The following is a 288,358-nucleotide window of genomic DNA, read 5'->3' as shown; positions in this document are numbered from 1 at the left end:
TGCATATTTATTGTTTTTTTCCTACAGTTACATATTTTAGGAAAAATTGCCAGAGTGGCCACCAGCAAGAGTTGGTGGCCGCATTCTGACTCCACCAAATATTTTGTTGAGAACCACTAGCTTAGACGCCCTGAATCACTAAGTATGGACTCTGGCTGCTGGCCCATCCTGCCACTCGTGCTGCATTGGCTCCACTTCTGTTTTAGCATGCCAACTTGATTGGAGCTAGCACAGGTATGTCTCCTCAAGCCGGAAATTACACCTCCAGTCCCAGCATCGCCACACCCCTCATGACAGAGAGCGTCACTTAGGGCTAGTACACAGTAGTGCTTACTTCAGTATCACTTTAAGTCACTCAGGGATGTGGAAAAACTGCCCCCCAAAGCGATGTGAGTTATACTGATCTAAACATTGGTGTGACCAGCGCTTTGTCAGCTGGAGAAGCTCTGCCGATATAGCTGCTGGCATTCTGGGAGGTGGAGTAATTACGCCAATGGAGAGAGCTCTCTCCCGCCAGCGTAGCGCGTCTGCACCAGCCATGCTACTGTGGCACAGCGACATTGGTACAGCAATTCTAGTGTAGACTAATCACAGGCGCCGACTTCCAAAGTGCATCTGTCCCAGGCCCCACCCCCACTCCACCCCTTCCCCCAAGGTCCCACCCCCACCTCTTCCCACCCCCGCTCCACCCCCACCCACCCAGTTCTTCCCCCTCCCCTGAGTGCACCACCTCCTTGCTTCTCCCCCCTCCGCAGCCTCCTGTACGCTGTGAAACAGCTGATCGCGGCGGGCCGGAGTCGTGGGGAAGGAGGGGAAGGTGTTGACCTGTGGGGCCTGCTGGCAGGTGGGAGGCACTGGGGTGGGGGCTGAAAGGGAAACTGCTGGTGGGTGCTAAGCACCCATCATTTTTTCCCATGGGTGCTCCAGCTCTGGAGCACCCACGGGGTCGGTACCTATGAGACTAGCCCTTAGTTCCAAGTTCCATGGGCAACTTTTGCCTCTCACCTGCCCATATTCTGAACAAGCTTCTGCAGACACTGGTGATGTTTGGAAGTATTTTAATTTACTACTTGGCAGGCTGTTTGTGATGGGTTTGTGGGTTTTTCCCCCACAGGTTTTCACTTTACAGTTGTTAGAATTTAAAATGGAACAAGAATGAATAAGGAGCAATTTGGTATCTCTCCAGCCAGGCGTCTGAAACAAATCACTGCTTCATAGCCCGTTATTAGTGAGCAAGAATGGATGAAGAGCCAGCCCAGAACTTCTGAGTCCCTTTGCTGCTCTGAACATGTTCCTGAGAAGCTTAGTAGCTTTTGTTGAGACCTGCAGAGAAGAGATTACCTAGCAGGAAGGATGTCATTGCCCACTGGGAATTCTGAAAACAGCAGGAGACTGAGAAACAAGTGGGGAGCTGAGGCAGAATAACCCATGTGGCTCAGGGATGTGTGGTCAGACCAAAGCAAATAGATGGCTGTCATTACCACTTACCCCCTAGGAAAAAACAGACATGATGTACTAGCTACGTAGAAATCACGTACAGTTTATCGCTATCAGAAAATAGACTGTTTTCTGCCACGCCGGGGTTTGAGTCAAAAACTAGATTTTCAGCATTTCAGACGTCACTTGGGTACATCAGCTGGCAGTGGCATTTACAGCTCCTGTGGACATCCATGCATTAGCTATGCTCAAGCTAGCACACTAGAAAAGAGCAGTGTGGCCACAGCGTGACAGGCAGCACTTAGCCAGAGTCTCGGACAGGGTTGCATTCGGGCGGCCAGGCTGTGCTGGTGCCATTCTACCAGGGCTAGATCTGAAGTTTACGCTTTTCAGACACCCATGCACACACACACACTATCCCTCATGTAAAAGAGGTTTTGTTACCCCCACTTTACAACTGAGGAAATGAGATGCCTTTGGGGTTCAGAAAGCATGGGCCCTTTGAATCTTTTTCCTGGGGGGGGGGGGAAAGCTGATTGTTCCAGGAGGAGGAAGTGCTTTTTGGTGGGAGGGGATGGGGGAGCAGAGAGAGAGAGGGGAGAGCAAGGGGGGTGTGTGTCTGGAGCTCCAGGCAGAAGGGCTGCAGCCTGCAGGCCCTCACAGAGTGAAGCAGCCAAAAAAACCTGCCTGAAGCCTGGGAGGGACAGAGCAGCTGATTGGGGACATTCCAGGACAGGAGTCAGGAGGAGCACTGTGCCAGGGAGGAATTGTCTGATGAGGACAGGCTGAAGCTGGACCCAGTATTACTCTTGCCCAAAGCTGCCTGGGGCCATGAGTACTGGGGCTTGTGACTTTGCATTGGGGATAAGGAGGGAGGCTGTAGCTAGTTACATGGGGAGGCTGTCGCTCTGTGTGGCTTTGCAGAGAGAGGAGGAAAAGGGCACTGGAGGGGTTTGTTCCAGAAAGTTCACTGGCACCAAAGACGATCAGGAGCACCCAAGACTCACTGCCAGATTGGGACTTTGCACACAGAGTTCAGGAGTCCTGGGCAGACACATTGCCGGGTGTCTGCCCTGTCAGACTGTGCTACCACTGGGCCTGTGGGGCCTTGAGTTGAATGTAGCCCTGTTTTACCGCTCCCCCTATATTTCCCCCTGTTGTTTTTCTCCTTTCATCCCTCTGTAAATAAATATTTCCCCTTCCTGTATTCACTGTACTCTTCTGCTGTGTGTAAGTTCACTCTGGGGGGTTGGAACAGGTGCCCCTGGTGCAGAAGGGACTTTTCCTCCTTCGTTCCTGAGCACACCTTCTCTTGGCCAGAGCTGCCAGCAGAGTAGACTCCATCTGCGCCATGAGGGCGCTAAAGTTGCATTAGTTCCTCCATTCCTGCATATGGTATAGGCTTGGCAGGAGAGGCTTTAAGCAAGGGGCAGCTAAGGGCATCAGAACTGCTAGAACTGATGCTTGAGCTGCTAGCCTGCTCCTAGCCAGATTTTCAAGTGTTTGGCATCTGCAGTTGAGGTCAGACTTTCCAAAAGAGCTCAGCTCCCATTGAAGTCAGTACATCAGGGTTAGACTTTCACCAGTGCTCAGCGCCCAGCAGTTCCCATTGTGATGGTTAGAGCCAGATTTTCAAAACTAACCTAATCCCTGGGCGTGAGTGGGTGTATGTTGTCTCTGTGCATGATCCACAGATGATATGAGTCTGTTACAGCTCTTTTGCTCAAGCTATAGAGACTCAAGTTTTCAGCCCTGGAGATGCCTGCTGGTTCAATCCTTGATGTGAACCAACATGGTGGCCATCATACACCAGCACCCAATGTCCTGAATAGAGCTGGTCAAAAAAATGGAATTTAAGTTCCGTGGGAAATTCCAACACTTTAATATTTGGGTTTGTTCCAAACTAGCACAGAAAAGCCAACGTTTCAAAATTTCCTGCAGAATGCAAACTCTGAAACTTTCTTGAATTGGAACCTTCAAAACACCTCATTTTGATGATGTCCAATCATAGAATCATCATAGAATATCAGGGTTGGAAAGGACCTCAGGAGGTCATCTAGTCCAACCCCCTGCTCAAAAGCAGGACCAATCCCCAATTAAATCATCCCAGCCAGGGCTTTGTCAAGCCTGACCTTAAAAACTTCTAAGGAAGGAGATTCCACCACCTCCCTAGGTAATGCATTCCAGTGTTTCATCACCCTCCTAGTGAAAAAGTTTTTCCTAATATCCAACCTAAACCTCCCCCACTGCATCTTGAGACCATTACTCCTTGTCCTGTCCTCTTCTACCACTGAGAATAGTCTAGAACCATCCTCTCTGGAACCCCCTTTCAGGTAGTTGAAAGCGGCTATCAAATCCCCCCTCATTCTTCTCTTCTGCAGACTAAACAATCCCAGTTCCCTCAGCCTCTCCTCATAAGTCATGTGTTCCAGACCACTAATCATTTTTGTTGCCCTTCGCTTGACTCTTTCCAATTTATCCACATCCTTCTTGTACTGTGGGGCCCAAAACTGGACACAGTACTCCAGATGAGGCCTCACCAATGTCGAATAGAGGGGGACAATCACGTCCCTCGATCTGCTCGCTATGCCCCTACTTATACATCCCAAAATGCCATTGGCCTTCTTGGCAACAAGGGCACACTGCTGACTCATATCCAGCTTCTCGTCCACTGTCACCCTTAGGTCCTTTTCTGCAGAGCTGCTGCCTAGCCATTCGGTCCCTAGTCTGTAGCTGTGCATTGGGTTCTTCCGTCCTAAGTGCAGGACCCTGCACTTATCCTTATTGAACCTCATCAGATTTCTTTTGGCCCAATCCTCCAATTTGTCTAGGTCCTTCTGTATCCTATCCCTGCCCTCCAGCGTATAGAATCATAGAATCATAGAATATCAGGGTTGGAAGGGACCCCAGAAGGTCATCTAGTCCAACCCCCTGCTCGAAGCAGGACCAATTCCCAGTTAAATCATCCCAGCCAGGGCTTTGTCAAGCCTGACCTTAAAAACCTCTAAGGAAGGAGATTCTACCACCTCCCTAGGTAACGCATTCCAGTGTTTCACCACCCTCTTAGTGAAAAAGTTTTTCCTAATATCCAATCTAAACCTCCCCCACTGCAACTTGAGACCATTACTCCTCGTTCTGTCATCTGCTACCATTGAGAACAGTCTAGAGCCATCCTCTTTGGAACCCCCTTTCAGGTAGTTGAAAGCAGCTATCAAATCCCCCCTCATTCTTCTCTTCTGCAGTATCTACCACTCCTCCCAGTTTAGTATCATCCGCAAATTTGCTGAGAGTGCAATCCACACCATCCTCCAGATCATTTATGAAGATATTGAACAAAACCGGCCCCAGGACCGACCTCTGGGGCACTCCACTAGACACCGGCTGCCAACTAGACATGGAGCCATTGATCACTAGCCTTTGAGCCCGACAATCTAGCCAACTTTCTACCCACCTTATAGTGCATTCATCCAGCCCATACTTCTTTAACTTGCTGACAAGAATATTGTGGGAGACCGTGTGAAAAGCTTTGCTAAAGTCAAGAAACAATACATCTACTGCTTTCCCTTCATCCACAGAACCAGTAATCTCATCATAGAAGGCGATTAGATTAGTCAGGCATGACCTTCCCTTGGTGAATCCATGCTGACTGTTCCTGATCACTTTCCATTCATGTAAGTGCTTCAGGATTGATTCTTTGAGTCATAGAGTCATAGAATATCAGGGTTGGAAGGGACCTCAGGAGGTCATCTAGTCCAACCCCCTGCTCAAAGCAGGACCAATCCCCAACTAAATCATCCCAGCCAGGGCTTTGTCAAACCTGACCTTAAAAACTTCTAAGGAAGGAGATTCCACCACCTCCCTAGGTAATGCATTCCAGTGTTTCACCAAACTCCTAGTGAAAAAGTTTTCCCTAATATCCAACCTAAACCTCCTCCACTCAACTTGAGACCATTACTCCTCGTTCTGTCATCTGCTACCACTGAGAACAGTCTAGATCCATCCTCTTTGGAACCCTCTTGAAAAAGTTTAAAGCAGCTATCAAATCCCCCCTCATTCTTCTCCTCCACAGACTAAAAAATCCCTGTTCCCTCAGCCTCTCCTCATAAGTCATGTGTTTCAGTCCCCTAATCATTTTTGTAGCCCTCCGCTGGACGTTTTCCAGTTTTTCCACATTCTTCTTGTAGTGTGGGGCCCAAAACTGGACACAGTACTCCAGATGAAGCCTCACTAATGTCGAATAGAGGGGAACGATCACATCCCTCCAGCTGCTGGCAATGTTCCTACTTATACATCCCAAAATGCCATTGGCCTTCTTGGCCTGCTCCATGATTTTTCCAGGGACTGAGGTGAGGCTGACTGGCCTGTAGTTCCCAGGATCCTCCTTCTTCCCTTTTTTAAAGATTGGCACTACATTAGCCTTTTTCCAGTCATCCGGGACTTCCCCCGTTAGCCCCGAGTTTTCAAAGATAATGGCCAATGGCTCTGCAATCACAGCCGCCAGTTCCTTTAGCACTCTCGGATGCAACTCGTCCGGCCCCATGGACTTGTGCAAGTCCAGCTTTTCTAAATAGTCCCTAACCACCTCTTTTTTCACAGAGGGCTGGCCATCTATTTCCCATGTTGTGATGCCCAGCGCAGCAGTCTGGGAGCTGACCTTGTTAGTGAAGACAGAGGCAAAAAAAGCATTGAGTACATTAGCTTTTTCCACATCCTCTGTCACTAGGTTGCCTCCCTCATTCATTAAGGGGCCCACACTTTCCTTGGCTTTCTTCTTGTTGCCAACATACCTGAAGAAACCCTTCTTGTTACTCTTGACATCTCTCGCTAGCTGCAGCTCCAGGTGCGATTTGGCTCTCCTGATTTCATTCCTACATGCCCGAGCAATATTTTTATACTCTTCCCTGGTCATATGTCCAACCTTCCACTTCTTGTAATCATTTCATTTTGCTAATGCACACACATAATATAGTCAAAATGAAATGAGAATGTAGAAATGAAACATTTTACCTTATTGAAATGTTTCAACATTATTGAAACAAAAGGAGAAAGTGTTTTGACTTTCTCCCATCTAAAACATAGTTGAAATCAACACACTGCATTGAAATCGACACCCAGTATCCAGATTTCAATGTAACTGCATTTTCTGGTAGAACAGTGATCTATCAAAAAAAAAAAATTCAGCCTGCTCTATTTGCTACTGTAACCCTCACATCTTCTGGGTGTGGGGTTCTGTCCCATCTAGTGGCACCAAGACCACTTAGAGAGAGGTAAAAATGAGTCTTCTCTACAGCCTTAGCTAACAGCCAGTTGGCTTTTTGCTCATGCGGTAGAGGCTCATGCACTCAGCTCCAGAGGTCCCCAGTTCGATGCCGACGACCAAGGCCTGTCAGCATTACACTGAGCTATCAGAAGGTGAGGTGAGCCAGCAACAGCCAGAGGAACACTGCACTGCAGCCATGGTCTCCTCCTCTTCCCTGCTTCAGCCATATACCCTATGCCAGAAACTTGGAGGGGGTGAAGCATATAGAGCCACTTCAGCAGCTGTATGCTGGCCAAGGAGCCCCATTCTGCAGAGGATATTCCTAGAGGATATTCCACCCTGTTTAAGGCCCCTTGACACTTCAGGAGGCCTTCCAGCAGAGAGAATCAGACGCAGAGAGGTGACTTGCCCAAGAGGAAGTCAATGACAGAGATGGGAAAGGAATGGCTGGTAGTGCCAAATAATGAGCAGATGGTGATCTGGGCACCATTCTCCTATCTTGGGCACAAGGCACCATGCTTTAAGCCCAGCAATGAGGATGTTTTTTGGAATGAGCCAAGGAGCAACTTCTTGCTCCCAACAAAGCAACTATTTCCCAAAGGAGATGACAAGGAGCCCCATATTGATTTTGCAAATCTCCTCTACAGGCATTTTTCTCTGTGCATCGGAAGATTGAGTTAAATTCTGGGAGCCATTAGCAGACAATTAAACCTAATGGTGCAGCCAGCACAAAGATCTCAGTTAGTCTCGCTGCTCAATTAAAATTTCTAGAAACTTTCACTTTCTAATCAATGGGATACAGAGGGACTATATATAGCTCTAAGAAAATATAATAGACTATTAGCACTATGCAGTTTGTGGCTTTCATTTGAGATACCTAAAGATATCTATGCAGGGTCTCACCACACCCCAAAAAAGGTATTAGAATAATGTTACTGAATAAACATCTGAAATATTGAGAGTAAGGGGGCATGGACAGTTGGGATGGATAAAATAACCTGGTAGGCCAGATAGCAATCAATGAAAGGAGCAGGATGAAATAGCAATTAGCTCTTCAGATGAGCTATTAATGGTACCTTCTTGCCCATCTGTCATAAATATAAAGGGAAGGGTAACCACCTTTCTGTATACAGAATTATAAAATCCCTCCTGGCCAGAAGCAAAACCCTTTCACCTGTAAAGGGTTAAGAAGCTAGGATAACCTCGCTGGCACCTGACCAAAATGACCAATGAGGAGACAAGTTACTTTCAAAGCTGGAGGGGGTGGAGGAACAAAGGGTCTGTCTGTGTGATGCTTTTGCCGGGACCAGAGCAGGAATGCAGGTCAGAACTCCTGTAAGGTCCAGGGACAAAAGGTAAAAGTTTGTACCTTGGGGAAGTTTTAACCTAAGCTGGTAAGAATAAGCTTAGGGGATCTTTCATGCAGGTCCCCACATCTTTACCCTAGAGTTCAGAGTGGGGAAGGAACCTTGACACCATCTGTGATGGCTGGATTGATGAGTGTGGTATTAATTCCTAGAGCGAGAAGAAGGCTGTGAAGGTAGAGGTGCTCTTCTCCACATAGGACACCAAAGCAAAGTCCTTTCTGCTCATCTCTGTTAGCTGGGCTGCCGGATGGAGGGTGTTGGAGTGTCAGTAATGCTGTTCATTAGATACAGTGTTAAAGTCTCTTCTTCTGCCCATCTCTCCTGGAGGGCCTGTATGGATGTGAAAGAGTCCATGGGAAATGGAAGAGCTAACACTGGAATTTCAAGAAGCACCCTTGTCTCTGAGCAGGACAGGTCCTAATGTCCCAGGCTGCACATGTGTGGTGACTGAGGATCCTTATGTAATCACTTCACTGCCAGCTGCAGCTTTGTCAAGCATTTTGAGTTACCTGGAGAGGGAAATGAAAAGGTGTTTTACAGATCTCAGTGCTGTTTTACAGCCCTACTCACTGACGGCAGTGCAAAGAGCTCCAAGGTGAGATGTGACACAGTGTAAAAAACGAGGGGGAACGTTGTCAAAAACTCCATCTGATCCCCAAATGACAGTTCCCAAAGTGCCTCCGGGAGAAGTGAGCCTTTTACAGGTTTGAGAGTGTCTGGTCTGACGATGCCAGACATCACTCTCTTACGCCTTTTAAAGGGTAAAAAAGCCAGGGAGGTGTTGTTGCCCCCTCAGAAGAAAAGTCCTCAAGTCCTTCCCCCAGCAGTTGTGAAAGAAATAGCTTTATGCCATCATTCCCAAACAGTGGTCTTGGAGCATTTGCTGGTGGCCCATGGAGAGCGGACTGGTCAGCTGATCCTGGCTCCTTCTCCTTGTTTTCAGCTACCAAATTGTATCACAAGAAGCTAAAACCAGATTAACTATGATCCTGATGCTGTTGGTCTACATGGAAACAGACAAATGGTGGTTGCAGCTGGTCCAGGGATCTCTTGTGCAGGGAGGTGGGGAGTGTGATAAAAAACAGAAGGGGAGGCGTCCATGAGACAACCTCTCGAATAACATGTGAAAACATTTAGAGCTGCTGGTCTAGTATTGGGTTGCACATGGAGAAAGGAGCCAAGGACTCACTGTCTGGAATTCAATGGGAGTTGTAGGTGCTCAGTGCCTTTGAACATCAAGCCACTTAGGCCATCTCGACATTACAAAATTATGTCAACCTAACGTATGTTGGCATAGAGCCACCAGAGTTATTAAAAGCGGCAAAGAGTCCTGTGGCACCTTATAGATTAACAGACGTATTGGAGCATAAGCTTTTGTGGGTGAATACCCATTTATTCAGATGCATGTACATGAGTTATTAAATTGTTTGTGTGTGTGCACACTTGGCTTCTTGTGTCGGTGGTGAATGTCCTCACCAGGAGCACTTGTATCGATTGTATTGTCAGTGTGGGGTATTGTGGGACAGCTCCTGAAAGCTCATAGCAGTCGATGTAAGCAACACAGGGTCTACACTGACACTGCGTCGACCTGATTACATCCACCATGACTCTATGCCGCTTGGGGAGGGGGCGTTACTAAATCAGCGTAGAGAGGCACTTACGTCAGCGGGAGCCAAATTTAAGGGCAGGTCTACACTACAGCTGGGATTGATGCTCTGAGATCGATCCACTGGCGGTCAATTTAGTGGGTCTAGTAAAGACTCGCCAATTCGACTGCAGATCACGCTCCAGTAAACCCCTGTACTCTTCCCCTGATGAGAAGAGTAATGTAAGTCGACGGGAGATTTTCTCCCATCGATCCCCCCGTGGTGTAGACCCTGCAGTAACTTGACCTAAGGTGCGTCAACTCCAGCTACATTATTCACGTAGCTGGAGTTGTGTAGCGGAGGTTGACTTACCGTGGTAGTGTAGACATAGCCTAAGTGAAGACACTTCCACAGCTAGGTTGATGCAAGGTTGCTTACGCCAACCTAAATCTGTAGGGTGGACCAGGCCTTATTTAGGTGCCAAAGTAATTGAGAGGTGGTGTTGTGCAGGGAACAGGGTTTTGGCTTGGGAGTCAGGAGATTTGGCTTCTGTTCCTGACTTGACCCCTGACCTACCACGTAACTTTGAACAAATCACTTCACTCTTCTGTGCATCTCTTTTCCCTTTGTCTGGTTTGTCTACTTCGACTGTAAGCTCTTCAGGGCAGGGACTGTTCCTTACCATGTGCATGCACAGCACCTTGCACAGTGAAGCCCCAATCTTGTTTGGCAGCTCTTGGCAGTACTGGTATACAAATTAATAAACAATAAAGTATGTGGAGTTAGGTGCCTAAAGTTAGGCACCTAGGCTTGAAAAGTTTGCCCTTAACTTTCATGCTTCAATTTCTCCATCTGTTAAAGTGAGGATGCTAACACTGACTTAGCATGCATGTGAGCTGGAAAGGTGCTTGCATGAGTGTTTGTAATGTGCTGAATAAGTGCTAAGTATCATTCTTTTCAGATTAGCAGCCATGTTAGTCTATATTCGCAAAAAGAAAAAGGAGTACTAGTGGCACCTTAGAGACTAACCAATTTATTTGAGCATAAGCTTTCGTGAGCTACAGCTCACTTCATCGGATGGATGCCACTAGTACTCCTTTTCTTTTTAAGTATCATTCTGTTCGTTGCCCATCACCAGGTACTGAAATTAATCTGATAGGTAAACTCTGCATACAGTGCGCTACCCTTCCAGTACCTTTTTGATGAGTGTATTTGTCAAGCATCTATAAATGTGCCTGCTAACACGCAGCTGAGGCCTTTCCGTAGGAGCCGCTGTGGGTATGTCTACACCAGGGGTTCTCAAACTGGGGGTCGGGACCCCTCAGGGGGTCGTGAGGTTATTACATGGGGGGGTCGCGAGCTGTCAGCCTCCACCCCAAACCCTGCTTTGCCTCCAGCATTTATAATGGCGTTAAATATATTAAAAAGTGTTTTTAATTTATATGGGGGGGGTCACACTCAGAGGCTTGCTATGTGAAAGGGTTTCAGAGTAACAGCCGTGTTAGTCTGTATTCGCAAAAAGAAAAGGAGTACTTGTGGCACCTTAGAGACTAACCAATTTATTTGAGCATAAGCTTTCGTGAGCTACAGCTCCCTTCATCGGATGCATACTGTGGAAACTGCAGAAGACATTATATACCCAGAGACCATGAAACAATACCTCCTCCCACCCCACTCTCCTGCTGGTAATAGCTTATCTAAAGTGATCACTCTCCTTATAATGTGCATGATAATCAAGGTGGGCCATTTCCAGCACAAATCCAAGTTTAACCAGAACGTCTTGGGGGTGGGGGAGGGGAACAAGGGGAAATAGGCTACCTTGCATAATGACTTAGCCACTCCCAGTCTCTATTTAAGCCTAAATTAATAGTATCCAATTTGCAAATGAATTCCAATTCAGCAGTTTCTCGCTGGAGTCTAGATTTGAAGTTTTTTTGTTTTAAGATAGCGACCTTCATGTCTGTAATTGCGTGACCAGAGGGATTGAAGTGTTCTCCAACTGGTTTATGAATGTTATAATTCTTGACATCTGATTTGTGTCCATTTATTCTTTTACGTAGAGACTGTCCAGTCTGACCAATGTACATGGCAGAGGGGCATTGCTGGCACATGATGGCATATATCACATTGGTGGATGTGCAGGTGAACGAGCCTCTGATAGTGTGGCTGATGTTATTAGGCCCTGTGATGGTGTCCCCTGAATAGATATGTGGGCACAGTTGGCAACAGGCTTTGTTGCAAGGATAGGTTCCTGGTTTAGTGGTTCTGTTGTGTGGTATGTGGTTGTCGGTGAGTATTTGCTTCAGGTTGGGGGGCTGTCTGTAGGCAAGGACTGGCCTGTCTCCCAAGATTTGTGAGAGTGTTGGGTCATCCTTCAGGATAGGTTGTAGATCCTTAATAATGCGTTGGAGGGGTTTTAGTTGGGGGGCTGAAGGTGACGGCTAGTGGCGTTCTGTTATTTTCTTTGTTAGGCCTGTCCTGTAGTAGGTGACTTCTGGGAACTCTTCTGGCTCTATCAATCTGTTTCTTCACTTCTGCAGGTGGGTACTGTAGTTGTAAGAATGCTTGATAGAGATCTTGTAGGTGTTTGTCTCTGTCTGAGGGGTTGGAGCAAATGCGGTTGTATCGCAGAGCTTGGCTGTAGACAATGGATCGTGTGGTGTGGTCAGGGTGAAAGCTGGAGGCATGTAGGTAGGAATAGCGGTCAGTAGGTTTCCGGTATAGGGTGGTGTTTATGTGACCATCGTTTATTAGCACTGTAGTGTCCAGGAAGTGGATCTCTTGTGTGGACTGGACCAGGCTGAGGTTGATGGTGGGATGGAAATTGTTGAAAACATGGTGGAGTTTTCCATGGGCTTCTTTTCCATGGGTCCAGATGATGAAGATGTCATCAATATAGCGCAAGTAGAGTAGGGGCTTTAGGGGACGAGAGCTGAGGAAGCGTTGTTCTAAGTCAGCCATAAAAATGTTGGCATACTGTGGGGCCATGCGGGTACCCATAGCAGTGCCGCTGATCTGAAGGTATACATTGTCCCCAAATGTAAAATAGTTATGGGTAAGGACAAAGTCACAAAGTTCAGGCACCAGGTTAGCCGTGACATTATCGGGGATAGTGTTCCTGATGGCTTGTAGTCCATCTTTGTGTGGAATGTTGGTGTAGAGGGCTTCTACATCCATAGTGGCCAGGATGGTGTTTTCAGGAAGATCACCGATGGATTGTAGTTTCCTCAGGAAGTCAGTGGTGTCTCGAAGATAGCTGGGAGTGCTGGTAGCGTAGGGCCTGAGGAGGGAGTCTACATAGCCAGACAATCCTGCTGTACAAAGTTTGAGAACCACTGGTTCTACACAGCCCACAACAGCGAGCCTCCCAGCCCTGGTCAACAGACTCGGGCTAGCACAGCTCATGCGACTGCACTAAAAATAGCGGTCTAGATGTTGCGGCTTGGGCTGGAGCTCTGGCTCTGAAACCTAGGGAAGAGGTGGTCTGGGATGCTCAGTGCGGGCTAGCAACATGTGAATGTACCCAGGGGCTCTGGGTGAGCTTGTAGAGCCCGTGCCTCCATCTGCGCTTGCTATTTTTAGCTGTGCTAGCTAGCTTAAAGCTAGAGCTGGTCTGCCTACCTGAGCTGTAATAACACCTCCGACTGCTGTGCAGACATCCCCACAGGATACTTGCACAGGGCACTCCTCTGTACAGGCGTGTTGGGTGGGCTCACGATCGAACCCTGAGTGAAGTTACAGGCTTCTCTTAAGGCAATGGACTGTCTGGTACAGTAGGAACCTGAGCTCCATCTCTATTACAAAAGCCCTACTGGGAAGGAGAAAAAAAGATATTATGCCCTAAAAGGCTACCAGGTGTTTTTTGGCAACACAGCGAGAGAATAAAAAAGCTACAGAGGCTCCTTGTGATGTTATTCCACCCATCCAAAATAGGGCCAATGTTGCTCATCCCCCTCTAGTCACTGGATTGATGTGATGCAGAGAGGAATTTAGGTTTTTCCTCCATTGCCCGGCCAAAGGTGGATGAGGAGTGAAAGGAGGAAGGAGGCTGGTGCATGCCAGAGGAGCAGCACCACAGAAAGAAAGAGCCCTGGTGCTTTCAGTGCTGGGCATTGGAACGGATGCACTAGTTGGATTACTGGGTGTCGGTATATGTGCCATGTATATTGCTTTTGTAACAGAACTCCCCATTAATTTGCCAGGATGCCAAGGAAAAATGCATGCTTTGGTGCAGGAATAATGCTAAAGAAGCATGCAGCTTTCAACAGGATGAATAGGGAAAAATGAATATAGGGGTGTTGCCATCAGGTAAAGCTCCATGCTAGATAAAAGGCACCCTGAGGGCAGGGAGACAGTACATCCCACCAGACCCCTACTTTGAAGATCACAGTCAAGTTGTAACCAATGGGGTGACTTCTCTGCCTTTAGCCAGGCATTCAAAAGGGGATGCTGGGCCAACAGCCTGTGGGTTAGATGCAACATGTGAAGGAAAAGGTCAGAGGAGAAGGTGTCAAGAGGACACAGTACAGGAAAAGAAAAATTGAGCTGAATGTCGGAACAGGAATTAAACTGAATGTTTCTTTGTTCTAGCTGGAGAATTCAGCAGTTTGGTGAGATTGCTGAGAATTTATTCTTATTTATGCCGAATGCAGTTGGTGCCAGACACAGAGATGACAGGAATATCAACCACGGGATTCTTCAAAGGCAGCAATATCAGTGGCCCATCTGACCCCAGCCCACACAGTGAAGGAAAGTTGTCATCATGCACACGCACACACATTTTAGACATGGCTGTAGCTCTCTAGGTTCAAGTCCTAGTGCAGAAGAGGGGCTAAGCTAGCTCAGGATCCAGTTGCTCAGTAAAGATAAAGTGAAGAACTCTCAAATTAGTCCGCCAATGTAAATGAATACATGCTTCAATCCCATACAAAAAAGAATCCCTCTATTAATAAAATATTAAGGTACACTGTTAGTGAAGCACTCCAGAGACAGGCAATGCCAAAGTTAAGTTTGCATGTGTAACCAAACCCCACCACCCTTGTCTAGTGATGCATTATAATACACCCTTTAGTGGCATGATCCAGTAGTATTTTGCCAATAATACCACTTATTCTAGAACGCTTTACATCTGGAGACCTTGCTTCAGTTCACTTTTCACTACACAGCAAAGGTCTCTGCATGTAGCCCCCTTGAAACTGGTACAGTGGGACTACTTCCAAGGCAAGTTACAACTCAGAATGAATGAAGGTGGCAGGGTCTGACCCAAGTTAGTCATGCATTTTATGAGCTTATTAAAAATTCAAATGCAAAAGGTACAGTGTACGTATAGCACAAAGCTCTCAACACACACACCTGGGGCTAAAGAAAACCAAATTCCACTTGAACACTCAGATGAACTTCTCGTGAATGAGGGGTATTTCCATGAAGGGAGGGATAGCTCAGTGGTTTGAGCATTGGCCGGCTAAACACAAGGTTGTGAGTTCAATCCTTGAGGGGGCAATTTAGGGATCTGGGGCAAAAATTGGAGATTGGTCCTGCTTTGAGCAGGGGGTTGGACTAGATGACCTCCTGAGGTCCCTTCCAACTCTGATATTCTGTGATTATCTGTTTCAGTTGTAGAGATGCTCAAATTAAAGTCACAGCATTTTTTTAAATGGACAAAGTCTGTTTCTCCTCACCCTTCCCCATCCCCCGTATTCAATCATAGCTGACTGGAAGAGAAGGATGGCATCACAGGTGTTTTACTCACCACTGGAGCATCTCTTTGTGGCTGCATCTGGAGATTAGTGCTGCCAGTCTATGCCCCCTCCTGCAGTTGGTCACCACCTCTCTTTCTCAGGACTCGACTGCTCCTGCTTAGTGGCTTGGCCTTCCAGCCTGATCACTGTAGTTTTCCCCTTCTGGGGGGTGGAGTGGGGTGGTGGAGAGCTGTATCAGAGTTTCTCAGACCCATTGCCCCTTAACAGTGCCACTTCAGCCACACTATCAGAGGCTCGTTCACCTGCACATCCACCAATGTGATATATGCCATCATGTGCCAGCAATGCCCCTCTGCCATGTACATTGGTCAAACTGGACAGTCTCTACATAAAAGAATAAATGGACACAAATCAGATGTCAAGAATTATAACAATTATAAACCAGTTGGAGAACACTTCAATCTCTCTGGTCACGCAATCACAGACATGAAGGTCGCTATCTTAAAACAAAAAAACTTCAAATCCAGACTCCAGCGAGAAACTGCTGAATTGGAATTCATTTGCAAATTGGATACTATTAATTTAGGCTTAAATAGAGACTGGGAGTGGCTAAGTCATTACGCAAGGTAGCCTATTTCCCCTTGGTTTTTCCTACCCCCCCCCCCAGATGTTCTGGTTAAACTTGGATTTAAACTTGGAGAGTGGTCAGTTTGGATGAGCTATTGCCAGCAGGAGAGTGAGTTTGTGTGTGTGTGTGTGTCCCCGGGGAAAAAAAAAAGGGGGGGGGGGTGAGAAAGCCTGGATTTGTGCTGGACATGGCCCACCTTGATTATCATGCACATTGTAGGGAGAGTGGTCACTTTGGATGAGCTATTACCAGCAGGAGAGTGAGTTTGTGTGTGTATGGGGGTGGGGGGGTGAGAAAACCTGGATTTGTGCTGGAAATGGCCCACCTTGATTATCATGCACATTGTAGGGAGAGTGGTCACTTTGGATGGGCTATTACCAGCAGGAGAGTGAGTTTGTGTGTGGGGGGGTGGAGGGTGAGAAAACCTGGATTTGTGCTGGAAATGGCCCAACTTGATGATCACTTTAGATAAGCTATTACCAGCAGGAGAGTGGGGTGGGAGGAGGTATTGTTTCATGATCTCTGAGTGTATATAAAGTCTGCTGCAGTTTCTACGGTATGCATCTGATGAAGTGAGCTGTAGCTCACGAAAGCTCATGGTCAAATAAATTGGTTAGTCTCTAAGGTGCCACAAGTACTCCTTTTCTTTTTGCGAATACAGACTAACACAGCTGTTACTCTGAAACTTCCCCAGTTGTTGCTAGGGGAACCCAGGTCTACCTTCTACACTGGGTTCTAGCCCAGGGACCCTGCAACAAGCAATCACGGTCTACACAGTCCTAAACCTTACTGCTGTATCCCTGGGCTATATCCTAACTTGCCTTCACTCACCCTGAGAAGCACTGCAGTCTCTCTCTGCAGCTCCCTTCTACTTCTACTCTCCGTTACTGGGCTTTATACAGACCCCTCCTGTTCCTGTCCAGCTGAGTTTCATCTTTAATTAGTCCTCATTACTCCCTGGCTCCTCCTGCAGGTGCAGCCTAGTTGATTAATTGCCCCCCCCCAGTCACCTTAACCCCTTCAGGCTTTGTGTGGCGTGGACACCCCATCACAGATGGTCATGTAGTTAATGTACCAGACTGAGTGTCAGGAGATGTGGTCTCCATTGCTAGTTCTACCACAGACTTCCTCTGGGATTTTGGGCGGGTCCTTTCTGTTTTTCTGTGCCTCAAGTTCCCATCTGTAATATGTGATTAACAACAGTGCCTTTCTCCCACTTCTGTCTGTCTTACCTACGTCGACTGTAAGCTTGTTGGGGCAGAGACTGTCTCTTACTACGTCTGTGCAACCCCTGGCACAGTGGGGTCGTGATCTGGGTTGGTGCCTCCAGCTGTCACTGTCATGCAAATGATAAATAATATTAATAGCTAATTCTCCTAAAATATTACAAATACATCTTCAGAACAAGATCGCAAGGCACTGGCTATTAATTTGAGACCTACTCAGTGCAATTACAAAGCAATCAGTCACCAATGAATATCGTAATGAATATTATCAAAAAACCCTATGTCATATATCTGAATGCAGGTTATTTGTGGCCTCGAACTTAATTTTGTGTCTACCCTCAGACAGACACAAAGAAGGGAAGTATCTCACACACTGATCCACCAATAGGTCTCCTCCCTTTCCTGCAGTAACCTCGTGTCCCCTCGCAGCTTTGCGATTGCCACTTCACCCGGAGCTATCTATCTAAGCGTTTTTATATCCCCCCAGTGCTACTGTACCTGAGTGCTGGAAGAACCACAGCTACTGCAGTCCTGGGTGCTTTCCTGAGCAGAGGCCACCACTTAGGTAGTTGTATCTACCAAGTGCTTATAAAACTGCCATTGCTCACACTCGTGAATGGAAGTTATCTTCATGACACACCTCCGGGAGGGAGGAAAGCACTATCTGGGCTAATTCTCTAACGGTTGTGGTTGGGGTTAGTGTGCTGGGTGGTGTCGGTGGCCAGTGATACGCAGGAGGTCAGACAGTTGATCCAGTGGGTCCTTCTGGCCTTAAACTCTACAACTCTCAAAACTCTATTTACAGATGGAGAACTGAGGCACAGAGAGAGAAAATAGCACTTAAGGCCAGAAGGGCCCATTAAATCATCTAGTCTGACCCAGAGGTGATACTATGGGGGGGGCATGTGGGAACACGCACCCTCCTTCTCCAGATTGCTCAATCACATGGTGCTGCTGGGCCCCCTTCCTGCAGGGCAGCTGAGCTGGCGAGCTGTGCTGGGCATGGAGAGACATAGGCAGGAGGAACAGCTCGGAGCTGCAGGGAGGGGCCGCTGCTTTCCAGGAGGGGTGGACTGCCGGGGGGAGGGGAGGGATTGAGTCAAGCTGTTCTGGGGTTGTACGCCCCCACTATCAGCAGACACGGGTCCTCTCTGGTCTGACCTAATCTAGTGACTTGCCGAAGGCCACACAAGGTGTCAGAAACCGAACGCGGCTCTCCAGAGTCCCCATGCAGCATTCAATCCGCTAGACCACGGGTGGCCAACCTGAGCCTGAGAAGGAGCCAGAATTTATCAATGTACATTGCCAAAGAGCCACAGTAATACGTCAGCAGCCCCCTCATCAGCTCCCCCACCCCCTCTCCTAGTGCCTCCCGCCCACCGGCAGCCCCGCCAATCAGCGCCTCCCCCTCCCTCCCCGCACCTGCCGATCACCTGTTTCGTGGCATACAGGAGGCTCTGGGGGGGAGGGGGAGGAGTGAGGGCATGGCAGGCTCAGGGGAGGGGGCGGGAAGGGGTGGAGTGGGGGCAGGGTCTGTGGCAGAGCCAGGGGATGAGCAGTGAGCGCCCCTGCGGGGCACATTGGAAAGTTGGCACCTGTAGCTCTAGCCCCGGAGTCGGTGCCTGTACAAGGAGCTGCATATTAACTTCTGAAGAGCCGCACGTGGCTCCGAAGCCGCAGGTTGGCCACCCTTGCACTAGACCAACCTTCATACCTTTGCTGTGATGTAACACAGACAAATGACCACAAGGGACATGCAAGAGACTGCCAACGGGCTATTAGCCAAGCAGGAGCAAAGCCAGCTTGTCTTCCTGGGCTACGATACTAACCCACAGCCCCCCTGCATCCTTTATTGCCTTCTGGTAGTTGGGTGTCTTCCACACCTGTGCATCCCTATAGTGAGTCTTTCCTATGGGCAACATAGCCATTACATTGGGCTCTAGCCAGCACAGAAGAGCCTCCATCGGCATGGGACAGCTCACGCCAACCAGTGAGCTCACAAAGGCAGCCAATCTCCCCTGCCTGGGAAAGACTTTGAGATTTAAGACTTGCCAAGTAAGTCCTATAAAAATTAACACAGCTCGCCCAGGAGACAGCGGGGAAATGATTAATGAAATTGTGCGTGCTGGAGAATAGATTTGCTAAATTGACAGCCTATAAAATGTTTGTTCCTGGTTGAAACTGAAAGGTTGGCAAACCCTAGCATGGGCCAGTAACTTGGGTTAAGTGAGCAGCCCATGGACCAGTACATTGTACATCATCTATATTCAGATATACAGGCTGGTAGGCTCTCTGGTCCAGCGAGCCCAATAATGAAAGAATTCAGAGCTGCCTGAGACACGAGATCGAGTGCCCTGGTTGTTCTGGCACCAATAAGATTTTATATGAGGATTAATTTTATTAGTGGTTTCTTTGGTGCATATCTCCCCCTTGTTCTAGTGTTATTGTGTGTGCTCTAAGCAAAAATGAGACCCTCCGGGGGATGTTGAAATGCAGCTTTTATCCCATGTGTAAAAACAGAGCAACTGAACAAAAGTGAGGGAATAGATGGTCTCAACTCACTTGGCTCAAAGAAAATACAATCTAGTGCAAAACTTCCACTCTTCCAAAACATTTGTATTGCTATTTTTATCATTTTGGTTCATGAAGGTTAAAAAGGCGGCTGCCAAAGCAACTTGTCTTGTTTTAAAAATCGTATTTCCCCCTGTGCTGTTTATAACAGGGCTGGTGGGAAATTTTCCATCAGAAAAAATATTGATGGAAAATTGGGGGTTTGATCGTACAGAAATGTTTGCAGAGCTGCGCCTGCCTGCCAGCTTGTTATTGGAGGGTTGCTAATGAGCATGCACATTTCTTTCTCACTGGAGTCCCTAAATATCTCAAATTGGACATCCAGAAACTCAGACAGCCTCAGTTCATGGATGTTGTGGATAATTATTATTATTATTATTATATTACTAGTAGGATGGAGGTAGAATCTAGGAGTGCTAGTCCTGGACCCGGACACCAGCATGTTAGGTACAGAACTAACAGAACAAAATGCCAGGTCCTGCCCCAAAGAACTTACGATCTAAGTCTACGCAAGAGACGACAGGCAGATGCAGACAGTCAGGCGGGGAGAAGAAGAAAACAACGCTAACCAGTGTGATTTCTCCAAGGTCACACACCACATCACAGTCAAAACTAGGACTGAAACCCACAACCCCAGGCTAGGTCTCCATAGAATCATAGAATCATAGAATATCAGGGTTGGAAGGGACCCCAGAAGGTCATCTAGTCCAACCCCCTGCTCAAAGCAGGACCAATTCCCAGTTAAATCATCCCAGCCAGGGCTTTGTCAAGCCTGACCTTAAAAACCTCTAAGGAAGGAGATTCTACCACCTCCCTAGGTAATGCATTCCAGTGTTTCACCACCCTCTTAGTGAAAAAGTTTTTCCTAATATCCAATCTAAACCTCTAAGGAAGGAGATTCTACCACCTCCCTAGGTAACGCATTCCAGTGTTTCACCACCCTCTTAGTGAAAAAGTTTTTCCTAATATCCAATCTAAACCTCCATCCAGCTAATCTAATTATTTCTGTATGGTCCTGATATATTTATATGAAGATTGATAAGAAGCCCATTGAAATCAACGGAAAGGTTTCACTGACTGCAATAGATTTGGATTTGGACCATTTAGAACTTGATCCTGCTCTCACTGAAGTAAATGGCAACATTTCCATTGACATCTGTGGTGCAGGATATGGCCCTTACATCATGCTTCCAGGGGTTCCTAATCCCATGCTAGACCCTACTGCTTCTCGTTCCCCCTGCCTCCGATCCTTGCCCTCTGCCCTCTCTGCTATCCCTTGCTCTCCACTATCACTAATTCCAGTGAGGAATGAAGGTGAGAATACAACCTCCTGAAATAAAATTAGAGTCAGAAACGCTTTCCCCTGCCACCTCCAAGTGAAATCCTTGCTTCTGATTCTGAAACTGGGACATTCTTATTGCTTTGTCCCTAACAAAGGAACAAAGTTTGTTAGCACTAACTTGCTAGGATATTTACCTTGGTGTTTTATCAACGGATGGACCAATAAATGTTACAGGTTGTTGGAGGTAATTAACTTCTAAGAGCTGTCCATGAGATATATCCCTAGGAAGTTAAAATTCTGGGATTGGCTCCCCACAACCCCTCTTGTCTCTTATTGGCTATGACTTTCCTCATTCATTAGAGCAGACATCTGCTATTGATGTCAATTATGATTAATTAAACGATTTCAGAGTAACAGCCATGTTAGTCTGTATTCGCAAAAAGAAAAGGAGTACTTGTGGCACCTTAGAGACTAACCAATTTATTTGAGCATAAGCTTTCGGGAGCTACAGCTCACTTCAGTGGATGCATACTGTGGAAAGTATAGAAGATCTTTTCATACACACAAAGCATGAAAAAATGGGTGTTTACCACTACAAAAGGTTTTCAACAAGAACTTCTGGTGGGTGGGGGGTAGGAAAAAACAAGGGAAAATAGATTACCTTGCATAATGACTTAGCCACTCCCAGTCTCCATTCAAGCCTAAGTTAATTGTATCCAATTTGCAAATGAATTCCAATTCAACAGTCTCTCGCTGGAGTCTGGTTTTGAAGTTTTTTTGTTGTAATATCGCAACTTTCATGTCTGTAATCGCATGACCAGAGAGATTGAAGTGTTCTCCGACTGGTTTACGAATGTTATAATTCTTGACATCTGATTTGTGTCCATTTATTCTTTTACGTAGAAACTGTCCAATTTGACCAATGTACATGGCAGAGGGGCATTGCTGGCACATGATGGCATATATCACATTGGTGGATGTGCAGGTAAACGAGCCTCTGATACTGTGGCTGATGTTATTAGGCTCTATGATGGTGTCCCCTGAATAGATATGTGGGCACAGTTGGCAACAGGCTTTGTTGCAAGGATAGGTTCCTGGTTTAGTGGTTCTGTTGTGTGGTATGTGGTTGTTGGTGAGTATGTGCTTCAGGTTGGGGGGCTGTCTGTAGGCAAGGACTGGCCTGTCTCCCAAGATTTGTGAGAGTGTTGGGTCATCCTTCAGGATAGGTTGTAGATCCTTAATAATGCGTTGGAGGGGTTTTAGTTGGGGGCTGAAGGTGACGGCTAATGGCGTTCTGTTATTTTCTTTGTTAGGCCTGTCCTGTAGTAGGTGACTTCTGGGAAGTCTTCTGGCTCTATCAATGTGTTTCTTCACTTCCGCAGGTGAGTATTGTAGTTGTAAGAATGCTTGATAGAGATCTTGTAGGTGTTTGTCTCTGTCTGAGGGGTTGGAGCAGATACGGTTGTATTGCAGAGCTTGGCTGTAGACAATGGATCGTGTGGTGTGGTCAGGGTGAAAGCTGGAGGCATGTAGGTAGGAATAGCGGTCAGTAGGTTTCCGGTATAGGGTGGTGTTTATGTGACCACCGCTTATTAGCACTGTAGTGTCCAGGAAGTGGATCTCTTGTGTGGACTGGACCAGGCTGTGGTTGATGGTGGGATGGAAATTGTTGAAATCATGGTGGAATTCCTCAAGGGCTTCTTTTCCATGGGTCCAGATGATGAAGATGTCATCAATATAGCGCAAGTAGAGTAGGGGCATTAGGGGACGAGAGCTGAGGAAGCGTTGTTCTAAGTCAGCCGTAAAAATGTTGGCATACTGTGGGGCCATGCGGGTACCCATAGCAGTGCCGCTGATCTGAAGGTATACATTGTCCGCAAATGTGAAATAGTTATGGGTAAGGACAAAGTCACAAAGTTCAGCCACCAGGTTAGCCGTGACATTATCGGGGATAGTGTTCTTGACAGCTTGTAGTCCATCTTTGTGTGGAATGTTGGTGTAGAGGGCTTCTACATCCATAGTGGCCAGGATGGTGTTATCAGGAAGATCACCGATGGATTGTAGTTTCCTCAGGAAGTCAGTGGTGTCTCGAAGGTAGCTGGGAGTGCTGGTAGCGTAGGGCCTGAGGAGGGAGTCTACATAGCAAGACAATCATGCTGTCAGGGTGCCAATGCCTGAGATGATGGGGCGCCCAGGATTTCCAGGTTTATGGATCTTGGGTAGTAGATAGAATATCCCAGGTCAGGGTTCCAGGGGTGTGTCTGTGCAGATTTGATCTTGTGCTTTTTCAGGGAGTTTCTTGAGCAAATGCTGTAGTTTCTTCTGGTAACTCTCAGTGGGATCAGAGGGTAATGGCTTGTAGAAAGTGGTGTTGAAGAGCTGCCGAACAGCCTCTTGTTCATATTCCGACCTATTCATGATGACAACAGCACCTCCTTTGTCAGCCTTTTTGATTATGATGTCAGAGTTGTTTCTGAGGCTGTGGATGGCATTGTGTTCTGCATGGCTGAGGTTGTGAGGCAAGTGATGTCGCCACGAAAGCTTATGCTCAAATAAATTGGTTAGTCTCTAAGGTGCCACAAGTACTCCTTTTCTTTTTGCAAATACAGACTAACACGGCTGTTACTCTGAAACCTGTCATTATCCAAGGCACTGCATTTAGCTGTATGGAGTGGAAATCTATCAACTGCATGAAAAAACTTGTACAGATACAGACAGAAATCATCTTCCTTTCCAAATGCAAACAGATGGACATCGTACCAAAAGGACTGAAGGTAAAAAATCCATTACAATCTACATACCACACAGACTATGCTGACAGCGTGTGCCACACGCTCTCAAAGAAACTGCGGAACCACCTGATCAACATCCTCTACAGCAAACAGGGAAAGATAAAGAATGAGCTCTCAAAAATGGATACTCTCATAAAAAACCAACCTTCCACACAAACTTGCTCGTGGCTGGACTTTACTAAAACTAGACAAGCCATTTACAACACACACTTTGCTTCTCTACAAAAGAAAAAAGGACACTAAACTTTCTAAACTATTACATGCCACAAGGGGCCACAGCAATGGTTCCCTCAACCCACCCAGCAATATTGTTAACCTATCCAACTATACTCTTAGCCCAGCAGAAGCAGCTGTCCTATCTCAGGGCCTCTCCTTCTGCCCCTCCACCCCCACGAACATGATACAGTTCTGTGGTGACCTGGAATCCTATTGTTGATGTCTCTGACTCAAGGAATATTTCCAACACACCTCTGAACAACATACTAATCCACAGAGACCTCCCTACCAACACTACAAAAAAAAGGATTCTAGGTGGACTCCTCCTGAAGGTCGAGACAGCAGACTGGACTTCTACATAGAATGCTTCCGCCGACGTACACGGGCTGAAATTGTGGAAAAGCAGCATCACTTGCCCCACAACCTCAGCCGTGCAGAACACAATGCCATCCACAGCCTCAGAAACAACTCTGACATCATAATCAAAAATTCTGACAAAGGAGGTGCTGATGTCATCATGAATAGGTCGGAATATGAACAAGAGGCTGCTCAGCAGCTCTCCAACACCACTTTCTACAAGCCATTACCCTCTGATCCCACTGAGAGTTACCAAAGGAAACTACAGCATTTGCTCTAGAAACTCCCTGAAAAAGCACAAGATCAAATCCGCACAGACACACCCCTGGAATCCCGACCTGGGATATTCTATCTACTACCCAAGATCCATAAACCTGGAAATCCTGGGTGCCCCATCATCTCAGGCATTGGCACCCTGACAGCAGGATTGTCTGGCTATGTAGACTCCCTCCTCAGGCCCTACGCTACCAGCACTCCCAGCTATCTTCGAGACACCACTGACTTCCTGAGGAAACTACAATCCATCGGTGATCTTCCTGAAAACACCATCCTGGCCACTATGGATGTAGAAGACCTCTACACCAACATTCCACACAAAGATGGACTACAAGCCGTCATGAACACTATCCCCGATAATGTCACGGCTAACCTGGTGGCTGAACTTTGTGACTTTGTCCTTACCCATAACTATTTTACATTTGGGGACAATGTATACCTTCAAATCAGCGGCACTGCTATGGGTACCCGTATGGCCCCACAGTATGCCAGCATTTTTATGGCTGACTTAGAACAATGCTTCCTCAGCTCTCGTCCCCTAACGCCCCTACTCTACTTGCGCTATATTGATGACATCTTCATCATCTGGACCCATGGAAAAGAAGCCCTTGAGGAATTCCATCATGATTTCAACAATTTCCATCCCACCATCAACCTCAGCCTGGTCCAGTCCACACAAGAGATCCACTTCCTGGACACTACAGTGCTAATAAACGATGGTCACATAAACACCACCCCTATACCGGAAACCTACTGACCGCTATTCTTACCTACATGCCTCCAGCTTTCACCCTGACCACACCACACGATCCATTGTCTACAGCCAAGCTCTGCGATACAACCGCATTTGCTCCAACCCCTCAGACAGAGACAAAACACCTACAAGATCTCTATCAAGTATTCTTACAACTACAATACTCACCTGCAGAAGTGAAGAAACAGATTGATAGAGCCAGAAGAGTTCCCAGAAGTCACCTACTACAGGACAGGCCTAACAAAGAAAATAACAGAACGCCATTAGCCGTCACCTTCAGCCCCCAACTAAAACCCCTCCAACGCATTATTAAGGATTTACAACCTATCCTGAAGGATGACCCAACACTCTCACAAATCTTGGGAGACAGGCCAGTCCTTGCCTACAGACAGCCCCCCAACCTGAAGCAAATACTCACCAACAACCACATACCACACAACAGAACCACTAACCCAGGAACCTATCCTTGCAACAAAACCCGTTGCCAACTGTGCCCACATATCTATTCAGGGGACACCATCACAGGGCCTAATAACATCAGCCACAGTATCAGAGGCTCGTTTACCTGCACATCCACCAATGTGATATATGCCATCATGTGCCAGCAATGCCCCTTTGCCATGTACATTGGTCAAACTGGACAGTCTCTACGTAAAAGAATAAATGGACACAAATCAGATGTCAAGAATTATAACATTCATAAACCAGTCGGAGAACACTTCAATCTCTCTGGTCATGCGATTACAGACATGAAAGTTGCGATATTACAACAAAAAAACTTCAAAACCAGACTCCAGCGAGAGACTGTTGAATTGGAATTCATTTGCAAATTGGATACAATTAACTTAGGCTTGAATGGAGACTGGGAGTGGCTAAGTCATTATGCAAGGTAACCTATTTCCCCTTGTTTTTTCCTACCCCCTCCCACTCCCTTCCCCCAAGACGTTCTTGTTAAACCCTGGATTTGTGCTGGAAATGGCCCAACTTGATTATCGTACACATTGTAAGGAGAGTGATCACTTTAGATAAGCTATTACCAGCAGGAGAGTGGGGTGGGGGGAGAGAAAACCTTTTGTAGTGGTAAACATCCATTTTTTCATGCTTTGTGTGTATAAAAAGATCTTCTATATTTTCCACAGTATGCATCCGATGAAGTGAGCTGTAGCTCACGAAAGCTTATGCTCAAATAAATTGGTTAGTCTCTAAGGTGCCACAAGTACTCCTTTTCTTTTTATGATTAATTAAACATTTCCCAGGCTGTGGCTGGTGTTCTGTCAGCAGGTTCACGCTTCAGGCAGGCAGTACCATGGGAGATATATTTAGGTAGCTCTAGTAGATTAGGGGGCCTGTGGGATCAAGATCTCTCATTGTAATTTGCATTGGGAGCAACCCATGGAAATGTAGGTGGGAAGGAGAAGAAATCTATAGAGACATGATGGATGGCATTACCTGCAGTAAGGCCTTGTCTACACTACCATGGTAAGTCAACCTAAATTATGCTACTCCAGTTACTTGTCTTGTTCCGGTGGAGTACTGGAGTAGAGTGGAGAGCGCTCTGCCGTCGATTTAGTGGGTCTTCACCAGACCCACTATATTGACACCCTTTGTCGACATGGCCTAAGGCACCAAGGGAAAGAATTCTGAGAAAATTACTTGTCAGCTGCTCCCCTCTGTTCTGATTCCTTGTAAAATACCTGTTAGAAAACTTATATAACCACACTGGCCAGAATTTTCAAAGGAGTCTAAGGGCTGGATTTTTAAAGGTATTTAGGGGTCTAAACATGCAGACAAGGGTTTTTCAAAAACATCTGAGCAGGTTAGGCACCTAACTCCTATTGAAATCAATGAGAATTGGTCACCAAAATCCCACTAGGCACCTGTCCTCAATACCTCTGAAAATCTGGCTCTAAGGGATTTAGGTAACCAATTCCCATTGACTTTCAGTGGATATTAGGCACCCAGGGCAATATTTTCAAAAATGCGTAAGTGACTTAGGAGCCTAAGTCCTATTTTCAAAAGCGACTTAGACATGTAGGAATCTAAATCTCAGTGAAAGTCAATGGGAATTAGGCTCCTCAGTCACTAAGGTTCTTTTGAAAATTTCACCCCCAATTTCTTTAGGCTCCTTTGCAAATCCCAGCCAAACCCTTTGCAGAGAAGCTTGCAATTAAAATCTCATTCTTCATCAACATACACACACAGACTACTCATTTGTTATTTTAGGGTTGCTTATAAGCAAGCAAACAGTGGTTTGTCACTCTATTGTTGCCGTTAGGGGCTGCGCTGAATACAAAAGGTTGAAATTCATCCCCTAAGCAAAGGCCCAGCACAAGGCATATGCAACACTTCAGTCCCACTTTTACCCTGTAAGTGAAAGTAATTTAGGGTGACCAGATGTCCAGATTTTATAGGGATAGTCCTGATAGTCAGGGCTTTGTCCTATACAGGTGCCTATTACCCAACACCCTAGTCCCGATTTTTCACACATGTTTTCTGGTCCCCCTAAAGTCATCCCGGCACATAGGGCTAGCTCTAAGCCCATGCACCATTTAAGCCCCTGTTTTAAATGGTGCATTAGCTTCTTGCTGATCCTCTGCCCAGAGCTGAATTTCACCCCCCTGGTTTGTTTCTGTATCACTGAGCAGCACATCCCAATTGGTTACTGTAAAGTTGCTTGCGATTGTTGAGCTTTGTAAAAAATGGGCCTGATTTCACCATTAGTCTGATTTCACCAGCACCTGTGCAAACCAGGAGTGACTCTTTTGACATCAACAGAGTCACAACGGTGTAAGTGAGATCAGAATCAGGTTCACTTTGTTGTTATTTTAGGGCTGTTCATGAGCGCTTGTATACCCTGGTTTTGTTGTTATAGCATCTCTTATGAGCTTTGTATTATGTATCAGTTTGTTATTGTGGGGCTGCTAGTGAGCACTAGGAGGCACTCCTACTAGTTTGTTATTGTCCTGTCATTTGTGAGCATAGAACTGAGCCTGTGCTCACTACATCGGTTATTGTAGGGTTGCTCACGAGTGCTGTTTGCTACTGTAAATAAATGACTGATTTTAGAAAGCTGAAATCGTGACGCTGAACTGTTATACAACTTTATACATGTTCAGTGAAAGCTACCAAGTCTTCTGGTCCTTTCAGTTATGGTTTGCCTCTTGATGTATCTTTGTCTGACAGTTTATACGCTGGTGTCTCATATCGAGAACCTGACAGGTTACGAGAGATAATTCTGAGTAATTTCCCATGAGAACCAGGGGGGCAATAATGTTTTTCAAAAATATCCTAAAACATCCTGAAAAAAACATCTGTAATTCCAGTCCTATAATAACCCATTGTCAAATTCCTGGGTCCTTGACAGTTTACTCTCCAAAGGGCTTTGCCTCATTCAGGGTTTTAAGGTTCTTCTAACCTTTATTCTTTTCCCCCCTCCAGTTTCGTAAGTAATAAAACTGGAAGGACAAATACTTATTTTTCTTGAAACAAAAATGGTAGCAGAAGTCACAAGGTGAAAGCAACAAGACTTTAGATGGAATGATGCTACAGCAAACCAGGAGCTGGCTGAGAGCAAAACAACTTATAGGTCACTGGAGGACACAAATTGTGTTAAAAGATTAAGAACTAAAAATAATAGCAATTCAAACCCCTAGGGAAGGGAAGCTGGTGGCAAAGGTTATTAATTGGCTGGGGAGATTTTTGACTACAAATAACAGAGGTATTTTTATCCATCTTATTATTTTTTGTGGGCTAAGAGAAATGTAGGAGAAATATTTATATTATAAACGTAAAGTTGATGTAATGTGGCCTCTCATGTTCACTGGTTGCAGTTGCTGTGTTAATTTAGTACTCTGATGGATCCAAAGCAATCATCTTTCCCTGCACTTTATTTATTTTATTTATTGGCATTTCTAGAGTGCTGGTCCCCTTGGTATCTGTGCACCAAACAAGATTAAAAATGCTTCATCTGCTTCTGGAAGTTAAAACTCTCTGTGAGAGATAAATGAAGCATTTTTAATCAGGTGAGCTGCCAGGTGTGGTGGTCAAAAACATGTCTAATCTAATCTAATCAAATCAAATCTAAAAAATCTAATAATTTTTTCACTTTGAAGAAACACTGGACAATTTTGAATGATACAACTTTTCCCCTCCCCCAAATATTTTTGCATCATTTGAAATGTTGTTTTTCACTGGAGAAACATTCCAATGAAAACATTTCAATCAGCCTTACAGACAACCAGGAAATGAAGTTATTGGACATATTTATTCATCGTTTTAAGGTGTTCCAAAGTGTACTTCACAGAACAAATTAAAAGACAGGATGAAGTCCTTGCCCTATTGACATCAAATGGCAAAACTATTACTGACTTTCAGTGGAGTCAGAATTACACCCACTGTCCCTGCCCCAAAGAACTTACAAGCGAAGGTCCTGATGCTACAAAAAAGCCGGTAGACCCTTAGAATCATAGAATATCAGGGTTGGAAGGGACCCCAGAAGGTCATCTAGTCCAACCCCCTGCTCAAAGCAGGACCAATTCCCAGTTAATTCCATACAAATTCCTTATGTATGGGCAAATTCCCATTGTAGTCAGAATGATCCAATTGCAGAACTAGGGCCTATGTTGTTAACCTAGTTTAGAAATCATGTGTCTGGAGCTCAAAGTGTCTTGGCATCCTTTCATCTGCGAGACACATTGGGAATTGCAGCCTATGGTGTAGATGGTTTGCAATGTCTCATGCGACTGAATAGTCCAATCTGAGATTTGGATGATCTTTGCAGTTAGTGCAAATGTCTGTGTCTTCGTTGGGAGCTGCTTGCTTCCTATGGGCTCTTTTCTCTTCAAGCTTTGGGGGACCAGCTTCTATCATGGACTTTGATACTGTGATGGAGATGATGGTGCCTCTTGTGACGATCACTTGCCAAGATTTCCCATTGGTCAGGATCAATTCCAAATTCCTTCGTATCTTGCTCGCATTTATAGCGAAGCTTGGGATGTCCTGCAGTTCTTATTCCCTCCAATAGCTCTCCATATAGCATGTCCTTGGGCATGCGTCTGTCTTCCAACCTACTCAGATGGCCCAGCCAGCGGAGTCGTCTTTGCTTGAGCAGGGCTGTCATACTTGGTAAATTTGCCCTTTGAAGAACCTCTGCATTGGTGACTTTGTCCTGACATTTGGTGTTGAGTATACGGCATAACCAACATAGGTTAACCTTTTAACCTTTTCTCCTGATGAGCATAAGTTGTTGATATTTCCCCACCATACATGAGAGGGCTGAGGACACAAGCTTGGTACACTAGCATTTTGGTCTTCTCCAGCCTATCTGGAACACAACAAGCTCAAAGTAAGCCCAGTTAATTGGCATTACGGCACACCTCCAAGTCAGCCAGTCATTGGCTTAGACAAGTAGGCCGAGATCCCTGTTGAATTTGGTATGAGTGAGGATCTGGGCTGACATCCCTTTCAGTTCTGGTTCAGAGGTCAACTGCTGATCCTTCATTCCTCACTCAGGCAAAATTCAGTGGGAATTGCTCCTGTGTATCATAGAATCATAGAATCATAGAATATCAGGGTTGAAAGGGACCTCAGGAGGTCATCTAGTCCAACCCCCTGCTCAAAGCAGGAGCGATCCCCAATTAAATCATCCCAGCCAGGGCTTTGTCAAGCCTGACCTTAAAAACCTCTAAGGAAGGAGATTCTACCACCTCCCTAGGTAACGCATTCCAGTGTTTCACCACCCTCTTAGTGAAAAAGTTTTTCCTAATATCCAATCTAAACCTCTAAGGAAGGAGATTCTACCACCTCCCTAGGTAACGCATTCCAGTGTTTCCCCACCCTCCTAGTGAAAAAGTTTTTCCTAATATCCAACCTAAACCTCCCCCACTGCAACTTGAGACCATTACTCCTTGTTCTGTCATCAGCTACCACTGAGAACAGTCTAGAGCCATCCTCTTTGGAACCCCCCTTCAGGTAGTTGAAAGCAGCTATCAAATCCCCCCTTATTCTTCTCTTCCGCAGACTAAACATCCCCAGTTCCCTCAGCCTCTCCTCATAAGTCATGTGTTCCAGTCCCCTAATCATTTTTGTTGCCCTCCACTGGACTGTTTCCAATTTTTCCACATCCTTCTTGTAGTGTGGGGCCCAAAACTGGACACAGTACTCCAGATGAGGCCTCACCAGTGTCGAATAGAGGGGAACGATCACGTCCCTCGATCTGCTGGCAATGCCCCTACTTATACATCCCAAAATGCGATTGGCCTTCTTGGCAAGAAGGGCACACTGTTGACTCATATCCAGCTTCTGGTCCACTCTAACCCCTAGGTCCTTTTCTGCAGAACTGCTGCCGAGCCATTCGGTCCCTAGTCTGTAGCTGTGCATTGGATTCTTCCGTCCTAAGAGCAGGACTCTGCACTTGTCCTTGTTGAACCTCATTAGATTTCTTTTGGCCCAATCCTCTAATTTGTCTAGGGCCCTCTGGATCCTATCCCTACCCTCCAGCGTACCTACCTCTCCTCCCAGTGTAGTGTCATCTGCAAACTTGCTGAGGGTGCAATCCACACCATCCTCCAGATCATTTATGAAGATATTGAACAAAACCAGCCCAAGACCGACTCTTGGGACACTCCACTTGATACCGGCTGCCAACTAGACATGGAGCCATTGATCACTACCCGTTGAGCCCGACAATCTAGCCAACTTTCTATCCACCTTATAGTCCATTCATCCAGCCCATACCTCTTTAACTTGCTGGCAAGAATAGTGTGAGAGACCGTGTCAAAAGCTTTGCTATAGTCAAGGAACAACATGTCCACTGCTTTCCCTTCATCCATAGAGCCAGTTATCTCATCATAGAAGACAATTAGATTAGTCAGGCATGACTTGCCCTTGGTGAATCCATGCTGACTGTTTCTGATCACTTTCCTCTCCTCTAAGTGCTTCAGAATTGATTCCTTGAGGACCTGCTCCATGATTTTTCCAGGGACTGAGGTGAGGCTGACTGGCCTGTAGTTCCCAGGATCCTTCTTCTTCCCTTTTTTAAAGATGGCACTACATTAGCCTTTTTCCAGTCATCCAGGACTTCCCCGAATCGCCATGAATTTTCAAAGATAATGGCCAATGGCTCTGCAATCACATTTGCCAACTCCTTTAGCACTCTTGGATGCAACGCATCCGGCCCCATGGACTTGTGCATGTCCAGCTTTTCTAAATAGTCCCGAACCACTTCTTTCTCCACAGAGGGCTGGTCACCTCCTCCCCATGCTGTGCTGCCCAGTGCAGCAGTCTGGGAGCTGACCTTGTTCGTGAAGACAGAGGCAAAAAAAGCATTGAGTACATTAGCTTTTTCCACATCCTCTGTCACTAGGTTGCCTCCCTCATTCAGAAAGGGCCCACACTTTCCTTGACTTTCTTCTTGTTGCTAACATACCTGAAGAAACCTTTCTTGTTACTCTTAACATCTCTTGCTAGCTGCACCTCCAGGTGTGATTTGGTCTTCCTGATTTCACTCCTGCATACCCTAGCAATATTTTTATACTCATCCCTGGTCATTTGTCCAGTCTTCCACTTCTTGTAAGCTTCTTTTTTGTATTTAAGATCAGCAAGGATTTCACTGTTAAGCCAAGCTGGGTGCCTGCCATATTTACTATTCTTTCTACACATCGGGATGGTTTGTCCCTGTAACCTCAATAAGGATTCTTTAAAATACAGCCAGCTCTCCTGGACTCCTTTTCCCCTCATGTTATTCTCCCAGGGGATCTTGCCCATCAGTTCCCTGAGGGAGTCAAAGTCTGCTTTTCTGTAGTCCAGGGTCCGTATTCTGCTGCTTTCCTTTCTTCCTTGTGTCAGGATCCTGAACTCGACCATCTCATGGTCACTGCCTCCCAGGTTCCCATCCACTTTTGCTTCCCCTACTAATTCTTCCCGGTTTGTGAGCAGCAGGTCAAGAAGAGCTCTGCCCCTAGTTGGTTCCTCCAGCATTTGTACCAGGAAATTGTCCACTACATTTTCCAAAAACTTCCTGGATTGTCTGTGCACCGCTGTATTGCTCTCCCAGCAGATATCAGGGTGATTGAAGTCTCCCATGAGAACCAGGGTGTGCGATCTAGTAACTTCCACTAGTTGCCGGAAGAAAGTCTCGTCCACCTCATCCCCCTGGTCCGGTGGTCTATAGTAGACTCCCACCACGACATCACCCTTGTTGCTCACACTTCTAAACTTAATCCAGAGATTCTCAGGTTTTTCTGCAGTTTCATAGCAGAGCTCTGAGCAGTCATACTGCTCTCTTACATACAGTGCTACTCCCCCACCTTTTCTGCCCTCCCCGTCCTTCCTGAACAGCTTATATCAATCCATGACAGTACTCCAGTCATGTGAGTTATCCCACCAAGTCTCTGTTATTCCAATCACATCAAAATTCCCTGACTTTGCCAGGACTTACAGTTCTCCCTGCTTGTTTTCCAGGCTTCTTGCATTTGTGTATAGGCACTTGAGATAACCCGCTGATTGCCCCTCATTCTCAGTATGAGGCAGGAGCCCTCCCCTCTCAGACGCTCCTGCTCATGCTTCCTCCTGGTGTCCCACTTCCCTCCTTACCTCAGGGCTTTGGTCTCCTTCCCCCGGTGAACCTAGTTTAAAGCCCTCCTCACTAGGTTAGCCAGCCTGCTTGCCAAGATGCTCTTCCCTCTCTTCATTAGGTGGAGCCCGTCTTTGCCTAGCACTCCTCCTTCTTGGAACACCATCCCATGGTCAAAGAATCAAAAGCCTGCTCTCCGACACCATCTGCGTAGCCATTTGTTGACTTCCACGATTCGACGGTCTCTATCCAGGCCTTTTCCTTCCACGGGGAGGATGGATGAGAACACCACTTGCACCTCAAACTCCTTTATCCTTCTTCCCAGAGTCACGTAGTCCGCAGTGATCCGCTCAAGGTCATTCTTGGCAGTATCATGGTGCCCACATGGAGAAGCAGGAAGGGGTAGTGATCCGAGGGCTTGATGAGTCTCGACAGTCTCTCCGTCACATCGCGAATCTTAGCTCCTGGCAAGCAGCAGACTTCTCGGTTTTCCCGGTTGGGGCGGCAGATAGATGACTCAGTCCCCCTGAGGAGAGAGTCCCCAACCACCACTATGTGCTGAAAGGTTGGGCACCAGTAGTATGTGATGAAAGGTTGGGCACTCAGCCATTTCTCTCTGAACCACACCCATGTCAAGGTTTCCAGAGGAGTTGCCTCCCTGTTGGCTGCTGTGAATGAGCAGTAGAATAAGGGATGCCATTAGCTGATGGCAGTGAAGTCAAGAGGCCATCTTCTTGAATGCTCCTTGAGTGTCATTGCTGGAAAATCCAGCTGGAACAACTACATTATCGCAGAGGATGCTCCGTGTCATGCTCACCACTATGCCTGCTCCTGCAATACTTTGTTCCTGCTTCTCCATGTTTCCCCACCATACATGAGAGTGCTGAGGACACAAGCTTGGTACACTAGCATTTTGGTCTTGTCCAGCCTATCTAAAACACAACAAGCTGAAAGTAAGCCCAGTTAATTGGCATTACGACACACCTCCAGCTCAGCCAGCACCCAGCCTTGCACCCAGCCTGGCCTCTGTCCTACCTCTGCCTTGAACCCCTCCTTGCCTGCTACCCTGCTCACTCCAGTTCCTGCCCTCTGGTTTGAGCCTTGGCTCTGGCTTCTGACTACTGACTCCGGCTCTGACCCTCGTCTTTGGTTCTCAAGGCCTGCTCCAACCACTAGGCTAGACTGCGCTCATCCCAGTTAGTTGACAGGATGTTTGCTTCTTGCCTAATGGATTTGGTGAATGAGTGAGTGTTTTATGTTTCCAGCAGGATCTAGGGGCAATTGTTTTTCTTTTTTTCTTTCCCATCCATCTCCTTCTTTGAAGTTGCAGAAAATATATATAAAACATTTGACGATGTTGTTAAGGGGGGAAAAATTAATCCATGTGACCTTCATTTGGCATTCTTAAAAAACAGTAAAAGCCACCTGAAGCATAAGCCCTTTGGTGTGTTTAGCTATGATTTGCAGCTGATCTCCTCAACTCCCAACTATTCTATGAGTTTCATGCATAATGCAGCAGCAGTTTTGATTGAAGTAAAAAAAATCTGCTGACAGAATGTAGTGTCAAGCATCTGGGGAGATGTCTAATTAATTATTATAATTGACATCCACACCAGATGTCTGATATATGACAGTCTCTTTGTTGATAAAAGGTTTTGGTAATTCTGTTTGAACAGCACTTTCAGAACAGTATGTATTCCATTTAGGTCATGGGGAAAAAAATATGATTTATTTTTTTCACGGAATTGAATTCTGCTGGATAGCTGCATTGTTTTGTCTTGCCTTCCAACTTCTAACCGGCCTTGAAAATGCATGGGTTGAAGGATGAGATGGAAAAGCATTCATCACAAAGCTGACCACTGATCAAAAGTACTTCGCTGACAAGTGCAAGATTTATCATCTTTTAATCTCTGTAGTCTCAAGGCAAAGTAGGTGATCTGACATCTACAAAAACTATATATATAAATAAACCCCCCAAGCCCCAATCAAAGAACCTGAACTGAAAAAAATGCATGAAGTTTATCAATGAGGGTCAACTGCTTCTGAGCTCTTCCATGTCATGTTTGTACTTCAAGAGATCCTGAGTCAGAGAAGTTCAAAACAAAAAGCAACCTGAAACTTTGTCCGAAGTTCAAACACAACCTCAATCCTGAACCTTTTATGAGGTTTGAAAAAGTTTGGCTAACTCTCTTTCCTGATAAGTTTCATTCTCACACACATCTTTGCACTTTCTGGTTCTGGCTGGGACCACAGAACAAAAGTTCTTTCTCATGGTACGTTCAGCTTGATCAGAAGTAGGAAGCACTAGAAATCTTACAGGAAAAGCCAGCTCTCATGAGATTTCTGGCAAAGTTTTGAGGGCCCGAGAGGTTCCATTTAGAAGGATTAGCAACTCGATTTTGGGGATGCTTCTAAAAACCCGACCTCTAAACTGCTCGAGATTCACTCATTGGTAACCAACACCCAATACAGTAGCAAATATTCTCCTTCTCTGTATGATTCTTGTGATCCCTTTGCAGGCCTTGGCTTTGCTCCTGATTTCCTTCATGCTTCATGCTGCAGCTGCCATCCTAAATTAGTAGGATTCCCTTCAGGTTCAATTAACCCCAGTTCCTGATCAGATGGCATTTCCCTCTCCTTCAAACCCAAGAGGCCAGCTAAATTGGTCTCAATCCAGGGATGAGTCTCAGTACGTTTAGACTCTTTAGAGGGACTCTAAACTGGATAATTAGCACTTTGATCTCCTGCAATGTGTATGTTACCCCAGCTTAGACTCACTCCCTCTGGGTTCTCTTCGACTTCTGAAAATTTTACCCCTTGTCTACATGATAAAAGTTCACTGATTTAACTCGGCTGGTTTAGACACTATTGTAGTTAAATCAGTGCCACCCCCTTGTGTAGACACTCTGATTTCACTTTAACAATGCCTGACGTCAATTTGCGGCTTATCTAGACACACAAGTTGCACCTGTTTAACTAAAATTGGTGGACATTCTCTGCAGAAATTGAAGCAAGCATTCGTCCAACCCCCTTTGGAATGAAACTATTGAATTGTGCATGACTCTAATGGAATACATGCTTATTCTGAATTACAAGTATACCCCTTTTGTTTTATGGATACCCTGGCTTGCTTAGTGGCATAAAAGTATATAAACTCCCTGTATGGAGACGTAACCTGTACTCCCTATTGGTCGTGATTTGAAACCTTCCCAGTCCTGTGATGTTAGTGTCACTTTTAATATTGCAGAGGCACTAGGACACTGAGTGAATAGCATTTCAATAATGTCCTTACAGAACTAGAACATGCAAGAAGGTGGATTTTTTTCCAGCATCCTTGTAGGCTTCAGCCTACTGCTTTAATTTCCGATATAAATGTAAATGGCAATTCCAACATTTGAGAGGGTAACTTGATTTTGTCTCATTTTGGCAGGACACGTGCCACGTATTTTACAATTTGAAAATCAAGTTTGAAAATGTCAGCTTTCATGAGCAGGCTGCCGCGTTGTTTACTGTGCAGGGAAGGAACTTAGCAGACAAGGGGCAGTAGGACTAAGGAGGCGTTTAGAGATGATTTGGATCAGAGATGTCAGCAGTGTTGAGAACAGGGCACATCTAAGATACCAGGAAATGGGCAGCTTTATTGTCATATCTAAATGGGGTTCTGTTAAAGGGCCAGTGACGCCAAAATAGAATTGCATCCTGAAGACTTGCTGCATTACATGCAGGTGGACTGAACGTTTGATAATGTAATCACATGGACACAGCAAAGGATGGGGAACTGATAGATCTGGGTCAGCCATTGACTCCTATCTAACTTTGGGCAATTACTTCTTCTCTCTGTGCCTCATTTTCTGTTGGTGGCAGAAGTAGGTTGTTATCCTCTATAATCCTGAGCAGCCACTAGTGGGGGATACAACACATCTAGACAATGCATTGCATACACAATACCATGCAAGAAAAGGAGAATAGCTGTGGAACTTTATGAATGTGTGACAAGGGAGAAAGTCAGTTTAGGCAGATCTCAAAAGATTAGTGTGTTTGTTAATTTTCAAATAGCTAACACAGCATTTCTAGGGGTTCTGGGAGTAGGTCAGTGTGTGTGGTATACATCTTGAGTATCCAGCTGATGCAGAAGAGGCTACACAGGCGGTAATTATCACAGAGAGATGAGAACTCTAAGAATTCCAAGACATGAGGAATACAAAAAAAAAAAAAAGACAAAACCCCAAGAGGCTATCTACAGAGCATGGAGCTCAATGCTCATGTGAAATCTCCCTGTCAGACAGTCACTCCTGAGGACTTTGGTGTGTTGGCTGCTAATTAAGAAACTGGAGGGCTGAAATCTCTGTTTTTATCCTGCAATTTTTTTCTTGTGAGGCTGTCCTGGGGTTATGTTAGTCAGCAAATCCAGGGGATTAAAGAACTCCAGGAGAAACCTCCAGAAATACAAGGGAGCTCATTAAAGCAGGGAGGGGAAGTTGACCAGAGAAACAGTTTCACAAGTACACAAATACACAGACACACATGCAACAAAATACAAGACTAGGAGAAACATAGGGCTTTGAAAGGCAGGGGTGAGAAAGAGAATACCTCCAAGACTTGGAAGAATTCTTAGTTGCTTCCTTCTCTTTAGTATAGTTTGGTAGCACTGCCTATGATTAAGGTTGCCCAGCACTTCCCACTGGAGATGGTCAACATTTGAAATTTTCATCTAGCATTCAGGAAATTCTGATATTTTGAAATTTAGGTTTGTCTCAAATTGGGATGAAAAGGAAAAATGCAGAATTTTTCACATTAAATATTCCCAAAATGCTTTGTTTAGACTGTCTGATATTATTTTATATTCAAAAGCTGACTGTTTCAAAATTAACTGTTTCAATAATTTCCCTCAAAACGTTTGATAAAAATGGATATATTCACAAGAATTGTTTCTATTTTGTCAAATCAGCAACACAGAAAACTCTTCCACTGGAAAATGTGTTACCAGCTTTACTTCTCATTATAAGACTCTGTTTTCAGTGCTTTGTAACTTTGCCAAACATTAAACATTTGGGATAATACGTTCTACTCCAGGTATCTGCTTCTGGCTGAATTCTAAAGGGTTTGTTTGTTTGTTTGTTTCAGCAGAACAGTTAAGCCATTCCTGATAATAAAGTCAGGTGAAAATAAGTTAACAAATTCTTACAATATATTACTGGTGCAGGAACCTCTAATTTGGCAGGGGAGGTCACACTGGGGTCAGAGATGTGCCTTTTGCCATCTCTCAAAAATGTCCTCCAATTTCACCAAGTTATAAATCTCTGAGCAAACTCAATGCCTCCCCCTTTCCTGCTAAAGCTAAGGAAACATGGAGGAAAAGGAGGAAGCAGCTTGACTGAAATGGAAAGGGGTGAGGCACTCAGAGGGAGGAGGGGGCAGGGGCAGGCTGTGAGCAATAGGAACAGAGGGAGATGGAGACAGGGAAGCAATAGAAACCAAGAGGGGATAGAGCCAGGAGCTGGGGAAGGGAGCAGATTGGAGTAGAGGGGGAAGGTCCAGGCTAGCAGGACATGGGCAGAAATGTCTGTTACCACTAGAGCAGGGTTTCTCAAACTTCATTGCACCGCAACCCCCTTCTGACAACAAAAATTACTATAAGACCCCAGGAAGAGGGACTGAAGCCTGAGCTCCCCCCCACCCTTGGGGGTGCCGAAGCTTGAGGTCTTCAGCCCTGGGCAATGGGGCTTGGACATTGGCTTCAGCCCCGGGCCCCAGCAAGTTTAACAATAGCACTGGCAACCCCATTAAAACTCAGTCGCGACCCACTTTGGGGTTCCGACCCACAGTTTGAAAACCATTGCACTAGAGAACTCTCCCTCCAGCACCTGGCCCTGAATGCTGGATTCCCAGTCTCAATGTTCCTGTGCTGTCTACCAGCTAGCTGTAAATCCCACTGCCAAAGTGTGTTCCTCATCCCCCTCTACTGACCACTCCATATAGAGGATAACAGCCCCCTGCTGCTGCCAGTTACACCACTGGCTTAGGGGGTAGAGGTCTGTGCTGTGGCATGATGGAATTTCTGTGTTTTGAGTCTGTTTTTTTAAAAACATAAGAAATTGCAGGAAACGAAATCCAAGAAGGAAGGGTTTGTTGCAATGGAGCACAGAGAAAAGAGTAGGCAGGGTAGTAAATGAAATAAAAAATAAGCCTCATGGTTTATGCTTATGATATATTGTACACAAAGTATGCCTTGTGAGGTATTGTTTGAAAACTCATAACCTACTGAACATTATTATCCTTCTAAAATATGTGTGGCAACTTTGCATGCAAAGTTATAAGACTCTATTGAATAACAATGGTTTTACTGTAACATATTACAAAGTTATAAAAGCTGGCTCAAACTAGTTTTTCAGAGACAAAAGCACACTGGCATGCCAGCTAGGTGTTAAGAAGCCATTACCTGTTTAATCAGAAATTCACCAGCATGGAAGCTATAAACAAGACATTTACAATTCACCTGAAGGACAGTCCGCAGCTCACGGATGCTATGGAACCGCATGACCCCATAACCTAGCAAAGACTTTTCCAGTACAAAGGGTCGGAGTATAAAAAAGAGAGACAGTGACCTCCTCATCACTTCTCCTACCCCATCGCTACTCAAGGCAGCAGATCACTTGAAAGACAATAGCAGCATCATTGAACTGGAGGGAGTGGTCTTACCTGGAAGGCTTTCCATTTAGTACAGACTGCTGATGGTATTTGGGTAAGAGAAACTTTTTTTTGCTTTCAAATCTTATTTAGCTTGGTACAGTTTAGGAATTAGATTGTATCTGTTTATTTCTTTTGTAACCAATTCTGACTTGCATGCCTTACCACTTATAATTACTTAGAATCTATCTTTCTCTAGTTAATAAACTTGTTTTATTGTTTTATCTAAACCAGTGTTTTTTGGTTGAAGTCTTTGGGGAATCTCTACTCAGGTTAACAACAGGCTGGTGGATAATCATTTTCTTTGACGAAATGAGTGACTATTAATGAGCTTGCATTGTTCACTAGTGTGCTGGACAATACAAGATGCATGTTTCTTAGGGGGCAAGGCTGGGACTAAGAATTAGCGGGCGTTGCTCTGTTCATGAGTGACTGGGAACGTATTCATGTAACTCTGCTGGGAGTGACTTGACATGCTAATGGCTGTGTGTGAGCAGAACCTGGAAAGGCTGCTTTTCACTAGCAAATCAGTGTAAAAGGCATGCTGGGCTGGAGAGTTAAAGAGTGTACACAGCGACTCAACAGTCCAGATTGTATCCTGGGGGATGTCAGAAGGGACAAGAACTGGAGCTTTAAAAAATGAACGTTCCTGCTTACTGGGAGAGCATGGATAAGTAGAAAAACTTGGCACAGCTTCTGTTGGCTCAATCACGGTGAGTTTCCCCTTTATATCAGCTAGCAGAAATGTTCTTCATGGATCATGATATTCCCGCTTGACATTGTGGCTCTGGTGCTGTGTGGGATGTGTACCCACCCAGTGAGTCCATCCACTAGCAGCTAGACTGTGGTGTTTAGCCTCAGACCTGAGAAGGAGGCCATGTGGAGCTGTGCTGACTACTGAGACCACAAGCCCTGCTGGGCAGTGACTACCACATACTATGTACCAGCAATTAGCACAGTGGGGCCCAGATCTCAAGGGAGCGCGCGAGTGTTGTAGTAGCCAGTCAAGGTACTAACAATCTTCAACAGGACTTTATTTTTTAAAGTGGAAACCTCTTTTCCAAGCTGCTGCTGCACCCTCAGTAGCTCTCCCTCAGCCTCTTCAACTCCTCCCCCCTCCTTCCTGTTTCCTGTCCTTTCAGAGTCCCAACAGCCAGTGCTCCCAATTCTAATAATTACAAGCAACATCTAAACACCACATTCCCTCCTCTCTTAAGAAACTCTTCCAATTACAATAAACATTTTTGTTCTAATCACAGGAACAAATAGGAAACAAGGCACTATACTGTTGACAGAATTATTACACTGAAAACACTGTAGATACTACATAACATAGTCATTAGTCCAGACAGGTGGTCGTCTGGGTCTGACAGATCGTCTCTCAAGCCCCAGTTCCAGTGCAATGTCTTGTTGTGTTGATACTACGGTGAAGTCATCCAGTGCAGACTGGGTGTTGGCATAATCTCCTCTTGGAGGATAGGCAGGTGCAAGATAAGAAGCATTCCATACCCGCCCATCAGAAAGTCGATAGGTGTAAGATCCCTTTTTCTCTAAGATTTTAAGAGGATCTGTGAATTTACGGTCCCCTTTGCGTCAAATTCCAGGTTTTCGTATTCTAACGAAGGAACCACACTGAAACTTTGGTTCCTTAGCACCCTGCTGCTTCTCTGTGAAAGCCTTATACTTTGCTTGGTTCTGTTCAACTGTTTTTCTCACATCATCCTCGGTTGGGGCCTCAGGTCGTGCCTTTAACAATCCATCAATGTTCAGTTTAGTATTCATCTGTTTCCCATGCAGTAACTCTGCGGGTGATCTTTGCGTTGTGGTATGTCATGTAGCCCGGTATGCTTGCGAGAAATCAGTAGTGAAGGTTATCCACAATTGCCCTTCCAGTTTAGCCATTTGCAAACTCTCTTTCAAACTTCTGTTAAACCATTGGATTTCCCCATTGGCTTGAGGGTAGTATAGGGATGACCTGTGTAAAATGTTCCTCTCTGATAGAAAAGTTTCAAACTCCAGGGAAATAAATTGACTACCATTATCTGAAACCAGTTCTTTGGGGTTACCTTCCCTGCTAAAAACTGAAGAGAGGAACTTAATCGCTGTAGCAGAAGAGATTTGCGATGTAAACGCTACCTCAGGCCATTTATTGAAATAGTCTTTTAAGGTGATGGCATAATGACAGTCAATTGGAGCAGTATCAAAGGGTCCTACAATGTCAATTGCCACTTTTTCCCCATGCAGATTCAGGAAGAGGAACAGGCTGTAATGGAGGGGTACATGTCACTGCTGTCTTATCATGCATTGGACAAGTGACACAGGATTTTATGAGTGCTTCAGTTTGAGAGTCTATCCCTGGCCGCCAATACAGATCCCGTCATCGTTGTTTGGTTCTGACAATTCCTTGATGAGTATCGTGTGCCAGGTGTATGAGTTTTGACTGTAATTCTTCTGGCACAGGTAGCTGGTGTGTACCTTGTAGCACACAGCCATTGAGCAAAGAAAGTTCATCCTGAACTCTAAAATAAGGCAGCAAAACTGGGTCAAGGTTTTTAGGGTTACTGGGCCATCTCTTTGTCAGAAATTCCCGTAGTTTTTGTTGAATTGGACATGCTGAACAAGCAGCTTGAAATTGTTCTCTTGTAACTGCAGTAAGAGTGCTTGTAATAAGCGCAACTACTACATCCTCATCCTCCGGTGGTCCATCTGGTGAAGGCAAAGGCAGGAGAGAAAGGCAATCAGCTACCATATTTTGGTTTCCAGGCTTATATTCCAGTTTATAATTGAAACAGAGTAGACTTGCAGACCATCTAGCAATATGATATCCTGCTTTTCCCAGTCCTTTCATGGTGAGCAACATCGTCAAAGGGCTGTGGTCTGTGTGCAACTTGAATGTGCGGCCCCACAGGTAAGTTCTCAATTTTTCAGTAGCCCAGACACAAGCAAGTGCTTCTTTTTCGACTGTAGAATATTTTTTCTCAGCATTACTTAGTGTCCTTGAAGCAAATGCAACAGTCCTCTCTGTGTTGTCCCCATGAAGTTGTGTGAGGACAGCCCTGAGTCCATAATCAGAAGCATCAGTAGTTACAATTGTGGGCAATGCAGGACTGAATAGTGCAAGTGCTGGACTATGTACAATCAAGTCTTTCACCATTTCGAAACTAGCTTGTGTATCCATTGTCCACACTAAGGTTGAACTTCCCCGTAGTAATTCTCGTAACCGTTCAATGACAGAAGCATAATTGTAAATGAATTTTGCATACCAGGACGTAAGACCCAAGAAGGAATGTAAGGTTTGCAAATCTGTTGGAGGAGGAGCATTTGAAATTGCCAGGATATGAGCCGGCTCAGGTTTTAGTCGAGCCTGTGAAATTATATGCCACAGAAAGGAGAGTTCAGTTTGTCTAAATTTGCATTTGGACCTATTGAACTTGAGGCATGCTTTGCTGATGCAGTTTAGTACAGACTGCAGGCTATTGTCATGCTCCTCCGAAGTATTTCAAAACACGATAATGTCATCCAAATAGCACTGAACTCCATGTTGATTCTTCAAAATCAATGACATCATTTTTTGGAAGGCACTTGGGACTGATGTGAGACTGTATGGAACACGTTTAAAACGGAATAGTCCCTCATGTGTAATAAATGCTGTGAGGTCTCTGCTATCTTTATGCAACATAACCTGGTGGTATGCGCTCTGCAAATCAAGAATAGAAAACATCTTCGCTCCACGGAGTTCTGCAAATACTTCTTCTATGTGAGGAAGAGGATGGCTGTCAATCACAATAGCTTTATTTGGCTCCCTTAAGTCCACACAAAGGCGAATGCCTCCACCCTTCTTCTGCTATACGATAGGTGAAACCCATTCCGAGGAGTTAATCTCTTCAGTAATGTCCTCTTGTACAAGTTTTCTAAGTTCCTCTGAAACAGCTTCCCTGACTGAAAATGGTAAGCGCCGTAATTTCTGTCGTACAGGCATCACATTATTCCGCATTTTAACTTTATGCAGAAACCCATAAGCACAGCCAAGTTTCTCCTCAACCTGGTGTTGGGTCCCAGCTGAAACTGGTGTGTGTACTGCAAGAGTGCTTTGCTGAGGAAGATCAATTTGTCCATTAACTACCCTGAGATTTAAAGCAGCCAATAAATCTCTGCCAAGGATAGAAGTGCCTTTGTGGACAATGTAGAACTCTGCAGTTACACAGCAATCACCAAAAGTAACTATTGCTGGCAGGCAGCCACTGGAATATGGCGTACTGGAATATGGTTTTTCAAATAGCATACCAAGTGAAGCTTGGGTTCAGTAAGAGGCACATCTTTAAAGAAATGCAAATAGATGGAATCAGGCAGTATAGATACTGCTGAGCCAGTGTCCAACATTAGCTGAATAGAGTGTGATTTGCCTGAGGGTATGGCGGAAATGTTTACCATGCACTTTATTTGTTCTGGAATATGTACAGTAGTGATTTTGTCCACTCTCAGCACAGTAACATCTGGTATTGTAACTGTATGCACATGTTGATTGAACTGGCTGCTGCAACACACTTTAGCAAAATGCCCAATCTTTTTTCAATTAGTGCACTGAGCTACTTTTGCCGGACAACGTGTGTAGCTTGCAAGGCCATATTCCAGTGGCTGCCTGCCAGCAATAGTAGCTTGCAAGGTGTTGTGGGGATCCACAGCGAAAACATGCTTTTACTGTATTTTGAATTTGCTGATTTGGTGGTTTTCCATTAGTTTTCCTCTTGTAATTGTTCATCTGCAGCAATAGTGAACTTTTCTGCAAAGGAGTCACAGCCTGGACTGTGCCTTCTGTATCCATACTCATTATTTTGGCTTCAGCTGTAGCTGACTCAATCTGGGTAGCAATGGCTATTGCTTTTTCTAGTGTAAGTTGTGGTTCTAGAAGTAAACGTTCTCTTACACGAAGCATGGTTGATCTCTAATCATCTCATCTGCCATATTCCCAAAGTCACAAGTTACAATCAGACTCCTCAGGGAAGCAATATACTGCATTATAGTCTCCCCTGGTTTCTGCTCACACTGGCGAAATCTGTAGCGATTAGCTACTACATTCACTTTTGGTACAAAAAAGTTCTTTAATGCAGTGAGTGCAGTCTCATATTTATCGTCTGCAAGGGGAAAAGTGTAAAATATATGCTGTTCTTCTGCTCCAAGGCAATGGATTAGCAGAGCACGCTTTCTTCTTCAGAAATCTCTGTAGCACTGATTGCAAGCAGATAAGTCTCAAACATATGGATCCAGGCAGTAAAAGCAATTGGAGGCTCACCTGGGCTTTGTAGAAAGCGTGCAGGTGGGTTCAGAGGCAGAAGATCCATCCTCGTCACCAAAATGTTGTAGTAGCCAGACAAGGTACTAACAAACTTCAACAGGACTTTATTTTTTAAAGTGGAAACCTCTTTTCCAAGCTGCTGCTGCACACTCAGTAGCTCTCCCTCAGCCTCATCCTTCCTGTTTCCTATCCTTTCAGACTCCCAACAGCCAGTGCTCCCAATTCTAATAATTACAAGCAACATCTAAACACCATAATGAGCTATATCATCACTTCTGTGACTGACCATTTCCAGGGGCTGGTGCGGAGGGAAGGCAAGGCCTTGGTTCTGTACCATCCCAGTTTGTGTCTTTAGAATGCACAGAGGGGCTGCAATTGACCCTAGCCTTTGCCTGGGGATGCAGTGGGAGAAGGTGTCACAGTTCAGGGCAGCTGCAGCTATATTCCCTGTCCATGGTCCACCAAGGGCACCCACTCTAAGGCTCCAGCTCCCCAGCTGTCACCTCTCTTGGGCAGAGACCCATGTCTCTCTCCCTCCTGACTGGGATTTTTCCAGGCTGTGAAGGTCCCTGCCTTCACTGTGATATTGCCAGCATACCAGACTGCTGAGATAGGCCAGTGTCTGTGCTTTGCTTTCTCTCCAAAGGCTATGAACAGCTGTAATTGCCAGCAGTTTCAAGTTTCCTCGCAGCCCTATCTAAGCAAGCACATTGACTCTTAAGGTGAGAGCATGACAGAGAAAAACCTATAAACACAATAAAAGTTCCTATACAGACACTAAAAGCTCACCAGAGGTCACCCATCAGTCTTATGGGCCTCAGTAGCCCAAAGTCCTTCCAGCCCTTCCCAGGAAAAAGTTGGGGCCTCTTTGGACAGAAGGTCCTGTCTGTTTGCTGGATCAAAAAGAAAGTTCTGAAGCTGTTTAAACTCAGGCTATTTATCCAAGTCTTTTCTTGTCTGTTGGTCTCTGGAGAATCAAGCTTGAACTACTATATGGGAGCCTCCCACAATGAGATTATACCTCTCTAGAGGGTTACAGACTGGCTAATTTACTTAATCACCACCTTCTGTTTTTAATTCCTGGAGAAGCTGTGGAGTAGAACACAATCACACATAAACCATTGATTTAAAACAATGGACCACAGAGATACTGCACGGGGTTCCAATATCTATCACATCTTCCCCATAAAGAAGTTGCATTCAGCCCTGGCCCACAATAATACATAATACCATAAGATCTTTCAAGGACCTTGTAGGAAATTGCTATCTCTGTCACAAACAGTTCCTTGCACTCCCCTCTCCCAATCCCCACACATGCCTAGTTGTGCTTTGATCAGTCTGACACTAAATGGGGGACTCTGCTAACCCTTTAAGTCCTGTCCAGCCACTGAGAGCAAATGTGGAGCTCCAGGCCCAGCTTTGCTCCTGCCCTCCATTCCCCAGGGAACCAAAGCCCCTCAGATACAGCACATCCACAGCACACATGGCTCGCCGCGACCTGCAAATTGCTTGGCTCTCCACCACCACCTGGCAAATTACTCTGCTCACTGGCCTATACAAATAGATAAAGTGCCAACTGAATGGCAACACTTTATCTTAAATTAGTATCTTCCGATGTTTTGTGCACCATTGCAGGAGCTCAAAGTCCCTGGGAACTGATTTGCCCATTACAAAACTTTATTGAAAGGGGGTGTTTGTTCCTTTTGTTAAGATTAAAGGTGTACCAAATAATCATTGTATTGCAGAGGAATGCATGTCGGGCTTGGTGAGAAGAAACAGAAAGGTGGCCAGCATCAGCAATAACACAATGGGAAAACAGGGCCTTGTGGCAGCCTGGAAGAGGACATGTTTTCTATTGCTCTTTCTGTTATTTGTTTTATTGTTGAGTCACTGCTTAGCCCTGTGAATCCCGCAGATTGCCTCTCCTGGTGCCCACTGTAACAACTCCACCACAAGGGGATAGGATCAATCCTGATGACCATCACAACAAAAGGTAAAGTTCATTTCTTTATACAAGGCCAGCACAACGAGCAATGCACCACTTAGAGAACTTAAGATGGTATTCTAAAAAGTGCTTTTTACAGCATGACTGGCAATTGAATCTGGACAAATTCAGATTGGAAATAAGACATACATTTTTCCAAGTGAGGGTAATTAACCACTGGAGCCACTTACCAGTGGTCATGGTGGGCTCTCCATCACTGACATTCCTCAAATCAAGATTGGATCTTTTCTGAAAGCTCTGCTCTAGAAATCATTTGGGGAAGGTCTCTGGCTTGTGATATACAGGTGGTCAGACCAGATGATCACAGTGACCCCTTCTGGCCTTGGAAGCTATGAATCTTTGTATTTGCCTCCTGTTGGAACAGCAAGTCATGCTGGGATTTTATTAAACCTGGCTAATTCACCGTCAATTGCAGGAGCTGTAGATCATATCCACCTAGATATCTCGCTCAACTGCAGGCTGCAAAGACATTTAGGACACTGAAAAGCTTTTGATTCTTTAAAAATGCAGTTATGTGGGTATATCAAATATCATCATTTGGGAGTTGTTGTAATAACCCTCTTCGAAGCATTCACCTGAAGAAAACCCTTTGGGTGAGGTGATGGCCACGGAGGATTTCAGGGACACACAGAGGTTGTGCTGGTCCCTCTGCACAGAAGTGAATTTTGCCCTTAGTCAGGAATGGGACTGATCAAACTGTTTTTCAGCAGAAAATTGGGTTTTTAGCAAAACACTTTTTTCATAAAAAGTGTCTGCTTTCCACAGAAAATGTCCACATTTTAATTGAAAAATCAAAATATTTCTGCCCCAAACCAAAATATTTCAGTTCAAAATGGTGTTGTGCTGCCTCATAGAAAAAGCAGTTTGGATATCTGATGCTCCCATTCTCTTCTATGGAGTGGCTTTTCAGACTGAACTACATCTCCCATGATGCACCATAGTCAGTGATTCCTACATTATGGGAGATGTAGTCCTGTCAGAGAGCTCCACCGATAGAGGAAAATGGGAGCATAGAATGCCTGAACTGCAACTTCCAGGAGGCACTGCATCACCAGTTTGCATCAAAATATTTTGCCAAAAAGTCAAAATTTTCCACAGAAAAAAATCCAATCAATTCTAGCTAGGAGCAGTTTGAGGAACAAAACCTGAAAAACATTTCTTTTTGGTTTTAAATATCCAAAAGACAGACAGGATTTCTTAAACATCTAAATAGTGTCTCATCATCAAAAGATGGCTGAATTTGGTTTCATAGTTAGGGCTACTTTTACTGATAAGCAGCGATCCAGTAAGCAGAAAGGGCATGATGTATGTAGCTATGCAAATGTTGTCGCACTGGAAGCATTAGTGCCTGTGTGTGTAGAGCTCAGGGACCCTTTTGTTCTCGCAGTCTGTGCAACCTGTTGTAGAGCAAGAGGCACGACTCGCTTTTGAAAACCTTGGTTTGTGTCTTTTTCATTGTAAAATGCCTCCTCCAGAATGCTATGCAAATGTACGGCTCTGTGCAGACATGTAATGATAGCTGTGATGGGTTTTACAGACCCCACGCGAAGGCCGAGGCAGGTGAAGGGCTGGAGCAGACCTGGGCCAGGAAAGCTCTGCCCCTCAGGCACTGCTGAGCATGCTCCGGTGGAAAGATCAGTATAAAGAAAGAGAGTTCCAGCCGCCCAGACAAGTGGGAGGAGAGAAGCTGTTTCTTGGAAGAGCACTGCTCTGCAGCAGCAGGAGAAACCCCTACTGAGGAGGTCTGGCTCTGAGTCTTCCCCCCTCCCCTGCCTTTTGACATTACCCAAGAGAGAGGGAGAACTGCATACAGGGGCCCCACAGGGTAACCTGCATTGACCCACAGACTGTCGGGGGTTGATACAAGGCGCACTAACCCAAGAGCAGCCATGCCTCAAATGGAGGGAGTGGGAAGAAGTGGCTCAGGGGAAGGTAAGAAATTCTAAACAAGACAAATCTAAGCACTCTATGAATCTGCACTGAAGCATATGCCCGTGACATCTGGCGGCAAGTAGGAACCCTTTGGAGGCCCCCTTTTCAATTATAGGGGGAGCCAAAGAGTTTAATAAGCAAATTAACCTTGAGTAGGAAGAACACAATCTCCATTTTCCCTTTTCACTTACAGAGGGAATCAGAGAGATCCCATCCTCAGCTACCTCCTAACTCTGTGGCTTACACCTGTGCCTGCCATGAGGCTTAATACATGTATGTGTGGGAGATGCTTTGACTGAAAGGAGCTATAGATGTTATTCTTATTCTCACGGCATTTCTGAACCAGCGTGCACCAGGCAGTAGCATCAACCTGCCAAGGAAGCCTCTTCCCGAGAGAGTTTCAGGCTGACTTCCAGGAGAAGCTTTCACACTTTTGTAACCCATTGTAAGGTATCAGAATTGGCTGCTGATCTCCAGACAGGATGCTATGTGGAAAATAACTCACCTTGCTTGAGGGAAGCCAATGCCATGGGACTGAGTTGTAGGCAGTCAGTCCTAGTGGTCAGAAAAGGAGCCAAACCTAGTGGTCAGAGTGCAAATGCCAGAGCCCAGGTTCAAAGCAGAGGCAGAGCCTGGGATCAGAGCCAGAGGTCAGAACTGAAGTTACAGTTTGAATGCCAGAACCAGGACTCGAGACAGAGTCACAACCAGGAATCAGAGCCGAGGGTCAGACACCGGATCATCTGGAGTCAGGGAATGCAAGACCAGAGCTGGCTCTGAGGCAGGAGCCAGGCTGTGACAGGACTGGAACAAGGCTGGGTGCAGAGCAAGGTCTTTAGCCTTTAAAAAGTGTGAGTGCAGGGCAGGCTCTGGGATGGAGCAGAGCAGGTGTAGGGCTTGGAGCAAAGCAAGCACAGGATAGCAGAGAATCCGTGGGCATGTGCATTGAACAGCCACTGATCCTCTGCAGCTGACAGCCTTAGCCAATCAGGCGGTTCTGCTGTGGCCCATCTGCCCTCATTGGCTGCCTGACAACTGGGCCGGCGCTGCTGCAGGTCCTCATTCCTGACAGCTAGGATAGGTTTTGACCTGGACTGAAATATGCCAGATTATGAAAGGCTTTGAGAAAACCCTGAAAGAGAAAAACAATGTGCCATGCACAGGTTTTAAACCAGTCAGCCAGGGTCTAGCAAACCAGCTCAGTGCAACACCATTCAATGCAATTAATAGAATGTATGAAGCTGCAGACAAAGGTGAGTTTCTAAAGAGCTGAGTGCAGTGTCATGAGTGTGATGGGGTGCATAGACCCTGTGTAGGGAAGAGCTATGCTCCTGCTCATAATAACAGTAATAATATTTATTAATTATTTATTAATTATTATTGTTATTATAGTGATGCCCTGGAGCCCCCAGCCCTATTGTGTTAAATGCTGTGCACACCCATATAAAAAATAGATGGTCCCTGCCCCAAAAAGCTTACAGTCTAAATGTGCAAAACAAGAGGCAACAGGTGAATCCATAAGGTTAATGATGCACCTGAGAATGTCCCTGATCCTGAACTAAATTAATATGGATGGACCCCTACCCCTGCCAAGAGCCCCACTGAAGTCATCCAGGCCCTATGCTAGTGCAAGGGCCTGACCTTCTCCACTGTGTTGCAGGATTGGTTCCTTAGGGTTTACGTGAGATGTACATATAGGCTTGGCACTGGGCCTCTGCCCAGGGGTGAATTTCAGCCCATGAGAACATCCTACAACTAGAGCTCATTGGAAAATGTTTTTTTCCCCCTTGGAAAGTTTCAACTTTTTGGTGAAAAATCAAAAATTGAAATATTTTGTCTGAAAACCAAAATAGTTTGATTCAGAAATGCTGCCATGCTGCCTACATTACCTTCATGGGGGTTGTGGTGCTTTCTTTCTCCTCTGCAGGCTGGGCTCCCTGCTTGGACTACATTTCCCATGATGCACCACGGTCTCCCCTCTTGTTAAGGGGAGGCGATGCATCATGGAAGTCCCACAGCCACAGGGCAACTTGGTGTCAATTCTGGGGTGTTTGAGTTTTCAGTGAACGACTGAAATTTTCTGCAGAAAGCTGACACTTTCCATGAAAAAATGTGGTCAATCAAAAACCCAATTTTACATCAAAAAGCAGTTTAGAGGGAAAAGGTTCAACCAGCCTTAATGATGAGTGTTCCACAGCTCCCTAAATCTGGCTCCCTGCTCTCACTCAGGCCTTCTGCATCAGCAACAAAGGTATTGAAACTCCTGCTGTCAGCATTTTAGTTCATTTATGACCTGGATCTAAGCATGTTACTCTTTTCAAATAAATTCCCACTGAATTATCTGAAGTGAAGAGACAGAGGAAGAAAAAGATGCAGGTTATGAGGATAATACAGAAGTCATTTCAGCTATAAGATCAAGTGCCTTATATCCATTTAAAAATAATTTACGACGGTATAAGAGGTGTTTTGAACTCAGCGTGTAGCTGATGGCTGATTTGAATTCACATTTACCCACCCTTTACAATGAAAGATGCTCCAGGAGATAAAAGTCCACAGAGAAATATAGAGGGTGTGTAGCATGTTACAAAGTAAAGTAAACAGACACCACACACAATTCATTCCAAAGGCATTCATTCAGCACCTGGGTACCTGCCTCTGGGCAGCTGAGGATGTGGCTAGGATTTTGGGCTAGCTTCCTTGCCATTCTAGTAGCCCTGTCTAGTCATTCTCTCAGCCAGTGTATTGTCATATTGGAACATCACTCTGGGAATATACTTGGCCTCGGAGAAAGAGCCTGCAGCTATTATTTTTGACTGAAAACACAGCATGATAGCCGGAGAGAATGCACCAGGATGTAAAGTGAAACAGGACTTTGATATTTTTTACTGGCTTGGTTTAACTACCCCTTGGCAGACAGCATGGCTAGCAGTCAAAGAGGGGCATGAGTAATCAAAAGACCCATAGTCTGTTTCATTCCTGACCACGCATTTGTTGTGTCACCTGGAGTTCACATCTTGTCCTTGTGCTTCAGTTTCCTGACCTGTAAAATGGAGGTGAGGAAATGAACCTTTGTCGAACTCTTTGAGAGCCTTGGATGCAAGGTGCTAATAAGAGTAAATATCATGGGGCAGGTGGAGGGTGAAAGGAAAATGGAGAATGGTTTATTTTGTGCTGCTGGTTCCTCAATATTATTTCTATGTTCTGTGGTTTCTGTTTGTTTCTTGGATTCATTGCAGTTTTAAGGCTGTGTCATAGGTGCCTACCATTCACTTATGTGCCTGTTGTTTTATAAATACAGATCAGTGCAAACTATTATTATTCCCCATCATGTGGAAGAAAACTGAGCTCTGAGTGTGTATTCACTCGAATGTATTTGCAGCTGTTTCTGCTGTCGTCTTTTTTCACTTCAGCACAAACGCTGCTGCCTCTATTTCACACCAAAGTAACGAATCACACCCAAACTGTGAAAAAATTACATTTTCACTGTTAAGCTGTCACAGAAGGAAGAAAAGAGAAGGGTTCTTTTGCCATCACTGCATCTCCACTTCAACGGCTTGTTCTATTTGACAAGGTATTCAGGGGTTTTAGACTTTGTTCATCAAACAAATTTAAATCGGCAAGTTCTTTGGGGGTGAAGTTCATAAAGCCTTTTGCGCCACAAACCCAAGCCACATATTGCCCACACCGCTGTTGTCAACTGAGCCGCACAGAAGTAGCTTGGGAAATGGAATTAACAAGCTTTGACGCTGAACCCTCTAACCTCTGTCAGTTCAATAGAAGGAGAATCTCCATTAGTCAGCTGCAGTGCTAAGGTTTATGATCTCCTATTAGGCCTCCCAGCGATAGAAAGCAGGACACTCAGAAAAATTTCATTACGCAACTTGAAAGACAGGAAGGACAATGGTTAGGACACTAAACGAGGATTTCAGAGATGGGGATTCAGTTCCCCCTCTCCCACAGAGCCACGTGTGACCTTAGCCTCTTTGTGCTTGCATTCCCCTCATAGGTGACTTTATGTCTATCAGATACTGTTTTTCTGCAAAATTCAATTAAGTGGCTATTTAAGTATGAAAATTCAAAGTTCAGATTAAAAGGTATATAACGCTGACCACTAAATCTCTGGTTAAGCAGTCTCCTGGTAGCACACACATTGATACCTAGGAATTATTTTAATAACCAGCAGTGTTTTTATCAATGCTAAATGATGTTCTAACTGGAGATGGGCAAATCCCCAAAGGTTTGAAGATTCATATAGGGTCTGAATTCTGGTTCTTAAATCAGCCTAATTGCAAACTATTTGGTGTCGGCAAAACTGGCCTGAGAATCGCGTATTGTCAGGTTCTGTTGTCAGATTTCCTTCTTCCAGACAGGCTAGAAATGCCATGAGAACAACCATTTAGGCAGTACTTTTGGTGCATCTGTAACCCCTTGTTCAGTAGGTGTATGTGTCCCCTATATGTGGCTGATCTGAGGATGTAGAGTTGGATACAAGGTCCATTGAACTCAGTTATTGGCTTTGGATCAGGACCTTAGTCATTTAGGTCACATGGTGCTGTGGTGCTAAAGGTCCTAGGGTTTGATCGCTGTGGATCTCAAACGTGTGGGACAAGCTTTTTCTGTCCTGTTTTATGTGTGTTACACGTCCCCATATGCGCTTGAGCCATAGAGGATATGCGGCTGGTGCACCCCTCTTTTAAGAAGTTTAGTTCAAGCTATAGCATTAATTGGTTCCTGGCTCAGTCCCTGCTAACCAATATGATGGTCAGTGCACTTCACTTCTAGAAGATTAAAGCACGGAAGCAGTAGACACCGATGTGTATATTTAAAGTTCCCCAAACTTCTTCAAATTTATAAATCACTCAGGGGTTGGTTTGGGCTTGAATTTTTGGCGATGGTACAGATTGATTCTTAATTTACCCAACTCAATCCTTCCCCTCTCCCCGCCTCGTTCTAATCCTTCCATCTTCACAGAAGGGTTTTAGGATTAGGATTTAGGTTTTAGGATTTAGTAAGATTCAGGAGGGAAAAAGGATTAGGCATGTATCTGGATAACGAGAATAGCCACAGTTACACTAGCTAGGATAAACATTCAAATGAGATATTCACCCTCATGCTTCAGGACATAAACCAGCCACTAACTGGTTTACATGCCCCATAAGCATCAGTTTGTGCAATCATGATGGCATTGTGGCTAATTCCTGGGGCTGAGACTCAGGAGATCAATGTTTAATTCCCAGCTTTGCCACAAAGGTCCTCTAAGATTTTGGGCAAGTCATTCAAGCTCTCCATATCTCAGCTCCCCATTGGTAAAACAGAAGTAATAAGCACTTCCTTTATCTGTCTTTTCTGTTTAGCTTTTCAGAGCAGGAATCTTTGCTTAGTGTTGTGTTTGTATGCTCCTTTCACAATCGGGCTCTGATCTCAGTTAGGCCCTCTAGGTTCTACTGCAATACAAATAATTAATAATAAAAATAATAATAAATAATTCCTCAGCAGCACTTTCACCCTTCTCTGAAGCATCCATCTATTTAAGTAACTATTCTGTCCCCCATTACAAGGGTATCTGAGCACCACACCATCTTTAAGACATGATTTAGGATCACAAGTCACATTGACTTTCCATGAGACTTGTGCTCTTCAGTCACATAAATGCATTTGAAAAGATAGTAAAAGCTGTGTAGTCTGGCACTTTATCAACCGGAAAGCTCTAGAACCCTGCATTTCTGATATCTCCCAATACAAATCTTCAATAGGGTTGCCAGGTGTCTGGTTTTCAACCAGAACACCTGGTCACAAGGGGACCCTGGTAGCTCCAGTCAGCACTGCTGACCGGGCCATTAAAAGTCCAGTTGGCACAGGGACTCCGTACCTGACTCCACGTGACATGTTCCTGATGCTCCTAGGCCTCTACCCCCACCCCGCCCTGAGTGCTGGCTCTGCAGCTCCCATTGGCCGCAAGCCACGATCAACGGGAACTGTGGGGGTGGTGCCTGCGGGAGGAGGCAGCATGCAGAGTTGCCTGGCTGTGCCTCCGCCAAGGAGCAGCAGGGACATGTTGCCACTTCTGGGGAGCCACCCAAGGTGAGAGCCACCCAGATCCGGCACCCCGAAACTTCTACAGTGCCCCAACCCCTGCCCTGAGCCCCCTCCCACATCCAAACTCCCTCCCAGACCCTGTGCCCTGCACTCCCTCCCGCACCCCAACCCTCATCCCTGAGTATCCTCCCACTCCCAAACTCCCTCCCTCCATTGGTAAGTATAACTCCTAGTTAACTGGAATTTCTGACTAACCGGCACTCCCCATTCCCCCAACATGCCAGATAACACAGCTCTTCCTATACCACTCTAAAGGTATGTCTACACTGTAGCCAGGAGGTGTGACTTGTAGACATAGACCAAAGACAGCTTGAGTTACAATAGCAGTCAAGCTGCTACAGCACGGACTGGCCCTGCCTGCTTAGGACCCTAGGTACATACTCATGCTGCTACAGTTTTACTGGTATTGTTATGCGAGCTAGCTAGATTCAAGGTCAGCTCCCAGACTGCTGCGCTGGGCATCACAGTATGGGGAGTAGATGGCCAGCCCTCTGTGGAGAAAGAGGTGGTTAGAGACTATTTAGAAAAGCTGGACGTGCACAAGTCCATCGGGCCGGATGAGTTGCATCCGAAAGTGCTAAAAGAATTGGTGGCTGTGATTGCAGAGCCATTGGCCATTATCTTTGAAAACTCGTGGCGAACGGGCCAAGTCCCAGATGACTGGAAAAAGGCTAATGTAGTGCCAATCTTTAAAAAAGGGAAGAAGGAGGACCCTGGGAACTATAGGCCAGTAAGCCTCACCTCAGTCCCCGGAAAAATCATGGAGCAGGTCCTCAAAGAATCAATCCTGAAGCACTTACATGAGAGGAAAGTGATCAGGAACAGTCAGCATGGATTCACCAAGGGAAGGTCATGCCTGACTAATCTAATCGCCTTCTATGATGAGATTACTGGTTCTGTGGATGAAGGGAAAGCAGTGGATGTATTGTTTCTTGACTTTAGCAAAGCTTTTGACACGGTCTCCCACAGTATTCTTGTCAGCAAGTTAAGGAAGTATGGGCTGGATGAATGCACTATAAGGTGGGTAGAAAGTTGGCTAGATTGTCGGGCTCAATGGGTTTTGATCAATGGCTCCATGTCTAGTTGGCAGCCGGTGTCAAGTGGAGTGCCCCAGGGGTCGGTCCTGGGGCCGGTTTTGTTCAATATCTTCATAAATGATCTGGAGGATGGTGTGGATTGCACTCTCAGCAAATTTGCGGATGATACTAAACTGGGAGGAGTGGTAGATACGCTGGAGGGCAGGGATAGGATACAGAGGGACCTAGACAAATTAGAGGATTGGGCCAAAAGAAATCTGATGAGGTTCAATAAGGATAAGTGCAGGGTCCTGCACTTAGGACGGAAGAACCCAATGCACCTCTACGGACTAGGGACCGAATGGCTAGGCAGCAGTTCTGCGGAAAAGGACCTAGGGGTGTCAGTGGACCAGAAGCTGGATATGAATCAGCAGTGTGCCCTTGTTGCCAAGAAGGCCAATGGCATTTTGGGATGTATAAGTAGGGACATAGCGAGCAGATCAAGGGACGTGATCGTCCCCCTCTATTTGACATTGGTGAGGCCTCATCTGGAGTACTGTGTCCAGTTTTGGGCCCCACACTACAAGAAGGATGTGGATAAATTGGAGAGAGTCCAGCGAAGGGCAACAAAAATGATTAGGGGTCTGGAACACATGACTTATGAGGAGAGGCTGAGGGAACTGGGATTGTTTAGTCTGCAGAAGAGAAGAATGAGGGGGGATTTGATAGCTGCTTTCAACTACCTGAGAGGTGGTTCCAGAGGACAGGACAAGGAGTAATGGTCTCAAGTTGCAGTGGGGGAGGTTTAGGTTGGATATTAGGAAAAACTTTTTCACTAGGAGGGTGGTGAAACACTGAAATGCGTTATCTAGGGAGGTGGTAGAATCTCCTTCCTTAGAAGTTTTTAAGGTCAGGCTTGACAAAGCCCTGGCTAGGATGATTTAATTGGGGATTGGTCCTGCTTTGAGCAGGGGGTTGGACTAAATGACCTCCTGAGGTCCCTTCCAACCCTGATATTCTATGATTCTATGATTAAGTTAACTCTGGTATGTCTACACATGCTGCCATCCTCCCTCCGGACTGCAGTGTAGACATTCACTAAAGCCTGGTCTACACTATGAGTTTATGTCGGATTTAGCAGTGTTAAATCCGAATTAACCCTGCATCCGGCCACACAACAAAGCCATTTTTTTGACATAAAGGGCTCTTAAAATTGATTTCTGTACTCCTCCCCAATGAGGGGATTAGCGCTGAAATGAACATCGCCTTTTTGAATTAGGGTTAGCGTGGATGCAATTCAAAGGTATTGGCCTCCGGGAGTTATCCCACAGTGCACCATTGTGACCGCTCTAGACAGCACTTTGAACTTGGATGCACTGGCCAGGTGTACAGGAAAAGCCTCGGGAACTTTTGACTCTCATTTCCTGTTTGGCCAGGCGAGCTCATCAGCACAGGTGACCATGCAGTCCCAGAATTGAAAAAGAGCTCCAGCATGGACTGAACGGGAGGTACTGGATCTGATCGCTGTATGGGGAGAGGAATCTGTTCTATCAGAACTATGTTCCAAAAGACGAAATGCCAAAACATTTAAAAAAATCTCCGAGGCCATGAGGGACAGAGGCTACATTAGGGACGCAACACAGTGCCGTGTGAAACTTAAGGAGCTCAGACAAGCGTACCAGAAAACCAAAGAATCAAATGGACGCTCCAGGACAGAGCCCCAGACATGCCGCTTCTACGCTGAGCTGCATGCAATTCTAGGGCAGGCCACTACCACTACGCCACCCCTGTCCGTGGACTCCGATGATGGGGTACTCTCCACCATGGCTGAGCATTTTGCAGATGGGGAAGATGAGGAGGACGAGCTTGGGGAGAGCACACAGCACACCATTCTCCCTGACAGCCAGGATCTTTTTATCACCCTGACTGAAATACCCTCCCAACCCAAAGAAGCTGGAGAAGGGACCTCTGGTGAGTGTACCTTTTAAAATATAATATATGTTATAAAAGCAAGCGTTTTTTAATGATTAAGTAGCCCTGAGGGCTTGGGATGCATTCGTGGCCAGTACTGCTACTGGAAAAGTCTGTTAACGTGTCTCAGGATGGAGCGGAAATCCTCCAGGGACATCTCCATGAAGCTCTCCTGGAGGTACTCTAAAAGCCTTTGCAGAAGGTTTCTGGGGAGAGCAGCCTTATTCTGTCCTCCATGGTAGGACACTTTACCACGCCAGGCCATTAGCAACTAATCTGGTATCATTGCATGACAAAGCCTGGCAGCGTATGGTCCCGGTGTTTGCTGGTATTCAAGCAACATCTGTTCTTTATCTCTCTGTGCTATCCTCAGGAGAGTGATATCGTTCATGGTAACCTGGTTGAAATAGGGGAATTTGATTAAGGGGACATTCAGAGGTGCCCGTTCCTACTTGGCTGTTTGCCTGTGGCTGAAAAGAAATCCTCCCCGCAGTTAGCCACGCGGTGGGGGTGGGGGGAGGATTGGTGCTGAGCTGTTTGCGTTTGGCTAGCAGGGATCTTCCCTGATACCAGCCAGGCGGTGGGGGGAGGGGAAAAGCGATCATCCCAGAGAACTGGATAGGGGAGGGGGTTAGTTTGTTTTCTGCTGCTGCACGTTAACAGGAAAACTACAGCACTAAATGGCCAACTCAACGGGCTTTGCTTGGTATGGGAAAGGAGGGAAGTGCTGTTATGAAGGTTGCAGAAGCCGAAAGACTATGGCTTACCATGGCTGTCTGCAAGCCAAATTCTGTTGCCCGGCCCTGCGTGTGTGATCTCTAACACCAAAGCTGCAGACACTCAATATAAGATGCAAAATGCAACCTTGTACCAAAATCACATGTGCTATGTAATGTGAATAGTGTTGTTCACTGTGAAAGAGTATAGCCATTGTTCTGTAAAATGTATCTTTTTTAAATACTTCACTCCCTTTTTTTCCTCCAGCAGCTGCAAATGTTTCAAGCCTCCCTCCTCCGTCCCAAAGGCTAATCTCAGATAAGGCGGCCAAAAAAACGCACGCGCGATGACATGTTCTCTGAGCTCATGCAGTCGTCCGGGACTGACAGAGCTCAGCAGAATGTGTGGAGGGACACAACAGCACAGTACAGGATGGTGGCTGAAGAACGTGAGGAGAGGTGGCGGCAGGAAGATCAGAGGAGGCATGAGGCAACGCTGGGGCTACTGCGGGATCAAATGGACATGCTCCGGCGTCCGGTGGAGGTTCATGAATGGCAGCAGGATCACAGACTGCCACTGCAGCTCCTGCTTAACCGCCCTCCCTCCTCCCCAAGTTCCATAGCCTCCTCACCCAGATGCCCAAGAATGCGGGGGGAGACTCCGGGTACCCAACCACTCCACGCCAGTGGACAGCCCAAGCAACAGAAGGCTGGCATTCAACAAGTTTTAAAGTGGCCTTTTCCTTCCCTCCTACCCTCCTCCCATACCCGACCCGGGCTACCTTGTGAGTTATCTCCCTATTTTTATACTCAATTAATAAAGAATACATGTTTTTTAAATGATAGTGACTTTATTTTCTTTGCAAGCAAGCTGTGATCCAAGGGGGGAGGGCGGGTGGCTTACAGGGAATTTAGAGGCAACCAAGGGGGCGGGTTTTCATCAAGGAGAAACAAACAGAAGTGTCACACAGTACACTGGCCAGTCATGAAACTGGTTTTCAAAGCTTCTCTGATGTGCACCGCTTCCTGCTGTGCTCTTCTAACCACCCTGGTGTCTGGCTGCACGTATTCAGCGGCCAGGCGATTTGCATCAACCTCCCCCCTGCCATAAATGTCTCCCCCTTACTCTCACAGATATTATGGAGCACACATCAAGCAGCTATAACAATGGGAATATTGGTTTCGCTGAGGTCTGAGCGAGTCAGTAAACTGCGCCAGTGATCCTTTAAACATCCAAATGCACACTCTACCACCATTCTGCACTTGCTCAGCCTATAGTTGAACAGCTCCTGACTACTGTTCAGGGGGGAGGGATAGCTCAGTGGTTTGAGCATTGGCCTGCTAAACCCAGGGTTGTGAGTTCAATCCTTGAGGGGGCCATTTAGGGATCTGGGACAAAAATTGGGGATTGGTCCTGCTTTGAGCAGGGGGTTGGACTAGATGACCTCCTGAGGTCCCTTCCAACCCTGATATTCTATGATTCTACTGTGCTGGGTGCCTGTGTACGGCTTCATGAGCTGGGGCTTTAAGGGGTAGGCTGGGTCCCCAGGGATAACTATAGGCATTTTAACATCCCCAACAGTTATTTTCTGGTCTGGGAAGTAAATCCTTTCCTGCAGCCATTTAAACAGACCAGAATTCCTGAAGACGCGAGCGTCATGAACCTTTCCTGGCCATCCCACTGTGATGTTGGTGAAACGTCCCTTGTGATCCACCAGTGCTTGCAGCACAATTGAAAAGTGCCCCTTGCGGTTTATGTACTGGCTGCCCTGGTGATCCGGTCCCAAGATAGCGATATGCGTTCCATCTATAGCCCCACCACAGTTAGGGAATCCCATTGCAGCAAAGCCATCTAGGATGACCTGCACATTTCCCAGAGTCACTACCTTTGATAGCAGAAGCTCAGTGATTGCGCTGGCTACTTGCATCACAGCAACCCCTACAGTAGATTTGCCCACTCCAAATTGATTACCGACTGACCAGTAGCTGTCTGGCGTTGCAAGCTCCATAGGGCTATTGCAACTCGCATGCGAACTGTGAGGGCTGCTCTCATCTTGGTATTCTTGCGCTTCAGGGCAGGGGAAAGCAAGTCAAAAGTTCTATGAAAGTGCTCTTATGCATGCGAAAGTTTTGGAGCCACTGGCAATCATCCCAGACCTGCAACACTATGCGGTCCCACCACTCTGTGCTTGTTACCCAGGCCCAGAATCTGCATTCCATGGCATGAGCCTGCCCCATTAACACCATGATCTCCAAATTGTAGGGGAACGTGGTTTTAGAGAAAAGTGTGTACATCCTCATCACCATGCTGCCGTCGCCTCCTCACCTGGTTTTTCAGGTGCTGGTTCTGCATAAACTGTATGATAATGCGCGAGGTGTTTACAATGGTCATAACTGCTGCGGTGAGCTGAACGGGCTCCATGCTTGCTGTGCTATGGCATCTGCTCCTGCTTGGGCAATCCAGGGAAAAGGGCGCGAAACAATTGTTTGCCATTGCTCTGATTGAGGGAGGGGCGACTGACAACATGGCTTACAGAGAATTAAAATCAACAAAGGGGGTGGCTTTGCAAGAAACAGAATGGCCCCCTCAAGGATAGAACTCAAAACTTCAAGGATAGAACTCAAAACTGGGTTTAGCAGGCTGTTGATTTCACGGAGGGAGGGAGGGAGGAGAAAATGAATACAAAACAAATCTGGTCTATTTCTTGTTTTGATCCACTTCATCTATCTTTATACATCTTGCTGGCAGCAGACTGTGCAGAAGGACCGCTAGCCATCGTCATCTCCTGGGTGCTCGGCAGAAGACGGTGCAGTAGGACTGCTGGCCATCATCTTCTCCTGGCTGCTGATTAAAAGACAGTGCAGTGCCAGTAGGACTGAATCGCCATGAGAGGAAACTTAAAAGGGAAATGACCTGGCTGAGTCACTCCCATGTTTGCCCAGGCGCCCCTGACCTTATCGAGGTCGGTTAAAAAAGCACCCTGGACTACGTCGACGACGGCTACCAGTCATACTGCACTGTCTGCTGCCAAAAGGCAATAAGCTGCTGCTGTGTAGCAATGCAGTACCGCGTCTGCCAGCAGCCAGGAGACGTACGGTGACGGTTAGCTGAGCAGGTTCCATGCTTGCCGTGGTAAGGCGTCTGCACGGGTAACCCAGGAAAAAAGGTGCAAAATGATTGTCTGCCCTTGCTTTCATGGAGGGAGGGAGGGAAGGAGGGCCTAACGATATGTACCCAGAACCACCTGCGACAATGTTTTAGCCCCATCAGGCATTGGGATTTCTACCCAGAATTCAAATGGGCGGTGGAGACTGCAGGAACTGTGGGATAGCTACCTACAGTGCAACGCTCCGGAAGTCGATGGTTGCCTCGGTACTGTGGATACACTCCGCCGACTACATGCACTTAGAGTATTTGTGTGGGGACACACACAATCGACTGTATAAAAACGCTTTCTACAAAACCGACTTCTATAAATTTGACCTAATTTCGTAGTGTAGACAAGGCCTAAGTGACTTTGCCAAGGTCACACAGGGAATCTTTGGCAAAGACAACAATGGAATCCAGGTATTCTGAGCCCTAGGCTGGCACCCCAACAACCTCACCACCCCTCCATTCACAACAGACTGCTATGGATACCCACCAAGATGGACTCTTGGTCTGCTCTGCTATAGCAATTCCTATAGCAAGACACTTTGCTGAAAAGCCACTTGCTTTGCCAAACTGCAGCTGCTCAGATGTCAGCCCTCACTCACAAAGTTGTGTTGTCTTCAGATGTTGTTCATATACTTACCAAAGTTATTTTCCCCAGAGCTTTCAATCAGATATCCCAGTGCTGTGCCGACAGGAAGAGACACTCCTTAAGTCCTCAATTACATTTCTTTTCTCCTCTTCAATTCTAGCACAGACAAGAGGTGATAATACCAACCCTTTCAAATATTTGATTTACAAAGAGAAGTGCTTGTTAAAACTAGACCAATTAATGCATTTTTAATCCACATTTAAAGACATGCAAAGCTCCTGAATACTAATTCTGTCATATAAATTCTGGGCGGGGAGGGCTGTGCACAGGCCTGAATATCTTTTGATCTATGGATTCCTACACTATTTAAATCAGGCAAGGTCGACTAGGTAGTGCCGCTTAAAATAAAAGGCATGTGTAGGTTTTCTCCAAGGTTGGGGCTGTTTCTAAATCACTGATGATTCTCTTGCAGCATCTTGCCTTGTTATTATTATTATTACTTTTCTTCTTCATTCCTTCACTCCGTAAGTTCAAGGACGTTCCGGAATGCAGATTCCCCTGGGTGCACCTGCCATTAGGAGAAAACAGCCACATGAATTGTCTGAGCTTCTCATTTATTTCCCTTAATCATGCAACCCATTCTCTTCTCACACAAATTGATCAAAGCCTTCATTTTAGTTCTTTTTTTTGTTGTTGACACAGCAGATTGCTCAGGGAGGCTGTGTGCAGTGGCGGAGACTGCTTCTTACCACCATTGGTTATATCGCAGTAGTGCCTAGAGACCCTTCCAACTAGTTCAGGGTCCCATTGTTCTGGGTACTGCACAAACACATCAGTGCCTGAACCATAAGGCTTGCAATGTAACTAGACAAAAGGAGGGAGAGGCAACAGCGATCCACATGAAGTCATGCAGCAAGGTAGCAACAGAGCCAGGAATTGAACCCAAATCACTTGGCTCCAAGTCTAGTTCCATCACCACTAGACAACACAGCCTCCTGGTACAGCATAGGCTGGAAATGCTAGTAAGTTGAGCTATTTGGGATTTCTTTTCACCAAGACATAGGATAAAGGATTGCAAAGGACATTCTGGGTCCTCAAGTCCAGTCTCCTGCTATCACAGGCAACCCTATCGTAGGCAACGTTTGTCCATTAAAATGCTGATTCGTGAGAACCTAAACTTTTTGCTGAAAAGAGTTTTTCTACAAATTTACCATTTTGAAAAAAAAAATGAAAAAGGTTTGAAATTGTTGAAATGTCCTGTATTTACATTTTCTAAATGAAACGTTCACTTTTTTTGGTTCGAAATGACTTTTTGTTTAGAAATAAAACATTTCAAAATAATCAAAACAAAATATTTTAATTGACCTGAACTGAATATTATTTTCAGATTTTTGGATTGCCAACATTGACTCAAAAGGGAAATGCTTGCAAAAGAACAAATGGGAAAACACTGGCCAGGAGTAAATTTAGGCTGGAAATTAGAAGAAGGTTTCTCACCGTCAGAGGAGCGAGGCTCTGGAACAGCCTCCTACTAGGAATAGTGGGGGCAAACAATTTAACTAGTTGGAAGATGGAGCTTGTCATAAATATAAAGGGAAGGGTAAACATCTTTAAAATCCCTCCTGGCCAGAGGAAAAACCCTTTCACCAGTAAAGGGTTAAGAAGCTAGGATAACCTCGCTGGCACCTGGCCAAAATGACCAGTGAGGAGATAAGATACTTTCAAAAGCTGGGGGGAGGGAGAAACAAAGCCTCTCTCTCTCTGTCTGTGTGATGCTTTTGCCAGGGACAGAACAGGAATGGAGTCTTAGAACTTAGTAAGTAATCTAGCTAGATATGCGTTAGATTCTGATTTCTTTAAATGGCTGAGAGAATAAGCTGTGCTGAATGGAATGGATATTCCTGCTTTTGTGTCTTTTTGTAACTTAAGGTTTTGCCTAGGGGGATTCTCTATGTTTTGAATCTAACTACCATGTAAGGTATTTACCATCCTGATTTTACAGAGGTGATTCTTTTTACCTTTTTTCTATTAAAATCATTCTTTTAAGAACCTGATTGCTTTTTCATTGGTCTTAAGATCCAAGGGTTTGGGTCTGTGGTCACCTATGCAAATTGGTGAGGATTTTTATCAAACCTTTCCCAGGAAAGGGGGTGTAAGATTTGGGAGGATTTTGGGGGGAAAGATGTTTCCAAACGGACTCGTTCCCAGTAACCGGTGTTAGACGTTTGGTAGTGGCAGCGAAAGTCCAAGGGCAAAAGGTAAAATAGTTTGTACCTTGGGGAAGTTTTAACCTAAGTTGGTAAAAGTAAGCTTAGGAGGTTTTCATGCAGGTCCCCTCATCTGTACCCTAGAGTTCAGAGTGGGGAAGGAACCTTGACAGAGCTTGATAAATTTATGAATAGGATTATATAACAAGGTGGCCTGTGATTGCAGGGGACTGAACTTAATGACCCAGGAAGTCCCTTCTAATCCTATTTCCTATGTGTCTATGATTTTGCATGTTTATCATACCTAGGGTGAGGCAGGAAAAAAACGTATTGCACAAATATGGGAAACAAGCTCAGGGAATTCAACCACAAGGTCTTGGGCTGGATTCAGGAATCTCTGAGTGAAATTCTATGGCTTACATCATGCAGAATCATCTTAATGGTGTGTAGGTATGGCCCAAAAACTAAATGAATGTGTATGCCTCAGTTTCCAATTGCAATGATGACATGGAACATGTGCCTGAAGACAGTCTGGCTGGTGAAGATGAGTGTCTGGAAATGGAAATGACCATAACCTAGGTGGAATAAAAATTTAAAGAGCTTAATGCACTCAGATCAGGAGGACCAGATAACTTCCACCCCAGAATATTGAAAGAACTGGCACATGAGATTGCCCGTCCAGCAGCAAGGTTAAATCTATCTATTCAGGGCTAATACCATATGACTGAAGAATATCTAACATCATATCTATATTTAAGAAAGGGAGGAAGTAATCTGGGCAATTACAGACCTGTTAGTCTGACCTCAGTAGTATGCAAGGTTTTCAAACAAATGGTGAAGGCAAGAATAATTAAATCATAGAGGTAGATGGTAAATAGGTTGCAATGCAACATGGGTTTGCCAAAGGCAGATCATGACAGACTAACCTGATTTCCTTCTTTGAGAAAATAATTGATTTTTTCAGACAAGGGAAATGCTGTAGATCTAATATACCAGTACTTGGACTTCAGGAAAGCATTTGACTCTGTGCCACATGGGAAATTGTTAGTTAAATTACAGATGATGGGGATTAGTACAAGCATTGTAAGGTGAATAAGAAATTGGCTAAATGGGAGAAGGCAACGGATTGTGCTGAAAGGTGAATTATCAGGCTGGAAGGAGGTTACTAGTGGAGTTTCCTCAAGGATCAGTCTTGGGACAAATTTTATTCAATATTTTTATTAATGACCTTGGCACAAAAAGTAGGAGTGTGCTAATGAGATTTGCTGATAACACAAAAACAATATAGAGGGATGATCAGAACATTATACAGGAAAATCTGGATGACCTTGAAGATGGGAGTGACAGAAATGGGATGGAATTTGACAGTACAAAGTGCAAGGTCATGCACTTAGGGTCTAATAATTAGAATTTCTGCTGCAAGCTGGGGGCTCATCAATTGGGAGTGACAAAAAAGGAGGCAGACATGGGAGTGTGGGTCAATCACAGAATGACCATGAGCCACCCATGTGATGTGGCTGTGAGAAAGGCAAATGTGATCCTAGGATGTATTAGGTGAGGCATTTCCAGTAGAGATAGAAAAGTATTAATGCCATTGTAAAAGGCCCTGGTAAGACGTTGTTTGGAATACTGTGCACAGTTCTGGTCACCCATGTTCAAGAAAGATTAATTCAAACTGGAACAGGGCAGAGAAGAGCTAATAGGATGATCGAGGAGTGGAGGGCCTGTCTTATGAGAGGAGACTGGAAGAGCTTGGTGAGTTTAGCAAACAGAAGGTTGGGGGTGGGGAATATGACTGCTCTCTATAAGAACATAAGAATGGCCCTACTGGGTCAGACCAAAGGTCCATCCAGCCCAGTATCCTGTCTAACGACAGTGGCCTATGCCAGGTGCCCCAGAGGGAGTGACCTTAACAGGTAATGATCTAGTGATCGCACTCCTGCCATCGATCTCCACCCTCTGACAAACAGAGGCTAGGGACACCATTCCTTACCCATCCTGGCTAATAGCCATTAATGGACTTATCCTCCATGTATTTATCCAGTTCTCCTTTAAACCCTGTTATAGTCCTAGCCCTCACAACCTCCTCAGGCAAGGAGTTCCACAGGTTGACTGTGCGCTGAGTGAAGAAGAACTTTGTTTTATTTGTTTTAAACTTGCTTCCCATTAATTTCATTTGGTGGCCCCTAGTTCTTATATTATCGGAACAAGTAAATAACTTTTCCTTATTCACTTTCTCAACACCACTCATGATTTTATAGACCTCTATCATAACCCCCCTTAGTCTCCTCTTTTCCAAGCTGAAAAGTCCTAGCCTCTTTAATCTCTCCTCATATGAGACCCATTCCAACCCCCTAATCATTTTAGTTGCCCTTTTCTGAACCTTTTCTAATGCCAGTATATCTTTTTTGAGATGAGGGGACCACATCTCTATGCAGTATTCATGGATTTATATAAGGGCAATAGGACATTCTCCATCTTACTCTCTATCCCCTTTTTAATGATTCCTCACATCCCGTTTGCTTTTTTGACTGCCACTGCACACTGCGTGGATGTCTTCAGAGAACTATCCACAATGACTCCAAGATGAGAATCTTGGAGTATCAAGCAGTATGACTGCACAGAGCTCAAGTATGAAACTGCAGAAAAATCTGAGTGTCTCTGGATTAAGTTTAGAAGTGTGAGCAACAAGGGTGATGTCGTGGTGGGAGTCTGCTATAGACCACCGGACCAGGGGGATGAGGTGGACGAGGCTTTCTTCCGGCAACTTGCAGAAGTTACTAGATAGAACGCCCTGGTTCTCATGGGCGACTTCAATCACCCTGATATCTGCTGGGAGAACAATACAGTGGTGCACAGACAATCCAGGAAGTTTTTGGAAAGTGTAGGGGACAATTTCCTGGTGCAAGTGCTGTAGGAACCAACTAGGGGCAGAGTTCTTCTTGACCTGCTGCTCACAAACCGGGAAGAATTAGTAGGGAAGCAAAAGTAGATGGGAACCTGGGAGGCAGTGACCATGAGATGGTCGAGTTCAGGATCCTGACACAGGGAAGAAAGGAGAGCAGCAGAATATGGACCCTGGACTTCAGAAAAGCAGACTTTGCCTCCCTCAGGGAACTGATGGGCAGGATCCCCTGGGAGAATAACATGAGGGGGAAAGGAGTCCAGGAGAGCTGGCTGTATTTTAAAGAATCCTTATTGAGGTTACAAGGACAAACCATCCCGATGTGTAGAAAGAATAGTAACTATGGCAGGCGACCAGCTTGGCTTCACAGTGAAATCCTTGCTGATCTTAAACACAAAAAAGCTTACAGGAAGTGGAAGATTGGACAAATGACCAGGGAAGAGTATAAAAATATTGCTCAGGCATGCAGGAGTGAAATCAGGAAGGCCAAATCACACCTGGAGTTGCAGCTAGCAAGGGATGTTAAGAGTAACAAGAAGGGTTTCTTCAGGTATGTTAGCAACAAGAAGAAAGTCAAGGAAAGTGTGGGCCCCTTACTGAATGAGGGAGGCAACAGAGGATGTGGAAAAAGCTAAAGTACTCAATGCTTTTTTTGCCTCTGTCTTCATGAACAAGGTCAGTTCCCAGACTACTGCACTGGGCAGAACAGCATGGGGAGGAGGTGACCAGCCCTCTGTGGAGAAAGAAGTGATTCGGGACTATTTAGAAAACCTGGACGAGCACAAGTCCATGGGGCTGGATGTGCTGTATCCGAGAGTGCTAAAGGAGTTGGCGGATGTGATTGCAGAGCCTTGTCCATTATCTTTGAAAACTCATGGCGATCGGGGGAAGTCCTGGATGACTGGAAAAAGGCTAATGTAGTGCCCATCTTTAAAAACGGGAAGAAGGAGGATCCTGGGAACTACAGGCCAGTCAGCCTCACCTCAGTCCCTGGAAAAATCATGGAGCAGGTCCTCAAGGAATCAATTCTGAAGCACTTAGAGGAGAAGAAAGTGATCAGGAACAGTCAGCATGGATTCACCAAGGGCAAGTCATGTCTGACTGATCTAATTGCCTTCTATGATGAGATAACTGGCTCTGTGGATGAGGGGAAAGCAGTGGACGTGTTGTTCCTTGACTTTAGCAAAGCTTTTGACACGGTCTCCCACAGTATTCTTGCCAGCAAGTTAAAGAAGTATGGGCTGGATGAATGCACCATAAGGTGGATAGAAAGTTGGCTAGATTGTCGGGCTCAACGGGTAGTGATCAATGGCTCCATGTCTAGTTGGCACCTGGTATCAAATGGAGTGCCCCAAAGGTCGGTCCTGGGGCCGGTTTTGTTCAATATCTTCATAAATGATCTGGAGGATGGTGTGGATTGCACCCTCAGCAAGTTTGCAGATGACACTACACTGGGAGGAGAGGTAGGTACGCTGGAGGGTAGGGATAGGATACAGAGGGCCCTAGACAAATTAGAGGATTGGGCCAAAAGAAATCTGATGAGGTTCAACACTGACAAGTGCAGGGTCCTGCACTTAGGATGGAAGAATCCCATGCACCACTACAGACTAGGGACCAAATGGCTCGGCAGCAGTTCTGCAGAAAAGGACGTAGGGGTTACAGTGGACGAGAAGCTGCATATGATTCAACAGTGTGCCCTTGTTGCCAAGAAGGCCAATGGCATTTTGGGCTGTGTAAATAGGGGCATTGCCAGCAGATCAAGGGACGTAATCGTTTCCCTCTATTCGACATTGGTGAGGCCTCATCTGGAGTACTGTGTCCTGTTTTGGGCCCCACACTACAAGAAGGATGTGGAAAAATTGGAAAGAGTCCAGCGGAGGGGAACAAAAACGATTAGGGGACTGGAACACATGATTTATGAGGAGAGGCTAAGGGAACTGGGATTGTTTAGTCTGCGGAAGAGAGAATGAGGGGGGATTTGACAACTGCTTTCAACTACCTGAAAGGGGGTTCCAAAGAGGATGGCTCTAGACTGTTCTCAGTGGTAGCTGATGACAGAACAAGGAGTAATGGTCTCAAGTTGCAGTGGGGGAGGTTTAGGTTGGATATTAGGAAAAACTTTTTCAGTAGGAGGGTGGTGAAACACTGGAATGCGTTACCTAGGGAGGTTATGGAATCTCCTTCCTTAGATATTTTTAAGGTCAGGCTTGACAAAGCCCTGGCAGGGATGATTTAGTTGGGGATTGGTCCTGCTTTGAGCAGGGGGTTGGACTAGATGACCTCCTGAGGTCCCTTCCAACGGTGATATTCTATTATTCTAAGATCTTTCTCCTGATTAGTTGTAGCTAAATTAGCCCCCATCATATTGTATGTATAGTTGAGGTTATTTTTTTCCAATGTGCATTACTTTACATTTATCCACATTAAATTTCATTTGCCATTTTGCCCAATCACTTAGTTTTGTGAGATCTTTTTAAAGTTTTTCACAGTCTGCTTTGGTCTTGACTATCTTGAGCAGTTTAGTATTGTTTGCAAACTTTGCCACTTCACTGTTTACCCCTTTCTCAGGATCATTTATGAATAAGTTGAATAGGATTGGTCCTAGGACTGATCCTTGGGCAACACCACTAGTTATCCCTCTCCATTCTGAAAATTTACCATTTATTCCTATCCTTTGTTCCCTGTCTTTTAACCAGTTCTCAATCCATGAAAGGCTCTTCCCTCTTATCCCATGACAACTTAATTTATGTAAGAGCTTTTGGTGAAGGACCTTGTCAAAGGCTTTCTGGAAATCTAAGTACACTATGTCCACTGGATCCCCCTTGTCCACCAGTTTGTTGACCCCCTCAAAGAACTTTAATAGATTAGTAAGACATGATCTCCCTTTACAGAAACCATGTTGACTTTTGCGCAACAATTTATGTTCTTGTATGTGTCTGACAATTTTATTCTTTACTATTGTTTCAACTAATTTGCCCAGTCCTGACGTTAGACTTACTGGTTTGTAATTGCCAGGATCACCTCTAGAGTCCTTCTTAAATATTGGTGTTACATTAGCTGTCTTCCAGTCAATGGGTACAGTAGCTGATTTAAAGGACAGGTTACAAACCATAGCAAATGGTTCTGCAATTTTATATTTGAGTTCTTTCAGAGCTCTTGGGTGAATGCCATCTGGTCCCAGTGACTTGTTACTGTTGTTTCCAATTAATTCCAAAACCTCCTCTAGTGATACTTCAATCTGTGACAATTCCTCAGATTTGTCACCTACAAAAGATGGCTCAGGTTTGGGAATCTCCCTAACATCCTCAGCTGTGAAGACTGAAACAAAGAATTCATTTAGTTTCTCTGCGATGACTTTATCATCTTTAAGTGCTCCTTTTGTATCTCAATCGTCCAGGGGCCCCACTGGTTGTTTAGCAGGCTTCCTGCTTCTCATGTACTTTTGTTATTACCTTTTGAGTTTTTGCCTAGCTGTTCTTCAAACTCCTTTTTGGCTTTTCTTATTACATTTTTACATTTAATTTGGCAGTGTTTATGCGCCTTTCTATTTACCTCACTAGGATTTGACTTCCACTTTTTAAAAGATGCCTTTTTATCTCTGCTTCTTTTAAATGGTTTTTAAGCCACAGTGGCTCTTTTTTAGTTCTTTTACTGTGTTTTTTAATTTGAAAAGTGTCCATGCAGCTTGCAGGGATGAAGTAGCTCACGAAAGCTTATGCTCAAATAAATTTGTTAGTCTCTAAGGTGCCACAATTACTTCTACTCTAGTCACTGTACCTTTTAATTTCTGTTTAACTAACCTCCTCATTTTTGCATAGTTCCCCTTTCTGAAATTAAATGCCTCAGTGTTGGGCTGTTGAGGTGTTCTTCCCACCACAGGAATGTTAAATGTTATTATATTATGGTCACTATTTCCAAGCGGTCCTGTAAATGTTATTATATTTATTGTAAATGCTATTACTGTAAATTATTACTGTAAATGTTACTGTAAATGTCATTATATTTATTATATTAAATATTATTATATTATGGTCACTATTTCCAAGCGGTCCTGTAAATACATTATTGGGTAAATATCAGGGAGGGTGAAGAGCTATTTAAGCTAAAGGGCAATATTAACACAAGAACAAATGGGTATAAACTGGCCATGAATAAATTCAGGCTGGAAATCAGAAGAAGGTTTCTAACCACCAGAGGGGTGAAGTTCAGGAACAACCTCCCAACAGGGTATGTGGGGCAAACAACTTAATTAGTTTTATGAGAGAGCTGGACAAATGTATGAGTGCAATGGTATGATGGGGTTGTTTGTGATGGTGGGGAGCGGAGCTCAAAAGTTCTGGCCCTCACTTCCGGTTTATGTCCTACGTTCCTAAGGGTTCACACTTCAGGGTTTCAGCCAGCCATCGGCAGGGATTTTGCCCCCCCCCCACTCCAAATCACTTTCAGGTGATATTGTAAACAAGAAGCAGGCAGCATTATCTCCTGAAAATGTAAACAAACTTGCTTGTCTGAGCGATTGGCTGAAGATGAAGTAGGACTGAGTGTACTTATAGGTGCTAAAGTTTTACATTGTTTTATTTTTGAATACAGTTATTTGTTGTACATAATTCTACATTTGTAAGTTCAACTTTCATGATAAAGAGATTGCATTACAGTACTTGTATTAAGTGAATTGAAATACTGTTTCTTTTTTGCAATGCAAATATTTGTAATACAAAAATAAATTTTGTACATTTTGTGTTCTGGGTTGTAATTGAAATCAACATATTTGAAAATGTGGAAAACATCCAAAAATATTTATATAAATGGTATTCTATTATTGTTTAACAGTGTGATTAATTGCACGATTAATCACAATTAATTTTTTCAATTGCATGATTAATCGTGATTTTTACTTTTTTTAATCGCTTGACAGCCCTATTTCAAATCAATCAAAATGTTTTGATTTTGACATATTTATTTTATATAATCATTTCCAATATAATGCAATATAAAAACGGCCATACTGGGTCAGACCAATGGTCCATCTAGCCCAGTATTCTGTCTTCCGACAGTGGCCAATGCCAGGTGCTTCAGAGGAAATTAACAGAACAGGTAATCATCAAGTGCCCATTCCCATCTTCTGGCAAACAGAGGCTAGGGACACGTCAGAGCATGGTTTTGCATCCCTGTCCATCCTGGCTAGTAGACACTGATGGACCTATCCTCCATGAACTTATCTAGTTTTTGTTTTAACCCTGTTATAGTCTTGGCCTTTACAACAGCCTCTGGCAAAGAGTTCCACAGGTTGACTGTGCGTTGTGTGAAGAAATACTTCCTTCTGTTTGTTTTAAACCTGCTGCCTATTAATTTCATTTGGTGACTCCTAGTTCTTGTGTTATGAGGAGTAAATAACACTTCCTTATTTACTTTCTCCACACAAGTCATGATTTTATAGACTCTATCATATCCCCCCTTAGTTGTCTCTTTTCCCAGCTGAAAGAGTCCCAGGCTTATTAGTCTCTCCTCATAAGGAATCTGTTCCATACCCCTAATAATTTTTGCTGCCCTTTTCTCTATCTTTTCCAATTCCAATATATCTTTTTCGAGATGGGGCGACTGGATCTGCACGCAATGAAACAATTGAATGAAAAGTTATTTCAAAATGAAAAATCGAAACATTTCATTCTGAAAACGTCAAACAGAACATTTTGACGTTGTTGGAACTCTTTCTTCCACCCACCCCCATTTTTTCTCCAATACAAAATTTTGGTGAAATCAACTTGATTTGGCAATGTGTCTCAATACTGACGGAACTGCGTTTTCTGACAGAAAATGGTACGGTCAACATTTTTCCAACTAGCTCTATTCCTAACTTCACCTTCTCCCTCTAAAAGTCCCATAACCTTTGAACGTATTTATTTTATGGACTTCTTCAAGCAAAAGAAAGTCTGAGGAAAGTTGATATAAGAGATGGACTTTATGTAGTTCCCCCCTTGATCTTAGATAACAGAGAGCAGAGTTATTTTCCCCAAAGCACCATGCTTCTAAACTTAGCAGCATCTGTCACACTTTTTACCCATTCTGAATAATGAACCCACATACAGGGTTCAGAGATCTACACTCCAGCTTTCCCAGGAATTACAAAGGCATCCCAAAGAGAATGAAACACTGGTTTACTATCACACTTCCTTCCTTTCTCTTTTCTGAGCACTGCCCAAGCACGTCCACCCAGGAATTCTCTGTGGTGTGTAGGTGGCTGCAAGCCGAGCCCCAACAGGAGAAGGATAGCCTAGTGATTAGGGCACTAGACTGAGACATGGGTCCCCTTAGTTCAGTTCCTTACTCTCCCACAGCCTCCCTCTGTGAACCTGGATGAGTGATTTGGTCTCCCTAGATCTCAGCTGTGCAGTGGGAATAATAGCACTTTGCTACCTCACAGGGGTGTTAGGAGTGAGACTATGTTGAAGACTGTGAGGGACTCAGATACTGTGATAATGGGAGCAGTGTAAGTACTTTGGAGAAGGGAGGTTTTGTAAATAGTCCGCACAAACTCTGTTCTCAGTGAGACTGATGTAAATTCAGAGTGATGCAGTGAAGTGAATGGAGTCATCCCAGATATACTCTGGGATAACAGCAGATTTCAGTCCTTGATGGACAGGGGTGGATTGAAATATGATGGACTTTTAATCACTCAGTATTGTATATTTATATGTATGTGTATACACTCACCTCTAATTAAAATGGCACAGAGGAGTTGGATGTGTGGTTCAGTTACCAGGAAAGAAGAATAAAATAGTACAAGGGTTGTATGTTGTATGTACTATTTGAGAGAAAAGGTAGGTGAGCTCCCCCAACCTGTACTGCCCTGCTTAGAGGACTGTGTTCCCGGGGCCTGTCCATTGCTGGCAGGAGATTGGCAGGAAGATCCAGGGGGCAGTTCCGCAGCTGGTGTACATCAGCCTAGCTCCACTGGCTTCCCTTGACTCCACTGATTTCAATGGAGATAAGCCGGCTCACACCAGCTGGGGCGCTGGCATTTGTGTGCAAGAGGGGAGGTGTAAAGCTACTGGGAAGGCTCCCCAAGACCTACCAAACCCTGCTGACACAATCCAGGAAGTATTCCAGGGAACCTGTCTGCAGCCAGACTCTGCTCATACCCTCCTGGGACATTCCATCTTCTTCCCCACAACCTGTGCGAAGCAGAGGAACCCATCGCCTAAACATTTGGGCTGAGATTTTCAAAGCAGCCTCAGGGAGTTATGAAATCCACTGGGAGCTGAGCACCTAACTCCCTCCAGCCCCACTGAAATCCAAAGCCTTAATGTTGCTCACCACAGAAAACCCCATATGTGCTGCTCAACACCACAGAAAAAGAGCCAGCTAACATGCTCCTCTTTGCATGCTGCCTTGCTGGGATCTGAAGACGTTACTGACTAGGACACTCCGCATCCTTACGGCACCTACGCACCCACAGAGAACACTGTTTGTCTGAGGAGTGGGATTTAAATTGGCCATAGCTGCATGAGGGGCTGGATAGTACAATGCTGGTTTGGGATGATTTATTGGCTGCCTTGGGCAAAATCTACTTGTTTGTTTTCCTGTTGCGGTTTCTCAGTTTCTCCAGTCAGTCAAGGATCGTTTTTCAACTGAACGAGCCCCTGACCCGTTGTGTTTAATTACTAATCGGAAACATGCAGCCCCATCAGTAATACTGCCCAGAGGGGCAAGTCTTGATTGGCTGTTGGGTTATTATCCTGAGAAAGTGTCGTAAGCTCAAGCCGAGAAGCACGTTTCTTAGTCCATGTGTGCACACATACTGAGCATATGCACATGGGGGCACAGATCATGGCTTTTCACACCACTGCTGCAGTCAGATAGGTGCATACACGCACACTGTCTTTGCACACGGGGGCACGGATCATGGCTTTACACACCACTGCTGCAGTAGGACAACTGTGCAGAGCAGCAGTGACTGGAGTCATTCTCCTCGTGGATGAGAAGCACAAGCAGGCAGAGCGCCACCAGGAGGTGCTGATGAGAATAACTGAATGAGTGGCACGTGCTCCACTCTTTAAGAGGGCGCAGTGTGTCCTCCAGGGCACAGTCAGTCAACATAGAATCATAGAATATCAGGGTTGGAAGGGACCCCAGAAGGTCATCTAGTCCAACCCCCTACTCGAAGCAGGACCAATTACCAGTTAAATCATCCCAGCCAGGGCTTTGTCAAGCCTGACCTTAAAAACCTCTAAGGAAGGAGATTCTACCACCTCCCTAGGTAACGCATTCCAGTGTTTCACCACCCTCTTAGTGAAAAAGTTTTTCCGAATATCCAATCTAAACCTCCCCCACTGCAACTTGAGACGATTACTCCTCGTTCTGTCATCTGCTACCATTGAGAACAGTCTAGAGCCATCCTCTTTGGAACCCCCTTTCAGGTAGTTGAAAGCAGCTATCAAATCCCCCCTCATTCTTCTCTTCTGCAGGCTAAACAATCCCAGCTCCCTCAGCCTCTCCTCATAACTCATGTGTTCCAGTCCCCTAATCATTTTTGTTGCCCTTCGCTGGACTCTCTCCAATTTATCCACATCCTTCTTGAAGTGTGGGGCCCAAAACTGGACACAGTACTCCAGATGAAGCCTCACCAATGTCGAATAGAGGGGAACGATCACGTCCCTCGATCTGCTCGCTATGCCCCTACTTATACATCCCAAAATGCCATTGGCCTTCTTGGCAACAAGGGCACACTGCTGACTCATATCCAGCTTCTCGTCCACTGTCACCCCTAGGTCCTTTTCCGCAGAACTGCTGCCTAGCCATTCGGTCCCTAGTCTGTAGCGGTGCATTGGGTTCTTCCGTCCTAAGTGCAGGACCCTGCACTTCTCTTTATTGAACCTCATCAGATTTCTTTTGGTCCAATCCTCCAATTTGTCTAGGTCCTTCTGTATCCTATCCCTCCCCTCCAGCGTATCTACCACTCCTCCCAGTTTAGTATCATCCGCAAATTTGCTGAGAGTGCAATCCACACCATCCTCCAGATCATTTATGAAGATATTGAACAAAACCGGCCCCAGGACCGACCCTTGGGGCACTCCACTTGATACCGGCTGCCAACTAGACATGGAGCCATTGATCACTACCCGTTGAGCCCCACAATCTAGCCAGCTTTCTACCCACCTTATAGTGCATTCATCCAGCCCATACTTCCTTAACTTGCTGACAAGAATACTGTGGGAGACCGTGTCAAAAGCTTTGCTAAAGTCAAGAAACAATACATCCACTGCTTTCCCTTCATCCACAGAACCAGTAATCTCATCATAAAAGGCAATTAGATTAGTCAGGCATGACCTTCCCTTGGTGAATCCATGCTGGCTGTTCCTGATCACTTTCCTCTCATGCAAGTGCTTCAGGATTGATTCTTTGAGGACCTGCTCCATGATTTTTCCAGGGACTGAGGTGAGGCTGACTGGCCTGTAGTTCCCAGGATCCTCCTTCTTCCCTTTTTTAAAGATTGGCACTACATTAGCCTTTTTCCAGTCATCCGGGACTTCCCCGGTTCGCCACGAGTTTTCAAAGATAATGGCCAATGGCTCTGCAATCACAGCCGCCAATTCCTTCAGCACTCTCGGATGCAACTCGTCCGGCCCCATGGACTTGTGCACGTCCAGCTTTTCTAAATAGTCCCTAACCACCTCTATCTCCACAGAGGGCTGGCCATCTCTTCCCCATTTTGTGATGCCCAGCGCAGCAGACTGGGAGCTGACCTTGTTAGTGAAGACAGAGGCAAAAAAAGCATTGAGTACATTAGCTTTTTCCACATCCTCTGTCACTAGGTTGCCTCCCTCATTCAGTAAGGGGCCCACACATTCCTTGGCTTTCTTCTTGTTGCCAACATACCTGAAGAAACCCTTCTTGTTACTCTTGACATCTCTGGCTAGCTGCAGCTCCAGGTGCAATTTGGCCCTCCTGATATCATTCCTACATGCCCGAGCAATATTTTTATACTCTTCCCTGGTCATATGTCCAACCTTCCACTTCTTGTAAGCTTCTTTTTTATGTTTAAGATCCGCTAGGATTTCACCATTAAGCCAAGCTGGTCGCCTGCCATATTTACTATTCTTTCGACTCATTGGGATGGTTTGTCCCTGTAACCTCAACAGGGATTCCTTGAAATACAGCCAGCTCTCCTGGACTCCTTTCCCCTTCAAGTTAGTCCCCCAGGGGATCCTGGCCATCCGTTCCCTGCGGGAGTCGAAGTCTGCTTTCCTGAAGTCCAGGGTCCGTATCCTGCTGCTTACCTTTCTTCCCTGCGTCAGGATCCTGAACTCAACCAACTCATGGTCACTGCCTCCCAGATTCCCATCCACTTTTGCTTCCCCCACTAATTCTACCCAGTTTGTGAGCAGCAGGTCAAGAAAACCGCCCCCCCTAGTTGGCTCCTCTAGCACTTGCGCCAGGAAATTGTCCCCTACGCTTTCCAAAAACTTCCTGGATTGTCTATGCACCGCTGTATTGCTCTCCCAACAGATATCAGGAAAATTAAAGTCACCCATGAGAATCAGGGCATGCGATCTAGTAGCTTCCGTGAGCTGCCGGAAGAAAGCCTCATCAACATATGTAGGTACAGCCCCTGACAAAGCGTGGCCTTGATCTGGGCTGGGCCTGTAGCTGCTACCATCATACAAATAATGACAATGATCAATCTGTTTATGCAGCTCCAGTATTCGCAATATCCCGCAATAACAAACCAGTGCCCATCACAAACTACTCTATAGTAGCAACACAGTGTGTGCAGGGCCAGCACTCACAAACAGTAACAAAGGGAAGGATGCAAACAGGTGTCACCAGATCAGATTGAAACATAAACATCCTTTCTCTTTCTGTGCAGTGAAGCAGCTAGATCTGTGTCCCAGGGGAGGATATTTCTGAGCCCCCCGCACAGACAGGCTGAGTGGCCTGTGTACCAATTATTTACTTTAATCACTTCTTATGCAGCCATGGTAGTGGCTTTGGGTCCATGACATGCATTAGCGAGGGACACGAACACAGCTATCCACAGCCAGCCTCCAGTACTGCTACACCCAAGTACAAGGCATGTCTTGCTGACAGTGACCCACAATCAAACCAGTGCTTGAACACAAAGGGTCTGCCTCGCACCATGCCCTAGCAATCAATCAACTCTGCACCAGCGGGAGAGTTCTATCCTGAAAATGTCTTTAACCAGAGTCCAGGAATGCATGCTGAGGGAGTGCCTCCTGGAGTGGCACTGCTATGCATCTCCTGCGCAACATGGGGCTAAGCTGAAAGTTTCAGTCTAGTCCACAGGGTTTTATAGACTGATCACAGAACTGGTCCAATCTACAAAAATGGGGGTTGCAAACATTTGCTGCAATTCTCAGTCACGCAGTTCCTCCTCCTCCTCCTCCTTTTTATTTGTTGCCCATTAATGGCTGTGCAGCAGGTTGTATGAATGTTCTTCAGATGAACACGCAGACCCAGAGACAAACAAGGGTTAATACACTCACTAGCCTGTGCATTGGTACATTCCTCCTCAAGTACCACCAGGCCACTCCTGCAGAATGGCATTCTGGGAAGCCACGAAGTGGGAGATGCAAACAAATACAGACCCGTTATTACCCAATAAAGTTTTGCTTTGCTTTTTTGATATCAAATCCACGGTTACTTAGATTTGCAGTTGTCACTATGATACTGATTCTGGCCCTTTGCAATTTCACATCAGCAGCATGTCCAGAACTCCAAACCACTAGACCCCTTTCTTCCTGTTGGTTAGAGCCCTGCATGGTTACAAAATTTGTATCAGCATCTGATCCGTGATCCTCAGACATGGTCCGCAGATATCTGCATCTGCAGATACGGATATAAACCAGATATCTGCAGATTTGCAGAGCTCTACTCTCAGTTGCAGGAGAAAATCTGTTAATGCTAACTGTAGACATATAGGGCCTAGGACATACAATTACACAATTCTGATTCCATCCAGTACAGGGCAGCAGTGCAAAGGCACATTAGCCTATTCTTTACCCTATAAACATATCTCCAGCAATATTGATGCTATGTATTAATCATTCTCATATGCCAATGAATGGGTTTCAATTATATCTGGGTATCAAACACTAATGCTTTGCTCAAAACTCAGACAGGCATTTGTTCTAACAGTCCATAGCCAACTTTCATCACCAGTCCTGGATGGGTGAATGGAACGGTCACCCCCATCCCCACACACATCTCCTCCTGAGCAGCAGAGTTTATTAATTGATTCATGCTGCAGCAGGAGAGATGGGGAAGTGTGCGTGCATGGAGGAAGTGATAGCATCGGCTTTTACCAGGCAGCGAGCAGCGGGGTGAGTGTTTGTTGTTAGATTGCTTTTGAAAAGCTACTCGTATGGGACCAGGAAAGTTTCAGAGGTAATTAAAACTCTGTCTATGCAAGAGGCAGGATCTGATTATTTCTTTTCCAGAGCAGGCAGGGGAAGGTTTATTTCTCCACTTCTAAGAGTGTCTGGTATTTTGAATGAAGCTTGCAACATGTCTAATAAATAAATAAATCAAACTCCTGTTTTCCCCTGCCCTTTAAAAAAAATTGAAGTTGTTCTTCTTCAGTCAGCTTGAGTCTGGGTTTCTTTACCAGTTTGAAATGTTTGTGTTAAATCTCTCTCTCTCTTTCTCTCTCTCTCACACACACACACACATCAGGACTCATTTAATAAATAACATCCTTCCAACAGTTAAGCACAGCTTTCCCCCAGAGCCAGTTACTAGTACCTTTGAGAACTTGCACCAGGGCAGAAACATGGTGAACTTGGCAGAGAAGCTAGTTGGGAGCGGTAAAAGGGTAAGAAACACCATGCCACTTACTAGTCCAATCTCTAGTGTAGTTTTCCCAATGAAGGGCTAGTTCCTGTGAGGTAGTGAAATCCATGAGGGTTGAGAGCAACTGGTATTTCTCAGAATCAGGACTAAATTCCTGTTCCTCAACCACTGCAGTTCAGTCCCCAGTGTGATGCCTGCTCCATACCAGTCCTCACTCTAGGCTTGGATTATTTTACTCCTTTGAAAGAGTTGATCTTTGAGGCACCAAGAGGAAACCTGGAAGAGATCTATAAATCTACCAAGGGGATGTTAATCTGTGTCTAAGGCAGCGACCCTGTGCTCATAGCTCATCCACTAAGGGCTGGGTGAAACCGCAAAGGATTTACCCTGGTTGGACAATATCAGGAACAACGCTGGCCAGATAGTTTAGTGCTGCCTTGTAATTCCCCAGCAATGTGAGTGAGATCTTGTAGCATTGTATTAACAGGGAAATGTTGAAAGAAACTGAGTCAGCGGAATTGAGATGGGGACATTAAAATACCCTGCTCGGTAAAGGCCACCTTGTGCCTCTAAGTGTAAGAAGGTGCACGTCCATCTATATACTGCAGTGATTGATGCATTACAGAGTAATTATAATAGACAGAGAAGCAGACAGTCTATCTTTCTATCTAATCACAAACGATAGATAGATAGATAGATAGATAGATAGATAGATAGATAGATAGACAGACAGACAGACATTGGCTTGCATATGCAGGCAGATGAGTGACAGAGAGACAGACACTGTTCCCGTTGGAAAGAAATGGTTACTGTAGCAGGCTCCTAAATAGGAGTATGCAAGTGGAACAAAGGAGAATGCAAGGCGCAAACACATGTTGCAATTATCCATATTTGTTCAAGGTAAGGTTTTCCCTTGCAAATAGAGAGCTCATGGCAGGTCCTTCCATTGCCTTGTCCCTCCCATCACCACCAAACAAAACTCAGGAGCCTTATTGAAACCAGGAGTCCAGAATTTAGTTTAAAATGCTGTGCAGCATACAGAGAGGAAGAGGTAGCCAAAAGCTCTGGGGGAAAGAAATCCTTGGGGCAGGGGGAAGAAAAACCTAAGAAAAATCAACACTTTAAGCTGCTTTTCCCGGCCACGTGCAGCTGCTCAGACACCAAGATGGTTCATTCAGTAAATCCTGCCCAAACTTGCCAGATGAATCTGTGCCCAGTGAGACTGGCTGACTGCAGTGGATTTATTCTGGATTTACACAGGTGTCGCTGAGATTGGGAGCTGGGCCTAGGTCTCACTGAAGCTTAGTCCTGCAGTTAAAAGTGTTTTTTTCCTCCGCAAAATAGCCCAGACAGAGGGACTAGAGTGTACAAGGAATCACACCACCACCACCATTACCTCCAGCAGCACTCACAACTCACCATTTTGAATACAGCAGGGTGTGATCATTCCCAACAGTTATTTCCACTCATGTGTACATAGTGGTGTTCACAGTCGTTCCAATCCCACTATTGTCTGCTTTTTTCTTGTGACTTGGCCCTCCAGCCAGGTCATGCTTTAATCCCACTCCCTGCAGGGTAACAGAGTCCAACAACTAACCATCTAATGTCCTTACCAGAGGTCTTTGGCCCTGACTCTGCGCCACGGGGTCCTCAAGCCCTTCGCTCTGGGCTCTCTGTCATCCTTGTCTTCCTTCCCAGAGGATTCACACCATGTTCCCCAGTGGCTGGTAGGGGAACCCAGGCCCACCGCACTGCGTTCCAATCCAGGTCCTATAACCAGTAGCCAAACTCTGCTCTATCAGATTCCTCACTACTACCTCCCTGGATGTCTTCCTACAGTAGCCTGTCAGCTGGCCTCTCCCATGGTCTACATGCACCCTTCTCTCAGCGCCAGGCCTCTTTAGGTTCCTCTCTGGAATCTCTCAACAAATCCCCCGGCCAAAATATAAACCTAACCCAACTTCTGCCTTGCACAGGCTTGACCTTTCATCCCTCTTAAATTCCGCTTGCTCGGTTCTTCCACTGAAAGTCTCCCAGGGCTCTCTCCTCTGGAATCCAGGTCCTGCCCTTTTATCAGGGCCCCTCACCACCAGAGCCCGCTCCACCCCTGAGTGGCTGCTCCTTATGTCCCCTGGTCTCCTGTTGGACTCCTCTAATCAGGCAGGATCCCAAGCCCATGGTCCCCTGGGCTTCCCCCTAGACTCACAACAGTCCCTCTCTGGGACTAGAGAATGGAGAGACTGGGAATTCCTCTCTCACTCTCCCTGCTGTCTCATTATGCTCCAGCCTTCCTTTCCTTGTAGTCATCACCCAGTTCCTTCCCCAGCTGGGCTTCATCTTTAATAAGACCTTGCCCACCCTCCAGGGGTAGCCAAGTAGCCTAACTGGCCTCTTCCAGTGCCAGTGTGGGGCCTGTGCACCCCATCACAATGCCCATATTATTGACGGTCTTGCAAGAGGCCGAGGACTTAATGGAGCTCAGAGAATGGAATTCATCTTCCTTGCCCCCCAGCTAGAGATGGTCCGTGAAGTCAGGATTGAAGGCACGTTGCAAAGCATGGTGCGGATGCTAACTCTGCCATTCGCCAAGCTGTGTCTGCCATGTGGATAACATCAGACTCCAGTGTCCAATCCTCCCACTGCAGTGCACCAGTCACCCCTAATGGCTTAAACGGGAACTACTTGTCCTCAGCTGTGAGAGCAGGGGCCAAGGGCTGTCAATACACAGAAACCACATTCATGAAAAGAGAAAACAATGCCTTAAAAATACGCCTGGAACTCAGGGTCCCTTTACAGTAACTCAGGTTGGGGTCCCAAAAATTGAGGCATCACAGATCACTTCTGAAAATCTTAGTTAATTAGCTATCCCCATACACACACCTTATCTACCTACCTACCTACCTACCAGTCTGTCCTCAATCACATCCCTTATCTACCTATCCTCACACCCATTATCTCTTTCTCCCCATACACATCCATTATCTAATCTAATCTATCTTTCTAAAAGAGATGCATCAGTTATGGGCCTTACGAAGAAATCACTGGGTGAAATTCTCTGGCTTGTGTTATGCAAGAGGTCTGACTAGATGTTTTAATGGTCTCTTCTGGCCTTAGAAACTGTGTGTGCATGTATTTATGTTTGTTTGTGTATATTAAGATAGATACACACACACACACACACTTTACTGCAGATAGGAAATGAAACCTCAGATTAAAAGACATTAACAAAGATAAAAAGTAACAGAATCTATTTTGAATTGTCTGTGGCAGGAACCCAATTTTCAAGTGATAATTACAATAATTAAAAACTCTGTTATCAACCAAGACAAAAATGCTGCACACTGGCAGGCAGAGATGAGAGACGGTGCAGGCGGGGGCTGTTCTCAGTAATGAAATCAATTTCAGAAACTTCAAACAAGCCCCAGAACAATTCCAATGTTTTCTCTCCTGGGGGGAGAAAGAGCCATTTTCTCCCCTTTCTGCGAGAATGATTACCCATAAGGTTGCTTTGGCTTAGGCTAGCCGAGATAGGCACTTTCAGAGATGAAACCTGGTGGAAATGAAACTGGCATCATGCAGAGCTGGCAGATAGTCAGTGCAGCTGGGCCCCATCAGCCTGGAGGGGCTAGCGGGATAGTGGAGAGCTCACTTAATTTCTGAGTGATGGTAGAAAAAGGCAGGAATCCCACTCAGCTCTAGAGGAGTTTCATTTTCAAAGATACTGCTGGACTTCAGATGAAGGGAGAAAATATATATATATTTTTAGGGTACTTGTAACCTGCAGTTGGAGCGTGCTTCCCAGCTTGAGCAGACACATGCTAACTGGCATATGTACTCAGGAAGCTAGCCTGAGCTACCACCCATGCTACCACTGGCTACACTGTTATTTTTAGCACACCAGCTTGACCAGTACTAGTGCGTCTCTGTAGTACTTGTGCTGGGACGCACGGGCTCAGTTGCAATGTAGAGCTATGCTTAATGTCTCATTTTTTTGTACCTTCTAGAAACAGTCCTGGTTTAGTCCACCATAACTAATATGCAATGATTATAGCTAAGAACTGATAATGGGTGTTTGGCAATCGATAATGAACAATTTATAAGGAATTATACTAATAACTAAGCATTGGAAGCCAGGATCCAACTCCACTCAAGCTTCCAAAATCTGGGCCTTAGTTTGTAGCTGGGTGCATTATACATACAATTGCATATGTTTCATTTATCTCTCATTATTCTTGATCCTTAATCCATAGAAAGATCAAATTCTACAGAGTCATTTTGGATAAGCCATATTGGTTTCCTCCCTTCTCTTCTTCTTTGTCTTCTTTGCCACTTCCCTATTCAGGGAAAGCAACTTTTATAGCTTTCTTCCAAAACTCATAATCATACACCAGGCTGTTGTCAGATTGGTGTCTCTGAGGTCCACTGATGTACCAAGTCTTTGGTCTCCCCCTTGGTCATCTTCCATCTACAGTCATTGCAAGAGTCAGCCTACCGATATAACTGTCCAGGCTCAACTGGAAAAATCAAATGCAGGACTACAAAATGGTGAATAACTTGCAAGGTGGTAGCACTGCTGAAAAGGATCTAGGAGTTATAGTGGATCACAAATTGAATACGCGTCAACAATGTGATGTGAAAAAAGGCGAATATAATTTGGATGCATGTTAACAAGAGCAGAAGACAAAGGAGGTAATTGTCTCACTCTACTCAGCACTGGTGGGGCCTCAGCTGGGGGACTATGTCCAATTTTGGACACCACACTTTTGGAAAGATGTGGACAAATTGGAGAGTCCAGAGGAGAGCAACAAAAATAATAAAAGGTTTAGAAATCCTGCCCTATTGGACAGGTTAAAAAAACTGGGAGTGTTTAGTCCTTGGAAATAAGACTGAGGGGGGGACCTTATTGTCTTCAAATATGTTACTGGCTGTTATAAAGAGGATGGTGATTGTTATATCTGGACCTGGAAGAAGGAGAGAGAGAGAGAGAGAGGAAGGAAACACACAGTTGTCTGCTCTGGAGACTTTATTGTTCTGGCTGCAAAATAGAAACGAACACAAAAGTGAGGCTTTGCACTGGGAAGTGGGTGTGGGGAGAGTACAGAATGTCAAACATTTAAAGTGATAGAACATCACAATAACCAATTGTTCTCCATGTCCACTGAATGTAGGACAAGAAGTAAGGGGCTTAATCTGCAGCAGAGGATATTTAGGTTAGTTATCAGGAAAAACCTTTGTAACTAGAAGGGTAGTCAAGCTCTGGAATAGGCTTCCAAGGGTGGTTGGGTATCCCTGTCACTGGAAGTTTTTAAGACCAGGTTGGACAAACACCTGTCAGGGATGGTCTAGGTTTACTTGGCCCTGCCTCAGTGCAGGGGGCTGGATTTGGTGACTGCTCTAGGTCCCTTCCAGACCCACATTTCTATGATTCTGTACTGCCATGGTCTAGCTTCCCTCAACTTGTCTTCAATGGGAGGAGCCTGCATTCGGCCCCTTAAAACCCCATTTTGGTTCCTATCATGGAATGTCCAACTATTTGACCATCTCAACTTCTTCATTTCTGTGGTGGAGAGCATCCTGATTCCCTTTCTTAGGGCTGGCCTAGTCTCTTCTCCATACATTAAAATGGTTGAATTACGATGTTATCCATTCTACCTTTTAACTTTATTGGCATATTTTCATCCCAGAGAATTGGGGTCAGTTCAGGCCATTTGCACCAAGCAACTTTTGTACGATACTGGGCACCTCTCAAGAGGGCACCACCCATCAGCAGCAGCCATTGATTTAAATGCTTTCATGCTTCTTTTGTGCCTATGATATTCTTTATTCCCTCAGGTTTCAGAGTAGCAGCCATGTTAGTCTGTATTCGCAAAAAGAAAAAAGGAGTACGTGTGGCACCTTAGAGACGAACAAATTTGAGCATAAGCTTTCGTGAGCTACAGCTCACTTCATCGGATGCATTCAGTGGAAAATACAGTGAGGAGATTTATATACATAGAGAACATGAAACAATGGGTGTTACCATACACACTGTAAGGAGAGTGATCACTTAAGATGAGCTATTACCAGCAGGAGAGCGAGGGAGAGTGAAGGAGAAGAAAACCTTTTGTAGTGATAATCAAGGTGGGCCATTTCCAACAGTTGACAAGAACGTCTGAGGAACAGTGAGGAGTGGGAAAATAAACATGTGGAAATAGTTTTACTTTGTGTAATGACCCATCCACTCCCAGTCTCTATTTAAGCCTAAGTTAATTGTATCCAGTTTGCAAATTAATTCCAATTCATTTGTCTCTCATTGGAGTCTGTTTTTGAAGTTTTTTTTGTTGAAGAATTGCCACTTTTAGGTCTGAAATCGAGTGACCAGAGAGACAGCCCCCCAACCTGAAGCAAATACTCACCAGCAACCACACAACAGAACCACTAACCCAGGAACCTATCCTTGCAACAAAACCCGTTGGCAACTGTGTCCACATATCTATTCAGGGGACACCATCATAGGGCCTAATCACATCAGCCACACTATCAGAGGCTCGTTCACCTGCACATCTACCAATGTGATATCTGCCATCATGTGCCAGCAATGCCCCTCTGCCTTGTACATTGGTCAAACTAGACAGTCTCTACGTAAAAGAATAAATGGACACAAATCAGACGTCAAGAACATTCAAAAACCAGTCGGAGAACACTTCAACCTCTCTGGTCACTCAATCACAGACCTAAAAGTGGCAATACTTCAACAAAAAAACTTCAAAAACAGACTCCAATGAGAGACAGATGAATTGGAATTAATTTGCAAACTGGATACAATTAACTTAGGCTTGAATAGAGACTGGGAGTGGATGGGTCATTACACAAAGTAAAACTATTTCCCCATGTTTATTTCCCCCCACACACACACCCGCCCCACTGTTCCTCAGACATTCTTGTCAACTGCTGGAAATCATAGAATATCAGGGTTGGAAGGGACCTCAGGAGGTCATCTAGTCCAACCCCCTGCTCAAAAGCAGGACCAATCCCCAATTAAATCATCCCAGCCAGGGCTTTGTCAAGCCTGACCTTAAAAACTTCTAAGGAAGGAGATTCCACCACCTCCCTAGGTAACGCATTCCAGTGTTTCACCACCCTCCTAGTGAAAAAGTTTTTCCTAATATCCAACCTAAACCTCCCCCACTGCAACTTGAGACCATTACTCCTTGTCCTGTTCTCTTCCACCACCAAGAATAGTCTAGAACCATCCTCCCTGGAACTACATCAAATCCCCCCTCATTCTTCTCTTCTGCAGACTAAACAATCCCAGTTCCCTCAGCCTCTCCTCATAAGTCATGTGTTCTAGACCCCTAATCATTTTTGTTGCCCTTCGCTGGACTCTCTCCAATTTCTCCACATCCTTCTTGTAGTGTGGGGCCCAAAACTGGACACAGTACTCCAGATGAGGCCTCACCAACGTCGAATAGAGGGGAACGATCACGTCCCTCGATCTGCTCGCTATGCCCCTACTTATACATCCCAAAATGCCATTGGCCTTCTTGGCAAGAAGGGCACACTGCTGGCTCATATCCTGCTGCTTACCTTTCTTCCCTGCGTCAGGATCCTGAACTCAACCAACTCATGGTCACTGCCTCCCAGATTCCCATCCACTTTTGCTTCCCCTACTAATTCTTCCCGGTTTGTGAGCAGCAGGTCAAGAAAAGCTCCCGCCCTAGTTGGCTCCTCTAGCACTTGCACCAGGAAATTGTCCCCTGCGCTTTCCAAAAACTTCCTGGATTGTCTATGCACCGCTGTACTGCTCTCCCAGCAGGTATCAGGAAAATTAAAGTCACCCATGAGAACCAGGGCATGCGATCTAGTAGCTTCCGCAAGCTGTCAGAAGAAAGCCTCATCCACCTGGTCCGGTGGTCTATAGCAGACTCCCACCACTACATCACTCCTGTTGCTCACACTTCTAAACTTAATCCAGAGACACTCAGGTTTTTCTGCAGTATCGTACCGGAGCTCTGAGCAGTCATACTGCTCCCTTACATACAGTGCTACTCCCCCACCTTTTCTGCCCTACCTATCCTTCCTGAACAGTTTATAACCATCCATGACAGTACTCCAGTCATGTGAGTTATCCCACCAAGTCTGTTTTTCCAATCACGTCATAATTCCTTGACATCACCAGGACCTCCAGTTCTCCCTGCTTGTTTCCAAGGCTTTGTGCATTTGTATATAAGCACTTGAGATAACCTGCTGATTGCCCCTCATTCTCAGTATGAGGCAGGAGCCCTCCCCTCACAGACATTCCTGCCGGTGCTTCCTCCCGGTATCCCACTTCATCACTTACCTCAGGGCTTTGGTCTCCTTCCCCCGGTGAACCTAGTTTAAAGCCCTCCTCACTTTGCTCACAAAGATGCTCTTCCCTCTCTTCGTAAGGTGGAGCCCGCCTCTGCCCAGCACTCCTCCTTCATGGAACACCATCCCATGGTCAAAGAAACCAAAGCCTTCTTTCCGACTCCACCTGCGTAGCCATTCGTTGACTTCCACGATTCGACGCTCCCTACCCAGGCCTTTTCCTTCCACGAGGAGGATGGACGAGAACACCACCTGCACCTCAAACTCCTTTATCCTTCTTCCCAGAGCCACGTAGTCCGCAGTGATCCGCTCAAGGTCATTCTTGGCAGTATCATTGGTGCCCACGTGGAGAAGCAGGAAGGGGTAGCGATCCGAGGGCTTGATGAGTCTCGGCAGTCTCTCCGTCACATCGCGAATCTTAGCCCCCGGCAAGCAGCAGACTTCTCGGTTTTCCCGGTCAGGGCGGCAGATAGATGACTCAGTCCCCCGGAGGAGAGAGTCCCCGACCACCACCACCACCCGCCTTCTCCTCTTGGGAGTGGTGGTCGTGGAACCCTCCCCATCTCAGGACAGCGCATCTCATGCCTTCCAACCAGCGGAGTCTCCTTCTGCTTTCTCCCCCCAGACATACCATCTGGTCCACTCTCCGCAACGGTACCTGTTGAGAGAACATGAAAGCGGTTAGTTACCTGTGTCCGCGTTGCTGGAACCTGGACATTCCCCCTTCTTCTGGAGGTCACATGTTGCCAAACTTCTTCACTGGCCTCTCGGCTCCGCTGTGCAACCTGCTCTAAATCTTTAGAGCTTTGTGCCCGTAGAAGCATATCCTGACTTTTGTCCAGAAAATCCTCGGTTTCTCGTATGCAACGCAGGGTCGTTATCTGTTGCTCCAGACCTTCAATCTTCTCTTCCAGTATGGAGACCAGCTTGCACTTTCTTCCACAGGACAGAAGCAACTTTGTGTGTACAAAGACAAACATGGCACATCCAGTGCAGGTCATAATAGCTGAACCCCCCCCTTCCATACCACCTTCTTACTATGAGCTTCCTCAGAGAAGTTGGCAAGATGTAAGCCTCACTGGGCTCACTCCAGGCAAACTCCCAGGCAAACTCCCAGGCAAACTCCCAGGCAAACTCCTGCTGTGTGCTGCTCTGCTGTCCCCTGCTGCTCAGCTGGTTCGCCGCAGTTCCTCAGCTGGTTTGCTAAGCTCTGGCTATTTTTAAACAGCCAGGCTCTCCTGAAACAAACAGACAGCCCCACTGCCTGCCCCCTGCAGGCTACCAGCCAATCAGACACTCGCTCAGGCTCTGACACTGCCCTCCCAGCAAACACGCACTCGGATACTCACCAATCCCAGGCAAACTCCTTGATCACTACAAAAGGTTATCCCCCCACCCCCCACTCTCCTGCTGGTAAGAGCTCACTTTAAGTGATCACTCTCCTTACAGTGTTTATGGTAACGCCCATTACTTCATGTTCTCTATGTATATAAGTCTTCCCACTGTATTTTCCACTGAATGCATCTGATGAAGTGAGCTGTAGCTCATGAAAGCTTATGCTCAAATAAATTTGTTCCTCTCTAAGGTGCCACAAGTCCTCCTGTTCTTTTTATTCCCTCAGTTATAACCTCAGTGTTCACTCCACACCCAGCCTGCTCAAAACTGTGTTGCCACTGTTCAAAGTTGGCTTGCCGGGTCTCACATTCATCTGCACATATCATTAAATCAGCAGCAAACAGCACATTCCCAGACAGCTGCCTTCATACATTCTCACTTATCACATCCACAACAACTGCAGACAAAAAGGGTCTCATTGCTGGCCCCAGCATTTACTGGAAATTCTGTACTGCAGCCCTATTTAGTTTTGACTACTGCAGTCACTCCAGCATACATATCCTGGATAATACAGACATATCCTTCTGGCACACCTCTCTGTTGCCAACTTCACCAAAGTTTCTTTTGGTACATAATCATATGACTTCTCCAGGTCCACAAAGACCAGACCCAGTTGCTGTGTCTTCTCTGACCTTCTCCATGAGTATTCGTAGTGCAAATATGGCATCAGTTGTGCTCCTCCCAGGCAAGAATCCATATCGACCGTTCCAAATTTCAACTATTCCACGCAGCCACTTTTCAATAATCTTCTCCCATCCTTTCATAGCACATGATGTGAGCTTAATTGGGCAATAATTAGTACATAGTATCTTCTCTATGTTTAAAAATAGGCACCACAAAGCTTTTATATCATCCATCCAGCATTTCCCCTTTCTTAAGAATATCACTGAACAAACTTGTAAGATACTTGATAGCTTCTCTTCACAATCACTTCTCCACATCCAGTGATACTTCATCTGGCCCAAGTGCTTTCGTCTTTTTCATTTTTCTCAGTGCCTCTGCAGCTCTTCCTCCTGTATGCAATCTATCATGCCCTGGTTCATCTTGCATGTCCTTTATTCCTCCCTTGTTTTCCTCATTTGTCACTTGTTAAAAATAATCACTCCAAACTTTGACGATTGTGTCTCCATTTGTTTGCAATTACACCGTATTCCTTTATAAAGTGAGCAAACTTGTTCACATCCCCCATCATTTTCTCTCTAGTCTATAGATGGTCCTCTCTCCCTCCTGTCCTTCTAGTCAGTTCTGTAGCTCATCACAGGTTGTACTTCTAGCTGTGGCAACGCTTCTGTTGGACTCTTTTTGCCTCCACGTATGCCGTCTTATCACAGCTCAAGCCACTGTCCTGACATTTTTTGAAGGCTACTTTTTTCCCCTCTCTCAACTGATTCTTTAATTTGAGGGTTCCACCATCAAGTATCCCTTCTTATCCTTCTCAGTTCTGGTTTCATCACTCCTAGGACTTCATGTGCCATTTCCAGCAAAGTTGACTTCATTTTGAATCAGTTCTCCTCCATACATCCCTGGGTGTAGTTGGGAAGTCTATGCATTCCTCCTTGTTTGAAGGCTGGTTTCACTCTATGGAATTCTATCAGGATTTTCCATTAGATGGGTGCTATGGGGGCAGAGTTAAGATTATTGGTTGCTGGTCAGCAAGAATTGTCTTTTTATTTCTGCATGTGCATGAACTGACGGGGTAAGGTTGGTGGGTTGGTGTCAGAAATGTGTACATTTCCTTAACTTGTGAATTCCTGATTAGAGAGACAGATACAGGGCCGGCTCTAGGTTTTTTGCTGCCCCAAGCAAAAAATTTGCCACCCCAAGCTCTGAGAGTGCAACAGCCCAAGCAAAAAAAAAAAAAAAAAGTGTGGCCAGAATTCCGCCCCTGGAATTGTGCCACCCCAAGCATGTGCCTGCTTTGCTGGTGCCTAGAGCCGGTCCTGGATAGACAGACAGATCAGTGTTTGAATATGACATATGGAGGAGCTATCTGAGCAGTCAGGATAGCTCAGTACTTTAATACCATTCCCAGATGGCCTGTATCCTAGCCCATTTCAAAGCATGCACAAGATATTCAGCTATTTCCTTCTGACAGGCTCAAGAGCCAGGACAGCCCTACTGAGCCTGGCAAGCGCTGCACTCGCCTCTCTCTCCTGAGGTGAGCAGATGAGCATTGATTAGAGCAGCCCCTCAGAGCTGTAACAGCTCCGCTGATCATCCTGCTCCACGGGCACCGAACAGAACGGACGTGCAGGCGGGAGCAGCTTTGGCAGAAGGGGCAGAGCTCCCAATGACCTCAGTTTTTCGGTTCTGATATTCAATTATTTCCACTAAGAATCTTTATCATTTAATATTGGCTGATGGACTAAAAATTATTAATCAGTGGTGATGCGGGGGGGGCTGTGTTGTGCAGAGGGAAGGGATCCAATTTATATCAGGGGCAACGTGCTTGCAGCCTCAGAATAACTGAGAAGGAGATGTTGACAGTTATCTAGTCCACCTCCTGGCCAGTGCTGAATTGTTCCCTTCTAGTGCCTTGCCCAGTATAATGTTACGACTCTCCTGGGCTGGAGATGCTATTTGCCTTAGAACGACTATCCCAAAATCTCACTGCCAGACTTTTTTCCTGAATTTCTGGTGCTACGGTGATTTCCCCATCATGGCTACATTTAGGTGAAAACATTCCAACTTGGGCACCTAAAAGTACTTAATAGTTGGACCGCAGCAGCACCTAGAGGATTAGGGTACTATACCGGCTGGACATGCATGTAAGAGACAGTCCTTGCCCCAGTAGCTGGCAATCCCAAGCAGTTAGGCTCCTTGATTTTTCAAAGCTGCTGATCTGCCCTCATTCGCACTAACTTCACTGTGAGATGCACCTGCACCTACCAGGACTAAATCTCATCCCTTTATTGCTTCCATTGGGAACTCTGCTATTATGTCTCATCTGTCCTTAGCAAATGATCCCCAATCCTTCAAACCTGCTGCCAAATCCTCTTTGCAGACCCATGCAGTAACTCACAGCTAGGAAGTTCCATTCCACAGAATGCCAGTTTCACCCTTCTGCCAGCTGTTGTCAGCAGCCACAAGGGCCACTGTAATTGTTAGGTTTTCAGGAGGAAACCTTAGATAATAAAACTGACTTGATCTCCCCCACCCCACCCCAAAACCTGGGAACACTAAATATCCTACCCCCAGGCACCTTTACCAGGCAATATTACCCCTCGCAAGTGCCGAGTCCAAGGGTTTCAAACAAGGGAAACGTTATTAACTGGAAAAGGGGACAAAGAATAAACTTGGGAAAGCTAGCAATATTAAATCAACACTACCTGTAAAGACCCTCATTGCCCAGGGTGTCTTGGCAACAGTCTTAATCTCAGCTCTCCACTCACAAAGTGAATGTACAGTAGGCAAATATTCCTACAACAGCCACTTCCCTCATCTCCTGCATACCCGCTTATTGTTTGCTGTCCAGGGTTGGCAAAGTCCACAATTCAGACATGTCCATCTCCAGCCCCTAAGGGAATTGCTGCCTGATCTGCTTCAGAGGCTCTACCTCCTATCCCAGCAGAAAAAGGGGATTACTGCTTTATTGGAGGACCTTCATCAGAGTTCCTCAACTATGCCACTCCTCTTTGTGGCTTCATCAAAACTACCTCAGAGCTGCTGCGCATCATGCTGCTTCATCTGTATTGTCCATGGCCTCTTGTTCACAGAAGCTGTCTCTGTACCACTTCTTTGCAAAGTGATCAGGGCATATAAGAATGCAAACAGAGTTCTTCTCAGCACAGACACATTCTTATCAGAAAGTGAGATCTTCCCTCTCTAGCTTTCTTCCTGTACCAATACCCAACCATGCCAGCCTGTCATTTAGCTCACAGACTCCTCACCCAGGCACTTCTGATGCAGTTCTCTTGTCCTTTTGTTTCCTGGCAGGGATAATAATGTTTTATTACCCCCAAGCTTACAAGTTAACTAAATTGTGACCAAAATGCCCCATAACAGAAGTGCAAATAAGAGCCAGCCCAATCACATTTCCCCTTGCTCACCAACAGATGGCAGGACAGAGTTCACTCCTCCATGGAATCTCTGCCCATCACAGAGTTCTGGGCTGCTTTTCTCCCTGTTCACCAACAGGTGTCATCAGTGAGCTCTTGACGGTCTACAGCAGGGGTGGGCAAACTACAGCCCGGGGACCGCATCCGGCCCTTCAGACATTTTAATCCGGCCCTTGAGCTCCTGCTGGGGAGCAGGGGCGGGGGCTTGCTCTGCATGGCTCCCAGAAGCAGTGGCACATCCCCCTTCCGACTCCTATGCGTATGGGCAGCCAGGGGGCTCCACACGCTGCCCCGCTCCAGGCATCACCCCCACAACTCCCATTGGCCAGCAAACAGGACCAATAGGAGCTGCAGGGGTGGCATCTGTGGATGGGGCAGCGCACAGAGCTGCCTGGCTATGCCTCCGCATAGAAGCCAGAGGGGGAGACATGCCGCTGCTTCCAGGAGCTGCTTGAGGTAAGCGCCACCCAGAGCCTGCACCCCTGATCCCCTCCCATGCCCCAACACCTTGCCCCAGCCCTCTGAACCCCTCAGTCCCACCCTCCTGCACCCCAGAGCTCACACCCCCAGCCAGAGCCCTCATCCCCCCACCTGTACCCCTGCCCCAGCCCAGAGTCCCCTCCCACACCCTGAACTCCTCATTTCTGGCCCCACCCCAGAGCCTGCACCCCCAGCTGGAGCCCTCACACCCTCCTGTACCCCCACCAATTTTGTGAGCATTCATGGCCCACCATACAATTTCCATACACAGATGTGGCCCTCAGGCCAAAAGGTTTGCCCACCCCTGCTCTAGGGCATCTGCCCACAGAGCCTAGATCTCCCTTCAGCAGCAGTGCAGGTTGTTTTCAGGTTGGATGTAGAGAGTGTGAGAGTTGAGATCTGTTGTGTGGATCTGAGAACACAACGTTGCCTTAAGGCAAGCTGACCTGACCTTCTCCCTTTGCTTCAGTTTCATCTGATGATTTGGAATCAGACAGACAGCAATTTGCAGCCATTCTAAATCTGTGGCTTCTTGTGAAGGACCCCTATCCCCAGCCTTTTCACACTCTGTACAAGCATTCACTTTCCAGTCCTTCAGATTGCAAACACAGATTTGCTACAGGCTGGTTTACCCCATCGCCAAATGGTCAGAGATAATCTAGCAGCAGCAGAGATAAGAGCTTCCTCCTTAGCCATGTGTGGTGGGTTTCTTTGTTTGGTTTGACGGCATTTTTTTAGGTAATTGTTTTAGTATCATAGGCAATTTTTGTTGGGAGAGGGGAATTTGATGCTGGAAAGAGGTTAGATCAACATGGCAGGGGAATGTGTGGGCACCACCAGGTCAGCCTGCCCTGACGCCACCCTGTGCCGATGGGCATCAACCCTGACTTGCAGGAACCACCTCTGTTGCTGAGACAAGGGAAGAACCACAAGAATGATTACAGGATTAGAAAACATGCCCTTTAGTGAGAGATTCAAGGAGTTCAGTCTATTTAGCTTAATAACGAGAAGGTAAAGGAGAGGCTTGATTACAGTCTCCAAGTATCTTCATAGGGAACAAACATTTATTAATGGGCTCTTCGGGCTGCCGGACAAAGGCCTAACATGATCCAATGGCTGGAAGTTGAAGCTAGGCAAATTCAGATTGGAAATAAGGTGTACATTTTAGCTCTGGGGGTAATTAACCATTGGAACAATTTACCAAGGGTCATGGTGGATTCTCTATTACGGACCATTTTTAAAGCAAGTTTGGATGTTTGTCTGAAAGATCTGCTCTGGAGATTTGGGGGAAGTTCTATGGCTGGTGTGATACAGAAGGTCAGACTAGATGACCCCAATGGTCCCTTCTGGTCTTGGAATCTATGAATCTTAGAGGGAAGGTGAGCCTCCATGGTCCATTCATTCCTTGGCTTCTCAGCTGAGGAGACGTGCTGAGGCTGCCAATGAGGAGGTCAATTAGCACCTGCTGTGATGGTGGTTTTCCTGATGTGGAATGGGACTCCAATGTACTGAATTCCTCCTGCTGTGAGATGCTGAGCACTCAACTCTCATTGACTTTGGTATGAGTTGAGGACACTCACCACCTCTCAGGAGGTGCTCAGCACCTGGCAGGATTAGACACTGTGACCTAGATCTGCAGCTGGTATAAATCAACTTTGCTCTATTGAAGTCAATACAGCTTTGCCATCTTACACCAGCAGAGAAGCTGGCCCACATTCTTTTGTTCATGCTAATGTGATGTGCTGAACCTCTGCGCTTATACCTGAATCTTTCTATAAATTGTTGAGCCCCCAGTTATCAAAAATCATAATCTTGTGTTCAAGCCCCGGAAACATAATACTTAAGATACCTGATGTTGCACTGTGAGCCTACTACGCTTGCAGACATTTAAAAAATAAAGACAGGTTTCAGAGTAACAGCCGTGTTAGTCTGTATTCACAAAAAGAAAAGGAGTACTTGTGGCACCTTAGAGACTAACCAATTTATTGCTTATGCTCAAATAAATTGGTTAGTCTCTAAGGTGCCACAAGTACTCCTTTTCTTTTTAAAAAATAAAGACGTTCCCTCACTCATAATTAATCAGCAAATTACCATATAAATGTCACATTACTTATGGATCCACAGTTTTCCCATATTTTAAATGTTTGCATTCCTCAAAAGCATGCTTGATGCAAACTCAATTCTGATCTGACATGAATTCTAGTCTGAATTCTTCCTGTACCATCCAACATCACTTAGGACATGAACAAGGTTCAGCCCTCCATATCTGTCCTGGTTTGCTCTTTGTATGTACTCTGTGTTAAGTCCCATAAGTTATCCCTCAATGAATACTGTTTGATGGAGGGATTCCTTCAGTATGCCCCTTTTATGTATTCCTCCTCCCACCCAATGCTTGATGGTTTTTCTTCACATTCTGCTGATCTGGGAAATGTGCTGAGACCTTCACAAGACTTTTCTGCTGGGCTTTCCTTCACCTTGGCCACAGCACTCCTTCTTGCTACTCTCCCCGCTTTATGGCGGTGGTCATACTCTTAACGCAACCATTCATGGACCAGGACTCTATTAAGCCAGGCACTAAACAAACACAGAACAAACCAATGACCCCTGCCCCAAAGAATTTACAATCAAAGTCACTTAATTCCTCAGTTTGCTATCTGAAACATGAGGATTATTGTCTGCCTTCTCTGCTTAGATTGTAATCTCTTTGGGGGCAAGGACTGTTTCTTACTGTGTATCTGTGCAATGCCCAGAACAATGGGGCCCTGATCTAAAATGGGGTTTAGCGTTGCCAGGTGTTTAGATTTCAACTGAACACTTGGTTAAAAAGGGACCCTCCCCATAGATGCAACTGTAATAATGTTGCATTTTCCCCTCTGCAACTAGCAGACATTAGTGAGATGATATGAGGCGGCTGGGTTGTTTGTTTTGTGGATGTTTTGGCATGGATTTTTCCTGCAGGATGGAACTCTGATATCCAGTAATCCAGAGATTGAGAAGTGCACAGAGAAGGTTAATAATCCAGTGACATCTGAGTTGCATATACTGTAAATAACCAACATCTTTCCAATAAGCCGCTGAAGGATTTAAAACAGGCTAATTACATAAATATGAAAGGGAAATGGCCCCATTGATTCAGCCCATTACTAAACAGAAAAGCAATTGCATAAAAAGACGGGGGGCAAAACTCTGAAGTGTTTGTTTTTTTAAAAGTTTAGATAACATAAAACCTTCATTTCTGTTTTAATACCTCCCACCCCCAGTGAAGGTGACTTTCTCAACCACTTAATCCCTGCATCTTGTATCTAGTCATGGATATCTAAATTCCCAGGTTTAATTCAGTTCAGTTCAGATGCTTATCCATATTACTTGAATGTACAAATTAGGACACAGAGTTTATTCTCTGGAGACCTGGGTTCTAATCCTGGCTCTACCATGAGACCTTAAATCAGTCATTTTGGCCTAGATCCTCCAAAGTATTTAGGCACCTAACTCCTTTTCTTTATTCCCTATTAGGCACCTAATTTGGCAGATCTGGGCCTGTTTCCCCTGCTACCTTTTGCCCATCTCGTCTAATTAGCTTGTAAGCTCTTTGAGGCAGAGACTTTTTGTCACTACAGGACCTAGCTAACATGAGAAAAAAATCCTAGAGAAGACTAGAATTGTGAGAGGATTTTTGAACTTTTTTTGTGCATGTAAAAAAATGCAGATTTGGTGACCCCGAAACAATTCGTTAATTTGTTTCAATTTTGGTTGAAAAAGAAATATCCTAAAATAAAAAAAAATTACCTAAAATCCAAAAATGTTTCAGTCTGACATTTTTCCTCAATAAAATGTATCAATTTATAACATGTTGCTTTGAAATTTCCTCTAATGTGATATTTTAAAACCCAAAATGTTTTTTAAAAACTCAAAAATTAAATGTTTTGTTCAGCTTGAAACAATTTTTTTTTAAACTTTTTGATTTGTTGAAAAATTCACTCTGTTTTCTGGCCAAAACAAAAACAAAACAAAAGTTAGTTGCCCGTGAATGAAAAAATCCATTATTCACACAGCCGTAGTGTGAAGGCTAGAGGATTTGTCTGATATAGAAAACAGGTGTGAGCTGCTGCCTGCTTAAAAACTGCTGAGGGGAAGGAAATGGGGTGGGGGAAATTCCCCTGATGGCCCACAAAGCCATGCTGTGCCTATTACAGCCAGCAGCAGCGAGCCTCTGAGTCTGGGTCCACAAGGCGCAGGCTAGTGGGGCTCACACTACCACATTAAAAAATAGCTACATTTTTAAGTTGCATCTGGGGCTGGAGTTTGGGCTCTGAAGCCCACCACATTCTCCAGGTTCAGAGCCTGAGCCTCAGTGGCTACACAACTATTTTTTGCATGGTAGCTTCAGCGCCGTGAGCCCTGACCATGAGACTTGCTGTGGCCGGCTGTGTAGATGTATCCTAGAGTTGCTAGGGGAACAAGACACAGAGATTGTACTACTCTACTCTCACCCCAGAGGTCTGTCCAGATCCGAATGCGGGCCCATGGAGGATAGGGAGTGCATGGGGAAGGTTTCATTGCCACTTTCATCTCCAGGGCCGTTTAGCTCTCTAGGAGAGAGGAACAACTAACTAACCTCTTTCACACCAGTGAAGGGGTTGTTCTGAGAGCTGTGTGAAATGTTCAGTTCTACAGTGAAAAGTACATGAAAGCCAATTTATAAGAGTCAATGACACTTTGGGAAGCAGACTGGCTTAGCTGCTGCATCATAATAAATAACCAGGACCAAGAACCATTATGCCTCCAGGTTCAGACTTCCTTCCCTCCAAATGCCCAAAACACTGGTTGAAAGTCACACATCTCAGTCTGGTGTATGGACTCAGCTTTGTGCAATTGCTGGAGGTGGAACCACGATGGAAATTATTTCTCTGTGTGTATAGCAGACCGTGGACTCACCGGTGTGGCACCTCCTGCTGGTCATCTGGGAATTAGCTCTTTTCCAGCCCTCGAAGCACTCTCTGCTAGCTAGAGTCTTGCCTGCCTCAGGCCCCCGTGTCCCTCCCAGACCCCAGCGCCCTTTACCTCAGGGTTCTGCCCTATGGCAGTCCCCACACTCTGGGTCTCCCCTCCCAGGGGAGCCCCATCCCCCCATTCCCATCTTGCCTCAGTAGCTACTACCAGTCATCATCTAGCCCCCTCTCTGCAGTCTGTAATAGCCACTCATCACTGGAAGGGGGTTGGACCAGCTGCTACTGCCTATCCCCAGACTTCACCTCTGCAGCCCCAGTACCTCTTTGGGCCTTGGACAAGGCCTCAGCCTGAGGAGTTGCCAAGCTGGAGCTCCCTCCTCTGCTTCAGGTACCCTATTCCCAGGCAGCCAGGTCCTTCTCCCTCCAAAGCTGGAGAGAGACTGACCCAGCTCCTCCCTGAGCCCCTATAACAAGGCCAGGTGTGGCCTGATTGGGGCATGGCCCCAGCTGTGGCTGCTTCCCCAATCAGCCTAGCTTTTTCCACCAGAGCAGGGTAACTGCCCCACTACAGTGTGCTTGTTCTTATTGGGCCTTAATTGCATGTGCGTGCACGTGGGTGTATGTGCGCACTAGCAACTATGCTGCGGTGGGGTATAGACCCTCACTCTGGCACTGAAGGGGCTAATTGGGACTGGCGAGCTCAATTAAGGCCCCAGCAGGGTGGGCCAGGCCCAACAGAAGATGAAGCCCAGCTGGGAGAGGAGCTGGGTGATGAAGAGAAAAGCAGGATGCCCTGGTCAGAAGGGGACTACAGGGAAAGAGCTCTCCAGACCCTCTCTGGTTGCTAGGGAGCGAGGGAAGGGCCTAGAGAGAGGCAGATGTACAGTGAGCTGTGCATAGGGTTGTGGGAAAGGGCCTGAAGGAAGGCCAAGGTAGGAAGAATTTCAGAGAGGCTGCAAGGAGTCTGAGGGAGCAGGCCTTACCTACTTGTTACAGGTCCCTGGCTAGGAACCCACAGGACAGGGAGGTTCTGGGTTTCCCTGTCGGCCACCAGGAAGGTTGTGTGGAAACACCCCGACACCCAGGAGGAAAAGGACTATTGACTTTGGAGATGAGCCTCTGAGGAGAAAGCCCTGGGCGGCGTCACACCACACAGGAGCAGGGTGACCCCTGCAGAGCCCGGGAAGGGGTGAAGAGCCTGCAGAGGAGTGAGGGGTGATGTTTATTTGAGTCTAGTGGATTAGACTCCTTGTTCCTCCTAAAGGGGAGGGACTTTAAAGTGACCCGGTCAGAGGGCCACATTGCAAAAAGAGGTGGACGGCTGTAGGACTGGAGCAACCATCAGCAGGGGGCGCTAGAGAGGAAAGAGCAGCTATGCCACATCCAGCCATGAGGGGACACTTCAGCGGTGAGTCAATTCCTCCACATATGTATATAAAATACTTAAAAATGTGTGAAGATATTTGTATATGTTGCATTATCCCTTCCTGACTTCTCTCTCCCAGGCAGACTGTGTGCTGCTCTTCTCATGTAGGTACAGACAGCTTGTATTTAACAATTCAGTTGTTTTTTATTTAAACATTACATCACACGGCCAAGACGAGTTGCTGCAAATTGCCCTAGCCCCAGTCTTTTCTGAACCCCTGCAGACCAGGAGCCTGCCTTCCACAATGGCCTCTGCTCCTAAACCCCACCGCCGCTCAGAAGGCTAGTGCAGAATAGATAAAGAGGGGTGCCGTGGCAGTGTCACATTACAATATGGATTCAGGATATTTCAACCAGGAATGACTGTGGGGGGGGAATAGAAGAATAAATTGAGGTCCTCAGATTTCACAGAAAACCATCTTGCAAAGATCCAAAAGCCAGGAAAGATTCATTAAAGCAAAAAAAACTGTGTGCAAAATGGCACATTCTTTTTTTAAGCAGCTGTAATAAAAAAAAATTGCATTGAAGTAGTAAAAGCAAGAAAAAGAAGGGGAACTGGAGTAATAAAAATGCATGGACCCAATTCTCACTTGCACCCATTCCACGCCTATGCAACTCCACTGATTTCGGTCAATACACTCCTGATTTACACCGGTAAAGTGAGAGGAGTACCTGACCCCAGACTGTTGCTGCGCAGCACGTGGTCTCAAAGGATGGCAAAGACACTTCTCTTGGAAGTGGTAGAAGCTAACATGAGGACAAAAATAACCTTGCAACTCAGAATCTTTGTGTGGTTTCTATTCTTGATGCTATTGTCACAGCCTTTTAATTATTGGGAAGAAAGCTGGAATGGTCCTTTTGTGGGAAGAGCGCATGGTTAGCGCCATTTGTGTACATTATAAGCAATCTCACATCTATTGTAGAAATTTCCCTTTCAGATGAAAGAGTGTGGGTAGTGGGAACAGTCAGAGCTTTGTGTGTGTCTTTTCCTTTCCTGCTATTTGATGGTTTGTGACTGACAGGGGCACTGCCATTGTTGTTCAGAGAGCCGTTAACATGGGGAATTATGCATTCGCTTCCACGTCTGCATTCTGCTGCCTCTCTTGACCCTGCTGGTGGTGTTTGTTGCCCCGTGATGTTGCTTGGATTCAGTATTCTGCCCCTCCTGGAGTAAATTTCATCATATCCACACTGCTGGCTTTCGGGCGTGGGGCCTCTCATTTGTAGATCCAGGGAGCTCTGTGGGCAAGACAATGCAACTCCCAGCAGACATGGAGCTCAGTCAGGGGCAAGAAAGAAGCTTCTGTCATAAGAAGGTTATTCTCTAACTGTCCATTATGAGGGCTTCATATAACTGGTGCTGGTCACAGTGAAAGGCAGGCTACTGGACTAGATGGACCATTGGTCGATCCCAGTATGGCAGTTCCTGTGTTCCCATTGGTCAAACCATTGACAATGTGTTGGAAAGTTCCATTGGCTCAGCAACGGGGAAAGCCACTTGGAGAGGAGTCAGTCGCAGCACAATATGGCAGAATCTAGCCCAAAGCAGGCAGTTGAGAATTTCACTAGTGTAATGGAGCATTCAACTAGTGTAAAGTGCCCTCCTACATTAACTGATCCCTCCACCCTCAAATAGGGGGTAGGCAGAGCGTGCCTGCACTACACCAGCCCACAACTGCCATAAGGCTCCATGGCATAGATTTGGGACTGCTCTAACTTACATGAAGGGGTCAAGGTTGGCACAGATGCCCCTAGAAAATCAAGCAGGTGAAACTTCCCCTCCCCCATGCTTCAAGAGCATCTAATCCAATGTCTTTCTACCTCTTCAGCTTGATTCTTTATTTCTGAGGTAAATAATAAAAGTGAGGGGGTGCTGGATTGGTGAAGGGTGGAAGTAACTCTGGAGCTGAAATGAATACCATCTTTTTGTAATGAGTCCTGTGGCACCTTATAAACTAACAGACATATTGGAGCATAAGCTTTCATGGGTGAATACGTGTCTGGAAATTTCCACTCCATGCATCCAACGAAGTGGGTATTCACCCATGAAAGCTTATGCTCCAATACGTCTGTTAGTCTATAAGGTGCCACAGGACTCTTTGCCGCTTTTACAGATCCAGACTAACACAGCTACCCCTCTGATACTTGACATCCTTTTGTAATGAGAGTTACAAGCTAAATAGCACATGCATGGGCCCACATTAAAGTTAGGATCAGAGCCTGATCCAGTCATGAAGGAAAAGCAGGCCAGACACAAATTGCCAGAAGAATGAAACTTTGATTTTCCTGTCAACCTGTGTGCACTGTGCTTCTGGCTCCCTGCTGATAAGCTTGTTCTAATGGCAACTGGATACAAAGCTATATTGACCGACTTCTCAAGGCTGCGTGTCTGAATGGGACAGCTTCACGCTCCCCAAATTTTGTGTCTTGAAGCTGTCAGAAGCAGGGGGGGGGGAATTATAATATATTCATTCCTCTGGCTTATCCAGCATGCACACTGCACCTTCTGCAAATATCAGTGTCTTGGAGCGCTCGTGAGAAAGGCAGAGGCAAAAGAAAGAGACCCAGATAAATCAGCAGGGTCTGTATGGCTTTATCACTGGTGACAACAGAGACTGAATGGGGCTTTGTTTAAAACAGAGAAAAGGAGGAACTCGTCAGCAGCAACCAGCCTTCACCTTCACCGGGACCTAGGTGAACAATAGAGTGGGAAGTAGACAGCTCACGCTGTCTAGCCTCCTTCTCTAGTCCCTTTTCTCTCTGCTTCTTTCCTCTGTTTTAACTCCCTCCTACCCTCTTCCTCTCTCCATTTTTATTCATTATTAATATTTCCATAACCCCTAGGAGCCCAGTGATGGACCAACACCCCCATTACATAAGAATATAAGAACAACCATACTGGGTCAAACCAATAGTCCATCTAGCCCAGTATCCTGTCTTCTGACTGTGGCCAATCATAGAATCATAGAAGATTAGAGTTGGAAGAGACCTCAGGAGGTCATCTAGTCCCCTGCTCAAAGCAGAACCAACGTCAACTAAATCATCCCAGCCAGGGCTTTGTCAAGCCGGGCTATAACCTCTAAGGATAGAGATTCCACCACCTCCCTAGGTAACCCATTCCAGTGCTCCACCACTCTCCTAGTGAAATAGCATTTCCTAATATCCAACCTAGACCTCCATAACTGCAACTTAGAATCATAGAATATCAGTGTTGGAAGGGACCTCAGGAGATCATCTAGTCCAACCCCCTGCTCAAAGCAGGACCAATCCCCAATTTTTGCCCCAGATCCCTAAATGGCCCCCTCAAGGATCCTCAAGGCCCCCTCGAGACCATCGCTCATTATTCTGTCATCTGCCACCACTGAGAACACCCGAGCTCCATCCTCATTGGAACCCCCCTTTAGGTAGTTGAAGGCTGCTATCAAAGCCCCCCTCACTCTTCTCTTCTGAAGACTAAATAAGCCCAGTTCAGCCTCTCCTCATAAGTCATGTGCCCCAGCCCCCTGATCATTTTCATTGCCCTCCGCTGGACTCTTTCCAATTTGTCCACATCCTTTCTGTAGTAGGGGGTCCAAAACTGGAGACGTACTCCAGATGTGGCCTCACCAGTGCCAGATAGAGGGGAATAATCACCTCCCTCAATCTGCTGGCAATGCTCCTACTAATGAAGCCCAGTATGCCCTTTGCCTTCTTGACAACAAGGGCACACTGCTGACTCATATCCAGCTTCTTGTCCACTGTAATCCCCACATCCTTTTCTGCAGAACTGCTGCTTAGCCAGTTGGTCCCCAGCCTATAGTGGTGCATGGGATTCTTCCATCCTAAATGCAGGACTCTGCACTTGTCCATGTTGAACCCCATCAGATTTCTTTTGGCCCAATCCTCCAATTTGTCTAGGTCACTCTGGACCCTATCCCCACCTTCCAGCGTATCTACCTCTCCCCCAGCTTCGTGTCATCTGCTCACTTGTCTACAGCCAAGCTGTAAGATATAACCACATTTGCTTCAATCTCTCAGACAGAGACAAACACCTACAAGATCTCTATAAAGCTTTCTTACAACTACAATACCCACCTGCTGAAGTGAAGAAACAGATTGACAGAGCCAGAAGAGTACCCAGAAGTCATCTACCACAGGACTGGCTCAACAAAGAAAATAACAGAACACCACTAGCTGTCACCTTCAGTCCCCAACTAAACCTCTTCAAAGCATCATCAAAGATTTACAACCTATCCTGAAAAATGATCCCTCACTCTCTCAGATCTTGAGAGACAGACCTGTCCTCGCTTACAGACAGCCCCCGAACCTGAAGCAAATACTCACCAGCAACCACACACCACACAACAAAAACACTAACCCAGGAACCTATCCTTGCAACAAAGCCCGATGCCAACTCTGTCCACATATTTATTCAAGTGACACCATCATAGGACCAAATCACATTAGCCACACCATCAGGGGCTCCTTCACCTGCACATCTACCAATGTGATATATGCCATCATGTGCCAGCAATGCTCCCCGGCCATGTACATTGGCCAAACTGGACAGTCTCTACGCAGAAGAATCAATGGACACAAATCTGACATCAAGAATCATAACATTCAAAAACCAGTAGGAGAACACTTCAACCTCTCTGGCCACTCAGTAAAAGATTTAAGGGTGGCAATGTTGCAACAGAAAAGCTTCAAAAACAGACTCTAAGGAGAAACTGCTGAGCTTGGTATCTGGTTTGCATATTAATTCATTAACTTGGGTTTGAATAGAGACTGGGAGTGGCTGGGTCATTACACATATTGAATCTATTTCCCATTGTTAAGTATCCTCACACCTTCTTGTCAACTTTCTAAATGGGCCATCTTGATTATCACTACAAAAGTTTTTTTTTTCTCCTGCTGATAATAGCTCATCTTAACTAATTAGCCTCTCACAGTTTGTATGGTAACTTCCACCTTCTCTGTATGTATATATATTTCTTCTTACTATATGTTCCATTGTATGCATGCAATGAAGTGGGCTGTAGCCCATGAAAGCTTATGCTCTAATAAATTTGTTAGTCTCTAAGGTGCCACAAGTACTCACGATCTTTTTGCGGATACAGACTAACACGGCTGCTACTCTGAAACCAAAATATTCTCAATAGGAAACCCAACCTGAATACAACTTTCTGATCAATGAGTACTTTGTTCGTGATGATTTCATTTTGTATAGATCACGCATGGCTGGGAATAGTTAGGCATCCAAATCCTATCAAAGTTGGGTATCTGACTCCCTTAGACTGCTGCTGTGAAAATTCCAGCCTATCTATTCGTAATGCACTGGCAAAATCGGGGCTGTGTCCTCCTTTAGTGACTTTAGAGAATAGTAGCCTACTACTGCTACAAGCTAGTGGAGTAACAACAATAATAATTAATTGTAGCAGAGGCCCAGCACCATTGTGCTAGACACGGTACAAATGTAACAAAAATATGGTGCCTGTCTCAAAATTGAGTTCTCTTTTAGCTGAAGTGATGGTCTATGCCTTGAAGGTGAAACTCACGGGTTTAAACCCTGCTGACAATCTATGCTGGGCTTGTACCAAATACGTTGCACATGAAGCTAGGTAACTTCAAGCTAGGTAGCTGACCCCTGGTAACTTCATGCACAAGAGCTACACAGCATGGGTTATATCAGCCTTGCAAAGCTCTGTTCCCAGATTGGGCCACTTTGGACAACCAAATACATTATTATTCCTTTTCCATGATCATCAGCCATCACTGTGGGCAAGCAGATTTTGTGCTTGGGCCAGCATGGCCACAGAACAGTGGCTTGCAAATCCATTGTTATATTATGATCAGGGCAGTGTGTCTGGAGGCATGGACAAGTGGCTTCATGCTCCAATGCAGACAGAGGTGTGGGGCACATTGGGTGTCTAGTGCCTCCTGCATTGTAACCTCTTCCCTACCCCCCATTTGTACCACCAGCAGCAAGACTGGGGCTGCTCCCTTCACCCTTATGCCCTCAGTCAAGGGGAGCTGGGATCTGACCCCTAGCAACTTTCCTAATGCCCATGATTTTCCAGTCAATAGGACAAGGAGTAACAAGCAATCCAACTGGGACCCAATGTAACCTTCCATCTGTCCACACATTTCCGGTGTGCCCATTGCCAGGGAGGTGGATACTGTGGATAAGTTTTGAGTTTCCCAAAGAGAACGACAGCAGGTGAAATGATCCTGGACTTTTGTCAGTGTCACACCAGTGATCAAAGGGACTAGGGCCTAAGCGAGTTCACGTCAATCAACCCTTGTGAATGCTGAAGAAACTCAGGGATTCATTGATCTGATTCAGCTGAAGGAAAAAGTGGGACAGTGTAAGAGGACAGGCAGGAAAAAGACAGAGAGGGATGGGATAAAAAAAGATTGATTTGCAAGACAAGTATGAAATCTCTGTCCAAGCATGGAGCATAACAGAAGGAAAAGAGAAGGCGAGTTCTGGTCAGGCAGCAGTTCTCAGCTCCCTGTGCTGAATGATCATTTCACATTCGGAGCTCTTCTGATTAAGAGACAGCCATAACTTGTGCTGATCATGTATACGAGAGAACGTGAACAGACTCGTCTCAGAGGCTGAGGAACCTGGTGTTAACCTTGATGGAACAGACCCACTGGCCCATGACATCTCCACCAGCAGCTAAATGCAGGCAGGATGCTTTGGAGGAAGGTGGGACACCATCCTCATGCACCTGATGCTCTGAGGATGCCATGAGCCCCATGGCAGGGGAATGATGGAATCCCATGAGTTGGAGTGGACCCCTGACCCACAGAATGGGAAGTAGAGCCAACGTGGAATGGTATCACTCTTCCTTGAGTCCATGCAAGTACTGCTGAGCATAGTTGGACATCTAAGGTTGTATCAGGCAGAGAGCCAGCAAGCTGAAGCTAATGTATGCAGCATTCCCCTCTCCAATCACTTGCAGATATGTGCGTCAAAGTTAAGGTTGTAGAGGAGTTTAACTACAAGCTAGGGGAAAGCCAACAGATGCGGAGGAGCACGTGGTTCAGACAGACATGTCCCTTAGGGGAGGATTTATTAAAGGGGGTGGTAAAGAGAAGAAGATTGAAGTGGGTAAAATACAGGTAGGAACTGAAGAGAGATAAAGATGGATAGAAATGCCATGCTTGAATAATAAAAGTATAACAATAAGAATATACTACAGAGCACCGGAGTGTGATGGTGATCGTGAAATGCTCTGGGAGATTAAAGAGACTACAATAACAGAGAACCCAAAAATAATGGGGGATTTCAATTATCCTCATATTGACCAGGAACATGTCACTTGAGGACAGGATGCAGAGATAAAGTTTCTAGACACCACTAATGACTGCTTCTTGGAGCAGTTAGCCCTGGAACCCACAAGGGAAGAGGCCATTCTTGATTTAGTCCTCAGTGGTACCCAGGATCTGGTCTAAGAGGTGAATCTACCTGAGCCACTCGGTAATAATGACCATAATGTAATTAAATTTAACAACCTTGTAGGGCAGATAATACCAAAGAAACCCACCACAGTAGCATTTAACTTCAAAAAGAGGAACAATGCAAAAGTGAGGAAGCTAGTTAAATGGAATTTAAAAGGAACAGTCACAACAGTGAAATGCCTGCAAGCTACATGGAAACGTCAAAACCACCACAATAGAGGCTCAAGCTATAGTAAACCCCAATTAAAAAAACATAGTAAGAGGACAAAATAATGCCACCATGGCTAAACAGAGTAAAAGAGGAGGTTAGAGACAAAGACATCTTTTAAAGATTGGAATTCAAACCCTACCAAAGAAAATAGAGGGGAGTGTAAACTCTGGCAAGTCGAGTGTAAAAGTAGAACTAGGCAGCCCCCCACCCCCACCAAAAAAAAATAATTGAAGAACTAGCAAAAGACACACAAACTTTTTTTTTAAGTACACCAGAAACAGGAAGCCTGCCAAACAGTCAGGGGGCAACTGGATGATCAAGGTGCTAAAGGAGCACTCAAGGAATACAAATCCATTGGGGAGAAGCTAAATGAATTCTTGGGAACAAAAGGCAGAAGAGAAAAAAGACAAAGACAAGACAAAGCCCTGGCTGGGATGATTTAATTGGGGATGGGTCCTGCTTTTGAGCAGGGGGTTGGACTAGATGACCTCCTGAGGTCCCTTCCAACCCTGATATTCTATGATTCTGTGAATGCAGAGTTTGACAGCATGGTTATGAAGAGCTGGTGGGGAAATGATTGGGTTTTTTCCCCAGGATAAAAATAAACATTTTAATTGTTTCTGCTTCTCTCTCTCACCCCCTTCCCCTACCCACACACTTTTTTTGGCAGGTTTCACTGAAAACATGGAAATTTTGAATGAAGTTGGATTTTTTTTCAATAAATATCCATTTTGTAAAAAAGGCCATTTCCTGTTGAAAAAAATAATCTGGACAGTTCTACAGTTAGGGTGTTTTTTCACACACAAAAACAATCATATATTCAGCATTTTTGTTTAGAGCAAGAAAAACAGCAGCAAGAAAGAACAAAAGTAAAGTTCCAGCCCTTTGGCTGTGTCACCATCTGTGGTTTTCCCCCTTCTGGAGTTACCCCAAAGTCTATCTATTGCAAACAGTCCCAGGCAGTCTTCTCCTGTACTGCTCTGATGATGCCACTTCCCCAGTGGCCTGTAGGGGAACCCGGGCTCATTCTCTTCTCCGGGTTCCAGTCCAGAGACCCTCGGCTCAGCAGTTCCGGGCTCTACCCTCTCAGCCCTCAATGCTTCTGGAGTACTAGCTCCAACCCAACTTTTTCCTCCCCCTTCTCCGGGAGCAACTGCCCTTTCCCCACAGCCCTGTCTGTTCTCAGCTCCTGGGCTTTCTACGCCCCGCCTATTCTTGCCCAGCTGAACCTCCTTTAATCAACTACGTGCTCCCTGGCTACTCCTCCAAGCGCAGCCTGGACAGTTAATTGGCCTGCCTGGCCACCTTAACCCCATCTAATCCTGTGTGAGGTGAACACCCCATTACACAGCCCCTCATTTGAAGTCAAAAATGTTCACGACCCCCTTATATTTACTGCAGAAGTCTGAGAAACAAAGGTATTGATGACCTCACTGCTAAGCCTATATCATTTCTTTGTGAGCTTGGAGAGTTTGACAGAATATTTGACCTTGAAGGGTCAACGTGAGCAGGGAGTGCGGGAACGAGATGTTGTTTGCTTTAGACATCAATAAAATTTTCAACATCTTGTGACCCCTTCCACTCTATTGATTGGCAGCTCACACTTCTCTGTAAATCAAGGTGTCTCTCACATCTCCAGTCCTTCCGTCTTTCATAGCAACCGAACTTTGCTACCCACCTTAGGACTGGTCCAAAGCCAAATGAAGTCAGTGGAGAGACTCTCTGACTTTTAATGGGCTTTGGATCAGGGCCTTAGTCCATTTCCCCCATGTACATTCTCAGATTCCTTTTCCTTGTCTCTACTGAGCTCTCTCCTTTCTTCCCAGTCCTGCTGTTCCTTCCTTCCATTGAAGTAGCAAACAGAAGAAACACAAGGCTATCACTATTGCAGGACCCAGGGAGTGAGATTTGTAGAAGTAACAGAGGAAAGCAGCGAAGGCTCTTTGTCTTTTTAAGTGCATGTGCCAATTAGAAGGTGGGAGCTGCAAGTTTAACGAGGGCCCAAGAGTAAGAGCTGACTATCAGCACTAGAATCATAGAATATCAGGGTTGGAAGGGACCTCAGGAGGTCAGCTAGTCCAACCCCCTGCTCAAAGCAGGACCAATCCCCAATTAAATCATCCCAGCCAGGGCTTTGTCAAGCCTGACCTTAAAAATATCTAAGGAAGGAGATTCCACCACCTCCCTAGGTAACGCATTCCAGTGTTTCACCACCCTCCTAGTGAAAAAGTTTTTCCTAATATCCAACTTAAACCTCCCCCACTGCAACTTGAGACCATTACTCCTTGTCCTGTCCTCTTCTACCACTGAGAATAGTCTAGAACCATCCTCTCTGGAACCACCTCTCAGGTAGTTGAAAGCAGCTATCAAATCCCCCCTCATTCTTCTCTTCTGCAGACTAAACAATCCCAGTTCCCTCAGCCTCTCCTCATAACTCATGTGTTCCAGACCCCTAATCATTTTTGTTGCCCTTCGCTGGACTCTCTCCAATTTCTCCACATCCTTCTTGTAGTGTGGGGCCCAAAACTGGACGCAGTACTCCAGATGAGGCCTCACCAATGTCGAATAGAGGGGGACGATCACATCCCTCGATCTGCTCGCTATGCCCCTACTTATACAGCCCAAAATGCCATTGGCCTTCTTGGCAACAAGGGCACACTGCTGACTCATATCCAGCTTCTCGTCCACTGTAACCCCTAAGTCCTTTTCCGCAGAACTGCTGCCTAGCCATTCGGTCCCTAGTCTGTAGCTGTGCATTGGGTTCTTCCGTCCTAAGTGCAGGACCCTGCACTTATCCTTATTGAACCTCATCAGATTTCTTTTGGCCTAATCCTCCAATTTGTCTAGGTCCCTCTGTATCCTATCCCTGCCCTTCAGCTTATCTACCACTCTTCCCAGTTTAGTATCATCTGCAAATTTGCCGAGAGTGCAATCCACACCATCCTCCAGATCATTTATGAAGATATTGAACAAAACCGGCCCCAGGACCGACCCCTGGGGCACTCCACTTGACACCGGCTGCCAACTAGACATGGAGCCATTGATCACTACCTGTTGAGCCCGACAATCTAGCCAACTTTCTACCCACCTTATAGTGCATTCATCCAGCCCATACTTCTTTAACTTGCTGACAAGAATACTGTGGGAGTGTTAGTGCATTACAACTCACCAGGAGCACTGACTGCTTTTACATACCATCTCTCATCCTAAATTACATGAAAATTAAACCCACTTTAGGACACTTGAATAACGTGGAGCACCAGGACGGGGGAGGGGAATCATGTCTGAAAGGAAAAGATGTTTTAATAAAATTTTAATGCTCTATTAATTTTAGGCTCTCTGTTCATGTTCGACAGGTGGGGGCACAACCCCCAGCAGGGTCATGAGGCAAGCAGGGTTGCAAGGTGCTGAAAGTTTTATTATCATCCAAACGAGGCATTATGCATTCATAAAACACCTAGCCTCATTAGAAGGAAAGAAACCCATGGAAGTGAACGTCTATTAACGAGGATCACAGCATGGTATATATTCATGATGAACTGCAATGTGTCATTCCATCCACTCCCCGCCTGCACTCCCCGCTCTCCCTCTCTCTCACCCTTTCACCCTCTTATTTCCAGCCAAACCACAGCCTTGCCTTTCTCTGGAATTGCTTTCCACATTTTTGCCCTATAATGACTCACTGGCAGGAACAACAGAAGCTTCCTGAAAGTGGGGGGGACTACTGGTGGGGGAGACCCTGTGCCTCACCTTCACCCCAAGACTTCCCCTCACACCGCTCTTGCTCTGTGAGTTCCAGGAGCCAACACCATTGCTCCCCGTACCCCAAATCATGAGATTTTAAAAGATAACAAATGTTGGGTTCTTGTATTTGTCTTCTGGGATTTGAGCAAATCTGTTTTCAAGCTTTTCTCTGCAACCATCAGAGACAGAAACATTTTTCTTTTTCTTTTTTTTTTAACAAAAGCTGAGAGTCTCCCATAATCCCATGATTCCAGGAGCTGGGGCTTTAAGAAAAAAAACACCAAACACTGCACCTCTAATTTCTGTTGTACTTTCTGCTGCCACTGCCAATTATGACTCTTTGCCTGTCTGCTAGGTGGAGGGCATCACCTCTTTTAAGATTGGCCATCATGTAGCCATCAAGATGGGAATTACTTTTGGTCACTGTTGATCTGGACTGGACTCATACCAGCTGTGATAAGCTCCATAGCTCGTTCTTTGCACTATCAGAGGTGGAGCCCAGCCCACAGGAAGTATTTACCGGTTCAGCTCCAAAGGAAGAAAATGTTATGACAATGTAATGCTATCCAGAAAACTCATCACAGAATGACACCTTGACAATTATTGTTTATATTACCGCAATCAGGACTGAGGACCCTTTGTGTGAGGTGCTGCAACAGAGTGAGACAGGACCCTCCTCCGAGGAGTTTACAATCTGACACTAATTGTTCCATGTTTCAGAGTAGCAGCCGTGTTAGTCTGTATCCGCAAAAAGAAAAGGAGTACTTGTGGCACCTTAGCGACTAACAAATTTATTTGAGCATAAGCTTTTGTGATCTACCGCTCAGCTGTAGCTCACGAAAGCTTATGCTCAAATAAATTTGTTAGTCTCTAAGGTGCCACAAATACTCCTTTTCTAATTGTTCCATGTTGCTCCTCCATATCACCTCCTCGAGCCTCCTAAACAGAGAATAAATGTGGCATATTTTCAGAGAGGATGAGGGTGGGGAAGAAGAGACAAGGGGGTTTCCCTGTCAAAAACCTATTTGAATTAATATCTGGGGCGGGGGGAGGACATATGCAAAAGCATCGTCTTGCACTTAATCATAGGCACTAGGATAATGCAGCTATGATTACCTAGCCGGAAAAACTCCCACTCTGTTCTATCTTCCTTTTGTTATGACTTGGACAATTTTCAAGTGTTAATAGGTAAAGCTGAATTTTCAATAGCTCTGTCTTCCTCCTGCATGGAAGCAAAGAAAGCTCTTCTCGGAATTATTAAAGTCCCACTAGTTCTCAGATGGAGGTGGGAGTTGCCATTATTGGTTCTTGCACATTATCTACTAGTACGGTACTGGAAAAGCAAAGTACGTTTGCATTTATCAGGGTCAGAGGCTTTTGACATGATGGATTGGACAGCTCAGGGGAGCTGTTGAGGCTCACTGGGATGCTCACTTGTAGATTATGCACCCGAATTCATATAAGGTTACCCATGGCTGAAACTTGTGGCTATCTTGTGTTTGTTTGTCTCTGTGGAACAAAGTGGGCTAGTATCATAGGGGGAGCCCCACCTGAAGCAACTTCCTGCAGCAGGCTATGGCAGAACAATAATACCTGCCTCAGTTTCTCCCTTCCCAATCACTTCACTTCTGGCTTGCTTGCTTAAACAATGCCCCTCCTTTGGGCAGGTTTATTATCAAGACATAGTTCAAATAATCCCCCACAGAGGGTCTCTCTCCCACCCATATTCTCCCTGCTCCCTTATAGCTCCAGATGCTTCCTCACCCCCTTCATTGGCCAAACTGGGAAGACCTGTTCTGGCACATGGGACCTGCTTCATTTACAGGGGCCAGCTACCCTGTGACATACCTCCCTCCTTTTCAAAAGACCTGCCTCTCTCCCAGGCAGGTTTTCTCTGACCTGCAAAATCCCTCCTGGGCTCTTCACTGTCAAACCACAACCCACATTCCCCACCAACATCTTGCAGGCAAAACTTTCCATACAAGATCATGCTCATCCCACAGAGTTCCCCAAGTCCCCTCCTTGGTCCTTATTGGAACATGTCTTGAACCCTTGATCTTCCACCGTCCTCTGCTGTGCAGCCAGTTTCTGCTACCTAGACTCCACCATACCACACTCATCTTGCCAGTACTTGATGGAGAATGTGGGCATTCCAACCATATGGGGTAAGGCTGGCTTCCTCGCCAGCCTGGGCATTATCAGTCACACCCAAATTAGACTTTAGCCCTTGGTCTAGCCATTTATTGTCCAAATGACCACAAACTCCACAAAGAGAAAACAAAACTTCCAGCTGGCGTTTCCTACCCAGCCGCAGGGTTACCTTCTGGACTCTTCAGGTCTGTCTACACTGCAGTGTAAGTCCATGATTAGCAGAACTCAAGTTAGCAGACCCTGGATTTGTTACCCTAGGGCGTGAGAGTCTACACTCATTTGTAACCTCAGGTTAGGAATTGATGAACCCTGGGTCCCAACCTGGGGCTCCAGCATCTACGCTGCCTTCTGCAGGCCCAAGTCCAACCACCCATATCCCAGACTTCTTAGCACCCTCCCAAAATGTGGCCCTTTGTTCATGGTGCAGTGTGGGAAAATGTGACTGTCCAGAGAACAAAGAAAGTCGCCCTGTGGGATTATGGAATACTTTTGGTGGACTCCCAGAGCAAGAGTCCAGTGCGCTGTGTCTACATTGCAAAGCAAGAGGGCTTGGCTCCTGGGTTGACTCAGGCTTGGACCCTTCATCCCTGGGGGTTCCTGGCTCTGAGCTCTGGCTTAGCACAGTTTGTGTGTAGACAGAAGAGGGGTTAAGCTTGAGCATGAGTTTGAACCATGGCTTACATTGTAGTGTAGACATACGGTTCCTTCCTCAGGGACCCCAGCAGGAGACTCTCCCTCCTGCAATTTTGGTCAATGTCAGCCAGTTTCACTCTCTTCTCCTCCTCCTCCCCCAGGCCACTTGCTGGTTCTTATAATCACTTACTCCATTTCCAGCTGGGTCTGATAATTGACCAGGGCTTGCTGGCCCCAGGCCTCTGGCCCTTAAAGGGGCAGACCATCCTGTTACAGTTGGTTTTCAGACAATGCACGATTAGCTTGCAGAACTCTTTGCCACAAGATATCTCTGTGGCCCAGACATTAGCATGTTTTGTAAAAAGAATTAGACTTTTATCTGGATAATAAGAATATCCAGAGCTATGACAGTAAATCCCCAAAGAGTAAACAAGAGTACTGGAAGGGATCTAACCCCTAGGAGGAAACCTTCCCCAGGCAACATTATTCCATAACTGCAGGGTTTCTTACACTTTCCTCTGAAGCAGTTGCTATTGGCCACTGTCAGAGACACAACACTAAACGAGATGAACCAGCAATTCCTATAGCCAGATCCTAGTGGAAGAAGTATCCACAGCACAAAAAGCCACCATCACCACTGGCACACTTGTTGGCAGTCAAAGCAGAAAACCAAGGACTGAATCTACTTAAGGGCTCTCACCAACACACCACTCAATCATTTATGGGTTTTACCTTCCCAACAGACTTGGGAAGTAGGGCAGTATCAGTCTCATTTTACAGAAGGGGAAGTGAGCCACAGAGCAAATTAAATGTCTTGCCCATAGAGCTGGTTGGAAAATGTTTGTAATATTTTTTTCCTGCAGAAAATTTCAACTTTTCATCAAATAACTGAACACTGAAAATTTTCAGCCCAAAACTAAAAAATCCTTTTGATTCAGAAATTTTCAATTCAAATGCACTGCTTTGTTTTTGGTTCATAAAACCTAATTGTAACCTTTCCCTCCGGGTAGGTTTGATATTAAACTGCATCCTTCAGAGGCACCTGGCTGGACTACAACTCCTATGACACATGACCATTTCCCCTCTTGCCATGGTGTATTACTGGAGTCTCATGCCCTGGTACGACATGGGATATGTAGCCTGGTGGGGGAACCCAGAGAGGAGAATAGATGCCTGAGGTAATGGAACTAATGAGGCACTGCTAATTTCTGAATTGAAATGTTCAGGTTTTGGCCAAACAGCTCTCGGGTGTTCAGTTTTCTGATGAAAAGCTGAAATTTTCTGCGAGAAGCTGACACTTTTCATTTAGCTGGGTTTAAACATTCCATTTTCCTTAGCCACTCGTCCAGCAGGTACTGAGGACTTGGTGTTCCCTCTCCCACTGGAAGTCCTCTTTCTAGTTCAGGACTGAGTCATGTTATCACAGCAGCAGGGGGCAAGTTTGACTGTCACTGGCCATTGTGTAACTGTTCTGTGGGTAAACAGTCAATCTGGCACCTGGCACAAGAGATAAACGTAATGTACTGAAGAGGTACAGAAAGGATCAGTGACTGGCCATTTAATAAATGCAGTTTGATAGACTATATGGAAAACACCCAGCACTGCTCCTGGCACTAAACCAACTTGTTTATTAAAACCCAAAGACTTGAAGATACAAAACCGCAGGGTGTCAAGGGAGTGTGCCCAACCCAAATAGCATAAAAGCACAATAACAGAAGTCTGGCACTCCTAGCAAAGTGCAGAACAAGAGATGGCAAACCACATAATGCAAACTGAACTTGCTAGATTTTATTCATAATTGTAAATAGAGAGACAAAGATGCACTATTCTGGCCAGGAAGCATTCAGGAAGCTGAAATGCTGTATTTTTTATTTTTGTTTTTTGCCCACATTAGTTCACAATTCATGAATAAAAAGGGAATTTATCTTTAATTACGCTGCTTGCTTCTACTGATTTGCCATGTTCTGGGTTTGACAGATTCTTCCCCTGTTTAGTTCCTCCATCACTTTCATAGACAGATGCATCTGCACTTCTAATGATTCACCCACTGTGACTTTGTGATGTAAAATAAACCTTTGCATGGCTCTGCTGCTGGACCTTAGCTTTCCCTTATTGGCATTCCTCCCTCCCCAAATGGGCAGGGTATGTTTAGATTTGGCGTTAGGGGCATTCTGGGCCACTGGACAGGAAGTAGGACAGAGAGTCAGGGGTTTGGAGGACTCAGTACACACTTGGTGTGCTGGCTCACTGCACAGGGGTGTATTTCTATCTTATGTATTTTAAGGGTTTTACACTTCTGCCCATCATCCTAGTATCTAAGCACCTTCTACATAAAATAAATAGCAATGGCAAATGGACTCAATGGATTCTCTGGCACTTCTCCTTTTTGGGGTCAAACTTCTGCCTGGGATAATGTGTGTTTGGTTTTGATTGGTACAGGTTTTCAAGCAGAAAGGGGTATCAGTTCTGTGAGTGTCCTTGTTATGGTGCTTTTTCAAAGAGGACAGTTTTGCAGCATTTCCTAAAGAGGCTTAGACTCTTGGTTCACTGATCTCCTCTGGAAGATTGTTCCATAGCTGGATCCCCTTGACTGGGAATGCCTTGTCCCCCGTTCTCATGTGCTTCGTCCCAGGCTTTGTGATCTGCACGCAGCTCTCACAGTGAGTCAAAGATTGAAATCTGGTCTTTGATGTAGCCGGGCCTCTATCCATACATTGCTTTGAAGATTAGGACCAAGACCTTAAACTGGCATCAGAAGCTCCCTGGGAACCAGAAGAGGGACTTGAGAACAGGCCTAATGTGATGTGTTCATGATGGCCTAAGCTAGGGGGAATCCAGGTAGTTAGGTTCTGTACCTGCTGGAGACTGCGCATCGTCTAGATCAGTGGTTTTCAATTTTTTTCTATTTGCAGATCCCTAAAAATTGTGAATGAAGGTGCAGACCCCTTTGGAAATCTTAGATAGAGTTTGTGGACCCCCAGGGGTCCACGGACCACGGGTTGTAATCCAAGATAGATGGAATATTTAGATAGCTTCTTTTACCCCAAAGCACTTTATGAACCATGTTTATGAACCCCCAGACTTTCAGTGTGAACTGTGGAACCAGCTCCCATATAACTGATATCAGCTGGAGAAGTCAGTGGTGAATGGGGAGGCACCCATCCTGTTGCCCCAGAAAAGGGCAAAAGAGTCCCTCTCTCCCCTTCCCTGCTTTGCCTGAGCAGCAAGGGCAATCCTAGCCTATCACCCAGGCCTCTGGCCTGCTGTGCTACCTAAAGGGGTTTAGGGGTGAGAACTGGGGGTTGACCCTCGAATTCCCCAGTACTGGGGGCAGCTGGCCCTGTCCCCTCTCTCCGACCTTCCATGGTTGGCACAGCCACACCCTGAGCCATGTTGTCAGGCACTTGCTGCCTGGGTGCCTTGTATCCAATGAAGCAAGTCTGGGAGGGGGAAGACCTGCAAGGGAGGGAGGCAGTGGATCATTTACTGCTGAGACACAACAGCTTCCCACTCCCTGCTAGGAAAGGAAGGGCTGATCTTGGCCACTAGAGCTAGAGGGACAAGTGGTGCTAGGTGGGCCCAATGAACAGACACACCTTCTTCATTTAAACTTTTTTCTTGTAATAAAGTACCCACCCCACGTGCGTTTACATACATCTGCATGGGAGCCCGATGGGAGATGGGGCTGAAAAAACATGACACCACTTTTAAACATTGCACAAATTGCCTTGCTATTAAAGAGGGGCGAAAATTGTGCCATGAGCGTTGAGATTAAAATCTTTACCGGCCCTACTTCAAACAGGGAGGAAAATAGTGCAGTCTAGAGGGTGGGGCATTCAACCAGGAGTCAGAACACCTGGGTTCGGTTCCTGGGTGTACTTCAGATGCTGAGCAAATAATTTTGCATCTGTTTCTTGTGCCATTTGTCAGCCTTGTTTATGTGGATTATAAACAATTCAAGGTAGGAACTTGAACTCTTAGTAAAGCATCCAGCCTAATGGGGCCCCAATCTCAGTTGGCATCTTCAGGCGCTACCATAAAATAATAGATAATAAAAACAGCTTTAAAAGAAACTTCCATCACCACCCCCAATGTGTATTTTGTGTGTCACATGCGCACATTTGCATTTTGTTCCTTCTCTTTTAGACCGTAACATAAAACTATTGTTTTTAAAATAAAGTTGCTTCTCGCTTAGACAAAACAGCAATGCCAAATTAACTGACCTAGGTTTACACAGTGCACATGGCAATGTCTGGCCACCCATTGCTCTAAGACGCCGGCAGTTCGGACACGCATAGGAGTGGGGAGGAGTGAATTATGGATGGCAGCTGGAACTGTGAAGTTCCTGGCTAAATATCATTTCAATGGAGTTCCAGGCATTTGATAATACAGTATGTGCTAGGTGCATGGTTATTTCTTTGAATTAGATAATAGCAGATAACTCGATGATCCTAATCTTCCCCTATTGCTTCAAGTCTGGGGTCACGCATAAGCAACAGAGTCCCGGCTTATCTCCTCCCACAGGAGTTTTCACTTGCGGCTTTCTTTATTTAGATGTTGCCAAGATTACCGCAGATGGTAATGAGTATCTGCTGGCAAACAGCGTTCCCTGCAAGGTGTGAGAAGGGAGATATTCAAAACCAGTGTTAGCATTGGAGGCAGATCCTGCCATCTACAAAACACAAATAGCCCTAACGGGATTATATAGGACAAAAAAAAGAAAAGAGGATGCATACTGGAAGAGCAGCAAATTTACAGCTTGTTCCTTCGTATGACTCATGGAGACACTGAACCTGCTGGGAAGGGTGTGTGTATTTGTCTCCCTCTGTGGCTGGTCCATGTAAGAGGCTAACAGTCTACTACAGCTACCACCTCAGTGCAACATTCCTTTCTCTTGAATGTAGAGAATATTTTAGTGCTGAAGATCCTGGGTTCAAGTCCTGAAAAAAGTCCAGAGGCAAGTAATTGTTAAACATGTATTGTGCTTTCTCTGCTATCCTCCACTGGTTGTAATTATATAAGACTTGTGTGTGTGTGTTTATGTTGCCAAGCCTGCACAGAAGCTACCAAAGCTAATGCTTCTTCAGCTTCCCCATTAGCACCAGTGGCAGAGGGTTTGCTCAACTCTACACCACCCGCAAAGCCAGGCTGTGCCTCAGTACCATGATTTAACCCATATCTCATGGTGCAGAGCTGCCAAATATCTCCAAAACCGGACTGGCACAAAACACACGACTAGCATCAAAGACAGCTATCGATGGGGTAGTCTGCCATAGAGGGCAGTAGCGCCTAGTGGTCAGCCCACCCTGCCACCTGGCATGGCCCTTGAAGGGCTTTGAAGGGCCCAGTAGATAAAGAGAGAGACCTAAGGGCACTGGCTGGTAATGATGGTGCTTTGGAAGGAATCCTGACGTGCACTTTTAAGGGCCTAAAGCATTGCAGAGAGAGCAGGGCAAGGCTCCCTCCTCAGCTGAGAAGGAGTTGGGAGAAGATGACCAGCACAGAAGCTACGTCCTCTCACTGACAGGGAAGGTTGGCCTGCTGAACCCTCAGGATTAGAAGACTAACTAGAGAGAGTGTTTAGCTGAGGGGGCCTGGCAAAAGCCTTGCTGCTGACTGCGTTAAGGCAACAGGCCTGAGGCACAAGCCCCAGCTGCAGAAAGAGCTCTGAGGGGGAGCTCCTGCCTGAAGAAAAGCAAGGAAAGATTACCCAAAGGAACAAACCCTAAGATTCAGCTCCCAGCCCCAGAGTGAGGGCTGCGGGAAGCGCCTGTCTGGAGGAGGGTGATATCCACCGCTCTAAAGGTGAGCGGCAGAGGGACCGCTCGCCATGCAGCCCAGCTGCAGCAGAGAAGGGCTGGGAGTCATGTTCAGAAGGCACCTTCAGAGCTGGCTAAGGAGAAGCCATGAGGAGCCGCAGGGACAGCAGTGTCCAGAGACCTGGTGATGATGTTGACAAGAGGAGTCAAGGTAGGAGCAGTTCAGGGAAATGGTGGAGGGATCAAGAAACAGTCCTTATCTGGACTTAGCTGGAATTTAGAGGAAAGGGCATGCCTGGATTTCCCTGGACCCTACACCCCTCCCAACCAAGAGGGAATGTATGAGCACCAGAAGTGGAAGAAGCTGAGAACGCTAGCCCCAGAAGGGGTTGAAGTCTGGGTTTAAAAGGATGATGGATTGTGGATTTCCTTGGGCTATAGACTTCTGTGTTAATTCTGAAAGGGGAATGAACTGATACATACCTTGACTGGAAGGGACTAATGTTTCCAACTCTCCAGGATTGTCCTGGAGTCTCCAGGAATTAAAGGTTAATCTTTAATGAAAGATTATGTTATGTGATGAAACCTCCAGGAATACATCCAACCAAAATTGGCAACCCTAGGGCCAGACCTCATACAAGGACAATACGTTGTGGCACCAGAATAACTGAAGGGGCGCTAGAACCCCTGCAACACTGCACCCAGATGCTAGGAGACGCTCTGGATGCGAAAGGCATCACTATGCTCAGCCCATCTCAGTTTTCTATGCTTGCAAGCCCACCTTGAACAGCTGAGCTGCATTTTTTCTCTTTCTCTCTTGGGCATAGCTCGCGGGAGAATCCTTCTGTTTATGTATCGCATTTCCGTGCTGGCATTTAATGGGCGGTTTAGTAGCACAAATAGAAAATGCTGTATATTCATCTTCCATGTCATAGGCACTGAGATGGAGAGGAATCAAGGGAGAACTGCCTGGGGCTTGTTGTAACAATCTTGTCCTCAGCAGCAAACCTGAAGATGAAGAATAACCTAATTATTGTGTATCATTTTTGGCTCCTTTCTTTGCTCTATGCTGTTCCTCTCTGATGCCTGTGCCCACATTCTGACACATACACAGCAGGCACTCAAATCACTGTTTGATTAAAACACCCAGTGGAATACTGATCCCTGACCCATTTAAACCCTATGTGGAGCAGGGCTGAACTGCAGGAGGGGGGCGATATCACACGCTATAAAAAATGGTCTGCACCTATAAAGATAAAGAAATGAAATCCATTGTGCTGCCAGGCATGTGGACTTACCAGAGAGATGATACAGCCTGCAAAGCAACTGGTCATTTTATTTGGACTGAGCAGTCAGAGAGAAAAGCTCAGATAAAAGCATGGGGCATGTCCAGCTTGTTACATTTTCTTTGGGAAGAGTAAAAACAATGAGGAGGACTTGTGGCACCTTAGAGACTAACAAATTTATTTGGGCATAAGCTTTCGTGAGCTAAAACCCACTTCATCAGATACATAGAGTGGAAAATACAGTAGGCAGGTATAAATACACAGCACATGAAAAGATGGGAGTTGCCCTACCAAATGGGGGGTCAGTGCTAATGAGACAATTCAGTTAAGGTGGAGGTGGGCTATTCTCAACAGTAGAATACCAAGGGAGGAAAAATCACTTTTGTAGTGGTAATGGGGCCAATGTAATCAGGGTGGCGCATTTCAAACAGTTGACAAGAAGGTGTGAGTAACAGTAGGGGGAAATTCATTTTTGTAATGACCCCTCCACTCGAACATTGAGGAAATTTGGAAGAGAAAAGAACTTCCACATGAGTTGGGGGGGGCAGGGAACCTGATGACAGTGATTTATCCCTGTGACAGGTGTCGGTCGGTCCTCCGAGCCCCTAGGGGCGATGGAGAGCAATGGTCTCCGTGGCAGGCCTCGGCCCCACCTCCCGGGTGTTGGGGAATTAGCGGGAAGGTGTGCCGGCCGGAGTCAGTCGCGCGCCCCTCAGGCGGGGGAGCGCCGGCAAGAGTCAGTCGCGCGCCCCTCAGGCGGGGGAGCGCCGGCAAGAGTCAGTCGCGCGCCCCTCAGGCGGGGGAGCGCCGGCAAGAGTCAGTCGCGCGCCCCTCAGGCGGGGGAGCGCCGGCAAGAGTCAGTCGCGCGCCCCTCAGGCGGGGGAGCGCCGGCAAGAGTCAGTCGCGCGCCCCTCAGGCGGGGGAGCGCCGGGGAAGGGGAATGCAGGCCCACCCAACTCCATTGCGTTCCAGCCCAGGGCCCTGACAGTGGCGGGAGGCGAAGGTCCCGCCGCTGGGTCAGCGGGGCAGTCCGTGCCCGCTGACCAAACACACCCGCCCCACGGTGTAGTTGGGCCCCTGGGCTACTTCCTACCCGGTCTCTCTCTGGCGGGTCGCTCCGGTCCCTCCATCTCCTCCGGGTATTCTGCTGCGGGCAGCTCCCGCTCCCCCTCGGTATCGGACTCACGTTGGCCCGGGCTGCAGTCATGCCCCTCCAGGCCCTCTGGGTATTCAGCGGCTGGCAGCCCTGGTTGCCACAGGCCTTCCCCCCCGGTCAGGCTCCTCCTTGCCCAGGGCTTCGCCTGGGTCAGCAGCAGGATCGCGAGGGAGCAGCCAGCCGCCTGTATCTGTCTCCCTCCCTGGTGCTCTCCGCCCTGGGCAGAGGGCCCCGCCCTTTTTACTTCCTGTCCCACCCTTCCCCTTCTGGGGATTGGCGGAAGCTTGGCCTGGCCCTGCCCACTCAGACTCAGAGGGTGGCTCTTTACCCTCTGGATCGGAGGGGAGCCACCCTGGCTCCCTACATACCCCACCCCTCAAATCCAGCTCCCGATCTTTGGAGCTGGCGTCCTCACCTTCTCCGAGGCGGGATAGGAAATCTGCATTGGCGTTGTCTCGTCCCGCCCGATGGTGGATCGTGAAGGCATGGGGCTGCAGAGCGAGATACCATCGCATCAGCCTGGCATTATTGTCCTTCAACTTATTGAGCCATTTCAGGGGTGCGTGGTCCATAACCAGTATAAAGGGGGCCCCGAGGAGGTAGTAGCGGAGAGCATCGACTGCCCACTTAACGGCTAGGGCCTCTTTCTCCACGACGGAGTAGTTCCATTCTCTGGGGAACAGCTTCCGACTGAGGTAAACAATCGGGTGTTCCTCCCCGTCCACCTCCTGCGAGAGGACCACCCCAAGCCCAACGCCTGAGGCATCTGTCTGGACAATAAAGTCACGATGAAAGTCGGGGCTGAAGAGTATTGGATCACTACACAGCCGTTCTTTGATGGTTCGAAAGGCCGTCTCGCACTCGTTGGACCAATGCACCCAGCGGGGACTGTCCTTTGTCAAGAGCTCCGTTAGCGGGGCCATAATGCTTGCAAAGTGGGGTACAAACCGCCAGTAATAACCAGCTAAGCCCAAAAATTGACGTACTTGCCTCTTCGTGGTTGGCACCGGACATTCCTGGAGTGCTTGGACCTTCTCGATGAGGGGGCGGACCTGCCCCCGGCCCAAGGTGTACCCCAGGTAAGTGGTTTCCTCCCACCCGATTCGGCATTTTTTCGGGTTGGCCGTCAGCCCGGCGGCGAGGAGGTCCCGGAGGACTGACGCTACTTGGTTAAGGTGCTCCTCCCAGTTATTGCCATAGATGACCACATCGTCCAGGTAGGCCGACGTGTATTTCATGTGTGATTGCAACACCCGGTCCATCAAATGCTGGAAGGTTGCCGGGGCCCCATGTAGGCCGAAAGGCATCCGGGTGAAATGGTATAACCCTGAAGGGGTGGCAAACGCGGTCTTCTTGGACCTGGGATCCAAGGGGATCTGCCAGTACCCTTTGGTGAGATCTAAAGTGGTGATATAACAGGCCTCCCCAAGCCGGTCGAGGAGCTCGTTGACACGGGCGTAAAATTTTGAGATGGCATTGACCCTCCGGAAGTCAATGCAAAACCGCCGGCTCCATCGGGCTTCGGTTCGAGGACAACAGGGCTCCGCCACTTGCTCTGGGAGGGCTCAATAACACCCAGCTCCAACATTGCCTGGACTTCCTCCTCTACGGCCTTCCGCATTCGCCTTGGCAATGGCCGGGTTGTCTCTCGGACCACCACCCTGGGTTCCGTCTGGATCACATGGTAGGTGAGCGTAGTCCACCCGGGTTTCGTGGTGAACGTCTTGGGGAATGCCCTCACTAAGCAGAGTGCCTGTTCTTGCTGCTCATCGGTGAGCGTCTCTGCTAGCTGGGGTTCACCATTATCAGACTCCTCGGGTAGTTGGGGCCCCAGTTCTGGTTTGGGGGGATATGGGGCCACTATGAGCCCTTCCCGGTCCTGCCAAGGTTTTAAGAGGTTCACATGATAAATCTGCTTTTCCTTACGGTGACCAGGTTGCTGAATCTCATAAGTTACTGGCCCTACCTGGCGGAGGACCTCATACGGACCCTGCCAGCGGGCAAAAAGCTTTGATTCCTCCGAGGGGAGCAGGAGGAGTACTCGGTCCCCTGGCCCGAATGATCGAGCCTGGGCGCCCCAATTGTAGTGTTGCTCCTGGGCTCTTTGGGCGGTGTTTAAGTTCTCCCTCGCGAGCTCGCCCGCCCACGCCAGCCGCCCCTGCAGTTGTAAGACATATTGCAAGAGACCCTGTGTTGTGGATGGGTTGTGTTCCCAAATCTCCCTCAAGAGGTCCAACACCCCGCGGGGTCGCTGCCCATAGAGGAGCTCGAATGGGGAGAACTTCGTGGACGCCTGTGGGACTTCTCGAATCGCCAGTAGCAAAGGAGGGAGCAGCTGGTCCCACTGGCGGAGATCCTGGGTGGGGAAACATCGCAACATCCCCTTCAGGGTCCGGTTGAACCGCTCGACCAATCCGTCAGTCTGGGGATGGTAGACGGAGGTCTGCAATTTCTTAATCCCCAATAGGGCACATACCTGGCGGAACAGCTTAGATGTGAAGTTGGTCCCTTGATCAGTGAGTATCTCCCATGGGAGGCCCACCCTTGCGAAGATCTTCATGAGCTCCGCAGCGATAGTGTGGGTGGTGATACTTCTTAAGAGGATGGCTTCCGGGAAGCGGGTGGCGTAGTCCATCAGGACAAGGATGTATTGATGGCCCGCCTTGCTTTTTGGGAAAGGCCCGACCAGGTCCATTGCTACCCGCTCAAATGGCACACCTACGACTGGTAACGGGACCAGGGGGGCCTTCCGTATCCCGGCCAGGGCTGCATGTTGGCAGTCTGGGCACGATGCACAATACTCCTTCACCTCACGGTGGACGCCGGGCCAGAAGAACCTGGCCAGGACCCTGGCCACAGTCTTTTCCTGCCCTAAATGGCCGGCAGCCGGGATGTCATGTGCAAGCTTCAGGACAGCCCGACGATGGATGTGGGGGACTATGAGTTGGGTCCGGACCTCTTGGGTCTGGGAGTCTCGGTCAAGGCGGTAGAGCCGCTCGTGGTTGAGTTCAAACCTGGGCTACTGGGCGATGCGCTGCGCCTCCACGACCTCACCATCCACCCGGGCCAGCTGCTCGTAGGCAAACCGGAGCGTAGGATCCTCCCTTTGATCTCGGCTAAAGTCCACCAGGTCGGGAGAGGGACCTGCCACTTCCAGGCCCCCCTGCCCGGGAGTGGGGTCTGGTTCCGCTCCAGGGTCGGAGCTCGAGTCAGGCCCTGTCTTCTTCTCAGGCGGGGCTCCCTCGAATGCCTCTTTGGTGGGTAGGGATTGGAGTACCTCGACAAAGTCTGGCCAGGCCCGGCCCAGGATCGCTGGATAGGTGAGGGATGACGCCACTGCCACATTCATTAACTGCATTACTCCATGCACCGTAATGGGGACCCGCACCGTGGGGTACGATTTTACATCTCCTTGGATGCACTGAATCCGTACTTCCCCGACGGTCTGCTGGGAGTCCGAGAAGAGCACCTGGTGGACAAGGGTCTGCCCACAGCCCGAATTGACTAGACCCACCACGGGGACCCCGGCGACTTCCATGGGAGCTGTCAGTTTGGCCACGGAGGGCAGATGGGCCTGTCGCTCCCCAGGGCACACCAGGCCAAAGTTGCAGTCTATTGCAGGACAGCCCCGTTGCAGATGCCCATACTCGCCACATCAGAAACAAGGTCCTACCTCTGGGTGCGCCAGCCGCGTGGGGGCACCGGTGGGGCCGCCGAGTGGGCGGGGGACTGGTGGTCGGGTTAAGGGTCCAGGGCCGGAGAGTGGTGTCGACTCGGGCCGTCGGGAAAACTCGGTCCTGCCGCCTTCTGGTCGTCGGGTACGGTGGGATGCATTGGTTTGGGAGGTGGGCCCCCTCCGTTCAAGTTTCTGTGCATTGGGTCCAGGGTTTGGGGGGGCGGGCAGCCGGTCCTATCGGGGCCTCAGCCTCGAGAAAGTCCTCTATAAGCGCGACGGCCGAGCTCAGACTTTGTGGCCGGTGGCTTAACACCCAAGCCCTCCCCTGGGGTGGGAGGATGTGCACGAATTGCTCAAGGATGACCCGTTCCGTCACCTCAGCTGTGGTTCGACACTCGGGTTGGAGCCATCGGGTACCCGCATCCTTCAGTTCCTGGGCCACCGCCCAGGGTCTGGCACCCGGTGGGTAGACCTTTTCCCAAAACCGTCGCCGAAAGGTTTCCGGGGTAATGTCGAAGGCATCCAAGATAGCCGCTTTCACTCGAGCATAAATGCGGGCCTCATCCTCTGGGAGCCCACGGTAAGCCTTCTGGGCTAGCCCCGTCAGATACGGGGCGAGGAGTGTCGCCCATTGGTCAGGCGCCCAACCAGCCACTGAGGCCACCCGCTCGAAGGTCACTAGGTAGTCTTCCGGGTCATCCTCAGGCCCCATCTTGGCCAGACGGATCGGTGGGGCAGGAGGGGTCGGGGTGGCTGCCCGCTCCGGTTGAGCGCCACCATGGCCAGACCACAGGGTTGCAAGCTGCTGGAAGCACTGGGTTTGTTGTTCCTGGTGCTGGGCCCCCAGGGTTTGGAGCAACTGCTGCTGGTGGGTGCCCAGCTGTTGCACGAGTTGGTGCTGCTGCTGTGCTGGCTCTCAGCCAGGAACTTGATAAGCCTTTCCATCTCCATCTTTCCAGTAGGGGAGCTTCAGAGGCGCCCTTGCACTTACCCCTTTCGGCAGGGGGTTGGGATCGCCTGCCCGCATTCTCCACCATTTGTGACAGGTGTTGGTCAGTCCTCCGAGCCCCTAGGGGCAATGGAGAGCAATGGTCTCCGTAGCAGGCCTCGGCCCCACCTCCCGGGCATTGGGGAATTAGCGGGAAGGTGTGCTGGCCGGAGTCAGTAGCGTGCCCCTCAGGCAGGGGAGCGCCGGCAAGCGTCAGTCGGGAGCGCCGGCAAGAGTCAGTCGCGCACCCCTCAGGCGGGGGAGCGCCGGCAAGAGTCAGTCGCGTGCCCCTCAGGCGGGGGAGCGCCGAGGTAGGGGAATGCAGGCCCACCCAACTCCACTGCGTTCCAGCCCAGGGCCCTGACAGTGGCGGGAGGCGAAGGTCCCGCCGCTGGGTCAGCGGGGCAGTCCGCGCCCGCTGACCAAACACACCCGCCCCACGGTGTAGTTGGGCCCCTGGGCTACTTCCTACCCGGTCTCTCTCTGGCGGGTCACTCCGGTCCCTCCATCTCCTCCGGGTATTCAGCTGCGGGCAGCTCCGGTTCCTCCATCTCCTCCGGGTAGTCCGCTGCGGGCCACTCCCGCTCCCCCTCGGTATCGGACTCACGTTGGCCCGGGCTGCCGTCAGGCCCCTCCAGGTCCTCTGGGTATTCAGCGGCCGGCAGCCCTGGTTGCCACAGGCCTTCCCCCCGGTCAGGCTCCTCCTTGCCCAGGGCTTCGCCTGGGTCAGCAGCAGGATCGCGAGGAGCAGCCAGCCGCCTGTGTCTGTCTCCCTCCCTGGGCAGAGGGCCCCGCCCTTTGTACTTCCTGTCCCACCCTTCCCCTTCCGGGGATTGGCGGAAGCTTGGCCTGGCCCCGCCCACTCAGGCTCAGAGGGTGGCTCTTTACCCTCTGGTTCGGAGGGGAGCCACCCTGGCTCCCTACAATCCCCTACTTAGCAGGGGCGGTGGGAATCAGAGTTACTATTTATTTATTTATTTGTGTATTTGTATTGCAGTCATGCCTAGGAACCCCAGTCATGGACCAGACCCCATTGTGCAAGGTGCTGTATAAAAACAGAACCGAGATGACCGTCCCTGTCCCAAAACACTTACAGTCTAAATCAGGAGCAGCAAAAGCTTCCTAAAAGTGGGAGGACCACCGGCACCTGAACCATGGCCCCACCCTTGCTCCGCCCCTTCTCCCCGAGCCTCCGGCCCCACGCTGCCTCTTCCCCCACATCCCCGCCCCCATGTCACCCCTCTTCCTCCGGCCTCTGCCCTTACACCACTCCTTCCCTTGTTCTGCGTCTTCCCCCCAAGACCCTGCCCCCTGCTCACTCTTCTCCGCCCCCTGCACCCCTTCACTCTCCCTTACAGCCGGTAGAAAATGGGAGGACATAGCTCTATACTTTTAAAATTGAGGACCCCTGACCCCTCCTGTTCCAATGCCCCTAATTTAAGTGTAAGATGGTTTTATGATTAAATCACTGCCATGGGACTTAGGAGAGTTAGGTTCAATACTCCCTTCACCTGTGAATTTACCACTTTCTTGATTTTTCTGTGTGTCCGTTTCTCCACTTTAAGTGGCATTAATAATTCCTTACCTCTGCGGGGTGTTGTTAGGATAAATATGTTAATGTTCAGGATGCACCCAGAGGCATGATGGTGATGAATGTCATAGAAGTACCAGAGCAGATAAGGAAGCAGCAGAGCTGTTCTTATCAAAATATGGTTCACAAATCTAACCTGGGAAAGCAACAACACACTGGTTTGATTTGGTCCGGGTGGAGGATTTAACAGATTGACAGGCTCTAGGTCCCTGCCTGGGGCTCTGGTGCTGAAACATCCTGCTGTCAGGTGCTAGAAACCTGCAAAGCGATGGAGAGGTATATTTGCTGAGACACTCAGAGGTGTGGTCCAAGAAACATCAGCCTTAACAGGGATGAGGGGCAGAAACACAAAGGTCCTGCAGGGAAATCCCTAAGAATAGCCAAGCTTGGGAGAAAGTTTAGACTCAGGACTATGTTCTGTGACTGTCATTTAATTATCCCGCTTAGATGAACCTTAGAATGGGATAACTGTGCATGTTACACAGTGTGTGTACACCTTGTGCAGGGCAGGGGAAGAATGCTACTGTTTATGGACAGTTAAATAGATGCAGTTTAAATATTTGAAAGAATAGCTGCAAAACCTCTAACATGTTTTTATGTCTATTTGCTTGTAATGGGAACCTCTACAGTTGAATGTAGGGGAGAATTGGATTCCATTTAGTAAAGGAGTTACCTACCTATACTAAATTGAGTTCAGTTGTTTAAATCAGAGAGATGCAGAAATGTGGGCAAAGCATTTTTAAAGTGTTTTTCTAAAGGGGTAGAGTGTGTGTGTGTGTGAGACCCTTCCATCCCGCTCCACTATCAAACAAGGAAAAGACTCCTTTGATCTGCTCATTCTCTGGGAAATAATCCATTAATTGAACACTTCTTCTGCATGAGAGGAGCTGCTCACATAAATCCCAGTCTGGGGTTTCTTTGCCTAGTCTGTAAATTCTACGGTGATTCAACTAGAAATGACACAGCTTGGTTTGGCAGTTCTCACACCTGGATAAAGTGCTGTGATGCCATCCTGATAAATGGAAAGACTTTGGTTGAAGTACTTCCACTGCTCTAGAGTGTGGGGGTAAGCTGAGTGGCAAACCCCAGCCATTCTCCCCACCCCACCCTACCCTCTTTTCCACTACATTTTTGACAGTAAGTACTTTGATAATTGCCAGCTAGGAACAAAACAGCAGAAAGCCTCCTTGTTCTCCTCTATCGCTTCTCCCAACCCCCATCACACCTACATAAAACAATATATTCTACAATAGTGCAACACATCCACCTCTCTCTAGAATGCCATAGTTGTCACTATGGTGCACCTGCTAAAAAGAACAGGATCAGAACTCAGATCTTCTTTCTCTGAAGCCACTTAACTTGAGCTATACAAGAGTCCGGGGTGGTTGCTAAGAGTATAATGCCTATTGAATACACTTGAGCAGTTCTGGTTCCAGATGGAAGAGGTGTCCATGTATACTAGCCAGTTTATTACAATATTCCTACTGTTTAGTAGTAGTAACAGTAGTAGGAATATTATAATAAACTGGCTTATAAATATAATTATCATAATTTGTATTACCTAGGAGCCCCATTCATGAACTAGGACCTAGTTGTGCTAGGCTCTGTACATACACAGAACCAAAATAAAAAGCTCAAAAAGACATAACAAAACCAAAGAGGATTGGCTTACATTGTAGGTAGTCACGGAAATTCTCTTCTCTTCTTTAAGAAGAAATTCGAAACCTGTCAGGATTTCACTTCTAACACCATGGAGCGTTAGGAAAGGAAGTGGAGTTTTCTTGTATTTATTTCTTTATTGAGGGAACATTGTCCAGTAGTTAGAGGAGAGAACTATGAGACTAGACTCATGCTGAGCCTAGGAAGATAATTTCACCTTTCTAGATTTTGATGCCTAGCAGGAAAGTTGTGAAGCTTAATTAATGTTAGTACAGCATTTGGGGATCCCCACTGGAAAGTTGAAACTGGAGGGGGGTGAGGGGGTGAGAGAACCTGGATTTGTGCAGGAAATGGCCCACCTTGATTATCATGCACATTGTGTAGAGAGTTGTCACTTTGGATGGGCTATTACCAGCAGGAGAGTGAGTTTGTGTGGGGGGGGGGGTGGAGGGTGAGAAAACCTGGATTTGTGCTGGAAATGGCCCAACTTAATAGCTTATCTAAAGTGATCATCACCAGCAGGACAGTGGGGTGGAAGGAAGTATTATTTCATGATCTCTGTGTGTATATAAAGTCTGCTGCAGTTTCCACGGTATGCATCCGATGAAGTGAGCTGTAGCTCACGAAAGCTTATGCTCAAATAAATTGGTTAGTCTCTAAGGTGCCACAAGTACTCCTTTTCTTTTTGCTAGATACAGAAATTGCAGTTTTGTTAAACCACAGCAAATCTTTTAGCATGCAGACTTAATTCAAATAAAAAAACCCATTTTATAACTAACCTTGCAGCAAGTGGAAATGGTATATTGTCATATGTAAAAATATGTCACTTGTATGTTTAAAACTTATTTGAAAATCTGTGGAATAAGTTTAAAAGAACTTTAAGGAGAGTACATTTTCATGGTAGATTTTATAAAAGAGGTGGGAGGACGTGATGTATGGGCCAGATCCTCAGCTGGTGTAAATTGACTTGAGTGAAGCTATGCTGGTTTACGCAAGCTAAGAATCTGACCCTTAGATTTAATTATAACACAAGAAACTAGCAATGAAATTCATCTTTATGTAACACACACTCACCTCTTTGGTAGAGTCCCTCTTTCTCACAACCAAACCAGGCCCAGATGTCAGTATTTTAAAAAGCTCTTTTGGGCAAAGATACCCTTACAAATTGACTTAAAGTTGTGGAATTCCCTTGCATTGCGACATGAGCTACTGATATTGGGACTCGGTAACACCACGTAACTGAGTCACAAGAATGCTGCATCCTGCAAGCTTAATTGTTAACAAAAATGTCTGATATTACAACCCTGAAAATCACCACACTTTCTAGGATCAAAAAATTGCAACCCAGAGTAAGCAACAAAGCAACTCTTCACAGATTTTACATCTAGAAGGGACCATTCTAGCAGATGACAGAACAAGGAGTAATGGTCTCAAGTTGCAGTGGGGGAGATTTAGGTTGGATATTAGGAAAAACTTTTTCACGGCGAGGGTGGTGAAACACTGGAATGTGTTACCTAGGGAGGTGGTGGAATCTCCTTCCCTAGAAGTTTTTAAGGTCAGGCTTGACAAAGCCCTGGCTGGGATGATTTAGTCGTGGATCGGTCCTGCTTTGAGTAGGGGGTTGGACTAGATGACCTCCTGAGGTCCCTTCCAACCCTGATATTCTATGATTCTATGATTAAATTGTCTAGTCTGATCTCCTGAATAACAGTCTGGATAATTCCATCCAGTTACTCCTGTATTGAATCCAATAACTTGTGTTTGGTTAAATTTCCCAAAGTCTTCATCTGAAGACATCATGAGATGGAAAATCCACCTATTCCCTTGGTTAACCTTGTTCCAGTGGTTAACCACCTTCAACATCCTCTTTTGAAAGAGCAGCATCTAAAAGAAGGGAGGAAACTCCACAAATCTGATGTCTATCAGACACCATGTTTAGAGTTGCTCAGCTGACAAAAAAAGCAATGAATTCAGAGAACCCTATTGATAAGCAAGGTGAAACAGTTCTGGAGGCAGTTCTAGACTGGTATCATTGGCTGGTATTTCTTCTGCCTGATGCACTCTGTCCCCTATATGCTATATTCTGCATATCATCTTTCTGTTGTTTCTGGTTTGATTCTTTTGTTCCTGGATTTCTTACAACATAAAGCAGAGAATGAATGTAAAGTATTGATATGATGAATATGGCTTGCTGTACTTTACTGCCAGACGTTCTTTTTCTTATTTCACTGTAACTGTTATAGTTCTTTTATTTTCCTTAATAAAATAAACACATTTAATTTAAAACTAAAAAGGATCTGGGTGAATTTAGGGAATTTTAGTACTTAAGGACCCAATCCAGCAAAACTCTTAAGCACATGAATAACTTCAAGTCTGTAATTAGTAGACATGGTCTGGAATTTTTCAGTGAACTGTCATTTAGGTCAAAAATGCTGAATTGATTAAACCAAAACTGTTCATGAAACATTTTAGAATTTAGAATTTTGGAAATCTTGAAAATTCTTACAGGACAGGAAAACCTTTTCCCACTCAACTCTAGCAATGAGTCCACTGAAGTCAATAGGACAATGTGTGGGCTTAAAGGTACATACATCCTTACATGCTTTGCTGGAGCCTAAAGGGGTAAGACCCTGATCCAAAGGCCACAAAAGCCAATGGGAGTCGGATGTTTGTATCAGGCCTAAAGACACTGAATAAGTGGATCCACATGTAAAGCATGTCTGCACATTTTCCCACACAGCTTTGTCTATGTACTTTAGTTCTGACCTGCATCACCCCTTGCTAATCCTGTCCTGGCCTCCGCACATACCACTGTCAATGTATCTCACCCCTGACCTTCCACGTCAATAATGACTTTGAAATGGGGGTGGTGGCTTCTCAACTTGTGCACCTCAAATCGAAGGCACATGGTGGCTGGAAGGTTTCCAAATTAGTTTGCACAGTTAGGCCTCGTCTACACAAACCTTTCTTCTCAAAAACATCCCACCCTTGCTACCAAGGGTTCTCTTGGCTAGCAGTAGCCATGGTGGGCACTCTAGTTTAAACAAGATACCAGTGGTAGCCCCATTTTAACTACCATGTTCTGTGGATCTGCTCTATGCAAGATTAAGTGACACAATGCTAAAAACACAGGAGGCCAGTACTGCAGTATTGTTCTTAGCATTGCTGACACAGGTGGAGGTGAACTGGCATTGGCAAGTGTGGGGAACTTTTGTGTGGGGTTGACAACTGCCCTAGAAAAGGGCCTGAAATGAACAGTAGGTTCCAAACACCTGTGACCTACGAACGGGGGACTTGCCAGACTGGATCAGATCAGGGATCCATCTACTCCTGCCTCTGACAGGGGCCAGAAGAATTGGTAGGGAATTTTTCTCTGAAGCAAATATTTGTTGGAAAATGTTGGTTTGTCGACACTTAATTTTTTTTTTGCAGAAATGTATCAGTTCTGACAAAACTTATGTCAGGAATGTTTCTCAGGTTCAGGATGGAATTTCTAGTCAAAACCAGAGCAAGGGGGAGAACCATCCCAGAATAGCCAATAGCCTAGCAGTGAAACCATTCACTTGGGTTGTGTGGAATTCTGGTTCACAGCCCTGCTTTAAATCAGGCAGGCCAGGGACCTTAATCTGGGTCTCCCATATCCTAACCAGCAGGCTATGGACTGTTCTAAGCTGGCTCTCTCTCTCGCTCTCTCATTTCAAAATTCAAATTCAAGGGTTTTGGTTTTATCCCAGTGTGGAACTGGAAAATATTTGAAATCTGGAAAATTTTCGTGGGATGGGAAAATCGTTTCCCAGACAGTTCTAATAGCCAGCACAAGAAAAAAGTGCAAGAAACCCTGCAGTAGCAGATCTGGTATATCCTGCCCACAGGGAACGTTTCCTCCTGTCCCCCAATAGATAGAGATTGGCTCATGGTCTGAAGGAGGAATGCTTATAACCCCTATGTAGCCATTCTTTTGCACATCTTTCTCATTGCATCCGCCTCTGACCACTGTGGCCTGGACCCGTCTCTAGTAATAATAGCTAGCTGTGCACTACAGCTTTAGGCTTCTCATTTAGCAGTGTTGCTATTCAAAGTGTCAGGTTTCAGAGTAACAGCCGTGTTAGTCTGTATTCGCAAAAAGAAAAGGAGGACTTGTGGCACCTTAGAGACTAACCAATTTATTTGAGCATGTTTGAGCATATTCAATTTATTTGAAATGGCCCACCTTGATTACCATACACATTTTAAAGAGAGTGGTCACTTTGGATGGGCTATTACCAGCAGGAGAGTGAGTTTGTGTGGGGGGGAGGGGCGCAGGGTGAGAAAACCTGGATTTGTGCTGGAAATGGCCCAACTTGATGATCACTTTAGATAAGCTATTACCAGCAGGAGAGTGGGGTGGGAGGAGGTATTGTTTCATGGTCTCTGTGTATATAATGTCTTCTGCCGTTTCCACAGTATGCATCTGATGAAGTGAGCTGTAGCTCACGAAAGCTCATGCTCAAATAAATTGGTTAGTCTCTAAGGTGCCACAAGTACTCCTTTTCTTTTATTCAAAGTGTCTCACTCTCAGCTTTGAGCTTCACAGCCCTTTAGGGAGAATGGGAGGAATTCACAGCTCCCCACACGCTGCAGTTCCATATCCTCTCACCGCAGCCTCCATATCTGCATAACTGCCATGAGTAATGCCATGTCCCTTTTACCTAGTGACGTCCACACTCCTGACAAGACGGGATCTCGGCTGCCACCAGGAATTCAGCAAATCCAGCACCTCTTCCCAGAAGAACTCACCTGAAATGGATTCCACTGCTCTTTAGAAAGTAGCTCACACTGAACCCTGGTGAAGGTGGCAAGGGAAGGCCCCAATCCTGTGGGGATTTTATATGTGCTTAAATTCAGGCTATCTACATGAGGAAGTTGCACTGGTATAACTTAAGATATAAATTTAAAGAGATTGTGTTAAACCATCGTAAAAGGCTGTGTGCACCCTCTTATCTCAGTGTAAAAGGGACTGACTTGTCTTGCTTAACTTAAGTCAGTTAGGAACTGGTTTAACTAACCTCTGATACTGAAATAAGTGTCCACATTGTCCTGCACCGATTTAGCTATTTTGATTTAAAATCCAATTTAAGTTATACTGGTGTGACTTTCTCATGGAGATAAATCCTTTCAAATTGAGCAGGTGGATAATTAAAGGGCCTTTGTTATTTAAAGGGTCTTTACAGGACACTTGCTGTAGAGAGGGGAACCACACAAGGGGTTAATAAACTACACGTAGAATATGTTTAAAAGAAGCAGTATAATGTCACATCGGATCTCTCCCTTAGTGCTGATTCTGTTATTCAGGCACATATAAGATCCCAGGCCAAATTCTGCCCTCAGTTATGCTATGTTTCTCCACATACAATAGTTACATGGCTATTTTCAGGCTGTATGACTTTTGGATTAAGAGGACAACAAACCAAGGAAGAGCAAAAGCAAATTATCCATGAGAGAGCACAGTGTGGGTTCTCAGTATGTGTCTACAATGAATGAAGCTTCTCTTAGTTTCACCGCTCGCACAATAGAGAGGAGCTGCTCCACACCCCTTGTGCAAGGAGCAGAGAAGGGAATAATAACACCACATTCTTATATAGCACTTTTCATCTCCAGATCCTTTACAAAGGATGTCATTATCACTAGCCCCATTTTACAGATGGGAAAACCAAGCTACAGAGAGGTGACTTACAGAGAGGTCAGCCAGTGGGGCAATGGCACAGCTGGGCCAAGAACCGAGGTCTTCTAATCCCACGTCCATTGTTGTATCCATGAGGCCACACTGCAGAAGCACAGAGCCCTGTTGCAGTTGCAGATGTACCAGTGGGCAATTCCCCTTTTTCTGCTGGCAATTTGCAGCTAGATTACAGCCTCTTTATGGCACCTCAGTGGCACAAAGGAGCCTTTAACTGGCCTTGAGAAAGCAGCCCTAGGGCTCCATTACTGTTCACAGTGCCAAATCCAGTTCATGCTGTTTCAAAGCTTCTAAGAGGGTGTCAGATACAAGAAAAAGTGTAAAATGAACCCCAGTTACAAAGTATTTTTAGAAAGCCTTTGACAGCATCACTTTAAAAACCAAAGAATATTTATTCATTATATTCCAAAGCAGCTCACTTACCCTGAGGTTGATTCCTATGTCAGAGATGCATAATATTATCAACCTCACTTCAGCAGTGTCACTTACCATCGCAAATGCCACCCCAGCTGCCAGAGCTCATCATGGAGTCAGTGACTGGTCCGAGTTACAGTCGGGTTAAAAGGAATCAATATCAGCGCTGCCTCCGGTAACAATTAAGCATTAAGCATGTGTCAGACAGGATGACACCACTTTGGGAACAATTCAGTGTAGCTGAAAAGTATTGATCATGAGAAATTCACACACACCCAACCCAGAGGAAACCGTTCAGCTCAGTAGCAGCTTGTCCTGTGTATAAAGGGAGCATCAACATGAGAAAAGACAGCCAGTTGTGATGAACTTCACAATTTAAATGCTATGGGCCTGATTCTCCATTGCTCTGTGCCTTGTGCTGTCATTTACACGGGTGTCAAGCAGGTGTGAAATGCTATTCAGTCATAATGGCCTCATTTTAAGATCCCCTCTGAACTAATATAAATGCTGACATGGGGTGCAGGGCAATGGTAAACCAGGTCGTTAGGCACTTAAGCTTGATCTGCACTTAAAAGTTAGGTTGACATAGCTACCTCCAATTAGGGATGTGAAAATACTTCACCCTTTACCGACATCACTATGCTGACCTAATCCCCAGTACAGATGCAGCTTTTGTTGATGGAAGAATGCCTCCCTCAATGTAGCTACAGACATTCAGGGAGGTGGGTCTGTTGGTTAGGCTGCATCTACATGTACAGATAACCTCCACATCTCAGTGAAGTCAATGGAAAGACTCCCATTGACTTCTTTGGGCTTTGGATCAAGCCCTAAGGACTCTCTCAGCTAAGGAAACTACTCATACGTGCCTAGCTTTTAACAGTACTTGTCAATGAAGAGAATGCCTTGTGCACTGGGATAACGGGAAGTGGGGGCGAAGAGAGAGAGACAGAAAGAGATTGCTCTACTGCTGCCTGGTTTCTTCCAGGATAAATGACTTCAGCCACACTAAATTCACTTTGCTTTAAAAAGCTTCAAGGCCCAGGGTCAACCTCAGCAAAGCCTACACTTAAAAGTAACATTGCCATAGCAGCGTCTCTCTGGGGTGTGAAAAATCCACACCCTGGAGAGACAGAGTTAAGGTGACCTTACCCTGGGTGTAGACAGCGCTCCTCAGGGTTTCACAAATAAACAACTGTTGAAGTTACAGCACTAGTGCCTAGTGGGGTATCTCAAATTTATAAACCACTCCTAAAACCACTAAAGCTAAAACTATAACCACTCCTAGATTTGCCTCTCTTTGAACAGAGCAGGTTCTGTCTCTGCAGGTCACGCAGTACATCTAAAAGACAGCCATGGTGGTTCCCAGTCATTCTAACTGTGGTGACTTTGGAATTACCTAGAGGTGCCAAATGAGAACTGGGCCCCATCGAGGCAAGCTCTGGACATATAGCTGGTAGCACAGTAGTCTCTCTTGTGCCACACAATTTTGTTTCCCAAGGACTGAAATGTTTTGATCTAACTAAAATCTTTAGTCTTAATATAGGGCTACCTGGGTGATATTTAATGGCCTGTGAAATACAGGAGGTCAACTTAAATTAGTGTTTCCCAAACAGTGGGTCCCGATCTACCAGTGAGTTGAGGGAAAGTTCCAGGCAGAGGGGAGGCCCTGGGAGGACTGGTGGTCAAGCCAACACTGAGTGGCGTTGTGACCCCGCTCTCCAGGTCGCAATAGTCAGAGCGGGGAGCTGGGCCCAACCCCATGGGACAGGAACTGTCACTGCGGGGTGAGTGCAGAATGGGCTTGCTCTCAAACTCCTCCCTGCTCAGAGTCTCCTGTCTTCACTGGGTTGGGATTAGGGTTGAGGTGCCAGGGCAAAGGATGCTAGGTGTAGTTACTATTAGGTGGGTGCATAACTGGTTAGAAAACCATTCCCAGAGTGTAGTTATCAGTGGTTCACAGTCACGTGGAAGGGCATAACGAGTGGGGTCCCACAAGGTTCAGTTCTGGGTCTGGTTCTGTTCAATATCTTCATCAACTATTTAGATAATGGCATAGAGAGTACACTTATAAAGTTTGCTGAAGATACCAAGCTGGGAGGGGTTGCAAGTGCTTTTGAGGATAGGATTAAAATTCAAAATGATCTGGACAAACTGAAAAAATAAGTCTGAAGTAAATAGGATGAAATTCAATAAGGACAAATGCAAAGTACTTCACTTAGGAAGGAACAATCAGTTTCACACACACAAAATGGGAAATGACTGCCTAGGAAGGAGTCCTGAGGAAAGGGATCTGCGGGACATAGTGGATCAGAAGCTAAATATGAGTCAACAGTGTAACACTTGCAAAAAAAGCAAACATCATCTAGGGATGTGTTAGCAGGAGTGTTGTAAGCAAGACATGAGAAGTAATTCTTCAGCTCTACTCTGCACTGATTAGGCTTCAGCTGGAGTATTGTGTCCAGTTCTGGGTGCCACATTTCAGGAAAGTTGTGGACAATTGGAGAAAGTCCAGAGAAGAGCAACAAAAATTATTAAAGATCTAGAAAACATGACCTGTAAGGGAAGATTGAAAAAATTTGGTTTGTTTAGTCTGGAAAAGAGAAGACTGAGAGGGGACCTGATAACAGTTTTCAAGTACATAAAAGGTTGTTACAAGGAGGAGGGAGAAAAATTGTTTTTTTTTTTAACCTCTGAGGATAGGACAATAAGCAATGGGCTTAAATTGCAGCAAAGGAGGTTTAGCTTGGTCATTAGGAAAAACTTCCTAACTGTCAGGGTGGTTAAGCGCTGGAATAAATTGCCTAGGGGAGTTATGGAATCTCCATCATTGGACATTTTTAAGAGCAGGTTAGACAAACGCATGTCAGGGACGGTCTAGATAATACTTAGTCCTGCCATGAGTGCAGGGGACTGGACTAGATGACCTCCCGAGGTCCTTCCAGTCCTATGATTCTATGATTTTATGCTGCTGCAGGTAGTTGGTGTTTCCTCGGCAGGGAGGGGGACAAAGAGGTAGTGATGGTGGCAGCAGAGGAGAAGGATGCTGGCCCTATAATTTCAGGCTCCCCTGAGCTGGGTTGCAAAAAAAGACAAAATGCAGTTGGTGAGTCACCTTAGTAAAAATCTTAGGAATCACTGCCCTAGATGAGCTGATGGTCCATTCTAGCCTTTAACTTTAGAAACAAGAGGCCTTTCTCTACCCTGAAGAGCTAAAAGCCTCCATAGAGGAGACAGATGGGGAGCAAAGGCTCAGAGAGATTCAGTGACTTAATCAAGGTCACAAAGAGAGTGTGTGGCAAAGCTGGGAATTGGGCCTGTATCTCAGCATCCCATGCCAATGGCTTCACCACAAGACCACCCTTCCTCCCTGTTCACTTTGTGAGGCTATCATAGGGCTTTTCATTGGCACTCACCACTGTACTAAGCACCACGCATGCAGAATGTTCCGAAACTCAGTTAGAATGAGGATGAAAAATCAATGCAAAGCTAGGGAATGAGAAAAGATCTCTTCATAAATGCATGTAAGCACCAATCATATTATTGTGGTAATCTAAACAATGGGCTATGTTGAATGTGCTGCTTAAAGCACTGCAGGCAATAGGCACAAAGGTAAAAGAGAAACATTTATAATACTTTGCTACAATCCTTTGCGCAAACACACAGCACGCTGAGCAATCTATCGTACAAGATCCACAGTAAATCAAGCCGGAAACGCTAGTTAATTAAGCATATACCTATGTGTCATATTTCAGTGTTAGGCCATACTAGGGAGGAGAGTCAGTAACTGAGGAAAATAGCCAGCATTGTTACTGGCAAGCTTTTTTTATTTTATTCCAGTGATTTCATCCACACCCATTGCAGTAAAAGAGCCAAATCCTGCCGCCATTGAAGTCAATGGCACAATTCCCTTTGGTTTTGGTTGTGCAGGATCAGAGACAGAAGGTACATCATTATTAATGATTATGTATTATTAATTATTATTATTATTTGAATTGCACTAACACACAGAAGTCAAGGTCAAGATCAAATTGTGCTGCACAGATGCACAGGACAAGACTGTGTCTGCTCCAGAGAGCCCACAATCTAAGGGCCAGATTTTCACTGCCCCTAGTCCTAATGGGCAGGGGACTAGGGAGCGGAAAGGTGGTGAGGAAGGATGGCCTCATGGTTAGTGTGTTAGCTAGACCCTCACAAGACTAGGGCTCAAGTCCCTGCTCTACCATGGGCTTCCAGTGTGACTTTGGGCAAGTCATTTAGTCTCTCTGTGCGGTAGTTTCCTGCGTATGATGTGAGGTTAACAGCACTGCCCTACCTCCTGAGGGGGTTGTGAGGATCAGTGCATTAAAGATTGCAAGGTGCTGAGACACTATGGTGAGTGGGGCCATACAGTTGCCTAAGATAAGCAATCGATGTGTGGCCTACTTAGCTTATTGCTTTCCCCCTATGCCGGTCTGCTGAGTGTGTGGGGATCATGCTGCACCTTGTAAGAACTGTAGCAAATTACTAAACGTGCTCCTTGTCCTGGGGACGGATTGGGTGCCTCGTGCTGAGCCAGAATTCCTTCCCTGGATCTCTTCCTGAGGCAGCAGTGCTACAAGCCTCCCCTAATGATATGATGTGCAGTCTCAAAGAGTTGGTAAATGCCCAGACCCATTGCTGGGACACATGGTGGAGTAGGCATGGTTCATGGAGACTCTAGTGGGGAGCACAAGGTGGGATCTGAGCACAGAGAGTTGTCTTTATTCCTGCTCTGTGATTCCAGATCCAATTAGCTCCCATCGATAAGTCAAAGCTGATGATTCCCCCCGACAAACTGCCAGTCCTGTAAACTCACCCTGACCTGTGACTCTGGGTTCTTTGGCCCAGACCCTCAAAGCTATTTAGGGGAGTTAGGCACCTAAATATATTTGAGGTTCTGGGCCTTCTGCCTCTTGCCTTATCACTCATAATAAAAATTCTGCAAACAGAACCCACCTGGAACTTGGTTTGAGTGATGCAGCAGCTGGAAGAGCATCCAGCTGCCAAATACACATCCTTGTCAGTAAGGGTGAACTTCACCCCTCTGCAGAGGACCCGTGCAACATCTGTGTGTTGTTTAAGCCTGATTGTAAAGGAGTCAATATCACCTAAATACACATGAGAGCCAAACTATCATGTGTCTATTCAGTCCTCAGTGAGGCAGACCCCCTCTTGTGCTCACTGGGGATTGTGTCCAATCAACACTCTTAGGATTTTGACCCAGGGAGCAGATATGGGGCCTGATCCAATGTCCCTTCACATCAGTAGGATGGTGTTTCCCCCGACTCCAAAAGACTTTGGATCTCCATGTTAAGTGGGGAGGCGTCATATTTTTACACCGTTTCTTTCTCAACTGTAACCAGGTTTTCATGTTTAATATTTATTAACAGCCCCATGTAGAACTGACACGTTAGCTGAGTGACAATTAAAGAGAAAGGTTAAATACATTTTTTTTTCAGAGCAACTTCTGTTGCTTAGGACTAATAAATCCACCAGGAGACAGTTTTTCACTAAGTGCGAGGGGCTGTGTGGGCTTCAATTTTTCAGAAGTCACTTGGGCAGCTACAGGTCTCTGTATATATTTCACAGGGTGCTTTTCAGTAGGAATGGGTGAACCAGTTCAGAATAAATCAGGAGACCCTCAAAACTCAAACCTAATCAGCTGTGAGATTTAAAACAAAACAAAACAAAACCCTTTGGTTCACTTTTTAATTTATCATTATTTCCCTTTGTTCATGATGCCTCTGTACCTCTTGGACTCTGAAAACAGAGGCACCAAAGAGCTTCAGGAATTGGTTCTCATGATAGATCCAGCCCAGTGGAAACCAAAGAGTATGCAAAATATTCCAGAAGGTCCTGTTCCTGTATGATTTGTATCTCAATTTTCCAGGCCTGCAGAGATACAGGCTGTTGATTGGTTAAATACCAGTTACAGTTCTGGATCCCCATCTCATTCAAACCTGCCAACTAGCTATGAGCAAAACAGAGAAAGAAAAAAATTCTGGGAATGTTTGCAAGTATTTTTTTCATCTGTTCACTTAATTTGTTTTTGTGCCCCTTTTGCATCTCTATTCTTCAAATATTTTAATGAACAGAGGCTTGAGCCAAAGCCCATTGCAGTCAATGAGAGTTCTTCATTGACTTCAGTGAGCTTTGGACTGGCCCCCAAGTTTGATGCCATGGTGGGAATAGCAAATACTCAGGAGTATTCAATAATTGATTGATGTTATAAGCATATTACAGACAGCAGTAGTCTGTAGTATACGGGTGGCTTTCAGCCCATCAGTGGAAAGTATGTAAGCCATGGTAATAAGCAACCCATTGATCTTTTAGAATCTACAGCAACCTAAATGAATTAACTAACCATTTATTAAAAGTCTATTAAAATTTATTAACCCGTGATAAGTGTTTATAACTGTAGCCTTAATAGAAAGTGCAACCAGTTATTTGCTGAAAGTTGACTACTTACCATAAATTTGAATATTCACACTTGAAACTTGAGTCTAAGAATCATGCTCATCCAATCAGGGACCAAAACCAATATCATGTAACTGATATGTGTCCAATCTGAATTTTGGATCTTGAATACTCACACTGAACTACACATAGAATCATAGAATATCAGAGTTGGAAGGGACCCCAGAAGGTCATCTAGTCCAACCCCCTGCTCGAAGCAGGACCAATTCCCAGTTAAATCATCCCAGCCAGGGCTTTGTCAAGCCTGACCTTAAAAACCTCTAAGGAAGGAGATTCTATCACCTCCCTAGGTAACGCATTCCAGTGTTTCACCACCATCTTAGTGAAAAAGTTTTTCCTAATATCCAATCTAAACCTCCCCCACTGCAACTTGAGACCATTACTCCTCGTTCTGTCATCTGCTACCATTGAGAACAGTCTAGAGCCATCCTCTTTGGAACCCCCTTTCAGGTAGTTGAAAGCAGCTATCAAATCCCCCCTCATTCTTCTCTTCTGCAGGCTAAACAATCCCAGCTCCCTCAGCCTCTCCTCATAACTCATGTGTTCCAGTCCCCTAATCATTTTTGTTGCCCTTCGCTGGACTCTCTCCAATTTTATCCACATCCTTCTTGAAGTGTGGGGCCCAAAACTGGACACAGTACTCCAGATGAGGCCTCACCAATGTCGAATAGAGGGGAATGATCACGTCCCTCGATCTGCTCGCTATGCCCCTACTTATACATCCCAAAATGCCATTGGCCTTCTTGGCAACAAGGGCACACTGCTGACTCATATCCAGCTTCTCGTCCACTGTCACCCCTAGGTCCTTTTCCGCAGAACTGCTGCCTAGCCATTCGGTCCCTAGTCTGTAGCTGTGCATTGGGTTCTTCTGTCCTAAGTGCAGGACCCTGCACTTATCCTTATTGAACCTCATCAGATTTCTTTTGGCCCAATCCTCCAATTTGTCTAGGTCCTTCTGTATCCTATCCCTCCCCTCCAGCGTATCTACCACTCCTCCCAGTTTAGTATCATCCGCAAATTTGCTGAGAGTGCAATCCACACCATCCTCCAGATCATTTATGAAGATATTGAACAAAACCCGCCCCAGGACTGACCCTTGGGGCACTCCACTTGATACCGGCTGCCAACTAGACATGGAGCCATTGATCACTACCCGTTGAGCCCGACAATCTAGCCAGCTTTCTACCCACCTTATAGTGCATTCATCCAGCCCATACTTCCTTAACTTGCTGACAAGAATACTGTGGGAGACCGTGTCAAAAGCTTTGCTAAAGTCAAGAAACAATACATCCACTGATTTCCCTTCATCCACAGAACCAGTAATCTCATCATAAAAGGCGATTAGATTAGTCAGGTATGACCTTCCCTTGGTGAATCCATGCTGGCTGTTCCTGATCACTTTCCTCTCATGCAAGTGCATCAGGATTGATTCTTTGAGGACCTGCTCCATGATTTTTCCAGGGACTGAGGTAAGGCTGACTGGCCTGTTCCCAGGATCCTCCTTCTTCCCTTTTTTAAAGATTGGCACTACATTTGCCTTTTTCCAGTCATCCAGGACTTCCCCGGTTCGCCACGAGTTTTCAAAGATAATGGCCAATGGCTCTGCAATCACAGCCGCCAATTCCTTCAGCACTCTCGGATGCAACTCGTCCGGCCCCATGGACTTGTGCACGTCCAGCTTTTCTAAATAGTCCCTAACCACCTCTATCTCCACAGAGGGCTGGCCATCTCTTCCCCATTTTGTGATGCACAGCGCAGCAGTCTGGGAGCTGACCTTGTTAGTGAAAACAGAGGCAAAAAAAGCATTGAGTACATTAGCTTTTTCCACATCCTCTGTCACTAGGTTGCCTCCCTCATTCAGTAAGGGGCCCACACATTCCTTGGCTTTCTTCTTGTTGCCAACATACCTGAAGAAACCCTTCTTGTTACTCTTGACATCTCTGGCTAGCTGCAGCTCCAGGTGCGATTTGGCCCTCCTGATATCATTCCTACATGCCCGAGCAATATTTTTATACTCTTCCCTGGTCATATGTCCAACCTTCCACTTCTTGTAAGCTTCTTTTTTATGTTTAAGATCCGCTAGGATTTCACCATTAAGCCAAGCTGGTCGCCTGCCATATTTACTATTCTTTCGACTCATTGGGATGGTTTGTCCCTGTAACCTGAACAGGGATTCCTTGAAATACAGCCAGCTCTCCTGGACTCCTTTCCCCTTCAAGTTAGTCCCCCAGGGGATCCTGGCCATCCGTTCCCTGAGGGAGTCGAAGTCTGCTTTCCTGAAGTCCAGGGTCCGTATCCTGCTGCTTACCTTTCTTCCCTGCGTCAGGATCCTGAACTCAACCAACTCATGGTCACTGCCTCCCAGATTCCCATCCACTTTTGCTTCCCCCACTAATTCTACCCGGTTTGTGAGCAGCAGGTCAAGAAAAGCGCCCCCCCTAGTTGGCTCCTCTAGCACTTGCGCCAGGAAATTGTCCCCTACGCTTTCCAAAAACTTCCTGGATTGTCTATGCACCGCTGTATTGCTCTCCCAGCAGATATCAGGAAAATTAAAGTCACCCATGAGAATCAGGGCATGCGATCTAGTAGCTTCCGTGAGCTGCCGGAAGAAAGCCTCATCTACCTCATCCCCCTGGTCCGGTGGTCTACAGCAGACTCCCACCACTACATCACTCTTGTTGCACACACTTCTAAACTTAATCCAGAGACACTCAGGTTTTTCTGCAGTTTCGTACCGGAGCTCTGAGCAGTTATACTGCTCCTTTACATACAGTGCTACTCCCCCACCTTTTCTGCCCTGCCTGTCGTTCCTGAACAGTTTATAACCATCCATGACAGTACTCCAGTCATGTGAGTTATCCCACCAAGTCTCTGTTATTCCGATCACGTCATAGTTCCTTGACATCACCAGGACCTCCAGTTCTCCCTGCTTGTTTCCAAGGCTTTGTGCATTTGTATATAAGCACTTGAGATAACCTGCTGATCGCCCCTCATTCCCAGTATGAGGCAGGAGCCCTCCCCTCACAGACATTCCTTCCTGTGCTTCCTCCCGGTATCGCGCTTTCCCACTTACCTCAGGGCTTTGGTCTCCTTCCCCCGGTGAACCTAGTTTAAAGCCCTCCTCACTAGGTTAGCCAGCCTGCTGGCAAAGATGCTCTTCCCTCTCTTCGTAAGATGGAGCCTGTCTCTGCCCAGCACTCCTCCTTCATGGAACACCATCCCATGGTCAAAGAAACCAAAGCCTTCTTTCCGACACCACCTGCGTAGCCATTCGTTGACTTCCACGATTCGACGCTCCCTACCTAGGCCTTTTCCTTCCATGGGGAGGATGGACGAGAACACCACTTGCGCCTCCAACTCCTTTATCCTTCTTCCTAGAGCCACATAGTCCGCAGTGATCCGCTCAAGGTCATTCTTGGCAGTATCATTGGTGCCCACGTGGAGAAGCAGGAAGGGGTAGCGATCCGAGGGCTTGATGAGTCTCGGCAGTCTCTCCGTCACATCGCGAATCTTAGCCCCTGGCAAGCAGCAGACTTCTCGGTTTTCCCGGTCAGGGCGGCAGATAGATGACTCAGTCCCCCGGAGGAGAGAGTCCCCGACCACCACCACCCGCCTTCTCCTCTTGGGAGTGGTGGTCGTGGAACTCCCAACCTCAGGACATAGCATCTCATGCCTTCCAACCAGCGGAGTCTCCTTCTGCTTTCTCGCCCCAGACATATCATCTGGTCCACTCTCTGCAACGATACCTGTGGAGAGAACATGAAAGCGGTTAGTTACCTGTGTCTGTGTTACTGGAACCCGGACATTCTGCTTACCTCTTCTGGAGGTCACATGTTGCCAAGCTTCTTCACTGGCCTCTTGGCTCCTCTGTGCAACCTGCTCTATATCTGTAGAGCTTTGTGCCCCTAGAAGCCTATCCTGAGTTTTGTCCAGAAAATCCTCAGTTTCTCGTATGCAACGCAGGGTTGTTATCTGTTGCTCCAGACCTTCAATCTTCTCTTCCAATATGGAGACCAGCTTGCACTTTGTACAGACAAAGTTGCTTCTGTCCTGTGGAAGAAAGACAAACATGGCACATCCAGTGCAGGTCACAACAGCTGAACCCCCCCCTTCCATATCACCTTCCTACTATGAGCTTCCTCAGAGCAGTTTGCAAGAGGTAAGCCTCACTGGGCTCACTCCAGGCAAACTCCCAGGCAAACTCCTGCTGTGAGCTGCTCTGCTGTCCCCGCTGCTCAGCTGGTTCTCCGCGCTCAGCTGGTTCGAGAAGCTCTGGCTATTTTTAAACAGCCAGGCTTCCCTGACGCAAACAAACAGACACCCTACTGCCCGCCCCCTGCAGGCTAGCAGCCAATCAGACACTCACTCAGGCTCTCACACTGCCCCCCCAGCAAACACACGCTCGGATACTTCCTCAGCAAGCAAACAAACACACACTCGGATACTTACCAGTCCCAGGCAAACTCCTGCTGTGAGCTGCTCTGCTGTCCCCGCTGCTCAGCTGGTTCTCCGCTGAACATCCCCAAGCTAAGGCTAACACTTATTGGCAGAAACGGTTCAGAGAATAAATTCTATCAGCAAATAAAGTCCAGAAAATTGTGATCTGTATGGTACTGGGGACTGTGTCTTTAAGGGCTGAGCTTGTCAGACAGGTTCTGGGTAAGGTGCTGTGGAAGTTCTTATTGTTGTTTGTGCCAGGTCTGCTTAAACCAGGTGATTATCTGCTTGGTTTTGGCCAACTGAGCTGGTGTTTTTAGGCAGTCACAGCCCACAGGTTTTTGCCACTTGTCTCATGGGCAGTTTAAAAAAAAAAACCAGTATCCCCTATGGGCATTTTTTGACACATACTCCGCCTAGCATCATGATGTTTTGATGCAAGCCATGCGCGGTGTCATGATGTCATAGTGCAAACCCCACCTAGCTTCAGGATATCATGACACCAGCTCTGCCCAGCATCATAGCATTTTGACTCAAACCACACCTGGTGTCATGATGTCATAATGCAAACCCCACCCAGCATCATGATGTCATGATGCAAACTCCGCCCCCATCATGACATTTTGATGCAAATCCCCACCCCATGTTATGACACAGAAATTCAAAACCTGCCCCCGCTTATATTTTCCAATTTTCATGGTTTTTTTTTTGCCATTTTCATGCTTCATTTTGGATAGTTTTCTGACAATATTCATTGAATAAAGCTGAGATCTTTGAAGTACCTTTAACCACTGAATGATCAGTGAACACCACTGCCCGAAGAAAATTCCATGAACCAAAAAAGAGGCCATATTCACTGAATAAAAGAATCATTATGAATTATTCATCCAATGCTACTCTGAACCTTTGGAGAATCACCCATCACTCATTTTCAGTCCATCCCTTATTAACCCATCTTCTTTATATTAGTGTCTGCGGTGGATGCAACAGTTGCACACTCCAGAACATGTCATCACTGTGTGTGTGTTACTGGCTCCTGTCTGAATACCTATCACCTATGTGAGCTGCCAGGCATGGGGAATTTAGAGAGAACCGAGGGAACCACCCCTCATTCATTGGGCACTAAGAGGTATAACCAGAACAGTTCTCATACCCTCCATGTCACCTAGGATTGAGGAATACAATTTCAGATGACAAGGGGTGTATAGGACTCCCACACCCACCTACAAGACGAGGCACTGGGAAATTAAGACAACAGCACAGTACCTCCCCAACACTTGTCCTATATCTCGGTGTAGTGGGGCGGCTGCCCCAGTCCAGGAGACGAGAGGTTAAAAGCAGCCCTTGGAGAGTGCTGTGGCTGGAACTCAATTAGAAAAGGGATTAAGAGCAGCTGAGGGAGGCTGGCAAGATAGTTGGCCCTAGGTGTGGCTGTGAGCCAGGAAACAGGGAATCTCACTCCAGCCTTGGAGTGGGAAGGACCTAGCTGCCTGGGAGCACAGGATACCTGAAGCAGAGCAGTGCTGGGGAAAGGCAGGCAGAGCTGGGGGCTCTGGCCTGGCGAGTCCCCAGGCTGAGGCCTGACTGAAGGCCAGAGGAGGTACTGGGGCTGCAGGGAGACAGCTGGGCTAAGAAAGGCAGTAGGTCCAACCCCCTTGCCAGTGATGAGTGGCCATTACAGACTGCAGTTTGCCCCAGAGGAAGGGGGGTAGATTATGACTGGCAGTAGCCACTGGGGCAAGGTGGGCATAGGGGGAAGGGGTTCCCCGGGAGGGGAGACCCAGAGTGTGGGGGTACTGCTGTAGGGCAGAACCCCATGGTAAAGGGGACCAGGGTCCAGGAATGACATGGGGGCCTGAGGCAGGAGAGATGCTGGCCAGCAGGAGGCACTCTGAGTGCTGGAATCGAGCTAATTCCTGGACGACCAGCAGGAGGCGCTGCAGCCACAAGTCTGCGACCTGTTACACTCGGATTTATTGTTTTATCCCAAACTAACTTGAAAAATAATGTATCCATCCTGGCAAATGAACAACCCAGCTGATGCGGGAAAGTCCCATGACCCTCACTCCTAGAACCTGCCTCTCTCAGCCAAAGCCAGCACCTTAGGCCTCTGGTGTGATGGCCATAATCTTGGCCGATATATTGAGGATTTTGAACTTGGGAACTCTGGAGTGAAAAGCATAAGTAGCTGCTACAGTTTGATTAAAGATTCAGCATTACTTTGATGGGGCTGTGGCAGACCCAGATCTTCTGCAGATTGGACACAAGCTGGGACTTCTTATACACCAGTGGGTGAATCTGGGACATTAGAGGAGCTAAAAAGAAATAAAGTGAACACTAACACCCTACTGCCAGCTTTGCATTCCACTACAACTTCTAACAATCCCTATTTATTACATCAATATTATAGCTAAGTAACAGAAGCCAGGAATGGAGGCTTTTTCTTTTTTTAAGGTTGACTCAATGGGTTTATAATGACCTTTTGGATATTTAGATAACAATACGGTGTTCTCTTTCTTGCATTAAATATACCTTAACACACTAGCCTCTGCAGCTCTCCCTTCTTCTCTGGTTCCACCCCATGAATATATAGCCACCAAATGCAATACAAGAAATTACTATTGTAATAAAACTGGTTCATTACATCTCTCTAGACAGAGGCATTTAATGTGTGCCAGGACTGCCTAGCACTGTTAAGTTTCATTTGAGCCAGATGCAAATGTACTCTGTTTCATTGTCTCATTTAATTACCTGCTTGGAGTCATACAAGAAAGGGGATAGGGCTCTCCTCACTAGCACCTTGCAGGGGACATCAGTGAGTTAACCTGGGCTCAAAGACCTATCCTGATTCACTACTGCTTTGTGCCTGGTAAAGTCATTTAGGGCCTGATCCAAAGCCCATCAAAGTCAATGGAGAGATCCCCCTTGTTACAAGCTTCACTGAAAAGGCTTCACTTGATTTCAATGGTCCTTACACTTGTGCAAAGTGGGCCTAATAGATGACCATGCTGGTTTTGCACTCTATTTACCCGGGTGTAAATGGTGGCCCAAGATGCAAGGTTGTGGAGAATTAGGCCCAATGTACTGTAGAAGGGGTGCTGGTAGTATATGTCCCACATCTGCCTCCTGCCAAGTTTCTTGTCCATCTAGCCCAGTATCCTGTCTTCTGACAGTGGCCAGTGCCAGGTGCCCCAGAGAGAATGAACAGAATAAATAATCATCAGGTGATCCATCCTCTGTCGCTCATTCCCAGCATGTGGCAAACAGAGGCTAGGGACACCATCCCTGCCCATTCTGGCTAATAGCCATTGATGGGTCTATTTTCCATGAATTTATCTAGTTCTTTTTTGAACCCTGTTATGGTCTTGGCCTTCACAATTTCCTCTGCCAAAGAGTTCCACAGGTTGACTGCGTGTTGTGTGAAGAAATACTTCCTTTTGTTTGTTTCAAACCTGCCGCCTATTAATTTCATTGAGTGACCCTAGTTCTTGTGATATGAGGAGTAAATAACATTTCCTCATTTACATATTCCACACCTGTCATGATTTTATAGACCTCTATAGACCCCTTAGTCGTCTTTTTTCGAAGCTGAAAAGTCCCAATCTTATTAATCTCTCCTCATATGGAAGCTGTTTCATGCCCCTAATAATTTTTGTTGCCCTTTTCTCAACCTTTTCCAATTCCAATATATCTTTTTTGAGGTGGGGCAACCACATCTAAACTCAGTATTCAAGATGTGGGCATACCATGGATTTGTATAGATGCATTATGATATTTTCTGTTTTATCATCTATCCCTTTCCTAATGATTCCCAACATTCTGTTAGTTTTTTTGATTGCCACTGCACACTGAGTGAATGATTTCAGAGAACTATCCACAATGACTCCAAGATCTCTCTTGAGTGGTAACAGCTAATTTAGACCCCATCATTTTATATGTATAGTTGGGATTATGTTTTGTGCACTGTGCATCTGATCTGGAGTGAAGCCATTGTACTCACCCTAGAATATGGGGGTGTAATTCCAGCTGCTATGAGCTGGCAATCTGATCAGAAGGGAATTGTTATGAGCACTAAAGTCCTTTTCCTACAGAGCTCGGTATTGTACTGAAATAGACATGCAAGGTCTCCCAGGGTCATTAATTAAAGGCACTAAATGAAAGTTTGTAAAGGTGGATTGCTTGGTTGTTCCATAAACCTGAAACAGCTGAGCAATGGGGCGTGGGAGGGAATAGCCTTCCACAGCAGTGGATTCTGCTACTTGGAAGTGCCATTGTAGGGCACTGCTGTAGACAGTTATCTGTGAAGTCACATCTGGCAGGATGCAGCCATTACATTTACAAGATGCATCTCAAGATCTTACTCATCCCCAAAACCCTAAAAAGGGAGATACATTACTGCCTATTTCAAGTGGGAATGAGCCATGGACGAGTCTGTGGTGTACGGAAAACTAGGTTAAAATTGTAGTGCTATCACTTTAAATGCTTGAAATTGGACTAACGCTAAGGAGTTTCCCTCAAAAACTCTATGGCAGTTTAGTGCTAGGAGGCCTGCTCCTCAATTGGTGAAAACTAGTGTAGATGGAACATGGGAGTTGGTGGAACTAGGCAGGACCCTGATGTAACCTGGCCTAGCTCCACTGACGCCAATGAGCCTGATTCTCCTCATGCTTACACCAGATTTATGACAACGTAACTCCATTCCCTTCCGTGGTTTACTCCTGATTTACACGGATGTAAATAATAGGAGCATCAGACCCAATGGAGCATCAGACCCAATGGAGCTATACAGGTTTACACCAACTGAGGATGTGTCCTAGGTTATGTCTACACTGCAGACAATACTGCGGTACAGCTGTACCACTGCAGCTGCACTGTTGTAAGGTCTCCCGTGTAGCTGCTCTATGCTGAGGGGAGAGAGCTTTCTCGCCGGCATAATTAAACCACCCCTAACAAGCAGCGGTAGCTTTGTCAGCGGACGAGCATCTCCCACTGACATAGTGCTGTCCACACCTGCACTTTTGTCAGTGAAACTTTTGTCAGTCAGGGTATGGTTTTTTTCACATCCCTGACCGACAAAAGTTTGACCGACAAAAGTGCCAGTGTAGACATAGCCTCGGAAGCTTGCATGTGAACTGCTGAGAACTTTTAGGCCTTGTTTACACACAAAGTTATATCACTTTAACTTAGGATTGCCAGGCATCCGGTTTTCGACCGGAACACCCAGTCGAAAATGGACCCTGGCGACTCCGGTTGACACCGCCAACTGGGCCATTAAAAGTACAGTTGGCAGCACAGTGGGGGCCTGGGCCTAAGGCAGGCTCCCTGCCTGCCCTAGCTCCATGCAACTCCCAGAAGTGGCCACCAGGTCCCTGCGGCCCCTAGACGCATGGATGACCAGGGAGCTGCGTGTGCTGCCTCCGCCCCTAGGGGCGATGCCGCAGCTCCCATTGGCCAGGAACCGTGACTAATGTGAGCTGTGGGAGTAGCACCTGCGGGCACAATGGCAGCGCATGGAGCCTTCCTGGCCGCCCATGTGCCTAGGGGCTGCAAGGACCTGGTGGCCGCTTCCCAGGAGCTGCGGTAAGCACCCCCAGGACCCCACACTCTGAACCCTCTCCTGCACCCCAACCCCCTGCCCCAGCCTGAAGTCCCCTCCTTCACCCAAACTCCCTCCCAGAGCCTGCACCCCCCCAACCCCATGCCCCAGCCCCCTCCTGCACCGCAAACCCCTCATCCCCAGCCCCACACCAGAGCCCACACCCCCCGCCGGAGCCCTCACCCCCCACATCACAATCCCCTGCCCCAGCTCAGAGCCCTTCCTTCACCCCAAACCCCTCATCCCCGGCCCCACCCCAGAGCCGCAGCCCCAGCTGAAGCCCTCACCCCCCTCCTTCACTCCTGCCCCAGCCCACTGAAACTGAGTGAGGGTGGGGGAGAGCAAGCAATGGAGGCAGGAGGGATGGAGAGAGCAGGGCTGGGGACTCGTAGAAGGGGCAGGGTGTGGCCTCGGGGCAGGGGTGGGCTAGGGGTTGGGGCAGAGATGTTCGGTTTTGTGTGATTGGAAAGTTGGCAACTCTACTTTAACTACACCAATATAGTTAAAACAGTACAACTTACCCAGTGTGGACACAGTTGTATTGGTATTAATGGGCTTATACTGGTATAGCTTATTCCCATACAGGAAGGGGAAAAAGATATACCAGCCTAAGGCACCTTGGCCCTGATCCTCAAAGGTGTTTAGACTCCTAACTTACATGGATTTCAGTGGAAGTTAGGAGTCTAAATACCTATGAGGATGTAGGCCTTTTATCCCAGCATTACTGTCCGAACTAGGGGTTGTACTGGTATAACCAGATCAGTAAAAAGAAATCACACCCCCTAACTGAAACAGTTACATTGGTACAAAAGCAGTGTGTAGACTAGACCTTAAATCCATGGTGGTCCACAATCCCCCCGGCTGCTACCTGCACCTTTCTGTTATTTTAAAGAGAGTGGCCTGACATCTCAAAAGCGCCTCTGATCTCCCAGCTGCCACACACATGTCCCAAAACCAATAAAAGTCTCAAAAACAAACCGGGAAGGTGCTAAATTATTCACTCTGACATTTACATAGATGGCAATCTTGTAGTGCTGCGCCAGAGCACGACAGGGAACTGAAGAGTTCCTGGGGGAAGCCGGGGAAATATTCTCTCTGATCATCTCCTCACCCTCCTGAACAAAATGGTTCTGTCAGACTTTTTTTTAAAGCAAAGTGCCCCAATTATGACAGACAGCTCCTGATCGGCCCAGGGAAAGCAGCCTCCCAGAGAGCTCATGCGTCTCATGGTGGCAATGAAAGGCTTGCAGAGTGATTGGCATGCAGTAAACACAACTGAGTCGCAGGCAGCCTTAGCCAGCTGGTCTAAGGCTGGGTTGCTTTCCCCTGCTCCCTGGTCCTGTGAAACTTTGGCTGAAGAGGCCAAAAAAGGGGTTCTCTTTAAGACAGACCCTCTCACTCAGTGGCATTTTCAAGCTTAATTGACCCTTCTCTGCATGGTGGAAGGAATCACTTATAAGTTAAGGGACAGAAGTAGAAGCCCGTTCCACTGACTCACTGTGTTGCCAGTGCTCATGATTTCCACTCGAGCCTTGTGATGTCGATTCATGTCTCACAGCCCCAGCTCCTGCCATTATGTGAACACAAGAGACTCCTGGCTTTCATTTTTTTTTTTAAAGTAAAGCTCTAAGCATTATGGTTGCAGAGAAAAATTGAAAATGTGACCCAAGTGCACTCAGAAAACAGAAGGCCAATATAAATGACCTAAGATGTGTTCTTTATTTTAAAGATTTCATAGTTTTGGGGAGCCTCACTTGTGATTTCTGAATTCTTGAAGGTGGCAATACTGCTCCCTGTGTGATATAGGGCAAGAACACCAAAGAGACACTAATTAATTTGTCCCTCTCAGAAGTATTATTCATCCCCATTTCATGGACAAGGATGTGAAGTCCTACAGTTTACACAAGGCACCTGGAATAGCTGGGATTGGAACCTAATTATTCTGACCTCCAAATGAATACCTGGCCCCTACCCTGTTAGGGGCAACTTCTCCCTACCCCTCCGCCTTACATAGTCCACTTCTGAGATGACCTAGTTTTCTCCAGTTCTGACAGCACGGGACAGAATCTAGCAGCAATTAATTCTATGCCAGATTTCCAGTAGACTGCTCCTGCTTTTTGGCTTAGCCTGCCCAAACCTCTTTGTTGCCTCAGGGTCTGCACCAACAGAAATGAGGCCTGGGTCTGCCTCCTCAGATTTCAATGTCATGCTTCCAGGAGGGTCACCTGTCAGAATATAGCCCACTATATTTTTTAACAGACTCCCACTACAGTCTGTAGGGCTGAAGAGAGGTTGATATCAATAGTCTATGAGAGAGAAAAAGAGAAAGCTTACTTTGTTTCATAACTTCATTGGTTAAAAAAACCCTCATTTTAAGTATCTCTGGCCTAATGACTTTGAAAGGTCACATAAACTGTGTTTGCAATAAATAATTTTAGTCAATTTACCATCAGTATTTTACACTTTGCAATTTCAAGCTAGTTGGTCTCTCCTCTTGGTGGTAAAAGTTAGCATGATCATTTTGCTTCAGGTGTCTCATTGCCCAGAGTCTGGGATGGCCCGTGAATATTTTATTCTCAGCAATGTATGTATGGGGACTGGAACAGACAGTGTAGATTGTTGTGGTAGAGTGAGCTATGTCTGTGTCAAACTGTGGACTCCATTTTCTATTAAGAACCATACTTTGTATTAGGTTCTGAACAGATCTCTAAACCCACCTGGGGGCAGCTTATTGCATTTGTTATGTTTGCAGCATACACACAGAGATATTAGATTAAAAAAGCATAAATACTGTTGCTGGAAGGATGTAATGTAACACGACTCATTTCTTAGCATCCAGAATGATAACACACAAGAACCCAAAATCAGAGAGAGGAAACAAGCTGCTCCCTAAGGCAGAGAGGCACAACTCATTGTGCTTGGCTTTAAGCTGGATCTTTCTAGACTGACTCTGCTCATAGGTTTTGCTATAAAGCCCCCAGCCTAGAAGCACGATCAGGAAACTCCCCCTACACACACACACACACACACACACACAGAGGCTTAAAGTGATAGCTTGCAATTCCAACACAGTCCTCAATATACCATGGTATGGAACTCCTGACAGTGCTCTGCCAAGCAAAGGGACTTGACATTGTGTTGAGGGACTATCACAAAGAAGCCATCAAAACTACAGTCTGGGGCTATCAATGACTCTCAGCTATTGGAACAATGGGTTTTTCTATGCAGATGTGGAAAGCCTGACTAGGAAAGGGAACTGGAGCTTTCCAGCTGAGGGCATGGAAAAAGGATACAGAGACTGCACTTAGAAAGGGGGATGCCCTGTAGCATGGGTGCAACCATCACAAAATAAAAGCCAGACATGCAGGAGAGAGAGGGCAGAAAGGACTTTGCCAAGAATGAAATGCTGATGAGCCATGACTTGCAGAAGGGATGAAACCAGAAGAGAGGAGGGAACAACTCATGACTTTTGTTGTTTTAAAAGATTCTGTGGCTGTCAAGTGCTTTTCAGAGTGAAGTGCCTGTGGTTAAAAAGTCCTTTGCAGAGCCTGTGTTCCTTGCTTTCCATCCACATTGTTCCCCAAAGGGTTAAACTAGGGCTAGGAAGGTCTCAAATACTGAGTTTGGGGTATAAGACAGCAAGATTGCAGAGTCCTATGACCCAAGGAAGGGTGTCAAAAAAGACGTCTGAGCCTAGGATTGTGCCCTATAAACCCAGACCTACCAGCAGTAGCTAAATGCTGCTCAGACCCAGCTGACTTGGAAGCACACAGGATGTAACAACTGGGTCCACTCACAACAGATTGGCGACTGTACAACTGGTACTGGGACAGGTTCTAACAACGGGGTACTCCAAAGAGCATTGTAAAGACATACTGCAAATGTGATAGTCACCATCTTGGCTCACATAACAGGGACTGACCCAGAGACCTCCAGAGCTAAAATAATGTGCTACTTTAGCTTGAGCTAAAGCACTCCCTCTAGGCCTGCAATAGTCTCATCCCTCCCGTGGATTGGATGCAAAGGGAGCTCTACAAACCACACTCACCAATGAGTTACACAGACATGCTAGTATTGCTGAAAATTTGCTACCCTTTGGCTGAGACTTCAACTAGGAGACAGCATCCAGATCTGGGTCAGGTTTAAGCTGGGGTTTGAGATGCAAAGTCAAGACTGAATGAAGGGTTTTGCTTTGGATTTGAGAGCACCATGTTCTTGAAAGTTGATCTTCTGCAATGGACACAGAAACTGATCAGACTGCCAGAAAGAACACAGGAAGCCTTATAAGAGTAGCTAGGGAGCAGAAACAAAGGGGGATTGCAGGCTTCCTCCTTCACACTTCTTTTTCTCTGTAAAACCACTTGGTTTCTCCTCTTGGAAATTCCATTCATGAAACCTCAGGAATTACATGCTGAGATGTTTTATCCCCGTCATGCCAGACCAGTGGATCCATTACAGTATTCACAAGGGGCTGTATCGCTCTTTGAAATGTCTTTTGGAAACACTTCTGAACACCTGTCCCTCATTGCTTCTGGAACCACTTCATCTGGTGGCTGGCATAACAGCACTCACCGATGCCTGCGAGCTGGCTACAGCCACTTAGTGCAGGGCTGCAGAGAGGACAATAGATTGGTGCTCAGAAGGGCTGGGTTCTGTGCCTGGGTCTATTGCTGACATTCTTCAACTCATTTGCCTATTTAGGCTGTAAGCTCTTCTTGCTATGTATTTATAGAGTGCCAAGCACAATGCGGCTGCAGTTTTTCTTAGGTTCTCAAGCAATATCTCCTCCACCAGGGACCAAAATTGCCTTGCTGGGAATTATTGTAATATAAAGAATAATTGTGATCATCTAGTAGCCAGTTCCCTTAGCCAATCCAAAAGAGGCAGGTAATTAACTCTGAGAAAGAGGGAGAGTGTGTGTTTGTATGTGTGTGTGTTTGTGTGTGAAATTTAAGACTCAGAAGCACAGCTATGGAAGAGATTAAAATTGGACAGATTGATTATAACCCATCAGAGTTATGAGATAATGCAATTCCATCAACAGGGCCCAGCACTTCCCCGAGACAAGTTTTAAGGCCTTTCATCTGAACTCCAAACTTTGATCATCTGCTGATGAGTTCCTGTTGAGCTCCCATCAGCTGAAGACAGGCTCATTTCCATTCTCTAAGGCTGCTCTACATGAGAGGCTGAGCCATTGTCAAGTGAGCTGGTAGGACGGGGCCTGTATAAACACCCCTAATGCCGTGTGTTCATGTCAGCCATGCCTTCTTTAGTGCAGCTTTACACCCCCTGTCACGGGCTGGCTGGCCCTTTGCAGGAAGACAATCTCAGTGTCACCTGTGATGCTTAGCTAGCTTCCCTGCTGATTGGATTGACTGGGAATCAAGTGGCCTTGGGTAATTAATAGATCCAGCTGAGAGAGTTTGAACAAAAGGCTGAGAGAGCCTGCGGCTGGCAGGAAGAGCTTCAGGAATGAGGTTGCTCCCTTTGACTGGCACTGATGGGAGAAGATAACTGGGGCGAAGGAGATTCCTGGAGTGGGCCTGAGAGGGAGGCCATCTCACAGGCAGATGGCCTCCGAGGGCAGTTGGCTGCTGAGACTCCAGACTAGGGCCAAGGCTCCAGGGAGTAACCCCTGAATGTCAGTGTTCTGCAGAAAAATAGAGAGTTCAGCTGGGGAGAACCCAGACTGGATTCAAGATGGGGTGAGGAGGCACAGAAGTTGCTACACATGTGGTTTGTTTTGCTTTGAAGTTTGGCTGAGAGACTCCAGGGAAAAGCCCTGGGGCTGCTACTAAGATAGAGGAGTGGAATGTGGATTCCTGGAGGAGTGGAAGATGTCAGACTGACGAGTGATGTGTAGGACACTGTCTGTTTGGGACACGGATACCTTAACTGGGGGAACTACAAGGGACCTGGTGACTTGGTCCTCTGACAAGAAGAAGCAGACAACCCAAGGGCTGGAGCAGCGATCATCAGGATAGACTGGAGGAGAGCCTGCTATGCCACATTCAACCATGAGGGGGCGCACTAGCTAGTGTGTCACTTACTGCAGTTCTGCTGCTCTCTGGGAACCAATCCCAGCCACAACTCACAGAAGTAGTGATTTTGTGAGAAATTTCCAAAGGCTTTCTGGGAGGGATTGTGGGAGAGATGGTCTGTGGTGTATTGAAAACTGTGAAAGGGGTTTCCTGGTCCTTCTTGCAGGGAAGCGTCAGTCTGCAAAGAGCCAGCTAGAGAAAGGAGGGTTGAGTTCTGCCTTGGGGAGCAGCCTGCTTTGTGTCTCTGTGTTTTTTGTTTCTTGGTGTTAGGGTTCTGAATCCTAAGAAATAATATAGTATTACATTGCAACCTTCCAGAAAGATAGCTTGTATGTTTTTCGCTAACTTCTCTAAGTGGAATGTTACAAGGTCAAATTCTCATAACGTCTCTGGGGAACTCGTATCTCTAGGAAACTTCCATGGAGGTACTCTGTAATCCTCTGCAGACAGTTTCTGGGCAGGGCAGTCTTATTTCTTCCACCATGGTAGGACGCTTTCCCATGCAACTCCTGAATTAATTCTGCTGGCTTCATTGCAGTATACAGCATAACAGCATAAGGACAGGGTCTATACCCAGACGGTTGCAGCATCTCCTTCCTTTCCGCCTCTGTTACCCTCAGGAGACTGATATCACATAGGGTTGCATAGGGGAAATGGGGGAAGTTCTCATTAAAAGTGCTCTTACAAGAAAAAAAAAAGGGGGCATGTAGACCCAGTCTCCCCACATTCTGAATCGCCAAACCACGTAGCCGCTAATGTGCCTTTACTGTGCTCGGCATGGGTTGGCAAGTAGTTTAAAGTGGCTGATAGGGGACTGGGGCCCCACATGAGAAATTCCACAATTTGGAAGTGAAAACGTCCAAATGTCTCTCCACTCCGCCCCCCATTCATAAACAGCTTCCCGTGGTACTATGGGGAAGGGCCATTGTTTGACTAGCTACCTCTGCTCCTGACATGAGTCTGCCATAAACTTCATTAAAAGCGTGGTCATCCATGACCCGGGAGGGGGCCACTCACCATGGCTGGAGCAGCAAAATGGCACAGTGAATGGTTACGGATTCGGATTATGTTATGGCTTGCACCCAGAGTAATAAGGGTTGCTTTTTTTATGAAAACGGCCTTGCTATGGAAACATTTTATTCATGTACAATGGCTCCTTTATTTTTTCCCATGATTGACAGCTGGAAATGTGCATGTCATCAACATCTGAAAGCAGACATTCTCTGATTAGAAGGAGGAGAAAGAGAACATGGGAGGACATGTTCACTGAGCTAATGAACGCCTCTGGGACAGCTGACACAGAGCTGAGAGCGTGGAGGATTTCACTGTCTGAGAAGTTAGACATGGACATGGAGAGCAGGAAAGCTTCCAATGAGCGAGAGTGTGCAGCGCAGGATGAGATGCTTCAGATTATGAGGGACCAAACAGACATGTTGAGGCATCTAATTGTACTTCAGGAACGGAAGCAGGAGGGTAGAGTCCCTCTGCAGACCCTGGTGGACAGCCAGCCATCATCGCCTTGGGCAGAATCACCCTCTCCCAAGCATTCCAGGCATGGGCGAAAAGTCCATTATCCCTTTCACTTAACTCCGGGGGAGGGTACAAGGAACAGAAGGGGTCCATTCACAGACCTTTTGATGGTCTGGAATGTGGTGTTATGTTACACAGCTGAAAATGTTTCCTCTGTTCCAGCTTTACAACCCCTTTTCCCCAGGTTACCTTTTTATTTTTTTTTCCTGTTTTCCCTCTTTATTTATGTTTGTTAAATAAAGTAAATGGGTTTGAGAAAAAAATGTTCTTTATTGAGTAGAAGCCGTGGCCTTGGGGCGGGGGTTGGCTTCACAGGAACAGTGATACAAGCCAGGTGAACATTTGGGAAAGCACAGTGCAGAGAAGCAGCTCATATTACTGTGACTCATTACTGACATGGCTTTTCAAAGCCTCACGGATATGCAGCACCCCTTGCTGTGCTCTTCTTATTGCCCTGGTGTCTGGCTGCTTAAAAATGGCTATCATGTGATCTGTCTCAACTGCCCACCCCTGCAGAAAATTCTCCCCCTTTTTTTCACAGATATTATGGAGCACACAGTAGGCAGCTATAATCATGGGGATGTACTCCTCACTAAGGTCCAACCTTGTTAGTAAACTTCTCCAGTGCCCTTTTAAATGACCAAAGGCCCATTCAACCACCATTCTGCACTTGCTGAGCCTGTAGTTGAACTGTTCCTTACTGCTGTCCAGATGGCTGGTGTTTGGCTTCATGAGCCATGGGAGCAAGGGGTAGGCTGGGTCCCCAAGGAGAACTATAAGCATCTCAACATTGTCAGTGTTCATTTTGTGGTCTGGAAAAAAGTCCCGGACTGCAGCTTTTTGAGCAGACCCAAGTTCCTAAAGATGCGAGTGTCATGAACCTTTTCTGACCATCCTACATTGATGTCGGTGAAACGCCCACTCTCCAGGCGCACAGGTGCTTGCAACACCAGTGAAAAGTATCCCTTTTGGTTTATGTACTTTTTGGCAAGGTGGTCTCGTGCCAAGATGGGGATATGCGTGCCATCTATCCCCTCACTGCAATTAGGGAACCCCATCATGGCAAAATCATCCACTACTCTTGCACATTTCCCAGACTCACTACCCTTCATAGCAGAAGTCGATTAATGGCCCTGCAAACTTGGAGCATAACAGCTCCCACGGTTGATATACCTACTCCAAATTGATTCCCCACTGACTGGTAACTGTCTGGCGTCGCAAGCTTCCAAATAATGATCACAACTCACTTCTCCACTGTCAGAGCAGCTCTGTACATAACTCTGTACATAGCTCAGTACATAACTGAGCAGGCTCCATGCTTCTGGGGTTATGGCGAATGCATGGCGGTTTTAAGGCGCGAAAACCACTAGGTTGTTTGCCATTGATATGAGGGTGGGAGCACAGTGCATCATGGGATGCCAACGCACTGTTCCCATTCTCCCCTGCAACAATGTTTTGGTCCCATGAGGCATTGCACAAACTTCCCAAAACACACTGCGGCAAGTTGCACTTTGGGATATTTACCCATGGTGCACTGCTTTGTGCATCAATGCAGGCGCTGCTAGTGAGGACGCACTCCATCAAGGCAATGAGCATGGTGTGGCCATGCACAATCGACTTAATTAATTCATAGGCTTGAGGTCGAATTAGATAAAGTCAACTTAATTTTGTAGTGTAGACAAGCCCTAATTTACCCAATCCAGCCTAGGAAGGGTCCGCTCCCCCACTAAGTCTACACTATGAGGTGACTCCCAGTTCACATACACATACTAGTTCCAGTTCTCATCAGGCTATCATGAGCATAAATAGTAGGATAGCCACGTTAGCACAGGGAATGGAGTCACAAAGTACAGACCTGCCTGAACCCCCTGGGTAAGCAGCTAAGCAATGCCTCTGTTGACACTGCCCATGCTACTGAAGCTAGGCTACTATTTATACTCATCTTAGCTCCAATCAAGCTAGCGCAAGTATGTCTATGCAAGCTGGGAGTTTCACCCCTAGGTCATGGTGTAGATGTAGCCTCACAGTGGCTGCGTCCAATGCATCCTTGGGAGTGGAGACATTATGTTAAGTGTTTCCTTTGGTTATGATCACACCTTCCCTTTCACATGTCTCCTTTGGTCTATAGGCAACAGTAGCCCCAACCATGAAATCTGGATAGTTCCCTCTAATTTCTCCCAGCATCCATTGCTTTCCCCTACAAGTGTTTGGGAACAATAATAATTTATGTACAGTATGCCTGAACTAATTAGTGTGTCTTGCTTTCTGAGATGAAGCAAAAACCATAGCAAACGACATTCCAGCAAAAATGGGGTTACCTAAGATTAAACTGTCTTCCCATTTATCTTGGGTCTTTAGCATTAAATTTACCGTACATATTATTAACAAATTTTAATTTTCCACAGCATTGGGCAATATCTTTTCCTTAAAGCCTAGAAGAACATTCATTAACATTCTCTTCCTTCAGTTCAGTGTGACTGGCTCCTCATTTGCACATAAATGTGAAGTTTGCTGCCTGGGAAGACTCGACTGAATAACATCAAAGATCCAGTACACATACGCACATCACCCTGTGCTTGTTTTAGATTAAGGTCTAGGAATGCTAGCAACAAGTGGCCACAGGGGGTGGCAGAGAGCAAAGAATAGGACGGACACATCTACTGATGATTAGGACAGTGTACAAGGAGGAGTAAGAGGGATGGATTAATTTGTGGTGAAGATGCTAAGCTGTGACTCACAGGAGTGCTGTTCAATACCTATTTCTGCCACAATCTTCCTGTGTGACCTTATTACTGGCTGCTCAGTTCCCCATCTGTAAAATAGGGATAAATAATGCTTACTATGTCTTGTCTATAAGCTCATCTCGTACTGTATATATGTCTCACCGTTGGCACAAAGGAACCTTCTAGGTACTACTAGAATGCAATCAATAATTAGAAGAACTTCTAGGGGTAATGTTCTATGTCTAGGAGAAAGTCAGAAACAAGTCATTTAACTCCTTGGCACCAGAAGTTTACTTGCCCATATCTTAGCTCCCGGCAGACAGCACACCCTTCTGTTCTCTGGATCAGCCCTGGTGACAGACCTGTCTGCTCTTCTTAGTAGAGAGTCCCCAGGCATGTAGACTTGCCTCTTCCTGGTGTTGCTGTAATTCTCCAGCCTTCCTCCTTCTTTTTCTTTCTGGCTTGCCAGTCCTCTGCTCTTTTGTTCTCACTTGCAATCTTCTGTGAGTCACGCTCTATCCTCCTGGGCTCTGAACTCTGGCTGTCTTTATTGTCTCTACCCCTCCTGTTGTAGAAGTAGCTGCTCTTCTCTTCTTCCCTGCTCTCCCATCTTCTGTCACTGCTTGCCTCTCCCCTTCATTTTCCAGCTCAGCGAAACTGTTCTTCAGCTCTATTTCTCCTTTTGCTAGCTGGTCTTTTCCTCTGTCTTGTTCTCATAGTCACTTGTTTCCGTGGGCCACTTTCTACCTCCAGCAGTCTACCCTTCTCCTGTTCAGCATGCATCTGCAAGTCTTGAGGTTTTGCTTAATCCTCCTCTGTCCTTCCTTTCATCATCTGCTCAAATCCCCTTCAAAACTCAACCATAGTTTCTAGCTGCATCTCCAAACCTTGGAACTTCTCTTCCATCAGATGCATCAGGCAGCACTTCATACTAATGAAGCACCTTTCAGGAACCCTTTCCAGATTCATGTACATCCCTCAGCTTCCACATCCAGTCATCTTCACGGTCTCTTCCATACTTTGGGTAACTACCACACCTGCCTCTAGGTGTCATAGCCTTCCCTCCTACATTCCTGTCAAGAGGGGAGAGAGAAAACAAACACAGAAATGCCACACCCACCCATATTCAAACTGCCCTGTTTTCATCTCTGTTTGCTGTTTGTTGTTTTTTAAAAAATCCTTTCAAATTGAAAATGAAACTTCTCATTTTGAAAATGTTGAAATGCATTTTGAAATGTCAAAAACATGTTAAGTGGAAAAATTCCCCCTCAGCTCTAGATCGTGCCTTGGAAAGAGGCCCAACGATAGCTGTGTCTTTCTTTCTGAGACATTAGACTGTTGGACAGAGCAAACTGAAACGATAGGCAGGCCTGTATGGAGATGATAGCTAGAGACGGTGTGCAGTCTTTATTCATCTCCCCCTTTTAAATATTAATCTGGAAACATTTCTTGGTTACACGTACCAACCTGCCCCTTCTGACTTATAACTTTCATCCACATCTGTCTAGCCTAGCTCCTTCTTCCAGTGAAAAATCCAAGGGATTGTACCTACCATTTCCCAGTTGGCTAGCTAACTGGCAAGTGCAAACATCTACTATGTGTGCCAGCTGTGTACAGATGTACACGGATTGAGCCATCTGCAAAGCACCAGGCTATCACATTTTACCAGATTGGCTTGACAACTGGACAAGGGGTTTGCATGGGGGGAGGGGAGCACACACGACACACTTAAAAGGATACTTCTATTCTCTGCGGCAGTGTCTCCATTCCTGCTCATGGCTCAGTGTGAGTAATGTTGTTTTAGTTCCTTTATGTGCCATTTCTGTAGGCCTATTTGAACTCAAAGAATTGGGGTTTTTCTTACAACTTCAAAGCTGGCTTCAATGACTGCAAAGAGCAGCACAGCATTGGCACGTCAGGTATGAGACAATCCTTCAGATGTCAGGGAACAATAAAAGCATACATGGTCAAGACATGTTGTAAGTCACCTGTGCCATAAATCAACACACCCGCCGCTCTTAGAATTGATTTCCCTTCCTTGTGTTCAAAATGATTCCAATGCTTTCATGTCTAAGGAGGTGAAGGGGAGAATTCCCTGAAGATAAAAAGTGTAATAGGCTATTTTGTTTCCCACTTTCCACATCAGTAATGAAAAAATTATCCTCCAGGGATAGACCGGACAATGTTGCCAGCTAGCTCTTAAATAGCAATAGCACACAGTATCCCTTCCTTACCTGCAGTGTGATATCAAGGGCAGAGATGCAAGAACTGCACCATGCCCATCAGAGATGGGGCAAAGATGGGGAGCTGGGAGAGTGTCAAAGCTCACTCTTAGCCTGCAGCTATTTGAATTGTGAACTGATGAGAATCCTGAACATGCTACCATGAAGGTCACTCCTAGGAGCCCGTCCATTAACACAATGGATATGTGACTGTTGTCGCAGCACCTCCACTAGGCATGGACAGGACAAAATAAAAAATGAAGCTAACCCTGGATGGAACCCCTTTCATGAGGGTCAATTTTTTTTTCTTTTTATGCAAAATAATATATGCAAATCTTCTTGGTTTCATATGAAAAGGATAAGAACCTGGATGCCCCAAGAAAATTTATTCTTATGGCAGTTCCTAGCTGGCCCATCCACAATGTACTCCTATGACTCTCTCCTCTCCTCATACAACCCTCCCAGTCCGTTGTCAAGCCAGTCTGGTAAAATGTGATAGCCTGGTGCTTTCCAGAGGGCTCAGCCCATGTACATCTGTGCACAGCTGGCACATATGGTAGGTGTTTGCACTGGTAGCAGCCTGGCTGGCAATCCTGAGCCCCTGGTGACATACCAAAGTAAGTCCCTCCTGAAACAGGACCCTCTACCTCCAGTTCCAATAAAATCAACTCCACCCATCCCCTGTAGCCCTTGAGCACCTGCCAGTGTTGCCAATAAGTGCAATTTGACTGTCTTATGATTTTTAATGTTTTTTCTGCTGGAAGTATGATAGGATCATAGAATATTAGGGTTGGAAGAGACCTCAGGAGGTCATCTAGTCCAATCCCCTACTCAAAGCATGATGTTACATAAGAATCTCAGCTTACTTCTTTACTAAATGGAAGTGTCTGACCCTTGTAGTTGCAGAGAAAAGACTGAAAACGTGATACAAGTGCAACCAAAAAGGCAAATAAAAAGAACCCAACAGTTATCACACTTTATATATATAAATATAAAAACTTTTGAGAGCCAGAATCATGATTTTTGAACATATGGGTTTGGGAATACTGCACTTCCCAAACAATGTGTCCTCGCAGCACCTCTCACAGATGGAGACATGTTAGCATTAGAGGAACAAACTTTGGACCGGTCACTTCTGCACTCAAAGTCCTGAACCATGCTCTCCTGTGTCCCACTCCAGAGCCTTCACCACAAAATCATCTTTCCAGTCAGAACAACCAAGAGTTACCAGAATTCTGCAGCAAAGCCTGCTCTTTAGGGGAACCATTTAGGTAAGTCCCCTAACATTTAGGTGCTAATCAGAGCCAAGGGTTCTGAGGTCCCTCATAGAATGTAGAGATGGGAAGAACTCACCAGGCCATCAAGCCCACCCTGTCAGCCAGGGCAGAATTGTTCCCTGAAGAATCTGTTCCACTGCTTCATCCAAACCATTTGAAATGTCCCAAAGGAAGCGGATTCCATCACTTTCCCATGTGAACTACTCTGTAATCGAACAGAGCTCGCTGTTCCTTCAGCGTTCATCTCGGCCTTGCCAGTTATCTGTCACTATATGCTGCAGAGCTGTAGCCCAGGGAACAGCTTTTCCGAGAGGCACAGCTATGAAAACATGTGGGCTCTGCAGAGCCCATGGGACCCTGCCTCAGGGGAAATGCAAAAACAGACACCTATGCACCACTTGGAGCCTGCTGTTTGCTGTGCTCCTCAGGCAGAGTGAGCTCTTGCCAGTTCCTAAAAGCTTTGTTTTCAACTGAAGCAGTGTGAGGTGTGTGTGGATAAGCAATCTTCCCCATAGGTGATACTCCTGAGTGGCAGTGGTCATGTGATCGTAGCACCATGGATGGCAGGATGCTCCTTGCCCAAGACAGCGGGGGAAGGTAACGCTTCAGAGATGACTCCTCGGTGGCTTATGGTCCTTACCAATGCACTTGCAGGCAATGTTTCCCAAAGACCACTGGTAGAAAGAAGAACTGTAATCCCAGAAGTAACAGCCCCACTATTGTTCTGCTCTGCGTACATGGTTACCTCTCCGTTGGTATTGAGCCAATGGCAGGATAACACTGGGGTCTCCAGTGTTATCTCTCCCTGCCCCTGACCTCTTGTGGTATTTTCTGCAAGTGTTGGGGTGTTCGACTTAGTGTCATGGCCATGTGTCAAGCTGCTCTGTAGCCTTGTTCGATCTATGGTGTCCTCAGACCGGTGACTTTATTGATCAGGCCTGCACTGCGTGAGCTAAATCTCCAGGCCAAGATTTTCAAAAGTAGCCAGTCATTTTGGGTGCTTTAATTTTGGGTGTGTCAAATTGAGACTCCTTAAAAGGACGGATTGTCAGGGAGCAAGTGTCCAGCACATTCAGAAAATCTGGCCCCTTTAAGGTGTCTCTAGATGGGCACCCAGAGGCACTCCCCACTCTTAGGACTTTTTCTAGTCCAAACATTTCATTTCAATATGAATTGCAGTTAGTGTAAAATATGGGGTGGATTCTCCAGCAGCAGTTCCTTCTTTGATTGATTGTTCCCAAGTCCTGGCCTGGGATTTGGATAGGATGCCCCCAGTCTCCATCTTCAATCTTACCTCTTTAGCTTTCTATGAGCAAATTAAATCCTCATTTGTTTTGCATTCCTTCATCAGTATCTTCCTCTGCAATTAAGCTAGGAACTCTATCATTGTCTCTAATTCATCAGCGTAAATTCCATCATTCTAAAGTAGGATTGATCATTTTGCACGTATTCCTTGGAGTAACCCACCAGTCAAAGTGTCAAGCCTGCATAGCCAAAATGGCATTTGCCTGGGGCTTGTTAATCACAGGAGCAATTGCGTGTTAGTCTACCAAGGATAGAGGAAACTTACATTTTAACATTCGGTAAAAAAGCAAACAATATACCAAGTACCGGCGTGAATAGCAATGCTAGAGGCACCACAAAATAGCCCATTGGCGAACCTCAGCTGCAAAATGCAAGCAATATACACTGTACGTATTTCAGTCTCATTCTTCCACTTCCTGCTGCTTAATAGGGGGAAGAAGGAGCTCTGCATGTGGCATGGAGAAGAGCAATCAGGCAGCAACATGGCGTTTCCCAGGGTGCAGCCCTAACAGATGAATCATAGAATCATAGAATATCAGGGTTGGAAGGGACCCATGAAGGTCATCTAGTCCAACCCCCTGCTCGAAGCAGGACCAATTCCCAGTTAAATCATCCCAGCCAGGGCTTTGTCAAGCCTGACCTTAAAAACCTCTAAGGAAGGAGATTCTACCACCTCCCTAGGTAACGCATTCCAGTGTTTCACCACCCTCTTAGTGAAAAAGTTTTTCCGAATATCCAATCTAAACCTCCCCCACTGCAACTTGAGACCATTACTCCTCATTCTGTCATCTGCTACCATTGAGAACAGTCTAGAGCCATCCTCTTTGGAACCCCCTTTCAGGTAGTTGAAAGCAGCTATCAAATCCCCCCTCATTCTTCTCTTCTGCAGGCTAACCAATCCCAGCTCCCTCAGCCTCTCCTCATAAGTCATGTGTTCTAGACCCCTAATCAATTTTGTAGCCCTTCGCTGGACTCTCTCCAATTTATCCACATCCTTCTTGTAGTGTGGGGCCCAAAACTGGACACAGTACTCCAGATGAGGCCTCACCAATGTTGAATAGAGGGGAACGATCACGTCCCTCGATCTGCTCGCTATGCCCCTACTTATACATCCCAAAATGCCATTGGCCTTCTTGGCAACAAGGGCACACTGCTGACTCATATCCAGCTTCTCGTCCACTGTCACCCCTAGGTCCTGTTCCGCAGAACTGCTGCCTAGCCATTCGGTCCCTAGTCTGTAGCGGTGCATTGGGTTCTTCCGTCCTAAGTGCAGGACCCTGCACTTATCCTTATTGAACCTCATCAGATTTCTTTTGGCCCAATCCTCCAATTTGTCTAGGTCCTTCTGTATCCTATCCCTCCCCTCCAGCGTATCTACCACTCCTCCCAGTTTAGTATCATCCGCAAATTTGCTGAGAGTGCAATCCACACCATCCTCCAGATCATTTATGAAGATATTGAACAAAACCGGCCCCAGGACCGACCCTTGGGGCACTCCACTTGATACCGGCTGCCAACTAGACATGGAGCCATTGATCACTACCCGTTGAGCCCCACAATCTAGCCAGCTTTCTACCCACCTTTTAGTGCATTCATCCAGCCCATACTTCCTTAACTTGCTGACAAGAATACTGTGGGAGACCGTGTCAAAAGCTTTGCTAAAGTCAAGAAACAATACATCCACTGCTTTCCCTTCATCCACAGAACCAGTAATCTCATCATAAAAGGCAATTAGATTAGTCAGGCATGACCTTCCCTTGGTGAATCCATGCTGGCTGTTCCTGATCACTTTCCTCTCATGCAAGTGCATCAGGATTGATTCTTTGAGGACCTGCTCCATGATTTTTCCAGGGACTGAGGTGAGGCTGACTGGCCTGTAGTTCCCAGGATCCTCCTTCTTCCCTTTTTGTGATGGGTGATGGATGGAGCTTTTCTCCTATCTCAGCAGGCGTGACAATAGCTGTCTCCCAACACGAGTAAAAGCAATATAACTAATAGCAGGGCACAGGCGTTGTTCATCCTGACGCATCCGGATCCCCTTTAAGTAACCAGAATCTTGAGCTTGAGCTGGCTTGGGTTGAGATTGGGCAGGGATCCAGGCATGTGGCTGAAGGCCCGCCCCAGTGTGAAACCTAATTCCAACAAAATTGCATTCTAACAGGGATGCTGACAAGTGTGACCTCTCCCAAAGTCATCACATATGTCCGTATTAGGACTTCAGTGTGTGCTTAATTAATTAGGCTCACCTTCATTTTATTAACTGAGGGGTTAGTCAATGAGCCCAAAGAATGAGCATTATTTATTATGTCCCATTGTGGGCTTTTTATTTTTTTATTTTTAAAGGCTGGACAATTGGAAAGACATGGAGGCAGACCCACAGCTGGTGTAAATTGACTTCAGCAGAGCTAGGACAATTTACAAAAGCTGAAAATTTGCCCCAAAGTCACTTTTTCCTGGAGAAAAGGAGTACTTGTGGCACCTTAGAGACTAACCAATTTATTTGAGCATGAGCTTTCGTGAGCTACAGCTCACTTCATCGGATGAGACTTCATCATCCTGGAGAGTTTCTAAACCACAGTGTAGACATGACATCAAGGAAGGGGGTGTGTAGCAAGGTGATCACCCGCTCCGGCCTTAAAGGGCTTAAAACAGCCCAGGAGAGGGCTGTGGCTGGGAGCAAGCAGTTCCCAGGCTGATTGGGGGAAGCAGGCTCAGCTGTGGCCACGCCCCAGTCAGGGCTCAGCTGGCCCTTATAAGAGGGCAGTGGGCCAGGAGCAGACACTCTCTCTCTGCCTTTAGAGGGAGAAGGGCCTGGCTGCTGGGGAGTGCACCTGGGTACCCAAGGTGGAGCAGGGCTGGGGGAAGGCCAGAGGAGCTGGGGAGCTCTGGCCTGGGAACCCCTGAGGCTGCAGGCCTAGTGGAAGGCCTAAAAGGATGCAGGGGGCAGCCCATGGGTAGGCAGAGGCAGCAGGTCCAACCCCCCCTTGCCTGTGATGATTGGCTTATACACAGCCATCCGCCCCAGTGTGCAGGGGCTCAATGGTGACTGGCAGTAACCAAAGACTGAGGCAAGGTGGGGATAGTGGGTGGGGTTTCCCTGGGGATGGGAGACCCAGAGACTGTGGGGGTACTGCTGGGGGGCAGCACCCTGGGTAAAAGGGGCAACAGGGTCTGGGAGGGACATGGGAGCCAGCGGCAAGCAGGACACTGGCCTGCAGAGGGCGCTCTGGAGGCTTAAAGAGCTAATTCTCTGAGAGACCAGCAGAAGGTGCCACAGGGGTGAGTCCCGTCCTGTGACAGAGCATGGATGGGGTCCGAAAGGAAAAGAGTTACCGCAATAAACATGTGCGGTTACTCAGTTTTGGTGGTGAATTCCCCTGCTTGATACCTGAACTAGATGGTATTGGGTCAAACATACACAATGTGCTGTCAGACAGGGACTCCCAGGCAGCCCCCCGTGCTGTGTTGGCAAATGTTCCCGCTGTAGGTAAAGGTGCTACTTAATATACTAGGTACAGCCACATATAACATACCTACTGGGCTACTGACTCTTTCTGGGACGCGAAGGTGGACCAAACTTGCTCTGTTTGGTGACATCTAGAAGATCCCCTTCTTGTTATCTCTTCAGTGAATCCAGGCATGGGACACCAGATTGTAGACATTGTTCTCAAGGTGCGGGGCTCAATAGGCTTCCATACCAGCTGCCAAAACCACAGAGGAGTAGGAGAGATTCAGGACCAACGGGGAAGGGATCCAAGAGCAGAGTAGCTAAGCGTTATGAGGTCCGCCGGGGCAAGTGAACAGGTAGCGTAGAGTGTGGGTTAGAAAAGCGTAACTTACAGTCAGTGATTGAGAGTAAACTGTTACTCTCTGGAGTAGCACACTGATGCAGTTTATCAGTCTAGAGCATGGATAACTCCAAGGGAACATGACAGTGGAGAGCATAACATTGCCTACTCTGGCAATGAATTCTTCTCCCCACCGATTGTGTCGAACTAGAAGTCTATCACATCAGCCTAATGGAGCATCATCAACTTACCTCAAACAGACACTTAATCGAAAGAGCATTTATACCACTTCGATTGCCAGCCGTGCTTTATGACAGCTCTTTACGTAGGAGATGTCATTGTGCATTTGCTTCTTTGTTAGAATAGATTGGTGTTATCAGCGGTTGAGTAAGCCTTGCCATTCACGGTGGTGCACTGTATGCATCTGCAGGACAGAAGAAGACTCTAAAAGGGACAGAGCTGGTAGAGATATGGAGGAGCTATGAGACAGAGGAACATTCTACATAGCCTTGGTGCACTTAGCCCGGATCCTCAACTGGTGTAAATCTGCATAGCTTCATTGGTGCTATGCCGACTTATAGCAGCCAAGGATCTGGGCCTCCATGCAGTTTGGGTGCCCAGCCAAAGATCGATCTAAAGAAGGACAAATCTATATAGAGCAAATGGAGAAGAGCACCTATGAGAACTGACAGCATGAGCTAAACTCTGCAATCTTGTAAGAAGACTCAGGGAGGCATAAACATGTTTTTAAGGTAGCCATAGAAAGAGAGGGAATTAGAATCTTTAGTGTGAGGATTAGGAGAAATGGTCTGAAGCTCCAGAAGGAACAGTTTAAGTGAGACATTGGGGAAGCATTCTGGACTGCATAGGGCAAGTTAGATGCTTAGAGAACGTGGGGGAGGCACAATCGTTGCAGGGGGTTTAGCAGCTGGTGGTTGGTTCTTGGGAATATATTTAGACTTCCTACCAGCTGTACCCATCCCATTACTCTTAGCGGTGAAACTCAGCCCTGTGCAGAGGCCTATGCACCACTTAAGCCCCAGATAAGTTGGAAAGCTTAAGTGGAACTGAAGTATCATCGTTCTATGAACTCACCCCATACTGAGTTATCCTATTGCACCAGAACGTATTCAAATTGGGCCTAATTGAAACCCCATTGAAATCAATGGACGTCTTTTTCCAGTGAGTTCCTTGGTGTTTGGTACTACACTCTCCAAGACCCAAAGACTCTCCCTGATGGGATGTAGGGGAAATCTGACTGAGGAACTTCACCCATGGAAAAGCAGCCCTCTGAGTCATCGACACCGCAAAGCTGCGAGGCAGAGATTTCTCCAAGCTGGTTTTCTATTTCTTGTTATGGCTCTTCACTGAGTAATGGGGCACAATGTGATAAAGTCCTGGGTTATGTGGGATAAAGCAATGTGTTTTATTTGATCAACTTGCAAGAAGTCCCTGCAGGTAACTATTGAGTCTTTTCTCAGTCTGCTTCATCCAAGCACCATCAAACTCGTCTGCCTTCGTTTTGCCTGGCTGCAGAGGGTGGCTTATGCAAAACACCAGGCACAGGTACAGCTAAAGAGATGGAGTCCGTTATCCTGACCTGTTTGAAGGGTGAGGTAAAGTGAGCTGAGCTGAGCACACCTACAGGCCCTGGGAAAAGATGGTGAGGAGACAGCACAGTAACCTACAGGGGTTTATTTGCGTGAGCTCAGCTCCCCTGTGTAATTAACTGATCTCTGATAACATTTGCCTTGTCAGTGAGGAATTCAGATTTTATCTTGTTTGACAGCAACATTTACGGTGTTAATACTGGAGAAGAAAGGGGGACGTCTGTAATTGTGGAAACCCTATTTAATTTGAGAATTCTGTTATCTTGTCACAGGAACTGAGATTTTACTAATAGATTCTGACTTTGGGAAAATTATATGCTTAAGAAGATGGGATTTTAACAGACAAGATCCCGTTGATATTAATAAGAAAATAGAGTAGGCTGCATCGGACACTTAGCACTGTCCTTTTGCTTATGACTTCCTCACCAGAAGCTAAATATGCCAATTGATGGACCACCTGGAGCTATGCTCTATCAGCTTGGATTTGCCAAACAGCTTTAGATCTGGCCACTGTGTGGATGGGAGAGCATCAAGGAAAATGCCCAGTGCTCCAGGATTAGGCAGTGTTTGTCTCTCAAGTCAGTTCCACAGGTGGGAGACACTGTGTTGCTAGAGAGTGCATCTTCCAGATGAGGCTTAAAACTGAAGTCCAGAACATTATAAATTCCATGGCACTTTTTTTTTTTCCAAGACACTAGTGTTAACTTGGTAGTTGTGACCAAATTCCCCTGTAGTTTGAATCTGATATATGATTCTTCTGTGCAGAATTGTGCAGCATTGTTGTGGAGTGTGAAGCTGCTGCCATGTTCCTACCCAGAGGTGGCTGCATTTCAGTGATGTGCAAAGTGATTCATACATAGCACAATAGAAAATTCAGCATTTGCCACTCTGCCAATTGTAATGACACAGTGTCCCCTTTTCTTTAGGAAGATAGCACAGTTAGTGGGGCTCCTAGGCCCTACGGTGACTGTGAATAGGGATTATAGGCTACATTTAATGGTGAACAGGAATAAATATTTGTGTACTGGAAAAAACGTCAATGGAAGTGTCTATACTGGTGTTTACAATCCAGTTAACAACCCAACCAAATGCTCTAGACAGACCCACTCAAGTCTAAGGAGTCGTGGGGCTTGAGAGTCCGAGCCGCAGTCTGAGCTACAACATCCACCCCGCTCTTCTTCGTGTAGTAGTTTGCGCCCTGCTAGTGTGAGTCTGTCTACCCGGGCTGGGAGGCTTGCCCCCTGCTGCAATGTAGACATACCCACTGAGTCTCAAGCAACTCTACTGATTTGCCTAATAGCCTGGTTGCCCGGCTAGCACCCCTTGCTATCTCACATTCTCCTCGGGAACCTGCCTCCAGCATCCCATCTTGCAGAAACAGGTTCTGTGCATGGGAGTGTGCCTGCGTATGTGCAAAACTACAAAAGACATTGCAAGCACTTGGAAAATATTTGCCAGGATATACAACCAGTGATAAAACTTCCCAGGCCTGCTATCAGCCAGGAAAACTAAGCAAGTGTTTGCTCAATAAGACCAAAATGCTCAGGTCCAATAAGGCTGTTCCAGCAATAGTGGATATGCCCAAATTTTATCTCCTTTTCTTTCTGCCCCTCCCCCCCGAAAGAAAAGGACCAGCATCGAAAATATTTACACAAATGGCCTTGTTAGCACATGCTATTTTTTCCTTTAAAGCTGATTAATCCTTATCAGCGACACCAGCCATTTGCTAGATAAATATTACTCCCCATTAACACTTGGGTCCTTTGGGAGACCTGCAGCGATGAGGTACCTTGTTTTGGTGTAATGCAGGTTTGTCTTGGCTGCAGGCCAGCTCTCTTGTCATTAGCTGCAGAGCTCTTGTTACCTCTCAATGCCATTGACATCCCGAACAGGGGAGGGGCAGACGGCTCCTGTCAAACGTTAAGCTTCCCCCTCCCCACTCCCTCATTTTTTCCTTGTGAAGGGAAAATGAAAATCCAACTCCCCCCATGGTCCATCCTTGGGAGTCAAGTGTGAATGATGAGTCCGTTATTTTGAGCTCGTATTTTAAATGACCCATCGGTGCATTGCCTGGCTCGCTGCCAAGGTTGGAGACTGAAAACTAGAGGGGAAAGTTCCCACTGTGCAGATGAACCAGTATGTTCACCATGAGAACCCAAGCAGGACCGACCTGGGGCAGAGGCCTATGGGGCTACAGTGGTGCGGCTGCCTTGCGTTGATCCTCTGCACAGGGTGACCTCACCTTAGGACATGACTATGTGGAATCATTATGAATGCTTTTCCCCAGTGCCTAGACTCTCTTTCAGTCTCCAGCCGTGCAACAGGGACAGGAGCTTGCTGCGTCATTGAGGGCTGAGAAGGAGAGCCTGCTCCAGCTCATTAGTGACCCCCTGGGACTCTGGGGGAGGCCTGTTCAAGCCTCCTTGCATGTAGCCACAAACAGGGCAGGCAATGGGAGGGTGGGTATGGTAGGAAAAACAGTGTGACCAACAGTGGGGGTTGAACCCTGGGTCTAAGCACTAAAGCTAGAGCCTCTAGTTTTTGAGCCACTAGCACCCGAAGTAGACCCTCATTAGCCACTAGAGGGAGATAAAGACCCACACTCACCTAGCGTGGTCTAAACACAGGGATTTTATCCCCGTGGATGCTTCTCTCCTGTAATTATGCTTAACTAGTACAACAGCAACCCAGAAAACCTGGAGCATTCCTACTGGCAAGTTACCTATCATGATGACCCCAAATTAACTACAGTATATGGGTGCCCTAGTGTAGTCCATTCTAGGAGAGTGTTGGTCTTTGTCCCCTGTAGGGCTAACACTGTTTCCTTTATTCTAATGATGTTCCTTGTTCAGTGTTAGAAGAAAGTGGCTCTTTCTGTGGTTCTTCACCATTATTGCATGGCAGCCCTTAGTGGAAGCAGTTAAGCTGGCTGCTTTTCCACCTGAGTCCCCAGTCTTCATTGCAAGCAAGCCCCTTCATGTCTGTAAAAAGCAGCTGGAGACATGTAAAAGGAACCACAGCTGTGAGACCTGAATCAATGGTACCTGTGCATTCCGGAAGGACTGCACACAAGGGGTGCGGGGACACCAATGCAGGAGGCCCAGCAATGCCACTCACTCGAATTTGGCCCAGATGTCCCTCCATCATAAAAAGGGGGGAAGGCAAATGGCACTTTCCTCTCCCTGTCTCCAGCACCCATGATGTTACCTATATGCAGCTGCCCTCCAATACCTCTACTACACAAGCCAACGTGTAAGGAAGGAGGAAAAATTTCAAGGTTAGAAAAGACAGTGGAAGATCCTACCCTGAGGGGGGTGAGGATGGTGAAAATAACAATGGATCCTTTATTTATAGTAACTTACACATGGTCCTGTGTTGTCTGTTACAGTTTTATTTCTTCAAGTAGCAGCAGAAACTTCCTACATGTGATTCAATCCAGTGATGTCTACAGACAGCTCTAAGAGAGGTGTGAATCACCTCCATCCATCTTCCTGGACTCTGGAGCCTAATGATGGTGATTTAAATGTTAACGTTGTGAATCGTTTCTGTTGATCTTATTAGCAGGATTGTCCTGCTGCCCTGGGATTCTGGGTGGAATCTAAGCATCCCTTTATTCTGACCCTACAAAAAGAACCCTGGATTTGGCACAAACCATATTGCACCATTTGTTTCTAGGTAAAGTGCAGGGGCGAAGAATGCCCCCTGCTACTATTACAACCTCCATTGGTTAAGACCAGAATAGTCAACCCACAGGCCATACATCTGCAAGGGGCAAAATGCCTGGATGTGAACACCAGCCACAATCACAGATCATAATTTTAGGGTCTTGAGAATCTGCACCCTACTTTTGTAGCAGAAACCCACCTGTACGGGGGGCATCCACTAAAGAACGTGGGCCTAGGCAGCCACTCCTGTTTCCACATGGACATTCAAACAGTGGTTTTAGGTTTCACTCATAGCAGATTCATGGACCTACAGAGCTGCCTCACGTAATGGATTGTGATGGGAATCATGGTGCATCAGGCAACAGATCATAGAATCACAGAATATCAGGGTTGGAAGGGACCTCAGGAGGTCATCTAGTCCAACCCCTGCTCAATGCAGGACCAATCCCCCACTAAATCAGGATGCCTTCCCTGAAATAACTGAGAGACCCGGGGAGGTGAGAGTGGGGAAAGAATCCCAAAACTTGTTTCAAGTTTCATGAAACATGCGAAATACTTAGGGCCTGTACTGCCTTTGCCATCTGAAAGACACTTTCAAAAAAACAAGCTCTATCTGTGGGAGTTATCTGGCCCCCATAATCCTAGTATCTGTATTTATCCTCACAATGCCCCTGTGAGATACATTTTCTATTGTCTGCCTTTTCCAGATGGAGATGGTACAGAGACACTTAGGGCCAGATTTTTAAAAGGTCTGTAAGCAGCTAAAGATGCAGATAGGAGCCTAGTGGGATTTTCAAATATTTTTAAAAATCTGACCCTATGTGATTTGCCCAAGATCACACAGGAAGTCATGTAGCATAGCAGAGAATTGAATGCTGGTCTTGTGAGTTTCAGGCTAGGGCAACCCCCAGGCAACCATCAGTCACACAAACACTCCTGGCAGGAAGGTATCATCCATCTTTGATAACTGGGAAAACCAAAGCATTGTAAGCCTTAATTTTCAAAAGTGACTAGCAATTTGGGGTGCCTCCATTTGGAGGCAGGGAGGAGGCCAGCAGCAATTTGATACACTTTCAAGGGGCCTGATTTTCAGAAGGCCTGAAGCAACCACCCTCTGAAAATCAGGTGCCTTTAAGTCTCAAGGCACCCAAATCATTAAGTATTTTTGAAAATTTAGGCTGCAGAGGTTCAGGCCAACATGTTCAAATGTGGGGACATAATATTAGGAACTGAGGGCCCAAGTCTGAATTATAGGTAGGTGCCTAAAGATGCAGATAGGCACCTGATGGGATTTTCAAAAGCACCGAGGTGCCTAATTCCCATTGACTAAGGTGCCTCAGTGCTTTTGAAAATCACACTAGGTGCCCACCTACATCTAAATACCTTTAAAAATCTGGCCCCTCTCTCTGTGCTCAATTCCCCATCTACAATAACAGCAGTGTCCTACCTTACAGGGGTATTGTGAGGATAAATACTTTTAAAAGTTGGGTGAAACCTTGTTAAGGGTTGAGAGGAAATCTCATTGAGATTGATAGCTGTGCACTCACCCTTCAATTAGTATAACTGTAAGGATAAGCCCCCATCTAAGACCCACCCAGGAGCTTTTGCTGGGATTGTTTTGCAGAGGGGGCTGTGTGGGTGTGTCATAAATATAAAGGAAAGGGTAAAAATCCCTCCTGGTGAGAGGAAAAACCCTTTCACCTGTAAAGGGTTAAGAAGCTAGGATAACCTCGCTGGCACCTGACCCAAATGACCAATGAGGATACAAGATACTTTCAAAGCTGGAGGTGGGAGAAACAAAGGTTCTCTCTGTCTGTGTGATGCTTTTGTTGGGAACAGAAAAGGAATAGAGTCTTAGAACTTAGTAAGTAATCTAGCTAGATATGCGTTAGATTCTGTTTTGTTTAAATGGCTGATAAAATAAGCTGTGCTGAATGGAATGTATATTCCTGTTTTTGTGTCTTTTTGTAACTTAAGGTTTTGCCTAGAGCGATTCTCTAGGTTTTGAATCTGATTACCCTGTAAGGTATTTACCATCCTGATTTTACAGAGGTGATTCTTTTATTTTTCTTCAATTAAAATTCTTCTTTTAAGAACCTGATTGATTTTTCATTGTTCTTAAGATCCAAGGGTTTGGGTCTGTGTTCACCTATGCAAATTGGTGAGGATTTTTATCAAGCCTTCCCCAGGAAAGGGGGTGTAGGGCTTGGGGGTATTTTGGGGGGAAAAGACGTTTCCAAGCGGGCTCTTTCCCTGTTCTATATTTGTTAGATGCTTGGTGGTGGCAGCAATAAAGTCCAAGGGCAAAAAGGTAAAATAGTTTGTACCTTGGGGAATTTTTAACCTAAGCTGGTAAAAATAAGCTTAGGGGGTTTTTCATGCAGGTCCCTACATCTGTACCCTAGAGTTCAGAGTGGGGAAGGAACCTTGACAGTGTGTATGAGAGAGAGGGCAGAACACAGAGAGTCAGAGGGACTGACAGACAGCTGGAAGGAGCAGCTGAAAGCATCTTATCTGACCCTGGAAGAAACCTGGGGAGAGGTTTTTGAGTCAGGAGAGCAGGCTGTAAAGACTGTTCTTGGTGCTGTGAGAGAAAGAAGCTGTGATTCCTCCCACATTCAGAGAGACAGGGTTTTGTACATTCGTTATAAATACACAACACTGCATCAGAGAAATCCCTGACTAACATCAGTTTCTACACCCAACTGGAACATCCCTGGGGCCCCAGACTTTAACTAGCCACCTGCATCGAAAGGGGCAACAGTGTATTAAAGGATGTGTCATTAGGTGCCTGTCTGCATCTCTAGGTGCCCAAATACCTTTAAAAATCTGGCCCAGAAATGAGGGAGGGGCTGGGTTCCCCTACTAGTCACTAGGGAAGGTGGTGTGAAGACTCCTGATATAGGAGGATAATGATACTTGAAAGCCCTGAGATGAGAGGGTGCATGGATTACAGGCCCAGAGTCAGGCCTGCTGTAAGGTCACTAGACTTCTATGTGTTAGACTCCCTGTTACCATGGAAGGCCTGGGACCAAAAGTGATATGGCCCGAGCGTTGAGTCACAACAAGAGACAGACCACTACAGGAGCTGTCAGCTGGGCAACAAACTAGGAGAGGCTGCTATGCCAGGAGACGGCACCAGCAGTGAGTTGATTCTTCTACCCCATGTCTGAAAATATTTGCTGAACTAATTTGTCCAAAGCTACTTGAGTCCATATCGGAGCCAGGGTTAGATCTAAAAGGATGTGGTTGCCAGTCCCATGCTGCAAGACCTAGATTACATCTCACTGTCTTCCCTTGTAATTGTCAAATCCATATATACTGTTCTCAGTGGTGGCAGATGACAGAACAAGGAGTAATGGTCTCAAGTTGCAGTGGGGGAGGTCTAGGTTGGATATTAGGAAACACTATTTCACTAGGAGGGTGGTGAAGTACTGGAATGGGTTACCTAGGGAGGTGGTGGAATCTCCTTCCCTAGATATTTTTAAGGTCAGGCTTGACAAAGCCCTGGCTGGGATGATTTAGTTGGGGTTGGTCCTGCTTTGAGCAGGGGGTTGGACTAGATGACCTCCTGAGGTCTCTTCCAACCCTAATCTTCTATGATATTTCTCATTTGAATTGAAGCATTGTGCCATGCAAATGATGAAGATACCTGTTGGTACGTAATACTTGCATTGCTTCTGGGACTACCAGACGAATCAAAGAAAGAACTAAAACACAGCAGTGCTTCAAGAGTTTGCAAAAGTCAATTAGAAGTCAAAACTTAAATATTCAGAGTTTAAGTAGTATTTGCATTACAATGGTACCTAGAAGCCCCACTTACAGTCTTGCATTCTGTTCCCACCTCGTGGCTGGACCAGAGAGAGGTTTATGAGCTTGCTACAGGTCTGACCAGGCAGAAGGGGATCTGTTAGCTCTGGCAGTAAAATGCCCTTTTTTGGCACAGGGTCAACAGGTGGTAGAGTCAATCCCCATTTGCAGCTGATCTAGCCAGAGGTATTGACAATGTGCTACTGTTCTGCTTTTCACTAAAGGCAGGTGATTCTCAGCTTGCTACAGATCCCTGCTTTATATATGGAACCATGGGGGGTAAATAATGCTGCTATTTGAACTAATCCTTGTTGGTTCCAGGGTTCAAAAGCTTCAAATAAGTTCTCCATTTGTTTGAAGAGTGTTTGCTCATCTCTTGTAAAAGAGTTAGCTGAATACTGCAAAAGAGTCTTCATTTAATCCCGACCCACTGTTCCCCTCAAGAAGGTTATTTCCCAGCTGTTTACTATCCACGGACATTGAAAAGGACACTGAAAAGGATCTGGGGGTTAGAGTGGATCTCAAATTGAATAAAAGTCAGCAATGTGATACAGCTGTGAAAAAGGCTAATATTCTGGGAGGTACTAACAGGATTGTCAGATATAAGACACAGATGGTAATTGTCCCACTCTACTTGGCCCTGGTAAGGACTCAGCTGGAGCATTGTGTCCAGTTCTGGGTGCTACACTTTAGGAAAGATGTGGACAAAATGGAGAGTCCAGAGGAGAGCAACAAAAATGATAAACTGTTTAGAAATCCTGGGCATGTTCAGTCTTCTTTTCTCCAGACTAGAGTGGGGAGGGACCTGATAAGTCTTCAAATATGTTGAGGGCTTTTATAAAGAGGATGGGGATCAATTGTTCTCTACATCCACTTAAGGTAAAGCAAAAAGCAATGGGCTTAATCTGCAATGAAGGAAATTTAGGTTAGATATGAGGAGAAACTTTCTAACTAGAAGGAGAGCTCAGCTCTGGAATAGGCTTCCAAGGAAAGTTGTGGAGTCCCAGTCCACTGGAGGTTTTTAAGACCAGGTTGGACAAATACCTGTCAGGGATGGGTTAGATTTACTTGGTCCTGTCTCAGGGCAGGGGACTGGACTTGATGACCTTTCAAGGGTCCTTTGAGACCTATGTTTCTATGATTATGTAGCGGGGCAGTTACCCTGCTCCTAAGGGAAAAGATTAAAGGCAGCTCAAGAAGGCTGACTGGGGAGGCAGCCACAGCTGGGGCCACACCCAATCAGGCCACAGCTGGCCCTGATATAAGGGCTAAGGGAGGGGCTGGAGTGAGAAGAGCCTAGCTGCCTAGAAACACAGGATACCTTGAGCAGAGCAGAGCAGAGCTTGGGAAGGGCGAGCAGAGCAGGGGAGCTTGGGCCAGGCGAGTCACCAGGCTGAGGCCTGGCTAAAGGCCAGGGGAGGTACTGGGGCTGCAGGGAAAGGCAGCAGGTCCAACTTCCTTGCAAATGATGAGTGACCATTATAGACTACAGTTTGCCCTAGTGAAAGGGGGCTACATGATGACTGGCAGTAGCCACTGAAGCAAGGTGGGTATAAGGGATTGGGGTTCCCCTGGGAGGGAAGACACAGAGTGTGGGGCACTGCTGTGGGGCAGCACCCCAAGCTGAGAGGGCACTGGGGTCCAGGAGAGACACGGGGCCTGTGGCAGGCGAGACATCAGCCAGCAGGAGGTGCTCTGAGGCTCAGAAGCTAATTCCTGAGACTGACCAGCAGGAGGTACCGTGGCGGTGAGTGCTCGATCTTCTACAGATTGATTCAAATGGTTTTTTTTTCATTCCATCTATTGTGTGATCTTTTTGTTGCATACCACTCATTAAGTGATTTGTGTAGCATCTTTTATAAGCCTTGAAATGCTTTGCAGAATGGCTGAAATGCAGCTGACTCTGGGGTGGTACACAGCAGTGGGGTAATAACATAACTATATTACATAACATGTTTAGGTCAAACCACAAGGAAGAATATCAGGAAGGAATTTGGTTAAACAGAACATTACTATGTGAGTTGGAATCAAGTCTGAACATTGTGGTTAATACCCCTGCTCTTGTGAACAGTGTCTTTTGTGACCCGCTCTGGACTCGAGTTTCTGTCTCATTTTAAAGGCATGGCAGTGCCTTCCTCTCGCCGCACAGGGCACGGGTACAACAGTGATTTAAAGGGAAGAGCACCACCTACTGGAGCACACTCACTGATTCCTGCCGCATCTTCTTGAGCAGGCTTCCGTTTGAGCACCCAGTGAGCAGCACCCTGCTTAGCTCTCCCCTGTGCGCATCGCTTGGGAGGTGACATAGGTGCCAACGTTTTTCTTAGGCAGAGCACTGACCTTCACAGAGGTCACCAGTGATACCACTGCACAACATCACTTTAGCAACAGCAGATTTGGAGTTTCTACGAAGGCCTGCAGGTTAACCCTGCCTCCCTCTTCTTGCTGTATGTTGCAGTGGAAATGGTGACGCATGAATGCGGATGGCAGAAGGAGATTTCGTTATGCAATGCGAGTCCCATGTGCTCCGCCGCTCCTTTAAGTAATAACTTTCCCCTCCAGCCCCCATCCCTTTTGGAGATGACAGGGAATGTATCTCTGTGAGTTACAGCAGGACGAGCCGGGATGGATAGATGACAGATTGGGCTAATGCTGTCCCTACTAACAACTCAGAAGCTGTCAGGATGTGATCTGCGGTGGTTTCAAAGATTGCTTTTTCTCTCTGTCTGTTTAGAAATGACAGCTAATAGAGAATAGCTCCAGGGGCTTTTGTTGGTTGTTTGATCACTGGTTACATAAAGGAAGCTGGGTCACTCTTCTTGAGGACTTTATATAATGAACAGTTTGGTTTTTGTGTTCTCTGGGAGTCTGTCCCCTCCCTCCTGCAGGTGTGAAAAGTCTAAAGCACAGGATGGGGGAGGGAAAAGATCTGGGGTTCTGTTCTCAGCTCTTTCAGTGACCATTGATTTCCATGGGGGTTAGGTACCTAAATACCTTTTGAGGATCGGGGCCTCAGGTACCAATTCAAGCATGTACTTAAGTCCATCCCTGGTACAGCAAAGAACATAGACTGGGATTTTCCTATTAGCCTATGGAAGTTAGGTGCCCATTGAAATTCAGTGAGAGTCGGGCATCTGATTGCCTTACTCTACTTTGCAAATCCTAGCCTTGATTACTTCATAGAATATCAGGGTTGGAAGGGATCTCAGGAGGTCATCTAGTCCAACCCCCTGCTCAAAGCAGGACCAATCCCCAATTAAATCATCCCAGCCGAGGCTTTGTCAAGCCTGACCTTAAAAACTTCTAAGGAAGGAGATTCTACCACCTCCCTAGGTAACGCATTCCAGTGTTTCACCACCCTCCTAGTGAAAAAGTTTTTCCTAATATCCAACCTAAACCTCCCCCACTGCAACTTGAGACCATTACTCCTTGTCCTGTCATCTTCTACCACTGAGAATAGTCTAGAACCATCCTCTTTGGAACCACCTCTCAGGTAGCTGAAAGCAGCTATCAAATCCCCCCTCATTCTTCTCTTCTGCAGACTAAACAATCCCCCAGTTCCCTCAGCCTCTCCTCATAACTCATGTGTTCCAGACCCCTAATCACTTTTGTTGCCCTTTGCTGGACTCTCTCCAATTTCTCCACAACCTTCTTGTAGTGTGGGGCCCAAAACTGGACACAGTACTCCAGATGAGGCCTCACCAACGTCGAATAGAGGGAAACGATCACTTCCCTCGATCTGCTGGCTATGCCCCTACTTATACATCCCAAAATGCCATTGACCTTCTTGGCAACAAGGGCACACTGTTGACTCACATCCAGCTTCTCGTCCACTGTAACCCCTAGGTCCTTTTCCGCAGAACTGCTGCCTAGCCATTCGGTCCCAAGTCTGTAGCGGTGCATTGGATTCTTCCGTCCTAAGTGCAGGATTCTGCACTTGTTGAACCTCATCAGATTTCTTTTGGCCCAATCCTCTAATTTGTCTAGGTCCCTCTGTATCCTATCCCTACCTGCCACCATATCTACCATTCCTCCCAGTTTAGTATCATCCGCAAATTTGCTGAGAGTGCAATCCACACCATCCTCCAGATCATTTATGAAGATATTGAACAAAACCGGCCCCAGGACTGACCCTTGGGACACTCCACTTGATACCGGCTGCCAACTAGACATGGAGCCATTGATCACTACCTGTTGAGCCTGACAATCTAGCCAACTTTCTACCCACCTTATAGTGCATTCATCCAGCCCATACTTCCTTAACTTGCTGACAAGAATACTGTGGGAGACCGTGTCAAAAGCTTTGCTAAAGTCAAGAAACAATACATCCACTGCTTTCCCTTCATCCACAGAACCAGTAATCTCATCATAAAAGGCAATTAGATTAGTCAGGCATGACCTTCCCTTGGTGAATCCATGCTAACTGTTCCCGAACACTTTCCTCTCATGTAAGTGCTTCAGGAATGATTCCTTGAGGACCTGCTCCATGATTTTTCTGGGGACTGAGGTGACGCTGACTGGCCTGTAGTTCCCAGGATCATCCTCCTTCCCTTTTTTAAAGATTGGCACTACATTTGCCTTTTTCCAGTCGTCCGGGACTTCCCCCGATCGCCACGAGTTTTCAAAGATAATGGCCAATGGCTCTGCAATCACATCCGCCAATTCCTTTAGCACTCTTGGATGCAACGCATCCGGCCCCATGGACTTGTGCACGTCCAGCTTTTCTAAATTATTCCCTAACCACTACTTTCTCCACAGAAGGCTGGCCACCTACTCCCTATGCTGTGTTGGCCAGTGCAGCAGTCTGGGAGCTGACCTTGTTCGTGAAGACAGAGGCAAAAAAAGCATTGAGTACACTAGCTTTTTCCACATCCTCTGTCACTAGGTTGCCTCCCTCATTCAGTAAGGGGCCCACACTTTCCTTGGCTTTCTTCTTGTTGCCAACATACCTGAAGAAACCCTTCTTGTTACTCTTGACATCTCTTGCTAGCTGCAGCTCCAGGTGCAATTTGGCCCTCCTGATTTCATTCCTACATGCCTGAGCAATATTTTTATACTCTTCCCTGGTCATTTTTCCAATCTTCCACTTCTTGTAAGCTTCTTTTTTATGTTTAAGATCCGCAAGGATTTCACCGTTAAGCCAAGCTCGTCACCTGCCATACTTACTATTCTTTCGACACATCGGGATGGTTTGTCCCTGTAACCTCAATAGGGATTCCTTGAAATACAGCCAGCTCTCCTGGACTCCTTTCCCCCTCATGTTGTTCCCCCAGGGGATCCTACCCATCAGTTCCCTGAGGGAGTCGAAGTCTGCTTTTCTGAAGTCCAGGGTCCATATTCTGCTGCTTACCTTTCTTCCCTGTGTCAGGATCCTGAACTTGACCATCTCATGGTCACTGCCTCCCAGATTCCCATCCACTTTTGCTTCCCCTACTAATTCTTCCTGGTTTGTGAGCAGCAGGTCAAGAAAAGCTCTCCTCCTAGTTGGCTCCTCCAGCACTTGCACCAGGAAATTGTCCCCTACATTTTCCAAAAACTTCCTGGATTGTCTATGCACCGCCGTAGTGATCTCCCAGCAGATATCAGGATGATTAAAGTCGCCCATGAGAACCAGGGCGTGCGATCTAGTAGCTTCTGAGAGTTGCCGGAAGAAAGCCTCATCCCCCCTGGTCCGGTGGTCTATAGCAGACTCCCATCACTACATCACTCTTGTTGCTCACACTTCTAAACTTAATCCAGAGACACTCAGGTTTTTCTGCAGTTTCATACCGGAGCTCTGAGCAGTCATACTGCTCCCTTACATACAGTGCACTTGCTTAAAGTTCAGCACATGCCTAGATGCCATGCTGGATCGGAGCTTGCAATTGCTCCATGCCTCCTTTTCTCCAAACCTCTCGTGGCCACACACTAGGAATATGTTCCTAGCTCATTGGGTTGCCATGCAGTTTAATAAGGTCTGTTAAGTGCTCACAGATTCTCAGCTGGCAGGTGCTTTAGAAGTGCAAATTAATTATTATTATTATCTTATTACAGAAAATGTGGAATGGTGGTGGCTGGCTAAGGCAGGATGGTAGCAACCCCACAGTTTGAGAACCCATGATTTGGATCATATCTCTTCCTTCCCCGAGCCAAAGCTTTTGAAACGTGCAAAGGGTCCCAGAGCTCATTACTTTATTAGAATCATAGAATATCAGGGTTGGAAGGGACCCCAGAAGGTCATCTAGTCCAACCCCCTGCTCGAAGCAGGACCAATTCCCAGTTAAATCATCCCAGCCAGGGCTTTGTCAAGCCTGACCTTGAAAACCTCTAAGGAAGGAGATTCTACCACCTCCCTAGGTAACGCATTCCAGTGTTTCACCACCCTCTTAGTGAAAAAGTTTTTCCTAATATCCAATCTAAACCTCCCCCACTGCAACTTGAGACCATTACTCCTCGTTCTGTCATCTGCTACCATTGAGAACAGTCTAGAGCCATCCTCTTTGGAACCCCCTTTCAGGTAGTTGAAAGCAGCTATCAAATCCCCCCTCATTCTTCTCTTCTGCAGGCTAAACAATCCCAGCTCCCTCAGCCTCTCCTCATAAGTCATGTGTTCCAGTCCCCTAATCACTTTTGTTGCCCTTCGCTGGACTCTCTCCAATTTATCCACATCCTTCTTGTAGTGTGGGGCCCAAAACTGGACACAGTACTCCAGATGAGGCCTCACCAATGTCGAATAGAGGGGAACGATCACGTCCCTCGATCTGCTCGCTATGCCCCTACTTATACATCCCATATTATTGCTGTTGGTTTTTTATTATTGTATTGTATTATGATTAACTTATCAAGCTCCAGCCATGTTCTTGGTGCTTTATAGACTATGGAGGAGACATGGTCCCTGCTCTGGGATCATTCAACCTAAGAAAGACCTGTTATCCTGTTTTCGCTGATCAGATGGGAGGGAAAACCTGGCAAGTTGGGTGCATTAGATCCCAGCTCACCCTCTCAGAGCCCACGCCACTACTGGTGTAACCCACACACCTTCTGGGTGTGGTGCTCTGTCCCCTCTAGTGGCACCGAGACCACTTAGAGAGAATTAAATGAGTCTGCTTTACAGCCTTAGCTAAGATGCAGTTGGATTTTAGTTCATGTGGTAGAGGCTCATGCACTAAGCTCCAGAGGTCCCCGGTTCAATGCCACCCACCGACAATTGGGGTCTGTCGTCATTACACTGGCATAGGTTGGAGCAGGTCAAATGCCTTCCAAGGAGCTGCCCCTACTTATGCTCGTGGTGAATCTGGCATCGGTTCTGAACCAAGTCACTTAACAGAGCCCTTCCCCTTACTCAGCACAAGCTGTATTGACATATGACAATGTCATATGGGTACAGTGCTTCCCCCCCAGTTCCCATGTGCCCACAGTGAGTGCTTAGACATCACCACCTCCTGGAATGGTGCAGCTGGCTGGCTCAGTGGTCTCGGTTTGGGGCGAGGGGCCTCAATGCACACATGCCTTTTGTGGCAATCCATTTTCTCAGGGATGCACAGAGCGACCAGTCACTGCATCCCCATGAGGCCAGGGAATGGAATAGTCCCTTCCCCTTCGGTAGGGTTTGTGTGATGAGGCTATTTGTGGAGAAGGCAGTTTGGCTTAGTGGGTAGGATGCTTGGTTCTGAAGTATTGGGTTCTGTTCCCACTGGCCTGGGCATGTCACTGCACTGCTCCGCACCCCAGCGAAATGAGGTGAATGATACTTCTCCTTTGCAAAACACGATGAGCTCTATGGATATGAAGTGCTACGTAAGAGCTAGATATTGCCATCCCCGACTTGAGGATTAAGCTAAGTAATTTTGGATAAAAGCATCTGCATGTGGAGTTACTCTGGGATAGCTAATCCACTCTAAATTCACACCCTACGTTATTCCAGATTAATTTTCATGTGTATGTTAGGCCTGTCTGCAAAGGCCTGTACTTTAAGAATTTAGGTGTATTCTTATCACTTGGCTAGTTCTAGAGGTATAAAAGAATCAAAATCACTGTCGTCTGGTGTAAGGGCCTTCTGTTACTGTGACAGTCTGAGGCCCTGTTCTTAGGCTAAGGCCTTTGGCTAAGCAGCAGAGGCAGCCATAAACTAGGAAGCGAACAGTCACATCCTCGCATTCCAAACTAGTCACACTGAAATAAGGTGCTATTGGGCTGTTAGGCACTATCAGGACAGGATTGTATTCCTATCACCTCCAGAGAAAGGGAAGTGCCTAGAAAATGTAAAAGGAAACTTAGTTTGATAGCATCCTGTCTGGCAAGAACTCACTTATCAATAGCTGGGATGTCATAGAATCATAGAATATCAGGGTTGGAAGGGACCTCAGGAGGTCATCTAGTTCAACCCCCTGCTCAAAGCAGGACCAATCCCCATTTGCCCCATATCCCTAAATGGCCTCCTCAAGGGTTGAACTTACAACCCTAGGTTTAGCAGGCCAAAGCTCAAACCACTGAGCTATCCCTCCCCCTGTGAAATCCTCACTTCTGTATTGTCTTGTCATTATAGTTCCCGCTTTGCTATTGTTTGTCTGTATAATCTCTGTCTGGTTCTGTGATTGTTCCTGTCTGCTGTATAATTAATTTTGCTGGGTGTAAACTAATTAAGGTGGTGGGATATAATTGGTTACATAATCATGTTACAATATGTTAGGATTGGTTAGTTAAATTTCAGGAAAATGATTGGTTAAGGTATAGCTAAGCAGAACTCAAGTTTTACTATATAATCTGTAGTCAATGAGGCAGTGAAGAGGGGTGGGTGGGGGAGAATTGGAATCATGTTTTGCTAAAGGGGGAAATGGGAACAGGGAATGGGAGTAAGGAAGTTGGAATCATGTTTGGCTAAGGGCAGGAATGGGAATAGGGACACTGGTGTAAGGCTCTGTGGTGTCAGAGCTAGGAAGGAGGATACTAAGGAAGGAAACTGGAATCGTGCTTGCTGGAAGTTCACCCCAATAAACATCGAATTGTTTGCACCTTTGGACTTCGGGTATTGTTGCTCTCTGGTCATGTGAGAAGGACCAGGGAAGTAAGTGGGTGAAGGAATAAGCCCCCTAACAGTGTAGACAAGCTCTTAAATGTTCTGACAAGATAACACAGCAGCCTGGAAAGGATGCAGGACTCCCTTGCTATTATATGACTGCATGGGGTACACCAGGAAGGGAAAACTGGATTCTAGGGAAAGGGAAGTGAATGGTGTATACTCTTTCCCCTGGAAGACCGCGGGAAAGCCTTTGGGGACTGCAGCTAGCTCCAGCCATTCAATGTCTTTATGTGTGTTGTCTGAGTTTTGTATCTGAACAATAAATTAGGCCCCAAAACAAGGGTGTTAAAGAGATTTGGGCATGGGTTTGGCAGCCCTTCTTGGGCTGGGAAAACAGCCCCTAGACTAGAGCCAGTCAGGAAATGGGAAAATTTCAACCAAAGAGAACTTTTTTTTTTTAACCTTCCACAGATGATTTTGTGTCTTCAGCAAAATATTTCTGCCAAAAAATTTTCAACCAAACCCAAATATTTTGGCTTTCATTTTGTTGACAAAATATCAACATTTTCTGTGAGAAGCACCCACTTCTCGGGTGGGGGGGGGGGAATCACGTAATCAAAATCCTAATTTTCCATTGAAAAATCAGTTTCAACAGTGAATTTTCAACCAGCCCTATGTCAAGCACATCCTGAAAATTACCCAGGAAAACCTAACCCTTCCCATTTTCCCCATCCTGAAATGCCCATGTCTGCCATTTCCAGTCTTCCAGACCTGTCTATACATCAACAGACACCAAAACCTGCCTGAGAGGAGCTAGGCGGACAGCCGAAGTGTGTGTGTGTGTGTGGTGGTGGAGGGGGGGGTGAATGAGTCCACAGTAGCTTTACAATAGACCAAATGGATAAGTGTCACAAGCAGACAGCGGAGAGTTTATGGGCAAACCTTTTAAGAGGTTTTCACTGGGCAATAAGTCTTCGGGCTGGCTTTTCATGTCTTTTCAGTTCTAATAAAAAAGAAGCCCATTCATTAAGAATATTCTTTCTAATTCCATTGAAACAAAATTTATGTTAAACTCTCAGGAAAATATATTTTGCACTCCTTTACTTCAGCGGCTTGCTTTTTACTTGTTCTCTCTCCCTGTCCTGCTAATGGAATTATTGAGATCCTTTTGAACAGAATAGGCCCTTATCTTAACCTTTGCTCTCCTTTTTGGAAGTGATTTAGTGCCGTTCTCTTATCTGAACAGAATTAAAGACGGGTGTTGCTTTTTCTACTCCCTCCCCCGCCCCCCTAAAAACTAGACTCTAAATCATTAGAAAAACCCTTTGATTTTTGAAAGCAAAGGTTATTCCCAAGAAAAGCTGATTGGTAAAATATTGTCCTTTTGTGAAAGGGGAATTGTACAGTTAACAAGCCTTCTGCAGTCTGCTGACAAAGAAACAAAGCTCTGGGGACAACTAGCAGGGCTGTTCTGATGGAAAATGTTTTTAGAAAAATGTTCCAAATTACAGATTAACTTTTTTGTTTGCTCTGTATTTATTATTGCCTCACCTGTCTGGAAATGGGGCTGATGAGCCCTTTGATAAATGGATTGAATTATTTCCCTCGTTTTGCTGTCGCTTCTTCAACTGCTGCCACTTAAAATTCTGCTTTTTGCAACTTCTCTTTGCAAAAGAGCTTATACTCCTCAGCTGCATCACCATAGATCTCGGTATGTCTTCAATGGGGAGGAAATGTGGGCTCGTGGATAAGGCATTGTATTCACTATATGTGGGTTGTGGTCCCAGCTCTAACACTGCCCTGCTGTGTGGCTATAAGCAAGTTCTTTTACCACTCTGTGCATCGCCTTCCCCTTTGTCTGCCCTATCCACCCACTGGGACTGCTACAGTGTTTGCAAAGGGGCTGCAGAAAATTGGTTTCTGTAATCTACTTCACGTACGGTGGTGGATAGTAGTACTCAGTGGCCATTAAAAGCCACCTGAGGCAGTTTGAGCTGGAGGATAGAGTGCTGGGTTCAGGAGACCTGGGTTCTGTTCCTAGCTTTGCCCTGACTTTGCCCTGACCTTGGGCAAATCCATTCACCTCTCTGTGCTCCTTTGACTGTCTAGTCGATAGAACATAGCCTCGTCTCACCAACTGGGCCATCTCATGTGACCAGGGCATAGTATGTAGACCAGGGCTACTGTATAATAAATAATAATAATTCAGCAGTAACAATATGCTGGGGGTAGGGTGACCAGACAGCAAGTGCAAAAAATCGGGACGGGGGTGGGGACAGGGTTATAGGCGCCTATATAAGACAAAGACCCAAATATCGAGACTTTCCCTATAAAATTAGGATGTTTGGTCACCCTAGCTGGGGTATATGTGCCAATCCCACAAACACGTGTAACCCTTCTGCCTGTCAGAGTTGGCAGCTACAAGGGCCGGGTTCAGTATCTAGGGGTTCCATTCCAATAACACAATGCAAAACCAGCTTGAGCCCCCACCCAGTGACCTGGGACAAATATATACCACCCCTGCTGGACTCCTCTAAGAGGCAATACTTCCCCTCTCGCAAGTACAGAGTCTGAGTGTAGCAAAAGCCTTTTAATAACAGAGAGAAACAATGTGGCATTATGTTGGGGAAACACCACCAACAGGATTCGTAACACAACCCATGAGCAAAAACCCACCCCAAGCAAATTGGGCCGTGTCCTTTACCTTTGGTTCTTGAGTCCAACAACCCAAAAGTCTCTGTCCCTGGTCAGTGCAGCCCCAAAGTTCGAAAGTTTATCTGCAGATAAATGTTAACAGAACCACTTCCCAACCTGGGTGGAGATGGGGGTTTAAGGGGTACCTTATGTGGTCCGAAGCCAATTGCCCCACCTCTCCATGGGTCTCCACTCTGCTCTACCAGCTGTCCCACAAATCACTTTGGTCTGCCAGCTGCCCGGCAAGCTGCTCCACTCCACTAGCCGCTCTGCTCTGCCAGCTGTCCCAAGAGCTGCTCAAGTTCTACAAACTGCTCCGCCATAGATCTTCAGGCCCCCGCACTAAACACAACACTCCGTGATCTCAGCTCTTAGTCATTTCAGCTCTTTTATGATTTCAGCCTGTAGTAGGGGAGCCTCAGTGCTGGTGCACCATTGGCCCAAAGTGAATTCAGCTCAGCAGCCTGTAACTAGACTCCTAATGGAATCAAAATTTAGCTCTGATATTCCACAGTGGAGAGAAGTGGAGGTGCAATTGGCATGTAGGGCCCTTACTAGGGGCTCATCCCACCAGATATTAATACCTGTCCCCAGCCTTTCTAAATTCACTGAGTTTTGGAACCCATGTCCCTTGCCTAGCAAGTGCTACTTAGTTGATGGCGAGACCCTCCATCATAACAAAAGGCCAAGGACAGTTCCACTGTCCGTGATTCACATAATCAGGATAATAACAATTTATTCTTCCTGCCCCAATGACGGAGAAACTGGGGATCCCACAGCAGCAAAGTGACCATTTGGGCAGCTATGGGCTCACGCTAGGTGGGGTGGGTGTGCTTATGCAAATGAGATCAGCCCCTGAAGTTCTTTTCCACAACTGCCCACCATATCTCAGGGTGGGGCTCATCCTGACTCTTCTTACACACGTATGAACTTGTATAACTTTACTCACACAAGTAGCCCCATTGAATGCTATGGGGTTATTCTCATGAGTAAAGTTAAGCAGGACTGGGGCCTGTGTTTCCTTTACTGCTTCTGTCAGAAAACCATCTTGGGTTAACAGTAGAGCTGGCCAGAGAAACGTCAACAGAACCACATCCCTTTGTAAAACTGCAGTTCCATCAAAATTGAGAGAGTTTGAAATAGGTCTATATCTCTGGGATTTTGTTTCAGAAAAGAAAACTGGGGGGTGGGGGAAAGTATCACCAATGTTGAAGTGGACCAGTATGATGCTTTCAGAACTAAACATGGTGGTTTTTTTTTTTTTTTAAATTTTGAAAGGACTTTTTGGTTTGAATATTTTATATTATATTAATATAATGCAACAAATTTTAAAATGTAAAAGTCAAAAGAAACTGTTCTGATAGACCTGAAATTAATTACTACTTTTTGTAATTTTCCTTCATAGAGAATTTCTAAATTTTTGGGTTTCATTCCAGTTCAGAACAAAGTCAAATTTCAAAATCCTCTGTGAAACAGCAGTTCACTCCTCCAGAGAGCTCTAGTTGTTATCAAGTACTTAACCTGTCACCATTAGTGCACAAAGCTGGAGCTAATGGAGTAACCTGGTGTCAAATATGTGTGTTAATGTTTCCAGTATCAGGCTTTAGTGCCAACGTTATAAGTGACTTGCTCATGCCTGATTCATTTAACAGGAAAGGCCCAGTTGATCCAAATTTTTTCATACAAAAATATATATATATATAATTCAAACTGCCTTAATGACTAAAGATGGGATGAAATCACTGCCTATCATGCTGGTCAATATTGTTTCCTCATGGTCCCCCATCTGTCTATATCCACCTATTGTATCTTTTCTTCTATGTTTGTACAGCACCTAGCACACTGGGGTCCTGTTCCATGACTGGGGCTGGTAGGCACTGCCACAATGCAAATAATAAATAATTGTAGAAGTGAGTGAAGTTGCTGATTGGTGAACTCATTTGGGTTCTCACCAATCCCAGCCCATTTTGTTCAGATCAGTGGTATTATCTTACATGCAATCTGCATCTGAAAACAATTTAGAGAATTAAGTACTGCAAGTCAGTACATGCTCGATGGTGTCCATTAGAGAAGGCAGTGGTGTAGAAACAGTGCATGGTGAACAAATTAAAGTGCTTGGTCCTAAGGCTAAAGAGAGAGAGAGAGAGAGACACAAGCACAAAAGGAATGATATAAAATTTGGAAAGAAATGAAGTCAATGAGGTGAAGACAAGCAGACGGGCTGTTGCAGATGTCAGGAACGGCAGAGAAGAAAGCACTTGTACCATGAGTGTTGAAGTGGAGGGAATGTGAGCAGAGATGTGGGGGCTGGAATGGAGAGACCAGGTCATAGCCTGCAGTACATTCATGGAGAGATTGGGGACAGGATAGGCAGTTGGAACTGGATTGTGAAATGAAGTCCTGGCTGGGTAAGGCTCCCAAAGGAGGTGGTGGAAGAGGCAGTGGCTGACTTGGGCAATATTGCAGAGGTGAAGAGAAGTAGATTTGCAGACAGGTGGGAGGCAAAGGGGGAACCAAATTCAGTCCGAGGGTAAACGGGAGCAATTCCACCCAGAAAGCATCTGCTTAGACAAGGTCTGAATCTGACCCAGAGAGGGCAGGGATTATGCCAAGGTTAGATTGGAGGCATGAGTGTAAGAGCAGGATGGAGGAGGAGGAAGACTTGTGTCAAGGTTCCTTCCCCCCTCTGAACTCTAGGGTACAGGTGTGGGGACCCGCATGAAAGACCACCTAAGCTTATTTCTACCAGTTTAGGTTAAAACTTCCCCCAAGGCACAAAATCTCTGCCCTTGGATTAGGTAAAATGCTGCCACCACCAAGTGTTTTAGACAAAACCAGGAAAGGACCACTTGGAATCCTATTCCCCCAAGCCCTACACCCCCTTTCCTGGAGAAGGCTTGATTATAATATCCTCACCAATTGGTACAGGTGAACACAGACCCAAACCCTTGGATCTTAAGAACAATGAAAAATCAATCGGGTTCTTAGAAGAATTTTATTTAAAGAAAAGGTAAAAGAATCACCCCTGTAAAATCAGGATGGTAAATACTTTACAGGGTAATCCGATTCAAAACATAGAGAATCCCTCTAGACAAAACCTTAAGTTACAAAAAGACACACAAACAGGAATACGCGTTCCCTCCAGCAGAGCGAATTTACAAGCCAAAACAAAGAAAAACCTAACGCATTTTCTAGCTAGATTACTGACTAACTTTACAGGAGGTGGAGGGCTTGCATCCTTGATCTGTTCCTGGCAAAGGTATCACACAGACTGCCCAAACCCTTTGTTTCCCCCCTCCAGATTTGAAAGAATCTTGTCTCCTCATTGGCCATTTTGGGTCAGGTGCCAGCGGGATTACCTTGGCTTCTTAACCCCTTTACAGGTGAAAGGATTTTGCCTCTGGCCAGGAGCGATTTTGTAGCACTGTATACAGAAAGGTGGTTATCCTTTCCTTTATATTTATGACAACTTGTGTTGGAGGATGTTCCGCTCATGTAAAAGAAACATTTGGCTTTGAGACTTTAGTTTCCTGGAGCCAGATAGCACAATAAAGGTGATAGCTACTTGCTTTACTACAGAGGTGTTATGGCCCAATGCCGCTTGCCTTACTCGCAGGGGGGTGACATTCATCGCTGTGGATAAGAGCAGTACAAGGCCATGCACCATTTACTTTGGAAATAACCACTTTGAGGGCTTCCATGCGACTTTAATTGTGCATAGGGACATCATGCTAGGCCTCTGCAGTGAGATGAGCTTAACCATAAGTAGCCCTATTGCTATCAGTGGGTCCAATGACTGAAGCAAAGTAGGTAAAATTTGGCCATTAATGTAATAAATCCAGATTCTCAGAAACCTGGGCCATAATAGCTGGAGCCTGTTGAAAAATCTGGCATTGAAACTGTTTGTTCAATAGAAAATCGTGTTTTCTGCTGCAAATGCTTTTTGTGGACATTTTCAGGTTTTCATTAGAAAAAACAAATGCCCCAAATACAAAATGTTTCAATTTGGAAATGATGCCACTTGGCCTCAGGTCATCCCCTTTCTCCTGTGTGGGTGGGACTCTCCAGCTGGACTACATCTCCCATGAGGCACTATGGCCAGGGACTCCCTTAATGCACTGCCTTGCCTGTCCAAGGGAGTGTGTGGGGAGTATCGTTGGAGATATAGTCAACTGAAGAGCTCTACCTATAGAGAGAATAGGAGCAGGAGAAATTGGAACTACAGCTTCCATGAGGCACCACAGTGGCATTTCCAAATCAAAATATTTCAGTTTTTGACCCAAATCCTCCAATTTTATCTACAATTTCTGCCAAAAAAAAAAAAAAATCTAAATTTTTTTTCTGCAGAAAAAGGCCCCATTTTTCAACCAGTTCTAAGAATAGCCAAGATTCTCCAAAGTGATTTTGGGCACCCAACCTGAGCCCTCTTAAAGGGGCCTGAATTACAGAGGGTGGGTGCTCAGCACTTACTGAAACTCAAGCCCCTTTAAGGCACCTCAAGCTGGGAACCCAAAATACAAGGAATTTTGGAAAATCTTGCCCAAACCATAGATTGGGGGGTGGGGAGCAATTGTGTGTCATCTCTTAATTAGTGAGTTTTAGAACTATCCAACAAAAAAACATGCATCATCTCCACCTGTTCTAGCAAAATCAAAACACCATGTTCTACCATTTGTGTCAGGTTCCAGCCAAAAGCCTGGTCCTCGCTGTTATCTAAGGCACACAGATACTGTTCAAAGCCTTTCCTGCATTTCTTAAAAAGAAGGGAAACATCTCAGCAATGCCCTGAGCTTCAGTCGTCTTCAGTGACCCGGATGCTGGTTATGTCTTCGGAGGGCATCAAGAAGGCTTTGGAATGGGGCAGATTCTCTGTTCAGTGTTTGTAGAGTGGGGAAAAACATTGGTGTGGATTTGGCTCTTTTTTTTTTTTTTTTTAAAGAAAGCCTATTAACAGCACAACCAATCTGTGGGCATCTGTTTGTTTGGGGAGAAATCTCACCACAATGATAAAGAAATCTGGAGGGGAGAAGAGTGATCAGATAGAAGTCTGTTGCAGCAGGCATTGAATGCCAACTTCTTCAATACAAGGAGATGCAAGACGACACTGGAAAATATATACTTCCTAATATACAGTGAACTTTCATAGTGCCAGTGCTGTTGATGACATGTTAACAGGGCAGATTAATTTGTATTTAAACTTTTCCTCTCCTGCCAGGTGGTGGTTTCTTTACCCTGCTTTGAGTTAGGAGATGCAGAACTACAAATATAAAATATAAACTAGGTTCACCGGGGGAAGGAGACCAAAGCCCTGAGGTAAGTGGGACACCGGGAGGAAGCATGAGCAGGAGCACGTGAGAGGGGAGGGCTCCTGCCTCATACTGAGAAAGAGGGGCGATCAGCAGGTTACCTCAAGTGCCTATACACAAAAGCACGAAGCCTGGGAAACAAGCAGGGAGAACTGGAAGTCCTGGCAAAGTCAAGGAATTATGATGTGATTGGAATAACAGAGACTTGGTGGGATAACTCACATGACTGGAGTACTGTCATGGATGGATATAAGCTGTTCAGGAAGGACAGGCAGGGCAGAAAAGGTGGGGGAGTTGCATTGTATGTAAGAGCAGTATGACTGCTCAGAGCTCAAGTATGAAACTGCAGAAAAACCTGAGAGTCTCTGGATTAAGTTTAGAAGTGTGAGCAACAAGGGTGATGTTGTGGTGGGAATCTGCTATAGACCACCAGACCAGGGGGATGAGGTGGACGAAGCTTTCTTCTGGCAACTAATGGAAGTCACTAGATCGCAGGCCCTGATTCCCATGGGAGACTTCAATCACCCTGATATCTGCTGGGAGAGCAAGGCAGCGGTGCACAGACAATCCAGGAAGTTTTTGGAAAATGTAGGGGACAATTTCCTGGTGCAAGTGCTGGAGAAACCAACTAGGGGCAGGGCTCTTCTTGACCTGCTGCTCACAAACCGGGAAGAATTAGTAGGGGAAGTAAAAGTGGATGGGAACCTGGGAGGCAGTGACCATGAGATGGTCAAGTTCAGAATCCTGACACAAGGAAGAAAGGAAAGCAGCAAAATATGGACCCTGGACTTCAGAAAAGCAGACTTTGACTCCCTCAGGGAACTGATGGGTAAGATCCCCTGGGAAAATAACATGAGGGGGAAAGGAGTTCAGGAGAGCTGGCTGTAATTTAAAGAATCCTTATTGAGGTTACAGGGACAAACCATCCTGATGTGTAGAAAGAATAGTAAATATGGCAGGCGACCAGCTTGGCTTCACAGTGAAATCCTTGCTGATCTTAAACAAAAAAGAAGCTCACAAGAAGTGGAAGATTGGACATATGACCAGGGAAGAGTATAAAAATATTGCTCAGGCATGCAGGAGTGAAATCAGGAAGGCCAAATCACACCTGGAGTTGCAGCTAGCAAGAGATGTTAAGAGTAACAAGAAGGGTTTCTTCAAGTATGTTAGCAACAAGAAGAAAGTCAAGGAAAGTGTGGGCCCCTTACTGAATGAGGGAGGCAACCTAGTGACAGAGGATGTGGAAAAAGCTAGTGTACTCAATGCTTTTTTTGCCTCTTTCTTCATGAACAAGGTCAGCTCCCAGACTACTACACTGGGCAGCACAGCATGGGGAGGAGGTGACCAGCCCTATGTGAAAAAAGAAGTGGTTCGGGTCTATTTAGAAAAGCTGGACATGCCCAAGTCCATGGGGCCGGATGCATTGCATCCGAGAGTGCTAAAGGAATTGGCAGATGTGATTGCAGAGCCATTGGCCATTATCTTTGAAAACTCATGGTGATCGGGGGAAGTCCCGGACGACTGGGAAAAGGCTAATGTAGTGCCCATCTTTAAAAAAGGGAAGAAGGAGGATCCTGGGAACTACAGGCCAGTCAGCGTTACCTCAGTCCCTGGAAAAATCATGGAGCAGGTCCTCAAGGAATCAATTCTGAAGCTCTTAGAGGAGAGGAAAGTGATCAGGAAAAGTCACCATGGATTCACCAAGGGCAAGTCATGCCTGACTAATCTAATTGCCTTCTATGATGAGATTACTGGTTCTGTGGATGAAGGGAAAGCAGTGGACATGTTGTTCCTTGACTTTAGCAAAGCTTTTGACAGTCTCCCACAGTAATCTTGCTAGCAAGTTAAAGAAGTATGGGCTGGATGAATGGACTATAAGGTGGATAGAAAGCCGGCTAGATTGTCAGGCTCAATGGGTAGTGATCAATGGCTCCATGTCTAGTTGGCAGCCGGTATCAAGTGGAGTGCCCCAAGGGTCGGTCCTGGGGCCGGTTTTGTTCAATATCTTCATAAATGATCTGGAGGATGGTGTGGATTGCACCCTCAACAAGTTTGCAGATGACACTAAACTGGGAGGAGAGGTAGATACACTGGAGGGTAGGGATAGGATACAGAGGGACCTAGACAAATTGGAGGATTGGGCCAAAAGAAATCTGATGATGTTCAAGAAGGACAAGTGCAGAGTCCTGCACTTAGGATGGAAGAATCCCGTGCACCGCTACAGACTAGGGACAGAATGGCTCGGCAGCAGTTCTGCAGAAAAGGACCTTGGGGTTACAGTGGACGAGAAGCTGGATGGGAGTCAGTGTGCCCTTGTTGCCAAGAAGGCCAATGGCATTTTGGGATGTATAAGTAGGGGCATTGCCAGCAGATCAAGGGACGTGATCGTTCCCCTCCATTCGACACTGGTGAGGCCTCATCTGGAGTACTGTGTCCAGTTTTGGGCCCCACACTACAAGAAGGAGGTGGAAAAATTGGAAAGAGTCCAGCAGAGGGCAACAAAAATGATTAGGGGACTGGAACACATGACTTATGAGGAGAGGCTGAGGGAGCTGGGATTGTTTAGTCTGCAGAAGAGAAGAATGAGGGGGGATTTGATAGCTGCTTTCAACTACCTGAAAGGGGGTTCCAAAGAGGATGGCTCTAGACTGTTTTCTCAGTAGTAGCAGATGACAGAACGAGGAGTAATGGTCTCAAGTTGCAGTGGGGGAGATTTAGGTTGGATATTAGGAAAAACTTTTTCACTCGGAGGGTGGTGAAACACTGGAATGCGTTACCTAGGGAGGTGGTGGAATCTCCTTCCTTAGATATTTTTAAGGTCAGGCTTGACGACAGCCCTGGCTGGGATAATTTAATTGGGTATTGGTCCTGCTTTGAGCAGGGGGTTGGACTAGATGACCTCCTGAGGTCCCTTCGCACCCTGAGATTCTATGATAAAATGTCTGGGGTTTTTTTATTTCATATTTAACTGCTGTTTACATTTTCCATGAAAAATGTCCAGATATTACTGTTTGGATTGAATTATGACTGCTGAGCCTGAAAGCTATATATTGTCAGCACTCCATTATTCATTCATTGTAGCTTTCTCTGTCAGGATCAACATGTACTTCTCAGCTTGTGAGTGTAATGCATAATGGCTCAGATAGCAAGGGAATGCAAAGAAGATGCCTCTTAATTGTTCAGGGATTTCAGGTGAAGCTTTTAAGATGTCAGTGCCTATTTCTGAAGAATGGCCCTATGAGCTAACTGCCAACATATGTTCACAGCCCCCAGCTCAACCTTATACTTATGAACTATAGAGGAGGTAAAAAGATCAATGTCTATGCAGTGAGACCTAGGTGCAGATAAAGCCATTGGGAGCATCAAAACACCGTGGGGTGGGGCGTAATCCACCCACCCTTTGGGACACATTGCATCAGGGTTTAAGAAATGAAGGCCTTGCAAAGGGGTTTCTCACGCTGCTCTCGTATAGTGACGTTCTAAAGGGCCCCAATAAAGGCAAAGGAAAATCCCCAGCTGCTTCGCTGTGCTGCATTTCAGCGGGGAGGGCACCGGCCTGGGTTCAGATCTTGGCTCTATCACATGCCCCCTGTGTAGCTCTCGGCAAGTTGCTTAAGGCCAGATTTCTAAAGGGATTTAAGTGATAAATGGATGCAGGTAGGTGCCCAGGGTGATCTTCAACAGCAGCTAGGTTCCTAACTCCCATAATTGTCAACAGACCCTTAGGCTCTGTATGCCTCAGTGCCCACATCTGTCTAGTGCGGATAATAGCACTGCCCTGTGTCCCAGGGGTGCGTGAGGATAAATACTTTAAAATATGCGAGTTGCTCAGATACTAGCATGTCTTTGCACCTTACATAGATGCTTTTGGCTTGGTCTCTTGTATCTTCCCATCAGTATAACTACATCCCCTTAATCACCCATTCTGGACCCTTATCTCCCAGCAAACCCCTTTCTAGTCTTTCCCTACTTTGGACAAGCTCATGGATATACATCAATGAGTATGCACAGTGTACGGGCCCAATTCAACTCCCAGGGATGCAGGGAGATGCAGCTTTATGCCACTGTGCCCATGGGAAGCAGATGTGCTTGAGATGCTCTTCACCCCAAGGTGCTACTACAGTCACTCCTCTGGTTCCACCAGGGTAGCAGCTTTATGTACCATGCAAACTGAGTCTCGCTAAGGGATAGATGGAATCAAGTCATCTTCTGGCCTCCCTGTCTCCTACCTGGTTGGGTCATGCTCACTTAGTAGGCTGAGTCACCTGGCTCTCAGCCAATACCAATGAGACACGAGTTGTGGGCAGCTCATGACTTACCACAAACAGGGGCTTGCATCCCAGCTTGCACTACTGCAAGTATGGCCTGAGTCACATCCAGGGTTAGGTGTTCACAAGTGCCCAGCACCCAAGGTGCTAGGCACTTGTGAAAATCTGGCCACAATAGAGCTCGGAAAATCCTTGTCTGTCTTTATCTGGAAAGTGCCTAATCAATCAGAAAGGGGCTCCCCAAAGAACTCCTGCAGCCAGGTCCACACACATGTCTCTGATTGCCTGACTGGGGCCATTGGTTGGGGCCCACAACCTTCACCCCTCCTTGCCAGTTCTCTAGGCACAAGTTAACAATCCCCATGTGCATTTCAAGGCCTGTCCCGGGGTTCCCTCCCATCAGGTTCTCATGCCCAAGGCGCTCTCTGTGTGTGAGTGACTTCTTAGCACCAGCTGGTTGCCACATTTCTCTGTGGCCTCTGTACCACCTGGATTTCCTGTAGCTTGTTACCCTGCAAAGTGTCTCCAGGAGACATACTCCATGAAGCCCAGCTGTGGTGGGATGCATGTGTGGACTACATGTGACATATTCCCACAGCAAACCGCAACCAGCAGCATGATTTACTTGCTGCTTTTATTTTATATTTTTAAAAATATACCAGTTTGATTAAAGCCATAGATGTGGATGGGAGGGCAGCAGACCAGGGGAGGGAGCTGGTGATCTCCCCTGCCTGCTGGTGGATTTGAACAAGGTCTTGCTGTCAAACCCATACACACAGGGCTGCTGGGAGGAAGGAATGTTGCTGCCTGGTTTGCAGGACCTATTAAACCCACAGCCCTGCCTGTCCCCCCATGTTAGGGGACAGTCCCAAATTTAATGAGCAGTGCTGCTAAGTGCATTGATGAGGGCTCACGCAGCTGCAAGTGCTTGCAAGCCAGATAGTAGAGCAAACATCAGTGCACACAGTACTGCTCTGGGATACAAGATGAGCAGCAGGACTTCCCCTAGCCTGCCTGTCAGCATGTGAAGGGGGAATCAGAAAGCCTGCACTGCCTCTGCAGCCTGTGGAACAAGGGGAGAGAGTATTAAGAGGATGAGGAAAAGGGGGGAAATCCAGGAGGAGACTCTGAGGGGATTAATGGAGGTGGAGAGATTAAGGGGATTAATTGGGAAGGAGAGAAGATGCAAAAGTTATTTGCTGATGGCCCTAAATCCTAATGCCCGCCCTGTGTGGGACATTGCCCATGCATCTGTAAGAGAGTAAATGTGTGGGGGGGGTGAGTACACCGTGCGTGCATGTGTATGAATGTGCAAGTGTACTGTGATACAGGAGGGCCAGGGAGCAGTGGGAGAGTGCTAGAGGGGAAATATATAAGCTCAAGGCTAATTAAGGCATGGTTCCCTATAAACTAGGGAAGGTAGCTGCAGGTTAATTGGAGCACCTGCAGTCAATTAAGGCCCTGTTCAGAATCTAATAAAACCCTCTGTGTCAGGCAGACAGAGGAGGAAGGAGAGATTTGGAAGACCTGAGAATTGGAGTGAGGGACATCCTGCCCAGAAGGATGGGGAGGCTCCCTTCCTCCCAGCATCTAAGGACTGAGGGTAACCCCACCTAAGGGGGATGAGGGTAAGAAACCCACAGGGGTTGAGAGGGGCTGGGACTCGGAGCAAGGAGCAAACCCAGACCCCTCCTCTACCACCTTCCTGGGCTAGTAACGGGGCCCTCAGCACCCACTAGCAGGGGCAAAGGGTCGCATCTTATCTCCCAGCCAAGAAAAGCGCAGGACCCACCAGACTAAAATTGGCCATCTTGCCACCATACATACACGTGTGCATGGGTCTGAGTGTGCATGGTGAAATGTGCATAGGTGAGTGTGTCTGTGCATATAAGCAAGAATGTGTGTATGCTTGGGTTACCAGCTTTCTAATGACAGCTAACTGGAATCATAGAATCCTAAAAAATCAGGGTTGGAAGGGACCTCAGGAGATCTAGTCCAACCCCCTGCTCAAAGCAGGACCAATCCCCAATTAGCTCATCCAACCAATTTTTGCCCCATATCCCTAAATGACCCCCTCAAGGGTTGAATTCACAACCCTGGGTTTAGCAGGCCACTGCTCAAACCACTGACCTAACCCTCCTCCGAGGCCCCACCCCCTACCTCTTCCCTTGAGGTGCTGCCCCTGCTCCACCTCCCTCCCCTCCCCCCCAGATTAAAAACCAATCAGACATCATGGCTTGTCAAAGGGCACCCGGATCCACAAGACAAAACCCAGACTGTCCTAAAGATGGGAGCGGGCATGCCTGTGCAATACTGTTCACCGCTACGTTCTCCTTCCCCGGGGCCTGGTGCAGAAGCAGAAAGTGGCTCTTTCCCATTCTGACCTCTGTCCTGGGGCTTTATTCCTTTGCCTAGCTTGGAGGTAGCGGTGAAATGGGGCTCAGGATCACGGATTTGGCATGGGCCCAGGATGTGGTTGTGATTCCTTAATCACTGACAGGTTTCAGAGTAGCAACCGTGTTAGTCTGTATTCGCAGAAAGAAGAGGACGACTTGTGGCACCTTAGAGACTAACCCATTTATTTGAGCATAAGCTTTTGTGAGCTACAGCTCACTCACGAAAGCTTATGCTCAAATAAATGGGTTAGTCTCTAAGGTGCCACAAGTCCTCCTTTCCTTAGTCACTGAGAAGATATTCATTATAGGGCAGTCTGAGATATAACATGCAGTGGCAGCTATGAGTTTCCCCTCACTTGTCCTTCAATTTAATGGGGAATAGGCATAAATCATAGCTCTGATACCTTACATGGGCTCAGGCTGTATTTTTTTTTTACAAAGAACATTTGCTGTGATTTATAGAAGCAGTGGGGTTTTGAATTAGTCTAGCTTGAAAACTGAATCAAATCTTTCCATCAAGCCTGTTTTTTTGTATTATAAATGGCTTAGCTGTGTAGTAATGGAATGCCAATCAGACATTGCTTTCCTCCATCGGCAATTCTGAGGAGATCATTTCAGAACATAGACTCTGTGATTAACTGAAATGAACCGTAAAATTGTATTTTGTTTAAAGTCTTGTATTTGTAGTGGAGATTCCTGGACTGACCATAGAATCATTGAAGATTAGGGTTTGAAGAGACCGCAGGAGGTCATCTAGTCCAACTCCCTGCTCAAAGCAGGACCAACAGCAACTAAATTATCCCAGCCAGGGCTTTGTCAAGCTGGGCCTTAAAAACCTCTAAAGATGGAGATTCCACCACCTCCCTAGGTAACCCATTCCAGTGCTTCACCACCCTCATAGCGAAATAGTGTTTCCTAATATCCAACCTAAATCTCCCCCACTGCAACTTGAGACCATTGCTCCTTGTTCTGTCATCTGCCACCACTGAGAACAGCCAAGCTCCATCCTCCTTGGAACCCCCCTTCAGGTAGTTGAAGGCTGCTATCAAATCCCGACTCACTCTTCTCTGCTGCAGATGAAACCAGCCCAGTTCCTTCAGCCTCTTCTCGTAAGTCATGTGCCCCAGCCCCCTGATCATTTTCATTGCCCTCTGCTGGACTCTCTCCAATTTTTCCACATCCTTTCTGCAGTGTGGGGCCCAAAACTGGACGCAATATTCCAGATGTGGTCTCACCAGTGCTGAATAGAGGGGAATAATCACTTCCCTCGGTCTGCTGGCAATGCCCCTACTAATGCAGCCCAACATGCCTTTAGCCTTTTTGGCAACAAAGGCACACTGCTGACTCATCCAGCTTCCCATCCACTGTAATCCCCAGGTCCTTTTCTGCAGAACTGCTGCTTAGCCAGTTGGTCCCCAGCCTGTAGCGGTGCATGGGATTCTTCTGTCCTGAGTGCAGAACTCTGCACTTGTCCTTGTTGAATCTCATCAGATTTCTTTTGGCCCAATCCCCAGTTTGTCTATGCGACCCTGAACCCTATCCCTACCCTCCAGTGTATCTACCTCTCCCCCCAAGCTCAGTGTCATCAGCAAACTTGCTGAGGGTGCAATCTATCCCATCATCCCGATCATTAATAAAGATAATGAGGAGTCCTTGTGGCACTTTAGAGACCAACAAATTTATTTGGGCATAAGCTTTCATGGGCTAAAACCCACTTCACTTCATCACCGGTTTTAGCCCACGAAAGCTTATGCCCAAATAAATTTGTTAGTCTCTAAAGTGCCACAAGGACTCCTTGTTGTTTTCGCCGATACAGACTAACATGGCTACCACTCTGAAGCCTGTCACCATGTAAGGCAATTAATAAAGATGTTGAACAAAACTGGCCCCAGGACCAACCCCTGGGGCACTCCACTTGATACCGGCTGCCAACTAGACATCAAGCCGTTGATCACTACCCGTTCAGCCCGACAATCTAGCCAGCTTTCTATCCACCTTATGGTCCATTCATCCTGCCTATACTTTTTTAACTTGCTGGCAAGAATACTGGGGGAGACCGTATCAAAAGCTTTGCTAAAGTCAAGATATATCGTGTCCACCGCTTTCCCCATACCCACAAAGACAGTTATCTCCTCATAGAAGGCAATCAGGTTGGTCAGGCATGATGCACGGCCTGGCTGCGTAGCCACCTCGCAGGCCATGCTTGGGGGATGCCACACAGGGATTGGATGCATGGGCATCTCTAACTCACTCACTCATGACTCCATCCTTCCAAGATTCTAAGTGTCTTGGACAGTGTCAAGAAGGGATGCAGCAGTGCAGTGCATTGCCCTGACCAAGCGACAAGACATTACCACTGTAGCTAATGGGAACTGTACACTGCCTCGTGGGTGCTTTGGCAGCAAATTAGCAAGGACTGTAATGCAGGTTAATAGGGTCGAATGGGGCAGGTCAACTGCCAAAGGCTTGGCGTGGTGGACTCCAGGGAAGTGCATGAGAAATCAAGGACACTAGTTTGAGGCAAGTGCTATGTACGCGTCACCATGTGCCAATGCACCTCACTCTCGGTCTGCTGCTCCCTCGGCTGTTCCAGTCCTGGCCCACATGCACTTCGTTCGGACCTGCAACAATTCCATTGCAACCATTCCTTATCGTTCCAGTCTACAGATGGATTATCTCACAGAAACCAAGATGGTTGGCAATGTTATTCCAATGGGAAAGTTCGTCAGCATGTTCACCTTGGGGAAAAGATCCCTGAAACTGTGCCAACCTGCTCCAAAGCATTGGTTCTCAACCAGGGGTCTGGGATCCCATGGGGACCCGCGAGCAGGTTACAGGGGGTCCTCCAAGTGTGACCAGAGTTAAACTTGCTGGGGCCCAGGACAGAAAGCCAAAGCCCCACTGCATGGGTCTGAAGCCTGGGGCCCTGAGCCCCACTACCCAGGGCTGAAGCCAAAGCCTGAGCAATTTAGCTTCACGGGGCCCTGTGGTATGGGGCCCCAGACAATGTCCCTGGTTGCTACCTCCAGCACCAGCCTGGCTTTTATAGGCAGAAAACTAGTTGTTGTGGCACAGGTGGGCCGTGGAGTTTGTATAGCATGTTGTGGGGGGGCCTCAGAAAGAAAAAGGCTGAGAACCCCCGCTCTACCGCACAGCTGGGTCCGGTGCTGCTCACTGGGCTGCAAGAAAAGAGCTTTAACCTGAATCCATTGTGGACTGTGTATGCTTTGTGAGGGCCACAGAACCGGCCCTTAAAGTCACAGGACAGAGTGTATGGACTTGCGCCCACAATCTCCTGGTGGGTCTGATTCTCCATGACCATTCTGATTTCACCTCCACCATGAGCTAGCACTTACCAGTGCTACTGGAGGGCTGGGTTCAGGCCCCAAGAAGGGGCAGGGCCTCTGGCGGAAGGGGCAGGGCAGTGAGTCAGCCTCCCCCAGCCAGCCTATCCTCACTACCTGGCCTGCATCGCCCAGGGCACCGGCCGCTGCCGCGGTAGTGGTGGCCAGGAGCCCAAGGCCCTTTTAAAATCCCAGCCCCGGGGCAGCTGCCCCTTTTGCCCCCCCGATGACGGCTCCTAGGCACTACGGTAAAACAAATAATAAATCAGCAAGTTAAAGAAGTGTGGGCTGGATGAATGGACTATAAGGTGGATAGAAAGTTGGCTAGATTGTCAGGCTTAACGGGTAGTGATCATGTCTAGCTGGCAGCTGGTATCAAGTGGAGTGCCCCAAGGGTCGGTCCTTGGGCCGGTTTTGTTCAATATCTTCATTAATGATCTGGAGGATGGTGTGGATTGCACCCTCAGCAAGTTTGCAGATGACACTAAACTGGGAGGAGAGGTAGATACACTGGAGGGTAGGGATAGGATACAGAGGGACCTAGACAAATTAGAGGATTGGGCCAAAAGAAATCTGTTGAGGTTCAACAAGGACAAGTGCAGAGTCCTGCGCTTAAGACAGAAGAATCCCGTGCACCGCTACAGACTAGGGACCGAAGGGCTTGGCAGCAGTTCTGCAGAAAAGGACCTAGGGGTTACAGTGGATGAGAAGCCGGATATGAGTCAGCAGTGTGCCCTTGTTGCCAAGAAGGCCAATGGCATTTTGGGATGTATATGTAGGGGCATTGCCAGCAGATCGAGGGACGTGATCGTTCCCCTCTATTCGACATTGGTGAGGCCTCATCTGGAGTATAGTGTCCAGTTTTGGGCCCTACACTACGAGAAGGATGTGGAAAAATTGGAAAACATCCAGCAGAGGGCAACAAAAATGATTAGGAGACTGGAACGCATGGTTTATGAGCAGAGGCTGAGGGAACTGGGATTATTTAGTCTGCAGAAGAGAAGAATGGAGGGGGGGGATTTGATAGCTGCTTTCAACTACCTGAAAGGGGGTTCCAAAGAGGATGGCTCTAGACTGTTTTCAGTGGTAGCTGATGACAGAACAAGGAGTAATGGTCTCAAGTTGCAGTGGGGGAGGTTTAGGTTGGATATTAGGAAAAACTTTTTCACTCAGAGGGTGGTGAAACACTGGAATGCATTACCTAGGGAGGTGGTGGAATCTCCTTCCTTAGATATTTTTAAGGTCAGGCTTGACAAAGCCCAGGCTGGGATGATTCAGTTGGGGATTGTTCCTGCTTTGAGCAGGGGGTTGGACTAGATGACCTCCTGAGGTCCCTTCCAACCCTGATATTCTATGATCATCATAATTTGGACTACAAATAAGCTGTTTTCAATCAAACAAGCTCAGGTTCCCCAAATCATTCACATTTAACTGGAGAGATTTCGTTCAGTGAATTATTTTGCTGTATTTAATGAGTTCCCGTTTGATTTGACTAAATATAACTTTTTACAAATATGTCCTGTTTGCCCTATCCATCTCCATAGGAACTTAGACATATTCTTTTAAAGTCCTTTTTAGTGGCTTTGGGTTAGGTCTCATTATTACAGTAATGATTTTACTAAAGAGCTCACAGAGTATACCCACAAGATAGCGTATACATTAATGAGATCAGTCTAAACAGACAGAAATAAATAACGTTTCAGAGCTTTCGAGCTGCAGCCCGAGAAAGTGTAAGCAGACACAATTCAAAGGCAAAATGAAAGCAGCACCTACAGAGAATGTCAGTGTTACTTCACACGGAACAGTCTCAAAGCAGTCCTGCAGAATAAGAGAGGCAGTGTTGTCTAATGGTTTGGCCAACAGGCTGGTAATCCCACAAGCTGGGCTGTATTCCCAGCTCTGCCACTGAGCTTCTGTATGTCCTTGGGCAACTCTTCCTTTGTGCCCCAGCTTTCTCCCCTACTCTGTATGGGGTGGTGTTGTAGCCCTGTTGGTCCCAGGATATTAGAGAGACAAGGTGGGTAAGGCAATATCTTTTATTGGACCGCTCTGTTGGTGAGAATGACAAGCTTTTGAGCTACACAGAGCTCTTTTTCTGGTCTGGGAAACTTGCTCAGAGCGTCACAGCTAAATACAAGGTGGAACAGACTGTTAACTGCTTATGCTAAACAAACACAAGTAGTTAACACCATTCACCTGGAATTGTCCCTTGAAATATGTGTTAACTAGTTTCAGAGTAACAGCCGTGTTAGTCTGTATTCACAAAAAGAAAAGGAGGACTTGTGGCACCTTAGAGACTAACCAATTTATTTGAGCATGAGCTTTCATGAGTTACAGCTCACGATGAAGTGAGCTGTAGCTCATGAAAGCTCATGCTCAAATAAATTGGTTAGTCTCTAAGGTGCCACAAGTACTCCTTTTCTTTATGTGTTAACTACTTTTGCTAAACAATCTAGGTAAACATCCCAGCACAGAGCCTCAGTGACTTGCCAGCTTCCCTGTCTCTGTCAGATTTGCTGCGGTACAGAAAAGCCCAGCTAAGTGAGAAGGAATGAAGCTGAAATGACTCTAGGAGGAATATGATGTAGACCCAATGGCGTTAAGTGTGTATAGCTGTAGTTTGAGTTCAGATGCCAGTCTAATCCAGAGAGTGCAACAAGAGAGGCGTATTTCATGTCACCAGAAACCGCCCTGGAGATAGAAACAGCCTATTCATGAGGACATACAGTCCTCTGGCTGGAGGCATGTAATGCTGATGAGAGTTAAAGCACGCTGTGGGCTGGAGGCTGTAGCTCTTTGGGCATGCCATGTTTGTTAGAGCATATGGAGGATGGCTGGGGGTTTAGTGCCAGGGTAGCAGCTGTCTGTGCAGTGAGCCTGCCGGGCTCCTTCTTTCATTTGGCTTTTTTATATTCTGCAAATAAAAGTTTTAGGAAATGTTTGGTTCCCACGAAAGTAAGATGTGAGCATTAGGCTTAGTGCAGGCAAGTGCTGCAGTGTCCCATTCTCCCTTCCTCCCTTTGCTGTTCTACGACTGCAGTTCTATCGTGATCCACTCCTCTCCCACGCCAGTGCCCACAGTGGCCTCTGTTGGTCCAGTCTTAAGCCTCCTACACAGCTCTGCCAATCTCCCTTGGTCCTGACCTGCAGCACCCCCTGTCAGTCCAGTCCTGGGCCTTCTGCTGGAGCCGGGTGAAGGACAGACGTGCCGTTTCATGAAGGATTTTGAGACTTTGAAATTTGGCTTCATTCTGAATGGGAACAAAAACTGAAAATTCCAAAGTGCTCCAAGAAGGAAAATTCTGACTAATAATAATAATTTGGGGTTGATCAAAATGTGTAGTTTTGACCAAATTAAAATGTTTCATTTCAGTTGTGACTTATTTTAGTTTGTATTCTGTGATATACGCAACATTTAAAAAAAAATGACTTGAGAAACACATATCAATGACATATCAAACACACACAACTGAAATGTTTTATTCTGAAATGTCAAAATGGGACATTTTGAACATCACTGGGACTTTTTTCCCCATTGGTTTTCTTCTAAAATGAATTTTTGGCAAACTCAACCCAATGGAATATAGTTCTGTTGGAGTTCTCTGACCAGCTCCACCTCCCATGCAGCCCAGCAAATGTATCTTGATCCCAACTCACACCATCCCCAACATTGCAGGCTTGCATCCCCATGCAGCAATGCCTGCAAATGTGTCCCCACGCAGTTCTCTTCTCATTCGTAACCTGCAGCATCCCTGGCTTTTATGTCCTTCCATCAGCTCTCCCAATGCTCCTCCTTCCCGATCTCCAGTGCTGTCTGCTGCTCCAGCCCTGGGTTCCTACACCACTCTGATGGAGGAGGAGAGATTAAAAAGCCTGGGGCTGTTCAGCTTAGAAGAGAGACAACTAAGGGGGGAGGATATGAATGATAGAGGTTGGTGAAATCATGACTGGGGTGGAGAGAGTGAATAGGGAAGCGTTATTTACCCCTTCACATAACACAAGAACTAAAGGTTGAAAATGAAGAGGCAGCACATTTAAAACAAAGATAAGGAAATACTTCACACAGCACACATGAAACTTGTTGCCAGGGGATGTTGTGAAGGCCAAAAGTATAACTGGGTTCAAAAAAAAATTAGAGAAGCTCATGGAGGATAGGTCTATCAATGGCTATTAGCCAAGATGGTCAGGGATGCAACCCCATGCTCTGGGTGTCTCTTAGCTTCCGACTGCCAGAAATGGGGACTGGACAACAGGATGGATCCCTTGATAAATGGCCCTGTTATGTTCACTCCTTCTGAAGCACCTAGCATTGGCCACTGTCAGAGACAAGATGCTAGGCAAGATGGACCACTGGTCTGACCCAGTATGGCCGTTCTTATGTTCTGGCAGTGCCTCTCAGTCCTGATCTGGACCTTCCCTCATCAGATTTACAGCCAAGCCACAATTAAAGTTACGTTTATACCAATCTCTCCCCAGGTGTTTCAGAGGCACCTGAACAAGCAAGTCAAACAGGAGTGGCCCATTTAAAGTCCACAGGGGAAGGGGAGAAGCACCCTGCTATACACATACTGGTCCCATACAGCTGGGCTACTGTAACTCTCTTGTATCCATTCAGCTGTGTATTGCCCAGGGCATCCATGTAGTACAAACCTTTTAATCCATGGGTGCCTTACTCTGCCAGGGAACAATGTGTGTTTGATTCCACTGGGTGCCATAGATTGTATCATGTAAGCGTGTTCCTAAAAGGGGAAGAGCCAGGATCTGTCTCAGTGGGAACCACCCTGAGCTCCCATGTCTCTCTTCATGCTGGAAATGTTTACAGCATGTGTTTAGCAGCCGGCATCTGCAACGCAGCTTCTTAAGTTTTTATCACAGCAGGGTGATATCGACAGCCAACGACCTATCCCTTTGCCTAGCAGTTAGTGAGGGATCGGTATTAAAATCCCCCACCCACGTGGCTCCCTGTCGAGTTTCATCCATGCTAAGCAGCCAGCTTATGCCTTGCCGCGAGAGAGGCTCTCTGCAAGCGGCAGTGTTGGAGCTGCCTGGAGGAGGGCAGCACTGGAGAGATTGACATCCCAGTGCCAGCCTGTCTCCGACTGCTGTCGCTGTGACATTGTTCCAGGAGGCATTGCTTCCCCAGTGACCAAATACTGTGGGGGCCTATGTACCCACTCTGCCCACTGACTTCAATGGGAGTTGCATGTGCCAAGCCAGTGCTCTGCACCTCTCCGGATTGGCCACATGGGGCATTACAGTGGCACACACGTACCCACCTCAATGCACTGTGCAGGTTTAAATAGAAAGGGTCAGATCCCCGCCTGGTGCAAATCAGGAGTAGTTCCATTAGAATGAATGAGGCCAGATCCCAGTATAAATAGAGTGATTCTGATGTACATTAGCAGAGGATCTATCCCATGGAGTCTAGTGGCTAGGTAGGGGGCGGGTCAGTGGGAAATCCTGGTGTTTGTTTATTTTAAAATAGACACGCTGACCCTCCTTTCAGCCCAGGGAGCTCCCAGTGCTCCCCCATCACCGCCGCCGGGGGGGGCCTGACTTGGTTGCTGTGGGGTGGGCAGGGTGGTAGGAGGGCACATTGGTTTACCAACGGTGGAGCAAGTTGGCTGAGGCATCTGAACAGAAGGATGGAGGTGAGGGGGGCCTAAAAAAGAATCTAGCTAACAAGCTATGCCACTGTGACATTTTCCTTCTGTGCAGTCTGCCTGTTACTATCTGTCTGTCTTGTTTCTTAGGGCCTGATCTAAAGGCCATTAAGTCAATGGGAAGATGACCTTTTATATCAACACACTTTGCCTTGGGCCCATATATCATGGGGCAGGGACCACATCTTTGTATGTGCATGTACAGCACCTAGCACAACTTTATTATTATTATTAATGGAGGAGTTGGTCACAGCTCGGTAGCTAAGACTGAGCCAAGTTTTGCACTTAAAGCAGAGATTCAAATTGCTTATGAATCATTCTACTAATGCCCTGTGCACTGAGCGACCGTGAGCGATAAGTTCTAGGGACGACACGCTGAGTGTACCGGAGGGAGATGCGTAACATAGAGGCACAGCAGCGTGGTTAATTTTTAATGCTTTAAGGATGGCACAGTTTAGACTGTGAGCCCCCTGGGGTAGGTACTATCTGTTTGTACAATGCCTAGTGCAATGGAGTCCTGGTCCTAGCTGCTCGGTAATAATAACGTGGCTGGCAGATAAACACAGAGAGGCGCCTTTGCACTGGTTTGAATAGGGACTTGAAAGGGGAGAGGACCGGGGCTGACCACGGGAGAAGATCTGGAGCTGAGAGCGGGAGAGGGATGTTAAGGGAGAGGAAGCGCACAAATCGAAAGTGATGGTGGTCTCCAGCGTGCAAAGAAATTGCTACATTTATTTTGTCCCTTGCTAAAACTGGAGACTTGGGGAAATGACCACTTACAAATATGTGGGAGCCCCACCTTAGAGTGAGAAGCAGCCTGTGTTGGGTAAGCACAGATAGGCCAAGTAAGTGAATGTGGGAGGTTCCTCTGGGCCAGCTCTACGAGTTGCGTGGACAAAATCAGTGGCCACTTTTGAAAATTTGGCCTTTGGTAACAGCATAATAGGAGCTTGGCGCTGAACTGTGGAGGGTGCTAAGTGAAGCTGGAGTTAGAGGGGAAAAGCTGTGTGCTGACCTGATTAAATAGATCCGGGTAGCTGAGATCAGAGGGAAAGCCGATGACCCAGAAGCAGTTTGAGCGGGGCTGGCGCAGGGTTTGATCGCTCCAGCCTGCAGGGGCTCCAGTTTTGCAAGTTGAGTGTTAATAATTGAAAACTCTTGCCTGCTGTTCTGTCTATGGGACTAGAAAGAAGTAGTCTCCAAGCTTGACCTTTCCGCGGCTCCAACTTATAAAATTAAGCAGATTTACCATCGGGAGGTAATGTTCTGCTTCCTACTAGAGGCTGGCTTCCACTCAGACAATTTTAGAAATGGAGATTTTTCACCAACCCTTTCTTTCCCCAAACAAAATCTAAATATACTCCTGAAATATACTTCTCTGCTGCTGGTGCTGCCCTCTACCCATTGCTCAACTGGGTTAGCGATCACAGGTGAAGTTGCCAAATTACAGTGCCTGGAGCATTCTCCTTGAAATACCCCTAGCTCTGCTCTCTGATTTCCGCTCTGGGTGTGTGTTTTGACTCCTCATTAAAACTCCCCGAGCCTGAGTCTCAGCTCTGTAAACTCTTGTAGCTCCATCTGCTGACAATCTGGCTTGTAGGGTCAGTACTAGAATGGTTGGGGAAGAGGCAGGCAGTCTGCCCAGTATCCCACCTCACAACTGCTATCCTTTAAGGGGGTCAAAAACCCATTCATGAGCTCTGTGCTGTCAGTGTGTGCAGAAAGCTGGTGGCTCAGGAGACTGGGAGCAGGCCACTGGCCCCAAGATGGAAGGGCCCACTCTTACAGCTGGTGTTCTTGTTCCCATTCTCAACAGCGAGGCCGGGGACTGTGTGAGCTATTAAAGGTCCCAAGAAAGTGGAGACTGGCTTTTTAAACACATGGGGCCTGATTCTCAATGGCACTCAGGGCACTTGGCACTGTTCTAGCCTTTGACACCTTGGTGACGATGAGAATCGGGCCCCCCACCTGGACCCTCTAACCAATGAGCTCCCCTCACTCCCGCCATCCCTTTCCGGACAGGGCAGTGGGGTGGGAAGTGTGCTGTACTCTGGCTATTTTGGTGGCATATGGGATGCAAGCGTCCCCAGGCCAGCTCGCGGTATCATTACAATGAACACAGGGCTGTAGTCAGGCCTCTTGTTGGGAATCTCTGCAGAGAGGCCAAGACCTGAGCTGGCCATGGAGTCAGAATTATACACTGATCCCCCCTGGGCTATTCCTCCAACTCAGGGGGTGATTGCAGGGGTGCGGGCCCAGCTAATAACAATTATAGATCCCATGGGCCACTGGCAACCACCTTTGGTGGAGCCAGAAGGGACCTGGCAGCAGTAGTCAGCGATGTGGCTACAGTATGTGCAGACGTACCCTGGGCTAGCTTTGATCTAGCTAGCGCCATGCAATAGGCATGAAGCTGCAGCAGCCCCCCACAGGATGTACCCCGGGTCTCAGGCAGGCTTGTACAGCCCATGCTGCCATGGCTTTGCGGCTACTGTTGTTAAAGCTAACTAGATCATAGCTAGCTTGGGTACCTCTTCATGTGCTGCAGTCACATCTCTGATTGCAGAGAAGATTGCAGAATCTTTGCCTATCTGACCTGGGGGAAAATTCCTTCCTGACCCCAAATATGGTGGTCAGTTAGACCCTGAGCATGGGGGCAAGACCGACAAGGTAGATACCTGGGAAATAATTCTCTGTAGTAACTCTGAGCGCTCCCCATCTACTGTCCTGTCTCCAACCATTGGAGATTTTTGCTACTGGCAGTCGCCAATGGGCCACATGCCATCGTAGGCAGCCCCATCACACCATCCCTTCCATAAATGTATCAAGCTCAGTCTTGTAGCCAGTTAGGTTTTTTTCCCCCTGCTGCTTCTTTTGCCCATGGAGCCGGCCAGCACTCCCATCGATTATCATTGCAGCACTTCCTCTGCATTGGGTGATTGCCTTCCCACGAGCCAAAAGATTTTAATTTTTAATGGTGCCCAGCTCTGCTCCTGCGAAGGGAGCAGAGAGCAGCTGCAACTCCCCAGCCAGGCACACCCCAAGTGGGAGGTGCCAGCATCGGGGGGGTCTGATGAGGGTGTAGCCAGAGTGCACACAGTTCTGGTGATCTCTGGGTAATGCAGAGCTGATGTGAGTTAGAGTATCCCTTAGGCTGCTCTAATTACACTGGGGCTGGAATGGTTCTGTGGCCTGCAATGTGCAGGAGGTCCGAGTAGATGATGACAATGATCTCTTCTGACCTTATGCGTCTATGACAGTGTTCTTCATTGCAAGGCCTGCGAGCCAGTGGCAGCTCCCGTCAACCCTAAGTGCTGCTTCCTGTCGATTGTGATCTCTGGCTATCTCTGATGGTCCAGTGGGTCTGCCGGTAAGGCAGGCCCCCTGCCTGCCCCAGCCGCATGCCGCTCCCAGAAGCGGCCAGCATGGCCCCAGGGGGGCAGAGGAGCAGAGGTCTCCACGTGCTGCTCCTGCCTGCAAGCACCGCCCCCGCAGCTCCCATTAGCCAGGAACAGGGAACTGTGGCCAACGGGAGTTATGGGGGTGCCTGCAGAGAGGGGCAGCGCGCAGAACCAGGTGCCCTCCCAGGGGCTGCAGGGGCACGTTGGGCAGGGGCACGTTCTGAATAGCTCTGCAGCATTAAGACCAGGAGTAGCATGAGTACAGAGGCCCTGCTATGCTGGAAGCATTTCTCTTCCACCACCCAACCTGCAGCCTCCCGGGGCCAGCCCTCCCTACCCCTCTCCTGCACCCCAAGCTCCTGGCCCAGCCCTGAGCCCCCTCCCAGAGCCAGCCAAAAAAAAGAGAAAGTTATGTGCTCTGGAAGATGAAAACTAAAAGTTCCAAGAAAAGAGGACTGATGAGTGTTTCTTTGTGCTTAATGAAACATGTGTGAAGCCTGTTTGTTTAATTGGTCAGCAGACATGTTCTGCTTTTAAGCACAGCAATTTAGAACGCCATTACGCAACAGCACATGCAAATTTCAGAGAAAATTACCCACCTGGAAGTAACCTAAGAAAACGTAACATTAAACAACTTGCTGCTTCACTAAAAGGCCAGCAAAAAATAAGACAGAGATCGAGGTCTGTTGCAGACTGTTTGACAGAGGCATCTTTCGAAATCACATGGATTTTAGCAAGACATAAAAAGGCATTTACAGATGCAGAGATCATTACAGAGTGTTTTCTGTCTTCTGTGGAAATCCTGCATGCTGATTTCAAGAACAAAAATACAATCCTAAAGCAAATAAAAGGGCCGCAACTGCCTGACACACCCATAATGAGAAGGGTGGAGGAAATTGGAAAAGAAATCCGACAATGTAACTGCAGATATTTTGGCAGCACTGTGTTTTACCATAGCGATGGATGAAAGTACAGATATATGTGACGTCTCACATTTGTGTATCTGGGTTCGTTTCCCCAAAGAAGAATTATTCCGGGAAGAACTGCTGTGTTTAATACCTTTGAAAGGTCAAACAAAAGGGGAAAACATTTTGACTACCCTACTCAATTTTTTTGCTGAGAATAACTTGGACTGGACAAAGCTAACTTCCGTGTGTACAGATGGTGCACCAAATATGCGAGGGAAGGAGAATGGATTGATTGGCCTGATGAGGAAACAAAAGGAAATACCCAAATTTGCCGTGTTTCATTGCATGATACACCAAAAAGCACTTGTGGGTAGACTAAAACATAGTGAAATGCAAAGTGTCATGTAGTTGGTTGTAAAGGTGGTCAGTTTTATTGTTTTAAGAGCACTGAATCACCAGCAGTTTCGAGCATTACTGGAAGAATATGAGACAGAGTATGCAGACCTAGTGATGCACAATGAAATGAGATGGTTTTCTCATGGAGGGTCCTTGAAAGAGTTTTGGGTCTTCTTCCTCAGATTCGTTAATTTCTTTAAAGCAAGAAGAAGAAGGAGAAAGACTTAAAAAATCCAGAGTGGATAATTAAGCTGGCATTTTTGACTGACATCACTTGCCATTTGAATGCACTAAATCTCCAGTTACAAGGGAAACAGAAACTTCCTAGTAACATGTTGTGTGTTGTAACTGCTTTTCAAAAAAAGATTACAACATTATTCATTCCCGACAGTTTGTTCGCTTTCCAAAACTCAGAGCAATCACCTCAGAAAATCCCGAGCTTTTGAAACACTTCAATTACAATTCATTTGTACAAGTGTTGGGAGAATTGAGGGTAGAATTCGAGTCTTGATTAAAAGATGTAATGGAGTACAAGGAGTTTTTTAATTTAATTGAGAACCCCTTCCACATATCAGGGACATCTCTGTCACCAGTTATCACAGACATTTGTTCTGACCATGCTAAACTGGAGAATGAAATTGTGACAAATGACATCATGAAGTCTGAATTTAAGACCGGTGTTTATCATCTCTGGAATATAGTCCCTGATACACAATAACCATCTCTGAAACATCATGTGCAAAAAATGCTGTCATTTTTGGTCAGTACGTGTACCTGCAAATCCACATTTTCAACAATGATTATTGTGAAAAGAAAACAGAGGAGCAAATTGACCAACAAATATTTGGACTGCCTTACTAGGATCACGATGACAGATTACAAATAACTGCATGAACAAAGTCAAGGAGGAACAGGCAAACTTTCGCTCATCCATTTTTTAAAGCATTATTCTGCTTTTAAAAAGTTTACTCACATAGGTGCCTTTTTAATTCCATATATTTTCCTGGTTATTATTTTATAAAAGGAGTATCATTTTATTGTCCAAGTGGACTTTGTTTTAGTTACACGAGTAGCTCTGTAACATTACATCATTAAGGAATAGTAAGCAATGTATTAATGTAGTAGTTGATGACGTGGCTCGCACATTGAAGGTTTTTTGCCAAAGAGGCCCCCGCTTCAAAAATAGTGAAGAGCACCGGTCTACGAGCTATGATGCATTCAACGGAAATAGCCAGTGCAAGCCCAGTACGGCACATACTGCACCCGACAGTGCTGTGGTCTCCATGACCTCGTCTCCTAACCTTGTCTGGATGCCATAGCTACCTCTCCCAGCTGCAGTCCAGAGGCAGAGATGTATGGCAAACAAGGGTCACTGGAAGCATAGGCATGTGGTGGGACACAGAGTAAGTGAAGCTCAGATTGTGTGCTGCAGAAAAGCAAGATGGAAGGGATATCAAGTTTTAATTCTCCCCCTCTCCCCACCCCAATCCTAGCCATACAAAGGCAGGTCAGCGAGCCCTTTTTCTATTAGAGAGTAATGAGATGTTCCAGATATACCTAGAATCCCCAGGCCCAGCTAGTCTCCGACTCAGGGGGCGCACAGCTGCCTTGGTCAGATGTCATCTCAGACGTGCCACCACTGGATGGCAGGAAAGTGGAACAGAGGGCGGAATGGGACGTTATATCTGGGGACTTGTGAGAAGTCAGTTGCCAGTGGGAACAGACTCTAGCTATCTTGCATGCTTTGCTTTATGCTTTCAGTGACTCTTTAGACATAATATTTTCTACAAAAGAAAACCAGCTCAGAGACTTCCCATATTACTTTCCATCGAGTGATCTTGCACTGGGGCCCAAGGAAAAGCGAGGTTAGCAGCATCCAGGGGAGAGGGAGGAAATGAGGCACTTTTACATTTCTCTGTCAATTTTAGTACTTAAGAAAGCGAGAGACTGAGAGGGCTGGAAAGTGCCAGGAAGTTAATGGCAGCACTGGGTGTGCAGGGGCTGGAGGTAACAGCCCTCTGGGTGTGTGGGGCATAGTAGAACAGATGGAGGATTTGTGTGTGATAATGCTGAGGCGGAGGGGCAGTTGTCTTTGCTGGGACCCCTCACTGGGCTCCCAACTTCCTTTTCATTCTCCAAATTCAGATTTTTTGGCATAATTTGGGGAATCAATTTTTTCCATCCATCCATCATCCTCCTAGATCCTAATCTGTCTTTCTGTCTAGATCCTAGTCTCTGTCTATCCATCTGGATCCTAATCTAATCTATCTACCCATCATCTAAGGATTTTCTGTAGCTCCCTCATCACAATGCGTTTCACCCTTTTTATTACCCACATCTCCCATAAAATTGCCCAGCTGCAAAGCTCGTTTGTGTCTTTTCTGACAGAAAAGGAGACTGAAACTGAACAAACATTGAGCAGCTCTAGCCAATGACGAGCAAGGCTGTAGTCCTCACTGGCTCCTTCGTGACGTCAATGATATGCCTTGAACAGAAGGAGGCAAGGGTGCATAATGGACATCAAGGTTATTCCGCAGCAGCCAGGCCGGGGGCTGAAGGGAGTCCTCGGTATTGAAGTATGTTTGTGAAATGGCTTTGCTTTCTGTAAAATATATAAAATTCTTAAAGGGGCAGAGGGAAAGAATCAAAATCTCAGGCTCCATCTTGCAAGCTCTGTCTGCACAGAACTCAGTGTCTCTACAGAGTGGGGCAATGTTGCTTAGTGGTTGAGCAAGGAACTGGGAGTCAAGGCTCCTCTATTCTACCCCTGTCTCAGCTACAGGCTTCCCAGGTAATCTTGAGCAAGTTACTTAAATTCCAATCCAGTGGTGGCTGAAGTCAGTGGAAAGACTCCTACACAACTCTTTAGGCCCTAATCCTGCTCTCACTGAAATTAATGGGAATATTGCCTCTTGCTTCAATGGGGACAAGTTTATAGCTTCATAGAGTTTAAGGCCAGAACCCTCCTGCATAACACAGGCTCTTCAATTTCCCCCAGTTATTGCTGCATTGAGGCCAGTAACTTGTGTTTGGCTAAAGTGTAACATCCTGAAAAGCAAAGGAGTACTTGTGGCACCTTAGAGACTAACCAATTTATTTGAGTAATTACCAGCAGGACAGTGGGGTGGGAGGAGGTATTTTTTCATATTCTCTGTGTATAAATAAAGTCTGCTGCAGTTTCCACGGCATGCATCCGATGAAGTGAGCTGTAGCTCACGAAAGCTCATGCTCAAATAAATTGGTTAGTCTCTAAGGTGCCACAAGTACTCCTTTTCTTTTTGCGAATACAGACTAACACGGTTGTTACTCTGAATCCTGAAAAGCCTCCATCTTGATCTGAAGACGTCAGGAGATGGAGAATCTACCACTTCCCTTGGGGGTTTGTTCCAGCAGTTAGTCACCCTCGCTGATTAAACCATTGGGCCTTATTTCTAATTGCAATTTGTCAGGCTTTAGCTATCAGCCGGTTCAGTCACTGGACTTCTCTGTGCCTCGGTTGGCCTGTTTGTAAATGGAGGATAACACTTACCTCCCATGCGGGGGCACTGTGAGAATGAATGACTCTTTATAGGGACAATGGGGGAGCGTGGCACACCCAGTGCTCAGAGTGTGCCGCGTCTCAATGGGTCACAGACCCAGGAAATGACACTTTTTAAAAGTGAGTTGGGTCACTGAGGGGCACACATTTTTAGTGAAACCTGGCCAAAAAAACCCCATCTGATTGGCTGCTTTCCCTGCTGCCCCACCTCCTGGGGGACAGCCACCAATCAGAGCTGCTGCAAGAAGCAGAAAGAGCTCTCTCCCTCTTCCCCTCACCATCCTCATAGGAGAGGAGCGGGGAGCCGAAGAAGCCCGGCATCTCCTCCTGTGAGTAATAGGATGGCTCACTCCTTCTCCCATCTCACTCCTTGCAACACCAGAACTGGAAGGGAGGAGGGGCCCTGCTACAGCCTGCCTCCCTTTCCCCCCAACCTTGGAAAAGAGGATGAAGGACCCCAAAAACTACAGGCAAAGTAGGGTCGAGGCTGGGCAGGGGCAGAATTGATGTGGGGCCAAATTAATTGCTGGTCCAATAGTTGGGCAGATATAAGGATGATGGATACATCGACCATCCACCCACATGGGCACTTTTTTCAGACCACTTTAAGCACCGGGTGCAGACATAGGTCCTAAAACAGGATACTTGGAACTTATAAGTACTGAGGTTAGCCCCTGTCCCCCAAAAGAGCTCAAAGCACAGCACAAACATTCATGACAGAACGAGGAGTAATGGTCTCAAGTTGCAGTGGGGGAGGTTTAGATTGGATATTAGGAAAAACTTTTTCACTAAGAGGGTGGTGAAACACTGGAATGCGTTACCTAGGGAGGTGGTAGAATCTCCTTCCTTAGAGGTTTTTAAGGTCAGGCTTGACAAAGCCCTGGCTGGGATGATTTAACTGGGAATTGGTCCTGCTTTGAGCAGGGGGTTGGACTAGATGACCTTCTGGGGTCCCTTCCAACCCTGATATTCTATGATTCTATGAACCACCCAACACTCCTGTCAGCTGAGTATCATTATCCTCATTTCTCCACTGCAGGGAGCTGAGACTCAGAGAGGGAAAGTGACTAGCCCAAGGACACTCATCAAGTCCGTGCCAGAGCTGGGAAGAGAACCCAGGAGTCCTGCTCGATTCTGTGTCCCACTAGATGACTTGCACATGTTATTTTCTAGGGATGGTGGACCAGATCTCCAGCCAGCATAAATGGGCATAGCTCGATTAAAATCAATAGGCCAGAACTCACAGCTGGTGTACATCCATGTAGCCCCACTGCCTGAAGTCATTGGACCAGATCCTCAGCTGGTATCAATAGGCCAGATCCCCAGATGGTGTAACTGTGTTTGAAGTCAATGGTGCAATGCTGATTTTTCCAGATGAGGATTTGATCCAGTGACTTTACATAGGCCTGTAAATTACTGTAGTAGAAGTGGCCCTTTGAATGCATGATTTTCCCATTATGGGATGAAGATTTTGTTCTGCAACCTCTTAATATTGGTGTGATTAAACACATAGCTTCCACCTCTCTCTTTCTCTCTGTGCCAGATAGTTTATGATGGAGAGCAACGTATTATTGTAAATACTCCCTGTTGCTCTGATAACCTAGTTTCCTCCCAGGGATGCTATTCACTTACTGAAGAGAAATGACCTCATCCAGCAGCTCTCTGCACTACCTTGTAAAAAATTCCAATGAGAAAATTATCATGCTTTAAAGAATGAGGAACTGAAAGGAAGGGGGAAGCACTAACCTGGAAGTGAAATTATGCCCCAGAGAGAGGAGGAAGTGGAGAATGAAACTTTGGAGATCATGTGGTCTTGGTGCTGCCTCAAGGGTGGGTTATGATTCATTACTCTGTAATCAGTAAGGTTTCTACTGCTGAAATATAATAAGACACTAACTTCTCATCTAAAAGTACATTATTAGCTCTGCTTTATAGATGGGGAAACTGAGGCCCAGATAGGGGATGTGACTCAAACTCCCACCGTGAGGCAGTGTCAGAGCTTGGATCAGAACCCAAGATCTCGATGATAATGATTGTTATCATCATTACTTATTAATTCTTAGTGCACACAGAGGCCTCAGTAGAGAGTCAGCGGAGGTTTGCAAATCTGAACTCACTTCTAAGCCAGCCTGAGCTGAGTTTTGAGGGATCCTGGGGGACTTTTTATGATTTCAAAAGGAGGTTCAACCAGAAGCTATGCAAAATGCAGCATTGCTCCTTTGTCCTGAGCGGTGAGCCCATACTCAGGGCCTTGCAGGATTGTTTTCATCAGGAGGAGGAATCGATGATAGGACTCAGATCTATCCTTGGTGAGATCTTGTTTGTTTATAAAAAGTGTGCACAAAGTCCTGTTTCCCTGAACACAGCAGAAACCAGGCAGATTTCTTGCTCAGAAATTCCTGTGTCTGCCCCTCCAGCAAGCTCTGTGCCCAAGAAGCTCTGTTTCTTCTTGGGGTCATGCTAACAACTCCTTGGGGTTTTCTTTCCCCCAAACACATATAGGGGGTAACTGGTCTCCTAGCCCATCTACCTGCAACCAGGAAATCATGTTGGTCCATGTGGCTTAGCTCTGACTTGCCACGTAGTCCATTACTTTGGGCAGTAGCTCCTATTGTGCAGTTGCCTTTACCACAACCAAGGGCTTGATTGTTCCTTCCATTGAGCCCAATTGACTTTTATGAGGCCTGTGAGTGTCTCTTTGATGGGCATCTTTTAGAAGTTTTCACTGAGCTGTATTGGCAGAACCGAGGGTATGGAAGTGTAGGGAGTGCAGGACCATCAGAATAATAATCAATAATAATAATGCAGGAGTGAGGTGCATTAAGAGAGCTGGGTATAGCCAGGAGAACTTGAATAGTAGCAGGGGGCTGCAGGTCCAGGCTGAGGTGCAGTGGTTGGGATGGGTGTGGGGAGCCCAAGACAAGAACAACAGGGCATGCTGCAGGTCAAGGCTGATGTGTATCATCAAAGCTGTGTGGAAGCAGCTCACTTGCAGCCTGCCGGTCTGTGACTAGTTCTGTCTGAGGCTCTTTGCCCATTAGTTCCTGAGCAACAAATTCACTCAAACACATGTTCTGAATTGACGGCCAAGCGTATTCTGTGCAACTTATATTTTATGAAGCCTTTTGAGGAGCATTTTGGAAGAAAAGTAAATAAATAATTTCTCCCCCAATAAATAACTAACCAAAGAAGTTACTCGGTTTGCATCTCAAGCCATGCAGTTTGTAGGGGTCTGGGTGGCCTCCCAAGCATTTGCCTTGTGCTAATACATTTTTAAGGATTAAAGGTTTCCTCTTGTTCCCACTGAAGTCAGTGAGAGCTTTGCCATGGACACACTGTACGATCTCAGCCTTCCTCCCAGTCCCAAAGAGCTGGTGGGGTGGGGAGACTTGGACTGGCTGGGCAAGAAGACTGTGACTGGGGGCTAGTTAGTATGGTGGGGGAATGGGGAATCACTTGGGGGAATCCAGATTGGATGAGGCTCCGGGGGCATGGGGAGATTGGGACAAAGAGCCATGGAGGGGACTGGGAGCAGGGGTGGGGGGGCAGGACTCAGATGGGGAACCCAAATTGGAGACTAAGATTGTCTGGGCAAGACACTGGGACTAAGATGTGGACCCCCATAGGGTGGAGATTGGGACTGGCTAGGCGAAGAAGCTGGCTGAGACAAGCTGCCTGAGAGGGTGAAGGTGGCAAAAGCCAGGAAGGGAAAAGGGGTCAGGTTTTGGGAACAGGGGCAGAAAGGTCTGTGTCCACTAGACCCACTCTCTTTGAGAGCCAGAAAGGGAATCCAAGATTCCTGAGTCTCACCATCCCTCTGCTGTCAGCAAATATCTGTGAAACCCGATGACCGAGGCAGGGGAGGGGTAGCTCAGTGATTTGAGCATTGGCCTGCTAATGAGTTCAATCCTTGAGGGGACCATTTAGGGATATGGGGCAAATATCTGTTGGATGTTTTAGTTGGGGATTGGTCCTGCTTTGAGCAGGGGGTTAGACTAGATGATCTCCTGAGGTCCCTTCCAACCCTGAGATTCTATGACAACCTACTATTGCTATCAGTTAATCCAGTAGCCCAAGTGGCAGAAATCTGTGCGATGGATCTAAAGGTCCCAGCTGGGCATGATGCCACATGATGGAGAGTCTGGGTTTTTTTTTTTTTCAGTTTGCTTTATTAAAAAAAAACAAACTAGGAAACTACATTCACTAAACTATGCTAGAAGAACATTAAGGTTGTGAGCTCAAGGACTCAGAAATTATGTAACTCCAGAGTTAAGGTTACCTGGGTACACTTATTTCATCCCCCTGGTGTGTATGCATGATATTGTCTTTAGTTACATGATCATGCAGGCCCTACTTAATTTGCTATATTGTGGAAATTGTAGATCCTGCAATATTAGGCTTCCACTGCAATTTTGATGCTGAATTCAGGTGTATGTATGTTGAAATGTAACAGTCAGCCCTGCAGACCATCCTGGCTACCCAGGGCTCCAGCTCTCAGCCCCACGCATGGCGGTGGTCTGGCTATCAGCCCCAGGAGGCAGCGGGTTTTTCCAAATTCCCACAATTAATAAAGGTCCATTATTACTTTTCGGTGATTTTTCCATTTCTTGTCTGCAACTCAGTCCCAATTATATGAGAGTTGTCACGCAATTCAAATAGAGCCTTAGTGATTACAGACTACTTTTTCCATGAGACCTCTGCCAGAGTCAATGCACAGGATGGGCTGTGATCTGGGGAATGAATCAGAGTTGTATAGCAACTGTGGCTATTATGTGCAGGACTCCTGTTTCATTTGTCGCAGAGGTTGCAGGGTGGGTAGTGAATGAGATGGGCTTGCAGGAAGAGAAAAGATGATCTAAAGGTAAAGCAGCTGAATGGTACCCCAGGGAGCTGGATTCTCTCTCTGCCAGAGTTCCTGTGTGATGCGGGGCAGGTCACAAGATTTGTCACAGATGTGTTCCTCATTTTCTAACTTGAGATCCTGGGGTCTGATTTGCAGGTGTGCTGAGCACTCTCAGCTACAACTGAACTCCGTGGGAGCCGTGTTTTGACCATACCAGTGCTATGTAATACTAAGTAAGCTGAAAAGTCAGCTCTGCCGTGTCTGAGATTGGGCATTCAAAATGATTGGACACCTTTTACTTTAATCTCGCATTTCCCCGTGTGTAAAAGGAGGATCATAACAGTGCAACCTCTCCTCATAGAGGTGTTGTGAAATGTATGTGAAGTACACAGATACTAGAGTGATGTGTGCCACAGGAAAGCCCATGAGGAAATTAATAATTGAGTCTTCAGAACAGGGTTTGAACAGTGTGCCTTAAATTAAGCCTGGAGTCACACGTTGACCGATGAGAAGAAAACGAAGTATTTAATAGCTGCTCATTAAGTGAGCAACAGCCACCCAGTGCACTGAATGAGGCAGGGGTATGGTGGGAAAAAATAATAAGTGATCATGTAGTCAGAGACACATCATGATGCATACACACAGGGGGGCCAAATTAAGGTTACCCAAGCACTGTCACCAGGAAAAGGCAGGTCTATGTGATCAGGGACTCTTTATTGAGAAGAATAGACAGGCCTGTAACCAGAGCTGATCCAGAGAATAGAAGGGTGATGCAGACCTGAGGTTGAAAAGGATCCTAAAGGGAGCAGGAAGGAACCCCCTAATTATCCTTCATATGGGAACAAATGATAATGGCTAGATTCTCGCTGGAAAGTATTAATGGAGACTATGCTAGGCTGGGGAAGACGCTTAAGGAAATTGAGACTCAGGTGATCTTTAGTGGGATTCTGCCTGTTCCTAGAGAAGGGCAACAAAGGTGTGACAAGATTATGACTATCAACAGATGGCTTAGGCAGTGGTGCTATAAGGAGGGCTTTGGGATGTATGGCCACTGGGAGGCATTCATGGACAGAGGACAGTTCTCTCGGTATGGATTTCATCTGAGTAGGGAAGGAAATAGACTTCTAGGATGGAGGCTGGCACAACTGATTAAGAGAGCTTTGAACTAGGAATTTGGGGGAGATGGTTGGGAGATGTCCAGGTAATCTCCATGCCGGATTTTAGCATTGTGAGGGAAGAAAATGAAGTAAGAAAGGATAGAGCTGTGGGTAGGAGAATGTATATAAGGAGGAAGGGCAGTGTGGATACCAGTCTAATAGGTTATACCGGCTGTAGAATGACCGTGCCTAATAGGGTACAGAATGTGAGCGAGGCCAAACAGCAAAAATTAAGATGTTTATACACCAATGCGAGGAGCCTAGGTAACAAAATGGAGGAACTAGAGTTACTGGTGCAGGAAGTGAAAGCAGATATTCTAGGGGTAACAGAAACATGGTGGAATAGTAGTCATGACTGGACTACCGGTATTGAAGGGTATGTGCTGTTTAGGAAAGACAGAAATAAAGGTAAAGGTGGTGGAGTAGCATTGTAGATTAATGATGAGGTAGAATGTAAAGAAATAAGAAGCGATGGAATGGATAAGACAGCGTCCGTCTGGGCAAAAATTATATTGGGGAATAAAACTACTAGAGCCTCCCCTGGGATAGTGCTTGGGGTGTGCTATAGACCACCGGGGTCTAATTTGGATATGGATAGAGCCCTTTTTAATGTTTTTAATGAAGTAAATACTAATGGAAACTGCGTGATCATGGGAGACTTTAACTTCCCAGATATAGACTGGAGGACGAGTGCTAGTAATAGTAATAGGGCTCAGATGTTCCTAGATGCGATAGCTGACGGATTCCTTCATCAAGTAGTTGCTGAACCGACTAGAGGGGATGTCATTTTAGATTTGGTTTTGGTGAGTAGTGAGGACTTCATAGAAGAAATGGTTGTAGGGGACAATCTTGGTTCAAGTGATCATGAGCTAATTCAGTTCAAACTGAATGGAAGGATAAACAAAAATAAATCTGTAACTAGGGTTTTTGATTCAAAAGGGCTGACTTTCAAAAATTAAGGAAATTGGTTAGGGAAGTGGATTGGACTGAAGAACTTATGGATCTAAAGGCAGAGGAGGCCTGGGATTACTTTAAATCAAAGCTGCAGAAGCTGTTAGAAGCCTGCATCCCAAGAAAGGGGAAAAAAATTCATAGGCAGGAGTTGTAGACCAAGCTGAATGAGCAAGCATCTCAGACAGGTGATTAAGAAAAAGCAGAAAGCCTACAGGGAGTGGAAGATGGGAGGGAACAGCAAGGAAAGCTACCTTATTGAGGTCAGAACATGCAGGGATAAAGTGAGACAGGCTAAAAGTCCAGAAGAGTTGGACTTTGCAAAGCGAATTAAAACCAATAGTAAAAGGTTCTATAGCCATATAAATAAGAAGAAAACAAAGAAAGAAGTGGGACCGCTAAACACTGAGGATGGAGTGGAGGTCAAGGGTAATCTAGGCATGGCCCAATATCTAAACAAATACTTTGCCTCAGCCTTTAATAAGGCTAAAGAGGATCTTAGGGATAATGGTAGCATGACAAATGGGAATGAGGATATGGAGGTAGATATTACCATATCTGAGGTGGAAGCGAAACTTGAACAGCTTAATGGGACTAAATCGGGGGGCCCAGATAATCTTCATCCAAGAATATTAAAGGAATTGGCACATGAAATTGCAAGCCCATTAGCAAGAATTTTTAATGAATCTGTAAACTCAGGGGTTGTACCGTATGATTGGAGAATTGCTAACACAGTTCCTATTTTTAAGAAAGGGAAAAAAAGTGATCCGGGTAACTACAGGCCTGTTAGTTTGACATCCGTAGTATGCAAGGTCTTGGAAAAAAATTTGAAGGAGAAAGTAGTTAAGGACATTGAGGTCAATGGTAATTGGGACAAAATACAACATGGTTTTACAAAAGGTAGATCGTGCAAAACCAACCTGATCTCCTTCTTTGAGAAAGTAATAGATTTTTTAGACAAAGGAAATGCAGTGGATCTAATTTACCTAGATTTCAGTAAGGCATTTGATACTGTGCCACATAGGGAATTATTAGTTAAATTGGAAAAGATGGGGATCAATATGAAAACTGAAAGGTGGATAAGGAATTGGTTAACAGGGAGACTACAGTGGGTCCTACTGAAAAGTGAACTGTCAGGCTGGAGGGAGGTTACCAGTGGAGTTCCTCAGGGATTAGTTTTGGGACCAGTCTTATTTAATCTTTTTATTACTGACCTCTTCACAAAAAGTGGGTGTGCGCTAATAAAGTTTGCGGATGATACAAAGCTGGGAGGTATTGCCAATTTAGAGAAGGACCGGGAAATCATACAGGAAGATTTGGATGACCTTGTAAACTGGAGTAATAGTAATAGGATGAAATTTAATAGTGAGAAGTGTAAGGTTATGCATTGAGGGATTAATAACAAGAATTTTACTTATAAGCTGGGGACGCATCAATTAGAAGTAACGGAGGAGGAGAAGGACCTTGGAGTATTGGATGACCACAGGATGACTATGAGCCACCAATGTGATATGGCAGAGGAAAAAGCTAATGTGGTCTTGGGATGCATCAGGCGAGGTATTTCCAGTAGAGATAAGGAGGTGTTAGTACCGTTATACAAGGCACTGGTGAGACCTCATCTGGAATACTGGGTGCAGTTCTGGTCTCCCATGTTTAAGAAGGATGAATTCAAACTTGAACAGGTACAGAGAAGGCTATTAGGATGATCCGAGGAATGGAAAACCTGTCTTATGAAAGGAGACTCAAGGAGCTTGGCTTGTTTAGCCTAACCAAAGAAGGTTGAGGGGAGATATGATTGCTCTCTATAAATATATCAGAGGGATAAATACCGGAGAGGGAGAGGAATTATTTAAGCTCAGTACCAATGTGGACACAAGAACAAATGGATCTAAACTGGCCATCGGGAAGTTTAGATTTGAAATTAGACAAAGGTTTCTAACCATCAGAGGAGTGAAGTTTTGGAATAGCCTTCCAAGGGAAGGAGTGGGGACAAAAGACCTATCTGGCTTTAAGATTGAACTCGATAAGTTTATGGAGGACATGGTATGATGGGATAACATGATTTGTAGTGTTAATGATTTGTAAAGCTAATGTACTCAATGCTTTTTTTGCCTCTGTCTTCACGAACAAGGTCAGCTCCCAGACTACTGCACTGGGCAGCACAGCATGGGGAGGAGGTGGCCAGCCCTCTGTGAAGAAAGAAGTGGTTCGGGACTATTTAGAAAAGCTGGACGTGCACAAGTCCATGGGGCTGGATGCGTTGCATCCGAGAGTGCTAAAGGAATTGGTGGATGTGATTGTAGAGCCATTTGCCATTATCTTTGAAAACTCATGGCGATCAGGGGAAGTCCCGGAAGACTGGAAAAAGGCTAATGTAGTGCCAATCTTTAAAAAAAAGGGAAGAAGGAGGATATGGGGAACTACAGGCCAGTCAGCCTCACCTCAGTCCCTGGAAAAATCATGGAGCATGTCCTCAAGGAATCAATTCTGAAGCACTTAGAGGAGAGGAAAGTGATCAGGAACAGTCAGCATGGATTCACCAAGGGAAAGTCATGCCTGACTAATCTAATTGCCTTCTATGATGAGATAACTGGTTCTGTGGATGAAGGGAAAGCAGTGGACGTGTTATTCCTTGACTTTAGCAAAGCTTTTGACACGCTTTCCCACAGTATTCTTGTCAGCAAGTTAAAGAAGTATGGGCTGGATGGATGCACTACAAGGTGGGTAGAAAGTTGGCTAGATTGTCGGCCTCAATGGGTAGTGATCAATGGCTCCATGTCTACTTGGCAGCCGGTATCTAGCGGAGTGCCCCAAGGGTCAGTCCTGGGGCCTGTTTTGTTCAATATCTTCATAAATGATCTGGAGGATGGTGTGGATTGCACCCTCAGCAAGTTTGCGGATGACACTAAACTGGGAGGAGTGGTAGATACACTGGAGGGTAGGGATAGGATACAGAGGGACCTAGACAAATTGGAGGATTGGGCCAAAAGAAATCTGATGAGGTTCAAGAAGGACAAGTGCAGAGTCCTGCACTTAGGACGGAAGAACCCAATGCACCCAATACAGACTAGGGACCGAATGGCTAGGCAGCAGTTCTGCAGAGAAGGACCTAGGGGTGACAGTGGACGAGAAGGTGGATATGAGTCAACAGTGTGCCTTTGTTGCCAAGAAGGCCAATGGCATTTTGGGGTGTATAAGTAGGGGCATAGCGAGCAGATCGAGGGACGTGATCGTTCCCCTCTATTCGACATTGGTGAGGCCTCATCTGGAGTACTGTGTCCAGTTTTGGGCCCCACACTACAAGAAGAATGTGGCGAAAATGATTAGGGGTCTGGAACACATGAGTTATGAGGAGAGGCTGAGGGAACTGGGATTGTTTAGTCTACGGAAGAGAAGAATGAGGGGGGATTTGATAGCTGCTTTCAACTTCCTGATAGGTGGATCCAAAGAGGATGGATCTAGACTATTCTCAGTGATAGCAGATGACAGGACAAGGAGTAATGGTCTCAAGTTGCAGTGGGGGAGATTTAGGTTGGATATTAGGAAAAACTTTTTCACTAGGAGGGTGGTGAAACACTGGAATGCGTTACCTAGGGAGGTGGTGGAATCTCCTTCCTTAGAAGTTTTTAAGGTCAGGCTTGACAAAGCCCTGGCTGGGATGATTTAGTTGGGGATTGGTCCTGCTCTGGGCAGGGGGTTGGACTAGATGACCTCCAGAGGTCCCTTCCAACTTTGATATTCTATGATTCTATGATTCTGGTAATTAATTGATCTCCAAATATTCATGGTAAATAGGCCCAATGGCCTGTGATAGGATGTTAGATGGGATGGGATCTGAGTTACTACAGAGAATTCTTTCCTGGGTATCTGGCTGGTGAATCTTGCCCATATGCTCAGGGTTTAGTTGATCACCATATTTGGGGTCGGGAAGGAATTTTCCTCCAGGGCAGATTGGCAGAGGCCCTGGGGGTTTTTCGCCTTCCTCTGTAGCATGGGGCACGGGTCACTTGCTGGAGGATTCTCCGCACCTTGAAGTCGTTAAACCACGATTTGAGGACTTCAATTGCTCAGACATAAGTGAGAGGTTTATTGCAGAAGTGGGTGGGTGAGATTCTGTGGCCTGCGTTGTGCAGGAGGTCGGACTAGATGATCATAATGGTCCCTTCTGACCTTAGTATCTATGAAAAAAAAAATTGGCTTTAGGTGCTTTAATTGGCTGGGGGTGCTTTAATTAATCTATAGCAAACTTTCTTCCCTCTACAGGGAATAAGGCTCCCTTCTAACACTCTCCTGCTGCCCTCTGGCCATGCGGTATCACACTATACATATATACACATATCGCCTGCCCAGTTTGGGTTTGTTAAAATGTCATGGCTTTAAATTTTAAAAAATGACTGTTGAGTTTTGGACATCCAACTTGATGCAACTTAATTTTCTGAGTGCCAGCGCTCAGCACTTTCCAAAAGTCAGGCCCCTTTGCCGTGTCTCAAGTTACACTGTTGAAAATGTGACCATCTACGTACTGATAAACTGTCTCTCCCCCTGTTACCTGTATCTATTCCCAATCTGATCCAAAGTCCAAGGCACTAAAATTTCTCTCCATCCACGCTTATATATATCATCTCCAAACCATTTGTTCTCGGAAATATATAGTCTCTGCTGTAACTGCTGAAAGATAAAGCATCACAAGTGTTACAACATGTGGCTAATCCCTTTAATAGATCTTTTGCTATTAATTTAAGTGCTTGCTTTGGCTTTGCTGGACCCCTGTCATTATTCCTGTGGATTATGGCTTCAGGGCGGCCTATCTGCTTTATCCAAATATTTTTCATATTTCAAAGTCCACAGCTTACTTAGCATTCAATGGGAACCAGCCCTGCACCTTGCAAAGCCACCGGACTAGCAGGCATATATCTACCACCAGTCCTCCAGCAAAATAAATAGCTACAAGTTAAAAGGAAGAGTGCTAGATACTGTATCATTTAGCAGCCATGATCTTAAAATGCAGCCCCAGTTAGGCACGATTTGCTTGTTCAGTGAATAGTGGGTAGATATATTTTCTCAACAGCCTTGTAGGCCAATAGGAATGGAATAATGCTGACTTGAGAATTCCTATAATGTAGCTTGTCACATTTGCTCCCCTTAATTGACCTGTGTGGAACACTGAAGGTCAGCTGTAAAGCTTTTTTATTCTAATCACAGATGGATTTTTAAGGCACAACAGAGAGTAATTGTGGAGCCTCTACATCCTCACTAGGAGTTAACGGGGTCTGATGCTTCCAAATTTGATGCTGGGGGACACCGTAGGTGAATCTTGCCCATATGCAAGCTGGGCTTTCCTCTCATTCCTATGCAAAGTCCAAAATGATCTTGTTCCTGGTTATAGGGACTGATCCAAAGCCCACTGAAGTCAATGGAAAGATTCTGATAAAGCTTGTATGGGCAGGTGCCACTGAGGTCTTCAAAACCCCCACTCAGTTGCCTCCTAACACTGTCAAGTGCCTCAATGACTGTCAGTGCCTTTGTGCAAAATCAACTGAGTCCTGACACCACTGGAGGGAGTGAGAACTGAGGCAGGACTTCAGAGTTTGCCTTAATAACAATAAATTATGGTGCATTTTCAAAAGATTGCATGTGATTCTAGCCACCGCTGTTCCAGTGCTCAGGCTTCTGCTATTCATCAGCATGGCAAGAAGGCTGCTTGCATGTTTGTTCATGGGCAGCTGTTCATATTTGCGTTGGCAGATGAACCAAGCTCTGGTCCCTCCATCCCTTTCCCAAGCCCAGTATGCCCACTGCTCAGTAGCAGTTATCTTTGTTAAGAAGTTAGATGTTGTAGAACCCGATCAAGAGAAGCCTGAACCATCTTGGCATATGTTCATTTCTGTAAAGCAATGACTATTAGTATTCAAGCCAAAGACCTTGAAGCATTATACAGTTCAATATTTTCTGCCCCTCTAACAAAGGCAATCCATTTTGCATGCAGAACACAAAAGTGTGACCTTTTGTTACTAGAGTTTCTTAAATTTTTATCACAAAAATCAATGAAGGAATTGGAATTCCACATCTAATTGTATGGTCAGAAGGGAGAGAGAAGGGGAAAAAAACAGACTATACAGATATGCTCGTAAATTATTTAACAGTTTAATTATTGAGCATTTTGTGATTGGGTTTTAAAGCTTTTGAATGAGGATCCCCCCCCCCACCCCGAGTTTATAGAGTTGCTCATCTTTTACAGTTGATCTTCCTGGAGAAAGAAATTATTCTCCATCCAATTAATCTAATTAGAATGTAATCAAGTTGTAGAGATCTGTGCAGCAGTGTGAGTGATTAGGAAAAATTACCTTTCTGCAAAGAGTGTAAATTTAATTTTAGTTCCATATTCTAAAGACCAAATAAAGGGAAGTGTAATTTGTGCAGCAACATTTTGTGCAGAGCAGTATATTTCCTAGGAAAGAGACATTAAAGTCAGGGAATCTTTCAACTTGTAATCACAATAAATGAACATAAGTAAATAACCACACACATAGGAACCTATTCCACTTTAGATTTACATGCACATATATATATATAATAGCACCTGTGTCTTAAGTAACACATTTAATTGCTAAAACTCAAAGTACTTTTTACAAATGAGGTAACCATCATTATACCCATTTCACAGATGGGAAAACTGAGAAAAAGAGAGGCGAAGTGATTTGCCCAAGTTCATCCAATGGTTTATAGGGAGAGCTAAGAGTCTAACCCCAGTTTCCTAAATTCTAGTCTCATGCTCATGCCACTATGCCCCATCGCATAGGAGCTGCTATTTTGGATCAGACTAATGGTTCATCTAGTCCAGTATCTTTTCCCAACCATGGTCAGCACCCAAAATCTTCAGAGGAAGGTGCACAAAACCCTGCAGTAAACAGTTATGGGAGGATCTGCTGCCAGAGAGAGTTTCTTCCTAACCTTGCGTAGTTAGTGTTAGACTTTAAGCATAAGGGTTTAAATAAGAGCTAGTTGAAATTTAGATTTTCCATCCCACAGGAAATTATGAGATTTCAAATTTTGGTTTCATCGCAAATCAGAATGAAAAGTCAACATTTTGGAATTTTTCATGAAATGAAATATTTTGAAAATATTTTGTTTCAAAAGGGTTTGTTTTAAATAAAATCAAAAAGTTTCATTTTGACTTTTAGATTATATGATCTATATAATGTATATAAGGTATAATGTATAATTGTACTCATATAATATATACACTGAAACAATAAAGTTGAAACAAAACATTTTGACCTTACTGAAATTAAATATTTCAATAATTTTCCATGAAAATTTTGCCTAAGTTGATACAGTCCAATGTTAAAATGTCATTGAATCAGCATTTTCTGAGGGAAAATATATGATCAGCTCTGGTGTAAATCTCTTGCAGAAACCTTGGTCCTTATTAATCCTCACTATTGTAACTCTGGACGTTCTTGTTACCCATATACATTTCTAATTCCTTTTTTAATCCTGCCAAACTATTGGCATCTTGTGGCCATGAGTTCCACCGGTTAATTGTGTGGGGAAAGCCACATGAAAACTCTTGTATGATTTTTTTTAACCCAATGTAGGGCCAAATCCTGGTCCCACTGAAATCAAAGGGATTTTTGCAATTGACTCTTTTAAAACCAGGATTTGACCCATAGCAAAATCAGGATGACATTTCCCCCATGCAGGGGACTATGCACATCACTTAAGTTCTCAAGATAAGACTGAGTTGGCCTTGCACTTGGTCCCTCTAAAGAGAAGCTTCTTGAAGAATGTAGTGAAGCAGAATAGAAACCCCAGAGTGTGATCCAGATCTAGAGCCTCCTCTCACTGTGATGTTCACTGTGGGCTATATCCTGAAGTTCTTATTCAGTTCTAGGTCAGGCAGAACTCCCACTGAGTTCAATGGGTTGTATTCTAGTCCTTGTCACAGATTCATAGATTCCAAGGCCACTGTGATCATCTCATCTGACCTCCTGCAGAAAAGGCCAGAGAACCTCCCCAAAATAATTCCTAGAGCAGAGCTTTTAGAGAAACAAGCTGTCTATGATGGAGAACCCACCATGATCTTTGATAAATAGTTCAAATGGTTAATTACTCTCACCGTTACAAGCTTACACTTTATTTCCAGTCTGAATTTGTCTAGCTTCAATTTCCAGAGATTGGGTTGTGTTAGACCTTTGTCTGCTATATTGAAATATGTGTTCCCCATGCAGGTACTTGTAGACTATGAGCAAGTCACCCCTTAACTTTCTCTTTGTTAAATTAAAGAGATTGAGTTCCTTGAGTCTATCACTCTAAGCCCTGATCTACACTAGGGGGCAGGGGTGTTGACCTAAGATGTGCAGCTATTCGTGTAGCTGAAGTCGGTGTATCTTAGGTCGACTTACCTGGCCATGAGGACGGCGGCGAGTCGACCGCTGCCGCTCCCCTGTTGACTCTGCTTCCACCTCTCGAGAGCTGGAGTTCCAGAATTGACAGGGAGTGCATTCAGGGATGATTTATCGCGTCTAGATGATTTATCGCGTCCCCGATAGATCGATCACTACCCACCGATCCGGGTAGTGAAGACCTGCCCTCAGGTGTGTTTTCTAATCCTTTAATTATTCTCATGGATCTTCTCTGAAAACCTCTACTTGCTCAAATGCTCAGTGATCACGGTGATGGTGAAAGGATAGGTAGACAGACAGACAGACATAAATGGGTCTGTGTGTGGGGATAGATAGATAGATGATAGTCTTAAGAGTTTTGCCAGAGTAATGACCTCTTCATTGGACCTAAAAGACATTTCCACTGTACATGAGCCATATCCTGAGAGATGCAGTTCCTGCGTTCAGTAGGTGGGATGAATGGAGGGAATTCCTAGAATTTTATCAATTGCACAAGGGCTCAGCTCAGTCTGAGCTCCCTCTGTGCTGTGCAAATACCCTTTGCACCTCCCCCAGTGGGGAGTTATTACAAAAAGATCTGATCAAAAATGAAAAAAAAATGATAGAAAATTTAAAAAATGTTATGTTTGTGTTTTTCAGGATTCTAAATGGAACAAGGTTTTAAGAAATATTGTTGGCAAACAAAACTATTTCAGTTTTCAAGCTTACAAATGTCAGAACATTTTCAGCGTTCAAAATTTCGCATTTTTGTTCCGTCCCCCCCTTTTTTGGTTTTTTTTTTGACATGGCATACAATACAATAAGTGCTCATCACAGTTTTCACTACACTTTTTCATTTTTCGTTTTGCCACCCTGGAACATTTCAAAAATTTTGGTTTTTATGAAAAACTGAAAAAATTATACATGAAAGCCATTTTGAATAAAAAAAATGTTTCAAATGAAAATTGCAAGCACCTTGAATTACAAAGCCAGCAGCAGGCTGGGGAGTACCCTAGTGTTCTGTGGGGAGCAGGGGACCTCGGAGCTAGAGCAGAGGTGCAGGGCTTCTGTGTGGAAACTCCCTGAGATGCACTTGGCTCTTGGGGGAGCCATGGTCCTAAGGGATGAATCCGCCTGCCTTTTTATGTGGGGCAAATCCCAACCACTCAACAGAATGTTCTAGGGCAGTGATTCTCAACCTTTCCCATAACAGGACTTTTTTGGCATCCCTCCCGCATTTAGCAATATGGGAACGATAGCAGGTGGTGACTCCCAAATCATGAACCCTTGATCTAGGGCATACCTGTGAGGTTTTTCTCTCCTGCCCCTCCACCATTGAATTTATTGATTGATTTGTGTGTCGGGGTGGGGGGGCGAGTGGGGAATGAAGTGGTCTGCTAAAGGAAACATTTCCAGGGTGTAAAATCGTATTTGTGCCAAATCTAAATTGGGGTGGGGGTGCCTTTGACTTGGCAGTGTCCTCTCTCCACACCCCTTAAAAGGAAATAGGGTACGTGAGAAGAAAAGAAAAGAGAGGGAGAGAATGAATTGCTTCAAGTTTCTATTACTCTTCATTACCTTCTGCTTCATGTAAGTTCCAAGGTTCATTTACCAGCTGTAAGTGGCCCAGTGCCTTTGTGTGTAGGAGTTTTCATGCCTCTTGCTCCCATTAATGTACTGCATGCAACTGAAAGTGGCTCTGCCAGTTCTCTGTAGCAGAGCCAATGTAACTAATGTACCTCTGTGCTGCAAATTCATAATTGTATGTTGTTAGCCTAGATAGATCAGCTTTGATGAGTTTTAATGAAGGGAAAAAGAGAGAAATTATTGTCTATCAGTTGCATGAGCTTTTCAAGGGTGCCTTGAGTGACAAGCAAGGTCTCCTTGTATGAAATATAGCATCTCCTTGCACCTGATTGGTGAGACTTGAGTGAAACATGGCATTTCTCCTGGCAACTGATTGGGGAGCACTGGATGAAATACAGGGTCTGACTCTTTCCTCGCATCTGACTGGTGAAAATGGAATTAAGTGGTGTTTCCTTAATTAGATCCAGTTTTACAGAGCTAAGACAAGAATTTATTTGACTAATTGTGCCTTTCTTTTCTTTGGCAGAAGCCTAGGATTTTGCTGTTCAAAGTGATTTGCCAGATCATTTCTGCCCATAATTCCTGGTCTGCATGATTTTGGTTTGCGGTTCGCTGAGCATGTTGAATAGCCAAAATTAAAAAAAAAATCAAGTTGGGTTGGTTAGTTTTGGATACATGGGTCATATAATATTGTTTCTCCTCCCTGATTGACTAAGCAGAACTCTGAGATTCAGGTTTTCTAAAGTCAAAATGTGCTTTCCACAGAGAGTCCCTGGTGTTACCTTCAAATTCGCTGTCTCCATAAACATTCATGCCAGTAAACTCATTGGCTAGATGAGCAGAAAGCCAAGACAAAAGGAAGTTCACGGGGGGTAGCTTCCTCTTTTACTTGACGGAATATTCAAGGAAAATGTTTTGCCCAGCTCCACAGTTTTAGGTCTTCATCCTGCACTGAGATCAGCCCCCATGTGGGAAAACTTACAGAACTGGAGCATCCTCAATCCATATATTTTCTAAAAGACACACTCTGGCTCAGCCACAAGTTGTTGGATTGTAGGAACCGTAGGGTGAAGTTCAATGGCCTGGAGTATGCAGGAGGTCAGAGTGGCCCTTTCTGGTTTCAAAATCTATGAATCAAGGGCCTGATCCTGCAAGGTTCTATGTGCCTTCTTAGAGTCTCTGGGCTCAGGGGTGTCAATTTCATCTCCCTGCAGGACATACGCAGGCTTCATGCAGGCAGAGTGGCTTTTTGAACAAAAATAACCCTCTTCCTGGTGTAAAGTTCTGGAGTTGTAATAATTTGTGCTAATATTTTTGGGTAGTCTTTCACACACAACATATACAGAGGGTGGGGGATGCATGTGCATTTTGGGCACTTTTTGGAAATCGGAACAATAAACTGTGTGGTTTAACATATGGAATAGGTCCCAAGAGTATAGGATGGGCATTTGTAGATAGATTTTTATACATCTGAAGAAATAAAATAAATACAATGCAAATAATATTTTCAAATCTATTGACCAAGGTGATGATTTTATACTACAGTAGAACCTCAGAGTTACGAACATCTCGGGAATGGAGGTTGTTCGTAACTCTGAAACTCTGAACAAAGCGTTATAGTTCTTTCAAAAGTTTACAACTGAACATTGACTTAATACAGCTTTGAAACTTTACTATGCAGAAGAAAAATGCTGCTTTCTCTTTATATTTTTGGTAGGTTACATTTAACACAGCGCTGTACTGTATTTGTTTTTTTTGTTTTTTGTTTTTTTGGTCGCTGCTGCTGCTGTCTGATTGGAAGGAAGTACGGGCTGGATGAATGCACTATAAGGTGGGTAGAAAGCTGGCTAGATTGTGGGGCTCAACGGGTAGTGATCAATGGCTCCATGTCTAGTTGGCAGCCGGTATCAAGTGGAGTGCCCCAAGGGTCGGTCCTGGGGCCGGTTTTGTTCAATATCTTCATAAATGATCTGGAGGATGGTGTGGATTGCACTCTCGGCAAATTTGCGGATGATACTAAACTGGGAGGAGTGGTAGATACGCTGGAGGGGAGGGATAGGATACAGAAGGACCTAGACAAATTAGAGGATTGGGCCAAAAGAAATCTGATGAGGTTCAATAAGGATAAGTGCAGGGTCCTGCACTTAGGACGGAAGAACCCAATGTACAGCTACAGACTAGGGACCGAATGGCTAGGCAGCAGTTCTGCGGAAAAGGACCTAGGGGTGACAGTGGACGAGAAGCTGGATATGAGTCAGCAGTGTGCCCTTGTTGCCAAGAAGGCCAATGGCATTTTGGGATGTATAAGTAGGGGCATAGCGAGCAGATCGAGGGACGTGATCGTTCCCCTCTATTCGACATTGGTGAGGCCTCATCTGGAGTACTGTGTTCAGTTTTGAGCCCCACACTACAAGAAGGATGTGGATAAATTGGAGAGAGTCCAGCGAAGGGCAACAAAAATGATTAGGGGTCTGGAACACATGAGTTATGAGGAGAGGCTGAGGGAGCTGGGATTGTTTAGCCTGCAGAAGAGAAGAATGAGGGGGGGATTTGATAGCTGCTTTCAACTACCTGAAAGGGGGTTCCAAAGAGGATGGCTCTAGACTGTTCTCAATGGTAGCAGATGACAGAACGAGGAGTAATGGTCTCAAGTTGCAGTGGGGGAGGTTTAGATTGGATATTAGGAAAAACTTTTTCACTAAGAGGGTGGTGAAACACTGGAATGCGTTACCTAGGGAGGTGGTAGAATCTCCTTCCTTAGAGGTTTTTAAGGTCAGGCTTGACAAAGCCCTGGCTGGGATGATTTAACTGGGAATTGGTCCTGCTTCGAGCAGGGGGTTGGACTAGATGACCTTCTGGGGTCCCTTTCAACCCTGATATTCTATGATTCTATGATTGCGCACTTCCAGTTCCAAAGGAGGCGTATGATTGACCGGTCAGCTCGTACCTCTGGTGTTCGTAACTCTGAGGTTCTAGTGTAGCACCTACTATAAAATCCAAACTACTAGAAGGTCCCATGTGAGTTCAAGGCCTCATTACTCTAGGTGCCTTACAAACACATAGAAAGAGAGAGTCCCTGCCCCAAAGATCTTATAGTCTAAATAGATAAACTGGTGAAATGTGATAGCGGAAACTGGCAGAGTGGGGAGGTGACTTGCCCAAAATCACACAACTGGTCAGTGGCAAACCTGGGATTTCCCTTCCTTCCCCCCTTCCTCCAAGTTGTAGTTAAAAGTAATACAATAATCTTCCTTTCAATTGATATACATGGAACTGCTCCAGAAACACTCACGTTCCTTTAAGTTACTTGAACAAAATCACTTTATTAGATTGAACACCAAAGGAAGCAATGATGATTTGATTTTTATTGCCAAGTGCGTCCTGGACTAGTAATGTGGGAAACTTATTTAGATGTGCTGCAAATACAGGCTCCTCAGATGTCCACAGTTCAGTCAGAGACAGCTGCAGCTGCTGTTTGAAACTGGAGAGGAATTGCATATTTGGGTGTGTGTGTGTGTATTTAAAGCAGAGACAAATCTCCAGGAAAATTCATTGATGTGGTTTAAGTGATGGGATTTATCATTCCATTCAAATTCTCAAACTCACAGCTCTCCTCGCTATCTCACCAGTGTGGCAGTTATAATTGGTTTCTTTCACATTTCCCCATGAAGTTCATCTGCAGTGATGGGAAGAAAATAAAGGTGAAAGCCAAGAGGAGGCTGAGGTTAAAAGCTGAACAGTGGGCTAATGTACTGCCTATATTAGAAACAATCTGACATTGAGAACTGGGAGACGCTCAGGGTGTGGCTGCACTGCAGGTAAACTCCCACAGCTGGCCTGTAAGCTGGCTCCGGCTCGCGGGGCTCGGGCTGTGGGGCTATAAAATTGCAGTGTAGATGTTTGGGCTTGGAGTGGATCCCTGGCCCACTCCCCTCTCGCGGGGTCCCAGAGCCTGGCCTCCAGTCTAAGTTCAGACTCTACAGTGCAGTTTTACAAACCTGAAAGCCTGTGTCAGCTGACACAGGCCAGCCGCGGGTGTTTAACTGCAGTGTAGATGTACCCTCAAAGGTCATTTTGTAAGGACCTAGCATGAAGAAGCCCAGCACAAGGCCAGTGCATTACTTACACATAAGAGAGACTTAAGTGATGCATCTCTCATGTGCTGTGGCTGAGGCCGTGTCTACACTGCAATCAGACATGTAGCTGCAGCACGTAGAGACAGACCTGAGCTAGCTTTGATCTAGCAGCTCCAGTAACAATAGCAGTGAAGCTGCACAAGCCCACCTGGGACTTGGGTATGTAGCTGAGCATTACCCCAAGCTGCCACTGCATCACTGCTGTTGTCATGGGAGGTGGCTGGATCAAAGTGAGCTCAGGTCTGTCTATACGTGCTGCAGTCACATCTCTGAGTACAGTGTAGACATACACTAAGACAGCCCTAATGTGAATTAGAGCAGCCCATGGGATACTCTAAGTTACACCAGCTGGCTATGGCCTGTAAGGGGCTGTATAGTGTTTGTAACTAGGATCTCGGATGCGACTGTACTCGGGTGGCCAGCCCAAGCTGCTGTGGCCACACTGATATTTTTAGCACGCTAGCTCAATCAGAGCTAGCACGCTTATGTCTGCCTGAGCTGGGAATTACACCTCTCAGCTGCCGTGAGACGGACCCAGAGAAGCTAAAAGGAAGCTATGAGGCTACTGGCTCAGGCATTCATAATAACTGATCCCTGCTGGTGCAGTGATTTCCTTTGAGATCCTGCCAGTGTTTTGTGTGTGATTGCCTGTCCCTGCAAACGCTAGCCCACAAGGAGGTACATCTCCCAGTCTAGCAATGAATTGCAGGCAATCAGCTACATATTTAAAGCCTCTGCTGGGGTCAGGTTGTGACCCACTAGGTGGCACTGTTCCCCTGAGACAGGACTGAAGCAACAGCTCAGTTTTGCACCAAGGGAGGCGCTGTGCTGCAGAACACGCTGATGACCTGGCACTGACAACATGTGGTCTAAGTGGAACGCAGTGTGGTGAAGGTGCCATTGTGAAAATACCATGGGATCTTGAATGGCCGCAAGAGACCAGAATGCCAAGGGCTTGATCAATCTGATGATTTAGTTGGTGTTGGTCCTGCTCTGAGCAGGGGGTTGGACTAGATGACCTCCTGAGATCTCTTCTAACCCTAATATTCTATGATTCTAAATGCCTCTCATTGACTTCAATGGACTTTAGATCAGGCCCCAGGTTTCCACTTCACCTGCAAGTCAATGCCTCCACACCCCAGTGACCCCTAGCACCACCCTTGGGTGTGGGATTCAACATAGACTCAGAGGGAACAGCTCCATAGTCTGAAACACCAGCACCTCTCCCTCTTTCACCCTGGGTTTTCTTTGGAGATTTCCCAGCCAAACTCTGAGTAGAGTCCAAGGTAGCTTATAAAATCCCAAAAGACCACAGGCCTTTTCAGAACCTACAAACTGGCAGGAGACAAAAGAGGAGAGTGAGGGCTGCGGATAAAGCATGTGTTTGGGGGCAGCAAAATTGCAGCTGCGGTGCGGACACAGATCAAGTATTCCAGACCTCCGATGACAATCTGCCATAGCTGGGGAGCACCCTCTCCTATTACGGTCCACTGTATTCACTGTCCAGCAATTCACCACTATGGCTGCCTCACGCCTCCTCATGTCAGCCTAACAAAAATAAACATTATTTTAACCCAAACCATGGGGCAGATCCGCAACATGTAAGAATCAGTATAGCTCCATGGACATCAATGGAGCTTGGCCTGTTTACCTCAGGGGAAGATGTGGCTCTTAGTCATTAGAATTTGCAGTATTATAATCATAAGTGGATGATGCTTCCTATTAACCCAGTATAAATGTAGCTTGGGCTAATAAATATTGTGACTTTATACCTATAAAGTTTATCTCACCCAGGATACTGTTATTACCTCATAAAAAGAAGCAGTTTCAATTTATCAGCTAATTAATTTCTTTATATTTTGTTTCATTCCCAAAAAGCTATAAAAAGGTAGTTTTGTGAAGAGGAAAACCAAAATTTTATCATATCCTGCCTGATACTGTGAGATTCTTTCTTTCTTTCTTTTTCTTTAGCTTAGTTCTGAAATGTTTACTAAAATATTTTGAACTTGTAAAAGATAACTATTTGAGAACAACTGACATTTATGATACTGGTATCCAGCCCATTGGCCTAAAAATTTAGAAAGATAGATATAGATCACTTTAAACAGTGACAAAATGTGATGTTAAATCACAATGGAATTCCTATGTAATTGCATATTCTCTTTCCAGTAAAACCAAATTAATTCATTATGATTTGTGGTGTTATGGAAAATGCCAAAAGAAATTAACAATGATTAATCAGGCACTCATTGCAAAGAATAACCTAGATTTCCCATCCCTCCGGTGAGACACAACCAAAAAACAGTACGTGGGTATTTCACAGCTGGTCACGAGTAGATAAAAAGGAGGTAAAAATGAAAATAAAATCAGTTGGCTGGATAAAAAGACTCTTGGGTGGATAATACAGATGAGTTAGACCTGAGACTGTTAGTGTGAACTAATACAACCAAAGCTACCGCTTGTCCTCTGGAGAAACAGCCTTGGGAACCATATTTTTCCCTTTACAGAGGAAGGTACGTGCATAATGACTCTCCCTAGCAATGGCATCCCAAGGCCTTTGGAACGAAGGCTGTGAGGCATTACAGTTTGGGCTAGATCCACAAATGGGACAAAGGAACAGCATTGCAATGCCTAACTTGTAGGCACCTTGCTGCCCAGTAGTAGCCACAGCCCCAAGGAAGGCACTCAAGCACCCTCTACAATGCACGGAGCGACTTAGGTGCCTAAGGCTAGGATTTACAAAAAACAGCACACTGAACATGGAGCTACCTAAGCTAGCCAACAGGAAATGCCGAGGAGGGGGGTGGGGCTTAGGCCTTTAAATCCAGGCACCTCTCTCTGATTGGGTTGTGAACCCTCTCCTGGAGTTTGACACCTAAGCACCTCCCCACAAAAAAACAAGGCGGAGGAGGTGGTGGTACCCCTCCCCCACTCAGCCGGGTTGGGGGAGTCCCTGGGCCAATGCACATTGCATTGGTTATACAAAGTGGGACAGCCTCAACAGGAGAGACTGAGGGAGCCCTTCCCAGAATATCCCAGATGCCGAGGGTTAGGGCATGGCCCAAGCCGAGCTATGGTCAGATCTCTTCTCACTTCAGGCAGAGGGGGGAACCGAACCAAGGGCCTCTTCCATCCCCCGGTGACTGCCATAACATAGGCCAAAACATAATGGAGTGCAACCACTACGGCCTGCTCCCGTGTTGTTTGGTGTGGCACCTGATCCATCAGGCAGCACCTATTGGATTGGGCCCCACAGGCAAGACAGGCCTGGTCTGTGGATGCCAAGTGGGGCTCAGATGTGAGCCAGGATGCCCGGGTGCTCAGCCTGAGGCAGCTGTGCATGTGCTCCTTTAGATTTTTAGGCACCGATGGGACTTTACCAGAAGAAATTGCAGCACCCACGGACGTTGCAGGGTTTGGCAGCAGTTGAGCAGGGGTTTTGAGGATCTAAATTTGGGATTTAGGCACCTACAGTGGCATTTAGGTGCTTAAATCCCATTGTGGATCTAATCCTTTGTGTCTAGCACAATAGGCCTCTCCTCACAGCTGGCCCATAGGCATGGCTCTGCTAACTACTAGTCATAGAATGGCTCAGGACTGCAGCCGCTTCCTCCCATTAGCAGAACCCACCCCCAGAGCCAGAAGGGGAGGAACAGCCTCCGTAGGGCCCCATTACCATCCTATCTGAGCACCTGACGATCCCTGATGTATTTGTCCTCCTGGCCCCCCTGTGAGGTAGGGCGGTGCCATTAGCTCCAGATGGGGAACTGCACCACAGAGGGACCAAGGTGTGTAGGCACCTAAAGATGAGGATGGAAATCTAATTGGTTTTTCAGAAGCACCTGAATGAATGGGAGTTAGGTACATTGGTGCTGCTGCTGCTACTGCCTCTCCCTGCCTTTCCAGCAGGCACTCTTTTGTCGGTAATCCTACTCTCCTTCTTGTTTTGAAGGCACAGTAGCCCTGAACTTTATCACACACTAAATCTTCCCCACAGGTAACCTCTAGGAACAGGTCAAAATGAGCACCACTAGGTGCCGTTTTCGATTATTTTTGTAGTGCGATGGGTGTGCATGGTGCTTAACTGACAAGGAAAGAAATGGAAGCAAGTTCTGCTCACATTTGCACCAGTGTAAATCAGGAGTAATTCCAGAAGTCACGATTTACACCAGTGTAACTGAGCAGAATTTAGCAGGTGTTTTGCTGCTCACACAAGTTTAGGGGGAAGGATGGTCTTATGTTTAAAGTGCGAAGCTGGAACTCAACAGATTTTGGTTCTATTCCCCCCGTGCCACAGATTTCCTTTCTGATGCTGTGGCAGACACCAAATCTTTCTGTGCCTCTATTTCCGCATTTGTTAAATGGGGATAACAATAATTGGGGAGGAGGGATAGCTTAGTGGTTTGACCATTGGCCTGCTAAACCCAGGGTTGTGAGTTCAATCCTTGAGAGGGCCATTTAGGGATCTCGGGCAAAAATTGGGGATTGGTCCTGCTTTCAGCAGGGGGTTGGACTAGATGACCTCTTGAGGTCCCTTCCAACCTTGATATTCTATGATTGATTTGTAACACTGCCTTTCCCACCACCTATGCGCTATTCAAGGGCACCGACTGCCTCTTTCTATATGTTAGCCCAGTGCCTAGCACAATGGGGTCCTGCTCTCGGCTGGAGCCTGTAGAAACTACCCTAGTGCAAATAATAAATAATTCACAATCCCATATACACGGGAGAGCAGTGAGTGACATTTAATTTGCAAAATGTCCCTGGGGGACTCTTTTTTTTTTTTTCTTATTTAAAAACCTCCCTTTATTTATTTTTCTTCGTTTGATGGAACAAAGTGCTTGAAATAGGCCTGATTCTTCCCAGCAATTAACAGCTTCACAAAAACTTTGGTGACACTGGATATAACGTGCCCTGTGATAATGAATGCATTTGGCATGCGGCGTGGCAGCATGGCCGTCGAGCGGATTCATTGGTTATTATGGAAAGTGGCACATCGACAGGACTTTTATTGGAATTCCTGTAATTAATGTGCCTTAAATCTGAGACCCAGCCAGAGCATCACCAGTGCTCAGGCTTCCCCTCTTACATAGTTAGTAGTGTTTGACTGGGGCTGTGAAACAGTGAGAAGATTCTGGGGACTGGAGTTGTCTGAAAGTGCTAAAGAATTTCCCACAGTGCTCCAGGGAACTCACAACAGTCTGAAATATATTGCCGTTGCCAGACTGGATAAGACTGACGGTCCATCTACCTCAATAGCATGTCTGTGAAGGCACCAACTGCTTCAACAGATGGTGTAAGAAACCCTGAAATGGATAAGTCTAGAATAACCTGCCTATAGAAGGATGCATGTGCTAGTGGTTATGATGCTACTCTGAGATGTGGGTTCATGCCCCAGCTCTGCTAAAGATTTCATGTGTGAGCGTGGGCAAGTCTCTCAGTTCCCCATCTGCACAGTGGGGACAACAGCGCTCCCTTACCTCACAGGGGTATTGTGAGGAAAATGCATTGCAGATTGACAGGAGGGCTGGGTGGGAACAGTGTTCCCAGGCCATGAGAATTTTTGAGATTTCAGAACAGTTTATAATCCCAAATTAGGACAACATGTCAAAATCTCAAATTTTCACAAACTGGCTTGCTGAAAAAAAAAATAGTGGTACGGAACAATCAAAATATTTTGAAAGGTTTTGTTTCCATTTCCACCTTTATTTCTTTTTTAAAAACTCTTTTAAGTATAAATTATATACTAAAGACATTAAAGACATTTCAAACCCCAAACCAAAATTTTTCCTTTAGGAAATATCAAAACGGGACTCTTCAACAATTTCAAAACCATTTTTTAACTTTTTTCCCAAGTCAGGAAATTAGTCAAAACTAACTTTCTCCCACAACCACTTTGTCTCAACAAATCAGCTGGGAAATTTACACACTACCCCTGGGTGTCTCTGAGAGGCAATACGTCCCCACTCGCAAGCACAGAGCCTGAGTGTAGAAAAGAAACTTTTAATAAAAGTAGGGAAGTAACTCGGAGTTCATTTGGAAAAACACCACAAACAGGGCTCATAAACATAAACCATGAGTAAAGGACCCACCCCCAAGCAGGTTGGGCAGTGTCCTTTTCCCCTCAGGTTCTAAAGTCCAGCAACCCAAAAGTCCCTTTCACGTGCCCAACCCTTCTCTGCGCCCCACTCACAGTGACAGTCCTTGGTCAGTGCAGACCCATAGTTCAGAGGTGCATCTGCAGAGTTTACCTCCCCCCATGGGTGGAGTAAAGAGGTACCTTACTCGCTCTTCTGCTTGGGCACTAGCTCACTGCCCCCTCTGACAGGGTGACTGTTCTCTATTACACTTGGATGCCTCGTTTGGATTCCCAGGGCAGTTAGGGGTTTGACTCTGCTGAAGATCACTGCAAAGCTAATAAAAGTCACTAAAACAAAACCGTCAACTAGCAAGTACCATTTGTTAGTTTGTTTCCAGATGCCAAGCAGCGCAGTGACTTCATTAGCTCTTAGGGATTCCTCGACGATGCAAGATGTGCAGCGGCACCTTTCACTTTATTTAACAGGGAGGCTGTTTTAATGAATAAGCTATTTGGAGGTGGCATGCACCACAGAGTTCAATAATATTTTACTGCATGGCCTGCTGCACCATCAGACCTAAGATTGGAGTCGCTGGTCCCAGGGGGTTGCAGGGTGACCATCGTAGGAGGGTTGCTGGAATGGCAGTGCTGCAAGGTGATGTACACATTGCTGGAGCAGTGTGCTGTCAAAGTCCTGGCTCCATGGGGTGATTGGGAGCCCTGGAGGCACTCATCAAGCCCCTGTCCCTGCCCTTCTTCCATTCACTAGGAGAGACAGCTGTTTGTGTCAAACCCTACGGTAGTTTTATGGTAAGAATCCATCAGGGGCTGGTTTGCAGCTATGACCCTGCTGTTGTCAAGATGATAATGCATCAACCTGCTTTGCTGCTGGCTTGTTCTTTGCATCACTGGCCAAAAGTACCTAAGGCCACTCGTTGCATGTCATCACACTTGCTCCCCACGGCCAAACACCTGGGGACTCTTGTGCTCTCTGTAACAGACAGAGTCATTGAAAACCACACTGCAAAGTGTCTCCATCATTCCCACTCTTCACGTTAAAGGGGCAGTTCCCCTTTTCCAGGCAGCGATCTTCTGCTTTGGAGGATAAGTGAAACTTAAGACCAGACCAGTGTTCTACATGGAGGTGAGCCTAGCAATGAAGATCTGATCTGGGTCTGGCCTTTCCCATAGCTCAGAAGTGTTCAGATCCATGGTTTTGGTTGGGTCCACAGGAACCAGCAATAAAATTCAGATCTGAGTCCAAACCTCCCCTAAGCTCCAGTTCAGGCCTATCTCTAGCTCTAAGTAGGTAGAGGGAACCTTACTGATAAAATAATCCCCCTATGAACTTTAACCCGTTGTTAGCTTCAGACTCAAACTGGGTCTTTCTTGAAGCTCTGATATGGTCAGAATAGGTGAAATCACCCCTAAGCAGAAAATCAAGGAATGAGCTATCCATCGCTTAAGTTCCACTTAGTAGGGTTTAAGAAGGACTTAAGATATTGCCTGTTATATTAATTTAGGTGGATTGTATGGGCCCAAAGAGTCAGAGGTATTAACACTAAACAATTTAAAACAAGGTTCCAGGGTATGGATAAAGAGACCTCAGGCTGCTGAGTGCCATGGCAAACACCCCATTAAATATCCTTTTAACCTTTTATTAAAGAAACAGGAAAGAAGGAAAAACAGTTGAAGCATTTGAAATGGAAAGTATTAGGTAAGACTTCCATTTTAACAACATCCCTTTTTCCTTTTCCTTTTAATTGAGAGAGTTTTTAGCAGGAAAAAGTCTCTGAGGCCAGGTCTGCACTACAAACTTACATCAGCATCATTACATAGCTCAGGGGTGTGAAAAATCCACCAGTCCAGCTGCGCTTCTGCAGTAGACCTTCCCTTATTTGACAGTCTCTTAGATAGTATCCAAAATGGCAACAATTGTCCTTTTTGGGAAAAGAGAAGAGGTTTGTTGAGATGGCTGGAGCTGCTGTGGTTGCGGTTGTTAAAGTCCAACAGGGATGACACTAGGAGGGGTCTTGTGGGGGCTATAGTTATCCCAAATTTTGCCTTAGCCCCCCTTGTAGCTACCTTTCCCTGTGCAAAGGTCAAACATTATGCAGGTACTTTTCCACTGCTGCTGCCTTCAGAGCTGGGCGCCCGGCCAGCAGCCACCGCTCTCTGGCTGCCCAGCTCTGAAGGCAGTGCTGCCACCAGCAGCAGCGCAGAAGCCGGGGCAGAGGATCGGGGGGCCCAAGAGCAGTCCCCGGCCCATGTCCCTGCCTGCTGGGGCATGCTGCCCAAGCAGGTGGAGGGTCTGGGGCTCCCCATTGTCTTTATTGATTTCCACCCCCAGCCTCTGTTTCTGTGTTTCTCTGTGTTCAAGAGAGACCCAGCAAGGAAGGGCCAGCCATCTCATGATAGCGTCTGTTTTTGTAAGATACAGCCCACCTTTGTAAACCCAAGAGAACCAGATAGTTCATCTAAGCATCCACAGCTGGGACCACCTGTCTGAACTGAACCATCAAACCTTTCAAGGTTCATCTCCTGCTTACACCTTCCAACACATGGCTATAGAACTGTTGATCTACTGATCTTAAGGATCTTTACATAGGCGGGAGAGCTCTGTTATCCCTACTTTAAAAATGAAGAAACTGAGGCACAGAGTGGTTACGTTTTTCAAAACTAGGTTCCCAGAGTTAGACACTTACATTCATAATTAGGCACTTAAATTAGTGGTTTGATCATTATGGGTGCTGAGGATCCTCAGTGCCCACCGACTTCAGTTAGCGATAAGGCGCCTCTGAAAATCAGGCCACTTATTTAGGCACCCAGCTTTTAGGCATGCACATTGGAAAATGCTGGCCTCATGATTTGCTCAAGCTTCTAAAGTGTGTTAGCGTCAGAGTGAAAAGTAGTTTCCAGACTCTCCTGAGTCCCATGCTCAGTCCACTAGCCCACAGTTGCGGATGCATTTGTTTCTTGTCAATTACCATTTCAAAACACCTTTTCTTTCCCAACTGTGCCCCTTTCCAAGGGAGACTTCTCCATTTGAAGCCTGTGCATACTTTCCTATTGCTCCAAACTCCATCACTATTTAGCCAGAAGCAGAAAATTAGACTTGCCTATTGGTATATCAGTTTAACAGCTCCCTTACTGCTGTCCAGTTCCTGACAAAAGTCCCTCCGGTGTTTTTTTAAGCAGGAGAGGGAGGGGTTGGAAAAAGTTGTTAACAAAAGTGATCAGTGACTGCAGCTTCATTCTCTTGATGCTCAGCTTTGCTGACACAGGCCCTGCATTGCACAAATCCACACCATCATTTAAATTAGCAATTCCACAGACACAGTAGGAGCTTGTATAAGAATTGTCAACAGAAGGGGGTGGGGAGTCACTATATCAGCTTAGCATGAAAACTCTGGTTTCTGCTTTTTAATTAAGCTTTCAGGCCTGTGTGTCCCCTGAGGATCTGCAGGAGGCGTTGTTGGATACAATATATAGCCAGGGTATACAGAGCTGAAATGAGATTGGAACTTGGCTATTTATTGTATTTCGGGTGCATATTCTTTAAAGGGGACAAGACAAGAACTGGCTCAACTGTGCACAGAAAGAAGAGGTCTTGAAAAGAGTTCCCTGAGACAACAGCTGACCTCAGGTACACCTGTGCTAACTGTCTGAGATCTTATCATATACCCTTACAGGCCTGCGGCAAACCAGGGAATTGAAACCAGTTTTCCCAAGTCATAGGTTCATCTCTACTTCCCTACTTAGTTCTTTTAGGCAGGGATCTCTCTCCAGATTGGTACATGCATCACCTAGCACAATGGGCCCTGATTGTTGTTGGGGCCACTAGGAGCACCATAATACAGATCTTGGCATTAGCCCTTCAAGATGGTCACCGTCATTGCCTACTAACTTCATCGCGTTGTTGTCATGAGGAAAACGTCATCACCTCACACTGGAGGAGGTTTTAATCCCCTATGGGGAAATAACCCGTGCAGAAAGGAGGCAGCGTGGAAAGAAAAAAGAGGAAATGATTTCTCAGCTATGTTCTGTTTTCTCCTACACGTTCTGCACAAGACGCAGTCGAAGATGAGCAGTGGCGGTTGTAGCCCTTGACAATGCAGTCGCTATTCCATCTAAATCAATAAAACAGGACACACCATTCAAGAGTGACCAGTTCAATATCCCAGCAAGCTCTACCATTAGCATCCACTGTAGTCAATATCTGGGAAGAGCCTCAGAATATTTTCATCAGCGCCAGTCAATACCTAGGGAACCACCACCATATTATCATCAGTGCAGGTCAATAATAGGCAGGGCCTTATCATTCTATCCTCAATGCTAGTTAATATGTTGGGAATATAATGGGTTCAGTTCCCATGAGCAAGGCAATGAGCAAACACCTCCACCCCTCTGAAGCTGTGATCCTGCCAGTCACTGGGTAGTACCCACAGTTGTAGGATTCTAGCACAAATGGAGGTACACGTGGCTAGGAATGGTCAAGCCCTAGGAGAGTCCCCAGCACTGAGAAGTAAGCAGCCTTTATCTCGCCTTGTTCTAAGTGTCCCGAGAGCTGAGGCTCACACCACGCTCCAGATGACATTAAGATGAGGGGCATAGACAATACTGGGGTGAGGAGACCAAGGACTAGTGGAGCAGGGGTTGCTGCAAGTCATGATTCAAGTGCACTGGCAGAGCTGTGTAGGAAGGCCAGGCCTGGGAATAGCAGGAAGTGCCAGAGTTCAGGGGACATGCCTTGACAGAGCTGTGCATGGAGCCCAAGGCTGCAATAGCAGGGAGTGTGACACATTCGGGGGGTGCAGTCCAGACCAGTGAGGTGTTATGTCACCCGTTCCTTGTAAACCCTGAGTGTCTTAAAATGCTCTGCTGCTGTAGCTCCCTTGTCTGGACACTTCCTGTCCACATGCAACGAGCGTCTGTGCGTTCAGCAGCTCAGCTCATCAACTCTGATTCCAGCAGCCTGTCCACAAAACACCAGGCCCACTCTAGTCTCTGTCACCCAGTTATCTTATGCGGGTGTGATCCCATTCCTGAATTTTCTCCAAACTGTGTGCTCCACAGTGTCCAGCCCTTTTCTGGGCTATTCAGAGGATTAATGTTTGCTCCTCTAAAGAGACAAAAGGCACAGCCTATCCCTTTAACTGGGGTTAACAATCCCTTTAAATCAAACACAGCACTGGGTTGGTTTCAATTAAAAGTAAAACAAGTTTATTAACAAAAGAAGATTTTGGGTTCAAATATAAAGGCGGCTAGAGTTAGAACTGGTTACAGGCAAAGAAAAGTGAAAAACGCTTTCTTTAAGACTCAACACAACAAGCTACCGCATTTGTTCAAGGTAGTGCTACCTTCCAGCAAGATGGCTGCCCACCTCAGGATCTTCCACAAAGTCCAACATGCTTGCTTCCTTTCTCTTCTTAGGTGAAAGACCCCTTGGGGTTTTTGCTCTTCTCTTTATAGTTCAGTGAACCTTGAAATGGAGTCTTCTGAAGGTCACCCCCCAAAGTAAAGTTCTTTCAAGCAGTGAGGAAGGAAACATGGAGTCTCCTGATGAAGAAAGTTCCATGCTGTCACCCCCCGCCCCACCCCTCTTCTGGTGCTTGCTAAAAGACAAACTGATCAGTTTCCTGCAATCTACTCCCCATGCCATGATGCCGAGTGGTTAGTGCCTCCCCTTGTTGGCTTGATAGTTCTGTTTACCTTTATATAAATTACATAGTCTCTTAATGTACCTTGGAAATACCTTCAAGGTGACAGAACTGCATTCCATTGTCTATGGCGGGGTAACTTTAGCCCTACCTGGCACACACATTTTAAAAACATAATTCCCAATATCTCTGTAGTTTTGAATGTGTCCTCCATAGCTACACCACACAATGACACTAATGATCAATATGATGTTAGCTCTCAATTGACAGCTCACATGACACCTTTTACACACAGGTTTCAGAGTAACAGCCAGCAATGCCCCTCTGCCATGTACATTGGTCAAACTGGATAGTCTCTACGTAAAAGAATAAATAGACACAAATCAGATGTCAAGAATTATAACATTCATAAACTAGTCGGAGAACACTTCAATCTCTCTGGTCACGCGATTACAGATACGAAAGTTGTGATATTACAACAAAAAAACTTCAAATCCAGACTCCAGGGAGAAACTGTTGAATTGGAATTCATTTGCAAATTTGATACAATTAACTTAGGCTTGAATAGAGACTGGGCATGGCTAAGTCATTATGCAAGGTAACCTATTTCCCCTTGTTTTTTCCTACCCCCCGCCCCCTCAGACGTTCTTGTTAAACCCTGGATTTGTGCTGGAAATGGCCCACCTTGATTATCATACACATTGTAAGGAGAGTGGTCACTTTAGATAAGCTATTACCAGCAGGAGAGTGGGTTTGTGTGGGGGGGGGGGTGAGAAAACCTGGATTTGTGCTGGAAATGGCCCAACTTGATTATCATACACATTGTAAGGAGAGTGATCACTTTAGATGAGCTATTACCAGCAGGAGAGTGGGGTGGGAGGAGGTATTGTTTCATGGTCTCTGTGTATATAATGTCTTCTACACTTTCCACAGTATGCATCCGATGAAGTGATCTGTAGCTCACGAAAGCTCATGCTCAAATAAATTGGATAGTCTCTAAGGTGCCACAAGTCCTCCTTTTCTGTTTGCTTTTACACACAGGTTATGACATTAGTGAGTTGGGGCACACTGAACTGGTCAGGGCAGGTGAAACCTGGTACCAGATGCCAGTGAGCCCCTTGCCCTCTTGCATCGCGATGCTGTTAGGATCACAGAGTGCAAGAGGTCAGGAGAAATGCATCAGCTTGTGTGTGGAGCCCAGGATTTGGAATACCAGGGGAGTGCTAGAGATCATGAGAAGTCCATTGGCAGAGCCGTGTGTGTAGCTCTGGATTGGAATAGCAGGGAGTGGTGCATTTCCTGAGTCTCTCCTGAAGAGTTCTACTGAACTGTGCTGTGATGCATAGGGGAGTCTGTACATCCAGTAAGGGAGAATAAAGGGAGGCCACTCAGCTCATTTTCACTTGTGACCCCTTTCTCCACACAGAGTATTCCCCAGAGTGGCAAAGCCATGCACGATCACTCGTGCCATTGCAAAGTGTAACTGTGTCCCCAAGTGAAACACAGGCACTGATGAAGTCTGAGCCACAGTGTCTGATTCTATAAATTCACTCAGGAAGTGTAGGTTGGGGGAGAAGAGACTAGTATGACCTGAATTTCTGCTCTCCATTGGTTAAGGAGTCTTGCTCTGCTAATGACACATGAAGCCAGGCACCAACACAGCACCTAAATAGACTCTCATGGAGTGCATAGAAGATGAGACATACAGCACAAGAGCCATTAACATTGGTATGAGAGTTAATGATTCTTAAAGAAAACATGCGTTTCACTGGCCCTTTGTCAGAGGCCAGCAGTGGCCAGCCCCTTACTTACAGGGATGTATTTAACTGCAGTCTAGTGCTCCACTTTTTTTAAACTCACTATAAATATTTTATGACCATCTCTAGGGCAAGGAATTAGCTTCATTCTCCAGGCTGGACCTTAATATCTGACTGGCCATTTTTATCGCTCATTAAAATGCTTTATAGGGAGGGTTGTGAAACCTTTAGAGGAGCTTTTGCTGTATGCCTCTTGGCCTGTGTGTACCTGCCTGTTTGGGTCCCTTTATAATGCTACAGATAACAATGTACTATGTTACTCATCAGTGTTACTTAACTTACAGTAGAATCTACAGACCCCCCTTGAGAGCTGGGTCCCATTGCATGTAATTAGATATTGGGGGTTCTCAAACTTCATTACACTGTGTCCCCCTTCTGACAACAAAAATTATTACATGACCCAAGGAGGGGAGACCAAAGCCTGAGTCTGCCCAAGCCCTTCTGTCCTAGGGTGGGGGACCAAAGGCCCGTCACCCAGGGCAGAAGACCTTGGACTTCAGCCCTGGGCAGTGGGGGTTGGATTTCAGCTTCAGCCCTGTGTGGTGGCACTCGGGCTTCAGCCCTGGGTGGAGTAGCTTGGGCTTGGGCTTCAGCCCTGGGCCCCAGCAAGTCTAATGCCAGCCCTGGTGATCCCATTAAAATGGGGCCACAACCCACTTGCAAGTTCTGACCCACAGTTTGAGAACCCCTAAGACAGAGTCCCTGCCCCAGACAGCTCACAGTCTAAATGGATAAGGCAGATAAAGAGGAAAGAAGGTGAAGTGACTTACCAAAGATTAGGCAGTACTAGTGGGAACCCTAAAACTCAGGTCTCCTGAGACCCAAACCATGGCCTTAACCGCTAGCCCATACACACACATAGGGCTCAGAGTAGCAGCCGTGTTCATCTGTATCTGCAAAAAGAAAAGGAGTACTTGTGGCACCTTAGAGACGAACAAATTTATTTGAGCATAATCTCCCCACTGTATTTTCCACTGCATGCATCCAATGAAGTGAGCTGTAGCTCATGAAATCTTATGCTCAAATAAATTTGTTCGTCTTTAAGGTGCCACAAGTACTCCTTTTCTTTTTACACATAGGGCTGTAGCCCGAGTCCCACAAAGCTAGAGCTAAATAATGTCATCACTTCCAGGTAATATCACAAAGGAAACGTCTCCCTGCAGAAGGTTCGTATTTACCGGGAGTGACAGATGCATACAGCTGTGCTCCCAGACAGAGCTGAACCTGCTTTAGTCATAGATTCATAGATTCCAAGGCCAGAAGGGACCATTGTGATTATCTAATCTGACCCTTGTGTGACTCAGGCCAGAGTCCTGCCCCAAAATAATTCCTAGAGGACATCTTTTAGATAAACATGCAATTTTGGTTTTAAAAATGGTCAGTGATGGAGAATCCACCACGACACTTGGTAAATTGTTCCAGGAGTTAATTATTCTCACCATTAAAAAGCTATACCTTATTTCCATGGGAGTGGAGGTACCTGAATCTGCCTAGTGGTCACTGTGATGGGCTGTTTTCTACTCGGCTAACTGATGACATGCAAATAGATAATGATTAACCTGGATTCTCTTGCTACCCCACCCTGTCAGCATGGGCTGGAACACAGGAGGTCAGATGAGATGATCACTTCTAGCCTTGGAATCTGTGACCTGTGCTGGGAGCTACAGGTTAATTTGCCGCTTGCTGATTGGGGCAGCTGCAGCTTATTGGCCTCTACCCAGCATATAAGGCTAGTGGGAGGAGGCCAGTGGCTGAGGTTTGGATAGGTGTAGCTTGGGAGAAGGGAGCCCTGGGCTTGACCCAGCCTTATTGAAGGGGTTCATGTAGTGTTGATCTAGCATTATATTTTTGATAATAAAGCCAGATCCCAGATGGGGTGACTTTTTGACTCAGCGTGGTGGAGCCTTGGTTTGGAGCTGAGTGGGGACTTCACCAGCTTATGTTCCCTGTGTGGGTAAGTGTCTGATGTCCCAGTACTGGGATATGGTGAGGTCTAGTTATAGTATGGTTAACAGTGACTGGAGGTGGGTTATGATAATGATCTGAGAGTATAGGCCCTAAGGAGGAAGAAGAACTATCCTGACTGGGGCCAAGAAGTATAGCTAGAGGTAATGGATGGAAGTCAAGAGGAACAATTCAGACTGAATATCAGGAAACCTGCCTGTCTGTGAGGTCTGGCAGGACTGAGGGACAAGCTGGGGTGGGGTTGGGTTGAGTGGGGAGACCAAGGAGAACCACAGTAGAGGTTGCTGCGAATCATGACCTCAGTGCATTGACAATGCTGTATGGGGAGCAGTGGGTTGAAACTGGGGTGTATTGGCAGGGCTATGATGTGAGGGAGTTTGCAGAGTATCTGTTCTCATTATGACAGGTTTCAGAGTAACAGCCGTGTTAGTCTGTGTTTGCAAAAAGAAAAGGAGTACTTGTGGCCCCTTAGAGACTAACCAATTTATTTGAGCATAAAGCTTATGCTCAAATAAATTGGTTAGTCTCTAAGGGGCCACAAGTACTCCTTTTCTTTTTGTTCTCATGCCTCATTTCCCTGAATAGCAATTAAAACAGAGAATGAATAAATATGCTAAAAACTAAGCAAAGCCCAGGTTGCTACATGTGAAAATAGCTCTAGTGGGAGTAGCGAGGAGCTTCTAGAGGGTGCCGTTTAGGAGGGTATTTGCTGTTTGCCGGGCAGCAATGTGTACTGCACTCAACACCATGTCAGGCTGTCGAATATCAAGGTGGGCTACAGTGTCAACAGCAGGCTCCTCCTTTTCATTAGAACAGAAATCGTGAAAGCTTTTATTTTGGTTCCTATTTTTTGGCTCAGTTCAACATTGTTCTGTGTCAGCTGGAGATTTTGCACTGCCTCGTGGGAGCTGTAGTTTGGGTGCATGCCCCCATCCTCCCCTGAGGCACTGGAGCCTCCTGACTGCAGGGGAGACCACAGTGCATTATGGGAGATAGAGCCCAGCCCAGAGAGGAGCATGTGCGCATGAGACCGCGGAACTACAATTTCCATGAGGCATCATGACCACTTAACTGATGCAGATTAATATCCACCCAATGCAAATTGAAATATTTTGTTCCTGTTTTCCTAATGGAAAATCAAAAAAGAGCATTTTCTTATGGAAAATGTTGATTTTGCAGAATCACATTTTCTGTCAAAGATTAGGATGGAAAAGACCCAGCCAGCTCGGCCGAAGACTGACCTATGGCTTCTCACCCAGCATTTGTATCAAAGGGTCCGGACAGGATCCTCTGTCAGTTAGCTGTTGGGTCAACATTTTCAAACTTAGGCACCAACATTTATAAATGAGGCAACTACCCACAGTTATTTAGGGGCAGAAATAGGAGCATTAGGGGCTTAACTTTAGGGACCTAAATTAGGTCCTTGAGGCAGAGCCTCGGATGATGTAAAGTGACATAGCTCCACTGACTTTGAAGGAATAATGCCAGTGTACCCCAGCTGAGAATCTGGCCCTGAGTTCTCCTTTATATTCCACACAGAGGTGGACACTGGCACTTAAAAAATCACGCACCTTCCATCTCCTCCTTTCTCTCTGAGATCCGGGATATTTGTTTTGTCTGGAGCTATTTCTGTGATGGATGGAATTGAGAGACATGAGAGTTGGATGTCAGTCTCTGTAGTGGTGACAGCTGTGCTTTTAAATGACCATACCTTGGCTCTATCTCTGCATCACGCTTTAGTTCTGCTGGGAGAAGACTGAGGGCTGATTAAGAACTTTCAATCTACCTTTGCTTAAGAACCATCTTTGAACTCATACCTCCAGCTTAATAAATGTCCCTTCCTCCCAGAATTATTTGGACTGCAAGATCTGTGGAGTCCAGCCTTTCAACTCCAGGAATTCAGCCCTGATCAGAAAGATCCAAATAGCTGGGCCTGAGCTGCTATGCAATGATTCCTTACGGAATGGGTTTCATGCTCCCTGATCAGCATCAGCTGAGGAGGCACTAGAGAGACCTGTCTTTAAAGGGGTACTCAGAAGTCCTTGCTTTCCGCTGCTTTCACTTACTTCTTTTAACCCCTGGCTGAAGCTTGAAAATAAACTTTCTTTTCCTGCTGTTTCAATTTTCTCCTTTTCCATTTGCAAAACATCAATTCCCTCCTCTTTCCTTTCGGTTTAGGTCTATTATTAAAGTATAGGGCTAGATTCCCTCCTTGGGTGCTAGATACTCTACCTTGCTCGGGCTAGATACACAAAGGGATGTAGGTGCCTACCTGCCCCTAAATCCAAAGTGTCAATCCTCAAAACCCCTGCTCAGCTGCTGCCTAGCCCTGTAGGTGCCTCTGTCCCATGGCACCTAAACTCCTGCTGGTGTGCGTGCACCAAGCACCTGAGGTGTAACAAGATCCTCAAAAGGCGTTCCTCCACCTGTCTCACTTGAGGTGTTTTCAAAGGCTGCTTAAGAAATTGGGCCCTGCCTGAAACACAGCTGGAAAAGCCTCCCACCCAATGCACAAGTGGTTCACACACTCAACTTCTTTGCGGGAGACCAGGTTCTCGCCTCTCAGTGCATTGGCACTGTAATGCATTTGCCACTATAGTCCAGACCCACAAAGGTACTTAGCTACTAAATCTTAGGTTTAGTGACCATGGGCACCATTACAATTCACAACCCCCCTGCCAAGTGGCCAACCAATCCCCAGGTGTCTAAACTGTAGAAGTTCCCTTGACACGTAACATTTTTGCCACTGAGCCTGTGCACTGCTGCCTATCTGGGCACCCATTTCCTGCCCAAACCCCAGCGTGATCCACAAACCAAGGGAAGGTAGATGCCCCATCACCTGCCTTGCCTGCAGGCCCAATCAGTAGGCATGCTCAGAGGTCAGCCACTGGATCAGACCCCCTTCAAAATTCTGGGGGAGAAGGCGCTGCGTCTCTTGCAACTTTTAGCCTGGTGATTAGAGACTCACCCAGGATATGGGAGACGAGAGTCCAATTCTTACCTCTGCCCCAATGGGGGTGAAAGGATTTGAACAGGACTGTCCCTCCTCTGTGAGTGCCCTTGCCACTGGGCTATGGGATATCTTCGGTGATGAGCTGCCAAAATCTTAACAACTGGTTCCCTCCTCACCCCACGAGGGGGTCGTTGCCCACCCCTGCCCCCCCCCGGACTCCTGCCCCATCCACCCCTGTCCCCTGACTGCCCCCAGAACTGGGCAGGAGGGTATCGTGGGCCACCGTGATGGGTGCCCACCCCACCCCTAAGAGCCAGAGGGTCCAGCCGGGGGGGCGAGGTGGGGAGTCCCAGCGGTGCTTACCTGAGGCAGCTCCCAGGAAGCATCCGGCAGGTCCCTCTGGCTCCTAGGGGTGGGGGAGCATAGCTGGGGGGGAGCAGGGGGAGCGGCTGCTCCCCCCACTGATCACATCAAAAGTGGCGCCTTAAGCACCAACTCCGTGGAGGGAGCGGATCCCCTGCACCCCCCGCCCCGGGTTACTTGCTGCGGCGCGGGCGGCCTCCTCACCTGCCCCCCTCTCCCGTGCCCCAGCTCACCTCCACCTCCCTGGGCCTGAGTGCGAAGCTGCTGCCTGCTTCTCAGCCCGCCCCGGCTTCCCGCGCGAACAGCTGATTCGCGGGAAGCCGGGGGAGGGGGCGGAGAAGCAGAGCGGGGCGGCACGTTCAGGGGAGGAGGCGGAGCGGAGGTGAGCTGGGGCTGGGCGCGGGGCGGGGAGCTGCCGGTGGGTGCTCTGCACCCACCAAATTTTTCCCTTGGGTGCTCCAGGGCTGGAGCACCCATGGAGTCGGAGCCTAAGGCACCACTTTGGGCTGGTTAAATTTAGAAGCCCTTTTAGAACCTGTTGTCCCTCGCAGGACAACCAGTTCTAAAAGGGCTTCTAAATTTAACAACCGCTTCTAGCGAACCAGTGCAAACCGGCTCCAGCTCACCACTGGATATCCTGGTCTGGGGCTTCTTCAGTCTCACCAGTTGAAGCTGTTCCACTTTGTATGACATACTTCATGAAGCAGGGACTGGGACCTGGCTTTCCCGTATGAGTCCCCAAACCACTGGGCCATCAAGTCATTCACCCTCCCTCACACTGCCCCAGTGAGTAGTCAATTATTTAATACACAGTAGAACGGCTTCCATGGGAGAGATGGACGGAGCCTCGCTTCAGAAAACCACTCACCTGGGGAGAGGCACTCACCTGGAATATAGAGGATCAAATCCCTGCTCCAAGTCAGGCAGAGTGGGGCCTTGAAAACAGGCAGTCCACCTCCCCAATAAGCACGCCAACCCCTTGGGTAGTCTGGGACAAACATGCCCCAGCCGAAAAAAATACCTCGTCCAGTCACGCCGGCTGCCTTTTGTGTGAGGTCCAATCTGGTAGGCCTGGGCACGCTGGCTCAGGCTCTGCAGACAAGATAGGTGGGGGAAGGTCTAGTCTGTGAATGACCCCAAGCCTTAGGCATGAGCTGGGCAACAAGCAGCTCAGTGGTATTGTGACTTACGTGTTTCTGTGCATGGCCATGGGTGAAAACAGGGGGACGTTCCGAGCAGAAATGTAGGTGCTTAGGGAGTTCAGGCACCTACAGGCTTAGGTGGCAGCTGAACGGGGGTTTGAAGATCTCAGTGGCACCTAAGTGCCTAAAGTGGCAGTTAGATACCGAAGTCCCTCTGTGGATCTGGTCCTGAGTTCTGTGGCAGTCCTATTATTAGCTCTAATTATACAGAGTGGAAGAGGGAATTAACTGTGATTCCTAGTAGCTTCCAGACGGATGATGAAACAACACCTAATGATCCCCATTAACCTGCTTCATACCCTTCAAAGGAAAGTTTGCTGCAAAAAAAAAAAAAAAAATCTATTTCAAATCCAGCCCTCGCCACATGCCTCTTGAACTTATTTCATAGGCTCCGACACATCACAAGTGGGGCAGGGGGTAATGACTCACTGTCAGTATTTAAAACTAACCTTAGGATCCCTAAATGATTTACTGATGCTGCAGGAAACTCGTCTGAACACAATCAATGCGCCATCACAAAGCATGGGGGCAGCCCAGAAGTTAGCAGGTGTTCATATATATTCCACGGCTCTTTCAGCAGTTATTTTACTGGGCAAGAGCCTCCCTCCCTCTTAATACATTTGCTGGGAAATATTTTACAGGGATGTTAAAAACCAAAGCTGGGATTTACGGAGGAGTCGATGGGAACTGGGAACTCAGACCTAGATTTTTAAAGGCATTTAGGTGCAGGTGCAGATAGGGGGATTTGCAAAAATACCTAGGTGCCTAATTCCCAATGACAGCCTATTGAAAGACAATGGGATTTAGGTGCCTACCTTCTTTAGGTTCCTGTGACATGTCCAGCCCTATTTTTTCCAAGTCGGTGTAGCGTGAGGCTGCTGAGGCTTTTTTGTAGGCAAGGACGGTGGATGGATGATGAGGTATTCACAGAGGTTGAGCATATGCAGGGAGCAAATCCACTGTGCAAGCTCAAGTTTTCAGGTATTGCTGTCAAGGGGATTTGAAAAGCATCAAGGGGACCATCTGTTGAACTGGATACTAAGCTGGAATCTGAGGGCCTGATTGAAGAACAGGGACCAGATCAGAAACCCACGTTGCAGGGGAATATGAAGCCTTTTATCTTGCAGTGGACTGAATTCAGGTCAAGTCCGTAATGACAGAAAGCTGCTGCACTGCAAGGTGGTTTAATAGCCTGTGTGAAATCAAGAAACCCACTGTGCTAGCGGACTGTTGCGTAGAGGCATATTGAAAGACAGTCTTTCCCCAGGTTTCAGAGTAACAGCCGTGTTAGTCTGTATTCGCAAAAAGAAAAGGACTGGGAGTGGCTAAGTCATTATGCAAGGTAGCCTATTTCCCCTTGTTTTTTCCTACCCCCCGCCTCCAGATGTTCTGGTTTAACTTGGATTTAAACTTTGAGAGTGGTCAGTTTGGATGAGCTATTACCAGCAGGAGAGTGAGTTTGTGTGTGTATGGGGGGGGGGGGTGAGAAAACCTGGATTTGTGCTGGAAATGGCCCACCTTGATTATCATGCACATTGTAGGGAGAGTGGTCACTTTGGATGAACTGTTACCAGCAGGAGAGTGAGTTTGTGTGTGTGGTTTTTGGGAGGGGGGTGAGGGGGTGAGAAAACCTGGATTTGTGCAGGAAATGGCCCAACTTGATTATCATGCACATTGTGTAGAGAGTTGTCACTTTGGATGGGCTATCACCAGCAGGAGAGTGAATTTGTGTGGGGGGGTGAGGGTGAGAAAACCTGGATTTGTGCTGGAAATGGCCCAACTTGATGATCACTTTAGATAAGCTATTACCAGCAGGACAGTGGGGTGGGAGGAGGTATTGTTTCATATTCTCTGTGTGTATATAAAGTCTGCTGCAGTTTCCACGGTATGCATCCGATGAAGTGAGCTGTAGCTCACGAAAGCTCATGCTCAAATAAATTGGTTAGTCTCTAAGGTGCCACAAGTCCTCCTTTTCTCTCCCCAGGAGCGCTCACAATCAGAACAGATGAGAGAGAATAGTTATCCCCATTTTACAGATGGAGAATGAAGACTAGACTCCTCAAAGGTGTTTTGGTGCCTAACTCAGTAAAATCAGGTGCTATATATACACAAAGCAAAAGACAGCCCCTGCATCTAAATACCTGGATCTGGGCCTGATTTGCTCAAGGATATGTAGAAAGCCTGTAGGGAACTAGGGCTTACATCCAAGTCTCGCTAGCCCTATGCACCGATTTGGTCATAAGCAGCATAGGCTCTGTATTGATGGGGCTGATGCTTGGGCCAGCGCAGACAGAGAGCCTCTGGTGTTTCTTTTCCTTGAACAGCTTTGCTCCTGGCTGAAGATAAAGCTGGCTGTGTGTCCGGAACTGAAGAAAGAAACTCAGGAAGAATTTCTGAACCAAGAAGGTCTGTTCATCCTCCTTTGCGTCTGTTCTTAAAGGAGCTGTGGCTCCAGGGCACCAGTTCACTCTGCAGTGAGAACTTTATAACAAACGCTGGGCTGGAAGAGGGGAAACTCATGGCACTAATGAATTGGAACCAGCTTTCACAGCCCCAGAACCCAACAATAGCTGTCATTCCTTCATTACTTTGAAGCACATTCTGGTACCAGAGCTCCCCTTTCCAATGAGTGCTGAACACTAGCTATCACATTAAATGAAATAAAATAGCCTCTTTTTTTCCCCCTCTTCCCTCGCCAGGGACAGATGAGCTGGTGTGGATCAAATCACACTTCTCTGATGTGGTGGATGTAGCTATATCATTGCTAGGGTTTTGTTTTCTGTGTACTGAACTTTATATTTTTAAGGAGTCAGCAGGGGACAACTATCATTTGGTTAAACCACCATGATGCAGCAAGTGACAGAGGAGAAACACACTGTGCTCTCCCTGTTATGGAAACTTTACCTTTGTTCTTGCTTGAGGTGCTGTACAAACATATTATTATCATCCTCATCTAGTTATTTCTTCAGCCCCATATTCTGTCTTACGTGTCACGCAGCCTCTTTCATTCCAAAAGTTCCCAACACATTTGATGAGCTAATATTCATACAACAGCTCTGAAATGCAGCCACCTCTGGGGTGGAGAATAGGACCCAACATACACACCACAGCAGCAGGGAGAGGAAACTTTCCTCAAAATGTAGGGCAATGGTGCCTATTGCTATTGATCATGCAGAGGGGTGTGGGGAGGGAAGGAGAAACCCCACAATGAAATAAAACAGGCAAGTCAAAGCGAAACTACTGCCACATTCATTATTTCAGTTTCTACTGCTTTTAAAAGTACCACTAACCTGGTTTTGTCTTTGACATGAATCCTCCTCTTCCAGGGCCCCACATACCTTAGGTAGCACTGAGCTAATGAGGTTCTAGCATGGCTAATGCAGCATCCTACTGGATGCTATATTGCATATTCTGTATTTCATATCTGGAAACTGTCCTCTACGGTACTGATGCAGAGACCTCCTTCCCCTGCACACATTCCCCCAGCAGGCCCTCACCACCACTCCAATGCTGTACCACCAACCCTTCTAGATAGGAGGAGGAGAAATATTGCTATAGCAGTGGGAGCTTATTCCTTCTCCAGTGTGAGGCATAACAAGGCGCTGCAATCAGTCACGCTCGGCATCACTGGCTCATGTCTGAGAGTGTGTTGTTTATGATATCCTGCAAACTCTGCAGGGAATCCCAACTGGCTGTAATGGATTTGTACTGAATCTGCTGCAAGTGTGTGTGCTGGTATGATTGTGGGAACAAGGTAAAACCATGCAGAGATCAGAACTGGCCCAGAATCTCTCTTTTCTCTCACTCTCACATCCCGGAAGCTGAAAACAAGAGCAAGAAAATAGAAGCAGTGCCATTGCAGGGAATGAATCCATTGTCCTGCCACAAGGCAAGTGGAGTGCTGGTGTCACATGAAATGATTCAGTTTGATCAAGCATCTAAAATTCCAGGGGCAACGTCCTGACCCCACTGAAGTCAGTGACTCCATAGGGCCAGGATTACATCCAAGAGGTTTGTCAAGAGTTCTCCAAATCTACGAAGTCTGGGAAAGCTGGCTTTCAGGGGAATGGTCTCTCAAGAGATTGAGCAGAAACAGAGACATTAATCTCCAAATGCCTCAAGAAGAGCCTTTCCTTGCTGTGTTTCAGCACTGGAACCCAGCAGCGCAGAGTTGCCTGCAAATGAGAACTGATCCAAATGCTCACTGAACATTTTGGACTCCTCCAGTGGGCGCTGTTCTAGAAATGGACAGTGTTTCTGGAAGGGGCTGGTTTTGCATGCTGGATTGACATAGTGTGTTGTACAGCAGGGGTTCTCAACATTTTTCTTTCTGAGCATTAGCACGTTGCCAACCTCACCAGTCCAGCCTGTGGGTCAGCCCCAGCATGCTGAAAACTCCCTGGCTCGCCCATGCCACAGCCGCCATTTTTCTGCACTGCCAGTGGGTTAGTTCTACAGGGAAACGCACACACACCTAGAATACAAACAAGAAAATGGGAATATCGGTGCACAAAACCCCCTGAATACTATTTTTGTTTGACTTAGTGTGAAACGTGTTGCTGGGGCTGACCCACAGTCTGGGTCTGGGGTGCTGGACCCATTTCTATTGTGGAGGTGCGGATGATGGAAACCATGTCTTTGGTGTTTGTTATTACTGCTTTAAGCCAGGCGGTGTGGCAGCACCCCTAGCAGCCCTACTTCCAGCACTGCTGGGCTGGGTGGCCCGCTAAGGTGAGTCAGCGGGTGGAGGGGTGCTCCCTCCCTGAGCTTTGCCATGCGGGGCTGAAGTCCAAGCCCTGGTTTATTTTGGCAGCACCCCTGAAACCTGCTGGGGGGCCACAGACCTCTGGCTGAGAACTGCTGTTGTATGGGACAAGGCATCAGGAAACCTTTGGTTTTTTCCTAGCTCTGCCATTAACTTCTTGTGAGTCCCTGGGCTAGTCATTTTGCCGTTATGTGCTTTTGCTTCCTTCTCTGTAAAACAGGCATTGTGCTGCTTACCCACAATCCTGAAGCACTCTGAGATCTAGGGCCAAACCTTTCAAAAGTCACTAGTCATTTGGGGTCTCTCCAATTCAGTTGCCCAACTTGAGAGCTAGTTTTCAGAAAGCCGTGAGTGCCCACCCTCTGCAAATCAGGCCACCTTAAGGTGTCTCAAGTTGGGCACCCCAGTCATTAGTAGATGGAAAATTGCTATATTAGGTATTGTTGTTGCCTCGCAGAGAGACATGGTCTTTTTTATTAGACCTCAGTTGTGCTCAGTAGCATTCACCCTGCAGTCCCTGAAGCAGAAGTAAAAGTTCCAAGGTTGTCCATGGTAACTTTCTGAGATTGTCCCTGGAGTGGATTCATCCAGTATAGTAGCTATTGGAGCTGCTTGGAAAGCCCATATTTTTGGCGTGGAAAATGTCATAGGCAAAATCCCCTTTTGACATTTTTTGAATGCGAAAACTTGGCACTTTCATGTCAAAGGAAATATTCATTGTATTTTGATTGGAAGCCCCATTTTGAGATGAAAAGCTTCATTGCAAGACAAAATTTCTCCTTTTGAATTTTCTGGTGGAAAAATGAAACCATGTCATCAAAAATCAATCTCGATTTTGACAGACACATTTTCCAATGGAAATCTTTTTTCATGTGAAAAACATTCCAGCTAGCTCTAGTCTCGTGCCCTTCACTATGGCCATTTTCAAGTGATGGAACACTGGGCCTTGCCTGCATTTTGTGAAGAATTTGCAAGGGCTGCTCTTTCACATTTAAAGGCTCCCTGACAAATATCAAGTGAAATGCTGACATTCATAAAGAAAGGAAAAAAAAGAGTTTCAAATGAATTCTCCTTCTGCTGCTGCTTGCACCTCAATTGCAACCTCTTCAAAGTTTCTCCTCATGAAAATGAATCATTAGCGTTCAGATAAGCAATGCTTCAGCCTTTGATGAATATTACTGGGGAGCGCTGATGTCTGATTAAAGTGAGATAAGACAATAAAGGGAAGGGGACTTTGCACCATTATTATGGAGAATAAGTGTCACTCCCAACCCGAGAGCTGCATCAACTTGTCTAATGTAATAAATGCTTCCCCGGTTGGAAATGTGCTGAATTTGACTTCAAGATGTCAGGCTTCGGTGTTCAAAAGATTCAGAGCTTTACAGGGTGCATTGTGACTGTGAGCCTAATATAGCGAAATGTGGGAAGGTGACACTTCTCCACAGAGCAGGGCATGGCAGGATTGACTGTGTGTTTGTTAGTGGCTGATGTGCTGAGGACTAGTGCCAGCCAAGTCAGAAGGGCAGCAGTACGGAGCTAAATGAAGCTAGAGCTAGGACATGAAGGCTCATGGTTAAACAGACTCTAACAAGAAACTGCTGAGCTTGAATTAATATGCAAACTAGATACCATTAACTTGGGTTTGAATAGAGACTGGGAGTGGCTGGGTCATTTCACATTATTGAATCTATTTCCTTAAGTTAAGTATCCTCACACCTTCTTGTCAACTGTCTAAATGGACATCTTGATTATCACTACAAAAGTTTTTTTCTCCTGATAATAGCTCACCTTAACTAATTAGCCTCTCACAGTTTGTATGGTAATTTCCAACTTATCTGTATGTATATATTGTGACAAAGCTCTGTCCTTGCCTCTGTGGTTCCCACGTTTCCTGGCGGATTTCGCTAGCCTCAGAGGCTCACTGTGACCCTCTAGAGACAAGGGTCACAGTCTACTGAGCCATTTTCATCATAAACCAGCGAGGGAGGTGAGGAGAAGTTATGCTTCCTTGCACAGTCTCTAGTGTCTCCCAGTCTCAGTGATTAATCAGGGGGCAAAGGTTGGGGGGAGCCCAGGCGCACCCTCTACTCCAGGCTCCAGCCCAGGGACCCTAATAGTATCAGCTATGGTATCTGACCTTTTAGAAACATGACATGTACAATTCCCCCACAGCAGCCCTCACTTCCTCAAGCTCCACTTCACCCTTACCTCAGGGCCTCCTTCCTTGTGCCTGATATGGTGTGTACTACTCAGCCTCTCCAACAGCACAACTTCCTCCCACAGCTCCTGACATGCACACCCACCTGACTAACTGGGAGGCTTTTAACTAGTTTTAGCCAGCCCCTGATTGGCTTCAGGTGTCCCAATCAACCTAGCCTTCTCCCTGCCTTCTGGAAAGTTCTCAATTGGCCCCAGGTGTCTTAACTGACCTGGAGCAGCTGCCATTTCACTTATCCTGGTACCAGGGATTTGTTTAGCCTGGAGCTAATATATCTAGCTCCCACTACTTTTCTATTGACAGCTGGCCTTGCCCCGTCACAAGATATATATCTATATCTTACTATATGTTCCATTCCATGCATCCGATGAAGTGAGCTGTAGCTCATGAAAGCTTATGCTCAAATAAATTTGATAGTCTCTAAGGTGCCACAAGTACTCCTTTTCTTTTTGTGGATACAGACTAACACGGCTGCTACTCTGAAACCCATGGTTAATAGATTACCAATGTTACTCAAATGCGGCCGCCGTGGCCACCAGGGGCTTTTCTTGAAGCCATGACAGCCTCCTGGCCGGTGATGGGGGGGCAAAACATCGGCCCCTCGCCTCTCTCTTATTGCTCCTGGATGCGCCGCCCTGCACTGCCTCTGGAGAGAGGTGGGGCACAACGATGCAGAAGCCAGGTGAGTTCTTGACCCACCTTGGGGGGAGGGAGGTTCAGAGGCAGTCTCCAGCAGCGGGACTTCAGGAACCTGGCCATGCAGCCCCAGGCTCCGACCGTGGGGCAGTGGGTACTGACCCCCCCCCACCCCTCCCCACCCCCCCGGCTCTGGCCACACGGCCCTGGCCTCCAGCTGTGGGGCTTCAACCTCCGGCCCCTGGTTCCAGCTGCACGGCAGCAGGCTCTGACCCACAGCTCTGGCCGCGTGGCCCCTGCCCCTGGCGCTGATCTTCTGCCCCAGCTGCACGGCAGCAGGCGTTGACCCACAGCTCTGTTTCTGGGGTCAAGCCACGTGGTGGTGGGCACTGACTCCTAGCTCCAGCCACGCACTGCTGGCACCCAGTTCTGGGCTCTGGCTCTGCGGGGGCCGGCACTAGCCCGGGGTGCTGACCCACAGCTCTGCCTGCATGGCAGCGGGCTCCGATCCCTGGCTCCAGCCACGCAGGCCCTGTCCCCAGCTCGGGGTTCTGGCCATGGGCACTGAGCCCCAGCCCTGGCCGCATGGTAGCAGACACCAGGCCCTGGCTCTGGCTACGCAACAGTGGGGCTCATCACCCACCCCCATTGCCCCGGCCCCCACTGCCTCCCACAGCCCTGTATCCATTCCTCCCCACCAGGACCTGCTGCCTTCATGGCCTCACATCCATCCCCCCATTGCCCCAGGGCTCTGCTGCCTCCCCTGGCCCTGCATCCATCCCCCACATTGCCCTGGGGCCCCGCTGCCTCCCCCTTCAGACCCCCCCATCCGGGACTTAATGGATCCTGGGGCTTGCTGAGAAAAGTGATATTAACAAACATGCAAGTATCACTTTTCACATCAGACTTACTAGCTATCTGTGAAAAGTGATACTTGCATGTTTGTTAATATCACTTATCACTTTTCAGACCCTCCCAGGTAGCTACTAAGTGTGCTGTGATATTAACAAACATACAAATCTTCACAGCAAGTCCCAGGACCCCCTAAGCTCTGGGCTGGGGCCTGGAAGCAGAGGCAGCATTATTGTTGTTATTGAGTCTGCCAAAAATATCCTACAAATATAAATTGCAATGATTTTGATGTGACTCTTTGCATATTTAATTGTTTTTCCCTAAAGTTAATTAAGTATTTTAGGGAAAAAATGTCAGTGCGGCCACCGGCAAGAGTTGGTGGCCACAGTCTGAGGTCATCAAAAAAATTTGTAGCAAGAACCCCTGCGCTAGACTGTGCTATGGATGTGTGGGTTGCGTCCTCAGCTCTGATACGGAGTCACAATGTGCTGTGGGGCACATTAGCTAGCTCAGTGACGTTACCAGAATTGGGCAAACTTTTCAGATAAAGCTTCTGTTGGTGAACAATGCAGATTCTGCACCACCAAAATATTTCACTAACTCAGGGCTAATTTGCCAAAAAGTTTCATTTAAGAAAAAAAATCTGAAAATGCCAGAATGTTTCAGTGTGACATTTTCCAAAACAAAATGTGTCAATTTTTCAATTTGAAATTATCTTAAAAAAGATAACCTGGGACATTAAGCAACATTTTTTTTTACTTTTTTGGTTCACTGAAAAGTTTTTAAAAATTGATTTCCAATCGACCCAAAACTCTTTTATTTTTCTTATATTTCAGTTTAGCCCAGCCCAAAAAATCAGTTGCTCATCTAGGTCTGTGAAGCGCATGTGTAGTGCTGCTGAAGTTAATGAGGCTATGGATGGGCTTAAAGTGAACTAAGTGTTCCATGAGTTGGGGCTTTAAAATCTGTGGGCTTGTCTGCTTTGGGAAACTGACAGGAATAAGCTATTGCAGAACAAACTACTCTGGAATAGCTTCCTGGGTGGAGACTATTCTGGAATGAAAGTCGTTTTACTCTGGACTAATTGGTGCACTTCCAAAACACAGTAATTATTCTGGAATAAAATCACTTTTATTTCAGAACAGAGTATCCACATGTGAAGCTATTCTGGTCAATTTCCCTATGTAGACAAACTCTCTGTTTCAGCTCCCCCACGGATAGAAAGGATAATGTGCTTTCTGCCTCAAAGAGATGATGTGAGACTATATTCTTTAATGTATAGGAGTTCAGGTACTGTAGTGCCAGGTAGCCCTATAAAAAACCTAGCAAGGTAGTAGATAAAGAGCACATAGAAACAGCCTATTTGTGTTCTAAAATATGCTCGTTTTGTTGTGCAAATGATACTTCAAAGGAGTAGCAGCAACTGGCAACATTTTCGAAATTAAGCTGTTAAATGTGCAGTGTGTGATTTTAAGGATATTATACATTATATTTAACAACCAGACCATGCTAAACAATCAGAAAGTCAGGTTTCCTTATGAGCTTGAAACTCAGTTCAGAAGTGTTGAGGTGTATCCAGTTCTGTCAGAGTTTCAGGAGAAGTTGGATCAATTTTTTGACAAATTCCTTCAGGGCATGCGGTTAACAGGGAATGATGTGTGGTTACAGCTGTGTGAAGATAAAGTTACTCTCAATAGTTTTGCACATGGGCTGTATGCAGAGGGCTCTGCTGTTCTGCTTGTGTTTCAAGAACTTGTGCATGTTGGCGCTTGAATTGTGCATTTTTCCCAGTCTGATTTCAGTGTATCTGGGAATCATTTATGGGGCAAGAATGATACAAGATCCAATCTTCTCCCGGTATTTCAGTTCCCGAAGGGTGGGAACATCATGTAGGGAAAAAAAAAACATTGAGTTATTTTAGCTCCACAAATTGCTCTCTGATGCCAGTAAAGCCTGTACAAAAATATCCAAATATTGACATTTGGGTTGAACCAAATACCAAGATATTTTGATTTATTCAAGTTTCAGCAGATCCCGCCTCTTTGGTTTGGATTTTAGGCTTTTTTTGGATGATTTGAGCTCCCATCATGTCAATGGTTTCAGATGAATTTTGCTTGTGAATTTTCCTGTTTAATCCAAACTAGAAGTTCAAAGTGAGACCCATGGCGCTTGGACTCATGGGAACAAAAACAGAAGGAAAAGTTCCCCAGTGTCCTGTGAACTAACTGGTTAAAATGCTGAGCTTCATACAGCCTTGAGAAATGATAAATGCTTAGATGATCTATGAAGGATCTAAAATAAAATCACTATAATTTCAAAAGGTGATTTTGTTGGCTGGTGTTTTCAAAAGAGCCTAAGGGGGGTGAGGCGCTAAATCCCACCGTAGCTGAGCTCTTAACTCCCTTAGACTTAAGGCCAGAAAGGACTATTATGATCATCTAGTCTGACTTTCTGCATTTCACCCATTAGGCTCCATTGATAATCCCAGTCCTAAACTTTTAAAATCAAATTCTGACCTGGTCCACATTCCATGTAACCCTACTGGTATCAGCATGGCTGCATTGTGTTATGTTCATACCATACACACAAGTTATGTAAAAACATAAAATACACTTTCTGAAAGGCTGCAACATAAGACTCCTTTATTCCCTAGAATCCAGAATCCTAATTCACAAGAACTAAAAAGAGAGTGAGACAAAGCAGGCTGCTCTCTAAGGCAGAGGCACAACTCAACCCACCTTGTTCTAGGCCAGCTCTTTGCAGACTGACTGTTGAAAACTCAGATGCATGCTTCCCTACAGTGTCCCCTACCCTGCAAGCAGGACTACGAAACCCCTTGCACTTAAAGGGCCAGATTGTCATTTTAACACTGTTTTCAGCACACTACACAAAGGATGCTCAGTAGAACAGAATTTGAGCGAGACAGTCAGGAAACACAATCCCTATCTACCCCACACAATCATCTTCACACTGCCCTGCCCAGCCTCCTGCTCAACTACCACATATCTGGGCCTGGCTAGCAGCCGACTTGGTGGCCATCAGGGAGGTTTGGCTAGTTTCAGAGCTAATCACGTTGATCCTTTACTTGCTGCGGCCTGCAAGCTTTGAGACTCAGCATGTTGCTCTCTAGCTGCAGTTTAAATATTTTCTAATGACCACAGCCCAGAGATTTACACCGAGCCAGCTCGCTTTGAAACACTTCCATAAAAACACCTCCTGAAAACAGATTGTTTCATTATTATTGGGCCCGAAAGTGCCTGAAGTAACAAACAACTTCAAACTCTTTAAATTTATCGCCGCACTCGGCTTGCACTTCATTTCAATCCTGCGTACCTGTGCTGGGGGAAGCCTGATGCAATGTCTCAGCGATTATGGGCACAATGAACATTGGATGGAGGATCCATGATAACATCTATTGCAGCTTTATGAAATATGGATAGTGTCTGAATACATATTGCCTGCTGAGCAGCTCGTTCCGGAGATGTTTAATGAAAGACATCGGTTGCTTTATCCTTGAATCTACATGTGGGCAAAATGTGCTCTCCCCACACTGTAATCTAAGAAAGGGTTTCCAAAGCCCCCTCTAGATAGATAGATAGATGGCTGTGTACGGGGATGGATGGATAGGACTGTGGAAACCCCCAGCGATATCAGAAATACCAAGAAACCTCTAAGAAAACCCACATAGCTAATGGAAGATTCATTTCCCCCTCTGCCTGTGTGCTACCTTAAGTCAAGAGCCCAGTGGATGTCAGAGCTGGGCAGGAAGCAGTCTATGGAAGGCAGCCAGTTTTCTTTCTACCCACTCCGTTATTCTGGGGAGGTCCATTGACAAGTTATGTGCCAGATGTGCTCTCCCCACTCAGATGCTGATGCAGCTGTAGGACCACATAGCCGGGCTTTTGTGTTTATTGAGGCTCTAGGCTGCCCAGCTGATAAAGAAACCAGACATTCAGTTTGGTCTTGTTGCTTTGACTGGAGAATGCCGTTTCGATCAGCCTGTCTCCTTTTATGTCCTTCTGTCGCTTTTCTCAGTGTGGCTCCCCTTTCACCCTCCCTCTGGGGAAAATGAAGTGGGTGTCCCCAAGGGCTTGCTCTGAATCTTGTTGTTGGATGTAAATCCATCCTGGGACTAGCTGCGAGGGCAGGTTTTGTGATGTGTACAGACTGAATTCTCCTCCGAATGACACTGGAGCCATCCCATTGGCTTCTGGGGTGTTGCACCAAGATAGCCTAGAGGAGAATTTGGCCTTGTTACAACTGTGTGGACATTTATTGCCAGACATTTGGAACCACTTCGTTTAGTTCTCTGGAAGGCTCAAGGGCATGTGGACCAGATACAGTTGCACTAGGTGCTGTAAAAAACTGGACTAAAAGACCATCCCTGCCTTGAAGAGCTTTCAACCTAAATTGCTGAGACAGACAGAGGACTGGTTATTATGCCCGTTTTACAGATGGGGGCTGAGGTTCAGAGAGGTGAAGTGACCTGGTCGAGGTCGCACATAGAGGCTATGGCAGAGCCAGGAACTGAAGCCAAGTGTCTTAAGTCCTAGTCTGAACCCAAGGGCCATCCTTCTTCCCCTGTGGAAGTCACCCCAAGTTATTACCATGTTGTTTGCTGCTCCATGTGTGACACTCAGTCTATAGTGGATGGATGTCCACCTCTCTGCCCCGCTCTCACTAGTCACTGTCCTCAAGGCAAGCTTCTGCGGGTGCCAAGGGCTGAATGGAGACTGAACTTCCCTCTCCCCAGCAGAGGTGGAACAGCCTGGTCAGCAGCAGAGGGAGAGCATGAAGACAGCTTGCCTGGCACCCACTCATGCTGCACCTGGTCTGTGGTGCATAGAGGATTCCTGTCTCCACAGCTGCCAGCCTCCTCAAGTTCAAACAGGTCCTGAGCACTGTGGTCCCTTCTTTCTGAGAATGGGTGGCCTTCTGTTGCTAGGTGGGCACCAATCACGGTGTTCACATAGACTGGCATCCTTCACCAGCGCTGAATTCACATGAACAACAAAAGGCAAGATGTGGATGGGGCTGACCCAAACATCTGAGTCATCTAAACATCTCCTGGGGCCTGTTTCTCCTTCCACTTTCACTGGGGAAGGGGGGCATTTGATTACTACCATTATATAAATGCGTACAATGGTGATGCTGATAACAGTATGGCCAAGTGGCTAGAACACTATACTGGGGTCTTGGCATCCTCGGTTCTATTCTTAAATCCATCACTTGTCAGCTGCGTGACCTTAGACAAGTCCCTTCCCCATCTGTGAAATGGGAATAACAATTGTGTCCTGCTTTGTAAAGTGCCTGGAGATGTGCAGATGAAAAGTACTATGTAAGGGTTGGGTGTTTTTATTTTTTACTACTGGTGTAAATCTGGAGTAATTCCACTGAAACCAAGGGATTTACTTCAGATTTAGTATGAAGTTCCAGAGAGCCCAAACTGACCCTTTTACAATGTAAGCTGGGAGGATTATTACAGAGGGATGTATCGGTTTGGCTCAGGCCACCCACAGCTGGGTCAGGAGTGTTACCCTCACATTCTAAGGCACCCACCTTTACCCTGTTCCTAGGGCTCGAGGTGTAACCCCACACTGTAGGGTACCCACCTTTACCCTTCCGTAGGCTCAGTGTATAACCCTATTAATTTAGGCACCCACCCGTACCCCGTTCCTAGGGCTCAGGGCGTAACCTTTCTTACTGTGGGTTTGTAGGACCTTTTACCAGTGAAAGAGCCTTACACAATAATATCCTTGTCCTCTGTTTATTAACAATCACCGATACAGAACACATATGCTAAGCCTACAATGCTCACTCTCAATATGGCAGATGATCTTTTCCTGGTGGCCAGTTAGAATCAGGTCACCCAGGGACTCCAGCTTCTGCATGATATAGTTGGCAGGCTGTTGAGATCTGGCAGCTCTGATGTTGGGCTGTGTCCTGGAGTTAGGTTCCAAAGAACTTCTTTTTGGACTCCAGTTTATATAGTGAAACTTGAGTCCTGCTTAGCTGTACCGTAACCAATCATTTTACTAAAGTATTACAAAATAATTCTTTGACCAATCCTAACATGTTGCAAAACAATTCTTTACCCAATCATATCTCACAACCTTAGTTGATTTAAACCTTGCAAAATTAGTTATGTATCAGACCGAAACAATCAAAGAACCAAAAACAAACCATACAGACAGTGATGAGCTGCCAAAATCTTAACAACTGGTTCCCTCCTCATCCCACTAGGGAGTCGTTGCCCACCCCCGCCCCCTGGGACTCCTGCCCCATCCAACCCCCCGCATTCCTTGACGCCCCCCCAGGACCCCTGCCCCATCCACCCCTCTCCCCTGACTGCCCCCAGAACCGGGCAGGAGAGTCTCATGGGCTACCGTGATGGGTGCCCACCCCACTCCTAAGAGCCAGAGGGACCAGCTGGGGGGCAAGGTGGGGAGTCCCAGCGGTGCTTACCTGAGGCAGCTCCCAGGAAGCATCCGGCAGGTCCCTCTGGCTCCTAGGGGCAGGGGAGCGTAGCTAGGGGGGGAGCAGAGGGAGCAGCTGCTCCCCCCACTGATCACATCAAAAATGGCGCCTTAGGCACTGACTCCGTGGGTGCTCCGGGGCTGGCGCACCCACAGGGAAAATTTGGTGGGTGCAGAGCACCCACCGGCAGCTCCCCGCCCCGTGCCCGGCCCCAGCTCACCTCCGCTCCACCTCCTCTCCTGAACGCGCTGCCCCGCTCTGCTTCTCCGCCTCCCTCCCCCCTAAGGCACCACTTTGGGCCGGTTAAATTTAGAAGCCCTTTTAGAACCTGTTATCCCTCTGGAACAACTGGTTTGAAAAGGGCTTCTAAATTTAACAACCGGTTCCAGCTCACCACTGCATACAGATAAACGAGAGAGAAGTAGGGACCCTAAAGGCAACACAATAAAGAAGTAGAGATTTGACACCCACAACTGTTGATAAGTGATTCCTTGCCAGACAGAATGCTATCAAACAAAGTTTTCTTTAAACATCTTAAATCTGTTTCTTTATCTGGTGGTGACTGGTACTATTGGTCCAGGATCTCCTTCTTAACAGCATTTCATTGTTTTAATGTAATTTAGATGGAATGTGAGGATGTGACTTTCTGCGTCTTGGCTCATGGCTGCTGCTATCTTAGTGTGGCTGCGGAAAAAGACTTCAGACCTCACAAGGATCATCACTACAGAATTGTGCTGGGAGCAGGTGTCAGGCATGCATCTGGCGATTTGAACTGAGCCTATAATTGTTGTCTGGTTTATATTATTTAAAATTTGAACTGGAACAAGGTTTGTTTGTTCAGAAGGGCAAAACATTTGAACGGGGATGTCCTTTCCTCACAAATAAAGAGAAAGCCTGCTGTGAAAAGGATTCCGAATGCATCACTATGCCCTTTATTGGGGCTGTATTAGTGATGGATGCTTTGATTTACAGTGCCTAGCTGCAGCAGGAGATGTCCATATTAAAGCCTGCCACTATCCACAGTGAGGAAAAGCACCTCAGCCCAAGGATATCAAAGCACTTTGCAAACTTCATTGGACCTCAGAATACCAGTGCACAAGCCAGTATTATCCCCATTTAACAGAGGAAGAAACTGAGGCACAGCAATTTTAAGGCCCAGATTTTCAAAAGTGTCCACCACATTTTGGATGCCTCAATTTTTGGTGTCCACTCCAGCTGGGCATGGCAAATGGGGGTACACAAAATGAGTAACTACTTCTGAAACTCTTGGCTGAAGTCATTTGCCCGTGGCCACCTGGTGAATCATGAGCAGAGCTGAGAGCAGGGGTTATATAAAAAAAGAAGTACTGTCTTCTGAAATTTCCTTCTGTTTATGGCAGATGCTCTGGATGCAGCACTAGTCTGGGATACAGGACACTTGGTTCCAATTCCCAGCTCTGCTACAGTCTTCCTGTTTGACCTTGGGCAAAGCCACTCGATTTCTCTGTGCTTCTGTTTAGTACTTCCTGTGTCTGTCTTGTTCATTTAGATCAGTGGTTCTCAAACTTTTGTACTGGTGACCCCTTTCACATAGCAACCCTTTGAGGGGGACCCCTCCAATAAATTAAAAACACTAATATATTTAACACCATTGTAAATGCTGGCTGCAAAGCAGGGTTTGGGGTGGAGGCAGACAGCTCACAACGCCCAAGTATAACCTCATGACCTCCTGAGGGATCCTGACCCCGAGTTTGAGAACCCCTGATTTAGATTAAGGGAGGTATTTTCTAAAGCATGTAAGGGATTTAGCAGCACAGCAACATTTAATATCCTACATCCCTTAGACACTTTTGGTAATCTTCCCCATAAGTTCTTTGGGGCAGGAAATGTCTCTTGCTATGTGATCCGAGTTGGGCCTGTAGGTGCTAATGTAATACAAATAATAATAATTCATGCTGCCCTTTTTCTTACCCCTAAAATGTGGTGGTGTTAGCAAAACCTTTTTCAACTAAAAAATGAGCTTAACATCACTACAAATTGGTTCCATCTTAGCACAAAAATTTCATGAAAGTGAGATCTTGTCTACACAAGAAAGTTGCACCAGTTTAACTTAAATTGATTTTAAACTGATTTGGTTAAACATTTGCAAATGTCTGAATGGATGCATGCAATGTTGTTGTAGCCATGTTGGTCTCAGGATATTAGAGAAGAGGGTTAGAGACGGTGATGTTTTGTTTCTTGCATTTGCTCAGGAAGTAGATGTCACTGTTAAGTTTTGCTTCCTTTTTCTTCATTTTGTGAAGTTTCCATTTCAGATGGTAAAATTTGATATCTTTGATAGTTGTAGGCAGTGTTGTTGCAGCTGTGTTGGTCCCACTTATTTCAGTTTATTTTGGTTTAGCTACAATGGGTTTAAAATCTCATCATTAATTAAACCAGTGTGACCTTCTCACACAGACAAGTAGTAACATTTTCAAAAACATCTAAGTGACTTAGGGTTAGAGCCATGAAACAATGGATTTTTTCGGTTTGCTGGCAATTCTGAAAAATTGAGGAAAAAATCCTTTTGGTCACACCAAAAATGAGATTTTTCAAAATTGCCCAAATAAAAAAGTTTTAAAAAATTGTTTTGGGTCAGATGAAACATTTCATTTTAGTAAAATCTAAATATTTCACTTGGATTTTGACCATTTTTTTAAAAATAAAATTAAAGGAAATTTTGAAACAAAAAGTCATTTCTAACCAAAACAGTGAAATGTTTCATTTTAAAAATGTCAGAACAAAACATTGATTTTTCAGACTTATTTTCTACATTTTTCACCCAAAGAAAATCAGTTCAGCTGAAAATCTTTGCCCAGTTCTCCTTAAGAGCTTTTTAAAATATCCTCCATGGCCTAATTTTTGAAAATCTAAAAATATTCCCATTTCATATTTCTCACTCACCACTAAACAGAACTTGGTTGCTTCTGACTCTTAGAGCCATGCACAATCACCAGATGCAACTGTCACTTTGAAGAAATCCCTCTCCCACTTTAGAATAGTCCATAGGCCTCATTCTCTACTGTCGTGTCCCTGTGCAGTTTGCAGCTGTGTCAGAGTGTCTCTATACGGAGCATTAGTCTGCACTGATGGGGTGTAAATTCTGGTGTGCAGTAACTGGCCCGTGTAGACCCTGCAGGCATGCAATACGAGTTCCCTAGTGCACGTTAATAATGTTGTACTGTTTGAAATGGGACTAATGCACCCTGTAGACAAGCTCCAAATTACTTTGCACAGATATAAATTGCTGCACAGTGTACAAGACAGTGGAAAACAAGCCCTCCTCCCCATCCCATCCCACCCTACCCACCACCCTCCATCTTTTGCTTCATATACATCTACATCCCCACAAGCAACCTCTTTAGCACCCTGGCATTTCTATGCCCTCTGCCAAATGGATGCTCTAATGATCCTGGCTGACACGCAGTCCCACCCTCACTGGTACAGCAGGTTCAGGTTATATTCAGTTAATTGCCATTTTGCTTGTTTATAGCTTCCTTGGCATCATTCCTGGATCTAATGTTGTGGTTTTACTTTCCCCTGCTGCTCTGGGGCTGCCCTCACCTCAGCTGTGGGAATCATGTGTCATGTATGAGTGGTGGGATTCAACCTGTAGGAACTGATGGGAGGGCATTACCAGCAACAACTGCATCAAAAATACATTACGGTAATGCTGGCAACCCTATTTCCCGGATTTGTTTTTTGCAAAGCCAGGTGAATTATTCACAGAGAGTCATTTATATGAAGAGTTTCTCTGCTTTGTCTGCTTGGGAACCGGCCGCTAACAAGTTTATGATTTCCTCCAGTTTTCATTGTTCCGAGTTACTCCCAAAATGATTTTTCTGGGGAGCAAATTCTCTGCTGGGGCCAGAGCCAGCAGAGTTACGCTAGGAGGGCAGATGGCTCTGGAGCCTAGCCTGCTGCCAATCTTTCAGTGTTGGGTAGCTGACACTGAGCAGCGTTGGAAAGTGTTGGTCATGGGGTATTGGTTTTGTACCCTGATCGGTGAAGTGTAATCCCTCGGGTCAGGTCCCCACAATGCTTACAAATGAACCCTGCCTTTCCCAGGGACTCCAGCCCCGCTCCATGCGATTGCCCTGCTCCCGCGGCCCTCATGTTCACTTCAGTGCGCCTTAGTTCTTTGTCTGCCTGCAGTTTCCACTGAGCTAAGGCTGACCTGAAATACTGAAACCCCTTTACTCCTGCTACCTGGATTAAATTGCCTGGGGTCTACTTTCTGTATTTATTTATTGTAAACGAGGCATCTGACACAGTGAGAACAGAAGCAATTTCCATCCCTCTCCAAATCACCAGCAGGATTCCAATTCCAAAGCCTCACAATGTAATCAATTGCGCAGGCAAACTTTCTATGCTGATTATCAGTAATTTGCAGCACACAACTTCTTGGAGGGGGAGAATTACTTGGAGTTCTTCTGCTCTTCATCGTCTTGGGAAAGTCGAGGTCAGGCTAAATGATCATAAATGGTCCCTTCAAACCGCTGAATCCCTATGGCAATGGTTCTGCTTTCCTCTCCTTGATGTGGCTTTGGGGAGATGGAGCAAGATTTAAATGTAGCATTTATATTGCAAGTGCAGTCACAGTCATAACATTGCCTCTTTTGATCCCTTCTTCCTCCTCCTATCTGCCTTTTCTGCACCTTGTCTAAAGGTAGATCTACACTGGGACTGGAGTTGTATTTTCCAGCTCAGGTAGACATACCCACGCCAGCTCTGATTGAGCTAGCGTGCTAAAAATAGTAGTGTAGTCACAGTGTCACAAGGAGCAGAACATGCTAGCCGGCCCAAGTACAATCCCATCCAAGATCCTAGGTATGTTCTCAGAATCACGAACCTCTCCTGCACTTGCACTGCCACAGCTACAGGTCTATTTTTAGTGTGCTGGCTCCACCAGAGCTAGCATGGGTATATCTACCCAAACTGGAAATTACATCTCCAGCGTTGACCTAAATCCCATTTGTCTAATTCCCATGATAATCCCAGGCATATATCTTTTAAAGAGTACATTTAATTATTCACTAAGGGTGTTACTGGTTGTGAATTTAGCCCTTCTGTTCATGAACCATTCATGAACACAGTCCGGATTTCTGCAAATTTATGCGTTATTCCTAAACATAAGCCCTGGGGGCATATGTGGAATTTAAGCAATGGCCCACTGCATAAGGGTACGTTTTGCCCCAGGCAAATATAATTATGTGCCAGCAAGGTTTGATCTCAGTTGTGCTGCGGAGGATAATTGCCCTAGCAAGTTGAGTCTGAAATTCACTGGAAAGAGCCATCCACAGATCTGAAATCTTCTGACACATGTCCTCCTTTAAATGCCTCCTTCAGCATGTAGCATTCAACAACTCCAGCTCCCTGCAGTATGACTGTATGTCTGCTGCTAACAATTTGTAACCTGGTCCCTCTAAATGCAGGCTTTCCACGTATGTTTTGTTACTAAGAGCAAATGTCCCACTAGGCAAGCTGTGCTTTCAACTTGAAGTTTATCATCTGGAAAAGAGCTGAATGTTAGAGTTACAGAATCACAGATCATGTGGTTTTACTTTGGAGTGCATAGGTGCTCTGCAGATATGTATTCCCCCTAGCTGATACACGTATATTTCCATCAGTTCCACTCTGAACCTCAGCAAAGAATCAACTCTTCTCCTACTGCTAAATCAGGACACCTCCCAGCTCCTATTCTTCCAATGACAACCTCCTTAAGAGATTCTCCAAATTCGGCAGCACCCCGAGCCACGCATCCTGGTGGTTTTATGCTTTCTCTATGCAAACAAAGCAGGATTCTCAAAGAGCACAGAAAATGCTCTCTGTCTCCATTACACTGAAGTTATACAGACCTTTTAAGAAAAGAGAGAGAGAGGAGTAAAACTCAAACCACTTCATTTGGTCTGGCATACAATAGCCATGTTATTATGTCACAGAAATAAACCGTTAGCAAAGGAGACAATCAGCCAAAGCACAGCTGCTCCGGGGCATCATCTTGGGCCCAAGATATTGTAGGACAGTAAGTGGGAAGGGTGGGGTGGAGATTTCTCATGTTGGGCCCTGATTGTCCCTGTTTCCTCATACAATGCAAGTAGCGCTCCTGACCACAGGCAAGTCACTTGCCCTCCCTGTGCCTCAGTTTCTCCATCTGTATAACAGGGTGATGATATGAACATCCTTTGTAAAGCACTTTGAGATCTAGAGAGGAAAAGTGCTATGTAAGGTCTAGGTATTCTTATTACTACTAAACCTAATTCCAGTCACTAATCTCTGGCAATTAAGAATTACCTTGTTTAAAATGCGTTTTATCCCTAGCTCTCACAGAGCTTTGCAAAGGCAGGCCAGAAGCACAAATCCCCATTTTACAGGTGGGGGAAACCAAGCTACAAGGAAATGAAGGGGCTAACTCAGAGCCAGGACTTGAAACTCAGTGGCCTGATGCCTAATCTGCTGCCCTCGCCACTAGACTCCCCCCTTTACTCTCACAACTACTTCCTCAAGTTTCCTCATTAGAGCTGAGCTTCCGGCATGCAGAAGGGCATTGTCCTTCTGCTGAGCAATCCTTAGGAAGGGAATAACAGCATAGCCCTGTCCCCTCCTGCGGGTGCAAGGCAGATAAGAGGCATTCACATTCAGGGCAGCAGGCGCTGATGCAACCTGCTGCCTCTTTTTGTGTGTTTGCGGGTTCTCACAGTACCACAGGGTTCTGCATGATGCAGGCTACATGCCACTCAGTGCTCAGTCAGGAGAGGGAAAGGGACTCAATATGCAAGGCACAACGGCAGCCAAGCTGAGTGGAGAGCAAGAGATGCTCTCTGCCGTGACAATGTGAAGAAAGACTCACTCGCAGAAAGGGAAAGTGATTGCTTTAGTCACCGGGCCTGCACTCAGCTGCAGGCACAAGCCAAGCTCTGCACTTACAAACTGCCTCATCGGTTCCCTGCCCACCCCACTCTACTTTGTGTCCAACCCCATAGTCTGCAGATTCCGATTCTGGGCCCTGGAGCTGCACCAGGGTTCACACACAGCAAGGCAGGCAAGGTACATTTAATTAGCCTGCTCGTAGGAATGAGTTTGGCAGGCGCTCAGTCTCCTCCTGCAGAGCCCGGGATAGAGCGGCACACACTTTTTGGATCATTTTCAGTAAATGAAAAAGAGATTTGGCACCGAGGCCATCAGCGACGTGTGTCAGAGACAGGCTCAATAATGGAGATATTGGCAGCATTTGACTACAGCAACAGGTGCTAGTTAGCGAATGGCAATAACCGTCTAATAAACCAATTATTTGTAATCATCATAACTATCGGTGTCTATAATCACCCCATTAGTATGAGACCAGCCCGTCACTCATGGCTGGGATCAGAGTCCCCCCACGCTCTGTATCTCCCGATCTATCCCAGGGTACCAGTACTGAATGCTCATGTTGCAATACAACTATATCTAGCTATCACCATATATACTCATGTATCTGTCAATGTACATATTCATCTATCTAGCTATCCCCATATATAGCGAGCTAGCTATCTTTATTTAATGTACCAGCTTTGTTTTTCATAGATATTAAGGGCAGAAGGGACCACTATGATCACCCAGTCCGACCTCCTGCACAACGCAGGCCACAGAATCTCACCCACCCACTCCTGCAAAAAACCTCTCACCTACGTCTGAGCTATTGAAGTCCTCAAATCGTGGTTTAAAGACTACAAGGAGCAGAGAATCCTCCAGCAAGTGACCCGTGCCCCATGCTACAGAGGAAGGCGAAAAACCCCCAGGGCCTCTGCCAATCTGCCCTGGAGGAAAATTCCTTCCCGACCCCAAATATGGCGATCAGCTAAACCCTGAAGCATGTGGGCAAGATTCACCAGCCAGACACCCAGGAAAGAATTCTCTGTAGTAACTTACATCCCATCCCATCTAACATCCCATCACAGGCCATTGGGCCTATTTACCATGAATAGTTAAAGATCAATTAATTGCCAAAATCATGTTATCCTATCATACTATCTCCTCCATAAACTTATTGAGTCTAATCTTTTGCCCCCACTGCTTCCCTTGGAAGGCTATTCCAAAACTGCACTCCTCTGATGGTTAGAAACCTTCGTCTAATTTCAAGTCTAAACTTCCCGATGGCCAGTTTATATCCATTTGTTCTTGTGTCCACATTGGTACTGAGCTTAAATAATTCCTCTCCCTCTCCGGTATTTATCCCTCTGATATATTTATAGAGAGCAATCATATCTCCCCTCAACCTTCTTTTAGTTAGGCTAAACAAGCCAAGCTCCTTGAGTCTTCTTTCTTATCCATTCTGCAGGAATCTATGTATCCAATCTTCCTGTATGTATTAATGTAACCTTATATGTTCACGCCATGAATTGATAGACAATTGGCCTGTGATAGCAGTGCTGA

Source organism: Lepidochelys kempii, chromosome 19 (assembly GCF_965140285.1).
Source record: "Lepidochelys kempii isolate rLepKem1 chromosome 19, rLepKem1.hap1, whole genome shotgun sequence".
Taxonomy (NCBI): Eukaryota; Metazoa; Chordata; order Testudines; family Cheloniidae; genus Lepidochelys; species Lepidochelys kempii.
Note: the sequence above shows the minus strand (reverse complement) of the source record.